The sequence below is a fragment of the Camelus dromedarius genome, chromosome 3 (genome assembly GCF_036321535.1).
Source record: "Camelus dromedarius isolate mCamDro1 chromosome 3, mCamDro1.pat, whole genome shotgun sequence".
In the NCBI taxonomy this organism is placed as follows: domain Eukaryota; kingdom Metazoa; phylum Chordata; class Mammalia; order Artiodactyla; family Camelidae; genus Camelus; species Camelus dromedarius.
The window spans coordinates 109,332,420-109,537,620 of NC_087438.1; the positions used below are offsets into that span (position 1 = coordinate 109,332,420).

Below are 205,201 nucleotides of genomic sequence, written 5' to 3' on the forward strand. Positions count from 1 at the left end.
TTATTTATGTTTCCCTAGCAGCCCTATTTTTATTTTCCTCTGTTCAGGAGCCTGGCAAGCATTTCCTAGGATCTTTATTTCCCACATCAGGCCCTGAAAATGTGTTCCTCAGAAACAAGGAATAGTAGTTTATAAACTGAGCCTTTACCATCTGTGCAGGGCTCTGGAGACCTCATCCATAAAAACCTCAAAACAGTTTTTTTAAGAAGAGGCTTGACTGTGCCCATTTCACACCTGGGAAAACTGAGGTTTAGCAAGGCCAGCAATTTCTATGGTAATGGCTGAGGTAAAATCAGAACCCCGAACTCTCGAGTACCATCCCTCACGTACATGTAGCACTCCATATGCGCGCACATACATGCATGAAGAGTTTCCAAATTTGTTAAATTAGCGATTGGTTCTAGTGACCATGGGCAGTGTCTTGTGCCCTGACAAGCCAAGGACTCAGTCAATTCTATGAACGCAAAGATGGTCATTTAAACTTAAGGCCTAGGTGATCCCCATTTGGCAGTTGAGAAAACAGGCTTGGCCAGACCTTGTGACTGGTACAAAATGCGGGTTCCTTGGTGGTGGAGCTGGGTCCCGAGTGCATCTTTTGAGCTCCTTTTCTCCATGTCTCAGCATCTCTTGGTCCAGCTGCCCTGACTGTGGTCTATGTGGTGGCTGCAAGCTGTGTGGCAGGTGCAGATCTGCTCTGAGGTTCCAGAGGAGATGGGCTTCATTGTCCCCCAGCAAGATCCCTGTGTTCTTTTTAAAGACTGTTAAGTGTCATGTCCCCAGCACTGTGCTAAGCACTTGACATGCAGCAGTGCTTTCTCCTTCACTAAAATCCTGGGAGATAGGCGCTAACATTATTCCCATCGCATGCACAATGGCTCAGGGAGGTGGAATGGCTTGCCTGATGTACTGGATTAGGGAGCAGAGGTGCTGGGATTTGATCTTAGTCATGCCTGACCCAAAGCCCAACCTTCTTAAGCATACACACAGCACCCACAGCCCGAGATCTGCAGGGGCCTCTGCTGAGGGCCTGCGCATTCACCACAGACTTGAGTCCATCCCTGGGGTTCTGAGATTTAAACACCTATTCCTTTGCCCAAAGGCTTTGAGGGAGAGACAATATTCTTCATGGCAATTCTAGGCTAGAGTGAAGATTTTATGGGACAAGGACACTGAATGGGTGAGCAGAGAAGGATCCAGCAATAGATATAAGAGTTGCTAGCACTTAATAAATATTCCATTCCTTCCTTCCCCTCTGTCTTCCCTCCTTCCCTTGGATGGTTAAGAGCCAGCCTTTGAAGTCAGGCAGATGTGAGTTAAAATGCTGGTTGAACAACTGAATAGCTGTGTCACCTTGGACAAGGCACTTAACCTCTCTGGGCTTCAGCTCCCTCGTCTGCACCACTGGGACAATGACTGACACTATCTTGTTGTTATGTGAATCAGGAAATATGCCTAAAGGGCTGGTGCAGTGCTGAGTGCATAGTAAATGCTCAATAAATGGGAACGTGTTACTAAGCTTTTCTGCTCCCAGTTCACCTCTAAATAGCTGAGTGACCTTGGGCAAGACCCTTCTCTGTGGGCCTCAGCTTCCCAATTTGTCTGTGAGCGTGTTTGACTCGGTCAGTGTTCTCCCAGCTGTGGTACGCTGGTGGTACCACAGCTGGACAATTTTACATGATATAGGTGAGTATGTGTTATTTTCAGTTATGAATATATTTTAATGTACAAAAGGAAAAAATTGACCTGAGATACCAAATGTGATTTCATGGATACTGTTTGGAATGAAGCTAAGTAAAAAGGTAGTGATTTAAAGAAAGTGCCATTAAGTAAGTAATCAATGAGGTGGTCCTAGGATGCGGCAGAAATTGAGAATGTGGTCCTTGCACAGCCGGGCTTGGGGAAGTCTAGGCCTGATGATCTGGCTTTGATTACATGGCTGCCCAGAGAAACTGTGGCTCGTGAGTGACTTGCCAGAGGGATCCCTTGTTCTCTCCTGTATTTTTAAGTGTCCAGGTTCCTGTAAACCCCATTGCCAGGAGTTTGGGATAATGCCCTTTCAGTACACATTGCAAAAATGATGTAAATAACTCATGCTAGGACTTCAAACACACCCCCTCAGATGTATGGTGGGAGATTACAGGTTCCCAAGACGCAGCCCCTCCATCATTCCCGTGGCTTAGAGGCTTGCTCGAGAGTGGAGATCAATGCTTTGGTTTTATGAGCAGCTGGGCCACGTGACCAGGCCCCAAATCCTTTGCTTTATGGGTTGTTTACACATTCCTGGTGAGAAACGGTTTACATTCTGGGCCCTGAGCACACTCCTAAATCAGCTGCCGGGTTCTTGCAGTTGGAGGTGAAAGAGATCTGTGTGTCGGTGGGCACCAGGAGGCCAGGGGGAGAACACAGAGGCGGGGTGGGGGAGGGGTGGGGGGGCCCCCTCAGGGCCCCTCGGTTTCCTGCCTGTGGCACCTGGAACCCATTTCTGCATCAGTGGGGGGCGCTGTGCAGGGCCTGAAGTGGGGAGGACCCCCGAGGGGTAGCAGATGCCCAGTGGCTTCTGTGTGCCGGGCTCCACTTCGCCTGGGCACTTGGCACACACCAGGTCGTTGGGTTCCCACAGCAGCCCTGGGAGGCTGGAATTATTCTCACCCTCAGATGAGAAACCAGAGGCTCAGAGAAGTGAAGCGGCTTGTTCGCTATTACACAGCTGGGGAGTGTCAGGGATGGATTCAAACCTGCTCTGACAGAGGCTGAGGCTAAGGCCTCACCACTAGGCTCTCTTGTCTCTGGGGCCCCCTAGAAGCCATACAAGCCGGAATTTAGGAAGTGTCTCCTGGCTCTGGGACAGAGGATCAGGAGATGGCTCTTCCTGTCTGGGTTTGCCCTTGACGTGGCTAAGTCACCGTCTGAGAATCCCATGTCACTGAGCTGACCTTACGGACCCAATGCACAAGATGCTCTGGGAACCATCTGGCTAAATTGGGGGTACCCAGTGGACCCCGGTTTGTTCCTTCTGTCCCCACCCATCCCTGTCATTCCCTCCCTCCTCTTCCTCATCCTGGCCCCTTTCAGCTTCTATCCCCCTCCACCCTGAGGGGTCCTCACTGTGCATTCGTTCATCTTGTGTCTCTCTCCTGTGATTTGCGTTCACTGGCCCCAGCTCTTTGCAGTTGCCTGGGCTTCTCCTGGGAAGGCACTCTAATGTTGTGCGCAGCCCAAAGTCCTGAGTCTTCTCCAAGTCACTCGATGCCTTCAGCAGTTCCCGAACCATGTGGTCTCTAGCCCCCTCCTCATCCTGGCTGCTGCCTTCTGAGATGGGCAGGGAGATGACCCAAAACTGGAGAGAGGAGTTAGCAGCAGCTAGGTTAAGGATCTCCCTCTGGATTGAGAAGCAGCTTTGGGAAAGCATTCAGGCTCTGGGGTGAGGCAGACATGGATTACAGTCCTGTTCTGACATTGGATCACCTCCCTCCAGACACTTAACCTCTCTGAGCGTCCCTTTTCTTCTCTGTAAAACGGAAGTCATGAACGCAGAGCACAGCTGGGCTCTTTGCTGCTCCGCAGCCTTCCACTGTCCACCTGGTACCCCAGTTTCCCACAGGGGGTCGTTTTTTTTTCCACCCTCAACTCATATGGTTTGGAGGTAATCCTACCCTCTGCTCAGGGACTCAGCTACCCGCACTTCCTTCACCCCTCCCTCCAGTGATTGGTTCAGGGATATACATGTGACCCACCTTCAGCCTATGAGAGTCCAGCTGTGAGGGACAGATGCTGTCTCTTTTCAGCAGGTGTGACGATTTGCAACACGGAGTCACTTTTGTTATTTTGCTGTCATGAAGGAAAAGTATATCTGAGAATGGAGCAACCCCTAGAGCAGACCCAGACCAGGAGAGAGCAAAATTATGTGAATGCCTACAGCCAACCTCTTTTGACTTTATAGTACCAATGCATACTTTGTGCAAGATTAGTTACAAAAATGGCCACACCTCCCTACGCTTCTCTGTAACCATGTTGTTACAACATGGCTTTGTAGTCATTCCCATCAGGAGGTAGAGTCTTCCCACCACTGTTTGGATCTGGATTAGCCTTGTGATTTTCTTGGGCCAATAGAACACGGCAGAAGTGACGATGGGCCAGTTCCAAGCCTTGGTCTCAATGGGTCTTGTGCACTTACACTCACTCTCTCGGACCTGTAAACAACCCGGGGCTAGCCTGCTGGATGATGAGACACGTGGAGGAGAGCCTGCTGTCCCAGCCTAAACTAGCTAGAAATTCATGAGAGCCCCGCCAAGATCAGCAGAGCTGACAACCGAAGTTGAGCCCGGCGGGACCGGAAGACCCACGTAGGTGACCTGTAGGCTCCTGAGCAATTCATAATTATTTTAAGCATAGCGTTTACGGGCAGTTTATTACACAGCAATAGCTGATAGGTTTCTTTGATTTGCTTAAATTAGTCCCGATTGTTTTTTCTGTCATTCTTAATCAGAAAATTTCAAATGATACAACCATTTCCTACCTCACAGGACTTCTGCAAAGATTAGAAATGATATCAGCAGAGCACCTGACACACTTGAGGTACTTGGTAAGTGATGGCTGTTGTCATTAGTGCCTGTTCATTCTCCCAGGTGCCTCCTTGTCAACAAACTCCAGTCACAGGGAGCAAGTTCTCTGCCGGTGTGGAGAGCAGAGGCAGGGAAGCAGACAGAGGGGTGCCGCAGGTGGCCATGCTGTGTGGTGCCCCAAGTCCTTGGCCATTCTCTTACCCATCACAGAAGCTTCTGGACTGACTTCAGGCTCCACCTCCTGGGACATGTCAAAGTGATTTATCTCACTGGCAGCAAGCATGGAACTTAGCTCTCAGAACTAGTGCTGTTACCTGGAAAGAGAAACCATTACCCACCACGGTTGCTATTGTGGATGCATTTTTAGATACACGAGTGTTCAGTTTCTTCTATGTATACTTAACAAGTATATACTTAATACGTAAAAGTATGCTATATATTGAATAAGTATATAAGGAGTTCTCTGTTATTTGAATATTCATTATCCAAGGTCCCTAGAGTGACAAGTTAACAGAGGGAAGCAATAGTGCTGTGAAACATGAAATAATTCACTAATGGAACTGACATTTTTAAAATTGTGGGGAGAGGGTATAGCTCAGTGGTACAGTGTGTGTTTAACATGCACAAGATCCTGGGTTCAATCTCCAGTACCTCCATTATACAAACAAACCTAATTACCACCCGCCAAATAAGAAAATAAAATAAAAGTCACCTTTCCCAACATCCTTCTTTAATACAGATTTCGGTCTCTGCCCATTGCATCAACTGTTTCTTCCTGATCATTATAAAGACACAAAATTGATCACTGAGTGAAATTGCAAACATTGTAAATATATATATATGGATATACATGTATTTCACAAAATCAGTGAAAATAATGGTCATAAACTGCTCAAATCCTTGTGATGTTGTGGACAGACACAGCAGAGTTAAGCCAGTTAACATGGTAAAAGAGGAAATGGCCAAAGGGGGTTTCAACAGAGAACAGTTTGACTATTAAAAGATTACAAGAAACCCTCTGATAAATCCCTTGACTATTTCTGCAGTAATGATTTTCTTGGTAAACCATGCTGAGACGAAGCAAAGTGAAAGGTATTGTCTCCTATGATTTGATTAGGAAAAAATGTGCCGCCAAACAGGAAACAAGCAGCCCTTGATTTCTTGGTTCACGCTAAGAATTAGCACATAGTCGCAATTACTAAGAATCCGATTAACCATATTTCTGCAGTGTCTTGTTTCATTTTCCAAGGTAGAGTCCCAATCACCTCTGCCCCACAGGCACACACATTTTGGTGTGAAATTTTGGCCCCCACTGTCAGAGGACTCACATGAAGCGACTCTTTCCTGTGTCATTTAGCCTCCCTCCGTCTATCTCTGAGAGAAGGAGGAGGCCAAATAGCTTCTGGGCAGATGCAACCGCGGGAGAGGTAAGCGGGGCACGGACAGCGACGGGGAGAGAAGGTTCCTCCGTGGGCTGCAGCACTCGGAAGGAGACCAAGGGCCCCAGGTTTGCTTTCCCATCGCTTGCAGGGGATCCCCTAATGATGAGAATGAGATGCTCCCTCATGCGTGGAGCTAATTGCTGTTTTAAAATGTCTTCAACAGGATTTCCCTATGATTCAGCAACACCAATTCCTAGCTGTGTAACACTGGGCAAGTTATTTCACCTCCCTAAACTTCAGTTTCCTTGTTTATAAAATGGGGATTAAAAATAGTAACCTCCGCAGAGGGTCGGATGAAGATTAAATAGGATAGCAGGCGAAGAGGGGGTGCCTGGGGCCTGGCATGGGGTGAAACACAGAAGAGGTTCACAATCCCTGGTAGCACGTGGTTCACTGTAGTTTGTTTTTTGCTGAGCAACAACTTTTTGGTGATTACAAAAGCCATGAATATTTACTATTCAACAAAACTTTTAAAAAACCCAAAAATGCAAAACAAAGATTTTCTGTAAAATTTTCTACATATATGCATTTTAAAAAATTCGGTCCATAGCATGCAAACCGAGACCATGCCGACTTCCTTCCTTCCTCCAGCGGCAGATTGCCCAGAGCTCCCAAAGGATTGTTGTTCTTCAAATGCTCATTACAGTCCCCCTTTGCTGGGAAGGCAGAAAGGAAAGCTAAATTGGGTTGCAAAGAGAGTGGCCCTGCTTCCTTTGGGGTGGCAGCCAGCCTCTCTCATTGTGGGGCGCACAGCCCCTCACACCCCCACAGGAAATATTGGTGGGGAGGGTCTCCCCCGTCACCGGTCACCGCGCCAGTGCCCAGCCTCTCCTCACCACTTCCCTGCTCACCTCCCAGCCACTCCCCCACCCTCCCACCCCAGCTCTCCCGCCTTGCCCCTTCCCAGGTGTTAAATGAGGGGAATTTCAGTCTGGAGTGAATGTTTACAGCTTACTTGAAACCCTTAAAAATAAAAATTCATCATAAACTGACAGATCCTTAAATTTAACCGCGCAAACAGTGCCACTATAATATTTAAAGCTCCGCTTGAATGGATGTTCTATCAAAACCACATGGGCTCCCACCTGGCTCCCTCCCTATGTCGGCTGAATTTGAGGAAAGGCTGGTGGGGTGTTTATTTGGGCTGAAGGCACAGACCCTGCTTGATCTGGGTTAACCTTTTTTACAGGGGTTTTTGTGTGAGTTGGTGGACAGCCCTGGGCCTTAAGCTTCAAGTGCTGAGTGTCTTCTTCTGCAATCACACAGAGGAAGCGTTGAGAGGCAGAGCGAGCATTTGGCAGTGTGGGCTTTAGGCTTGTTTGGTTGGAATCTTGGTTCTGCAAGTGACAAGCTGTGTGACCTTCAGAACCTTACCTAACTTCTCTGTGCCTTGGTTTCCCCATTCATAAAATGGGTAGTTCTTCCTTATTATGAAGGCTAAATGAGTTAATTTATGTAACACACACAGTAACTAGAATATAGTATGTCCTCAATAAATGTGTATGTGTGTGTGCATGCATATTTGTGAGACTTTAGGTCCAGAAGGTAAAGTTAATATAACTCACCATCAAACTGATGGACTCCAGATTGCCTTCAACTCTGCCCCACGAACAATACTAACTTGAACATAGTGGAACATGTCTTTTATGGACCTGTGTGAAAACTTCGTTAGAGTCTATAGCTAGGGATGGAATGGTCAGATAATATAGATGCATTGCTAATGACTAAGAATTATAAATTTCTAACTCATACCCTTGGCCAATTTTCTATGAAGGGCCGTTTTCTTGTCAATTGTCAAGAGTTCCTTTTTCTTCTTGCTAGGTTTTGACAGTGCAAATTATCTTCCTCCAATCTGTCATCTCTTTACTACATCTATATTATTCTCCATTTTAAAATCTTTAATTTTGGAGTACTTATATCCTTTTTCCTTATGTTGGGTGCTTTTAGCTTTACATAAGTTTCATTGAGTTATATTGTACACACAAAAAATGCTCAGAGTTTAAATGCATAATTGAGTGAGTCTGAACAAGAGTGTGCACTCATGTAACAGGATCACAATAAAGGTATAAAACATTTTCATCACCCTAGAAAGTCCCCTCTGGCCACTGGCCACCAGTCCCCACAAAAGGCAGATACTGTTTTAATGTTCCTCACCAAGGTTAACTTCTCCTGTTTCAGAACTTCATATAAATAGAATCACACATGTACTTTTATGGCTGGCTTCTCTCACTCAATGTGTTTTTTAGATTTGTTTATGTCAGTGCGAGTATCAATAATTTGTTCTTTTTTATTGCTGAATAGTATAACATTGTTAAGACATGGTCTATCCATTCACCTAGTCATAGACATTAGAGATGTTTCCAGCTTTTGGCTATTATAAATAAAACTACTAAAAACATTCATGTATGAGTCTTTTGTATGTATGTATATATGTATTTATGTACCTATGTGTATATGTAGAAATACATATGAATTTATAAGTTTGCATTTACATACAAATATATACATATTTCATTCCTAGAAATAGAACTGCTAGATCATAGAGTGGGTGTATTTTACCTTCAAGAGAAACTACCAAAAAGTTTTCCAAAGTGGTTTTGCCATTTTACACTCCAACCAGAAAACTTAAGAGAGCTGCACATCCTCATCAACACTTGATATTGTCTGTTTTTAACTCTAGCCATTCTAGTAGGTAGTATCTCGTGTTAGCTTTAATTTACTTTTCCCTTATGTCTAATGATGTTGAACACCTTTTCATGTGCTTCTTGGCCGTTTGTATATCTCTTTTGCAGCGTCTGTTCAAGTTTTTTGCCCTGTCTGTTTTAAATTGGATGGTCTTTTTATTGTTGAGTTGTAGGCGTTCTATATATATGCTCTGGATGCAAGTCCTTTGTCAGATTTATATATTGAAAATATTTTCTCCCATCTGCAGCTCATCTTTTCATTTATTAATGGTGTCTTTTGATGAGCAGAATTTTGTATTTTTGAGGAAGTCTAATTTATTGATTTTTAATAAACTATTTTTAAAGAGCAGTTTTAGGCTCACAGCAAAGTTGAGCAGAAAAGTACAGAGAGTTCCGCTGTACCCCGGCCCCTCACACAGGCACAGCCTCCCCACTGTCAACCTCTCCTACCGGAAAGGTACATTTGTTACCATTAATGCACCTGCAGTGACACATGAATGACCATCACCTAGTTTACATCAGGGCTTTTACTCTGATGGTTGTATATTCTATTGATTTAGACAAATGTACAATGACGTACACTCACCACTGTAGTTTCATACAGAATAGTTTCACCGCCCTAAAAATCCTCTGTACTCTGCGTATTCATCCCTCCTTCCCCCGACCCCTGACAACCACTGAGCTTTTTACTGTTTCCCTAGTTTTGCCTTTTCTAGAATGTCATGCAGTTGGAGTCACACAGTATGTAGCCTTTCCAGACTTGCCTCTTTCACTGAGTAATATGCACTTAGATTTCTTCCATGTCTTTTCGTGGCTTGATAGCTCATTTCTTTTCAGCACTAATTCCATTGTCTGGGTGTACCACCATTTATTTATCCATTCACCTACTGAAGGACATTTTACCTGCTTCCAAGTTTTGGCAGTTATAGATAAAGCTGCTGTAAACATCCATGTGCAGGTTTGTGTGAGGACATAAGTTTTTGGCTTGCTTGAGTAAATACCAAGGAGAACAATTGTTGGATCATATGCTAAGAGCGTGTTTAGTTTTATAGGAAACTGCCAAACTGTCTTCCAAAGTGGTTGTACCATTTTGCATTCCCCCCAGCAATGCGTGAGATATCCTGTGGCTCACATCCTTGCCAGCATTTGATGTTGTCAGTGTTTCAGAATTTGGCTGTTCTAACAGATATGGAGTGGTATCTCATTGTTACTTTAGTGTCCAATTCCCTACTGACATGTGATGGTGAGCCTTTTTTCATTTGCTTATTTGCCATCTGTATGTTTTCTTTGGTGAAGTGTCTGTTCTGGTCTGTGGCCCATTCTTTGATCAGGTTGTTCACTTTCTTATTGTTGAGTTTTAAGAGTTCTTTGCACATTTTGAATAATAGTTATTCTTTTCCTCAAAACTTCAGAATGATTTATTTTTAAGTATGACATATACACCTGTAAGTGCACATATGATATATTTTATGTACATGAATTAGGTAGTTCTTTAAGGAAAATGTTATGTGCCTCCTGGAAAATTATTTTCTACAAAAGTACAGTGTGGAAATTAACAGATCAATTTAGAAGACTAAAACTGTACATGGATACACAAAATGAATATAGGTTGGTTTTCATAATCAAGAACAGTGTTCTGACCCTCTCTTCCCTCTGACCACCTCCATCCTAGGAGATCACTATAGGACAGAAAACTTTACTAATTAATCAAGGACAGGGCTTCAAGGTACTGGTTCCTAGACTGTGATAGAGAGAAGGAAAAAGGCACAAACATGCACTTTAATAGTTGGCTAAAGCCTTGCATACCCACAGCATCTTCCTCCACCTGGAGTGGAGACGTTCTGGTCACTGAAAAAGTCACAAACCTCCCACTGCTGACTTCTATGCAGCGAACTCAATCCCCTTGCCCCACTAGAACATCAGAAGGATCTTTCCTCCTCCCAGCTTCAGATTCTTTCCCTTGGCTCAGTGTAGGAGACAGGCAAAGGCCAGAGGTCTAGAGAGGCTCTGGGGCGTAGGGGAGGCAAGTGCTTCTGTAGGTCTTCTGTGAGCTCACTGAGCGGCTGCCCACCAGCCACCTCCATGGGGTCCCCTTCTTTTCCAGTTCACGGAGGGTTACCTGTATCTGCTTGTTTGAAAACTCTGCCTCAGCTTCACGTCCACTTTTGGCATTGCCATTGAGGGCCCTGCAATCTGCCCCAGATCTGTAGTTAATACGTGGCAGAGAAAGCAGGACAGAGGATTTTGAGACACTCCAGGCCCAGAGGAATCAGCTGGTTGGTTTGTTCTTGGCAACTCCTGGGCTCCATGACAGGGCAGCGGTACACAGGAATGTACTTTCTCCTCTGTGGGGAAGAGGTCTGTGTCCTGGAAGGAGTAGGTTGTCTGGTTCAGATAAGTCTGGTTGGAGAAAGCCATCTCTGTACTGTTTTCTCTGAAGTATCAAATAAATGGGGGCAAAGATAGAGTGGTAATTGAGAAATCACCCCCAGCTTGGTTTGATGAACGGGTCATCTGGTCATCAGCTCTGAAGTCACACAGGGTCCACAGTCTGGCTCCACTGCACATGAGGTGTGTGATCTTTAAGTCTCAACTTCTCTGTGACTTGGTTTCCACGTCAACCACTGCCGGATTATGCTCTGAGCCGCAAGAAACGTCTTAATATATCCTAGCCATTCTTCTTAGGGCTGGAGAAACAGAGTGGAGAATAGTTCCTTATCAGATATCCCTTTTGCAAATATTTTCTCCTAGTCTGTGGCTTGTCTTCTTAGTCTCTTACACATCTTGCCTATTGAGATCTCTCCAAGAGATTTTTTTTTTTGAAGTACAGTCAGTTACAATGTGTCAGTTTCTGGTGCACAGCACAATGTCCCAGTCATGCATACTCATACATATATTTGTTTCATATTCTTTTTCATTAAAGGTTATTGCAAGATATTGAATATAGTTCCCTGTGCCATACAGAAACTATTTGGGGTTTTTATCTATTTTTATATAATAGTGGCTAACATTTGCAAATCCCTAGAGGCTTTATAATTTTAGCTTTTGCAAGTAGTTCTTCGATTCATCTGGAATTGATTTTGGGGTAGAGTATGAGGGAAGGATTGAGATTCGTTTGCTTCCCTCACAGATAGCTAGTTGTTCCAGCACAATTTGTTGAAAAGTCTTTTCTTCCCTCATTGAATTACCTTGGAACTTTTGTTGGAAATCAGTTAGCCATATATATATTTTTGAGTACTGTTCTGTTTTCATTGATCTGCTTATCTATTCTCAGGCCATTACCACATTGTCTTGATTATTGTGGCTTTATAGTAAGTCTTGAAATCAAGTAGGATAAGTCCTTGAACTTTACTCTCCTTTTTCAAGATTGATTTAAATATTCAAGGTTGTTTACATTTCCATATAAATTTTAGACTTAATTTGTGCGACAAAAAATCCTGCTGTAACTTTGATTGAGATTATGTTGAATCTATACATGAGTTTGGAAAGAATTAATAACCTCAACAGTATTGAGTTCTCCAATCTATGAACATGGTATATAGCTCTACCTTTTTTTAGGTTTTTGTTTTTTTTTTTTTGGTTTCTTTTATCACTATTTTGTCGGGGAGGGTATAGCTCAGTGGTAGAGCGCATGCTTAGCACAAGGTCCTGGGTTCAATCCCCAGTACTTCCATTAAAAAAAAAAAAAGAAACAAATGAATAAATAAACCTAATTACCTCCCCCCACCACAAAAAATAACAAGGACTTCTTTTATCACTGTTTTGTAACTTTTAGCATAGAAGTCTTACATATCTTTTGATACATTCATTTATAAGGATTTTATGGGCTTTATAGCTATTATAAATGGCACTTGTTTACTTAATTTTTTAATTGTTTGTGCTAATATGCAGTGAAAATTTATTTACGATTGACCTTGTGTTTTGAGTTTAATAGTTTCTGTTGTAGATTTCTTATGTTTTTCCCACACATAATCATATCATCTGTTAAAAAATTTTTACTTCTTTTCCAAGAGGTATGCCTTTATTAATTTTTCTTTTCTTAGTGCAATAGCTAAAGTAATTTAATGTTGAATAGAAATAGCAAAGTGTTACCAAACCAAAGTTAGGTCCGCTCGCCAATCTACTAACACTGGGTGGTGGTGAAGGAAAGTACAGTGTTTATTGCAGGGCACCACGCAAGGAGTCCAGGGCAGCTGGTGCTCAGAACATCTGAACTCCCAGATGGGTTTCAGGAAAGCATTTTTAAAGGCCAGGTGAGGGAGTGGAATCCCATGGTATGTGATTAGCTCGAGCACAATTCTCTGATCGGTTGGTCGATGGTTAGGTAACAGGATGGTGTCACAGGGGTTAATATTTTCAATCCTAAGCGCTAGTAGATATGGGGCTGTGTGCTTATGGTTGTCAAGTAGTTGATTTCTTCCATTTGGTGGTGGCTTGAGCATCTGTAAAACAATGCAGGAAATGTGCATCAGATACTGTTATCTGGGTGCTTCAGAGAGAAGCTAAAGCAGAGGATATGAGGGAGGGGTCTGTCCCTAGAAGGCCCTAGGGTCCTGCTCGGTTACAAAGTGGGGTATCTTGGCTTTGTTCTTTTTTTTTTCTGAATATTTTTCTAGCTTTATTTCAGTATTGGCTTTGCTCTTAACTACTTCCCAGAGACTTTATAGTTTTTGTTACCATTGTTACCATTGGTGAATGGTACTGTATTTTTAAATTATATTTTCCAGCTGGTTATTGATTTTTGTAGGTTGAGCTTAATTTTTCTAAGTCAATAAACATAGTCTTTGCAAATAGTGCTAGATTTATCCCTTTCGGCCCTTACATCTCTTAATTCTTTTTCTTCTCTTACAGTTTTGGCCAATTCCTCCCATATATATCTAAAAGCAGCTCTTGTCAAATAGGAAGAACTTGAAACTACTTTTGTCTCCATTTCAAAAATGAGGAAACTGTGGCCCAGAGAAGTCAAGTTATTTGTCCAAGAGTTCATAAAAAACTGCTGTTTAAAAAATATAAGGTTAGCTTTTTAAATAATTAACTTAATTTCCTCGAAGCAAATCTAGGAAATAGAGGCAAAAGAAAGAAAATACCTGTATAGTGCCCATCCAGAGATAAGTGCCATTAATGTTGGGGGTTCTAGCTTTCTAGACTTTGAAAAATGCGTACACAGTTGACCCTTGGAATGTAGGGGTTAGGGGTGCTGACTTCCATGCAGTCAAAAATCCACATGACTTCACAGTTAGCCCTCCAGTACCCACGGTTCCACATCCAAGGATACAACCAACCGCGACTGTGTAGTACTGTAGTATGAATTTAGCAAAAGAACTCTGCATCTAAGTGGACCTGCGCAGCTCAAACCTGTGTTATTTAAGGGGAGAACTGTATGTTTCAATAATAGACAATATTACAGTGTAGTGCTCTTTTATCATGTGCTTTTTTCACCAAGTGACTATCATAAATATATTTTCAAATTGATTAACGCACTTAGGTTTGCATACTGTTCCACCTACGGCTGTACCATAGTTAAGCATTCCACAATTGTCAGATGGCTACTTTGGTTCCAATTTTTCACTATTGTGAACAATACTACTAAGAATTTCATAGTGACTATGAAAGATGAGGGTTTCCTTGTACAAACTCTTGAAAGTGGAATTGCTAGGTCAAAGGGCACACACAATGTCCAGGCCTTTGACATCTGTTGCTAAGATCAAACTTTGAACAGAAATACAGTAGATAATGAATAATTCCTTGTTGACTTTTTTCCCCATCTCCTCATGTAGGACCTATTAGTCTTCTCACTGTCTCTACCCATCCTCTACCCTTTTCTAATTGGAAAATTCCAAGCCTAATCTTTCTGCAACCCCATTTCAGTCATTCGACAACATTCAACCACTGTGTGTTGGATACCTATTAAAACTCCAAGTCCTGGAAGTACACTGATGAACAAAACAGAGCCTTCTGCTCACAGTGCTTGCATTCTAGTGGGGAGACACAGGTCATAAATATACAACAAATAAGTGAATTACATGGTGTGTTGAAAGATGACAAGTAATATGGGGGAAAGAAAACTAGAGTGTGGTTATGGGGATCAGGAGTAGTGGGTGAGAGATGGGAGAGACAGTTGGCAGTTTTACAAAGGAGGGTCAGAGTAGGTCTCTTGGAGCAAGAGACACTTAAGCAGACCTGATGGAGGTGAAGGATGGAGGGGGAAGAACAGTCCAGGCAGAGGGACCAACAAAGGCCCTAAAGCAGGAACTTCCCTGGTATATCAAAGAAGAGAAAGGATGTCAATGTGGCTGGAGCAGAGTGAGTACTGGAGAAACACAGGGAGATGAGGTCTCGGGTGATGGGGGGATGATGCTAGCCATGGAGGTGGTAAGAAATGGTCAGAGCCTGAGTACGTCTGAAGGAAAGCCAGTGTATTCTGTGCCTTGAGGTGGGTATCTTCTGCCTGCCCCTCTGGATTCAGTCTCTGGCTCTCCCCACCTTGCTCTGTGCCCCGAGAGGCTGAGCTGTAAGACCTCCATTAAGAGTCTTCTTTGCCCAGTTTCCTGTTGGGTTGCACCAAAAGAAGTCTGGCCGAAAGGAATCCTGGCAAGGGATCTGAGGGAAGGAGGAGTGTGAGACTGGGGTATATTTCCTCGACCTCCTTCTTGCAGGTTTGGCTGAGCCCTCCACCAAGGGCACAGTTTTCATCGGGCAGCCCACTCAACACAGCTGCCCCTCTGGGGTGGGTAGTGGCTCCTCCCTCCACCCATCAGACCTGGGTGGTGACAGCTCCCTGCCCTTGCCAGCCCCAGAGTCCTACACTGTTAATTGGTTGCTTTTTCTAAACTCTGCTCATAAATTTGTGGACAGTCCTTTTATTAAACTCTCCTCCCATCACCCAGTTTGAATGTGCCACTTGTTTCCTGCAGACACCTGGACTGATAGGTTGGATGCTGTCCTGAATGAAAAGTGGAGTTGAGGATGGCTCCTTTGGCTGCAAGACCTTCAAGGTTTACCGGGTCCTCCTCTTCTATACAACTCTGTGCCCCAAACCTGGCCAAGGTGACGTTGAGAGCTTCGAATGAGGCCCTTGGAAGTAACCAAACAGCCTAGAGCTTCAAGACAGTGGAAGGTAAGAGTAAACATGGCTGTACTCCCCCACCCCAGATCTTCCAGACGAGGCCTGGTATATATAGAAAGAGTCCTGGACTAGGAGTCAAGTTACTCCCTCATCTGGTCTCTGTGGAATAACTCCCTGAGCAACCATTAGCAAATCACTTGACCACTCAGAGCCTCAGTTTCCTCATCTATAAAACTGGTGATAATAAAACCTAACTCAGAGAATTGTGGGGGAAGTTCAAACAATGGTGCTGGTGTCAGCAGCACGTGAGCTGTTGTGTGAGCTTGGGAGCCTCAAGTCTGTGACTTGTATTCCAACCATGTGGTTTGCAAGCTGCATGACGTTGTGGAAGTTTCTGAATCTCCTGTGCCTTATCTGTGAAATGAAAATGGTAATAGCATATCCTCCAATGCAGTGGTGTGGAATTTAAATGAAAAAAAGGCATGCTTGGCAAGTAAGTAGTCAGTAAATGTTATGTAATTAACAAATATTAAAGGATTTCCTTCTCCCCCTCTGAGAAATAAGGGAATTGAACTCAACACATAACTTTCTTTGACATGCTAAGTCTAGGGTTTTTTGAAATTTTTATTACATAGCTTTTCAAAATTATACAAAAATGTATGCATGATAGTACAAGCATCCATGTACATACTACCAGGCTAAAAGAGAAATTTTTCCAAGGTAGCTTATATATTTGCATATAATGATTTGCAGTGTTTTTAAGTTTTGCATAATTGGTATCATATTATGGATTCATCTGCAACTTGTTTTGTTTTCCCTCAATAATATGTTTGTGAGGTTCCTCTGATCACATTGTATGAATTTGCCACAATTTATTCATCCATCTCTTATTATCGATATGTACATTGTTTTCAGCTTTGGGGATTGCACACAATGCTGCTCTGAATGTCCTGAAAACTGTCTCCTGTATCCACATACAAGTTTCCGAGTCTGAATGTGTGAGTTTCTTTTCAGCCCTGCCAGCTGCTGGTGTGAGCTCCAGTTCACATGGGGGAAGGGGAGTGGAAGAGCTGAATCTTAATTTTGACAGGTTCTGAAGGCTTTGTAAGTAACAGCTCTTAGAACCCAGTATTTTGAAGATTTAAGTGTAAATGAATCAGAACCATATGGATTACATTTGCCTTTAATGACAGGATTTAGAGGGTGCAGGCTGTGCTCCGGGGCGAAGGTGCAGGCAGTCTATGGGCTGTCTCCTTGGCTTCCCCGCCCTCTGGTTGTGTGCAGAGGAGTGCAAACTCTAGCTGCCTGGGCACCCTTCCCACAGCCCAGAGGAATCAAGTGGCCATGTGGTCTCAGGTTGCCTGAAGGGGGCACTGTGGAGCCTCAAATCCTGGGCCTCAGGATGCTTAGTCCTAATTCCTCCTCTGCCGTTGCTTTGCTGTGTGGCGTTGAGCCAGATGCTCTGCTTCTCTGGGCCTTAGTTTCCTTGTTTGTAAATGAGATGCCTGAGGGGTAGGACTGCATAGTAATTAAGAGCCTGGATGGAAACTATCTTCTAACCTCTTTTTGGCTGTGACTCCTTGGACAAATTACTACTCAGCTCCTTTGTGCCTCAGGTTCCTCATCTGTAAAATGGAGATAATAGTACCCACGTCATAGGTGGTTGTGAACAATAGATGAGCAAAGCTAGAAGGTAGCTGGGTCTTAGCAAGCACTCACCTGGAACCGCTTTTGTTTTCTCTTTATGGTCCTTATCAAAAATCGATCCAAATCTGATTTTCCCTGGCACTTACAGGCAGAGAGGATGGAAGTGAGCCTGAAAAATAAGAAGGGGTTACCCAGTGACCAGACATTTCCTGTTCTGGTAGCAACCACATCTCCACTTTGTGTTTATCGATTCCCTGCCATGTTAAATGCGAATATGTACACATATGCTTACGAAATGGATTATGCTGAGTTATAATCTGCTTTTTTCACTTTCCCTGTGCCATACATATATTTCCATGTCATTAATGTTCATCTCCAACATTGGTCTGTATCTGAACAGGCACACAGCAAACCACCATTTACCAAGAGCTTACTGTGCGCCAGGCGCAGTGTTAATCATTTTCCATGTGTGTCCTCATTTGATCCTCAGAACAAGAAAATGAACTGGGTATTCTCATCGCCCCCATTTTACAGCTGAAGAAAGTGAGGCTTGGAGAGGCTAAATAACTTGCTTAAAATCTCTCTCAAGTCCAGACCTGCCGACTCCGGCATGTAACTGCTGACCCACTCCCAGGCACTGCCCCCGGGAATGAAATACATCACGAAGTGACCTCGGGCCCCTATTCTTGGACACTTGGATTTTTTTTTTTCTGGCTTCTCACTCTTATCAACAGCATGTGATGAACATTCTTGTAGGAAGATCTTTGCCTACATCGGGATTGCTTCTTGGGGATAAATTCCTTGAAATGGATAGCCCAGTGTTTGGGGCTTTGTTTTGGAGATGAGGAGAAACAGAGGACCCGAGCTAGACGGGAGGGAGAGGCAGGAAGCCCTGAAGGCGGTGGGCCCAACGGGAAAGCCAGGATGCCTGACTAATCCTCAGTGCGCGCTGCTCCGGTTTATCTGAGGGCTGGTTGCCCAAGCTCCCCAGGCTTACACTGAAGCCCTTAGGAATCTAGTTTTTTTCCATCCTGGTTTTGCTGACTTGGCTGAAGTTCCTGCTCAGTGGATCAGCTACAAGACACAGTCACACACACACCACACACACACCGTACACACACACATAAAGACACACACAGCCCTCCAGGAATCAGGCATGAGGGAGACACTTGCTAGAAAGAGGCCAACCTATGCAAAGTGGGGAACCCTACCTTACACAGAAGGAAAATTTCCTGGGAAAACTGTTGACCAGGTTTCCATAAATCATTTCTTCTCTGAACTGGGCTGGGTTCATTTAACATTTTTGTAACAGCTTTATTGTTTTGAGGAAAAAATGATATGTTCATTGTTTTTAAATTCCTGAGAAATCTATAAATATATCTGAAGATGTAAAAGCATCTACAACTCTTGTTTCAGACTGGTGGTATAAATCAGTGCTTTTCAAGTGCTGGATATCTTGTTAAAATGAAGATTCTGATTCAGGAGCTCTGAGTGGGGCCTGAGAGTCTGCATTTCTAACCTGCCTTCTCTTGTGGAATTGTAACTCCAAAATGTTCTTATATCAGGGCAAGGGATCTTAAATTCATTTCATCAGAGCCTCAGCTGACAGGTGGGGAAATTGATGCCCAGCACAGGGACAGGGCAAGCCCAAGGCCGGGAGCTCGAGCTGGGTGGAGCATGGCTGGGAGCTCCAGGATTCTTTTGTTTCCTCTGAACTTGCAGCCTAGTCAGTTTCACCTGAGGGACCAGCAGAGGCTCTGAGAATGGTGGAAGGGAATGAGCCCTCTGTAAGGAGCAAGGCCACCAGGCAGAGTGCAGACACCACACCAAGCACCATCTGGATGCTACAGGCTTACACTCTCAGAAAATCCTCACTATAGCCCTGTGCAGAACATCATCAACTCCATTTTACCTGGAGAAACCGAGGCTCAGAGGGCCAAGCGATCTGCCCAAAGTCACACAGGCAGGTGAGTGCGGAGCTGACATGGGTCCTGTGTGTGAGATCCCCAAGCCTTGCCTCCCAAAGTCCTCCTTCAGCTCCTGACTTCACGATCTCCTCCGCCTTACTGTGCTTCAACAATGGTTCACTTTCCATCCAGGGGAAAACCAGTATTGTTTGAAAAAGACTGTAGGAAGTTAATACAAGGAAAACAAAACCCTGTTATTGAAATCTAGCTACATTTTAGCACCTTGCAGAGCCCCAGTCCTGCTCTCTCTGTTAAAAGGGTAGATTAGCAAACACTGGGGCCCTGTTAGAGACAGACTGGACAACACTGAGGCTTTGCTCCTGGTGAAATCTGAAGCACTGAAAGAGAACAGAAGAGAGAATAATTTTGCAGGACGTGATCCCACCTCTTGCAGTGGCCTGTACGGCTTCCATCTTTCTTCCATCTCTCTGACCAGCCATCTCACACTGCACAATACTACCTTTCGGCCCCAAGCCAGGTGGCATCAGTCAGGATTGGCTTCCTGGAAGAGGCACCTGGAACAGGTTTCACATCTTGGGAGACCTAAGCCTGTGGAATCTCTGCATCAAGTTCTTTGCATCCCAGGGGGTGCAGTCCTCTTTCCTCCTGGGGGCCTGGGGGTTACTCAGCAGGCTGCCTGGAGCCAGGGCACGCTCCCTCCCAAAAAGATGACACACCAGCCTGTTTGCCTAATGTGACCACTTTGGCAAAATTGTTTGTTCTCATCCTGCTAAAAACAGCTTCAAAGTGACTCCCGTCTAGACTGTGCCAGGATTGATTATCAGATCCCTGACCTGATCGAAACCACAGGGTGACATAGTCATTTGCTTTAATGCAATTAAAGCAAAATACAATAATGTATCCAGGCCAGGGACAAGAACAAGGCTCGCTGGAAGGTGGGAGGAGAAAACAGCTCTGGATAATTTCTACTCGGCTCCAAAGAAGTCAGTTTAGACTTTTCTTGCCTCTGTCTCCAAGGCAACCTTGGGCTCTGGACTGTCCCTTGCTCTGCCAAGGGCCACCAGGTGAGGGTGGCCTGGGAGGCTGAGGAATCAGGAGGAAGCCGACTTGGGGTGGGATATGGGTGGGGGCGGGGTGAGCACAGTCCAGGAGGAGGAGAGCCAGCGATGAAGGAAGGAGGGAAGAGAAGAAAGATCACAGAGAGAAGAGGAAATGGATGCAGCCGGCTCCATAATTCCCAGATTCTCTGACAAATCCCCAGTCCCAGGGAGACCAGAGCATGCCCGGCAGGTCTTCCCAGAGGACAGCGGCGGGTGAGGTTATTCCAGCTGCCGCCAGAAGGCACCAGGAAGATGGGTGTTCTCCTCTCAGAGAGCCACATGAAGGAGGAAAATGGATACAAAGGCCTCGGCCTGGCGGTCAGAACTGCCGGGCCTGCCTCCCAGCTTCTGCCCAACATCCCAGGGTTCTGGAGAGGAGCCAGCCTCCCGGACAGGCAGGGAAGCCCTCGGCGCCTTCCTTGGGGCGCTCCACACACAGTGTCAGGGGGCTGCCCTAACAAAGCACCCCAGACTGGTGGCTTAAACAACAGAAATGTGTTCTCCCGTTTCTGGAGGCTGGGAAGTCCAAAATCAAGGTGTTGGCAGGGTTGGTTCCTTCTGCGGGCTGTGAGGGGTCTGTTCCAGGCCTTCGTCCCCTCTCATCTGTGGGCGGCCGTCTGCTCCGTGTCGTCTGTCTCTGCACAGCTCTGTGTCCAAATTCCCCTTCTAAGAAGGACACCAGTTTTACGGAATGAGGGTCCACCCTAATGACCTCATTTTAACTTGACTCCCTCTGTAAAGACCCTGGCTCCAAATAAGGTCACATTCTGAGGTGCTAGGGGGTTAGGATTTCAAAATCTGAATTTTAGGGAGGGAACACAATGCAACCCCTAGCGCTGTCCGGGGGAGCCTTCCTCCCCACTGCTGCCTTGGGGGCAGTGAGAGAGAAGACCAAGAGTGCCCAGCACTCCGCGTCCCCTTCAGGGGTCTCACTTGCTCCTCTGCGCGTGGAAGTGGGCACACTGCCCCCTGGTGGGAGGGCTGCACTAGTTCCAGGTGCCCTCTCTTCCCTGTGTCCCAGACTTTCCGAGCTGGGAAACACCTCTGGAAATCATATGTGCGCTCCCTTTGCCAGACTTAGGCTCCCTGAGCACTGAGAACTGCTTCCCACCTGAGAAAGCGCAGCTCTGGTCCGCCTGCCCCTTCTTCCTCTCCTTCACCTCCTCCTTTCGTTGATTCCCAGTGAAATGATCTTGTTGTTGCTTGTTATCGGCTGCCCCTCATCACAGCCTTCGTTGTGCAGACCTTGTGCCAAGGGCTTCATAACTTTTATCTCATTTCATACTCCTAGTAACCAACCCTACAGGATAGGAACTATTGCTGTCCCCATTTTGTAGATGAATAAACTGAGGCTCAGAGAGTTGGGGTGAGGCCCAAAGGACAGAGCTAGGACACTTATGGGGGAAATCTCTGAAGGGCAGGTCTCAGAAGGAAGGCCTTCCTCATGGGCTGCCTGGAAGGTAGGGAAGTGTCCGTCCAGGACCCAACCTGGAAAGAGGATCATAGACCCTTCGAGTCTTGGGGTGAAGGGAATTTGAGGAGTTGCCAAGTCCAAGTGCCTCTCCTGGGCCCCGTGCAGGAACCCCTCTTTAACACCTCGAAGACTTAGCCAAGGAGAGACCTGAGGAGAGAGCTAGGGGCTCTTGCAAACCCTCCCAGCCGACATGCCAGTTGCCCTGCCAGCAACTGCCCAGTACACAGCAGGCACTCAGCACATATGTAACAAACAAATGGTGCCGATTGTTTGCAATCACTAAAATAGCCACCTTTGGTGCAAGATGACCATCCACCAGGCTCGGGCTAAGCTTTTGACCTACAGTTTCTTATTTTATTTCCTCCTCTCTCAAACCCCATGGAATAGGTACAGTCATTACCCCGGTTTCACAGCCAAGAAAGCTGAGACCCAGGGGGGTTTAGTAACTTGCTCGTCTGACAGACTCCAAAGCTTAGGACCACTGCATTAGTGGATCTCAGACCGTGTGCACAGTGTGGGGAGTATTCATTTAACCGTTCCAATAGCCTTGGATTTCCAGAAACCCCCAGCACACAGTGGGCGCTTAATAAACACTTAATAAATTGATGACAAATTCATTCATCAAACCTAGTCCACTGAGGTAGACATGTTAACCTAACAAACCACAAAAATCTCTCTGGGCCTATAAGATTCCCCCAGCCCAGTGCCTGGCACACAGTAGGTACTCAATAAATATTTGTGGGATAAATGGCCCTCTGGCCCCTAATGTGAACAACTCTGCCCATAAATTTCAGCTCCAGGCACTTTGAAGCTCCCCCAGGGGACAGCTGCTTTTCTTGTTATCAAGGACCCCCCGCCCCAACCCGACCCCCCGCCTTCCAGGCCCCCTGGGCCCATCCAGGCCAGGGACCTGGGGCCGCCAGAGCCAGGAGATAAGGATGATGGATGGCCGGCCGCCTGGCTCCACTGAAGCCTGGGGTTTCCTGGGAGCGGGAGACAGTCTAGTGATTCCAAAGCCCCTCGGAATTCGAGTGGAGAGAGCTCAAGGAGGGGGCGGGGACAGCGTCCGAAGTGTCCCTATCTCCTCAGAGATGCTGGACCCGACAGGAGGTTTCAGCACCCCCTGGCCACCTTGATCTCCTTCCATGTTGACAAGGCTTCCTTTCAGCATGTGTCAGACACCAGGACTCATCATTGGATCTTCCAGTGGGAGTCTGGAGGGTGGCCTCCCCTCTGTCCCATCCCATTTCTCCCCACTTCATGGGGCCCAGGATCTGGAGGCAGGTCAGGCTTCCTTCCTGCTTTGTAATCTGGGCGCCACCATTCAGTGAGTCCTTGGCAAAATGCGAAATCATTTAACATGCTGTACACATTCAATTTACATAATGTTATAGGTCAAATATATTCAATACATTTACAAAGAAAAAGAATAAAAAATCACGATGTCTGGGTTTAGGTTTCCTCATTTGTAAAATAAGTCTTGGAGGAGATGTCACCGTCCAGCAACGCCAAGACGGAATTTTAAGTAGCTAAGGGGGACCAGCGGGGGCTGAACACAGTGGATGCTGCCTCGATGATGAAGCTGGCTTGGTCTTGGATCCAGGCAATAGCAGTCATTAGTTTGTTTAATTTAAAATCTCTGATCCCCAAAGCAAAAAGCTTCCTAGCTTTGGGTAGATCATAAAGGCCGCATGTGTTCGGTTTGAGGGGTAGGACTTAGTGAGACTGAAGCTTGTGAATTTCTTTTTGTCCTTCTCTTCTCTCAGGACTTAAGTTTATTTTAAGCCTTAAAAACAGATATATTTTAATTGCAAACAGTATTTGAATATGTCTTCCTTGTTTAAAAAAAATACAGATGAAGTTAAAATGCCCCAGACAAGGTATCCTCAATCCTGGACTATGCCCCTCTCTTTCCAGAAGCAAGAGCATCATTTGGAGATGCACTCCCAAACCCTCCTCAGCACCTTTTCATATATCTGTCCACCTACAGCCAGGCATCCAGACTTACGCTGTAGGGGGTGGGGTTTACATAGAAGGGATCAGCCCACTCCAATCTTGGCCCCTTGCTTCTACCACTCAGCCCTGTGGCCTAGAGACGCATTCATGCTGAGACGTAGAAGTCCATCTCATTTCACCTAACTGGGATGCGGCTCAAAGCTGGGTGGCCCTGCCTTCCAGGTAAACTCCAAGAGGATGAAGACTCGGTCTGTCTTGTTCACTGGTGATTTCCAGTGTCTAAAACAGGGCCTGGCAGTAGTTGGTCAATAATTCTTCCATGAGTGGATGAAGAGAGGAATGCACGCATGATCTGATTCATGGAACTCACCCTCACCTGGTAGACGTGGCAGTTGCTTCCAACTTTTCACCAACACAAATGGTGCTGTGATGAGCATCCCTGACCATGCCCTCTGTGATCTCTTTTGAGGAACAGTAACCTGCAGGGGCCCCTGCAGCCCCAAAGAGCACAGTTTGAAATCCTTGGATTAGGCCAAAGCCTTCATGTCATAGATACAGGGCACAGGGAGCCCAGAGAGGGCCGACCACTCACCCAAGGTCACTTAGCACATTAGAAATTGATTAGAGCCTTGGGGTGGGGGGGTTGACTTTTTCTTCCATCATGGACTCTCTTAGTACCTACATTCTGACCCCCAGCTCCAGCCTGTGCACCTCAGTAGGGTGATGTTAGGAATAGAAGTTCTGATTCACTCGGCATAGAGAAGGCATCTGACAGAATGAGGGCGTTTCACCCTGGCGTTCTGGTCCTGGTATTGAGTTGTGGAAGGATCTGGGTGAATCATGCTTCCTCCCTGAGCCTCAGCGTCTCTAATCTGTAACACTGGCCTCATGATTCTTGCCTAACTCTTTTTTTTTTTTTAATTGAAGTATAGTCAGTTCACAATGTTGTGTCAATTTCTGGTGCACAACACAATTCTTCAGTCATACATGAACATACATACATTCATTTTCATATTCTTTTTCACCATAAATTACTACAAGGTATTGAATATGGTTCTTGAAGCGAGGATGACAAGAAAGAATCTGTGAAACAGAGAAGAGGCCTAGGATCTAAGAGACAGCTATTTCAGTTTACAATGTAGAACTTTTGTTTTGTTGTTGTTTTCTTTTTTTTCTTTTCTCTTCATCTTTTCTTTCTTTTTTCTTTTATTTTTTCTTTTTTCTTTCTTTTTCTTTTTCTTTCTTCCTTTTTTCCTTTTTTTCCCTTTTCCCCCTTTTTTTCCTTTTTTTTCTTTTTTTTCTTTTTTTTTTTGCAGAAAGGAGGTAATTTATTTATTTATTTTTTTAATGGAAATGCTGGGGATTGAACCCAGGACTTCCTGCATGCTTAGCGCGCACCCCAATTGAGCTATACCCTCCCCCACTACAGTGTAGAATTTTTAAAAATAATTTTCAGATTCAAAGTTATTGTGTGTTTCCCAGAAACAGACTCAGAGACAGAGAACAAACTTATGGTTACCAGGGGCTAGAAGGGGTGGGAAGGGATAAATTGAGAATTTGAAAACTGCACCTCTTGGGGAGTGATGGAAATGTTAGCTACCTTGATTGTGGTGGTGGTTTCATGGGTGTATACATCTATCAAAAGTCATCAAATTGTGCATCTGAAATGTGTGTAGTTTACTGTACAGGAACCATACCACAATAAATGTGTTTTTTAAAAAATAAAGAGGGAGGGTGGATATAGCTCAGTGGTAGAGTGTGCGAGTAGCATGCATGAGGTCCTGGGTTCAATCCTCAGCGCTTTCATTAAAAAATAAGTAAGTAAATAAATAAGCCTAATTACCTGCCCCCCTAAACAAGAAACAAATAAATACAATATTTTTAAAAAGAAGAAGAAACAAAAAAGATATAGTATGTTTCCACTTTTATAAAAAATTTAAATATATATATCTATACATATATGTATGTATTTGAATAAGTTTGTACAAATACAGAAAACAAACAACAGTTCCCCAGCAAATGTTAATTATCAGTGGCTTCCTCTGGAGTTCAGAATTGCAGGGGAAGGAAGGAGAGGCTATTAACACTTTCTTGCTACACCAGTTTTGTTTGATTTTGTAAAAGCGTGGCCAAACAAAAGATATATTTACATATTAAGTATGTAACCTCAAAAAAATCAAAAGAGAAAAGATAAATATTGCTAATAGGAAAAAAATTAAAGCAAAGGCCATGAATAATCTATTTACAAAAGTATAAACACAAATAGCTAAACAAGAAAAAGGCGAAATCTTAGAGTGATCAAATAGATACACAAATTAAAACAACAATGAGAAGTTTTGGCCTATCACATTGTAAAAAGTGATACGAAATAATGACCAAAAGGTCCTGGTTCCTGCCTGGGTAGAGGGTAATCATGATGGGGATTAGCAGGAAGGTGGGGACACCCACGCCCCTCACAGCGATGACATGTCCGTCCTGTCCTGCTCCCGGTGCTCTGATAGAGCAGTCCAGAGGACAAGGGGAGATGACAGGACAGAGCCGCCGCTTCCTTCAGCTGCCCCTCCTGCCCATCACGATGACCAACTGCCGGCGTCTTCTGACCCACTGCCCCCCGCCAGGGACACTCTAACCTCATCAGACCTAAATCCCCCTTCTTCTGATAAAAGAGTCCTGGATCCTGTGATAAAAACAAAAATGATTGGGAAGGTGCCTGGTGCACACAGACAGTCCCCTACTCCCAAAGGAGTTGCTAGGTTCAGAACACAGAATCCCTGTTAGGGGATCACTGGTTGTCTCTGTGAAGCCTCTGCCTCTCGGCAGAACTGTCCCCAAAGGCTTTATTTTGGTGTGTTTTTTTATGAGAATACACTGCCATACTAGGAAGAGCCATTAGCAGTCAGTCATCTGGTCCAATAGCTCCATTTTATAAGGGGAAACTGAGGCATCGGAGGACTTTATGAGAAACCCAAGTCACCCAATTGAGGAGATAGTGCTACGACTAAAACCAAGGTCTCTTGACTCCCGGTTCAGTACTATTTCTGCTCAGAATCTTTTTTTTTTTTTTTTTTTTTTTTTTTTTTTTGTGGACTGTCTGACTTCAAAGGTTGAGACACTTCTTCCCATTCAGTTATGCTGCTTCCCTAAAAAACGGGACGTGGGGTGGGGGAGGTGGCATAACTCAGTGGTGGAGTGCGCGTCTAGCGTGCACGAGGTCCTGGGTTCAGTCTCCAGGACCACCATTAAAAAAGTAATAAATAAATAAATAAATAAATAAATAACAAAATTACCTCCCCCCGCAAAAAAAAATTTTAAATAGAAAAGAAAATGAGATGAGAGGAGGCATAGGCTTCCTAAACCTCTCCAGTCTATACAGCCATGGACTCCTGCATCACCCATCTGGTACGTGAACCTTCTTCCAACAACCCTACAGTGTCTCCTTCCACATCACAGTACACGGGGGCTTGATACTGCCCTAGACAACCATTTCCTCCTTAATCAGCATTGACTGCAGTAAGATCTTGAATTGAATGGACCTCCGCCTCATCACTTCCACTAAGAGGCCAAATTCTCTGAGGACCCCCAACTTTGATCTCTCTTCTTCTGCAGGATGCTCTCCCAGGACTGGATGACAGCCTTACACCCTTGGACTCCACAGCCCAGGTCCTGCCATTGCCCTTCCTCCTAGGGGCTATGGCATGGAGGCCCCTGGCCTTCCTGCTGCCCCACCCCGGGACTGCTCTGATGTGTCTATACCCCTGGAAGACCATGGCGCCCAGAACTGCGTTCCTGCCCAGCGGGCTGAGATGTCACGAAGGTGAGTCAGCTCACACCCATGATAACATCTACACAGCCAGCCTGGGAGGCAGCTGCTCCTTGCACTGAAGGGATGGGTTTGGGACACAGAGGAGCCTATTCTGTCCCGGGGTGGGGAGTGGAGGAACATCAAGAGAAAATGATCCCCTTTCTGAGAACAAACTTTTGAGAAAGGTGGATCTCAGTCTGACTCTTACAGAAACTGGGCCTTCAGGAACCTGCCTGGACAGGTGGGGTAGGAAGGACTGGCCAGGAAGGGGCATGGCTGTTGTGGAAACAGGCTTTGTGCTTTCTGAAGCTGAGAGGATGAAGAAGGCTGATGATGCCAGTGTCAGTGTTTAGAGGGTTCTGATCTTCCTGACTGCTGGGCAGGGCCCCTGGGCTGGAGCCAGGATCCCTGGATTCTATCCCCAGCTCCATTGAAAGATTTTTTTTTGGTGTTGGACCAATCATATCTCCTCTCTGGGCCTCAATGACCCATCTGTGGGATGACGGGCTGGGGGTCCCTCAGCCTCTCAGAGAGACAGCATAGCTCAGGGGTAGGAGCTCAGAGCTCTGGGGCCAGACAGACCTGTGTGAATCTGGCTCTGCTCTTCCTAGCTGTTTGGCTGCAGGCAAGTTACTTAACCCCCTAAACCTTGATTTCCTCATCTATAAAATGGGATAACAATAAAGTTCTCCGTGTGCCTGGTCCTACTCAGTAAATGGGGGTTATGGTGGGAGTTATCTAAGGGCTCATCCACCTCCACATTCTGAGATTCCACAAGTGAGAGTGGGAGACACGGGGTGAATGTCTGGGGCTGGGGTGGGAGGCTGTTGGCAAAACCCTGAATGACCCCCAGGTCCAGCTTTGAGGGGCCCTGGAACTCTGGCCAACTCTGCACCTGCGTGTGTCCTCCACGATCCTCCCGCCAGGCCTTGGCTGTCTCTGATCTGTCCCTGGTCCAGATGCCTCTTCTGTTCCAACAGTTCAGTCCTGCTCACCCTCCAGGGCTCTGCTCACAAGCCATCTCCCTCCAGAAGACTTCCCTGACCTCCTCCTCCTCCTCTGACATCTCACATCTTCTCTTTTTGAAACCCATGCTTGGCAGCCTTAGGTTTTGCATTATCTGGTGGGTAGAGCTGAACTGCAGACAGGGCTGACTTATTCACTTGGCATGGTCCTGAGAGCTTGAGATACAGTTAAAGGTCCACAAAAATGTTTTCATATTAATATCTTTTTAAATGAGAAGAAAAACATGAAAATAAGGATCGCGACTAGATAACAATGAATTCAGCCTGGACTAACTTCATCTTTATGCCAACACAGTGGTACTTTAAAATAGCTTTTGATGGAGGAAGGGACTCAGGATGGCTGAAGTGCCCAAGGCCCACGAAAGTCAGATGCGGGCTGGACAGCAGGGTTCTGTCTGTGCCTCACTGGGCACCCGGGTCTGGCCCGGATCTCTGCCCAGAACTGCTAGACTGTGAGCTCCATGCAGGCAGAGATGGAGGTCAGTTCTGCTCATCACCTTATTCCCAATGCCTAACACAAGGTGGGAGCTTGATAAAATACGTGTGGGAAAGGGATGGCAGTCAGAAGACACGTGTGTGTCTCTCTAACATTCATACAAGAGTCTTTCCTGCGTACCTTTGTCTCTGCCTGCAGGATGTGCCTGAGCAGCATCAAGCCTGGGCACCTAGAATTATAGACTCATAGGAAGTGAGAGTTGGAACGGATCATGTATTTATTCCCCAGACATTTCTTGGACACCAGCAATGTCCAGGCTGTGTGTGGGGACTTGGAGACCAGCGCCAGGGGCTCCTCAGACAGTCCTCAGAGGGACTTCCAGGGGTGTAAGGACCCCTAAATGTGAAGTGATTTCTTTATTTAGTTTTTTTGAGGGGGGAGGGAGGTAATTAGGTTTATTGATTTCTTTATTTTTAAAGGAGGGACTGGGGATTGAACCCAGGACCTCGTGCAAGCTAAGCATGTGTTCTACCGCTTTAAGCTATACCCTCCCCTAAGGATCCCTGAATGTGTAAGTAAAATTTGGAATCTGCACCTGTAAAATGCCCTTCTAGAGAGACACTCTGACATCCGACTGTCAAAAGGCCAGTGTCTCCAAAATGCTGAGGACCACGGGTTCAACTCTATCACCCACCAGGCTCTTTTCAGAGTTGGGGAAACAGGCCTAGGACAAGGAGATGGCTTGTTCAAGGTCACACAACCAGTCAAAGGCAGAGATGGGCCCCTCCAACCTTGACATCTCCAAGAGAAGACCCCCTCATTCATTGGCAGGGGTGGACAGAGAAAGGCCAGCAACCAAGCTGATTCTGTGGGTCCCTGGGGTCCAAGAGCCCCTCTTCTGAACCCCCACCCTCCACCACACACACACACACACACACACACACACGCTCCCAGCCATCTTTCACAACATCCCCCGGGTCCACCCATCAGGGGCCTGGTTTGGGGCCTGCCTCAAGTCAAAAGCAGATAACCTCTCCCAGGGATGTATAAACATCCAGTGGGTGTCAGGGGCAGAAGAATGTGGAAATGGATTCTTTTCCCTCTGAGCACCGGACGTCCAGTGCCAGGACTGCTCCGAAGTTGCTGTGACCCCTCAGATCTGGGCCTGAGGCCCTTTGAGTCTCCATCTGTGTCCCCCAGAGGCTTTCTCACTGTGGGTGACTTCTGCAACCCCAAAAAGTAGACTTCCCAAGTGGCCGGGTTCCCACACTCCCTCTGCACGAGCCCCACCACACCTTCTTTGAATTGCAGCCCACAAGCCAGGGATTGCCAGCTGTGGGCTGGCCCTCCCTTCAGAAGGGCGTTAATGGAGGAAACGGGGGGATTTTATGTGGAGACAAGTGGTTTGAATTTAAGCGGAGGGCACAGGGGAGCTAATTAGAAAGCCTAGATGTGGTAAACAGATATTTGTTTTATCTTACTTTTTAGGGAACCAAATCTTAGAAAAACAGAACTGAATTTGAAATTAAGCAACACCTTTTCTCCCCCTCAGCTACATTTTGTTTCCAGGTTTAAAAAAAAAAATAGAAAAGAAAAGCTCTCCACAAGAGGCTGTGGAGAAAGGGGAACCCTCCTACACTGCTGGTGGGAATGCAGTTTGGTGCAGCCACTATGGAAAACAGTGTGGAGATTCCTCAAAAGACTAGGAATAGACTTACCATATGACCCAGGAATCCCACTCCTGGGCTTGTATCCAGAAGGAAATCTACTTCAGAATGACACCTGCACCCCAATGTTCATAGCAGCACTATTTACAATAGCCAAAACGTGGAAACAGCCTAAATGTCCATCAACAGATGACTGGATAAAGAAGATGTGGTATATTTATACAATGGAATACTACTCAGCCATAAAAACTGACAACATAATGCCATTTGCAGCAACATGGATGCTCCTGGAGAATGTCATTCTAAGTGAAGTAAGCCAGAAAGAGAAAGAAAAATACCATATGAGATCGCTCATATGTGGAATCTAAAAAACAAAAACAAAAACAAAAACAAACAAACAAAAGCAAAGCGTAAATACAGGACAGAGATAGTCTCACGGACAGAGAATGCAAACTGGTGGTTGCCGGGGGGTGGAGGGTGGGAAGGGATAGCCTGGGATTTCAGAATTGTAGAATAGATAAACAAGATTACACTGTATAGCACAGGGAAATATACACAAAATGTTATGATAACTCACAGAGAAAAAAATGTGACAATGAGTGTGTATATGTCCATGAATAACTGAAAAATTGTGCTAACACTGGAATTTGACACATTGTAAAATGATTATAAATCAATAAAAAATGTTAAAAAAAAAAAAAAAGAAAAGAAAAGCTCTCCACAAATCTGGTCAAAAGACTCAAGGAGAAATCCGCTGAAGCTCTGTCCCACCCTGGGGACCAGAAACTGTGGCAGACAATCCCTGTGTGACTCTGGGGACCGCGGGTTTGGTCTCAGCTCTGAGTCGACAGGGGGAGGCAGGCACTGGGTTTCATAGAGAGTGAGACCCTGCCGTCCGTCCGCAGAGTTGTGAGCTGTTGCCAGTGCTGGAAAGAGGAAAAATGATTCCCCTCTCATCTTTATTTAGCCTCTTGTTGCTGTTCTGCTTCATCTCGGAGAAGCACGGGGTGATTTCTGGATATGCTTGGAGTGGCCTGGAATCCATTTTCAGAAGTGGAGACTGTGTCATTGAATTACGTGATCCTCTGAGTGTGGCCAGAGTACCTGTGCACGTGCCTACACACACACACACACACACAAACACATAGTACACATGTATGCATACATATACACATACACATGCATGTGTATACACACATATGCACACACATATACATACATAGTACACATGTACACAAACACACATGCACATGTATATGCATAAACACATACACACGTACACACGCATAGTACACACGCACGCACACATATACACACATACATATGCACATGTATGCACATACACACATAGTACACATGTGCACACACATACACATGCACGTGTATACACACATAGGCACACACATACACATACACACGTACATACACATATATACACATACACACATGCATACACTCACCCACAAACACACACATACTGCCTCCCTTCTCCTCTTCCTTCCTTCTTCCTGGTCCTGCTCTTTCTTTGCCCTCATCTGTGATTTTTATTCCAGCTGCCAAGTGTTTAGCCCTGTTTGTCCTTCTCCTCCTCTCCACCTGCCCACTTTGTGCCCTCAAGGCCAAAGTGTGCCCTGCCACCACCACCTCCATGAAGCCCACCAGGAAAGGTGTAGCCCACGGGGCCCTCTGCCCTTTCAAACATCTAAACCTCTTCTCGGCCTGGGGCAGTTCATGATGGACTTTTCCTCGGTGGCTTCCTGGCCACAGCCTCTGGAGGGTGCAGAGCATCCATGTGTAAAAACAAAACGTAAACTTGGCACCCTGCGCTTGGCATGCAGTGTTACTAGACCCATTTTCCTGACAAGAAAACTCTGGATCAAAGTCTCCTATACTTTGTCTAAATATCCTGAGTGAGTAAGTGAGTAGATGCGGGTCAGCCTCTCACCCCAGGTCCCCTGGCTTCCTGGCAGCCCTGAAGCTTTACTATTTTAACTTTTATTATGAAAATTTCAAACATAAACTAAGAAGAATAGCTGTATGCCCACTTGGGGGGCTGGTATTTTGGCCTTTATTCTCCATTGTTCTGTCTCCAAGATGAGTTGGCATGTTTGTTTTTTAGACCTCAAATTCGAAGCATCAACTTAACCACCCTCCTGCGTTCATGACATATTACCACCATTTACATATTTGTTCTCTCTATTCCTTTTTATCTGCGTCACCCATTCCTATCCTATACACAAACACACACATGCACACATACAAAGGCAAGTGTTCTATTGGTTTATTGCACCGTTTTTAAAAAATGAAACATGCGTATAAATGGTTGTTTTGTGCTTGTGTGTGTTTATTGTGGCAAAAGAGAGATAACATAAAGTTTAACATTTCATCCATTTTTAAGTGTATGATTCAGTGACATTATGTGCATTCATGATGTTGTGTATCCATCACTACTATCCATCTTCAAAACTTTTCTATCACCCCAAGGAAACTGCCTTCCTGAGCAAAATCCCACATTCTCCCCCACCCCCACCCCGATAACCACTATCCTATTTTCTGTCTCTATGAATTTCCCTATTCTAGACAGCTCATATAAGTGGAATCATGCAATAGGTGTCCTTTTGTGTCCAGTTTTTTTCACCGAGCATGTTTTCAAGGCTCACCCATAGTTTAGCATGTATCAGAACTTCATTCCTTTTCATGACTGAATAATATTCCACTGTGTGTGTAGACCACCTTTTGTTTATCCATTCATCTGCTAATGGATACTTGCTTTGCTTCCATGTTTTGGCTGTTGTGAATAATCCTGCTATGAGCATTGGTATACGAGTATCTGTTTGTTCCTCTTTTCAATTGTTTTGGGCGTGTATGTAGGAGTAGAATTGCTGGTTGTATTGTAATTCTATGTCGAACTTTTTGAGGAAACAATTTTCCACAGTAGCTGCACCATTTTACTCTCCCACCAGCAATGCAGGAGGGTTCTCATTTCTCCACATCTTTGTCAACACTTGCTATTTTCCTGGTTTCATTTGTTTTGGTTTTGGTTTTTAAAAAATAGCCATCCTAGAGGCAGGGAGGGTATAGCTCAGTGGCAGAGTGCATGCTTAGCATGTATGAGGTCCTGGGTTCAATCCCCAGTACCTCCATTAAAAGAATAAATAAACCGAATTACCTCCTCCCTCCAAAAAAGAATAAAATAATAAAAAATAGCCATTCTAGTGGGTGTCATATCTCATTGTGATTTTGATTTGCATTCCCCTGACGACTAATGATGTTGAGCATGTTTCCATGTGCTTATTAGCCATTTGTACATCATCTTTGGAGAAACGTCTTTCAGGTCCTTTGCCTATTTCTTAATTGGGCTATTTGATTTTTTGTTGTTGAGTTGTAGAAATCCTTTACATATTCCAGATATTAATCCCTTATCAGATATAGGATGTGCAAATATTTCTTCCACCCGGTGGGTTTTCTTTTCACTCTCTTGATAGTGTATTTTGATGTATGAAAGTTTTTAATTTTGATAAATTCCAACTTACCTTTTTGTGTGTGTGCATAATCTGTGCTTTTAGTGTTGTATTTAAGAAATAATTGCCACAGGGGGAGGTATAGCTCAGTGGCAGAGTGCGTGCTTAGCCTACACGAGGTCCTGGGTTGAATCCTCAGTACTGCCATTAAATAAATAAATAAACCTAATTACCTGCCTCTCCCCCGCCTCCAAAAAAAAAAAGAAGAAGAAAGAATTGCCACGAAGATTTCCCCCTGTATATTCTCCCAGGAGTTTTGTAGTTTTAGCTCTTAAGATTAGGTCTTTGATCCATTTGGAGGTGATTTTTGTATGTGGTGTGAGGTAAGGGTGCAACTTCATTCTGTGGCATGTGGCGCTCCAGTCTTCCAGCACCATGTGTTGAAAAGACTGTCCTTTTCCCATTGAATGGTCTTGGCACCCTTGGAAAATCAGTTAATCCCATACATGTGAGGGTTTATTTCTGGGACTTCTTTTCTTTTCCATGGGTTTCTATGACTATCTTTCTGCCGATTACCACAACTGTTCTTGATTACCGTGGCTTCGTAGTGTATTTTTTTAAAAAATAAATTTATATTGTATTATTTAGCTATTTTATTTAGGGGGAGGTGATTAGGTTCATTTATGTTTGGAAGGGGTAGTGGGGATCAAACCCAGGACCTCCTGCACACTAAGCATGTGCTCCACCACGTGAGCTATACCCTCCCTGCTGTTGTATGTTTTGAAATCAGGAAGTGAGAGACCTCCAACTTTGTTCTTCTTCCTCAAGATTGTTTTTGGCTGTTTGGGATCCTTTGAAATTTCATATGAACTTTAAAGTGGGCTTTTCTCTTTCTGCAAAAAAAAAAAATACTGTTGAGATCTTCATAGGAGTGGCACTGAATCTGTATGGGTGCTGTGTCTTTCACTCTCCTTTCAAGACCCAGCCATGTCGCCATGCGAATCTTGGGTCTGCGTCTGTCATATCAGCTTCTGCTGAGCCCTCATGGTTCCCCGTCCTCTGCCCTTTGAGGGACATACAGTTCTGTCTAACACAACAGAGTTGTAACACACGCCCTCAGGCTGGTACTCTCTGTGTGAGCATCTCTGTAATATACTCTCAATGCAATTATCCATGAGATAATAATTGTATTTAGTTAATACTTGTGGACCCGTTACCAGGTGCTGTGTGAGCACTACATGCATTCTCTCATCCTATTATTATAATATCAACTCTGTGAAAAATGTGTTAGTATTATTGCCATTTTACACGTGAGGGAACTAAGGCTCAGAGAAGGCTCAGTTAGGGAGTAGGAATCTGAACACAGGCCAGCCTGGCTCTGGCCCCTGCGGGCTACATCCCTGTGCTCCAAAGCCTGTCCCCACCGTGGGACATCAGGGCCTCACTTACAATTTCTTTAGTTTCCCCACATGCTGACTGCGTGCCAACTGCCCATTGAACACCTGGGCCTGGGGGACCTGGAGCCCAGAGAGGGAACGGCACCAGCCCAGCATCGCTAACAGCAGCTGAAGGAGCAGAGTGAGCCTGGGACCCGGGCGGCGTGACCCCTGCCCTCAGGGCACGGCGGGCCAGCGGTCAGGAGAGGGGTCACCGTGCGCACATCTCCTCCGGCATAAGGTCCTTCTGGCAGCCCATAAATCCGGCTGGACCCTGCTTATCCTGTTTACTGGATTAGCGGACTGGGCGTCTCCCTATAAATCATCCAGGGTGATTTACGGGGAGGCCCTGGAAGGCCTGAAGGTCCGACGGGCGCGGGTCCCCGGGGAGGGGCAGGTCAGTGCAGCCTGAGCCCGCTCAGCCCGCTCCCCTCCCAGCCAGGGCTGATGGCAGGGGGCTCCTGCTCCTCCACCCCGCCCGGGTGAGTCACTCTATGCTCCTGTTTAAATCTGCGCCTCTTCTTGCAGGCTCCCAGCCTAGTTTAAAAGTTCCAAAGGCAAAGCTTCTGGCGCCTGTAGGAACTGCCTCTATCAAAGTGTGCCAAGTAAGGATGATAAAACACCATAGGCAAATTGGGAAAAAACAAAGAGGTCAAACTGTGAAGGAACTAAGTTTGCAATCTTGTATATATGTTTTTTTATTGAAATATAGTCAGTTTACAATGCTGTGTCAGTTTCTGGTGTGCAGCATAATGCTTCAGCCACACACGAACATACATACATTTGTTTTCCTATTTTTTTCACCATGTTACTATAAGATATTGAATATAGTTCCCTGTGCTATACAGTATGAACTTGTTGTTTATGGCAATCTTTATTAGATAAGATGCATTGCTAACTTTGATGGGTTGCTTCCCAGGTGCCAGGCACTCATCTACCTTTTAATGTGAATCCTCATTTTAAGCTGCAATAGACCTGTAAGACGGGTACTGTGATTACCTCCGTTTTACAGATGAAGCCACTGAAACACAGAGAGGTGAATTGACTTGACCAGGGCCAACGTCACAAAATGTGAATCTCAGCAGTGAAGGTGCGATTCAAACCAGGCGGTCTGCTGTTAGAGCTGGGAACTCCGTTCCTCCTTCTGTTCACTCCGTGCACAGGCAGGGGTGGGCGGCAGGGTCTGACCAAGGCAGTAAGCCGTGCAGTGTTTAAGAGGCGGGCTTTGCAGTTGGAAAGGCTGGGATTTAGGTCCCAGCTTAGCCACTTACTAGCTTGTGGCACGGACGAGTCACTTTAATTCTCTCTGCCTCAGATTTTCCTCATTATAAAATGAGGGTAATATAGCAAGTCCCTCCTAGGAGGGCAGGACCCCTTCTGTGTATTTTGAGTCATAAATAAGATAAAATATTAAAAATGTGCTTTGCACAATGACAAACTTGTAGTTACATATTCAATAAATGGTAACCTGTTGCCTGATGGATTTTTCATCCTGATCTTAAGGAGTTCATGAACCAGTGGTAGAGACTCAAATTTACACAAGGAACTCCAAAGAGGATGGATCATTATAGTACAGAATGAAGATCCAAAGTAGAAAGGATAGTGAATTTTGAGAGGCAGGGCCAGAAACCTTCTCATGGAGAAGGTGGCTGAGACTTGACGTGTGAAACCCAAGCGAGACTTCCTAAAACTATGAAAGTGGCGAAATGCTGAGAGAGCCTCTGTAGCCAAAGTGCATGGTGAGTGATGAAGGACTCACTCTCAACTACACTAGCAGTTTGCAGCTTTCTCTCCACATCAATAGAGGTGGTGTTTAATTCTTCATGAAGTCTTCTCCGTGCCACCCCATGACTGAATGATAACATGTCTGGTACATGCTGTATGGATGGATGGGTGGATGGGTGGATAGATGGATGGATAACAGATACATGAATGAACAGATGGCAGAGGTGAATGAGTGGATGGATAGACAGATGGATAGATGGATGGATAATACATGGATGGATGGATGCAAGAGGTGAATGGATGGATGGATAGCTAGATGCATACGTAGGTAAATAGAATGAATGGACAAGTGAATAGGTGGGTGGTTAGGTGGATGAATGGATGTATAGATGAATGGATAGACAGGTAAACAGAATGAATGGACAGGTGAATTTGTAGATGGATGGATGGGTGGATGGATGAGAGTGCAGCTGAAGGTCAGGTGCATGAATGGTGTCTGCCTAGTGAGTTCCCACCTCCAGACCTTTGCCCTTGGGGTTCTCTCTGCCTGGATTATTCTCCAAGATATTCTTTTGTTTTAGCTCTCTCATTTCATTTAAGGCTCTGGTCAAATGTCACCTCCTCAGGGAAGCCTTCCCTGCCTGACCAATCTAAATTAGAATCCTCTTTGACTCTGTGCCCTCGTATATTTATAACAGTACTTACCACTGCCTCACATGGTAGTCACTTGCTTGCTTGTTCTCCCCCGTCATGTGTGAGTCCGTGGGAGAGGATGCTTTCTCTGCTTTGCTCACTCCTCTCTCACCAGCACCTAGTACAAGGGCCTGGCACACAGTAGGCCCTCAATACACATTTGTTGAATGAGTTGAAAGATGTACTAAGTAGCTAGAAGGAAGGGTGAGGTCCGATCCTGGAAATCTCTAAAACGTCTTTGCAAAGGCAAGAAAGTGCTCTACCAGTGATAATGCTGAAATTTTCTGTCATTTGTTCCAAAATTTTCATGTCAGAAAGGACTTTCTCATCCATTATCCCATTTGCACACCCTTGAAGTAGGCAGGAAACACAGCTGAGTGATTTTTCTTTTCCCAAGGCAGAATGATCTTTGCAGATCACAGTTTTCCACTTGATACTGAAGGGTAAGATTTAGAAAGTGAAATTCTTCCCATGTGCTTCTCACCCTCCTCTCTGAGATATTCACTGTTGAAAGTTTGGGGCTAGGGTTGTAATCCCCACTTTAATGAATGGGGAACCTGAGGCTCAGAGAAGCTAAGACACTTGCCCAGGGACACACAGCTACTCAATAGCAGAGCTAAATGTTTCGTTTGTTCCACCTCAGGTACCTATTAAGTGCCAACCATACGGTGTGGATCTGAGGCGGACTGAATTGGCTCCAAGCACAAGCAGAAATACTTTTCTTGCCAGTCATCATGCTGGTTAAGCCTGCTTCACCCGACATGGTTCCTTTGATGCAGGAAAAACGAATGTGGGACGAGAGAAGGGGCGTGTCCCGGGTCTCAGTTGTGTCCCTGGGACCTGCCCCGCCAAGTGTGGGTCCTTGGCTTTGTGCAGGAAAGAATTCAACAGCGAGCCACAGTTGAATGAAGATAGATTTATTTAAAGAGATACAAACTACATAGAGTGTTGGCTGTTTCAGAAGGCAAGAGAAAGGCCACAAGGTATGGGGGTTGGATGCTCAGGTTAAAGTAAAAGTAGACACACGCTCCACAGACAAGAATGTGGGCTGTCTCTGAAGACAGGGAGCCAGAGGCAGCCATGAGGCTCAGTGTTGCCAGTTTTTATGGGCTCGGTAGCTTCACATGCCAACAAGTGGGAGGACCATTCCAACTACCCTGGGGAAGGGGCTGGGATTCCCAGGAACTGAGCCCCCACCCACTCTTTGACCTTTTATGGTCAACCTGGAAGCTGTCATGGTGCCTGTGGGAGTGTCATTTACCATGTTGATGTATTACAATAAGCGTATAATGAAGCTCAAGTCTCCTGCCATCTTGAGCCTCAAAGTCTACTGGGAGTTGAATCTTCCACCATTTTGGTGTTAATTGCTGTCACTCCTTGAATAGCTGTGCCCTGTCCCCTTCCTTCCTGTCTCACCTTGACAGCCATGGTGGGGAAAGATGCCAGTCTGGGCTGACTGGAGTGTTCTCAACACTTAAGCCAGGCTCTCTCAGCTGCCCGAACATCCTGTTTCTCCTCTCCCATTGACCCAGGTACCCACTGTGGGCTGGCACGTTGCATGGTTCCATGCAGTATCTTCCTTAATGCTCACAATAACCCATGACCTGTGACCCTCTCCATCGATTGGGGGATGAAACTGAAGTCTGGGGAGCTTAAGTGGGTTGCCCAAGGCTACCTGGCTAATCAGCCAGAGCTGTGACTTCAACTCTGAGTCTATTTTCCTTTGACTCTGGAGCACATGCTCCTACCCTGTTCCTCCTGTGCCCCATCCCTGGGTCCCCTGCTCCTCAACCCTACTCTGCGCTGGGACCCTGGGCTTCTTTCTGACTGAGGAGATGTTGCTGAACAAAAGTTCTTGTGCCCAATGCACAGTAAGGCCAAACAAACTGAAATGTCGAGTTTGGAGCAGAGGAAGGTTTATTGCAGGGCCAAGCAAGGAGGATGGTTGGCTCATGCTCGAAAAACCCAAACTCCCCAATGGTTTCCAGGGAAAAGGTTTTATAGACAAAATTTGGGGTGAGGGCTACAGAGTGTGTGACTTTCTTCTAATTGGTTGGTGGGGAGGTAACAGGGCTATGCTCTAGAAACCTTATGCTCAGCCTGAAGTTGCCATCCTCCCCCCCCCCCCACCGAGGTGGAGGCCTTAGTTCCTGCAGAAGAACCCAAAGATACTGTTGTGTATATTCCTTGAGGAGGAACCAGGACCCTGCTCCAAGGCTGCACCATTGTTTCTTGACTGTTTCTCCCTTGTCTCTGCACTCCCTCCCTTCCCTGATTAGCAACTGTTTGAATCTGTTCTTTGGAACTCAGGGAAGGTCAAAGAGGCTGAATGAAGCCTATTTCCTACCAACAAGAAATGGGGGACACGGAAAGGATTTGTACCAGGGAGGATCCCACAGAGTCCTGCTCTGTTTCAGAGAGGTCTTGGCCCAAAGGGGCTGCCACTGCCCTGTGCCCCTTTTCAGGACTTCCCTGCTTCTTCATGTTCTACCATCTTCCTTTCAGCTGTGCCCCACTCAGTCACCGACCCTGTCCCTTCTTTCTCCTGCTGCAAGCTCTTCCCCCAAGGTCCCTAAACTTATCCAGTTTTCCCTCTTCTCAAAAGAATACCCTCCCCGGTTCTTTTTCTCCTTCAAGTTACCACTTCATCTTTCTCCATCAAATTTATTTATTTCACCACCAAATTTCTTGGGATAAAAAGGATTCTATTCTAATTTTTCCAGCCAGTGCCCCCACGAATGACTTGGTCACTAGACAAATCTGGATTTTAGCCCCCTCACTCTGCCACTGGGTTCTGGTGTGACCTTGAGCAAATCACAGCACCACTTGGGGCCTCAGCCTCTTCATCTGTAAAATGGGGCTATTGAGCTTCCCTTAGGGGCACTATGTGATCACGAGATGAGATAAAGAATGTAAAGGGCTTAGCACCATTGTGGCACTTAGCAGCAGGTCCTTTGTCATCGCTGTCTCCCCCGCCCTAGCACAGTGCTGGCACATGCAGGCTTAACATCAAATATCTGGTGGGTGAAAAATTGAATGAGTTCACAAGGGGCTTTGCTTTCCCATCACCCTTTGCTGCTACAAGTCCTTCCTGCCTGTGATGGGTAATCTTTTTTTAATCGTGCTAAAATACACACAACATGAAATTTACCATTTTAACTATTCAGTGCCACTAAATACATTCACATTTTTGTGCAGCCATCACCACCATCCATCTCCAGAACATTTTCACTATCCAAACTGAAACTCTGTACCTGTTAATAACTCCCCACTCCTCTCTCCCCTCAGCCCCTGGTAACCACCATTCTGCTTCCTGTCTCTATGAATTTGACTACTCTAGGAACCTCATATAAGTGGAATCAGATAATTTTTGTCCTTTGTGATGGTTAATTTTATGTGTCAATCTGGCTAGCCTGTGGTACCCAGTCGTTTGGTCAAACATCAGCCTAGAGGTTGCTGTGGAAGTATTTTTTAGATACAATTGATGTGTAATTCAGGAGACTTTGAGTAAAGCAGATTACTCCCTCCATAACGAGGGTGGGTCTCATCCAATCATTTGAAGGCCGTAAGAGGAAACTCTGAAGTTTCCCAAAGAAGAAATTCTGCTTGAGTTTCTAGCTTCCAGACTCAAGATGACACCAACACCAGCTCCTACCTGCATTTTCAATCGCCTGAGCCAATTCCTTCAAATCTCAGTCTTTCTCTCTCTTTCTCATTATCATTTATATGTGTGTATATATACATATACCTCCTCTGGTTCTGTTTCACAGGAGAATCCTGACTAATACACTGGTCCTGCTCCCTCTCTGTAGCCCTTATCCCCATCTCCTCTCAGGCCACATAGCACCTCCTCCGGGAAGCCTTCTTGTCACACATGGCCTTGTGACAGGATTTTAATCCTCGTGAGTGGGGACCATTTTTGCTCCTTGCTTCGAACATTCATTCAACTTTGCTCTCTCTCAGTGGCACTGGGACAGCTGGGCCTTGTAGGTGTACATAGTGTTGGTGGAATTTGGTCATTTGTGCAGTGGCTCTGGGGAGCATCATAAGGAAACTCATTCCCACCCTGGCAGAGCTCTCACCCCACTCCAGAGGTTGACTTGGGCTGAACCCAAGCCAGGGGTTAAGCCCCACACCACTCTCCCCATATGTGCTGGGACTATCCTACACTCGGCTGAGAGCCAGAAAAAGCCTTGGGGACCACCTGCATGAAAGGGACCCTTCCATTCCCAAGAGACTTGGGCAGGCAGCTAGATGGAGGCAAAGCACCTGCCCCGAGTTCCCCAGTCAGAAGGTCCCAAGATACACCAAGGATTCTGTTCAAGCCTGGGGTCTGACTGCAGGACTGCTCTCTGGCTTCCTAATGCCTGATGGGGGCTGAGGCAGAGATGAGGAGGACAGGCTGCCCCTCAGCACCTAGACCCCCGCCCCCAGAGGCCCTCCTGTGCTTGCCCCTCTGTGGCTGGGAGCCAGGTTTGGAGCAGAAGGTCTGCTTTTGAATCCCAGATTTGCCACTGACCAGTTGTGTCACCTAACATCTCAGACGATTTCCCCACCCCTGAAATGAGAATGCTAATGCTTATCTCTGAGAGTACTTGCCGGATTAAGGGAGGTAACACACAACGTACCTGGCACGTAGTAATCACTCTGTAAATGACAGATATTATTATTGTCCTCGATGCTATTTCTTTTATTACCCGTGTGACATGAGGCAAGTGGCTTAACCTCTCTGTGCCCCATTTCCTGAGCTCTGAAAATGAGGATGAGAATAACAATAAGGGCTCCACAGGGTGGCTCTGGGCACTGAATGAGATAAAACCTGTAAAGTGCCCTGGAGGTAATAATCCTTCAATACACAACAGCTATTATTAGGCATTAATATTTATTATTATTGTGATTATTGTTTGGGCTGGCCGACTGAGGTAGCCCCTGGATCCCTCCAGCTCGGAGGGAGCTGAGGCTCTGGGTGGAGGAAAAGCCCCCCTCAGCGCCCCCTCCCTGCCCCCGCCCCTCAGGCCCCTTTGAAGTCCCCAGGGGCCCCGGGGCCGTGATAAATGTCCCAGCCCTATAGGTTATGACTTGCTGCCAGATTTGACATTAACCATCATGCCCTGGCTGGGTGTTTGAAGAAAGTGGCTAAATGCTGCTGGGGCTGATGGGGGAGATAGCGGCCGAGGCCGGTCTTTGAAAGCCCCTGGCCGCCCTGGCGAGAGGGAGCGAGGAGGCCGGCTCCGCTCCAGCTGTTTAGTCTACCAATCACGGTGGTGACATGGAGTCTGTGCGGCACGGGGAGGGCTGCTGCCGCGCTGGGCGGGGAGGGCCGGCCGCAGCCACCAGGGGGTTCCCTGGGCTGGCTTTGTTTTGGGGAGGGACGCGTCTGCGCTTTTCACACCTTTCTACTGAGAGGAGAGAAGGCCGGAGAGGAGAAAGCGCGCTGGACTAAAAGCCTGGGCTCAACCACCCTCTTGCCTCCCCTCTCTCCGCCCCCCAGGAGAGGGGAACACGTGCAGTGAGAGGTCCGTATCCCAGGCTTCCGAGTCAGCTGGTCCCCTGGCTCTGCCTCTTCTTACAGGGACTCCTTGGGAAAGAGCCTTGACTTCCCTGAGCCTCGGTTTCCTTATCTGTAAAATGGGGATGAATAACACCTTCCATGGGGTCCAGTAGGGATGAAATAAGCTGCAGCATGAAATGCCTCTTGCGCAGAACCAGGCACACAGCAGGGGCTCAGTAGACAGAAGCTGACCTCCAGTGTGGGTTGCAGACACAGAAATAAAGAGCCAAGTTTGCTTTTTGGCCTCTACTGTGTCTCTAGACACCTCATCCCAGCTGCCAGTTCTCTCCACTCTTCTCCATTCATTTGTTCTTTCAAACAACTTCTATCCGAGGCAGAGAAGCATCATCATTAAAAATAATAGCTGCCAGAGCCCTGATTACATGCCAGGCACTGTGTAGACCACTTTACATGCCGCAGCTGGCCTGGGAGAAAAGCATTAGATAACAGTGAACAGTGCATGACACTTAGCAAGTTCTTAATAAACAGTAGCTGCTATGTTGTGAGCTCCTGCTCTATGCCAGCCTGTATTAGGAACTGCAGACCCAAAGCTTGGTGGAGGGGGCTCCGTCTTCAAAGCACCATCGGGATAAGGCAGGTTAGGCTGCAGTAACAAGCGTCCCAGCACTCAGGGCACCGAGGGCTAAGTCTGCACTCATCCTGCATGTCCAGTGTGGGTGGGCAGGAGTTTCAGTTGATCCAGTCACTCTCATTGGCTACAGTAAATCACGTGGTTCTGCCTAACCTCAGAGGGAAGTGTGATCTTACCATATGCCTGGACGGAGGAGGAAAATGAGGCCCACAAGCCCACAGTCCAGGAGCAGAGGCAAACAGGTGAGCAGCTACCCCGATAGAGTTATGTCCTCATCATGTGTTGTGAGAGCACAGAGGAGAAGAGACTCTGTGGGGAGATCTGGGGAGGCCGCATGGCAGGGGTGACCTGAGCCCCGAGGCATTTAGAGCAGTGGGTGCTTCTTACATTGGGTGGGGCCCAGGATCCAGGAGCCCCCTGAAACGGTGCAAAATCTTGTATGTAGGTGGGTTTGCACATTTCTATGAGAAGAAATTCTTGACTCTCATTATCTGAGATTTAGGCCACCAGCTTCTCTGCCTTTCTCCTGACATCAAGTCTACCACAGAGTATCTTTAAGTGAGACATTCAAACCACCTGCCACAGAGAACCTGGGTCACTGTCAAAAATGCACAGTCCCAGCCCCTCCCCTGACAGACTGGATCAGAACCACTAGGGGTGAGGCTGGGTAATATGCATTTTAACAAGATTTCCAGGTAACCCTGAGGCCCCTGAACTTTGAGACCCTCTCTGCCAGGGACAGCCCTCCCCGGGCTGGGAAGGGAAGCTGCACGGTTAACAAGAGCTCTCCGTGGTGGAGGGCACTTTATAGTCTCCTGTGCGCAGCCATGCACCTCACCTGATTCGGTCCTCCCAGCGACAGGGTGGAGAAGAAGGGGCCAGGCTCCCCTTCCACCTGCCACATAGGAGGTGTTCAGTGCATGTCACCGAGGGAGAGTAAGACAGGAAGTTAAGGGAGCAAAAAGGACAGAATGGCCTAAAAATACATGCTGTGGAATCAGATGGCCCTGGGTTCAAATTCTAGTCTCACTGATTAGTAGCTGGGTGATCTCGGACAAGCTCAGTACCCTCTCAGGACCCCAGCTTCCTCATCTATCCTTTGAGGACACAATCTCTCTCACCTACCCCATGGGACCAAGTTGGCACACAGCACACGTTCTCTAAAGAGTGGCCAGAAGGATAATGATTGTTTTCACAATCATCCCTGTGCTGGGTCTCATGAACCTTCTAGAGGTGAGCAGAGGGAAAGCCTGACATGGTTCCACTCTGAGTGTCAGAGCAGGATTCAAGCCCAGGCAAAACATCCATCGCCTCAGAGCCTGGGGCCTGGTCCTCCTCGTCCCACAGTCTCCTGGCCAGAGCCTCCTCCTCTAGACACAAACACACACACACACACACACACACACACACACACACACACACACTCACACTCTCTCTCTCTCTCTCTCACTTGACCCCTTTGTCATTCATCACCCCTGTGAGGCTCAGGGCTGGTAGGTACAGGTAGGACTCAGGGCTGATGACCAAATCAGTGGTCCCCGGCGCTGGCTGTGCCAGAGAAGAACCTGGCAAGTGTGTCCACTGTACACAGTCCTGGGCCTGGCCCCGGGGCTCTGATTCTGCAGGTTTGCACCAGGCCCAGCAACTGCATTTAAACTCGTTGCTGGGGATTCTGATCCTCAGCCAGGTCCTTGGGCCCCTGAACCCAGAATGTGCAGGTTTGGAATATCTGAGAGGCAGACGGGAGTCCTGGCCCACAGGGGCCCCTGTCCCCAATAGTCATACTGCCCCAAGATGAGCCCTTTCCCTCCCCAGGAAGCCACTGCCCACCCACCTCCATGGTGCCCTGAGCTACCCCTCCTTGTGGCCGGAGGTGAGCACTAAGAGTAGATGTATCTGGGGTAGGTTGGGAGGTGGAGAGAACTGACTGAGAGTCGGGAACCTGCCGCAGAGGCTTCTGCTCCCTCTATAACTTTCAGGCTCTGAAGCCTCAGCTTTCTCATCTGTAAGATGGACGGTCAGAGGGCCGTGCTACCCACGCAGCTAAAGAGGCTTACACCCAGGGCCCCTCGCCTGCCCACAGCCCCTTCTGAAGCCCTGCACCTAATTTTGCTTTCTCTTCTTTAAGCAGGGCCCAGTAAAATCCACACTGGGCCCTGACCGAGACAGGGCTGTGAAAGTGTCAAAGGCACGGGCCCTCACCCAGGAAGCTCACCACCTTAGAAAGGGGAGAGGCAAGCCCTCCTAAGGTGCTCCTGGAGCACCCCTCCTCTGCCTGCTTTGATTTCCCCTCTTTCCTCCCAACCAGAAGGCCTGCCCGGGGTTTATCAGCCAGGAGTGGCAGGGCCTACTAATCAGAGGCGGCTCCGGGCCCAGAGGATTAACTCTGCAGACCCCAGGCTGGCCTGGGTCAGGCACCCTGGCTACCAGCTGTGCCCCAGGGTTCTCAGCTTCAGAGGAGCAGGCGGGGGGGGGGGGTTGGTTTCAACAGAACCACCAGCATCCAGACAGATTAACACTAAACGGAGCACCTCACTCTCCTGCTGGGGACCCTTCAGGCAGTGTACTTTACATCCTCTTCTCCTAGAATAAATTCCAAACCGCACCACCCACAAGGCCCTGCCCACCCCCCTCTGAATTCAGCCCACATGCTCTGGGATGCTCTGGCCATACCTGCCTTCTTTCCCTTCCAGACAGCCAGCCCCACCCCCACCCCTAGGCCCCCAGCCTGTTCTCACCCTGGGACTTTGGCACTGGCTCTTCTTGTGTCTGAAACCCACTTCTGAGATCTTCAAAAGTCTCCTCCTCCAAGTCTCTTCTCAAAAGCCACTTCCCAGCGAGGCTGTCCCTGGCTACCTTTCTAAGGGAGCCCCTCCCCACCTCACTGTCACACTAGCATATCTGTTTTATTTTTCATTTAGGGACTGGAATTTGTATCATAGCCTCTGCCAAGAGGAAGGGAGCTGACTTTCCCTCCCCAGTGCTTAGGACAGGGCCTGGCACCAGGTGGGCACTCAGGAGCAATTTGCAGGCTGGAAGGATGAGGCTGTGGACCTGTCAAGCCACCATCCTGGGCTCTGGGCAGGGGGTGGGTGGGGAGACGGAGGGCAGCTGAGCCTGCATCCCTGCTCTTAGGAGTCCATGTGTTTCTCATTGAGGTAGAGCAGACTGGGTGGGGGTCTTTGGAAAGGCAAGTGACAGCTGCTTGTTTCAGGGCAAACTCTAGGGACTGGCATGGAGGAGGTGGGGCCATCCTGGCCTTGTGTTAGGGTGCCGGGAGCTTGTTACAAAGATGGCGCCTGGACCACCCCTCCAGGAGCAGGTAGGAGTGGAGGCATTCTTGGGCCTCAGTGATCAGGGAAGGCTTCCCAGAGGAGCTGTTGGGAACAGGGTGCACAGGTACATCTGGGCGATGGGGAAGAGGTGGGCGGGCTGGGGGTGAGGGTGGAGGGGAGAGACGTAAAGCTGAGTGACCATAGAAAAGGTACTTAAAAGGACTCTCTGAGCCTCAGTTTCCTCATCTGTAAAAAGGGGTAGGAAACAAGATAACAAGAGGATGAAACAAGCTAATGCGCGAAGGGACCCAGCACAGCGTCTGAAACACAGCAAGCGCCCCAGGACTGTCTCAAATATTTTATCTATTCTTTCCCCAGAGCCCAAAGCCCGCAGGCTTGCGGGCCCCTTGCCCAGCCCTTGCCTCTAGCGCCACCTAGTGGCCAAAGAGCAGAATGGCGCACCCTGCTGTCCGAGAGTACAGGACGCAGGAGCCAGGCGTGCAAGTCCCAGATCTGCCCTGACTGCCTGCTTGACGCAGGACAGGCCCCGCCTCTCTGTGGGCCTCACCGTCCTCATCCGTTAAATGCGGTGGTGGTGTCGCTCGGCCCCTACATCAGCTTAGTCTGGGGCCTTCAGAGAGTCTTGGGGGGCAGGCGGGGAAATGCTTTCCTTGGGGAACGGGCTCAACCTGAGCTCAGAAGTCAGGTCCCCCAAAGCGGAGTAGGGGTGCTGCGTAGAGATGGTCACACCCTGTCCCCCGTGGAGGAGCGGTTGCAGGGCCAGTGGCCGCTGGAAGCAGGACCCAGTCCTCCGGGGTTTAAGACGGGTTCAAGGTTGGGCCTCTCCCCTCCCCAGGACAAGATCCGCAGTTTCTTGTCCTGACTCCATGGCACCACCAGAACCCGGACAGCGGTCGCTCAAGAATCGTCTATTCACCTATCACAGGCGTGCGCACACATATCCATACGCGACACACATACCCGCGCGAATGATCTCGCAGACTGTGACACCCGCACCCAGAAGTTGTTTTTGTTTTTTTTGTTTTTTTTCCTGATTTGATTTGTTCCGTTTCTCCCAGCAACACTCCCCCTCCCTGTGGTGCCAGCTCCCGCAGGGAGGACAAGTACCCCAGCTGTTTCGTCATCCTGTATGCCGGGCACCCCGCACGGGACTAGCGCATAGCCAGCTCTCACAACCACCTGTAGAGTTAATAACTAGAACTAGAGTCACAGCACACACAGGCCCTCCGGGTCCCAGTCACACTCTTCACCGCACATACACCATCTCGATGATTTAACCTCTCCCCTCTCCAGCACGCTCGGAGACGCCTCTCACGCCACATGCAGGGTCACAGAAGTAGGCGAATCCACGAACTATCGAGTTAAACACACAACGCGCGCGCGCACACACACACACACACACTCGGGCGCACACGTGTGCGCGGCGAGCGCAGCTGGTTCCCCTCGCAGCCCCCCCCCCCCCCCCCCCCGCCTTCCCTCCTCCGCCTCTCGCGTACTGAGAGCTTTGCCCCGCCCTGTTAAGGCAGTCTGGGGACGGAGCCCGGAGGGGCCCCAGAGACTGGCAAGCCGGAGCAAGGACTTTATACCAATGCGCCAGTGGTAAATTTCCCCCAAGCAATCCCACTCCCCACTCCGCCTTCCTTCTCACTAGGGCAGGAGTATTTCCCCACCCTCTGCTCACCCCTACTGCTCTCCTCCGACTAATCTGCCCAATTCAAATGGGGCCGAGCACCTAGCGATCACACACTGCCCACACCGCCACCAAAACTTAGACCGCCGATGTTTGAGTCCTAGCTCAGCTCTGACTGGGTGGGTGTCAAGTGGACTTTCGGCTTCAGTGACTTCCTCTGCGAAATGTGACTACCGATAGTACTTCCTTGCCGCTGGAACAAATGAGAATGAAACGAGATAATATACCAAGCCCGGTACCACCATGCCTGGCACCCGTGAAATGCTTAGAAAATGGGAGTTACGGTTATTCTTATTACAGAATCTTAAGTCTGAGTATTCTTAGGATGCTATTGAGACAAAAACAGCAGGGCAGAACAGGGCTCCCTGGAGCCTCTTCGTGGATCCCCAGAGGCCTCTGACCTCCAGGTTAAGAACTCCCAAATCTCTATTCTACCCTTGAATTCCAGACTCTATTCTCTTGATGGCTCACAGGCATGAAAGAAAGAAAGAAAGAAAGCAAGAAAGAAAGAAAGAAAGAGAGAAAGAGAGAAAGAAAGAAAGAAAGAAAGAAAGAAAGAAACTACAGCTTTATTGAGATATAATTCACATAGCCTTCTAAAGTGTACAATTCAGTGGGTTTTAGTATATTCAGAGAGTTGTGCAACCATCAATGCTAATTCTAGAACATTTTTAGCACTTCAGTGGTCCTGTACCCATTTCTCCCAACACCTCCCAGCCCCTGGCAACCAGTAAGCTACTTTGCGTCTTTTTGGATTTGCCTGTTTCAGACCTTTCATATAAATGGAACTGCACCCCAGAAATGACCTTTTGTGTCTTCTTTCACTTATCTGTGTTTTCAAGGTTCTTCCATGCTGTAGTAGGCATCAGTATAAATTTCTTTTTATTGCTGAAAACTAGTCCATTGTACGGCTATACCGCTTACTACTTATCCATTCATCCCTGGATGGACATTTGAGTTGCTTCTGCTTTTCGGCAACTGTAAATAGTGCAGCTGTGAACATGGGTGTACAAATACCTGTCTGAATTCCTGCTTTCAGTTTTTTAGTATATCTACCCTCCCAAAATGGAACTGCTGTCTCATATGGTAGTACTATGATTAATTTTTTGAGGAGCCCACCTGTTTTCCACAGGGGCTGCTCCAGTTTACAATCCCACCAGCAATGTGAGAAGGTTTCAGCCCCCAGAACATAATAACCCTAAAGCACAATGAGAAGGTCCGTGGTCAGCAGAAGTTAGGAAATGGCTGGTGTTAGAATGCCTGTGCTTTCCACGGCCCAGGGGCAAGGAAGCTGGAGTAGGAGGAAGTTCCTTGGGGTCAGCATACAAATCTATTGAGCAAATCTTGCCATGGACTCTTGTAGTGCCTCTAGCATAATCACAGGGACTCACAGCTAGTATTTGCCTAATGGCAAGAGGTCCAGCCTCGGAATTAGATAAATTCCAGGCAGAAATGGGTTCAAATTTTGGTTCTGCCACTTGCTAGTTGCATCAGCCTTGGGAAAGTCACCTAGCCTTCCTGAGCCTCAGCCTCTTCAGCTGTAGAATGGGAACGTGATGATGCTTCCTTGGAAGAATGTTACAAGGATCCCACGCAAAGAAACTGCCTTGGGGCCTGGTGTATTGATGGTACTCAATTTGCTGGGCCTCTGGATCCAGCTGTGCCTGAAACTGTACCTCCTCAGCTTTTCAATTAACTAAGCCAGTAAATAATTTTTGCTCAAGTCCATCAGGATTAGGTTCCTGTCTTTTACAACTCAAAGAATGTGGCTAATCCATAGAGTAAATTTCATTGTAAAGCTCCATATTCTGACCCACTATTCAACTCCCAGCTCACATGTGACCCTGAATAAAACAAATAGACATATGCATGGAGGTGGTCACTTTAGAATAAAATGAGGTCAGTGTTTCACCTGTCCCATCTCTTTCTCATTTGTTAAGCCCCATTTCGTATGATCTTGGGAAGCAGAATTTATTCCAGTTATCCCAATAAAGGTACAGTCTTTCACTGAGCTTTCATCCTGGCCTTTGGGGAGTCTTTCTCCATAAATCATCCCCATAAATTCCTTCCAACTGAGGATGCCATCTTCCTCTGCTTCTAAATGCATCGTGGGAAGAAGGGAAAAGGATAACTCTGCAGCCAACAGTGCTTGGTTTGAAACTCAGTTCTGCTGCTTGCTACCTGTGTGACCTTGCATAAGTTACTTACCTCTCTGGTCTCTAAGACTCCAACAACCAAAAAAGAGAGAAAAGGAGAGAGAGAGAGAGATAATTGGTGTTATTGTTAATAATGACAAAACATTTAGCACTGTACCTGGCCTAGAACACTAAGGCACTGAATTAATATTTGTTGAAATGAGTTAAATTCAAGTCAGTTTCATAACAAATTTTGAGGAAGCAACTGTGGCATATTTTTTCTTTCTAAAAAAATTATGTCTAGTAACCATCTGTCACTATACAAAAGTATTATAATTGACTGCATTCCCTGTGCTGTAAATTTCATCCCCGTGGCTCATTTATTTTGTAACTGAAAGTTTGTACCTCTTAATCTTCTTCACATAATTCACTCATCCCCCAACCTCCCCTCCCCTCTGATAACTACCTGTTTGTTTCTTGTATCTATGAATCTCTTCTTTTTTGTTCTTTTTGTTCAGTAGTTTTGTTTTTTAGATTCCACATATAGATGAAATCATACATTCTATGTCTTTCTCTGTCTGACTTATTTCACTTAGCATAACACCCTCCAGGTCCATCCACGTTGTATCAAATGGCAAGATTTCATTCCTTTTTTACGGCTGAGTAATATTCCTCTGTGTGTGTGTGTGTGTGTGTGTGTGTGTGTGTGTGTGTGTGTGTGTGTATACATATATATATATACCACATCTCCTTTATCCATTCATCTATTGATGAACATTTAAGTTGTTTCCATATCATGGCTACCATAAATAATGCTGAAGTGAATATAGGGGTGCATATATCTTTCTGAATTAGTGTTTTTATTTTCTTTGGAAAAATACCCAAAAATGGAATTGCTGGATCATTTGGTGGTTCTGTTTTTAATTTTTTGAGGAACTTGCGTACTGTTTTCTATAGTGGCTGCACCAACTGACAGTCCCACCAACAGTGCACAAAAGTTCCCTTTTCTGCACATTCTTGCCAACACTTGCTATGTAGACATTTTTATAATAGTCCTTCCAACAAATGTGAGGTGATATCTCATTGTGGTTTTGATTTGCATTTCCCTGATGGTTAGTGATGTTGAGCATCTTTTTCGTGTGATTGCTGGCCATCTGTATGTCTTCTTTGGAAAAATGTCTATTTAGGATCTCTCCCCATTTTAAAATCAGATTATTTGGGATTTTTGTTTTATTTGTTTGTTGATATTGAGTTGCTTGAGTTCTGTCTACACTGTGGATAGTAACTCCTTATTGGATATATGATTTACAAATGTTTTATATAGGTTGTCTTTTACTTTGTAGATGGTTCCCTTTGCTGTGCAGAAGCAGCTTTTTGGTTTGACATAGTCCCACTTGTGTATTTTTGCCTTTGTTGTTGCTTTTCATTCTTGATGCAAATGTTACAACATTTACATCATTGCAGAGCAAATAAAAGTAATTTTTATTTCACAATTTTTAAGTGTCTTTTAACTGTTCTAGCAGGAATCTGACAGTTGTGGTTTTCCCCTGTAGAGCACAACATGGAGATTCTTGGGAAGAGGATGGAAGTGAAGGGGAGGCTTTGGCCATGCTTATGGGGAAATCTGCCCACCCCCAGGGAGGGTATAGGAGACAAGGTATTCCCAAGGCCGTAGGAGGCAAAGGTTATTGCAAATGGTGAACACACTGTTAGTGTCCTACCTCCACTATCTGTTCTTCCTTTTTCCTTAATAACAGAAGTCCAGTTTTCAATGTGTCCAGTTGAAAAGCTGAATTTCCCAGGCTCTTTTGCAGATAGAGAGACCATTAAGGTCTAAGCAAAAGTCATTAGGTGGTTCTTCCAGAAGTCTCTTGAAAGACAACTGACTAGGATGACAAGTTTGCCTTTTATCTTTCTCCTTCTTTTATAGAACTCTAGAACTCAGATGTGATGGCTGGAGCTTCAGCAGCCATCTTGGACCATGGGGGTGACCTCAAGGATGGAAGCCACACACTAAAGATGGCAGAGCAGAAGGAGCTTAGGTTCCTGATGATGTCATAGAATAGCCATCCCAGTCATAGACTGCCTGGCTCTGGATGTCTCATTATATGAGAAATTAAAAACTTTAGTCAGATTTTTGTAACTAGAAGCTCAACACACTTGTTTACAGGCAGAGAAGTGATGGGTGAAAAGTCCTAGCACAGCATCCAGTATGTAGTGAGTTAGTGGATGAGATAATCAATTAGTGAGTAAGCTAGGGAAGGAAGGAAGAAAAGGAGAAGGAGGAAAGAAGAAGACAAAAGAAGAAAGGATCAGGAAGGAAGAGAGAGGAAGGGAGGGGAGAAGGAAGAGGGGAGGAGACAGGGCAGTCTGATGGCACAAGAGCATTGCCCTGATCTAGAAGTGGGTTGAAGGTTTGAAATGAGGGATCTTTTTTGGCAGATTCAAGCCTAGATCCTCTTGATAGCTCCCCCTTAGATCACCCCTTTTGGAGAAGCCAGGGGTACCATTTTGTCAATGAGAACCCCCAGGTTCAGGGGGCTGACTCCCTCAGACACAGACAAACATGGATCTGTGCTCAGACCAGGAAAGGCCTGGCTCCCCGGTTCATGTCTGCTGCAAAGAGACCCCCACAGTCTTCCTTCCCTGCCTGAGCTAGTTTCTCTGCCTGGATGCTAAGGCAGACCTTCTGGAAAGGTCTACACAGCTGTGACTCACCCATAAGGCCTTTCCTGAGATAACTGCAACCCTTAGGCACTGGGAAGGCACGTCGGCTCTTTTATTCCTCAGCTGAACGTTATTATAACAGACACAGTAACAGAAGCTCAGAGCCAGGCTACTCCTTCCCAGGGCCACACAGCCGAGGGGGTCAGAACCAGCCTTTGGAACCTTGTGGGTCTGACACCATAGCTGCCTTGTTAGCCTCTGCCTTTCATCTCCCTTTCAGACCTTTCTCTTCACCCTCTCCCTGAGTCTAGACCCCAGCAAGTGTAAGAAGCCGGGTGAGAGCTGGGCACAAGCTGAGGATGCTCTGTGCACCCCCACCCTCCGTCTCCAGCCCCTTCCAGTCTCTGGCTCCGGTGCCGAGAGATGACCGGCCAGCTGCACAGCCCAACCCAGCTTCCGGGGGAAAACAAAAATAAAATGGTAATAACTCGAGCCCCAGTGAATGCACAGGCAACAGCTTTAGCCAATTAACATTCCTTTGGGGTTTGGGGCGCCCCCTGCCTTCAGCAGCACCTCGTAAATGTCAGGAGGGGCTTGGGAGTGGCCTGGACGAAGCTGGCACCCTGAGCCAGGTCTGGCCAAGCTGCTTCCCACTGGGACGAGAGGGGTGAGCACAGCCTTCCTGGGCAGCAGGGGAACCACAGTGAGCGCCTGGTCTGGGGGTGCAAATCAGCGTCACAGGGGCCGGGAGAGATTTATGCCAATAACTAGAGAAGCTCCCCGGTCATGGCCTGGGTTGTGTGAAGTCTTTTTACGTCAGGGAAGAGGGGGAAAGGCACAAAGTCTGCCCCTCCCCAACCTGACTCCCTTCCCACATGAATAAGAAAGGATAAAGCCTTGTCCAGTCGCCTCACATTGCCCAGGGTACCCATTTCACAGATGAGGAGGGTGTGGCCCAGAGACTGGACATGGCTTGCTCAAGATGTCTGAAAGCCAGTATCAACAACAGGGAACAAACCATCCTCTGTGCCCTCCTTCCTTCTGCTCCGAATGTCGTCCTTGACACTTAGCTGTGGAGGGGATCTCCTGGCTCCTCCCTCCTCCTCCCTCTGAGCTCAGCTTCCCAGGCAGGATCTGAATGCCTCTGATTCCCCCTCTTTCTCTCCATATTTTTCTTTCCTATCACATCTTGGATTGTGTATTGGTTACTTTCTGTCTCCCCAGCTAGACTGTAAGGTTCTAAGGTGGGGCAGGGTCTGACCTGCTCACTGTTGAATGCTCAGCACATGCCTTATGAATGATGAATAAACAAGTGGACACAAGTCCCACCTCTGCCTGAAGGCTCCCAGGTACCTGGTGGGAGAGAGGGTTTCCTAAGGTCCCTCTTTGGGCCCATTAGGGCAGCCATTCTCACAGGCAAGGATCCCAAACCTGCCGGTACGTCAGAATCTGCTGGCGGTGCCTGTGGAAATGCAGGTTCCCAGGCTCCACAGCCAGACAGCCCGAGGCAGGAGGGCTGGGAAACATTTTAGCCAGTGCCCTGTTAGAGTCCCATGAGGAGGAAAAACAGTGGCCCCTGGAGGGCAGGCCGGGAACTTTCTCTGTGTCCTCCCTGCTGAGCCTCAGGGCCAAGCCCAGTGCCCTGCCTGCAGAGGGTCCCAGCAGTTGGACTGGAAGTGAATGGAGGCTTCTGGACTCACCACAGCCAGAGAGATGAGTGGCAGGAATGGGGCCAGAAGTTACACAGGGCTTAGGTCCAGCTCCATTTCTGCCCTGTAAGAAGCTGCATGGTCCCCAGCTAACTGCTTTCCGTTTCTAAGCCTTGATGTCCCCATTTGTAAAAATGGGGGGATAAAACAGACCCCAAAGGGCTGCTGACAAGAGTAAGTGGGATTTTATAAAGGGCTACAAAGTCATGCACAGTGCATGACTACTCTATTCAATGCCACCATGGTCATAACTGTGTTGTTGGTAGTCTGGGACAGGATCAGAGAGGCTTTGAATGCCAAGGTGAAGGATGTAAATTTAGATTTCATGTCAAAAACATTCTTATTCATCTATTTATTCAACTCATGCCTACTGAGTTCCTACCATGCTCCAGGCCCGGCGCTGGGCACTGGCCATTCAGACACTGCCCCTGCCCCCAAGAAGTCTCCTGCACAGACCAGACCCACAGTGCTCACAGGGCCGGGCAGCTCATGTGGGTGGGCGTCCAGGGCAGGGTGGGGCCTGCAGCAAACCCACAGCCAGAGCCCCCATCTGAGGAGGGCAGCCTGTCCTCAGCCTCAATTCTAGGACGTCAAGCCAAGGGATTTTACAAAAGAAGCTGGGAATTTGTACGTAACTCTCCTTATTTTTAAACGCTGGCCTTGAATTCAGAAAATTAGTTTAAACTGGGAACTGAAGAATTGAAGTAGAAGTACACAGCCTAGGGTGGGATGGGGTGCCCTCCGCCGAGGAGCGGCCTGGCCCAGGCTCCTGGGTGCAGCTCAGAACAGTGGGGATGCAGGCTCCTGCAGTCCCTCCCTCCCTGGATGGATGCCCACTGGGGCAAGGAGCCCATCCTGGCCCAGCTCAGGCTACAACAGCAAGCCCAGGGAGGGACCACAGCTGCTTCCAGAGATGATCATTCAGGTGAAAGATGAAATTAGGAGTATGAGAACGCGAGGGAATCGCCAAGGGAGGTGGAGACAGAGGTCCAGGTAAAGTGTGGACCAAAGCAGGGTCACACAGCAAGGAACTGCCAAGCTAGGGTCAGAAGCAGCCTGCAGGCTCCCTGAGCAGTGCCGTTTCTGCTCTCTCAGGAAACCTCACAGACGACTTGCTACTGTTCCCTGTTCCCATACTGGGGGATGCTGGGATTAGGTTCGGCCAGATCAGGGGTCGGCAGAGAAGTGGGACATTTGCTCCTCTTCCCAGAAGGGCATGTGTTCTAGCATGGGGAGGGGGGTGGAGTAGAGAGGGAAAAGCAATCAAAATAAAAAAAAAATTGTTGAGGGTGAGAAGCCACTAAGGACAGAGGCAGAGTCTGATCTTACGTTGTGCACCCCCCAAACCCCCCACCCAGGACACACACCCAAGGACTTATCAGGGAGCTGGACACGTGGGAAATGTGGAAAATAAATGCATGCTGACAAATTTGTTCTCTCTGGCTAAGAGAGACGGCGCTCCGCCACGCCTGGGTGGAGTTCAGTATCTCCGCTGTTCCTGCACATCCACTTTGCGGAATGTTGGAAAGTGGGGGAATTTCTCCGAGCCGGTGTGTTTGCAGCCCCACGATCACCGAGACCTCGGCTGCTCCTGGGGCTCGTGGCACCTGCTGCACCAGCGCTGAGCGCGCGCCTGGGTGTGAGCGGGGCGCGCAAATAAATCCCGCCACGAGGGGGCGATAAACACCAAGACCCAGGGCTGGGGCCCCCGAAAGGGTCAGGATCCTTGACATTCGCTCGGCTTTGGGCATCTAACCCACCACGAGCCGTGCATCTGCTGACTGTGCCACAGCTCTTCCGGGTGCGCTTCTCAGAGTGTCGGGGCTGGGGGGAGGGTGTGGGCTCCCCAGAGTTTGGGTGTCTGTGGGTGAACGAGGGGGACGCCCCGCGAAAACTAGTAGTCCCGAATCTTGAGAAAGAGATGGCGCATTTGAAAGGCTGGTATGGTGGGGGGAGGAGGAGGGTAGAAAGTGATGGAATATCGGGAAAGGGTAACTGAATTGTCAAATGAATGAACCTCCCATCAGTTACCGTGCATTGGGACACTTCTCGTCCTTGTTTCTCTGTCTCCCCCTAGTGGAAATCAAGGGAGATTTAAAACCTTTTTAACAAGGAAAATACTCCTTTTTTTGTTTCCCTTTTCTGTTCCTCCATCCCCTCCTTACTCATCATTATTTTATTTTTAAATTTCACTTGTTTGCTTGTTTTTACTCTTTCACTGTTAAATAGCCATCAGTCAGGAAATGGAGTGGGGGGCAACAAATAAAATACTAAAATTTGTCTAGTTCCTGGCTGAGTGTCAAGTCATACTGTTAACTTATAAAACCAAGTTACTGAATAATATAAACACAAAACTCCATATGCGTACATGTACATATGTACGAATGTAAGTGGTCTGAAAAGTTTGGGGAAAGAGTTGAAAGGATACACACCCAACACGGTGACTTTGGGGAAAGAAGTAAAGAGATTTTAGCTTTACCTATAGGGATTGCATTGTTAAATGAGCATACACTATATGAAATTAAAAATTAATAAAAGTAGCTTTTTCAGTATAAGGCTAATTTATGCTTCTTGAAAAATTACAGTATTCAATATATAGTTAAGTAAATGCTAATTATTAAGTAATACATATGGTATAATTCCATTTCTTAAAATAATGTGTGTGCATGTACAGAAAAAGGGCTGGGAAAATAAAAACTTAACCACTGGTTATTTCTGAGTGGTAGGGTTAAAGCAATCTATATTATGTTTATTCAATAATCTCTGTCAGGGCTGTAGTTCCACCTTATCATTGTTAATAGTTTATGATATTCTGTTATATAGACATAATTTATTTAATCCTTTCTGATTGATGGACATTTAAGCAGCTTCCAGTATTTTCCTATTATAAACAATGCTGTGGTAAACATCTTTCATTTCATAAGGATGAATTCTGGAAGGGACACCTCTAGGTCAGAGCGTGGCATGTGACATTTTGATATATATGGTACCAAACTGCTGCCCAGGAGAGTTTGATTCATTCTCAATTCCTGCACCATAACCCCCCACACTTAGCAGTGTAGAGAGCATGTGTTTTCCCATTTACCTCCAACACTGGAAGTTGTCATTCTTAATTTTTGCCAGCCTGATAGGTATAAAAGGCTATCTCATTTCAATTTGTGTTTCTTTCGTGCCCAAAGTGGTGAAATAGGAAGGCAGGGTTTCCTTGTGCTTTGCCTTTTCTTCATATATATTCCCGGGGTGAGACTCTTAACTATACATAGTAAGTCTTTATACTAAGTCTTTTTTTTTTTTTTGTATTTTCATAATTTTATTTTAGTTTCCTCTTTATACTAAGTCTTGCTGTTTGATAGGAGAAGGTCTTCCAGTTTCATTGATTTCTTGACTGTTGTTTACTCTTCCATGTATTTCTAGAATAAGTGTATTATAGTCTGCAAAAGACCTTGGTGGTGTTTTCATTATATTGATTTACCCTTGTAAGCCAGGAAGAATTGACATCTTTTACCCATGATCATGATGTATATTGTTATTAAGCAGATTTTTATTTTTTGACATTCTTTAGTAAAGTTTTATAATTGCCTTTAGAAAGGTGTTTTTTGGTTATTGTTTCTAGGTGTATAATTTTCTTGGGAGTTTTTGTTTGTTTTGCTTTGGGGGATGGTGTTTCTTTCTTGTTACCTATTTAGGATTGATTATTATTGATGGATTTCAACAAGGCTATTGATTTTTCCAGCTTGATCTCATATCTAACCACTTGCTGAAATCTGTGATTGGTTTTAAAGGTTTGAGGACCAATTCTCTTGGATTTTTAAGATGCCTGATCCAATCATCGATAAAAAGTTTTGTCTTCCTTTCAAAGATTTCTACTTCTTTTTCCTTTTTATTGTCTTATTTAAGTGTCTGGAACAGTGTGGGTTTGTGAATCTATTTTTCAGCTGTGAATTTTATAGTTTAAATACTGATTAAGTATTTGTATTTTGTACTTGCAATACATCTTAATTTGTTAACAACCAACTGGATTTTAGGGGGAGGGTAGAGCTCAAGTGGTAAAGCGAATGCTTAGCATGCACAAGCTCCTGGGTTCAGTCCCTGGTACCTCCTCTAAAAATACATAAATAAATAAGCCTAATTACTTCCCTTCCAAAAAAACCCTAAATAAATAAATAAATCACTCTTCAAACTGGATTTTAAAGATTTGTTTGGAAAAAATGTAAAATATCTCTTTAATAATTGCGTATTGATTACATGTTAAAGGAAGATTTTGTATATAGTGGATTAAATAAAATATCTTATTAAAACTTCTTTCATCTGTTTTCACGTCTCTCAATGTGGCTATTAGAACACTTGAAATGATACTTGTGACTTGCTTTATATTTCCCTTGGACTGAGTTTTGTGAAGAGTGCTGGAGTGGTGGGAGGAGTCGGTGAGCCTGGGCTTGAACAAGTCCAAGTTCATGACCTTGTGACCTTGAACAAGCCCTTCCCTGCCAATTTTGGCTGCCTCATGTTAAAAAATTGGAATCATGAGTCCTGCCTGCCCCACACTCTCAATGCTATTGTGAGGACCAAATCAAACAATGTACGCAAAAGTGTTTCATAAGCTGTAAGAATAATTTACAACAATTCATTGTTAGTTTTTGCAGGAAGCCAGGCTCAGCACTAAGTGTACACATGCATTACCTCACTCGGGGCATGTCACAGGCCTACAAGGTTCATACTGGTGTCAGCCCCATTTTATAGATGAGGAAACTGAGCCTGAAGGAGACTGAGTGACCTGCCCAGCATCCCGGACCTGGAAGGACCACCAGGATCCTACACCAGGCTGACTGATCCTCGACTTCACATCCTCAACCTATGGCACCCAGCAAGGGATGCAATGACAACGACCACAAAACAAGAATGGAAAACCCTGCCTCCTAATAAGTGAAGTAACCACGTGCATCTGTCCAAGCTCTGCAGTGGAGAGCTCTGCTGATGAGGGCCAGCAGCAGGCTCCAGCCACTCACCGCCCTGATAAGCTTGGGCAGGTCCCTTGACCTCCTCAAGGGCAAAGTGGAGTTACTGGTAGTGGCCACCATGTGCTGGTGATTGAGATAATGCCTACAAAGTGTTAGCACATGGAGAGGGTGTGGAGAAAGAGGAACCCTCCTACCTGTTGGTGAGAATGTAAATTGATGCAGCCATTATGGAAAACAGCGTGGAGTTTCCTTAAAAAACTAAAAATAGACTTACCATATGATCCAGCAATCCCACTTCTGGGCGCATATCCAGAGGAAACTCTAATTTGAAAAGATGCATGCACCCCAGTGTTCATAGCAGCATTATTTACAATAGCCAAGTCATGGAAGCAACCTAAGTGTCCATCGACAGACGACCAGATAAAGAAGCTGTGGTATATTTACACAATGGAATACTACTCAGCTGTAAAAAAAAAAAAAAGAATGAAATAATGCCATTTGCCGTAAGATGGTTGGATCTAGAGATTATCATACTATGTGAAATAAATCAAAGACAAACGTCATATAATATCACTTATATGTGCAATCTTTAAAAAATGATACAAATGAACTTATTTACAAAACAGAGAGAGACTCACAAACATAGAAATCAAACAATTATCAAAGGGGAAAAGGTGGGGAAGGATAAATTTAGGAGTTTGGGATGAGCAGGTACAAACTACTATATACAAAACAGATAAGCAGCAAGGTCCTAATGTATAGCACAGGGAACTATGTTCAGTATCTTATAATAACCTATAATGAAAAAGAATCTGAAAAAGAACACATACATATGTATAGCTGAATCACAATGCTGTACACCAGAAAGTAACATAACATTGTAAATCAACTATATTTCAATTAAAATTTTTTTGGGGGGTGAGGGGTAATTAGGTTTATTTATTTAGTTATTTTTTTATGGAGGTGCTGGGGATTGAGCCCAGGACCTCGTGCATGCTAAGCATGTGCTCTACCACTGAGCTATACCCTCCCTCCCTTCCAAAAAGAAAATTTTCTTTTAAGTGTTAGCGCAATGACTTGTATGCAAGAATAAGGATTTTCTTTAAAACATTTCATTACCATCTTAACCATATTTATTTACTTGTTTCTATTTTTTTTTAATTGGGGTAACGTTGGTTAAAACTATGAAATGCTTCACGACTTTGCCCAGGCACCATGCTGCTCTTCTCGGCATCGTTCCAATTTTAGTATCTGTGCTGCCAAAGCAAACACAGGAACCAGGATTTTAAAACATGGCCTTTTCTCCTTCCAGCTGTGGCCCCAAAGACTAGCTGTGTGATTTGGCCACACTGGCTCACCTTTTGGCTCCTGGGTTTCCTTCTTATGAAAGCGAGGATCACAGCAGTGCTATGTTGGGATTTTGTTTGTGGGTTCATTGAGACTGGGCACTCCTGGATACAAGAAATGCTGGACAAAGTGGCCGCGCGGCTCCAGTGATGTTGCTGATCAAGTGCTCGGTGGGGCCCTGGGCCTGCAGGGGGAAGCCCCAGCGGGGTGCTTCTCAGGAAAGGAAGGCATAAACCAGGGGATATGGATGCAGTTAAAAGGGCCAGGTGGGAAAGCGTACCCCTTGCAGCAGAGGGACCCTGGGGGCTAGGCTGTGGAGGGCTGGGAATGAACGGGGCAGGTTTGGCCCAGCAAAGGGGAGCAGAGGAGCTCTGAGCTTCCAAGGCTGACTTGCCTGCTCGCTCCAGAGTCTCCTGCCTTCTTGCTGGGGCCATCTGGGTAGGTACCCAGACTGCTGCCTGCTACAGTGCCTCCTCTGCCCCTCTGGATGGGTGGGGATGGCTGGTGTCCTCAGCATCAGAATCACCCCCCTGGGGCTGTCTCCTGGCCTGGCAGCCTGGCCAAATGACCCCAGGCCTGACCCTCCCGGCTCGGTGACCCCTCGCTGCTTTCCTTTTGAACCTCCCTGGACCACCTCTGGATCCATTTCCCCACAGCCACACTGAGACCCTCCACACAGGTTGCTTCACCTCTCTGGACCTGGTTGCTCAGTGCCAAAAGGGGAAATGGAATCACCTTCCTCTGACTGGGGACTGTGGAGACTCTGGGTTTAACTAATGGATGTAGAAGGGATTTATGCCAAACAAACCACCCTGCAGGTATTAATCTCCTTTCTAGCCCTGCCACCTTAGATCCATCTGTCACTTGGCCTTACAGGGCCTGGTTTCTCATCTGAGAGTTGGGGGTAAATGTGATACACTGCTTGAGGGTCTTCATCCATGTGTTCATTCATTCGGCCAGTGTATTTTGGGGTGCTAGGCGCTGTGTGGGCCCCAGCCATGCTCAGGCAGACCCTATCCCCTCCTCTGTTTGTTTCCCTCAAACTGGGGGGCACCTCGCTCCAGGTGGGAGGTTCCCAGTGTGAGGCCGGGTACCAGAGCTCCACAGAGTGAGCAAACTCAGGACCACGTGGTGCCTTTCTCCTAGAGCTACGTTTATCTAACCCCAAGAGAGTCTCTTTTATTCTGAAAGTATCCTTTTGTATCTAGGCAAATCGTAAAAATTCTTTTTTTTTTTCTTAAATTGAATGATGGTAACCAGAGGGCGTAGTTGATTTTCTAAATGTTCTTCTGGGGCAAAATGAAGAGCTGGAAACTCTGGTGTGGTGGGAAGGCTCTGGAACGGCTCCCTGGGATCCCCTCTTCCTGGCGTTCAAGCTCTTGTGTAATCCCTGCCTTGGAGGATGGGCTGGGCCTGGTGATTCACTTCTAAGACCAGAACACAGACACAGTCACTTCCTGATTAGTGGCAAAAGATGGTCACTTCCATCGTGACGGGTGACCCCTGCCCGTGCCTTCTTGTCTTGCCCCGGGGGCTTTGATGAAGCAAACTGTGATGGCTGAAAGACTGACAATCCGGCCAGGAGCAGAGGGTGGCCTCTGGCCAACAGCTGGGGGGGTGAATCCCACCAGCAGCCGCCTGAGTGTGGAAGCAGACAGTTCCCCAGCCCAGCTGCAGGGCCAGACTAGGGTAAGGCATTTGGGGCATGTAGGGACCAGTAGTTTTTAGGTCACTTTGTTATGTTGCAATAGATAACCAATACAGCTGAGAATTTTTTAGTGTTCCTGGCCTGTGGGAATCCAGAATTCAGGTGTCTGTGGTGGTAAAAACAGGTTCTTCCTACTCCTTTTCAGATAAGCGTGTGAGATGCTATCTTAAGGGTGGTGAGGCAGCCCCAGGGACAGACCTGGATTCTAATCTCAGCCCTTTCTCTAAATAGCTTTGGGCAAATTACTTTGACTTCTCTGAGCCTCCTGTTCCTCAGCCGTGAAATGGGTATAATACTGTTTTCCTACATAAGATAATGTGTGTAAATACCAATAATTACCATTTATAGAACTTTCTTTCGCGGTAGGGCCACTGTTAAATATTTTACATGCATTATTGCCTTTTATCCTCACAAACATATAAGTTGTTATTACCTACCTTCTTTAGATGAGAAAACTGAGACTCACAGAGGCCTGGGACCGTTGAGACCCGCCACACTCCCACTCAAAGGCGCAGGACTTGTGTGTCTCTGAGGCTTTGTAGGCCCTGGACAAATTGTGACTTGAATGAAACAGAAGACGGGCGTTCCAATGTGTGCTTTCTCACTTGTGGCCACTAGGTGGCAGCAAAGACAAGCAGACGAGCCTCCACCACCTTAACGCGTAGCTGAAAATCGACTCCTACCTCATTTCCCTAAATATTTATGGCATGCTTGTTATGTGCTAAATGATTTACAGTAATTAGTTGTATTAATGCTCGTCACAACCCTATGAGGTCTATTATTACCAATTTACAAAAAAGAAGACGGAGGCGGAGAGTTAAGTCACTTCCCAAGGTCACACAGTTAGAAAAAGGGCATGAATTAAGTTAATCGCTTGCTGTGATTCCTGCCAGAACTTTTCCATGCCAGTGTCCCTGAGCTGCTACACGCCTTGGTCAAGAAAGAGCAGTTTTGTTTAGATATGTTTTCAGAGCTCTGTTCGTACATATGTTTCTTCAATTTGCTTTTCTCACCTGCCAGTGAGTCTTGGAAACATTTCCAAGCTTTCTAGCCATTGTATCATATTCCATAGTGTGGTCAGATCGCAGAATGTCTCGGTAATTGACCTTCTGTGGGTAGTCATTTGAAATATTTCCAATATTGTTACGCTCTTACCAAAACCACAAACATCCATGAACAGTGCCTCTGTTGTAGCGTCTGTGTCCCGGGGACTCCCAGGAGTGTGGTCCTGGGTTGTGGGTTGTGTGTGTGGTTGTGTGTGGATGGAGATGCTAATTACCCACAGGTGGGCCTGCCCGTCAGCGTGTGGGAGGCAGCCCACCTCCCATGGCAGTGCCAGCCTCAGGGGTGACCCATGTTCTTGCTTTTGCCAATTTAACATAAGAAATTTGGGTTAAATATTTTGGTAACAGACTCAGCTACCTTCAGCTTCCCTCTTCCTTTCGAGTGAGCAGTTTGGATGACTGAGAGTGCCCTGGGGGAGAGATAAGAGAGGAATGGCCCCAGTCCCCTCCCCGGCGGAGACTCCAGCAGAGTAGACCCCCATGTGTGCTTGCGTGTTGAGAGGTGCCACTTTTCAGGTTTCAGTATACAAATCCCACCACAACAACCAGACTAGGAACCCTCTACACTTTTGTTCACACAATAGGGCAGGGGGGCAGGGGAGAGGGGGAGGCAAGATTTGAAAGGCGTTGGAAAATACCTCAAGGGAGAAAGCCAAAGAGACAGGCAGGACTTCTAGGCCCCTCCCTGTGATTTTGAGACTCTGAGAGGGGAGATCTCTCAAGCCTCCTTATGGTGGAGTAGGGGCTCCCAGAACAAGGGGCTATCCCTAAAGCGAGAGACTCCTGTGTAAGTCCCTCCCACTCACCTGACACCCCCAGGCCTTCACTGCCTCATTCCTCTCTGCACCCCATCAGCTAAGAGCAGTGATTTCTCCCATTTTACAGATGAGGAAACTGAGGCTTAGGGCAGTGAATGCACCCCGTGGCATAAAATGAAGTGGTGGGCAATACAGAGCAGTCATAGGCTCAGGGACACGGGGCTAAGTGGCATCAACCAGGTGAGGGCTAACGGTTCTCCTGGACCAGCAGGGGAGGCAGACACTCCCCAGGCTGTGCCCACAGCAGCGACCTGAGTGTCATTCCCGCTTTACCTTCTTCTGGGTCTGCCTGCCCCTCCCCGGGGCACACGTTATCTGTGTCCTGGGCACACAGCTGCAGACTCTCACCAGCTGAGGCCCTCCCTGGAAGGCAGCATCTGACCTTTGGACATGTAAACAAGCCTTGGCCTGGCCCAGGGTGGCCAGGCTTGTCCTTGGGGCCTGCAGTCATGGGCAGCCCCAGGCAGGCCTGTGCCCATGTGTTCAGGGTCACGTGGCCTTCCAGCTTCCACGTATCACTCAGAGTTGATCCTGGGGGCCCCAGGACATCGTGTCTGTTGGGCTGTCAGCCAGCACACTGGGGGGTTTTCAAGGATGGTTTCAGAACCCACGTTACTTCCTAAAAGAGGACTAAGATGGAACCAAAGAATCCCAGGGGAAGCTGAGGCTCAGAGAGGGGATGACACGTGCCCAGGGCCACACGGAAGTCATAGTCAGCTCCGCAAACATAGACCCACCTGGTCACACCTTCTCTGGGTCTTAGCGGCCTCGTCTGTCCAGTGGGGAGAGGCCTGCCAACATCCCTGGCTCTCAGCCCACCTCCCTGCTGCAGACCCTGGCCCCGCTGGTTCTTGCCACCCACCCCTCGGACGGCCTGTTATCTCCAGGGCCTGCTGATTCCTGGGACAGGGCCCACCCTCCCTGGGGGCACCAGGTGGATGGGACTTCAGGATCTGCGCAGGCCTGATAGGGGCTCGCTCTGTGGGCCCTGGCCTTTATCAGTGGGGCCTGGGGCTCTGGTCAGACACGTGGCTGTGTCTGGAAGAGGGAGCAGTGGGGAGAGAGTGCTGAGGTCCTGGGCAGATGAGATATAGGACAGGGACTTTTTTTTAGTAATTAAAAAAAAATCTATATTGCTTTCTCTGATTAGAAAGTTAACTCAGGCATGTTACAACAAAGTTAACAGAACAGAAATAGATGGTGTTGAACATGAAAGTGCCTATAAATCCGTTTCCCAGGCATAATCCTGGGCCCAGTTTGGGATTATCTCTCCAGATTTTTTGGTGCACATAGACTAACACTGGCAATTACTTACTGGATTGGGTTCATATAATAGGTTCTAACCATGTGGCTTCTTGGCGTCATACGTTACTTCATCTCTCTGAGCCTCAGTTTTCTCATCTGTAAAACCTTGCACAGATGCTGTCGAGATTACACAAAGTGTCCAATAAGCGCATGAAAAATTTCTCAATGTCGCTAACTACCAAAGAAATGCAGATTAAAACCACAGTGAGGTATCACCTCACGCCAGTCAGAATGGCCGTCATGAAAAAGTCCACAGACGATACATGCTGGAGAGGCTGTGGAGAAAAGGGAGCCCTCCTACACTGCTGGTGGGAATGCAGTTTGGTGCAGCCACCGTGGAAAACAGTATGGACATTCCTTAAAAAACTGAAAATACACTTACCATATGATCCAGCAATCCCACTCCTGGGCATATATCTGGAAGAAACTCTAATTCAAAAAGGAACCTGCACCCCAATGTTCATAACAACACCATTTTCAATAGCCAAGACATAGAAGCAACCGAAATGTCCATCAACAGATGACTGGATGAGAAGATGTGGTATATATACAAGAGAATACTACTCAGCAATAAAAAAAGAATAAAATAATGCCATTTGCACAACATGGATGGACCTGGAGATTGTCATTGTAAGTGAAGTAAGCCAGAAAGAGAAAGAAAAATACCATATGATATCTCTTATATGTGGAATCTAAAAAAAAAAAAAGACAAATGAACTTATTTACAAAACAGAAACAGACTCATAGGCATATAAAATAAACTTGTGGTTACCAGCGGGAGGGATAAATTGGGAGTTCGGGATTTTCAGATACTAACTAGTATATATAAAATAAACAACAAGGTCCTACTGTAGAGCACAGGGAAATAACTATATTCAGTACCTTGTAATGTCCTATAATGAAAATGAATACAAAGAAGAATATATATATATATATATATATATATATATATATATACACACATATATATATAACTGAATCACTTTTTAAAAAAGTTCACACAAAGTAATACACGTGAAGCCTGTACCCTGGCCCAGCCACAGAGAGCTCTCAGTACCTGTCAACGTCACCAGCGCTGTTACAGAGCTGCCTTTATTTTTCATTAAACAACACAGCATATGTATCTTTCCACATTGGTGCCAAAGATGGAGCCCACTCCTTTTGACAAATTCAGAGCTTTGCTTGTATGTGTGAACCATCAGTTATTACTTAACCAATTTTATTATGGTACAGTTTACATACAACAAAATGTACCCATTTTTAAGAGTCCAGCTCAGTGAGTTTCAAAGACGCTCACCGCCGCCACCATCAAGATCTAGAACATTTCTGCCACACACCCCACCCCAAATTCCCTCACGCCCCTTTGTAACCAATCTCTTCTCCCCATGTCCAGCCTGGGGCAACTGCTGAACTATTTCCCGTCCCTAGGATTCAGACTTCCCTTTTGCAGAATTCTGTCTGCGTGGATGATACGCCAGGCACTCTGGGACAAGGCTTCTTCACTGAGCACCCCCTTTGGTGTGACCAGCGTGCGCTGCTTTTCATTGCAGAGGAGTGTTCCACTGCACGAATGTGCCAGTTTGGGGTTCCCTTCACCTGTTGATGGACATTTGGATTATTTCCATTTTAGGGCTATTCATCTCTTATTTTTAAAACTGCAGTGAGGGAGGACATTAAGATTGTTTCCAAATGTTTACTGTTAACTTAAAATGATACTGTAATGAGTAGCCATACACAACTCGATGGTCATCATTGCCAAGTGTCATGATGCTAGAGGTATAATAGAAATTTAAAAAAAAAAACAAAGGCCCCTTTATTTCAGCTGGAGACCCAGAGGCGTAGACATGGCAGGCGACATGCCTCAAGTCACCTTGTGAATCAGTTTCCACGCGGAGGCCAGAACCCAGCTCTGCCTTTACCCACCTCTCCCCAGGGCTTTGCATAAATCCGGGTGGACACTCTGCAAGGAACACCCCAGTGTATCCTGCAATGGTGTTCAAGACCTCAATGATGGCAGTGATGATGATGACAATGGTGATGGAGGTGTGGTCACCATGTTAACTGCCCAGACTGAATGCTAGGCAGTGTCCTCCATGCTTTGCATGGATCAGCAAACTTTACTCTGCCCAGTACCCCAATGAAGAAGATAAAATTATTATTCCCATTCAATAGATAAGAAGCTGAGGCACAGAGAGGTTAAGCATCTTGCCTGAGGCCACATAGCCAGGAAGTAGCAGAGCTGAGACTTGGCTAGTCAAGGGAGCCCCAGAGACACCACTCTCAAAAGCACATGGTCTTGAGCTCCTGCTGAGGAAGGAAGGTGGCGAGTGTCATGGTGGATACAACCCGAATCAGACACCAGGCAGCCTGGGCCTTCTGTCTTCAACTTGCTGTATGGTGTGGCCCGCCCTCTTCCCTCTCTGGAGCTCAGGTTCTTTACCTACAAAAAGGGAAAAGGATGAGGGTGGGTATAGCTCAGTGGCAGAGTGCAAGCTTAGCATGCATGAGGTCCTGAGTTCAATCCCCAGTCCCTCCATTTTTTAAAAAAGGGCGGGGGAAGGGGACACTTTGGCAAGATGGCTCTCAGGATCCTTTGGCAATGTGGTTCTAGACTATTTTCTAGAGCTGAGATGAAACAGGAGAAAAGGGGGACTGGAGCTCATGGCTTCACCCCCTGAACAGAGTCAGGAGAGGCCACGTGGCTTGGGGGCTTTTCTGGGCGGGAAATTGGAGGCCTGCTCTCAGTCCCCAGTGCCCAGGATGGTGGCCCTGAGCAAGAGATTTGGCTTCTGTCCCCTGGGGCAGACAGGGCTGGCCCTCATGTCACAGCATATTTCACTGCTGGCTTGGGAGCCTGAAATCCATGAAGTCGAGCATCAGTGGATGTCTGCCGCTTGAGAGCAACATGTTCCTAGTCTTGAGCCCCTTCTTTGCCCTCCAGACCACCCATCTCCTCTCCTCCCTCCCTAAGCCCCTGCCTTCAGGACCGCTCAGTGCCCCCTGCCTCTCTCCAGCTTCAGCAAAACCATGTGCAAGGCCCTGTTCTCAAATTTACAGTAACTGAAAGATAAATACACTACAAACAACATTTATTGAGCACTGTTATAATATATGTGAATTAATATTTAATCTTCCCAATGACCCTATGATATAAATATCATATTATCATATTTTACAGAGAGAGTATCTGAGACTCAGAGAGGTTGAGTTCTTTGCCCTAGGTCACACAGCATGTACAAGGCAGAGCCAGCGTGAGAGTCCAGGGAGACTGTTCCTGAGCCCACACTCTTAACCACCACACCACATCTCCCTCCCCACTTAATGGCACCTTGGAACCTCTGGTTCCTTCCTGCTCCCATCCCTCCTACAACATCCATCCATCAGCCCAGGATAGGAATACAGTTTTGCTGTTAAGGACATGGTTCCCCAGAGTTGACAATCTTGGGTTCAAATCCTGACACCACCGCTCACTGGCTGTGTACCTATGGGCAAGCCTCCCAAGCTTGCTGAGCCTCACCTTGGGCATCTATAAAATGGGAATGACCATGAGATCCACCTCACCGAGTTGTTGTGCAGATTAAATCAAGAGTGTAGGGTGGTGATTCTCAAAGTATGGTCCAGGGAACCCTGAAGATCCCCAAGGCCCTTTTGGGGGAATCCATGAAGTCAAAATTGTTTTCACTGTAAGGCTAAGATGTGACTTGCCTTTTTTACTCTCTTTCTCTCGTGGGTGTACAGTGGAGTCTTCCAGAATGTGTCATGTTATCTCACAGCAGATTGAATACAGAAGCAGATACGAGACCCTGGCTATCCTCTGTTAAGCAGACATTAAAGACATTTGGAAAAATGTAAACCAGTGTTACTCTTCCCACTAATTTTTTTCTAAAATACAGTTATTTTTCATAAAATAGGTTATGTTAGAGTGCTTATAGTTATTCTACATCACTTAATATTTATTATGTGTCTCAGTTTTAATTTCTGATACAGTTTTTAAAAAAACATTAATAGGTATAACCACCATACACAAAAGATCTTTGGGGTCATCAGTACGTCTTAAGAGTATAAAGGACTTTGGGGACCCGAAAGTTTGAGAACAGCTAGGTGAGTGCTAGGCCCTGGCTGCGTTTGTGGAAGGATGCGCCTTTGGCCTTGGGCTTGCTAACACGCATCCTCCTCTTTCTCCAGGGCCACCTCTCCCTCCCCTGCCTGCCCTGCTGGAGGTCACTGCTGAACTGCAGGTGGTTGAACATTGGCCAACAGAGACAGAGCAGATCTGGTCCTGGTCCCACCGTGGTCGGTGCTACGTGGCCCTGGACTAGACTTGGGATGCTCTCGGCTTCCCCTGTCTCCACCTGATGAACAGGTAAGCACGTTTTTCAGGTACCTTAAACATGGAGAAAGCGTGACCGGTAAGTGCTAACCCTGCCAGCCTTTAGGCTGGGGCCTGTGAACCGCCGTGGGAAGGCAGCAGTCTGCCCCCGGCCTGGGGAGGTGGGAGTCACAGCAGCACAGGCGAGAGACAGGATGGGACGGTGGGGAAGGCTCCACTCTGGGGTCACCCGGTCTGGGTTTCTAGCCCTGCAGATTCTGGTCTCACGGCACCTCAGTGACGGCATCTGGGAAGCAGGAAGGTTAAACCCTTGCTTGCTGATGTTCCAGCTGGAGCTTGCGAAGCCCTAGGCCTGCAGGCCCGCTTTCCCTTTGTCTTCTCACCTCGAAAGCACCAGGATGCAGAGGGGAGAACACCAAACAGGAGGAAGGGCTGGATTGGGAACAGTGTGTTTACCCAGGCTCTACCGACATCCTGAGTGACCTCAGGCACGTCTCTGCCCCTCTCTGAGCCTTGGCTCCCAGGAACTTACAGAGGGCACAGCCTGGTCAAGCTCAGAGTTGGTAGCCTGGCTCCCCTGCAAATCTGATGGCTGGTTGGAGATTCAGCAGATACTGGACCCTCAGGGCCTCGTATTCTACTGCAAGGCCATTCCCAAATCTCCTTGTCCTTCTCCAGAAGGCCAAGATACTCAACAAAACTTTATTCATCTAACCCACTGTCACCAAGCCACAGGGCAGACTGGAGCCTAGATATTTTCAATTCTCTGTATTCCATTCCACTTAATCAGGATTCCAGGAACATTCACTTGGGGCCCAGAGTGGAGCTAGAGATAAGAGAGTAATGAAGTGTGGTCTTTGTCTTATAATCAGCCTGAGACATCACTAGGAGAGGCATTTTTTTCATTCATTTATTTATTCAATAAATACTTATTGAGTACCTACTCTGTGCCAGATCCTGTGCTGTGAATAAAGCAGACACAGGCCCTGCCCTTGAGGAAATGATAGTTTAGCAGAGGAAGCAGACATTAAACCACTACACACACAAGCACAGGTATTATTATACATTCTGGTGACTTACATGAAAAAAAGTGATATGAAACATGATAGTAGGAAAGATTTTTCAGTGGGGATTGTGAACAGCCCTTTTTAACTCAGACCTTGAGGACAGTGGCATCAGCAATGTAAAGGTTTATTTTCTTCTCATAATGAGAAGTCTGGAGGTAGTGGCTGCTGGTGTTGGTTCAGCAGTTCAGGGATGGAGAACTCTCTTGTACCTCATGTTCCCAAGATGGCTGCTGGAGTGTCAGCCTTCACTTTCGTATTCCAGAGAGAAAGCAGAAAGGATGGGAGAGCAAAAGGGTATATTTTGGTTCTCTATCCCCCTTTTAGGGAGTGTTCTCAGTTATCCACACAACCTCTGCTTATACCTCATTGGCCAAAACCTAGTTGCATAGCCACAATTGGCTGGAAAGGTGGCTGTTAAATGAAGAATTGAGCTGGGCATCCTAAATGAAACAAGAATTCTGTAAGACTGAAAGGGAAAGGATATTGAGTCAGTGTATTGGTTTCCTGTTGCCACTGTAACACATTACCACAGGCTTTGTGGCTTAAAACAATAAACAATTATTCTCTCAGTTCTGGAGGCCAGAATCAGTATCACTGGGCTGGAATTAAGATGTTAGTAAGGCTGCCCTCCCTCCGGAGGTTCTGGAGGAGAATCCATTCCTTGCCTCTTCTAGCTTCTGGTGGCTGCTGGCATTCCTTGGCTTGCGGCCACATCACTCCAGCCTTCAAGGGCAGGATTTTCAAATCTATGCTTCGTCTTTGTACTGCTATCTTATCGTGTATGTGTCATATTTCCCTCTGTCTCTCTTATAAGGATACATATGATTGCATTTAGGGCCCTCCCTGATAATCCAGGATAATCTCCCAATCTCAAGGTCTTCATTTAATCACATCTGCAAATGTTACCCTTTTCCTGACAAGGTAACATTCACAAGTTCCAGGGGTTAGGCCCTGATATCTTTGGGGGCCATTTCTCAGCCTATTGTAGTAGGTAACATCAGTTTCTGTTCTCAGCGAGTTCATTTAAACTGAGGGGTCAGAGAAGTCCTCTCCAAAGAAGAGACACTGCACCTGAGATGGAAAGGATGCATAGGAGTTAGCCTGGCGAAGTGTGGGGAAGAGCGTCCCAGAGAGGGAACAGCATGTGCAAAGGCCTGAGGTGAGAAAGAGCTTGTCATGTGGCCATGGGGCTGGCCAGGGCTGGAAGGCAGCAGAGAGAGAGGAGCTGGGGCCCAGGCAGAGATGAGCCCTGCAGCCACAGCAAGGATTCCTGTCTTTATTCTAGTTTTAAAAGATCACTCAAGCAGCTGTATGGAGACTGGGGCTGTTGTCATAATCCAGGCAAGAGAGAGGGGCAGCTTGGCCAAGGCTATAGCTAGGGGTTGGGTCAGAGAGAGGGCACAGGGCTTAGTGATAGATTGGATGGGCCAGGGCTGCAGCCTTGATACTGGACCATAAGGATTCAAGGCTTTCTTAAAAAAAAAAAAAAAAAAGCCTGCATTTCTATAGTTGAAAGAGACCTTAGAGACCAATTTCCAGTTGAGGAAATTGTATCCCAGAGAGGAACCCTGACTTTCCCCCACCATAGTGGGATAAGAACGGAGCAGGGATATAAATTCATCAAACAGTACAAAGAGGCAGAGGCCAGAGTGGGCCCCTGGAGCCCTGAGAGCTTCCTCCAGGGGATGGAAAGTGATCAGACCTGGACAGAAGGATGGGAGGGAAGTGGGGTCCATGTGATAGGGCTTCTTTTCTTCTAGGCTTCAAATCTCACCTTTTCCTTCCTGCCTGGGAGCACTTTGGGCCAGGGGTGTATTTGAGTCTATTTACCAAACCCAGGAGCCATGTGTAGGGCACGGTAGCATGAAGGTTGAAGTGGAGAGCAGACGACCTTGAACAAACCATTCTTTTCCTGAGCCTCAGTTGACCCATCTATGAAATGGGGGTAATAACAGTGCCTGCAAGATAGGATTGTTCTGGGACTCAGTCAGGTAAAGAATTAAATCTAAGGATGGATTTACTGAGAAGTTAATAAAGGTTAAACTTCAGGGCCCTTGCCACCTCCCCTGGGAGGGGCCCTGGAAATGCGCCCACAGGGTGATCAAAGGGTCTGCAGCCAAAAACACAGGATGAAATATAATAGAGATCCGTCGAGCAGTTAATTTTTTAAAAAGTGTGTCTTCACTCTGGATTCTGTAATGTTTATGGAATTGGTAGCTATTTTTTAAAATTTACTATTTGCTGTGCCTTCTTTCCACATGCTAAGTAAACATTCGTGTTTGTGCTAATTTTGTGTTTATGATTTTGAATTTTGCACTCTTTTTCCCAAAAGAAGCCTCATGAGAACATGTAGCTTCAGGCTTCACCAAAGCTGCAGCTGTGGCCAGGTGGCACGCACTGTCCTCATCTGCCCGTTGCGGGGCTGAGAGGGGTGTGTTGCTAGCAGGCTCCCTCCTCCCGCCCCCTCCCAGGTCTGGAGCCTGTAGGTGAGCAGAGAGCAGACACCAGGACCCTTTCTCTTTCCACCGTCAGAATCTCTCCCCAAGACTCAGGTCCATAAGGGCAGGGATATCTTCTTATTCCTCACCGGACACCCCACTCTCATCACAGCACCTAGCACGTGGCTGGGCTTCAGTCCCAAGGAGCTGTATGAATGAACAGGTGAGAGATGAGTGAATGGGGCTGCTGCCTGGTTTCTGGGAGACAGGAGTTAGGGTCCAAACTTGAAGGTGCGACACTGTGGCAGCTCACCAACCTGAGATTTCGCAGGGGCTCCCGGATGGGGCTGACCCTGGACCAAGGCTCCAGAGGCTGATTCAGAGGGATGAGGAGATGAGATAGCCTTGGCCTTGGCCTTGGCTGATGAGAAGGAAAACAAGTCCTAGCCCCATGGCTCAGCCACAGAAGCGCCTCTCAGAGAAGACTTCTCTGATCAGGGCCACCACGCTCCTGACCGCACGCCCCTGGGACCAGAGCCAGGGCTCCCTGGGTCCCCTGACCTTGGGCTGAACTTCACACTCTGCGCAGGCCATCTGCTGGTTCTCAGGGCACAGGGTGGGGAGAGAACAAACTGCTCAGGATGGGAAGCAGGAACTGACAGCGGTTACTAAATCTCTCTGGATTTCAGGTTCTAGGAGCTATGTGACTTTGAGCAAGTTACTTCACCTTTCTGAGCCTCAGGTCCCACATCTGTGAAATGGGCAGTAAATGTGTCCCTCTCACAGGGTTGTGCTGAGGATTAAGTGGGATAAGCCCTATGTAGCATTTCTCACAAGCCTTGGTACATAGTAAGGGCTCAATAAATATCATTTATTATCCACGTATTATTCCCAAATGCCAGTCTGGGAAGTTTTCTTTGGTTCAATGTGAAATGAGAGAAATAAATTATGAGGAGAAAGCTCAGTTTATTATTATCTCCATTTTCTTCTATATATCTTTTTTTCTAAATCCCATTAATGTATGATTTTCACAGTGAGAAAAAGGAACAGAAGTCATATATAAATTAGAAACACCACCCACACAGAAACACTAAATATACATATTTATGAATATGTATACATATGAAATATGAAATGTTAACAGCAATTACCCCTCATGGTGGTAAGAATTGGGGTGTGTAATTTATTCTGTTCATGATAAATTTTCCAAATATTTTGCAATGAATATGTGTTTCTTGTACTAAATAAGTTATTGGAAAGCAAAAATAAAATTTTATTCAGCTCTCTATTCTGAGAGTGTATACTTCCCACTAATTTCATGTTAAAATGTTCTTTCTTTTTATGAAATCATGATCAGAACATATAATTCGGTTATCTAAAAATCCATTCTGGGCAAAATTTTAAATGGGCATTCCTGTTTTGTTTTGTTTTGTTTTGTTTTAATTTTTTTAAAAAAAGGTCACCAATCTGTGATAACCAGCCACAATTCTAGGTCAATGAACTGATTTTAGAGAGGAGGAAACAGATCTGGCAGACTGACCAAACTTTTCCCCTTTTCATTTTAACCACAAAAGAAATACAAACAACAATATCATAAGCATGCAAGTCCTCCTACTCAGAATTGACAACTATTAAAAGTTCATTATATATACTTATCCTATGTGTTTATTTTTAACTACTAATGGAGTTAAAGCCCCATTTGTCCCCTTCATTCTCTAGTATATCTTTTTTTTTTTCTTAGTTTTTTATGGGGGGTGGTAATTAGGTTTATTAATTCCTTTTTTTAGAGGAGGCACTGGGGATTGAACTCAGAACCTTGGGCATGCTAAGCATACGCTCTACCACTTGAGCTATACCCTCCCCCACAGCTCCTTCATTCTGTGTCCTAGCTCCTTCCCCGACTCCCTGCACATCCAACCCTCCAAAGCCACTGTCATATGTTATGCACCAAAAAACAAAATGTGGAGCATTTTGTTCAGTGTGTTTCCAAGTTACATAAATGGTATCAAACTGCACATATCATTCTGCCTCTTGCTTTTTTTTCCCGTTCAACGTCATGTTTTGAAGGCATATCTGTATAAATATAAGCACTCTTTATCATTTCTCTTTAGTATTTAGTATCCTGTCTGGTATAGCTGTTCTGTTTTGAAGTTCATTTCGGTTGTTTCCAGATGAATTTCCAAGGTCACTTGGGAGTCAAATGCCCTCTCCACTGCCCAAGAGCACAGACACATAGTCACCTCTAGCCTGACCAGTTCAGAATTCAGAGCTCACCTATGGTCACCCCCGGTCCACCTCCCTGGACCCACACTCCTCTGTTCTCTGTATCTCCTGGGTCCCCAGAGATGCAGGGCCAACTCAGCTTCACGATGTGAACAAGAGGTGATGAGAGGGAAGAAGGGTCCTTCCTCTAGGACAGAAGGCCAAGGCATCCTTGGGCACTTCTGGCCTGGACTCAGTTGTTCAAAAACATGGTTCTGACGGTCAGACTCTTTCTAAATGGTCAGCAGAGGACAAGGCCCATGGTGGTCACCAGTGCTATTCACCAAATAGTCTAGTTCTTCCCACTCAGGGCACACGGTGGGATGTACATCTCTGTGCATTTAGTTACACATGCCTACGTGACTTGCTTTGTCCAAAAAAAAAAAAAAAAAAAAAAGTGAGAGAAAGTAAGCAGTCACTTCCAGGTGGAAGCTTTAAGAGCCAGTGTCCACATGACTGCATCCACTCATGCCTCCCAAGTGACACATGGCTGTGTTCAGGTTGGTGGCTGCTCGATCAGCTTGGGGCCTGGAGTAAGGACAACACAAAACAGAGCCTGTTGCAGCCCCACAATAGATGTTTTAAGCCACTGTCTTGGAGTTGTTTGTCACTGCAGCATAATCTGGCCTATCCTGTCTGTTTCAGGGCCATGTTTGGGGAGCCCCAGCTGCTGCGAGCCTGGTGATAAGCTACCAGGAGCCGTCCTTTTGCTAAACCCGGGTTTGCACACCCCGAGCCCTCTGGTTTCTCAGGACTGTGCTGCAGAGGAAAGACAGGTACTCCTTGGGGGCCCTATTGGAAGAAGGAACTTCAGGACTGAGAAAGCAAGGGATTCTCAATACTTATAAAGGCACACTGTGTTAGACAAGTGAGAACCTGAACGGGTCATTTCCTAGCTGAGTGTCCTTGGGCTGTGGAGGATTGAACGAGGTACACCTGTCAAGTACCTGGTGCAGCCCCTGGCACGTGGTGAGCTCTGGACAAGTGCGTGGGCAGCAAAGATGCTCAGTGAAGCCTCATTGTTAATCGTGAAAAATTGGAAACTAAACACTCAACACTAGGGGAATTAGTTAACTAATTATGCAATGACCATTTACTATTAAGCAGCCAAAAAGAGGGGAAGAAAGGAGGAGGTAAAACCATGTAGCATAGATCATTACAGACGACTAAGGGAAAAGAGCAAGTTATGCAATAGTTTGGCATTGGAGACAGACACAGCTGGGTGTGAGTGCCCCCTCTCCTACTTGTGTGTCTCGGGCAGGATGCTTAACTCCTCTAAGCTTCAGAGACTGACTAGAATAGGAGCTGGATAAATGTGAGCTATTGTTATTACTTTCTTGTCATCACTATTAATAACAACTCTGTGGGTCAACACTGGTCGGGCACATGACTCCTGTCCTATTACCATTGCTCTGTCATCCTGTATTCCCTCTCCCTAAGCACCCTGTGAAGTTGATCTTCATCCACTTTACACATGAAGACAACTGAGGCGCAGAGAAGTTAAGCCAACTGCCCAAAGCCCCCAAGTCATCAGTAGGTGAGCCAGGACTTGAATCCAGTTCTGCCTGGCTCCAAGCTCCAGGCTCCTTAACCTCCGTACCCTGCTGGCCCCTGGTGCAGATAAGTGTCAGTGACATGGGATCATAGCGCTTTATTTCTGATGGAGTCATCCTGGGACGCTGCTGGAGTCGTGCCCCCAAAGGGACCCCCACAGGCAGGTCCAGATGAAACCAAGCTGTTGGGTGAGCGGCTCTCAACTTTTTGGAACCCGCAGCCCAGTCTGAATGCTGGATTTCGTTTGGAATCCAAAGTTTTCCAAACAATAGTAAACAAGTGGGTGTTGATGAGCACTCTGACCGGCTGCCTCCACAATGGCCTCATGATCTTTACCTCCTGGTATTATGTCCTTGTGTGTTGCCCTCCCACACTGAGCAGGGCTGACCTGTGGAAGCATCAGGTTATTCAGGAACCGATAATGTGTGACTTCTGGAGCTAGGTATGGGAGACAACGTGACTTCCACCCTGCTCTCCCTTGCTCTGGGGAAAGCCCAGCTTCCTGGTGAGAGGACACCCAGGCAGCCCTATGGCAGAGTCCACCACGCAGTGAAGAACTGAGGCCTCCCAGCCACAGTCCTGTGAGTGCACATCTTGGAAGCAGATCCCCCAGCTCCAGTCCAGCCTTCAGATGACTTCAGGCCTGGCTGACAACTAGATTGCCACTTCTTGAGAAATGCTAAGCCAGAGCCTACACAGCTAAATCATTCCTGCATTCCTGATCCACAGAAACTGTGAGATAATATTTGTTTTAAGCCACTAAGCTTTGGGGTCATTTGCTACATAGCAATAAATACAGCATCACAGTACAGAGGAAAACAATGCCTTGAATATCTTGAAAAGACAGCAAAACAGTTATCACATGGCTCTCTCTGTCCCCTTTGGCACATGTATTGGAAGAACTAACCCTTCCACAAAGACCATCCTGTCTTATACACTCACCTGGCCTCATTCTCACAGCTCCCGGTAAACACACCATCTTTCCCTGGCATCAGCTCTAAAGTGGGCCTCCCGTCTGTCCTGTGACTTATATAGTAAGTTAACACCTTTCTGTGCCTCCCTACAATCCAATTCAAACAAAAAGCACCAGAACAATATATACCCTGGCTTATAATAAAAATAAACTTTATGCACTAGTGAAAACTTGGCAGCACCTCTGGAGTCATGAGACCCACCCCCCCAGCCCACTGTGTTAGGTGATTTCATCAAAAGCAAGAAAAGGGAAACTTCATCCCTTTTGAGCCAAACCCCTCCTTCTGTCTAGGCCCCACACTGCCTTCTCTCGGCCCCTCAAACTTCCAGAGTCCCTCCTTCCTATGGTGAAATCTGCTTGCAGGGCAGTGAGGCTTTGCAGAAACAATACTTTGGTTCTGATTCATTTCAGCTCTGTCACCTTGGGTTAACTCCCTTAACATCATCATACCTGAGCTTCCTCTTCCCTGCTGAGGCCAACAATAGAAACTTCCTGCAGAGGCTGAAGGGATCAAGGGAGAAAAGAATTGTCCAGGGCTTAGCACACTGCCTGGCAATGAGTAAGTGCTCATTTGCATTTCATTGTTAATGAAAAATGATAGTAGTAATGGTGGCCACTATTTATTCAGGGCTTACTACATGCCCAGCATCGTTTATATGTACTATCTCATTTCCTACTGCCAGATAGGGCCTCGTGGGATCCACATTTTCAAAATGAGGAAGCCGAGGCCGGAGAGGTGAAGTGCCTTGCTCAAGCTCACACAGGCTCTCGGGGGATGAAGCGTCAAGAACTCTCAGCCTTGCCCACTTTGCTCTGCAGCCTCCCGAGAGGATTGGACAGAGGGCCCTGCAAACATCAGGAACAGGGCAGGGGTGCAGGTGAACAGAAGAAGCAGAGGGAGAGATGGCACAGCAAAGGAACACCCTGTCAAGAGGAAAAGTTTCCTGAGTTGCAGAGACCGGCATCCCTGCATGGAAGTCCTCTGCAGGCATCATCAGCTGTGTCTTGTCTGTAGCAGGAGGAGTCTGGACCTGGACAGGTAAGAGCCCTGCTGATGGCTCTGCCTTGCCCTTCCTGAGCGCCTGTTCTGACCACAACACTGCACATGCTCATTAATATCGGGTTCTGCTGGTGGGAAAAGTCAGGCTGTTTTATTTGAAAGATAAAACAGCATAAATATGATAGCGTCACTAGTTTTGGCCCAACTCTGGAACACTCTCCCCTTCTCCCTGAACCAAGAAAGCAAACTCAGAACCAGCAGCATCCACTGCTTAGGGCCAGAGAGAGTCAGCTGGCTTGGGGCCCTCTTCCTCCTGGCTCTGACCCCAGTGAATCCCTGTGACTTGAATGATAATAGTAAGAGCTCGCGAGGTAGCTCCTAGGGACTCAATCCTGTGCTTTCTGTTGCTGGGGCTCAGAGAGGTTGAGTTGCTGAACAAGGTGACCCAGCTGGTCAAAACTTCTGTTTGACTGTGGCAGAAGCAAGGTGCTACCTGCATGGAAGTGAGGGTCACTGTGAAAGAAGAGGGACAGCTGAAGCCACTGGACAGGATGCAGCCTCTCAGAAAACATTTATCCAGGGAGGCAGGATAGTTTTGAGCACTGGTTCTCCATCAGGGGTGATTTTGTGTCTAGGGGACGTGTGGAAATACTTGGAGACATTTTAAATGTCACAACTGGAAAGGGAAGTGCTACTGGCATCTAGTGGACAGAGACCAAGGATGCCGCTGGATAGCGTACAGTGCACAGGGCAGCCCTGCGAGGCTGCATTATCCCGCCCCAAGTGTCAATAGTGCCGAGGTTGTGCCGGCCTGATCCAGCAATTGAGAGGGCATGCAGCCCTGGAGTTTGAGGTGCCCTTACTAGCTGTGTACCCAGGAACAGGCACTTCACCTTCTCAGTTTCCCCCTCTGTAAAGTTGGGGATACTAAGCTGAGCCAATGCCAATTCACTGCTTTTGGCGGGGAGGTACACAGCAAATGCTCCATCGTGATGCTGTTGTTAATTACCCAGGGCATACGCTCTGCAGAAGAACAATGACCAGGTAGGCAGCAAGGAGGCCCCAAGAGAAGCAGGCTTCAGAGGGTGGAGGAGGGCAGAGGAGGCCCTGACGACCTGGAGGACAGCGTGTTCTGGCATTCACGGTCTTGCTTCATTCACCCCATCTTGCTTCAGCCTATATTGCTCGCCCTGCCTCCCATTGCTTTGGATGGTCACTGGGCCACCCTCCACAGTCCCCACCCTTCCAAGACCTCCTCCTCCAAGAAGCACCTTGTCCAGCCCAACCCTTAAGAATTACCTGGCTCTTATCGCAGACTAAATCAATAGATGGCTGCAGAGATATACCCAGACTCATACACAGTCATATCCACGCAGAGTCTGAAAAACACATCTAAACACACAAGCAACCTTAAGGCACACTTCAGCCCTGGTCACAGACTCACAAATATATTCTCATACACTCACAAACACACATTTACAACCATAACACAATCTCACCATGACACACGTGGAGTATCCCCACCCCCCACACATATATACAACACTAGCACACAATAGCAGTATATACCCAAGTATATGTAGTCCCATTCACAAGCCCACAAATTCACACGTATTTAAATACAAACTCAGGAAAGCCCATAGATCTCAGATATACACACCTGCTTAACATTTAGGCACATAAAGATACATGCCTGTATATATGCACAGAGACACATTCTGAGCACACATATTCATATACAGCTATCAGTGTGCTTATATCCATAAGCATACATATGGCAGACACCATTCAAGATACACAACTCCTGTACATCCTCCCAAACACACACACACACACACAAAGGCATTTTAAAAAATCTGTCCTCTCTATACACACAGATGTGCTCATTTCATTCATTCATCGGTTCATTTACTCTATTAAAAAATTGCTAAGAACACTTCCTTGGGTCATCTTTCAAATTCAACCTTGTGTAATAGCTATTGTGTAGCGCAGCAAAATGCAGCGGTAGATCGTTTCTCTTTTCAAATTTCCACTTGCGGATAGGCGGTGTAGGTTTTCTCGCTGCCTTGCAAGCCCCCAGGAAGCAGGGCTCCGTCTCTCTCATCTCTAATTGCCCAGTCCCCCAAGGCCTCCATCGGGAGGAAGGGGCTCACTAAGGGCCCGTGTCTAAAGGTGCATCTCCCACCACTAATCCAAACACGGCGAGGGTGGGTCCGTGGGTGTGGCGTGTGAACAAGGGCACTTCGGGATGGGGGATGAATGCAGGGTAGCTCACGAACTCCCCTTGGGTGCCTCACCCTCTCCCTACCCTCTCCGCTGTTCTTCGGCCTGTTTGCCAGGATCAGCCCTAAGTCGGCGGGCAGCGGGAGGAGGCGGGGCTGGGGCTTCGGCCTTCCCGGGAGCCCTCCCCTCCCCTCCCCCACCCCTTCCTCCTCTCCCACCCCTCCGCCTCCCTCCCTTTCGCCTGTGTTCTCCTTCCTCCTCGCTCCCCTCCCCCCTCCGTTGGCCCCGCCCCGCCCCGCCCATTCCCCTCCCCCGCCTCGCCCCCGCTCCTCGCCCCCGACTCCACGCCTGGGCTCCGGAATGTTGAGTCATCGCTGCGGCGTTGCCCGGAGAGCAGGCGACCAGGTAGGGAGGGTGTAAAGAGACCGACGCCGTGCGACCCGTCAAGCACCGCCACCATGAGCAGGGCTGCGTCCCTGCGCACGGCCGGCTCCCTGAGCGGCCTGGGAAGGGGCACCGGCGGGGGCGGCGTCGCGATAGGGAGGGGCGACGGGCCCCGGAAGGCGCGGATTTCGTCGCCCTAACCGAGGCCGCTTTGCAGCATTCTAGAAGAGCTGCGCATAGGATGGAATCATAAACCTGCACATAACATTAGGTGGCATTCAGGCTAGGTATCGCAAACTGGCGGCCCACGGGTAGATCTGGCCTGCATCTGATCTTTATTCGGCCCACAAAGTGGTGTTTATTTAAGTTTTAACCAGATTCCGGTGTTTAAACACCATAGGATATTTCACAGGGGTGGGGGACATCTGATTCTCAATCTCTAATAATTAAGAGTATATGCCGACGCTGGACCGTGACAACAATAGCCTAATGCTGAGTGGGGCTGCCTTTTTTAGTCAAGGCATTCATCCTCTCTTTTGCCACTGTCCCCATTACTCCTTCCTGCTTCACCTAGGCCATCCTTTGTGTTACCTGCCAAACCCCTGATTTAGTGATTCCTAATCTAGTTCATCCTACCCATTTCTCAGATGGAAAGGGGGAAGTGGAGGTGGGAGTTTCCCAGCCGTATAACATGTGGCCTTAATGCAGGAAAATGCGGATTTTTCTCACCTAATTTTTTTTAATTAAAAAGTTTTTTTTTTTAATTGAAGTATAGTCGGTTTACAGTATGTTAATTTCTGGTGTACAGCATAGTGATTCAGTTCCATATTTGTTTTTTTCATATCCTTTTTCATTATAGGCTATTACAAGGTATTGAATATATCGTTCCCTGTGCTATACAGTAGGACCTTGCTGTTTATCTATTTTATATATAGTAGTTAGTATCTGCAAATCTGGAACTCCCAGTTTATCCCTCCACCCCACCACCTTTCACCCCCTGGTAACCACAAGTTTGTTTTCTATATCTGTGAGTCTGTTTCTGTTTGTAAATAAGTTCTTTTGTCTCTCTCTCTCTCCCTTTTTTTTTTTAAGATTCCACATATAAGTGATATCTTATCACTTTCTCTTTCTTACTTCAGTTAATGTGACAGTCTCCAGGTCCATCCATGATGTTGCAAGTGGCATTATTTCATTCTTTTTTATGGCTGAGTATTATCACCTAGTAATCTTTTCTGGCAAACCATTCTGTCTTCTTTGGTATGTAGGCTAAGAGAAGGAATTGTCTGGTGAAAAGTGGGTCCCAGAAAATGATCTGGGGATCAGAGTGGACCCCAAGTGGAAGATGATTTGGAGCAGTGATTAACCAGGAGAAGGGTCAAACAGCTTTAGATTTCTTCCTGTATGAGGGTAGATCCATACTAAGAAACTGACCAGAATCAGAGTGTACAGCAGCCTCTCTCTCGAGGTGGTGGTAGCCTCTCACAGACTTTCCTTTGGAGCTGCAATAGAAGACAGAACTAGGGCAAGTGGATGGATGGAACAGTTGGCAATTCTGGCAAATTTGGTCATAATAAGTTGTTTTCAAGTCACTAGAGACTTGGCCTTTGAGACACTAGACTGTATTATAAGGGCTGTGAAGGCAACATGCTGCTTTGCTTGGATTGTTCTCTAGACTTACTCTTTTGTCTAGTGCTTCTCAGCCTGTAATGTGTACGTGATTCTTGTAAAATACAAATTTAAAAAGATTGGAATATAGTTGATTTACAATATTGTGTTAGTTTCTGGTATACAGTAAATTGATTCAGTTACACATACATTCGTAATCTTTTTCACATCCTTTTCCATTATGGTGTATTACAGGATATTGTGCTGTACAATAGGACCTGGTTGTTTATCTTAAAATGCAGGTTGTGATTGAGTAGGACTGGGCTGAAACTGGAGTGCCTACACTTCTGGCAAGCTTCTAGGTGATGCCAATGCCACAAGCCCCCAGATGCCACTTTGAGTAGCCAGGCTCTCCTTGTGCCTGTTTTTTTGCAAGAGTCTTTGTTACAAGGCAGCCAAGAAGAAGGGCTTACAATCACAGACCTGGGATCCCAACCCACCTCTTATTAGCCAGGTAACCTCTCTGTGCCTCAGTTTTCTCATCTGCTTATTTAGAATCAAAGAATCCTTCCTACCTTAGGAAGATGGGGAAGGAAGAGTGAACTGGGCATGTGGCCCCAGTACAGTGTGTAGCTCAGGGTAGGCGCCATGGAAAGGTGGTTTCTGTTATTTTGTTCGCTCTGTGGGGGTGCCTATGGGCAGTGACACCTATAAACAACATGATCAGGGAGGAGGAAATATGAGACATTTCAGGGTGAGGATGGAACCCCTTAATGTGGCCTTCCAGGCCATACATGCTATCCAGCCCACCCTTGCCACTCTCCCATCACTGTGTGCACTGCAGCCCCACTGGCCGCTTATGAGGTCCCTCATCTGTGGTACCTTCTCTCCACAGAGGCCTTGTACTTGCCGTTCCTCATACTTTGGCTGCCTGGCCCTTTCTTATCCTTCAATCTTGGCTCCTCTGTCACTTCCTCAGAGATGCCGTCTTTGATTCTCAAAATTGCTAAAGTAAGGTTTTAGGGGATTTATTCTGGTAGAAAGGGAGTATGGGAGACATCCCTTGAGGATATATATAGAGAGACAGACAGACAGACAGACAGACAGACAGATATCACTGTTTTTAACAGTCTGTGTTTATTTAGAGCAGTTTTTTTTTGACGGGGGTCAGATGGGAGGAGGAACTACACACCTAAACACTGCCCCTGCTGGTCTGCACAGTGCCTTTTTGCAAATTAGAAACTGGCCCAGCTTGGGTAGGACTGCGTCTCTGCTCTGGCCTGCCCTCTCCACCTGTTACCTTTGTGCAGAATACAAACTGTGCAGCCTTAGGTGGCAGCCCAAGTGCTAATGCTTCCCCAAGCTGCCTGGTGACTGGCTTAATCCTCCTGATTGAATTAAGTTCCTTTTAGAAACTTTCTTAACTCCGTAAAACTCATCACAGATTGGAATTAGGTGTCTTGGGAATGATTTGTTAAAAATCTAGTCCCCTGTACTAGACTATATTCCATCAAGGCAAAGGCTATCCATCTTGCCCTCAGCTGTATTCTCAGTGCCTAGCCTGGTGCCTTCAACAAAGCAGGTGCTCCATGATGTTTGTTGAAGACAGTTGATTCTTGGACAACACAGGTTTGAGCTGTGTGGGTCTACTTATATGTGAATTTTTTTCAGTAAATACTATTACAGTACTGTATGGTCCACAGTTGGTAACATCCGCAGATGCAGAACTGCAGGTAGAGAGGGCGGCTGTACAGTTACAGGCATATTTTCAGCTGTAGGGATGGAGGATCGGTGCCCCTAACTCCTGCATAGCTCAGGGGTCAGCTGTATTTTAGGAGCTCAATGCCTACCGGGAGAGATAGGACTCATCAAAATAACCATGATATGAGATGGGGACTAAATGGTCCAGCTCCTGGAAGGGAGTGTCACTTCTAGCTGAGGTCATCTGGGGATGCTCACAGAAGAGGTGGTGTTTCTGCCAGGCCTGATAGAACAGGTAGAGTTCGTGAAACCTGCATGAGTGGTAGGGTGTTCTTGGCAGTGGAATAGCAAAAACAAAGGTGCAGAGGAAGAAGAGAGTTCAGTGTGTTCCTGTAGCAGGTCACAAATTGTGAACAGCAGACTAGTCAAATGCATCTTGTGAATTAGCTGTCGATCTTTGAAAATCAAGAGATTTCACAAAAAGATCCAGATTTCTGGATTCTCTTGGAAAATTGGAAGATCCCACCAGGCAGCAATTGTTTGGCGCCAGAAAGTGATGGTCCTTTTAGAAAGCTTGTGGTTTTCTTTATTTTTCTTTAGTTGTAATTTTCTTCTGTTTATAAAAATAATACATCCTTATTAGAACAAAATGTAAAATATAGAAAAATAAAATGAAGGTAATAATCTGTAATCCTACCGACTGTTAACATGTTGGTGGATTTCCTTATGTTTGTTTTTTTTCAGTGTATTTATTTATTTATTTATTTTTTTAACAAAGTTGGGGTCACATTTCATATACAGAGCTTGCCCTTTTTTGATTAATACTATGCTATGAATCTTTTACCATGAGAATATATTAATGCATCTTCTTGTTGAACTTCTTAAATAAGATAAAATTTAGAAAAGAAAAATAAACCCAGTATATTAGCATCACTTTCCTGATTTATTAAATATGCTTTGGAAAAAACATTTTGCCTGTTTCCTTCCCTTTTCAAAGTATAGTCAGGAATCTGAGTTTTATCAGCTTGCAAAACAGGTATTATCACCCTAATTTTATCGAAGAAACTATCACAGAGATGAAGTGATTTACCCCAAACTAATTAGCCAGCAGCTAGCTCAGGCCTGGAGTACAACCCCGGGTCTTCTGAGTCAGGCTTCGTGCTGGGGGGCGGTGGGGAGGCAACCACAATCTGCTTTCCTCCACCCCCATTACAGTTAGTTTAGATAATGCCAGGTATGCTTTAAATTCTGGGAATCAAGGAGGCTTTAAACTGAGCACAGTTAATCCAGGTGTACTTCGTGGAAGAAGCAGATTTTATGCAGCATCTGAAAGGTTTGTCCAATAAATAGATAAGTTAATGGCAGGCACCCATGCCTTCTGATCCCCAAGGGAATGGTAATACCAGCCTTTATCTTGAGGTAAGCCTTACTAAGCCCTTTAACACTGTTTATGGTATTTAATCCTCACATCCAACTGTATGAAGCACTGCTATTTTCATCGATCTAAAAATGAAGAAACAGAAGCACAGAGAGGGGGAGTGACAGGCTCAAGGCTGCACAGCTAGTGAGTACCAGGGCAGAGGTTTGAACTCAGGCATCCCAGAGGCGTTCCTGCATTCTACCCATGCACCCTCTCTGCCTGAAGGCTGAAGGGTGAGCAGCCGGGCTCAGGCTTTGTACTGCCCCCGCCACCTGGAGCTGACCAGTTGTGCAAGGTGTGCTGACTCAGGCGCTGTGTGGTGGCAACAGCCAGCCAGGAAAGGTGCCTGTAGCCCTCCAAGAGGATTCTCAATGTGGGAAATTATTAGTGGAAAAAAAAAATGAAGGATTCCCCAGAGCAGTTGGCATCCCACGGCCAGTGATTGTGTCTTGATTCCTCTTTGATTCTGATTCCTCTTTGATTCTGAAATAAAGTCCATCCTGAAAGAATAGCGGGCTTGGAATCAAGAGGCATGACCTGAGTTCTAGTCCTGCCTCTGCCACGATCTGACTGTGTGATCTCGGGCCAGTCACTTTCCCTCTCTGGGTCTCGGGTTAAAGCTGATCCTTTCACCTGGTCTTTGCAGCTCACATCCCAGCGCCATCTGGCCAACAGAATACTGGGCCTTAGGGTTGACTTGGTAGAAACTGGAGCTGTTTGCACGGTGAGGGTGTCTGTGGGTGCCGCACCCACCCTGCTCTTGTGGAGCATCCAGTGTCTGTGCACCGCGCAGGGCAGGACTCTTGGTTAGTCTAGTTGGAGGAGGAACCTAGCCCTCCCCCCAACTCCCTCCCCAACCTGCTCTCTGTCCCAGTGGTGCAAAGGGCCCAACTTCCCTGGAGGGACACCAGCCATGCGTCAAACAGCTCACCCCTGCAGCTCTCCACTCTGCCTTCACCGGGCAGCCGTGCCCATTCTCAGGCACAGCCATGCCCACCCCTATGAAGAAACCTTCTCTGGCTCCCTGCTGCCCTGGGAATAACACCCAAACTCCTCAGAATGGCAGAGAAGGCCTTCTTCCACCTACCCCCAACCTGCCTCTCCAACTCTTTTGTCCTGTCACCGTAACATAGAGCTTTGTGCTTTTAAAAGCAGAGGCTCAGGAGTCAAGCCCCTGGATTCAAATCCAGAGTCTGCCTATTCCTGGCTTTACAACCTTTGGCAAGTTACCACCTATCACTAAATCGTGATTTCCACACCCTTAAAAGGAGGGCAGCAACATCTGTTCCATAGGACTGTGTGAGAAATTAAATGAATCACTTAGCATAGTTCCTGGAACATAGTAAACTCTAATAGGCGTTAAGTGCCTGCTGTTATTGTTATAACAAGTAACCACGTTTGGCTACCACCTCCTACTTCCTGAAGCTCAGCGCTTTCTTTCCCAACACTGTGCCTCTGTACCTGGAAGGTCCTTCCCCTTCCCTTTTCTCCACCCAGTAGGCTCCTACACACCCTTTCAAGCCCTATTTAGATGCCATTGCCTGTGAAGACGTTTCCCTTCTTCCCACTTCCTTCCTCCTCCCCACTTCCTTCCTCCTCTCTCCGTGTGTCACCATTTTAACCCAGGGGTCGTGCTTTGGGTCACCAGCGGTGGTACCTCTCAGTAGGATGCAGTAGACTACCCAGCTCCACCTATTTTGGGTCCTGCCAAAAATACTGAGCCTGAACCTCATCAGGTCTTTAGAGCTGGCTTCAGTTTACCAGAATTTCAGGGAATAGTGGAACACATTACATAACCCACAGAGAAGCAATCAGACAAGTCCAGAATGCGGAATCCTTTATAAGACCACTGATGTGATCTCTTAAAAGTCGACAATGTGAAAATAAAACCAAAGCAAACGCAGTGGGGAAGGAGGTTCTATATTTAAAGAGATCCTAGAATATAACATTTAAATGTAAGATGTGATTCCTGATTATATCTTGGTTCTTTTTTTTTTTAAAAAGCTGTAAAGACCGTGTTTTTAGACAGTGGTGGAAATCTGACTGTGAACTGGGGATTAGGTGATATAAGGCAGTTATTAATTTTGTGAGGTGTGGTAAGAGTATTGTGGTTATGGAGGAGAATCTTTATTTTTTGGAAATGCATGTTGAAGTGTTTGGGGCTGAAGTGTTAGAATATCTGTAGTTAACTTTAAAATGGTTCAGCCACAAATTTGGCATATAGTAAGATAAAGTGAATATGGTAAAATGTTGACAGTTGTTGAATTTTTGTGATCATATGTAAGCATTCAGTTTATAATTCTTTCTACTTTCCTGTATTTTTGAACATTTTCATAATAAAAAGGTATCTTTAAAAAAAAATGTTCCTTCTCCAGGGCTCCCACAGAAGTTTGGGGGTCCTTTAGTAAAGAACAAATCACAGTATATGGAGGTGATGTATGCCAGTGAGTCTTGCCATTCAGATTACAGATTACAGACTCCTGTCAGGAGGATCCAGGTCTGGATCAACTGTATTTCTCTCACAGTGCCAAGTTCATAATAAATGCTCAAGAAACATTTGTTTAATGAAACTTTACTGCTACAGTGCATGGTCCATCAGTAAACTTACTGTTAGTAATCTCCTGAGTGCAAATGATAATGACAAACATTTATCAGGCGCTTACTATGTGCCCGGCTTGGGGCTAAGCCCCTAACATGCATTTGCTTATGGAATCCTCACAGCAGTCCTATAAGGTCAGGAAAATATTGATACCATTTTACACATGAGAAAACTGACAGACAGAAAGATGAAGAAGCTTGCCTCCCAGATCGTTTAGTTAGTAATGGCAGAAACATGTGGTTCTAACCATCACACATGTTGCCTCATCCCTCTCTTGCAGCATCTGACCAGCACAGGTAATTATATAGGTACCTGTTTTAGCATCTACATCTGCTGGACTAGGAGCCTTTCAAAAGCAGAGGAAAGAAAATATGTCCACACAAAAACTTGTGTGCAAATATAAACAGCAGCATTATTCAGAATAGCCAAGGAATGAAAACAACCCAGGTGTCTATCAACTTGGTGAATTGATAAACACAATGTAGTATATCCATACAATGGAATATTATTCAGCCATAAAAAGGAATGAAGTATTGATACAGTCTACAATGTAGATGAACCTCAGAAACATTACACTAAGTGAAAGAAGCTGGTCTCAAAAGACCACAAATTGTATGATTCCATTTAAATGAAATGTCCAGAGTAAGCAAATCCATAGAAATAGAAAGTAAATTAGTGGTTGGTTAGGGCTCAGGGCATGGAGGATTGGGAGGTGATAGCTAAAGCGTACAAGAATTCTTTTGAGTTGGTAAATATATTCTAAAATTGATTGTGTGAGGGTTGTACACCCTTAATATATCAAAACAATTGAACTTACATTTTAAATGGGTGAATGTATGGTGTGAGAATTATATCTCAATAAAGCTGAAAAAAAAGAGGAAGTAATTTATGTACCAATGAATCTGTCTAGCTAGTTGAGTGGAAAAAAGTGAACAAATGAATGAATGGCTGTTTTCCATGAAGCTGACAAAAATCTACCATATTTCCAAAGTCTTCAGTGAATTTCCTTGACAGCTTTACAGGCATGCTTACTCTTTAACTCCCAGGGATCCATTAATATACTAATAAGAAACCTGATAATTCAATAAATAATTCCTGAGGTTGCCAATGCCACTCCAGAAGAATAGAGAAATACACAGATGATTTCTTCCAGATACAAACTATGAGATTGCAGAGCATGGAGCCGCCAGGATGATCTGTCTGTCGAGGGCCCCTGAAGAGCTCACTGTGATCTCTTCCCACTTGACAAACCTTGATTCATTTATCCGGGCTCTTCTGACTATTCCTGCTTTTTTTTTTTTTTTTTTTTTTGCCTCACTCTGGTCATTCAAAAGCACAGTTGTAATGAAAGCTCCAGGATAAAATATCTCGTGAGGGTCTGTGGAAATAGCTTAGTTGGGGACAACCCAAACACTTCAGTGGACAACCATCAACTGGCAGGAAGGTGCTTGTTCAAAATGCTGATTCCTGGCCTCTTCCCTGGAGATTCAAATTTAGTAGGACTAGGGTGGAGCCACGGAAACTGTATTTTACATAAAAACATCAGTGGTGTCCCTGAGACAGGGGACTGCTGGCCAATATGAGAAATACTGACCTACATAAAGGATAGACAGGAGGAACTGAAATGTTTACATTATCTCAGGCAGACAAACAGGTTTGCTTAGGGACCTTAGAGATCATGGAATTTAATAGTTTTCATACTTTGCCCCCTGGAACTCCCTAAGGTTCCATGGAACACTTAGAGGGCTGTTGCATGGGTGGAGGTCCAGAGATGCAGATGGGTCTGTCTCAGAGCATGCCCCCGGCAACAACTCTATTTTTAACTTTTTTTCTAAACTAAGAGATTGGGTTTTGTTGCTTGAAAATCATTCATTGTGCCCTGTCGCTAATACGCAAGTGGAAAACCTGAGGACTAGAGAGGAAAACATTTTCCCAGGGTAACAGAGTGACAGCGCACTGATGGCAGAACCAAGGCTCATTTATTCCTTCAACAAATATTTATTGAGTGCCAACTGTATGCTAGATCCCATTCTAAGCACTGAGGGTACATGTGGTGAACAACACTGGGAGCAGTCCTGCCTCCAGGGAGCTGACAGTCTTGTCAAGGACCACATGTTCAATAATTGCACATGCAGTTATTTAATTACAAGTATGATAAGTTATGAGAAGGAAATGTTCAGGCTGTTATGAGAATGTGCACTAGAAGCATCTTAAACCCCTGGGCTGACTGTCTAACTGAGTAACTTTGTTCCTTTGACAGATGTTTTTGGACTGACTGCTCAGGGCTAGGCACTGTGTTTGGTGCTGAGTGCTGGGTGCAGTGGGGAATAGGGCTCAGCCCCTGCCCCTAAGGAGCTCACCTGCACAGCAAATACACCATCTGACCAGCAGTCCCTTCCACCCGCATCCTGTGTCCCTCATCCTGCAAAGTTTACAACTTGGACATCCACTTGAAAGAACAATGCCACCCACGCCTGCTTCCACAGGTGAACCAAAAATATTTAACTGGTTCCTTTCGCTTCATATTGGTCTTACCATGTCTTTCGCTAACCCTCAATGGCTTTTGCTTTCTAAGGCTGGAAAAATCGGGGCAAATGGTCACTGAATCTACTGAGAATGTTTTATTATGCTCTGTAAAAATAGTCTTGGGTGAAAAATACATACGGTCTCATTGAGAGAAGAAGGCATCAGGAAAGAGAAGGGAATGGAGATTGTAACTCCCTGGACTCCATGGCTCCATCCTGTTGGGGATGGGAGCTCAGCTTTGAGCACAGGCCTTTGTGGTATTTCTGGCTGCTTGGCTCCAAGGGTGCAGTCTGGAGCGTGGTGCCCAGCTTGCCATGGGGAACTTTCTGGATGGCTTTATTATTCAGAGCATATGATGCTTTGGCTCCAGCAGCTGGAGATAGTCAGCAATTCTGCAGAGCTGGGAATGGGGTTCTCACCAGCAGAGGTGAGCATATGGGTGGTTTCAGGTGTAGGAGGTTTGGCTTGGTAGCCTCCCTGCAAAGCAGTCAGAATCATTTGGCCTCCTGGACCCTGATCCAGGCCTGAAATGTGACAGCATGGGGAGAAATGGGAAGGAAGGAGTGGCCATTGGACTGAAGCACTTAGAGGGTGAGAAATGCAGTTGATTCTTTTTTGTAGCTCCTGAGCCTGACACCCTGGGACAGGTGTCTTGCATTGTCAGCATCATACTTCTCATATATTGAGGGCTTACTATATACTTGGCATTAGTTCATTTAATCCTCAGGGTTCTGCTATTATTGTCAATTTACAGGGAGCTGAGGCTCGGGGTAGTGGAGCAGAATCCCCACAGATTACAGATCTGTGCTATTAGCAAGGCTCTCAGAGGGCAGAGACAGTCAGCAGAGTGGGAGGGTGGGGAAAATTCTCTTACATGCAGCGAGGGGCCTGAAATAGGAAGCAGCTAACTCTTGGGACAAGCCTTCAACTTGGTACAGAGCCTTGGCCATACCAGCTCTAAGAAATGTGAGATTAACCTTTTTATTTTTCAATGGTGGTACTGAGGATTGAACCCAGGACCTCATGCATGCTAAGCATGTGCTCTACCACTGAGCTATACCCACCCCTGGAGTCAACTATTTTGAAAGTAATATAGAATGTAGCATTTTGCCCTTTTGCCAAGGCCTTACTTTATATCAATAATAAAAGTAAATAACCGATCTATTAAGGTCTTATTTCTTTTCAGTCACTGAGTTAAGAGCTTTATGTATATCATTTCATTTAATCCTCACATCAACCCCTGAAGTAGATATTATTATCCTTCGGAGGAAAGACACATTAAATAACTTGGCCAAGATCACAGCTAGTGAGTTTCAGAGCCAGGATTCAAGTTAAGAATGTGTGGCTCCAAGATCTCCTGATTCTCTGAGCATCAAAGACTTGGCTCAGTTCCTGGTTCTTCCATGAACCATCTGTGTGCCCTTGGCAAGTTGGTTAACTTTTCTGGGCCTCATTTTCTGCATCTGTGAAATGGGTAGGTTGGGATAGGTGATATGTTAGGCTCCCTGTAGCTCTGATATCTAGAGCCCCGGGAGGGATATCACCTCTGTATCCCCAGCACTTAGTGGAGGGCCTGGCCCAGAGTGGACAGACAGCAGGTCAGTATCTGTTGAGCTGAAGCTGTCCTGATGGGGCTGCATTTCCCAGCTTCACAAGTAGTTGCCATTTCCATATCTCTACATTTCAGAGATTCCCTTCATCTGAAGATACCATAATTTATCCATTTTGATTGTTTTCCATTTTTCAAGTTTCTCTTAGTATGTATCCAGGTGTGGGGTTTTTAGATCATGGGATGTACACAAATGCCTCTCAAAAGCTGTTGTAGGAATTTACATTCCCACCGTCTGTAAGAGCTACCCTTTCCCCATATCCTTCCAAAATTGGACTTTGTCAGATTTAAAATTTTGTCAAGTGGTTGGGTGTGAAATGATATAAACATATTTTAACTTTTCATAGTGGAAATTTTCAAGTATTTACACAATAGTAGAAAGGATAGTATCATGAACTTCTACTGAACCTGTCATCCACCTTCAACAATTACTGATTCCTTACCAACTTTGTTCCCTTTATATTCCACCACCCATTAGTTTTAACCAAATCCCAAATATCATACATTTCATATGTAAATATTTCAGCAAATATCTCTATGAAAGATCAGAACTCCTCTTTTAAAATATAGCCACAGTACATCATCATATGGCACCACATGTCAAGAGGAATTCCTTAATATGATCAAATATTTGTGTCAGTGTTCATGTTTCTCCAATTACAGTATAATTTTGTTCTTTATATTGGTTTGAATTGGGATTCAAACAAGTTCCATACATTGTGATCCGTTAATATTTCTTAAGTTCCTTTTAGTCTGTAGTTACCTCCCTCATCCCTGTCTCGCTCTCTTTCTTAGTATCTTGATGTTTATTGAAGAAATCAGATTGATTTTTCTGTTAGACTTCCCTAGTTTAGCTTTTGCTTACTGCGGCTCTGTGTGGTGTCATTTCATTCGTTCCTCAGTCCCTGTTATTTCCTGTAAACTGGAAGTGAGATCAAGTACATGGATTGACATACTATGGTCCATGAGCCAAATCCAGCCCCTACTCTTGTTTGTAAACAAAATTTTGTTGGAACACAGCATGCCCGTCTGTTTAGTTCTTGCCTATGGCTGCTCTCTGTGCTGCAACAGCAGAGTTGAATAGCTACAACAGAGACTACAGACTATATAACTGTAAAGTTTAAAATATTTGTTACCTGGCCCTTTAGAAAGACTATTTGCCCACCCCTGAGTCGAAAGGCTTGATCAGACTTCTGCTTGACTTTGGAGGCATGATTTCTTCATAAGAGGTGGTATTTAATTCCATCAGAAGGCCCATTTTGTCTGGTTGTTTCTTTTTTGTAATATTTTGAGTTAGATCAACTAATTCATAACAAATGATGATATTCCGAGTCAGTCCTTCTTCATTCCCTGTTCATTTAATTTGTGGGAACGCTTATGTAAAGAGCGGCTTCCTCTCTTTTAATCTTTGGTGGCCTGAGGCATAGTTCTTACAGGAAAGACAGAATAAATACTTAATTGTGTCCCTTTATTTACCAGTTTTCAAAATAATGAACTGATTTCTTAATATCTTCTGAAGATGATCACTGAGGGTTTTTTGTTTGTTTTAAAAATATCCCTGTGAACTCGTGGATTAAAATATATCTGATGTTTTCCAACTCATTGCACTTATTTACTGATCCTCAAATTGTTCTGAATTTGGCCAATGGGAGACTTTTCCGTTGCTTCCTGTGTCTCTTTGCCATGATTAGCTTCCTTGATTTTTGGCATTAAAAGATAGCCTAAGTATATATTGTGCGTTTTTTGTCCCAAAGCTGGTATTAGCTATGTATTCGTATTTTTTTTAATTGAAGTATAGTCAGTTTACAATGTTGTGTCAATTTCTGGTGCACAGCACAATGCTTCAGTCATACTTGAATGTACATATATTCATTTTCATATTCTTTTTCACCATGAGCTACTAGAAGATATTGAATATATTTCCCTGTGCTATACAGTATAAATTTGTTTATCTATTTTACATATACCAGTCAGTATCTACAAATCTCAAACTCCCAGTTTATCCATTCCCACCCCCCTCCCCTCTGGCAACTGCAAGTCTGTATTCTATGTCTGTGAGTTTGTTTCTGTGTATTATTATTATTATTATTTTTTTGAGGAGCTCTGGTTCCTTTTAGTGAGAAATAGTATTTAGAGACCGCGGTCTAGGCAGTAAAGGTGCTTCTTAAAGTGTTGGGCTTTGTTTGTAGATGTGAAAACAGTAGGCAGAGGTAGGCAATATGATGTCTGTTTTCAGATCAGCTGTATCAGAAATTCACTCTGAAACTTCCATTTCAAATCCAGAATTATAGGGTTTTCACTTAACCCCTTTCATCTTTCATTTGTATTTCCTTTCTCTGACATCAAGTCCTGGTTCTCAACACCAGCAACGTAATAACTCACTTGTTTTATGCTACACTACCCATCCAACAGTCTCAGAACAACAATTCCAATGCTACTACTGACAATATGACTGAAAACAGGCAGCTCTGTTTAAACATTAGAGTGAAAAATTCTGACAATGAAAGTTGAAAGGACCTTCTGCTTTCAACTTCGTAGGAAGGTCCTTACTGTATCCTGTTGGTCAGGATTTGGTTCTTCAGTGTGATCTGCTCTTAGAAATCATAGTTTTTGCCCTCCGGGAGTAAACAGGTGTCTAGAGAGTGGAGAAACAGGAGGTTTTAGCAACGTAGGCTAGTGGGATGATCGCTGCGTTGGTAACCCACATATGCTGGTGAGCTCCAGACTTCAGTTTCCGCCCCTAATACATGAGGATAAAGAAAAGGAAGGAGAGATTTGCAGGAGGGGACTTTGAGCAAGTCATCTCTCTGCATCATTTCCTTATCTATTAAACAAGGGTGGGGATTAGACTGTAGCTACAGTGGCTTTCTTTCTTTTTTCCAAACACACCTGCTCAGAGCCTTTGCGCTTGCAATTCCACTGTATGGGGAAGTCAAAGGCAGGGGACTCAGGGTTGGGTGCTGACAGCATCCTACTCTATTAGCATTCCTTCCAAGAGCCCGGTGAACTCAAGGATCTGTTTCACCTTTCCAAGCACAGGTTTTCCATCTGAAAGAGCAGGCATACTGTTAACTCTGGTCTAGGGTGACTGTGAAATAATGAAGCTTCCTAAACTGAACAGCACTAAGCATGTTGCAGAATGTTTTGCCCTTTCTTTACTCCCAGGTCGTTCCCAGAGTTGGGGGTGGGAAAGGAGGAAGAGGAAGGAAGCCAGGACCAGGGCTGTGGAGGAGGGGAGAGCCAGCTGGTTGCCACGGTTTGTTTACTCCCCATTCTGCCCATAGCCTAACAGCCCTCACCTGCTCAGGTGAAGAGGTAGGGGGAGCCTTGCTCAGCCAATGAACTGCCATCGTTCTCTTAAAGGCACCCAGCAACTGGCAGGAAAACCAGCCCTGCCACCTGGAGAGCTCCCGGGCAGATGCCAGGAGGCAACTGTACACGCTAGCGGTAGCTACGCCCTCCATGGCCACGCCGTGACCCCAGGCCCGGTCACTCCATGTCCTGGGGGGCGCTTTCTTCAGGGAGGCCGCCTCCGCCTTACCCAGCGCTCTCATGCCTAGCTGCCCTGGCCAACGCCCAGGGAGGAAAGGCAGCGTGGCCTTGGCAGCTGCCCGCCAGGAAGGAGCCGACAGGTGCCAGGGAGAAGCCATTTCCCTGTCCTGACCCCCTTCAGCAACCCTGGTGAGTCCTGCCGCTCTGGCCTTCTTGAACCTCAGCACACAGGGTGTGGTGGGAAGATGCCTGTCCTGAGGGGCGAAAACTCGGGTGCTGGTTCCAGCCATGTTATGTGACCTTGAGCAAGTCACCCCAGCTCTCTGAACCTCATGTGTCCCATCTGGGAAAATGAGGAGCTCAGACTTCATGTCAGCTTGCCCCTTTTATTAGTGTCCCCCATCACACCCCTCGTTTTGAAAGATTTTTGTCTGCCAAGCTGTACCTGTTACATAAGAAGTCGTTAATTGGTTTTTCCCCTTGTATGTTAATTGGGGCCCTATCACAACCAATCAGTGTTGTCTGGTCAGCAGGAACAAACCCTGGCAGTACTGCTGAGCTGATGTAAGTTTAGCCAAAGCGAAGACATATGGTGTTTTAGCCTGTCTCTGAGGTCTTATCTAGAGCCAATATTTGATTTTCATTTGGCCCTTTTGAAATATGAGAACTAGGGCATTTGTAATTCCAGAGAATGAGGACCCTAGGTGGGAAGCTTCTAGATCTAGCTTGTATGGTTTATGAGGGTATGAGGCAGAAATACTGCCTTCACATCCCCAGCCCAGCTTTGGTCTCTACCAACACTGCCTCCTGCATGGGATGCATTCTTGACAGTGGGATCCTTTGGTCTGAAAACTTCCCCTGTGGGGCTGGACTGTTCCCACAAGTCCTCACACTGGGTTCATCCCCTCTCTGACTGAGGCTGGGGAACCCTGGATGGGGGAACTGAGGTCTCCCTCAAGTCTCTGCTGGGGGGCTGGTTAGGGGGGGTGATGGGAACAGGTTAGTGTGAACACAAGGCCTGGAAGCCAGGAGTATACGGTGGACACAGCTTGCAATCAGGAGACAGGGCTAATCTGCACTGACTGGCTCTGTGACCTGAGGCTAGTCACCTAACCTCTTTGAACCTCAATTTTCCCAGCTGTAAAGTGGTCACTGTAATCTTGGCAATGGTTGCCTACCAGCATTGTTCTTAGGGCCAAGTGAAATAGTGTCTTTCATGGGAGCTTGGATTCCAGAGATTTTAAGATGCACCTCAAATTTAAAGATTAAAAGAATTCATAAACCTGCATTTTCAAATCAATGAAATAGAGTAATGGATGTTTTGTAAAATGTGACTGCCATGGATAAAGATTTATTCTGATTATGATTGAATCATGACTGCTTGTTGCTTGAGTTCTTTTCCTTTTTCAAAATACCATTTATTGGGACTTTTTGAAATGCAGACTCATAAACAAAAAACGGGAAAACAGCTCACTGAGTAATGGTGTTTTCTTTCTTTCTTTCTTTCTTTCTTTCTTTCTTTCTTTCTTTCTTTCTTTCTTTCTTTCTTTTATTGAAGTATAGTCAGTTTACAATATTGTGTCAGTTTCTGGTGTACAGCGTAATAGTTCAGTCATACATGTACATACATATATTTGTTTTCATATTTTTCACTAAAGATTACTACAAGATATTGAATATAGTTCCCTGTGCTATACAGTATAACCTTGTTTATCTATTTTATATGTAGTAGTTAGTATCTGCAAATCTCGAACTCCCAATTCATCCCTTCCCACCCCCTTACCCCCCAGTAACCGTAAGTTTGTTTTCTATGTCTGTGAGTCTGTTTTTGTTTTGTAAATAAGTTCATTTGTCTCATTTTTTTAGATTCCACATATAAGTAATACCATATGGTATTTTTCTTTCTCTTTCTGGCTTACTTGAGTTTAAATGACAATCTCCAGATCCATACATGTTCCTGCGAATGGCATTATTTTATTCTTTTTTATTGCTGAGTAGTATTCCATTGTATAAATATACCACAACTTCTTTATCCAGTCATCCGTCAGTGGACATTTAGGTTGCTTCCATGTCTTGACTATTGTAAATAGTGCTGCTATGAACATTGGGGTGCCTGTGTCTTTTCAAATTAAAGTTCCCTCAGGGTGTATGCCCAGGAGTAGGATTGCCAGATCATATGATAAGTCTACTTTTAGTTTTTTGAGGAATCTCCATACTGTTTTCTGTAACTACTATACTAAACTACATTCCCACCAACAGTGGAGGAGGGTTCCCTTTTCTCCACACCCTCTCCAGCATTTATCGTTTGTGGACTTTTTAATGATGGCCAAGTAATGGTGTTTCCTAATGACTCCTGTAACTGAAACCCAAGCCTGGGATGTGGCCCTAGTGCGTGAGGCAGTATGGTATGTGGTTAGAGCATCCACTTTGGAGTCAGACGATGTTGGGTTCAAATGCAGACTGTAAGACTTACTGGTGACCTTGGGTGTAAGTCACTTTGCTTTGCTATACTTCACTCTCTTCTAAATTCTAAAATGGAGTGGGGAGAGTGTCCGCAGTACTGACTGACTGGTAGCTATTGTTGCTGTTGATATGTTGGGTTTAACTTAGGACAGAGACTCAGAGATTCAAGTGGGCTAGATAAACTGATTCAGGGCGAACCCTGTGATCAGTTTCTCCGTCTATAAAATGGGGCCCCTCACACCCTTGCCACCTTCTTGGTGAAAATGTGGCAGCAGGAGGCTCCAGGGGGATGCTGGATGAGCAAGTGCTTGGCACCCGTCCACTCCCCCGAGCGCACGGGGCTATTGCTACTCCTGGCTTTGGGGGCCCAGCTGAGGTACAAGCCCCTTCTGTTTGTTCATTTGAGCTTCCTCATCCTGTCCTTCCCTCTCCCACTGCTCCCTGCTGAGCTCAGTCATAGGGAATGCAGTTCAGGGGTCGTGACAGTGCAGGAGGGTGAGGTGGAGTGAGAGCTAGAACAGAAGTTTCCCAGGAAAGGGAAAGGCAGCCACTCTTGTCCAGGCTTTGGGCAGATGGTGTGTGAGAGTGTGCGTGTGTGTGCATGTGAGCTAAGGAAACTAAAGTTGAAAAATTCTAAGCGTGTGAAGGCCCCCAACAGGTCATGTTAGCCACCTCCCTGCTCTGGGCAGGAGTCTCTTCTAACCAACACTAGGTTACAGCTGTACCCCAGGGAGCCTCCTAAACATCTTTCCTTGGTAACCAGCTGTGGCATCTCAAAATCCTCCCAAGAGTGTGTGCAGGGTGTGTGTGCACATGTGTGAGGGCCTTGGGTATCTGAGTTAGAGCTCCATGGACACTGAGGTCTCAAACCTCACAGAAGAATAAGTTTGTGGTGGAGGGACTGGGGTGCAGTGGCAGTCGAGGTTTTCTCCAGTCATCATGAAGCTTAGAGGCACTTTGGTTGAGGAGCCACATTTATGGAGTTCCTACTGTGCTCTAAAGATTGTGCTAGGTGCTCTAAATTCTTTACCTCATTTCATCCTTACAGTAGCCCATTTTATCATTCCCATTTTATAAATGAGAGCGCTGAGGCTCAGAGAGGCTACAGATCTTGAATGAGATTGCTCAGCTAAACAAGTGGCAGAGGGTTATAGCAGTACTGATGCCAGAAATTACACAGCTATGAAAACTGAGCTCAGAAGGGGAGATGACTTGTCCGAAGTCACTCAGCAAGATGAGAAAGAGTCAGATCCAGAAGCAAGGTCTCTTGACCTTGAAGCCACTGTTGCCTCCACTCTATTAGCTCAGAGAAGGAAGTTGAGAACGGAAGTGAAAATGACAAGCAAGCCTAGGATCCAGGAGTCCTGGCTCCCCCAAGAAGCCTGGCTGGGCTTGGGGCTCAGGGATTCAGTTCTGTCCCGCTAGACTGAGCCCTGCTGGGTGACCTGTTGGCTTCTGCTCCACTTCTCAGAGTCCCTTTGCTCCTGCCCCAGTTTCCTGTCTCATTTTCCTCAGGCTCAGAGAGGGCACGTTGCCTCCTGGGATCCTGGGTCCTACATGCCCTCTTTTGGCAACAAGCTCCCCAGTCCCCTCTGTTCTGGAAGAGAAGTCCTAGGACAGGGGTTCTTAACCTTATTAATGCCATGGATTCCTCTGCTATCTGGAGAAGCTGACAGGCCTTTCTCAGAATGTTTTTAAATGCGTAAAAGAAAACACATAGGACTCAAGGGAAATCAGTCATACTGAAATAGAGTTATCAAGATATTTTTTAATTTTTTATAATATAATAATATGTTTTTATTAAGACATTGAGAATGAGATTGGACTGCAAATACCATAACTATTGTAATTTTACAGTCATAATGAACATACAAGAAATTTTGGAAGATCCTTGATGTAATTTGTAATGTGATACAAAAATATCTGTGATTTCTCATGGTGACCCCGTCACAGGAACCATCAGTACTACTGTGGTCACTGCCTACATTCAAATATTTAACTTGAGTTAGAGGTTAGTGACAATAAAGATGGAGTTTTTTTTTCCATCCAAGCTCAGAGACACCCTGCATTCTATCTGTGGCCTCAGGCCAAGACTCCCTTGCTCTACGATGTTGAAGCAAGTGTCTGCTTGTGGTTTGCAAACTGTGGGCCATGGAACCCTGGGCATTGGGGAGTGTCATAGAGGTGGCCAAAGTGTGGGGCAGGCAGGACCACCGTCCAACCAGAGAGCATCTGAGTCCATCACATCTTCCTCAACCCGAGCAGGGTTTTTGTTTGTTTTTTATGGGGTTTTTTGGTGGGTGAGGGTGGGAGAGGTAATTAGGCTTATTTATTTGTTTTTAATTTTTGTTTTTTATGGATGTACTACGGATTAAACTCAGGACCTCATGCAGGCTAAGGGGCGTGTACCCTACCACTGAGCTGTACCCTCCCCTGCCATTCCACCCTGTAGGTTTTTTATTTGAGTTCTTGATGGTGGGTCCAGTGAGATCCCTTTTAAAAAAGGGTCCACCTATTTTGTTCGTATCTGAATGTTAAAAACCTTCAGTTGGACCTGCCCACTCTTCTTGTGACCTAAAGCCAAGCCAAGGCCTAGAGCAAGGGACCTGAGGCACACTGCGTTTGGTGACAGGTTTGGGGCTGTGAAGTCCGGGGGAGGTGGGGGGAAGCACCTGGGCGGGGTGAACTTCCTGCTACCTGTGTCTGCCGGCTGTTTCAGGAAAGCAGTCTTCTGTAGCCAAGCTTGGGGCCAAGAGTCAGCAGACCTGAACGCGAGGCCCTAGGTCTGACACAGCCTCCACGACCTCAGCCACAAAACAGAGCCCATGATGCATGGATGTTGGGAGGACAAAATGAGAAAGTTTTCTTTGTCCTATTGATCATAGTTGTATAATGTTACATGAGTTACAGGTGTATAATATAATGACTCACAGTTTTTAAAGCTTATACTCCATTTATAATTACTATAAAATACTGGCTATATTCCCTGTGTTGTACAATATATCCTTGTAGCTTAGTTCATACCTAAGAGTTTATGCCTCTTACTCCCCTCCTCGCTTCCCTCCCGACACTGGTAACCACTGGTTTGTTCTCTGTATCTGTGAGTCTGCTTCTTTTTTTGTTATATTCACTAGTTTGTTGTGTTTTTTACTTTTTTTTTAATTGAGGTATAGTCAGCTTACAAGGTGGTGTCAATTTCTGGTGTACAGCACAATGCTTCAGTCACACATGAACACACGTATGTTCGTTTTCGTATTCTTTTTCACTGTGATCTGCTACAAGATATCGAATATAGTTCCCTGTGCTATATAGCATAAACTTGTTCATCTATTTTATTTATACCAGTCAGTATCTGCAAATCTCGAGCTCCCAGTTTATCCCTTCCTGTTGTGTTTTTTAGATTCCACTTGTAAGTGATATCATACAGTATTTGCACAATGAGAAAGTTTAAGGAAATAGAAGAATTGCTGAAGGAATTTTAATGTATTTGTCTCTAAGCCTGAGACTCTTTTCTCCACTCTCCTTTGGGGTCTTTCTCTCTACAGCAACAAACCCTCTGTCCCACGCAGTAGAATCCCAGTCACCCAGCAGGGCGACATAGTCACTTTTGTGGTGCAACAGCCAGTCGGTCAGTCACCCTGCCTGCAGCTGACCTCCTAAACTCCTCCTCTTTGCTGTCCCTACTGCCATGTCATGATCTCTGGCCTGCATTTCTCTCACAGCCCCCAGTCTCTCTCTGCTCCACTCTGCCTTCCATGGAGCCCAGACACGTTCTTACCGTAAATTCTGACCATGTCTTCTGCTTCAAGGCCTGTGGTGTTTCCCCACTGCACACAAGGCTGGGTGCCACCTCCAGGGCTTGGCAATCCGGACACCTCAGGATATGCCTCCAGCCTCCCACACTCTCCCTTTCCCAGCATTTCTCCCCTCCTCCAGCCGGGAGGCTGCCGCACTCCTGTTGCTGGAGTCCCCTGCCTTCTGCATGAGCCCCGACCGTAGTGTAAGGACTGGGAGCTGCAGGAAGACTGGATAATTCAGCAAGCTAGGAATGCTTTCCCCCCAGAGGCTGATGTGGGGGCAGGGGGAGCTGAGCGTGCAGGGGACTCAGAGGAGTTCCACTGATGGGGTCAGGGGACAGGTGTGGCTCTCTTCTCTGTCTGGACCAGGAAGGGTTTATTTTCAGAGACCAGCAGAGAGTGGGGAGCATCTTGCACAGTCAGGGGGAGTCTACCATTTGCTCATCCAAACCACGGATCACCAGGCACAGAAGACAGCGGGGGGGATGGGGAATTCATAGAATCCCTGATTCTTAGAATGTCAGAGCTAGAAGGGACCGTGTGGATGTTTCCTCTAACTGCGTTCTGCTTCAAACAAAAAGGTACAGCCCAGGAAAGGGGAATGGCTTGCCCAAGGTCACACGAATTTGAGGCAGAGCCCGGACTGGCGCTGACATCTGATTTTCCTCCCAGGTTCCATGTCCTGGGCTCTGGCCTCTGGACTCCCACCAGGAAACTGAGTAACTGGCCAAGGACTGATTTACCAAAAATGGATTAATGTGTCACTTCTGAGCAATGCAATGCTGGCTCTTACCAGGGGTTGTCAGTACCTTAACCCAAAGGTCTCCAGCTGGGGGACAGTGAGTGACAGGTTATAAGTATGGTGAGATATAGAGGCTGCAGGTCTCAGGTGGAGCCCAGGGTAGCCAGAGCCCCCAGCTCTGACAGGACAGTCACCTGTACGCCTCAAACAGTCTCATTATGTTCACCCAGAGGGCGTCCAGATGTTGGCATGTGCTGTCATGGGAACAGCTGGGAAGCACTGCCTTGACCCCAAGGCACGAATACTTTAGGGGTGGTGTGGGCAGAAGTGGGGAAAGGGAGAGTCTGAAGACACAGGTTCTGGTTCTAGCTCTACTGTTTCTTGTATGTTGACTTGTGTGTTCTGCAGGAAAAAAATAATAGGAGAAAAAATAAGAGGTACTGTTTATTATGTTTCATGTAACTTTTCAAACAGTTCTTTAAGTAGATATTATTTTATCAACTCCATTATACAGATGAGGAAACAGAGTCAAGGAAATTAAGGGACTGAGCCAATATCCCACAACTAGGAAGTGGTGGGGCGACAATGTGAGCCCGAGTCTGTCTTCCTCTGGATTCTGTGCTCTTAACTACTCGTCATATGGATTTGTCTCCAGGAGTAATGGCAGAGAAAGAGCTGGGTCTTTCAGCCCTGCTCCCCTGACATCACTCCAGACTGCCAGGCTTCAGGGCGGCCTTCAGCAGGAGGGAAGCAGGCAGTAGGGTCCTGAAGACCCTTAGGAAATAGATACCTGCACCCTTGCCTTCAAGGGTGTGAGATTACCGGCAGGACTTGGAGTGGGTATTTTGCATGAAGAGAACCATGACCCTCCAGTAGAGCCCCCAGGCCCCAGGGAGGGAAAGGTGATGTTGCATCATTGGTTGCTGCACTACCTCTGAAACTCACAGAAATAAGGCACCTTGTTCACCATGCTGAACCTCCCTTAAACAATAACTCCTCTTTACAGATCCAGAGGTTCTGCCAAGTACTTTATACACATGGGCTCACTTTAATCTTCTCTATAGCACTATCTTGGGTATCTCCTGTTATAATCTCCACTTTACCAGGCGAAGGGTCTAAAGCTGCAAAAGTTCATGGAAAATTCCCAAGGCCACACGGTTGGTAAGTGGCAGAACTGGGATTTAAACTCAGGTCTACGTGACACCCAAGCCCATGAGGCTCTTGACCTTTATCTTACAGTGCAATCTGGCAGAGTGGGGAAAGGCACTGTTCTGGTTCTGGATTCAAGGCCAGTGACTTCTTAGTGAACCTTAGTCAAGGCAAGTCTTCTCTGGGCCCAATATCTAGGACTACAGAAAGGTAATTCTTTTCTGCCTATAGTTTAAAATTATGAAATTGAAAGCAATTTACAAACTGTTATCCATTTATTCACTTTGACTAATAGATAAAAGTTGAAGTGATATTATGGGCCTTGACCTCAAGAGGTCTTGCATTTTTAGCATTCATCCTTTTGGAATCCAGCTGCCACATAAAAAAAAAAAACAACAGACAAACTTGAGCCTGTCCTGCTGATGTGGGGAGAATGGCACAGCCAGGAGCCAGCATCGACCACCAGAGAGATGAGTGAGGCATAGATCTGTCTGTGGCCAACCAAGACAGCAAACCTACTCAGTACTTTGGACGGAGAAACTTTAATATAAATAATTATTCATTATAATGGGGGTTGAAGTAACAAGGGACCAACAAATAAGAAGTAAAGAGAACTCTAAAAAATATAGGAATATCAGATATAAGGAGCAGCCACTATCCCTAGGGCTGAGATAGGGCACCTGAGGAAAAGCCCCCTTCCCCTAACTCCTGCCATCCAGGGCTGAAATCCAGATCCTATTGGAGAGGACATGGCTAGTGCCCAGTGAATGGCAGAGAAGTCACTGTGGTACCATGGCAGGTCAGTGGATTTGGTTGAAATCATTCTCTGAAAGTTGCTGGAAATGTACCCTCTCAAATACCAGGAAAGCCACTCACAGAAATGTCTCACCAGAGACACTTTGCTACAAAAGCATTTGATAGGGATTCCTGGGTCAGCTGCTGGCTGCCGGGTGCTGCTGGCTGCTGGGCACTGGACCCTGATGCTGGAGAAGCCATCCTTTACAGGAGCTGGGCATGGGAGAGTGCAGGCGCCTGGTGAGCCCGCCCACTGAAACCAGGAAGCTAAAACCCTTTTTTACTTTAATGTCCCTCCAACTCCCTCTACTGACAAAATTGATAATCCTGCCCCCAGCAAAAGAAAAAGATGTTGAAAAGGCCCAGATCCATTTTCCTAGAGCAGACAAAAAGGGTAAACAGTGCAGACCATCTTGGCCTATCCAGCCCCAGTCAACCTCTGTGACTACGTCTGTGTGAGCAACCCAGATGGACTAGCAGCGCTGTCTAGCGGAGCCCAGCCAAAATTGCCAACTGGCAGAATTTTAGGCATATAAATGTGGTTGTTTTTAAACCCTAGGTTTTGGGATAGTCTGTTTTTGCAAACTGTTGTAATATCAATGTTGCAAGCAATCTGGATTGTTTTCCAGTTCCCACTCTTGAGTGTTTCTTTGTGTGTGCTGTTTCCTCGGTCCAAAGTGACATTCTTGGCCCTCTCTGCTTGATAATGTATTTTCCTGCAACTATATAATTAATGTTATATTGACTTACAGCACATATGTAGAAAACTACATGAGTCATAAATGTACAGCTTGATACATTTTCACCAAGTGCTTATCCTTTGTAATCTGCAGTTGGATGCCTCCCGCTCTGTCACTAGCCATGTCCCCGAAGGATAAGCACTGTTCTCACTTCTTATACCATGATGAGCTTTGCCTGGTTTTGCACTTTATGTTAATAGGTCTATGGTGTGTTCTCTTCTGTGGCTTCTTTAGCTCAACATTATATTTGTGAGATTCATCCACATTACTGTGTGTAGCTATAGTTTATTTTCATCACTGTGTAGTTTTCAATTTTGTGAATATATTGTAGTTGATTTATCTGTTCTATTGATGGATGTTCAAGTTGTTTCTAGTTGGGGTCTCTAATAAAAAGTGTTGCTTGCACGTGCCTTTTGGTGAACATATGTATGTATGCATTTCTACTGGTTTTTCTTAGGAGTAGAATTATTGGACTTTAGAGCACTCTCAGTGTATTAAATCTTAAAAAACAATCAAAATATAAAATGGTATACATAGATTAACAGCCATGTGAAAGGAGAGAAAAAAACCCAAATACCAGTGTATGGAGTAAAAAGATATTAGAAGAGAAAAATAAAACAAAATTTTGTCATGGTTTATAAAGAAAGTAGGGGTGATTTTTTTCTTCTTGACATACTATCTTCCCCATTAGTTGTGTAGTGACCACATATTCTTTTATAGTCATAAGAAACATTTAATCCTTTTGATTTACAAAGTCTTGCTCAAGTGCCACCTCCTTCCAAGTAGCATACCCAGATCACCACAGCCAGCCAATGTCTTACTTCATTTTTACACTTTCCAGAGCAAAATCACATTTCAGCAGGAACACAGAGAAGCCTAGAGAGGACCCAGAGTAGATGTTCTCATCCTTTCCCTACAGTCACAGAAATTTCATCAGCAGCTCACATTTCTCAAAAGAGTACCCCAGTTTGCCAGTAAGAGAGGCAGGGATATGAACCCAGGTTACTATCTCTATTTTCAACATAAAAGCACTTGATCCTGAAAGACTTTCAGCAATAGGCCCATTGTCATTCAGCAGAGCATCGGTAGAGACATTCTAAACAGCTCATTCAAGTAAGAGGAATCTGGTACAAAACCTATAATCCACCAAGTATATTTTGAACAGAGCAAAGAATCAGGGGTGGAGATTAAGAAGAAAGCAAACATTTGGAAACCTCAGCTTTGCATTACCAGTTATGGAACTTTGAACAAATTAATCTACTTCTCTGAACTTCAGTTCCCTCTGAAGGGAACTGTTCCCTGTTGGAGGGATGAGAGTGGACTAGTTTCCAGGATGGCAGATAGGTGGTGGTGGCTGCTGAGAGTGCTGTGTTGAGAAAGATGCTGAGGGCAAGGCCAGGCTTAGTGATCGAGTGCTATGATTGGTTAATAATTTCTGCCATGAGCAGGGGGTTCAAGATTGGTATTGTGTTTATTAGAAATTTACTTATCTTTCCTGGACAAGTTGCTCTTCAGGATCCTTTCCCGCCCTGTGTTCAGAGTTGCCAGGTTTAGATATATTCGTATGTCTGGTGGGCATTCTATTCATCCAATAGGCAATTCTCTTAATTCCAAAGGGGAAGGAATTTTAATTATCTTCTAAAACTATAGCCTTGTCTCCAGAAATCTATGTGATACATATTTAAATAATCCATAAGACTGTCAGAGATCCTTGGAGAGGGAAATGTCTGAATACAAAGTGTTAATTACATAATTGTAATCATTCTTTTGAGATAAATCATATTACAATTGCCATATTGTAATTTCCTTCTGCACATCGCCCTCCCCTTGGGTTGAATTTGGTCCTGGGAAGTGAGTGTGTGTCCGGACTGGTTGTAGTCAGTATATATGGGCTGTGGGGTCAGTATATGGATGAAGAAGGGGAATGTCCAGGTACAGTACCAGGGTCCCAGACCACTCAAGACTGACTCATTCATCAGCTCTGTCTGGACTCACCTGGAATGTTACATGGCTTGGGATTTCTGGAGGGGTTGACCTTTGTCTTATCCTTGAAACAAATACCCTACAACCATTGGGAGAATGGTAGGGATGTTGTGTGAACAATTTAAGTAACACATAAATTATGTTTGTGGCTGATGAAGGGACCCATGAACAGGATGACAGGTGAGTACATCATGCAGGTCTAGCCAAATAGTCAGGCTTCCAGTAACACAGACTCTGGAATCAGACTGCTGTGGGTTTGAACATAGCTTTGACATTTATAAATGAGTTTGTACCAGTTACATAACCTGTTTTCTCATCTGCAAAATGGGTTTAATAACAGTCCCTACTTCAGAGGGTTATGGTATGAGATAATTCATGGAAAGGACAAGTATCTGGCACAGGTTAAGCTTGCCCTACATAGGAAATATTACTATTAATATTATTATCTTAAAATTAATTATTATTTTTAAATTATTTATTTATGGGTTTTTTGGGGGGGCAGTAAATCGACTGTTATTTATTAATTTATTTACCTTAATGGAAGTACTGGAGATTGAATCCAGGACCTTGTGGATGCTAAGCACATGCTCTACTGCTGAGCTATACCCTCCCCCTTAAAATTAGTTATTAACAGTGATTTCTAATTATATATAAAATAAAACTCAAAAATACAGATTCAATGTCTGTAAATTTTGTGGACATCAAAGACAGAGGCTGGAATGGGGTGAAGTTTTTGTTGTTGTTGTTTCAATAAGTCACAAAATGCTCTGTTAAAAAAATGCTCTGTTAAAAAAAGTTAGAAAATACAGATTGGCAGATTAACAAAATCAGAACCCAGAAATAACTACTGTTTACTTTTGGCGTCATCCCAATGATGATGATGTGCATATATTAGAACAAGATAGGACATTTGACACAAAAAGTATCACACTGAACAAGCTTTTTGTTTGTTTGTTTTTGTTTTTGTTTTATAGCCAGCTGTTTTTCAGTGAGTAAAGGAAGCTCTACAGGAAAATGTATTGGGTTTTTGTTTATTTGTTTGTTCTTTTTTTTATTGTGATAAAAGACACCTAACATAAAATTTTGCATTTTAAATTGTACAGCTCAGTAATGTTAAGTTTATTCATGTTGTTGTAAAGCAGATCTCCAGATCTTTTTCACCTTGCAATTCTGAAACTCTGCACCCTTTTCTCCCTTCCCCTAGCCTGTGGCAACCACCATTCTACTTTGTTTCTATGAATTTGACTACTTTAGATGTCCCACAGAAGTGGAATCATACAGTATCTTTAGTGATTAGTGATTGGCTTATTTCATTTAGCATGATGTCCTCACGCTGTAGCATGTGGCAGAGTTTCCTTCCTTTTTAAAGCTGAATAATATTCTATTGTCTATATGGACCACATTTGTTTATTCATTCCTCCACTGATGTGCATTTGGGTTGTTTCTGCCTCTTGGCTATTATAAATGATGCTGCTATGATTATGGATGTACAAATACCTCTTCAAGACCCTGCTTTCCATCCTGTTGAATATATACCCAAGAGTGGGATTGCTGGATCATTGCTGGATAATTTTTTGAGGCAGCTACATACTGTTTTCCACAGTGGTTGCATCATTTTACATTCTCATCAGCAGTGTACAAGGGATCTGATTTCTCCGCATTGTCTCCAGCAGTTGTTATTTTCATTCCCTTTTTTGATAGTAGCCATCCTAATGAGTATGAGGTGAACAAGGGCATTGTTTTAACACGCTTCTAGGGGGAATGTTCAAATTCTTCAAAAGAGGAGACCCTTTTGATACTGAGAAGTGTGGAGTCTTCCTTTTTATATGTAAATGACTAACAAACTGTTCTGAAATGTATTAAATTTAATCTCAGTAAATGTGTTCAGTTTTGTGGATTAGCCTCTCCCACCTCCATCTCTCCAAATTTTAGGGCGTTTACTTATCGAAGGACAGTTACTAGTTTTGTGAGGCTGCAGCCAGTCAGGGCTTCATACTTCTTTCTCCTTCTCAGAAACCAAGCTGCCTCCCAATGCCTCGCTCTTTGATCTCCTCCAAGCTTTCAATCTCCTCCTCCTTCCTCAGTTCCCTACCCCTGCCCTCTCCTCTTAAATGAGGTGTTCTCCATTGTTCTAGCTTTCCAGCCAGACTCCATCCCCTTCCCCGCAGCCCTCCCCATCTGAGGCCCTGAAATCCCCCTGATTTTACTTTCACACTGGGCCCCAGGAGCCTTCAAATCTTGGTCTCTGGCTTCAGGCCCTTGGCTAACCTGCTCAAGGGGGTCCATGCACCCGTGTGTGTGAGTGTGTGTGTGAGCGTGTGAGTGTGTGTGTCTAAGGTGAGATTTTACAAGCTGCCATTCCCTTAGCAGTGTTTGTTTGCATGTACGCATCTCACCACACTGAATTATCACCCTGTTGTAGAGATGCATTCTTTTTTCTACAACCTGATCCCTGCACACCAGACAGCATCTAATCTGGTCCCCCTGAAGAAACAGCAGGCTGTTACAATGCTTGCAGAAACCCTGTCTGAGAGACTGTGCTGGCTCTTAAGTTCTTCCTAAGGGCTTTTCATGAGCCCTTTATATTATCTGTTATTTTTCCTCTCAATGTTGACCTTTGACATTGACCCCCCCCATGATACAGGACTCTGCCATAGCATTTTATCTTTTTTTAAAAATTGAGTTAAATTTACTACAATATACCATACAGATTTTAAGTGTACAGTTCAGTAGGTTTTGGTTTTTTTTCTGTGTGGTCTTTATTTCAATGCCAGTGTTACAGATAAAACACAAATGTTCCAGTTAGAAGAAGGAATTTAAACGGAATGCCAAGGCCCTAGCCAGGCTTAGGAAGTGTACAGTTCAATAAGTTTTGACAAACGTAAACCTCTATGAATTACAAGAGCTTAACACACAATCAGCTAATTTAGAGAAATTGCAGGGGTCCACAGAACTATTGGAAAGAGTATGGAGTTTGGAGTCAAGAGACCTGGTTACCTAGTCAAGCCTCTGGCATCAATCTGCTGTGTGACTTTGGGCTGGTGGCTTTGCCTCTCTAGGCCTTGGTTTCTGATCTGTACAGTGAGGAAGCTGTCTCTAGGGGCCTCCTCCCGCTGTAGGTCCACATGGCCTGACAGCTATTAGACAAAAGTCATGCGAGACTTCCTGAAGTTATGCAGAGCTCCTGTGTCCTGCTAACATTTGCAAAGTGAATGTATCTCACCTGCCAATCAAATTGCTGAAGAAGAGACACAGAAGAAATAATCAATAATTGTAACAATAAACAAAGATGGCAGAAATCAGCCAAAGCAAGCCCTATATCCTGTAGGAAGTTAACAAATGCTTGTAAGTAAACCCTTCTCAAATTTGTGTGCTCTGGTACATTAATGAAAGAAGATTCTGAAGGGATTAGCTTCAAATTCACGACAAGTACCCAAAACACATTGCCAAATAGGTTGAGTTTAGCTGTTTTGCTGTTTGGAAGCGAATATGCTTTGCTTAAAGATATCAGGGCTTCTCCAAGAACATAAGATGAATCCCTCACATTTAGACAGCATTTTTCACTTTTCAAAGCTTTCTTGTCCATTTCTCATTCGATCTATACATCAGTTCTATGGTGGGAAGCAGGACAGGGATTATGTCCTCTCCTTTTCTCAGGTGAGGATCCTGAGGCCTGGAAAGATGAAGTGAATGTTCTCACAGTCACCAGCGAGCACAACCTTCTGGTGGCCCAGCCCTGCGTCTTTGGGCCCCACTGTCTCTTTTGCAAACAAGAGAACAGAGTCCCTGAAGAACTAAAAACAATAAAAACAAGAAGAACAGTCATAGCGGCAGTTAATAGTAGCAGACATTTATTGCCTTCTCACTAGGTATTAACACTTGTAATTCTCCCAGCAGCCCAATGAGGGTTCTCTCTGTTTACAGAAGAGGAAATGGGGGCACAGAGAGGGGTCATGGCTTGCTCAAGCTCACACAGCAAGGAGGTTGCGGAGCTGGGATTCCTCCCAGGCCACCTGGCTCAGAGGCCTGGCCCTTCACTCCTGTGCTATACTGCCTCCTATTTCACTGTGGTGCTAATTAAAGAACTTCCTAAACAAAGCCATTCATTGACAAGATGAGCAGCTCTGAGAGGGGGTGAGGCCCCTATTCTGAGCACTTCAAGTGGAGTCTCGGTGATGGTGATCACCACTGAACAGATATGCTGAAGGCTGAGGGTTGGGTCAGGCATCCTGGAAGGTCCCTTCTAACCACAGAGTATAAGATTTCATGAAAACTCTCACAGAGTCCAGTCTTTCATTTCATGACATTGACAAGTCCCCCTGGCTCCCAGGCTTCCAGATTGAACATCCTCTCCCAGCCCGTCCTGCCTGCCAACCAGCCCATCCTCGTGGGCACTGGGATCAGTGAGCTGGGAGAACAGGTGGCTATGTGTGGATCATCCTGAAAATCTGACAGCATGATCTCCAGCCCAGGGACTGGGGAGGAGGGGACAGCAGAACACTAAATTACAGGGTGTCTGCTGCCTGATTAAATCAGTATCCTGTGTGCAGTGCTGTGGAGATGCAACACGTCGGGCTCACTCCTGGGCCCAAGGCCCAGATGTTAGCCACCGAACCACAGTCAGAGCCCCAGGGGCTCTCAGCAGCCCCTCATTCAGCCACTGCCTTTCACCTGTGGCGCTACTGAGGCCCAGAGAGGGGAAGCAACTTGCCAGAGGTCACACAGCATTCATTCAGCAAAGTATTAAGGGTCACTGTGCCAAACACTGTACTTGGGGCTGGGAATACCAAGGGTGAACAAAATAGCCACAAGCCCCAGTTTACACATTAGTGGAGGAAATGGGCGAAAAGCAGGTCAACACATAAAATCAGAGATTGTGATCTGTGCTGTGAAGAACATGGAGTACTTCAGCCAAGTAGATCCAAGGAGGACTCTCCAGGAAGGGGCCATTTATACTGCAGCTTGAAGGATGAGAAATGTTTGCTGTTTGTGTGTGTATGTTGGGGGTGTGTGTTCCAGGCGGTGGGAATTCTATGCTCTAGAGCCCCGAGTTCTACATGTTTGAGGGGCTGGCACATGGCAGGGCAGGAGAGGGGAGCAGAGAGGGGTCGGAGGTGGATGGAGTCTGGAGCACATGGGGTCTTGTGGGCTGAGGTGAAAGGTCTGGAGTTTATATTTATTGCACTATGAAGCCATTGGAGGTTTTTTGCAAGGGAGTGCCAGATGTGCGGTAACATTTCCTGCTTTTCCCAGTTGAGGGGCTCCCTGGGAGCCAAGTCACCCTGGAGGCTTGCAGCAAACACGCCAGGCAGTGCTACCAGTGCAAAATGAGCCCAGCTGGCTATTCCTTGTCTTCAGTGATCTCTCTGCCCTTTACCCACAATTAGGTACTTAGGCCACTCGCATTACTTCAAGTTCTCACTTCCTACCATGTGTCACAGATCCAGAGACTCAAATGCTGTAGGACCCGTGGGAATTGGCAAACCTCTCTGATCCAGTGACTGCCACTGGGACAGGCAGTCAGGCAGCTTCATTAGTTTGCCACAGCCTTTCTCCAGCTCATTCCTGCAACCAGGACTTACCTTCTTTGCTGTAGAAGTGTGAAATGTTAGAAACTGCTGTCAAGACTGCTCAGATGGGAAGAAATTTAGTTCTAGATGGCTACAGCTAGACAGGCCATAATTCATACTTTGCCTTCTGAGATCACATCTCCCTCCAGGTGCCTTGTGCAGTGCTGAGTCTTCAGGGGTAATGACACAGATCAGTAATCCAATCAACAAACACTGACAATATGTATTGACTGTGGACTTCCTGGGTCACATGACCTCATCAGAGCTAAAGGGCAACTCATTTCTTTCCTCTTCTCAACCGAGGAAGAGGCCTGGGGAAATCTTGGCAGGGGAAGTCTTGGCAGGGAAACTCATAAACATCCCTGAAGGTCATCAAATGCCAAATTGATCTGCTCTTCCCCAACTCTCCCCACCTCCCTTTTAATCTAGACAGTTCCCACTCTCCAGTTTTCAGTCCTAACTCAGGTACCTCCAAGAAGTCTTCCCTGACTACCTCTTCCCCATCCCTCTGGCCTGTGTTCCTCTCTGCCTCCCCTTTAGTCTCTTGAACTTGTCTATACCAGGTGTTCAGTGACAGGCATGGCATCCACCTGTGCAGGGATCTAAATGAGAGTGGTTAGCTGGGAGTGACAGACCTGGGGCCTGAGGAGGCTGGGGCCTGAGGCTCACTAGTGTGTGCTGGGCCCATCTAATCACAGTTAAATTCAATTTGAAAAAAATATCCTGTGGGCCAAACAAAACATGCCTGTGGGCTGAAATTGGCCAGAGGGCTGACAGCTCACAACAGCTAGGATATTATCCAGAGGGGAAGGCATTGCATTTGGAATCTTTAGACCTCCTGGAGTGGCCTCCAACTAGCAGCATGAGTCCAGATAAATACCTAATTTTTCTGAGCCTTAATTTCCCTATCTGTACCTTAGGGTAACACTGGCTCTGCTTTCTGCTGGGATTTGAAGAATGTTTGCCTTGACTCTAGGCCAATGACTACTACACTCTTTATAATTATAGCAGACATTTATTCAGCACTTAGCATTTGTCAGGCACTGTTCTAAGCACTTTACAAGTATTGACTCACTCAGTTCTCAAAATAATCTTAAGAGGTAGGTGCTGTTATATCCATTTTGTAGATGAGAAAACTGAGGCAGAGAGAGATGAGGGAACTTGCCCAAGGTTACAGAGCTGGTGGGTGGTAGATCTGGGACTATAAAACCCTTACACAAATAATGGTTCATTTGACATTCTCAGAATTTTATCAGGCAAATATTTCCCTTTTCATCATTTTTTTAGATGGAAACACTGAAGGTCAGAGAAGTGAAGTAATTTGCTTGATATCACACAGCTAGGAAGGGGCAAACCTGAACCTGAACCCAACTCTTTGACCCCAAAACCTTTCCCCTATTTTTCTGTGCCATAGGTAAAGGACAGTCAACTGGCCTGTGAAGAGAACAGTGTGTTGGTATATGGAGTTTTGTTCCCTGGGGCAGAGAACACGTCTTGCCCTTTCTTGTTTATACTCCAGTCCGTAAGTCAGGGCCATTCTGTCCTGGAGCTCAGTACCTGTGACTACTTACGGTCATGCTGCCGGGAAAACTGCTTTCTGCCTTCATTTTGGCTGCTGATTTCCACCTGTCTCCGTGAACTTGGATGTTTCTTGACCCTGGAATGTTTAAACATGGTTACCTTAGTTCAACTGTGGGAGTTTTGCATTCTCAGTGTGTGCTGTATGTGTTACCTGTGATGTGCAGGGGTTTGGAATGGGAGGGGAGAGACCTGGCTTCTGATCTTGATTCTCCTGCCCCAGCATCCTGGAGCAAGTCACGGAATTTCTGTGGGGTTCTGTTTTGTTTTGTTTTCTTTTTCTTTTATCTTTCTCTCTCCCTCTCTCTATATATTTATTGATGTATAGCCAGTTTACAATGTTGTGTCAATTTCTGGTGTACAGCACAATACTTCAGTCATATAGGAACATACATACATTCGCTTTCATATTCTCTTTCACCATAAGTTACTACAAGATATTGAATATAGTTCCCTGTGCTATACAGTATAAGCTTATTTATCTATTCTACTTTTTGAAATCCCATTCCCACCCCCCGCCCCCTTGGAAACCACAAGTTTGACAGTATTGTTCTATTTACCAAAACACTGGTGTGATCAGAAGTGATCCTGCATTCATTCATTCATTCCTTTGTCCAGAAAACACACTGTGTAGAGGCAGCCCTGATGATTACTACAAGGGACACTAAGAAGAATGGGGTACAATCCTTGCCTTCAAGAAGCATATTATAATCTAGATGGAGGATAAGGCATATTCATAAATAACCATAAATGAGGGTAGAAAGAAAGTAAAGAATATTGTATGCTTTAGGGAAATTGCCACTAGGAATTCAGAGTAGGGAGAAATCTATTCCAGTTCTGGAGACTAAATAAAATTTTGTGAAGAAGTTGGCATTTTGTGCTGAGCCTTGAAAGACTGGTAAAATTCTGGACAAATGGAAATAGGATGTCATTACTGCAATAAGAAAGTAATGAAAGGTAATGTTTACTTAGCGCATACTACATGCCAGGCATTGTGCTATGGAATTACACACATTTTCTCATTTAAGGCTCACTTGAAGCTCTATGAGAAAAGTAGTATCATCATTTCCAAGTTACAGATGGGGAAACTGAGGCTTAGAGAGAGGTTAAATATTTGCCCAGAGTCACAAGATGGTCGAGCTGGGATTCACAGAGGACCTCACTATGAACAGCTATGTCACAGTGAGAGAAGTAACTGACTGAGGCAGCAAAACACGAGGCCCACAGGGCATTAGATGGGGACCTTCCTGAAGGAATGGAAGCTGTGTGTCTTGGTCACCAATCCGTGTCCAGGGCCTGGGCAGTAGCTGACACATGGTAGATATCTAATAAATGCTTGTCAAATGAAAGAAACAGGGAGTGGTCTACTGTCGCTGGAGTGTAGGGCGTGGGGCTAGAAGTAACGGTATAGGCAGGGATGTGAGTTTGGAGATTTTTAAGCAGAAGCAGGGCCTGTCCAAGTCCATCAAAGACCCAGAGAAATGGGTTAGGCAGGGTGGGGGCACGCTGCATGGCAGGGAGAACAGTTAGTGGGGAAGCCCATCAGGGGATGACTTGAGAACGTGCAGGGAGGGTCGTGGGGCGGAGGGAAGGGGCTGTATAGGTAGAATGCAGTGAAAAGAGGCCACAGGTGGTGCCTGTCTCTAACTCATCTCTGTCAGACCTTGTTCACTGCAAACCCATCCTCTTCTTTCACCAAGCTTGCCAGGTGGATTGGGTGGCTTCTAAGTCTACTTCTTCATCCGTAAAGTGGGGACCATCATTCTTACAAAAAAAGGTTGCCCTGGGGGTTAACCAGGTATTAAGGGAATGGCCAGTACCCTCCCGTGCTCCTTAGCCCCCTTAAGTAAACAATTGCTGTTCACTTCTACTTCACAAGAGGAGATCTAGGCTGAGTCTCCTCTCATGAACTGAAATAAATTTCTTGGCATGTGCCAGAAGGCCCAAGAGTCTTCAGGGTTTGGGAGCACACTCCCCAGACCATACAGTTTCTGTGGCTGAGGGCCCTCCCTTGCTAACCCCACTACTCCTCCACATCCGTATAAAGAGGCCTTAAGCCCAGGAGCCCCTGGTATCAGGTTAGTGATACAGTCCAAGTTCTTCCAGAAACACAAAGTCCTTTGAAAAATCAAACTCAAAGAGGAATAAAATTGAATATCCAAACGTGTTAAATTTTCCTTCCCACCAGGCATAGATAACGTCATGAAACCCACCCTCTGTTTACCTATGCTTCCCCAAAAGAAGAGTTTCAAGGAAACTATATCTTTCTTCACATCCATAAGCCTGATGGGCAGGTATGCTTCCCGTGTTGAGAATGGAGACATGGAAGCTCAGGAAGGCTCAGGAGGCTGCCCAAGTCATTCAGCCGAGCCAGAGATGGGACCAGGCTGTAAACCAGGTCTCCTGTCTCTTGTCCCTCATCTGGCCTCCTCCGTCTCCTTTAGGAAGTTTCCAGCACCCGGAGCAAACACGCACATAATTAATTACAAATTGGTATCTGGACCCACTTTATTATTTTTATTTTTGAAGTTTGATTTTCTTACTCTGTGTGTCTGTGAGTTTTAAGCCTGTGATGTGTTGAAGCCCAGGACACAGCACAAGTTAGTCTGTTCCTTGTTGCTTTCTGCCTAAAGCTAATCTTATTTACCTTTTCTTTTGGCCGGAGATCACCTATTACTTAATTCCTTGGTCCCCTCAGTTAGAGTTTATCTTTTGGGCAGACAGGATTCAGTGCTTTAGTATCTTTCCCAGTCCTATGTATTTGATGAGTTCTCCATAAATACTTGTGGATATGACAGCCGAGGGAAGAGAGGCAGGCCTCACAGTGTGGTGTGGTGGGTAAGAACAGGCCTGGTGAGTTACACTGCCTGGAAGAAGCCCACTCTGATAGTCAGCTGTTGCCTGGGACTGCAGGCACCCACCTTACTTTCTTTTTCTGAACTTCAGTTGCTTTCATTTGTAAATGAAGATAATAACAGCTCCAAGGCCTAGCCTAGTGCCTGGCACATAGTATGGACACAATAGATATTTGTGGAAATAATACCTATGTCATTGGGTTATTGTGAGGATTAAAGGAGACAATGAATGTCACGTATTTCTCATAGAACCTAGCATATATTTAGTAGTTACTTAATGAAAGTAGCTACTCTGAACTGTTCGATCATTAATATTTAGAACACATGCATATAGAATGCTATAATGGGGCAGGAATTTAAAAAAAAAAACTGAATTCAAATCCCCATCCTATCATTTCCAGTAGGAAAAGCTACTGGATTTAGGATCAGGAGATTCAGGTGTGAGAGCTGACTCTACCATGGACTAGCTATGTAACCTTGGTTAAGTAACTTTTCGGGGTGGGGGAGTAATAGCTCAGTGGTAGAGTGCATGCCTTACGTGCATGAGGTTCTGGGTTGAATCCCCAGTACCTCCAATTAAAATAGTTAAAAAACCCCCACCTAATTACCTCCCCCCCAAACAAATAAAAACAATAAGTAAGTAACTTCTCTGAACTTCAGTCTCCTGAAAAGCAAGGGGATTGAGTAATCATTAAGATTCCTTTTTCCAGCTCTAACAGCCTCAGTCTAAGATGTAGTCTCATGCCGGTCTCTTACCTTCTCTGGCCCCAGTTTGCCCATCTGTAAAACGGCACATGAATGTTCAGGAGCCCCTCTCTGGGGCATTGCACTGGTATGCAGATCCTAGTGCCCTTCCAGTCTCCATACAGGGCCTGGTGATACTTGTTCAGCTTGGACTGAGTGCTAGGTGGCATGAACTAGTTACTTGTCCATACAGAGCCCTGGTCCCCTCATAAAGTTGTACGAGATCACCTCTCCCCTCTGCCTCCAATTATAGGAATATACAAAAGAATGACCAACAGTGACCATTGTGTCCTGTCTTAAAAAGTTCAGAGAGGGTCTAATGTGAATCCTCTTCAGGAAATACTTATCAATAAATAAAAAACAGTGCATTCTAGTGGCAATGCACAATAATTTACCTTTGATTAGGTTACATATAATTATGAAGAATCCTGCTTAAATTCATTGAGATCCATTTAATCGTTTAATCATTACTTCCCTTGGTACCTCTTTTGAAGCCTCAGTCTCTAATTTACACAGCACTTTGACTCACATATCACTTGACTCCTCACAAGAGCTGAGAAGGTAGGAGCAAGTCAAGCATAATTTATCCCATTTTTCAACTAGGAAAGGGGTCCCAGCGAAGTGCTGAGAGCTGGCCAGGGTGTGGAGGCCACATTACAAATTATGGAAGGGTTGGGACTAGACATCAGATTGCCTGGCTGTTGCCACCAGCACCTCTCTTCAGTAGTCCTGGTTACAACAACCCTACAACTGGCCTTTTCCCTTGGGGCAGTTCCAAGAGGCTTTTCAATCAGCCTTCTCCTCTGTCCAGTTGGTTATGTGCCAGAGGCCAGGACTTTGCCAAGTGAAGTGTGGGGCCACAAGCACCCAAAGGGTCTTGTTAGACATGCAGATTTCTGGGTCCAGTCCAAGACATGCCTGATTCCAAATGCGTCAGAATGTGCATTCAAGGTTTCCCCTCATCGTACAAACTAAAATAGCGGATCTAGTGTAACCTATTACTGTAGTAATTATTGTCTTCAGATACAAAACGAGCACTTGCTTATCAGTTAATTTGCTTTTTTCTCCACCTTAGAATGTAAATTCCATCAGGACAGGGACCTTGTTAGCCTGGTTTTATTTCCAAACCCTGCTTCCTAGAATCCCCATAGTAAGAGGTCGGTAAATATTTAATTGCACTAAAATTTGAAACCGCTGCCGTATACCACTTACACATTTTACAATCGGGAAACTGAGGCCCAACTGCTGCAGAGTTGGTAAGGGGCAGGGTCCGGATAAAATCTCAGATCTCCAGAGTGCCAATCAGGCTTGGTTTATCTACCCTCCCCCACCCCCGCCGCAAGCAATCTTTATAAAAAATGAAATCCACTTGACAAAAAAGACATTTCCTGTCCATAAATTCTCGGTGTCGGGGCTTGGCCGGGTTGGGGTCTGCTAGTAATTCCCTGGTCATTTCCTAGGTGCCCGATGGCTCCAAGGGTTAAAGGACTGCCTTCCGGGCCGGGCGTCAAATCCAATTCGGGACACTGTCCCGGCAGGGCGGGCTGGGAGGAGCCGAGCACAGTCCGCGGAGGTGAGGGCGGCTCGCCCAAGGTCACCCAGGCGGGGCCTGGAGGGGCCAGGACCACGGGGCACCCGAGAGCCGGCAGCACCCCTCTCCATCATTCTGTAAATCGAGGGTGACATTAATGGCTCCTTCCCAGCGTAATCTGGCGCACCCAAACTAAAGAGCGCGAGCAGGCCCGGCCGGCCGCGTGGCCCGTTCCCATGTGCTCCACCTGCGTCCGCTTTCACGCGCTGGCCCTTTAAGGCACTTCCCCCTCTTTACCACCCCACCTCTCCGGCCCCGCTCACCGCCCCCCCTCCCGAATTGCATCAGGCACGTGCTCGCCCCCGTCGGGTCTGAGTACCCCTCACCCCCAGGCTCCGAGGTGCGTCGGGGAATCGGCGGCGAGGGGCGGGGTAAAGGGCGGGGCCGCGAAGCCGTGCGCGCGCCCTCCCGCCGCCTTCGCCCGACCGTCGCCCAGGGCCGGCCCTGGCGGGCGCGCCCCCGCTGCGCCGTCCCCTCCCCTCGCCCGCTGCGTCGCGAGGCGCGCGCCCGCCCGCCGCCTGCCGCGGATCGCGTGGTCAGCTCGGCTCGCCGCGCCTCTCCCCCGTCCGTCCATATTGCTGCAGCCCCCGAGCCGGGAAGCCCGGGCCGCCCCGGGGGCTGGGGGGAGGGAGGGACGGGACGAGAAGCCTGCCAGGCTCGGGGTGGGGGCGCCTCGTGAGGAACGGGCGGGGGGGGGACGCACGCCGAGGAGGCCTGGACCGCAGAGTGGGGGGCCTTCCTCCCCCCCCCGCCCCGCCAGCGGGCCTTGGATCTACGGCGGCTGCATCCGACCGGGAGGGGGGCCGCGCCTAGCGTGAACCCCGACCCTTCTCCGCAAGGACTGGGGCCCAGCGCCCCGGAGGAAGGCGTCGCGGGCGCTCTGAGAGCCAAGTTCGAGGCGGGGGAGGCAGCCTCGGGCGCGCCCGGCTTCTCCGGGGGGGCGGGCGCGCAGATGGCCACTCAGGTGGAGCCGCTGCTGCCCGGGGGCGCTCCGCTCTTGCAGGCCGAAGAGCACGGGGGGCTGGTGAGGAAGAAGCCGCCGCCGCCGCCGCCGCCGCCGCCGCCTGAGGGCAAGGGCGAGCCCGGGGCGAACGACGTCGGAGGGGGGGAGCAGGACGGCGGCGCCCGGAGACCTCGGCCGTCCTGCGCCAAGCCACACAAGGAGGGCACCGGGCAGCTGGAGCGCGAGAGCCCTCGGCCGCCGCCGCAGCCGCCCGGCGCCGAGGGCCTGGCCGTCAGCGACGGAGAGGAGGGCGGCGGCGGCGGCGAGCCGGGCGGTGGCGGAGGAGCCCCGGGCGCCGGGCGCCGAGACTTCGTGGAGGCCCCTCCGCCCAAGGTGAACCCGTGGACTAAGAATGCCCTGCCGCCCGTCCTGGCCACCGTGAACGGACAGTCTCCTCCAGGTGGGTCTCTCTGCTTGATATCCTGGGTTCGGGGACCTTTTCCGGGGACATAGGCGTCCCCTCCCCCAGCGGCCTCCAGAGCCCAGGGGTCCGCCGCTGGTCGTGGTGACTCGGGATTTTTTTTTTTTTTTTTGCCTCCTAATTCGGGTCGCCGTGCCCTGCCCCCCGAAGCACTCGGGAACCTGTCCCTGCCGGAGGACCTGGTCGCCAGGAGGCCACGGCTACCGCCTGGGCCGCAGCGGTTAGTGGGCAACGGCGTGGTCCGGGCCTACCTCGCTGGGAGAGGGTGGGCGCTGGTTTCGGTGAAAAGGGCCCTCTCCCCTTACCGCGTGTTGGTGTAAGAGACGGTTTCTAGCCTGAACCTTCTTCGGGAAGCCCCCTACCACCCTGCCTCATGCTCCCCGTTTTGGTAGCGTTGTGATCGTCCCCATGTTGTAAATGTTTAATGAGCATATGTCATGGGCAGCAAAGCGCCCGGCGATGAGTTCATACTGACCGTACTGATTCAGGTTTTAAAACTTAACAAGTTTTGTTCCCGAGTAGGTGGTGGTAAGCGGTAGAATCACCATTGGCGACGGGTTGAGGGGTCGGTTACGGGGAGAATGGAGAGAAGAGGAAACCCAACGTGTCATTGAATTCGGTGCTTTCCCTCCCTGATCCTGGGGACCTTCCGCCTTGAGAGGGAGCCGGATGGCGAGTGTGCGGGGCATCCAGTGAAGGGGTTGGCGGAAAATGTGAGGCGATTAAGGGGGCATGCGGCGACGCGAGGGGCGTGTGGCGGCGGGGGAGGGAGTGGCCGGCCCGGCGGGCGGGTGACAGTTGGGTGCCATGCGCCGCTCCGCCGGCCCGCGGGCTGCTCGTGGCCACTCGGCCTCGGCGTTCGGCGCCCGCCGCGGCGCTGGGGGTGGAAGGCGGGTGCGGGCGGGCGTCGCGGCCGGGAGTGTGTGTGTGCGCGCCGGTGTGAGTGCGCGTCCCCCTTTCCCGGCATTCCTCCGCAGCCGGGACAACGTGGTGCCTCCCCGCGCGGGGAGCGACATGTGACCGCCGACCGACGCGCCCCGCGCCCTCCCTCTCCCTGTTCGGCTTTTGGGTCCATTTCGACCTGGCCCCTTGGGGGAGGTGGGCGTGCAGGAAATCCCAGCAGAGCCGTGTCATTGTGCAGAAAGCGGCGGTGCAGAAGATGGAGCCCCGGCTCGGCTTCCCTTTACCGAGAACAGATCGTCGGCTTTGGTGGGAATTGCGCCGGCGCTCCTCCCTTTGCAGGCGTGTAGAGATACCGTGGGGCTCGATTCTTTGGCCCTATTGTAGTGGACCGGTACTAATAAACGCGCTTGGAGCTAGAATGATGGCCTTTGGTTATAGCCCTAGTGCATTTTCAAAACTCCTCCCCTTCTGTAGTCGCTGATTGAAGCTGACTGGCTTAAACCATCAAAATGGGGAAAGTTGAAAGGGGAGCTTAATGCTTTCACATGCAAAAGAATAGAATCACTCGTAGTCCTAGGGAAACAGCCAATTCTGAAAATGGCGTGTTGTAATTTTTATTTCTTTTAAGGTTGCTTCATTTGTAGGAGCGGACATTTGGGGTTTACTAATAGTACCTCAAACCATATTCTCTTCCTTTTGCCCTCCTCCCCTTCCCCCTTTTTCCTTCCAGAACCCTCTTATGCAAAGGGCAGTGCTGAAACCTCCATTTTCTTGCAAATCCCTCCTGATCCACCCACAGAGGGAGGGAAAGCAACTTTAAGACACTCTTTGGTCCTACCCCCCTCTTTAAACTCTAAGGGGTATAATCATCCCCAGGAGAGAACACTCCTCAGAAGTTTAAATGGGGCTACTCACCGTAGCTGCTGCTGCTGCTTAGCTAATGGTGAACCTGCCTTGTGGGTTTTAAATCAGCCATGACATCAGGTAGTATTGGGTGCCTGAGCTGGCATTTTGTGCAAATCCAGGGGCCCTTGATAGGGTGCGTCACTGAGGTTATTGATCGTGGGAAGAAGACAGCTTGGCTGGCATCTGGCCTTTACTTGTGAGTAGAATAAGCCAACTTGCTTTAAGTGCCCAAAGCAGGACTAAACCGGGTAGACTTACTCTGTCCTTGTTTTTCTGGAATCTTTTTTTTTTTCTTTATTCTATTTGTTTATAGTTGTGTTAATTATCTTTTTTGTGGGGAGGAGGTAATTAGGTTTATTTATTTTTAGAGGAGGTACTGGGGATTGAACCCAGGACCTTGTTCATGCTAAGCATGTGCTCTCCCGCATGAGCTATAGCCTCCCACCTTTTCTGGAATCTTAAGGCAAGAAAATGTCCACTCACTGGTTTTGAACATTTACAATAGTCTTTGACAGAGCTCTGAATTAATCCAGTAGCTTCCCTGTTTAAGCCTGTTGTTAGGGCTTGGATGGTTTTGCGAGAGAATTGTGTGGTCAGGTTCTTTTGAAGTGCGTGGATCACTAAGGCCCTTTTCCAGCCCTGATTTTATTTGCAGCTTGGACAAGTTTAAATGTGACACCAGTGGAGTGGCAGTGTGGTCTTGGGAAATTTTGTGTTCTGTGATGCATATGTTTTTGGTGCCTCATAAGCAAGCTAAAAGCTTTCCAAAGCTTGCCAGATGCCTATTTTTAGCTCTCCTTTTGGCTCAGATGCCAGTATTTTAGTTCTTTAAGGGACACATGCAGTAAATAGTAATAAAAGATGTTTTGTGATATCTCCCCTTTCTTGTGGGGGGGTCTCTCTTCTGGTTTAAGCTTGTGTGTTTTAGTAGTTTTAAGTCTTGGAATTGCATTTTGGTTTTTTATTTCCCTCCCCTGGAACATTTTGAAAATGCTTAAAAATGTTTCTTTATTCTAGGCACAACTCTGAAGTATGAGAGAGGCAAGATGTCTTAGTTAAAAGAAGAAATGATATATAGCAGAGGTTCTGGGGTCAAAACTGCATGGTAGCTCTACCGCCACCACAGCTCTGTGGTAGCGGTAGAGCTGTGTCTCCTTGGGCAAGATACTTTACCATTCTGTGCCTTGGCCTCCCCATTTGTATAATAGAAATTATGTTTTATCTGCCTCATTGGGCTGAATGAGCATTCACTGTGATAATATGTGTAAAGTATTTAGCCCAGTGCCTGGTATGTGTTCACTGTTAATACTATGTCTGGAAGACTGAAATGATGGGAATTTCTGGGACTTTTTCTGGGTTTTCGTTTTCTCCACCTATAAAATGAGGGGGTTGGTGAATGCAGTACTTTCCTTTTCTGGTATTGTATCCATACTTCATGAAATATATGGGATCTATGTCCCTAAAAATGGACTCTTCCTTATCCACAGACAAGAAGGGCGTAGTATGGATAATATTATGGGTTGATGACTCAAAGAATTGGCTATTTTTACTTCACAATGTGTTACGAAGAATGTTTAAAAATAAGTTTTAATTTATTTTAACTTTCGTAAAGATTACCTTTTGGCAGAGTGTACGTGTGCTCTCAGGGCTGTGGGGAGAGGCCAGTCTAACTGAACTAAACGTTGGCTGTGGCTAGTGTACATGCTGTAGATTGGTACTTGAGAATGTATCATCCCTACAAGCTTCTACCAACCCTAGAGGGGAATCAGCCGATTGGTTGTGTGACACCTCTAACTTTGTGTACTAAGAAGACTAACCAGGACTGTAATCTTTTCCTTCATTTCTCTTTAAAGGAAAGTCAGGGGTAGGGTCTGAGATTTGAAAATTTATGTTCTGGGCATCATTTTTTTCTGTGTCCCTTTGAAGTGCAGCTAACTGATGGCATAAAATAAAAATGTAATTCCAGCTAACCCATGGCAACCCCAGGGATCTTCTGCCTCACTGAGCTGGCCCCAGGTAAACCTCCACTCTCTGTCTCAGTTTCCTTCCTGGGTTCCGGCCCTTTCCCGGGCACTCCCCTCCCCCACCTTCCGTTGTAAAGTTGTACTCGGTAGGAGATCAGTGTGGATATGGGGTATCAGTCTTCACTGCGTGGAGATCTCAGCGTCAGAGCTACTTCATATCCTGGCTTCTTCCTTCCCCACCACTTGAAATGGACTGGGTGGAAGTAAGAGCTCTGCCCTGGAATTAAATAGTCTGTAATTTAGGGTTCTAGCTTTGCTTTTAACTTGCTGTGCAGTCTTGGGTAAATTACTTAGCCTCTCTGAGCCATTGTTCCTTCATCCTCAAAATGAGAATAATGGTAGTAACTATTTCATAGGGTTGTGAGAATCAAAGTAGGTAATGTTTATAAAGCCCTTAGGATAATACCAGGTACAGAGCATCTAATAAGTGCTAGTATTTAATGATTACTATTTTAAAAATTTATAACAAATGATCAGTATTATTAGGAGTGTTCATTCCACTTCTGATTCTGCTTGTGTCCAGCATTGTGGACACTAGCAACCCTAATACTTTTTCTGTGCCTATGTTTCTTCATCTGTAAATTGAGGGAACTGGATGAGGTCTAAATGTCTTCAAAGCTTTTGTGGTATCAAAAACACTTATTTTCCCAATAAACCCCCCTCTACAAAAGAAACCGAAGCAAAGCTTTTTTTTTTTTTAAATTGGGGAGTCATTGATTTACAATATTACGTAAGTTTCAGGTGTACAACATCGTGATTCACAATTTTTACAAAGCAGAGCTTTTTATACATGTATGTTAAGAAGAACTCCAGTTTTGAATCCAAACTATGAGGGCTGGAGAGACTTCTGGCTTCAGGAGCCTAGGCCAATTGCTTGGGAGTGCATATCAGAGCAACATGGTAGCAACCTGGAATTAGGTGCCTTACAACGAATATGATAATAGAAAAGTACACAGTGCGGTCTACAAAAATTTCCCCCCATCAAATAAAAATTGAACCCATAACTAATAGAACCATAGATCTGTGAGGATAGAGGAGCACATTGATTGACCGTGAGGTAGCAGTGAACCAATTTCTGAATATGAGAAATTCTACAGGACAAGTTATTGTATCAATAAATAAGTGGCATTTTTAAAAAAAATACAGCAAACTAGTGGATATAGCAAAAAAGAAGTAGACTCACAGATAGAACAAACTAGAAGTTATCACTAGGGAGAGGGAAGGGGAAGGGCTGTATAGGGCTAGGGGATTAAGAGGTATGAGCTATGTAGAAAATAAGCTGTGTATATTGTATAACACAGGGACAATAGCTAATATTTTGTAATAACTATATGTGGAAATATAACCTTTAAAAATTGTGAAATCACTGTGTTGTACACCTGTAACTTATATAATATTGTACATCAACTACACTTAAATAAATGGCATTTTTAAAAGAGGGAACTATCATAGATGAAGAGTTGAGATATCAATCAAATGCATTATGTACATATATCTTGTTTGAATCCTGATGCAAACAAATAGGCTGTAAGAAGAAATTTTGGTGACAATTGAGGATATCTGATCATTTTAGATTATATTAAGGAGTTACTTTTCAGGGTTGCTAATGGCATTATGGTTGTTTGGTTTGTTTGTTTTAAATGACATAACTGGTTATGTTGTGCACCTCTGGCAAAGAACTGCTAGGTTGGCCTCCATAAATGAGGGCCTAAAGCTCTTTTTCTGTATTCAAGTAACTTTCTTTTATAAAGAAAGAACACAATCAGGACACCCTCTGAAGGAGAGAAGGGGAAGAGACCTTCCCCAGGAACCTTCAGTTGCCTGTCCCCCTCTTCTGGGCAGGCAGTCTAAGTTTTACACTAACTGGGAAATGAGTGTCTGCCCAGAAGGAGAGGTGCTTCAAAGGTGGTTCTGGGCCCTTGGCTCGGGAGTACTCTCAGCAGTCTAGATCCCCGAACCTCCGGAGGGGTGGAGTCTCTTGGCTGACCCACCCCCTGTCTGCAATGGAACCTAGGCTGGAGTAAGCATTTCAGAGATGTTACTCAGCACTCTTTCTCTCCCTTTGGGAGGAGGGTAGAGAGAGGAGGAGGAGCTGGCTTTAAACCAAAAAACCTCTTTAAAATGGAGAGGTCGGCAGATGGGAGTGCCCCTGTTTGCAAAATCCAAGACAACCTCAAAGCGGGTAATTAGGGTGTTGGGGCCTCCAGAGGGCTCACAAACCTCTCTGGCTGGTCTGGAGTGATCTAAGGGAGTGGCCAGGAGAGAGGATGGCCTTACCTTGCTAGGGGTTCATGAAAGAAAATAAGTTTTGACACCTGGCTAGTGATAGCAGGAAACAGCAGGGTCAAGGAGCAATGAGTTAGGTGATGAGGTTTAAATTAGAACATGCTGTTTTTCTTGTTTACAGAATGGGACTAACCCCTGTACTGAGATTGTTTTGGGAATCAAATTGATACTGAGTTATGGAATAGCCCATTTCATGACTTAAAATGTCCCACATAGCATGTATCTGGAGGGAACTCTAATTTGAAAAGATACACAAGCCTCAGTGTTCATAGCAGCATTGTATACAATAGTCAAGACAGGAAAACAACCTCAATGTCCACTGACAGATGATTGGATAAAGAAGCTGGTATATTTATACATTGGAATACTACTCAGCCATAAAAAAGAATAAACTAATGCCATTTGCAGCATTGTGAATATATCTGGAGATCATCATTCTAAGTGAAGTCAGCCAGAAAGAGAAAGAAAAATACCACTTTTGTGGAATCTAAAAAAAAAGACACTAATGAACTTACCTACAAAACAGAAACAGACTCAGACATAGTAAACAAACCTATGATTACCAGGGGAAAGGGGTGGGAAGGGATAAATTGGGGGTTCAAGAAGTGCTAATATTAACTACTATATATAAAATAGATTAAAAAAACAAATTTATTCTATATAGCACAGGGAACTATATTCAGTATTTTGTAGTAATCTATAATGAAAAAATATGAAAATGAATATATGTATATGTGTGACTGGCTATGCTGTACAGCAGAAATTGACATATTCTAACTGACTACTTCAATTAAAAAAATTCCCACACAAATGTAAGTGGTTTAGATTCCAGAAGATCCATTCCAAAGCCAGGTACAGTTGACCCTTGGACAATACGGGGTTGAACTGCACAAATCCATTTATACAGATTTTTTTTCAATAAATTCTAAACTACTACACTGCTGTATTGAGTCCATGCTCATGCAGAACTGCAGATGTGAAGGAGCAGCAGATACGGAGGGCAGTCTGTAAAGTTACACGTGGATTTTTGACTGAGCCCAGGTTCAGTGCCCCAACTCCCCTGAGTTGTTCACGGGTCAGCTGTATATGTAGTTTGAGGTAATTACCATGCCTATCCTAAGTGAGGCTGGCTTATCATGAGTTAGGTTAATTTTCAGGTAGCACTATTTTTAATAGTTGCCAGGACCAACTGGCCAATTTCTCACGACAGATAGCCTATGGAGAATGAGAGGGACTGTCTTGACGTGGCACCTTCCCTGTGGCTGCACCTTTGGACTGGCAAAGCCCTCGTTGGGGGTGAGGAGTGTGGGCTTTTATGGTGAATTTTGTAAAGCTGGCCAGATGAACCTGACATGTGGCGAGGGGCATCACCACCTCACTTTCAGATGACCCCTTAATCAGAGGCCTCGTGAACAGGGTGCTTTGTAACAACCTTCCAAATGTTGGGGTAACCACCTTCCCCTCTGGACACACATTCCAGCAACTCAGGGTAGCCTTTTCTCTTCCCTGCTTTAAACATGAAGTTGCAAGCTTCTCAGAGGAACTAAAGTCCCACAGTTGCCGGGAGCCATCTAGATGCATGGTCCACCTGGGATCTGTGGTTTTTGCTCTCCTTTCCACATCCACTAGCTTATTGAAGCTCCTGATGAGCCCAAGATAAGTAATAGTGATACTGCAATTATCCCGTGTAATCTGCTAAGCAGGCGCTCTTTTTATCCCCGATTCACAGATGAGGAAAGTGAAACACAGGACAGGTTAATAAGCAGCTGTGTCCTTCTCATTGCTCATACCAAAAAACTTTGGGGTCATCCTTTCCACCTCTATTTCTCTGTCACCTCATGTCTGATTTACCAGTACATCCTTTTGGCTCCTAAAAACTGCGATGAAAGCTAGATACTTCTTACAACTTCCTTGGCTGCCAGCTTGGTCCACACACTGTTGATTCTCACCTGGATGGTTGCAGTAGCCTCTGGACTGGTCTCCTAACACTCCTGCTCAGAATCCCCTCGTGGTTCTTTACAGCCCTAAATCCTTGTGGGTGAATCCATAGTCCTTGGAGGTTCCTCTTTATCTGGCTCCCCAGACCTCCCCTGCCCCAACCCTGAGTTCTGACTTCATCTTTCACCACTTTTCTCTTTCAACAGCATTGGTCCTTGTTTTTCCTGGAGCATGTTGTACACTTTCCTGCTTCAGGGCTTTTGTTCTGCGATGCTCTTCCTCCAGGAAGTCGCACAGCCCACACCCTCACTGTCACCCTCACTTTCTTCGTGTCCCTGCTCAGATATCACTGAGATGGCGGGGCCTTCCCAGACCACCCTACATAAAATAGCAAGCCTATACCCTGTACTCTGTATCCCTCTCTCTCTTACCCTACTTTATTTTTTTCCTTAGCTTTTATCACCATTGGTTCAGATAGTCTTTGGTATTTGACCACTGCTTTATCCCCAGCACCTAAACATGCCTGCCATATAGTAAGCAGTTCAGTGAACATTCAATTAATGAATGAATGGATGAATCTCATACTTTTAACAGCATCATCCACGTTTTTGTCTGTCATAGAGGATACCACAGTGAGTGATAAAAATCTCCATTGGCAAAGAGCACACACACTCTCACAGTGCAGAGTGGAGGAAAGCTGCAGAATTCTCTAGGCATGTACCAGGGAGCACCCAGTTCAGTCTAGGTCAGAGAAGTCTCTCTGGTGGAAGCAATGCCTAAACTGAAATGGAAAAGATGGGTAGGAGTTATCTGAGCAAAGCCTGGGAATAGAACTCGTTCTTGGCTGATGAAAGGCCCTGAGGTTCAGGAAAGTGAGTAATTCTCTGTGGCTGTAGTATAGATGACTGGAAAGGTAAATTCTGATTTTAACAGGAAGGCAATGGAGAGCCTTTGAAGATTTTAAGTACAGAAGGACATGGTCTGGTTTTACTTTTGAAAGGTTGCTTTGGCCACATGGCAGAACCTCTCAGGTTGAAAATAGATGATTTGGGGTGTCCTGTCTGATCCTTTGGGGCAGGGTTCCCAGATTACAAAAGGGAGCAGAGTTCCAAGTCATTTCTGAAGTATAGGTCTAGGGCAGTTATCAGCTGTCGTCCCTCAGGGTTGGGGACCAGCTCCAGTTTATGGGATTTCTCTGACCTTTCAGAAGGCCACATTAGCTGGAATGCATTTCAGCTGCTGGAAGAAGCACAGTTGCTGATGGACTGGCCGAGGCTGAACTCACGCTCAAGTGGAGATCCGCGCCTCGCCTGCCGCCGCTGCTGCATCTAGGCGGGAAGAGGAGGTGGTGGCCCTAGAAGTAGTGGCAAGGGGACAGGCTTCCAGGTGGGAATCCCCACCTCCACCAGGGGAAGCCCCATGCGACGGGACTTCCTAGGTCTATAGCTAGGCTGCCTGCCACCAGCCTCTTTGCAGCTTGGCTCTTTGGGCTTTTCCACAGATAGCTGCGTGCACAAGGTTTCCTACCCATCAGAAGCCACCCACCTCCACTGAGATTTGAACTCAAGTCTCTTGGCTCCCACTCTGGTTCTGTTTTCACTCCACCTTTGGAGAATTAAGTAGCCTGGGGTGGTTGACCGTGAACTTTGGAGTTAGTCATCCAGTTTGAGTTGGCCAAGCCACCTACCAAGTGAATGCCCTTGGTAGGTTGGTAATTTCTGGGCTTCAGTAAATGGAGTTATATCTGGAGTATGCACGTACTGGGATCACTGAATGTGAGCGCTCAGCCGGAGCCTGGCTGATAAGTGATAATCATGAGTGTTGATGGTTCCTCTTTTGAGGACTTTTGAATTAGACCCAGGTCTTCAATTTGCTAACAGAAGTCAAGTGCTGAAGCCAGGCTTCCTCTCTTCCTGGGTCCTCTCTACTCCTTGATCCCTGCTGTTCAGTCCTGAGCATACATAGGAAGGCAGCTCATGCCACTTAGAGCCAACTCTTCAGACCCTGCCCTAGGCTGTCATGCAACTCCGTAGTGGAGGGGAATTTAAGGATTACTGGGGGCTCTAATCCTGCTATGAGAAGCACACATTGTGGCACTTGAGAATGCCTTAGTGGTAGGATGTTAGTGAGAGACGGGCTCAGGTGTTTTGTAGTGAAACTCTCCTGCCCTGACTTTGGTTTCTTTCTGCAGCTTTGGGTTTGTTTGGGGGAGTGGAGGTCTCTGCTTTTCCTGTTCTGTATGCATATTTACAGCGATATGAGGAAGAGAGACCAGTTGCATGGATGGTTTGGGTTTTGCCCAGAGTGGAGATGAGTGTAACGGGTGGAGTTTGGACATGGTGAGAACCAGGTTGGGTGTAGGAGGCTGGATGCTGCTTCAAGGGAATGTGGGAGGCAGACAGGAAACCAGGAAATACACAGAGGCAGCAGCTCACTGGGACACATAGACCTTACTGTGAGGAGGGAATGATTGAAGAAACTAGAATTATTTTCCTCAGAGAATCAAAGTTTAGGGAGGGTGGGAATGCCAGTTGTTCTGAATTACAGTGTTTGAATAGATCTGCTTCATGTGGCCTTACGGGTAAAGCGCTGATGACAAGTGGGAGGTGTGGGGTCAGTAGGTTTTGGCTCTGGTCAAGTAGAGACTTCCAGCAGTGCTCCCAAATGGATTCAGCTGCCACAGCAGGTACTGAGTTCCTTGACATGGTGATAGTATTTGAAAAGTTTGCATGGCGATTTGCTGTAGGGCTCTGCAGTGGTGAAGTTGTAGAGAGTACTCTCCTAGATTTGTTCATTCCAAAATTTTTGAGTACTTGTTAGGTGTCAGGCCTCAGAATTCAGGAGTAAACAAGACATTGCTGCCATGATGGGGCTTTTATCCTGAAAGACAGAAATTACAAATGGGCATATACTCCCCTCACCTCCTGAAGTCCAGTCCAGCCTACTGACAAGGTTTGATTGGCCTTACATTTAAAAACAATATAAAGTAATCGTCCATGTTTTAAAATCAAGATGTATTTGGAAACCTGGAGATTTGCAACTTTTCTTTTAGAAGTCAGACTCTGAATATACCACACACAAAAAAATTGAATTGTATACTGTAAGTTGGTGAATAACATGGTATGTGAATTCTATCAATAAAGCTGTTATGGGAAAAAATGAGAAGACCTGGTCACACTGAGCCTCTGTCTATGACTGCTGTCCAGTGGCAGGATCTAGGTTCCCTGAGAGCAAGATCTAGCTCCTTTTAGATGAGGATGCCTGCATGAGGCCTGTGGGCCCAGGCTTTGTATGTTTTATCATACAAAGAAGAGAGGACAGCAGTCTGTCCAGCCCATAAGCTGTGGAGCAGTCTTCTTCAAGAAGGGTTTGAGAGGAGAGGGTGGGGAAGACTTTAAGGCCCAGGGCAGGAATTGCAGTCCCTGAAGGAGGTCTCCTTACCCACCTCTTTGAGGGAGAGTGGATGTGATGGGGAGACTGGACACCACTGGGCGTTGTGGCCTGAGGCCCCACAGCAGCAGTAGACAGCTGTCTGAGAGCTAACTGCTGTTTGTTGAGAGAGATTTCATCTAATGGGAATTGCTTTTCCCCACCTGTTTGGTCCAGCTTTAGTGTCATCCCCAAGAGCTTGGCTGAAGCTATGAGATTCTGCCCTAGGCTTCTGGGCTGAGGTGAGCTGCCTTAGAAGGTTGTGAGTGCCCCCTGCAGTATGCAAACAGTGGTGGCCCATCCCTTGACAGGAATGTTGTTAAGAAGGTTTAGACATCCTGTGCCGAGTTAGATTGAGTAGTTGCTGAGAACCTCCTTCTGGCCCTAAGATTTAGAACCTAGCACTGGTGGAGGCCAGGGTCCAAGTATCAACCAGTTCAGTAGATGAGAAAGCCGATCCATCTCAAGAGATGGTCTTGAGTATTCAGAGTCCTCAGGCTTACCTGAGAGAAGGACGGGGTTTGAGTCTGGCGTTTGTTTGTCTGAAAGGAACTAACTTGGCTGCCACCAAAGTGAAAATCATTCATTTAACACATTTATTTCAGTAACTTGCTAAGTGTTGTTAGACCATGGAAATAAGACAGAAGGGGCCTGCCCCCATAGTTTACATTCTATTGGGGTGACACAGTAAACCCACCAGGTAGTTCTGGTTATCTGTTACTGCCTAAAAAAATCACTGCAAACTTAGTAGCATAAAAAACAACCCTTGTATTCACTGATTCATGGGGCAGGATTTGGACAATGCTCAGCTGGGGGGGTGGTTACTTTTCTGAGGGGGAGATAATTAGGTTTCTTCATTGATTTCAGCTTGGAGGAGGTACCAGGGATAGAACCTGGGCCTCCTGGGTGCTGAGCATGCGTTCTACCACTTGAGCTATACCCTTCCCCTTGGAGGGTGGTTGTTTTTTATATGGCAGTGATAGAGTTGGCAGGCCCTGGTCTGGATGGCCCACCACAACTTCATTCACATGTTTGGAACTTTGACAGGGATGGCTGGAAGGTTAGGTTCAGCTGGAACCAGAGTGCCTTCTGGTGCCCTCTTCAGTGTGGTGATTTCAGAATAGTAAGATTTATTACATAGTGGCTTGGGGTTCCCAGAGAAAGTATTCCAAGAGATAGGAAGTAAATACAGTCAGTATTCTAAAGTCCTGGGCCTGAGCACTTGGCACAACACCACTTTTGCCATGTTATTTTTTTTTTTTAACTTTTAAAACTTTATTTTACAATATCATTTTTTTAACTGAAGTATAGTTGATGTACAATATTGCATGTTGTAGGTATACAATATAGTGACTCACAATTTTTAAAGGTTAGGGTATAGTTACTATAAAACATTTGCTATATTCCCTATGTTGTACAGCACATCCTTGTAGTGCCATATTATGTTGATAGAGGTCATAGAACCTGTCGAGAATGAGGGGAAGGGGCCATGGACCCTGCCTTTCAATGGGAGGAGTGTCAATTTGCTGCCGTTTCTAATGCTGCTTGGCAGTTTCTGATAGTGGTTAAGTGCTGTAAAAGAAGCAAAGTCAGGCAACCAGGGGAGAAATGGTGAGGGCAGCTTCAATCAGGGTGTCAAGAAATGCCTCCAAGGGTGAGCCAGGGTGAGACTGAGGAGAAGCCTGGTGATGAGCATTCTAGCCTAGAGGAAAGCAGGTACTAGGTGGTAATGAGTTCAGAGTTCTCCAAGGAACTGACATGAGAAGCCTTTGGAGTCCAGCTCAGGGAGTTTAGATCTCACTCGGAAAGCAAGGAAAGAGGTGGCACAATCTGATTTCATTAGGAACCAGGATTCTTTGTTATGTGGAGAATGGACTCGGGTGGAGGCAGGAAGAGGTCAGGTTAGAAGCAGGGAGACTCCTTGGAGACTTCTGCAGTCATCCAGAAAAGAGATGGAGAGGAATGGATGATGGCATGGTGACTTCGGCCTGATTTTTTTTAGCTAATTTACTGTCCTGTCTCATCCCACACCCTGCCCCCTGCTCCAGACTTGGCCACTTTAAGAGGAAGTTTTCTGATTGGTATTTACTTACTTCCTCCCCTCTTTTCATACTGTCCAGAAGCCAGATCAGTTGTGCCAGTTAATTAGAAGGGTGGCCTGAGGCAGGCAGGGTCTCTTGGCCTCAGAGCCGGGAGGAGTGTGAATGTTTTCCCTGCCTGAGCCTGCTTCTCCAGGCCAATTACAGTCTCCATGCTTGGGTTGGAGGTGGAGGGAGGATGTGGGGTGAACAGCATGGGGCCAGGGATGGTGGGGTCTGGGGACAGAGAATGAGCCCCACCTGGACTCTGTTATAGCTTTCTGTTCCTGACTTCTTATTGGAAACTGTGGTGGCTTTTTTATTTCAGGTAAGAACTTCAGGGTGGGGTCAAAGCAAGCTGCCTGAGCTGAAAGTCTGGGGATCCAAGTTCTGATTTCAGCCCTGCTCTCTAATTTCTCCTGGATGGGCCTCATTTCTCACGACTTGTATGAAGGGATTGGATCTGTGCTCATGAGTATGTTGCTGATCCATCACTGATGTGCCTTTATCATGTCCCTGTGCTTAGCCAGGTGTCCTCGAACCTGCCTTGTGGGTAGTTTGCTGAAGACAGATGCCGCAGGGAACCAGGCCAGACTGCCCTGGACTCACCAATTCTCACTTGATTATCAAACTTCTGAGCCATCACACACATCATTCATTATATTGGTTCATTTTCACAACCCTGTGGGATCTAGCTATAGGTACGATCTTCATTTTACAGACCAGAAAGTTCAGAGAGGTTCAGTAATTTGCTCAAGGCTGAACAGTAGTTAGCTAGTAGCTGGGATTCCAGCCCATAGTACACGGATTTCAGAGTTCCTGCCTTACTTACCATCTGGCTTTGTATTCTCCCAGAGCACAGAAGTAGACATACTTTACCCGGAAAACTTTCTGGGAGAGGATCCACACAAGTCTTCAGACAGCAGGAATCTGTACACGGCCCTGGTGGCTCAGCCTGCAGGTTCCAACCCTGCCCTCCCTGGCCACCCTCTGTGGGTGTGAGCCAGTCCCTGGATCTTGCTGGTAGCCCTAGTCCCTCTCCCCGCAGAGATGGTCCCCTTCAGCTCTGTCAGGCCGTGTGCAGTCTGCTAGAAAGAGCCGTGCTGACCTTGTGGTTTCTCTGGCATTGCCTCTGGGCCAGTGAGGGGGGTCAGGGTGGCTCTCTACTGGCATTGGGAGGCTCTCTGGCTCTGGGTTTCCAAAGGGGATGGGAAATAATATTATGTTTTGGGTCTTTTAACTTCTTTCGAGGGGAAATCTTTTCTACTTATTCAGACAGCGCCAGTGCATTGTAGAAAAATGTCCAAGTATGTTTTAGTGAAGAGAAAACAAATCCCTTCATAATGTATCTCATCAGCTGCCATAAATACTGCTAAGCAACCATATGCTTTTAGATCAGTGCTACCTAAATACAGTGCAAGGAGGAGAAGGACACATTGCGAGTTCAGGATCTGCAGATACAAACTACTGTATATAAAGCAGATAAACAGCAAGGTCCTGCTGTAGAGCACAGGCTGTACAAGTTGTATATAGGTTATTACAAGCTATATATTCAATAGCTAGTAATAACCTGTAGTGAAAAAGAATGTGAAAACTGATATATGTGTCACTGAATCACTGCTGTACACCAGAAACTTAACATAACATTGTAAGTCAGCTATACTTCAGTTAAAAAAAAAAGAAATACAATGCAAGCCATGTATTTAATGAAAAATTTTCTAGTAGTCATATTTTTAAAAAGTAGAGACAGGTGAAATCAACTTAAATATAACCCAAAATAATCAGGATATCATTCCAACATATGATCAATATAAAAATTATTGTTTGTGCTTAGGCTTTGAAATCTGATATGTCTTTTACACTTAAAGCACTTCTGAATTCAAACTAGTCGCATTACAAGTGTCCAGTATCCACATGTGGCTAATGACTTCTGAATTGGACAGCACATTTCTAGACTTTGTGAGTCATGCATACACAGACACATATGTATGTTTTGTATATATTATATATAGACACACACTTAAAAAGTGAGTTCATAATATTTTGTGAGCCAAATTTTTTCCACCACTTAGAAACATAGGCTTTCAGAGGCACAGGTTTTTATAACCTTCAAAGCAGCCTTGGTAAGGAAGGTCACATTGTCCTGGTTAAGGAACTGGCCAAGTACTACGTTGTTGCCAGTGCAGACTCACACACCCCAGCTCTCTGCCTGAGGTCTCTGCTTTTCCACTGCCCCTGCAGGCTCCTGGAGTTTGTCTGCAACCACTGAGCCCGTTTCAGAATTCACATGGTACTGCGTGCATGCACGCCACCCTTTGCCGAGGGGAGCAGGCACGCCATACAGGGATGCAGTGTTTAAAACATACACAAGTACAAAGAGGAAACCAGTGAGGGTTGGGCAGAAGCCTCTACTTGTGTTTGTCCTAGGGTGCCCCCAAGCCCACAGCACATCCCCAGTGGAGGCTGGCCAGCAATAGGAAAAAGACTAACTAGGCCAGAGTAGGTGCAGAAAGGGACATGGGTTGCCCTGGGTGAGGTCAGGACTTAGAAACCTTGAATGATCGATTAGTTTATCAAATGGTGCCTCCCCCACCCTTCGGAACAGCAAGGACACATGTGCCTCACACCAGGCCACTTTTGTGGTAAGAACTTCATTCTTTAGCAGGTCTGAGATTTGGTTTCTTTTTTTTCTCCCCTTCTTTTCCCACACCCAAATCTGTGCCTTGGTTTTTCAGCCTGTAAAATGGGGCTGCCTTCTAAGTATATTAGTAGTCTGTTGCTGGCCATCCCCTGCCCCTTCATAGGAGGGCTGGGATGAGCAGCAGACCTTGGATTGGCCTTCAGGTAAAGGTGACCAGATTACTGATGATTGGTGGATCCATGGAAGCCAGCCTTCCTCCCCCATCACTGTAGCACCCAGCAGCCTTGAGCCAAGTCTCCACAGGCTAGGAGGGGCCTGCTTCAGGTAACAAGGAAGTGGCTTGGTTTGTACTCCTGGGCACTCTATTGCTCTGAGGTGGGACACTGTCCAAGGTGGCCTGCCACAGCTAAGGATTCTAAGCCACCATCCTTTGTTATCTCCTGGGATCTAGTCACTCATCATATCCTTGGATTGAAAGGGTTGGTACTGCCTTTGGAATAGCCTTTTGAGACTTTACAAAACACTTTATTCATATCTCACAGTGCCCTTGAGGTGGGTGGTAATTGACCCCTTTTATGGAGAAATTCTTTCTCTATAGGCTCATGGAGATTAAGGGACCTGCCCAGTTTCAGAGTTAAAAACTGGCAGAGCCAGTCCCCTTAAAGCACAACTAACAAGGAAAAAATTTAGGAGAGTAAAAAGAAGATAAGCATCAGTCTTTCTATTAAGTAAGATATTGCAAAGAAGGCACTTATCATACTTATTAAGGGCTCAATAGTAGCTTCACGATTTTTTTTTTTTTTTTAAGATATTTGACTTTGCCAACCTCTCTATCCAGGAACTGTGGGCATAGCAGTTTATCTGCTGAGCGGGAGGCTCTTGCTGAGTATGGAGAAGGAGAGGTTTGAGGGCAGTGGAAGCCTGGGAGTGCCAGACTCCTAGCTGGGAGTGGAGAGGCTGCTAGAGCTCTCCATTGGCTGCAGCTGGGCTTGTAGTTGCTCTGGGATGTTCTCTGCCTTTCCAGGTTTTCCCTGTCACACTTGCTAAGTTGCATTATCATGCCACTGCCCCTCTGTGGCGGCAGCTCTTTGGAGATCCTAGAGTTGAGGAAGGCCAGGGTCCAGAGGTGCTTTAGAAGTCATCTGGTCGCTTCTCATTTTGCAGGAAACTGAGGCCATCTATTAGCCAAAGTCTTTCAGGTGGCACCAGAGGAATCAGGGTGCCCATGCTAGTTCTCTCTTCTTTCTGCCTTGTTCCTTCAAGGAAAGAAACGGGAGGCCCTTCGAATGGTTGGTGCTGAAGGAGCAGAGCTTAGAAGAGGACTAGGCCTGGCAGCACAAGCCCCAGTGCAGACCTTGTACAGATGCTGTCAAACCTGGTCCTCCAGGTATAAGCCTTCAGCTTTCTTCCCTCCACCACACTGGGCAGCCGTTGACACCCCCGAGCCCCTAGAAGGCCAGGGAAGGCCTGCCCAAATGGAGGTATTGCTCAGAAGTGCTCAAAATGTCCTGAAAACAGGCCCAACCTTCTCCTCTGCCTTACTGATGAGCTCTTCAAGACAGAGCTTAAAGCATGGTTCTGAGAAGGATGAGGAGCACTAAGCAACATCCAGGATTAGGTGCTTAATAAGGTCACCAATGAGCTTGAGATAGGCTGGGAAAAATTGTCAGTGGCCTCAATCAGATAACTCAGAGATACCTATAAACTTCCACAATAATAGCTAACAAGTATTGAGTACTTTCTGTGTGCTAGGCACTTTTCCAAGCACGTTACAAATATCAGCTCACTTAATCCTCAGAATCTCAGTAGGTTAGAAGCTCTTCTCATTTACAGAAATCACTGAGATAGAAGTGGCAGAGCCAGGACTCTGGAGCCCAGGGTCTCTCTTAACCACCGCACCGCCCTGCTGCTGGTGGGGGTGTAGGGTGAGCCAGGCTGACCTTGGGGAAGTAGCAGCCCAATGCTCTCCACAGAGGCCCCCATTCCATAATTCTCACCTGTGTTTCTTTCTGCATTTTGTTCTTCCTGGGCCTTGCTTTAATCTCTCTGGAAGACCCTAGGCCTAAGGGTTGCAGGTCTTTCTTACTTGGGGTGAGGACAGAGTGATCCCTGGAGGGAAAGTGCATTGAACCCACCACCACCCAGCTCTCCTGTCAGTCATTAGTCTCATGGGCTGACCCTTGTCAGTGTTACCCACTTCTGTATCCACAGTACATAGTATGGGCTAAAAAGTTGTTGAGATGAAGAACATTTTTCAGTCATTGCCAAACTGGAATTGTAAATACTTTTTTTGTTGTTTTGTTTTCATATTCTAACATATATATAGTTGAAGTATAATCAGTTTACAGTATTGTGTCAGTTTCTGGTGTACAGCACAATACTTCAGTCATATAGGATTATACATATATTCGTTTTCATATTTTTCACTGTAAGTTACTACAAGAGATTGAATATGGTTCCCTGTGCTGAACAGAATGAATTTGTTCATCTATTTTATATATATTAGTAAATACGTTTTGGCTGCTGTCCCTTCTGACCACAGCACATGTTACTGATTGATCCTGTCTCAGAATCCTCAGTACAGCATCTCAAGCAGCTGAGTTCAACGTTAAAATTACAGGTGGAGTTAAGATCAAGGTGTTACATGAGCTGAGCCCTCAAAGGATAGGGACTGTCTTGTTTCCCATTACTTCCCCAGTGCTTGGCACATAGACCCTTCATGTCAAGTTCCATGACAGAGTGGCAGAGGCCCAGGGTTGGCATTTCCAAAAGCAAGTTGATATTCTTGGGACAAGCCAGGAAGCTCATTGTGTCTCAGTTCTGTCTCATTCTGTAATACAGGGAGAACCATGTCTACCCTTCGTACCTCAGACTGAGATTTTGAGACTTAGCTTCAGTGATAGGTTAGAAGTACCTTATGAGCTGATCAGCCGTGGTCACCAAGGATAAGGAAAGGTAATTTATCTGAAAGGGTGGTTTATGTTCTGTTCACCTCTCCTGCCTGTACTCTGTCCTATAAGGTCTCTGCAGTTTCTTTCATCCTCTCCTTTCTGATCCGCTGGAGGAGCCAAAAATTCTCCTGGGCTTGGCGCTGGCCAGAGCCCAGGCCTTTGGGTTGCAGGTGGCCCTAGAGCGTTGTCTTCACAATAAACAGTGCTTTGGTTCCTGACTGTCTTTTGCCCTTGTCTCCTGTGCTGAGTGGCATTATCCTTGCCTGGCAGGTGAACTAACAGGCTCAGAGAGTTGGATTCTGTTGCTGATGGCTTCAGTCCCGTGCAGAATCTGCTTGAGCTGGAGCCCTTTGGGGACGTAAAGAGCATAGTGTCTGTCTCCCGCAGTGCTGAGACGCCTAGGGTAGCCCACGCTTTCAGATCCTTGGGGCTAGCTACTGTCTCAGGATGTGACCTTTAGCTAGACACCTGGCCTGAGTCTCTTCTAAAATTGGGATAGCTCCGACATTGTGAGGATTTTTAAAAAGAATGCCCAAAAAGCCTGCAGCAGGAGGCCTGAGGCAAATACTTACTAAGTGGTAGCCATTATTTAACGGACCCAGACCGCAGGGCATTGGGTGAGCAGACAGCCAGGCTTTGGGGAAGAGTGGGGGCTCTTTGGCTCTAAGGAGGAGGCAGGCAGTTCCCTTCAGAAACTTCATTCTTCTAATGGCACAGCCATAGTTGGAAGCCCTTTGTGAAACAAAGCCATGAACCCAGCTTAGACTGATCTTTTGCGACCTCATGTCTGTCAGGACACTCAGCTTGTGGCTTCTTGGCCTACCAGTCTTGGTTCCTGATGCTGGAGATTGTATGGTGGGTAAGAGTGGTTGAGCTCCTCATGCAGCCCTCCCCTGGCTGCTGTCTGTGTGTGTAATTAAAACACTCTCTCCTACTCTTATGAGCTAGTTAATTCCTGTCTGCAAACGGGAGACCCTGGACTGGGGCTTGGAGAGCAGGGTCCCTTCCTACCAGTCTCACTCATCGGCAGCTCAGTTCTCAAGCATTAATTGGCATCAGCATTGCACAGGAGTCTTGTTAAAACCGCAGATGCCCAAACTGATTTCTGGAGCTTGGGGGAGGCAGGAATCTGCATTTTAACTTAGATTACGGAAGTGGTATTGCAAGCCCGCTAGCTCACCTGTCCCTATTTTCACTGCTGTGAAGAGTTTTTCATACAGTCTTCTGCTCAGGAAATCCAGCTGAGTGGGAGGTATAGTAGAAAGGGGGCTTAGGTTCTGTTTCTGCCAGAATAGTTCTGCTGTTTATTTTTCTTTTCAAGAAATTACTAAATACTAAATACAAAAAAACATAAATGTGGAGTAAAAGAACACTGAAACAAGAACCCATTTACCTGCTACCAATTTAAGAAGCACAGTTCTGAATACTAAATGTGTAGATCAGTGTCCCAAGGCAAAAGAAATAAAAGCAAAAATAAACACATGGAAGTTAGTCAAACTTGAAAGTTTTTGCACAGCAAAGGAAACCATTGACAAAACAAAAAGACAATACAGAATCAGAGAAAATACTTGTAATGATGCAGCCAATACAGGATTAATTTCCAAACTATATAAATAGTTCATACAACTCAGTATCAATAAAACAACCCAATCAAGAGATGGACAGAAGACCAAAAGCGATATTTCTCTAGTAAAGACATACAGATGGCCACCAGGTACATGAAAAGATGCTCAACATTGCTAATTGTTAGAGAAACACAAATTAAAACCAGAAAGAGGTATCACCTCACTCCAGTTAGAATGGCCATCCTCAGAAAGTCCATAAATAACAAATGCTGGAGAGGGTGTGGCGATAAAGGAACCCTCCTGTACTGTTGGTGAGAATGTAAATTGGTGTGGCCATTATGGAAAACAGTATGGCAGTTCCTTAAAAAACTGAAAATAGACTTACCATGTGATCTTGCAATTCCACTCCTGGGCATGTATCTGGAGAAAAGTCTTAATTTGAAAAGAAACCTGCACTCCTGTGTTCATAGCAGCACTGTTTACAATAGCACTATTTAAAAGACATGGAAGCAACCTAAATGTCTGCCAAGAGATGAGCAGATAAAGAAGATGTGTTACCTAGAGAGAGAGTGGAATATTACTCAGCCATAAAAAAAGAATGAAATACTGCTATTTGCAGCAACCTGGATGGACCTAGAAATACACAAAGTGAAGTAAGACAGACAAAGACAAATATTATATAAAGTCACTTATATGTAGAATGTAAAAAATAATAAAATGAATTTATTTGTAAAACAGAAACAGACTGACATAGAAAACAAACAAGGGGAAACGGGGGAGAGACAAAGTAGTATAAGATTAACATACACATTACTGTATATAAAATAGATAAGCAACAGGGATTTACTGGATAGCAGAGGGAACTATATTCAATATCTTGTAATAACCTATGATGGAAAATAATCTGAAAAAAATAGCTGAATTACTTTGCTATACAGCTGAAACTAACACAATATTGTAAATCAACTATATTTCAATAAAAATTTTAAAAAATACCAAATGTGATACTATGGTTCTGAGTAACCTCCGTCAGAATTAACAGTTGAAACTCATTGGGTTTATCAAAAATAACTCCAGGTGTGTTCAGAGAAAACCTACCTTAGAATTCTTAAGCAGATTCTTGGCCCCACCATTCCTGAGCAAAAATCTCTGGAGGATGGGACCCAGGAATCTGCATTTTGACAAGCTCCTCAGAAGATAAATAATTCTTTTGCATCCTGGAATCTTAGGACTAAAGGCTTTTGTAGCAGTGGTTTCGTAGGTAGTTTGTATCCCTGGAAAGCTGGTTTCATCTTAAGTTGTGGTTAGTGTTATCAATGAATGTAGGGGTAAAATCAAAGGATGTTAGGATTGCAGATGACAGGATACCCCACCCCAACCACAGGCCTCTGAGTGGTGAAACTGAAGGCACCCAGAGGGGAATTCATCAAGCAAGGGCTGTGGTGTTTGCGCCAGTACTGGCATCAGTCTCCCAACTACTAGCTCTGGGTCCTGGACGTCACTGCCCCACTGTCATGGAACATGGGGGCAATGGTCCTTCCTTCCTGCTATGACCAGGTTTAGCAAATAAAAATACAGGATAGGATGCCTAGTTGAATTTGAATTTCAGATAAGCAGCAAATAATCTTTTAGTATAAGTGTCCCAAATATTGCATGGGACATACTTAATCTAAGAAATTACTTGTTTTTCTGAAATTTGCTTAATCTGGCAACCATAGTCCTTTTTTTGAAGCCCCATACAGATTGAAGAATTGCTTCAAAGAGATTTAAGAAAAAAATCCACCTACCATGCTCTGTTTAACTGTGACTTCATTTAAGTTCTTAAACAATCCTGTGACAAGCAGCTATCATGAACCCCTTTCATAGTTTCAGAAAACAGGAGGTTAAGTCTGGCTCTAGTATTGTCCATGTAAGCTGCCTTTCTGCCTCCTGATGAACCTGTGGCTCAGTTAATGCTAGTCAGGTTATGAGCTGCATGAGAGACTGGTCAGATTTGACCATTTCCCCTGGCCTTGTGAAATACTTTCTTGATGGCAGCTGGTGGTTAGAACATTCTCATATCGACTCCAGAGTCCATGTTCTGTCTTGTCTCTTAGTCCAGCGGCCTAGTAAATTGGTGGTGGAGGAGGTGGGTTTCGGGTAGGGGTCAGATCCCCTCTACATTTGCTGAAGAGGGAGAGATGTAATAGGGCAACTGTGAGCAAGGGTGGGGAATCCGCAGGTGGACACCCTGTCTTCATATCCATGGCGTCCCAGGGCTCTGCTCTTTCCCAGTTAGGGTATGGTATAAGCACTGAAGAGGCCTCCAAGGCTGGCCCAAACTCAGCAGCAGAGCCAGATCAGCTGCTTCTGGGAAGCAAGGCCTATATCTGGCTGGACTGAATTGGGGGATTTAGTCTTTACCCCAAGAACTCCCAACTCCCCTTGTGCTTCTGAGCCATTTGATGAGTCTCTCCCATTTTCTGTTGCTGTTTTCCGGTTACCAAGTGTCCCCAGCCTGCATGGCTAGAGCCATTAGGACCCGGAGAGCAGGAAACTGAGGCTTGGTGGGGGTGCCCAGTCTGCCACACTGCATAGATGGTTGGTCAGGTCCTCCATGTCTTCCAGAGGAGCCGAGAGCCTCCCTGGAGAAGTGCGGAGAAGTAAAGTCGCTGGTGGAGCCCCATCCACTTCAACCAGAGCACCCCTCCTTTTCTGTCATGAGCTCCAGTTCCACGTCAGAATCAGAGAAACTTTCCGGGACTCTATTACAGCACCATCAGTACTTATGGGGAGCAGTACCTGGAATGCTTTGGTCCCTTGAGGCCCTGTCCCCCACCCTGTGAGTGGGTGTAGTTGCGCACAGAGCCTATTTTGCTGAGTGGGAAAATTGACTTCCTGACTTGTGGGAAAAGCTCTGGGTTGGGAGGCAGAAACGTGATTTTTCGGTGCCAGCTCCACAACAATTTACTTGTTACTTTGGGCATAGCCTAGTCCCTCCTGGGCCTCAGTTTTCCTATCTACAGTAGAATGAGTTCTCAGGTCCCTTCCAGCTTCTCCAGTCCAATAACAGGGACAATCCAAAGTAATTTAATTTCTTGGGGATTCAGAAGCCTCTTGCAGCAGAGAATGTCCTAGATTTGGGACAGTAAAAATGAGTTTGCTTCCTGAGGGTGGTGGGTGCCCAAAGGGATGAGAGAGCACCAGTTTTGATGTCTGCAGTCTTCCGCTTCAGGATGAGGAGGCGGGGCGGGTGAGGGCAGCAGAGCACGCAGGCTGCCTTGAGGATTGGCCTGCCTCTCAGGACCTGAGAGAGTGCTTGGGAGCCCACAGACTGAACATGGCTTGAAGAAGGGTGTTTTGTGTTTTTTGGGTTTTTTTAATGTGAACCCATTAACAGTATTTAGAAAGTGGGAAATTTCTCTCCCATATCAATTTTATTTTTCTAGTTTTCTTGAAAATTCAGAAGCTCTAGCAACGTAAGCCTGTGTTCATGGGTGGAGCTCTGACTGCTCTTTAAATGCCCGCTTAGCTGGTGCCTGTGCTTCCCAGCCAGCCAGCCAGCCATGTAATCTTTATGGTGCGTCCTGGGGCCTGGAGGCGTAAGTCTGGGACCTCTGGAGAGTTCCTGTGCTGTTTTATTTGCTGCACTCCCTCTCTGTCCTGTTTCCCGCAGCTGATGTCTGTTGTTTGGGTTGAAGCACACGGATTCCCACTCCAAGAAGAGGGCATAGGTCTGGTCTCCAGGGGTTGCAGCTGCCAGGCTGCACAGCTGTGCCGTTCAGACATAATCCAAAGGGGTAATTAACCTCTTGTCCCAGAAGACAATGCTCTGGGAGTCCTTTGATGAGCACCCATACCAGTGTAAGTTTCTTCATTCAGCAAATATTTACTGTGGGCCATTCTTGTACAGGCTGCAGTTCTGGGCTCCAGGGGCCAGTGAGCAAGGTAGAGAAGATCCCCACCTCCGTGAAACTCCCAGTCATCGTCCACATAGGGCGTGTTAGTGAAGCCCAGGGTGGAGTCAGGCTGTACCTGGGTTTCAGTTCCAGCTCTGCTTCCTACTGGGCAGGTGGACTCTTTGAGCCTCAGTTTTCTCATCTACAGACTGGGTCATCATCATCTTACTGCCTCCTAGCATGGCTGTGAAAAATAAATGAGCTACTCATGTAAAGAACTTCAGCACTTTGCAGGGATAGCCTGTGGGCTCAGTGATTGATTAGTCTAGTGGGAATGCAGCTGTTTCAGGGGCTAATGAGTGCTCTGAGAACTCCACATGATAGACTGAATTAGAACTTGATCCAGCGTTGCTAGTTGGGGAGTTAGGGAAGGCCTCCTTGAGAAGAATTTATGCTGAGATCTGCGAGTAATGTCACACAGAATATATACTGTGTGACCTTGGGCAAGTCTCTTCCCTCAGTTTCATTTTCTGAACAACTGGAATGTCTTTTTGCAGCAATTAAGCGAAGTCACACATAGCAACTTAGACTAGCTTTTGGCACCTAGTCAGCACCCATTCGAAGGTGGCTGTTAGGATTACTATTCTAACTAGAACCAAATGTGCTCTTCAGGAAGGCTGGGTTAGAGAGCTGGCACTTGGAGGCCCGGGGCTTCATTGGCGGCTGTCGTACTTCAGCTGTGATGAGTATTAATTAGCTCTGGGGCAGGACTTCAGGAACTGGTACCAGTAGTAGTAGGGTGACCACAGCCACCCCCGGACAACAAGGTCCCTGTCTGGGCAGGAAGAGTGGGGACACTGGGCTGCCTGGGTCACCACAGGCTAAAGATAGTTGACTGGGCTGGGCCTGGGCTGGGCCTGGGCCGGGCAGCATCATGTGACCAGAGCCTGGCGCCCCTGCCCCTCCCCCTCCTTCCAGGCCAAGGGGCGCAGACTCTGCAGAAGCTTCCTTTGAGTGGAGCCTTAGGATGCTCTGACCTGAATGTTTCCCCCTGTCTGTCCACTCCTTTCCACACAGGCATCCTTCAACCCCCTCCTCTTTCATCTACAGGTCTGGGGAAAATTAGGGTGGGAAGGCTGGGCAGAGAGAGGCTTCTGAGAGGTGGTGGCAACAGTAGGAATTGGTAAACAAGGTGAGGATGGTTAACACAGCATTTTTGTTTTTACTCTATAGACGAATGTTCCTGCTGGGGGAGAGGTGGCGGTGGTATTGGATCAGTGGGGATGGGATGAAAGGCCCTTGGTCCCCAAGCTCTTCCTCTGTGACTCCACCCCACCCCCAGGCTGGATGACAGCTGAGAATACACCAGGCTTTTCTATCTGCGTCCAGGCTGGCCTGGGAGGGACGGGCACAGGTGGGTGATGTAATCCAGACTCCTGCCTGCCTCCCTCTCCCCTTAAATGGTTTCTCTGCCTTCCAGAGTTTGGGTCCTAGGCTGCATGCAGCTCAGGCAGTGGTGGCGGCAGAATCTGTGTCAGCTGGACCCCCTCCCCCACCTCACTGGGCAGAGGCAGGAGTGGAGGAACTGTGAGCGGGCCTGGAAGCAGTGCCTTGTTCCTCACAGGGCTGCGGGGGTGTGAGGGGTTAGGAACTACCGCTAGCTGTGCTTGGTGGCAGTTTCCCTTGCCTTCCTCTGGGTCGGGGAGAGAAGGATTCTCAAGCTGTCAGTGTCCAATCCTAGGAGTGTCACTTTCCTTGCTCTGTGACCTTAGGTTTCCCTGCAGTGGGCCTTGGTTTTCTGTACTGTAGAAATGACTCCCCACAGCCTGGCTGGTCACAATGAGGAGGTAACTTGGACCCTCCTCCTAGTGGTTGAGAGCACAGGTTTTAGAGTCAGATTACTTGGCTTCAAATCCTATTCTCTTGCTTGCTGTCTGTAATCTTAGTAAATAACCTTTCCGGTATGTGCCTTAGTTTCCTCATTTGTAAAATGAGACCAATTAGAGGAACTAACTCAGCGTTAGGACAGTGCATGGCATCTAGTAAGTGCTTATTCCGTTAATGCTATCAAAACCGCAGCTTGTTGCTAGCATTGTTTCTGCTTTGATGATCTCAGTGCCTGAGATCTTGCCTTCTCTCCCCTCTACTTCTAACCACGATAAACCTTTTGTTCAGTTGAGGAAAGTGAGGCCCGGGGAGGGTGGGTATTGTCACCAGGGTTTTACAACTGATGAGTCTGGACTAGGACCCAGTAATCCGTTGCTTCTGGAGTCAAGGCAGGGCTGGGGCATGGGTTCCTCAGGGAACCCCACCCTCTCTGCCTAGAGTGGAGCTCTGGTTGAAGGCATAGAGGATTGAGACCATAGCCTCAGGAACTAGCGCTTAGAAAGCAAAGCTTCTTTTCTTCTTTGGTGTGAAATCCTAGAGGAGATGGGTGTGTGAACGCCATTCATTAAACAAATGTCAGCAGTGTTGCCCTGAGCTAGACATTGGGATCACTGCGGTGAAAGCACCCTGTTCCCTGCTCTGAAGCTGCCTGTGTCCCTGCGTATTGGGGTGGGATGTGGGTTAACCAGGCAGCGAACAATGCAGTGAAAGCACAGAGCCTGGGGCACTTCTCCTGGGATCTGGAGGGCTCCCCCAAGGAGGCCAACCTAATGGCCAGGTATGGGCACCAGATGGGTGATTAAGGACTCAGGGAATGCTGCCCCTAAGCCTAACAAGTTACCTTGTTCCCCAAGGTAGAAGTTCTTTGTAATCAGGGTAAACCCAGCCTTTTCAGGTACCTCACCAATCTCCAGGAGATGGTACCAGCCCCGAAGTAGATGTTTCGCCTTCCTCGTTCTCCTGGCACTAAGGCCTGAAATCTAGCAGTTCCCTCCAGCCAGCCCCTCAGTCCTGCAGGCCTTCTCCCATCTAGCCCAGCCCCTTCTTACTCTGCACCCATACTTGTCCCTCAGTTTCATTTCCAGCTCTTGTCTTTCCGTTACCAGTTCTTATCACCACAACCTGATGAGCTTGACTCACCCATGTGCCTTCTCCCCCTAAAATCCTTCACTAGTTTACCACTGGTTATCCAGGTCCTTGCTCACTAGACCTCCTAGATCTGGCCCTTCTGGGCAGCTTTTTTTCTTTCTCTTTTTAAAAGCTCAGCAGCTTTAGGATCTTTCCAGAACAAGCAATATAGAAAGTGCAACTGACCTTTGAACAACAACGCCTTGAATGTGCAGGTCCACTTAAGCAGGTTTTTTTTTCAGTAGTAAAAACAGTACTACATAGTGTTGGTCTTTGACTGCTTGGGGGTGGGGTCGGCACCCCCTAACCTCTGTGTTTTTCAAGGGTCAGCTGTACTTGATGTTTTTACCTGGCTCTGTACCGTGTGTTTATGGGGTTAGCCCGTTTGTAGGCTGAGAGACTCCTTGGGGCTGGCTCTCTTCCTCTTCCGTGCTGAGTAAAATATGGAGTGACTAAATTTCTCCCAACTGAAGGAGAACCCCAGGCCTTCCCGCTTCCCTTCTTTCCTCTCTAGTGTGGCAGGGGTTTGTGCCAAAGCCTGCTTGGGAAGACCTGCCCTGGTCTAGGCTGTCCCTAGAGGGCAGTGTCCGGAAGAAGAGCCAGGCGCTGCGGGGACAGGAGGGCTCATTTGTGATCGGAATCAGTGAATTGAGCCAGCTGATCTCCAAGAGTTTTTTTCCCACCCACTAATCTTTTTCACATTGAGACATAGTTTGATGGTTTTTTTATCGATGAGGATGGGGATTGCTTGGAAAATATTAAGAAACTTCCTTTGTGAATTTGAATTGTGATAGTATTTATTGAGCATTGACTGTGTGCTGGGCATTCTTACTATGCTCTGTTCATTTAATAGTCAAAGCGGCCCTGTGAGATCATTATGATGTCAGTTTTACAGATGAGGAGACTTAAGTTCAGAGGGGCTCTGCGAAGGGTAGAGTGAGTAGTGACTCCAAACCGAGTCAGATAACAAAGTCCACACGCTTCACTGTGGGCTGTATTGCTTTCCTGCACATTGTTTGAATGAAGGGGTGTCACACACTTGGAAGTTAAGGCACATAGAGACAGAATCTCAGAGGTTAGACAGTCGAGGTGGTGTGGTACCACCCCCGCTTTCTAGGGGAGCTGCCCTCCTTGCTGTCACTACCCCACTGAGTCCCCTCTGCCCTGCTACCCCTCAGCCCCCACCTTCTGCCCCTTGTTTCTCATCATCTTGGAGTGGTTTAGGTCTCCTGCTCCCCACCACTCTCAGTCTTCAGTGAAAATACTGAGTTTGCCAGTCAGAGCTTCACGAAGTTTCCTGGCCTCTCCCCCAACCCCTGACTGCACATGGAGGTTCTGGGGTGCTTCATTTAATACACAAGTGCATGTGTGTTTTTAGGAAGCCCCTTAACCCCCTGGAACTACAGCCAGTACTGGCTCCTGGCTGACAGTGGTCTTGTGGGACAGAAAGTGGCTTTTCTCCTTTCCCATGTGCCCGGTAGCCCTTGACTTGCCTTGGTCGGGGAGGAAGACACTCATAGAGCCTCTGTCTGTCATCCTGCTCCCCTGAAATGCTGGGCCTCACCTAGGGCCCACCTCACCACACTTCTGCCTCTCTCTCCCCTGCCGTCAGTGACTCCTTACCAGGGAAGTGACCTAAGGCTGCAGCATTTGCCCACCAGTGGACACGAGGATTTCTGGTGAGCTGGAAGGCACACTGGACAAAGGGAGTTGAGGCTTCTAGCTCCCATCCTGGCTCTTCCCTGGGGAAACCCCTTCCCCTTGGGGGCTTGAGTTCCCTATCTGCGAACAAAGAGGCTTAGAACCATGGTCCTTTTTGCTGCTCAGACATTCTACATCTGTTTTCTTGGGCAGGTGCAGGGTGGTGAGTGGAGTGTTTCCTGAGCTGGGCTTGGGTCAGTGGCGACTGGCACGAGCTTCAGGCTACCAGAGGTGTGGGAGGAGGGGAGCTTGTCCTCTGATGGTCTGGGATGGTGCTGGACGTAGGGGCTGGCACCTTGCACAAAGGATTGGTTTTCACTGGGAGCCATTTCAGATGCCAGACCCTGTATATTGTGATCTATACTCTGTGTACGGTGGGTGGTTGGGAAGGAACCCAGAAGGGGATGTGTAATTGAAGTCAGGAAACCTGGTCTTTTTTCCAGCCTGCCTCAAGTCCTGACAGCAGCTCAGCTGAGCCTTCCTGGGTTCCCCTAGGCCCCACAGAATTTTTTTTAAGGCCTCACAGAATTTTAACAGATGTAGAGATTTTTGCTTAAAGGCAGAAGTAGTTCTCTGTCCCTGGAGGAATTTTCTGTCTCGCTGGGGAAGTTCTTCCTTGGAGCACGGGCAGCCTGAGGCCCTGGCTGGAAGCAGAGCAGAGCAGGGCACTGTGGGTCCTGGGGACAGAGGGAGGCTAGCTAGGGGTGAGGCTTTTTCAGCAGACTTCACACTGGGCTAATGGAAGGATTTTCCTGTGTGTGCCCAGACTGGCCACATCCCCTGGTCAGCTTAGGTTTGACGGAGGACTGGGGAATCAGTGGGGTCTTTTAGTGGCAGTAGTGTGCTCCCATTGTTTGAAGACTGAACTTTAATACTTTACCATGTCCCTTTGTGATTGTGGTGAACAAAATGTCAGGCGGGGTGATGACAGGATCTAATTCTTCCCAATTTTGAAAAAAATTTTATTAGAAAAAATAGACAGTGACTTGAGAAACGTTGCCTTAAACCTTTTCCAGTAGTTTTCAGGAACACCTTGCCCTCTGAACCTGATTCCCCTTTCCAGCTCTTGTTGATGACCTTGATGTTGTGGGCCTTTTGGCCTGCTCTTGTCCTGGTAGCATGCAGGAGTGGTGTTGGGGGCTGGAGGATGGGCCCCTAGAGAAGTGATTATGGCCATAGCTCCTGTGTAGCTGAGGAAGATCATCCTCCAGTGGCTGCCTCTGCCGGGTCCCTGTCAGGGGACTGGGTGGTGTTAGACTTCTCTGGGCCAGCCCGGGATTAGCAAGAGAATCAGCATGGAGTAAGTGGCTCCCTGGGCTGAAGGACTCCATCCTCCTGGGACTGAGATTCTCTGGTTCTCCACTGCCCAGCACTGGGGGTGGGGGTGCTGTGGGCTGGGTTACAGAGCTCCTGCTCTCTTCTGGCATGTGGGGTGTCTAGAGGGTGCAGTGGCTCTGGTATGGGGTGGAAGCCAAGAATGCAGTGGCCTCATAGTTAGGAGTGAGGCAAGGACTCTCTCTGCTCATTAAGGGAACATGTGTCTGATAAAGGAATAGAACATTCCTTTTGAGACCAGCTGGACAAATGTCTCTGCTCAGGAACTGCGGGCAGCTCTTGCCCTGGCACGGCTGGCCAACAGTGGAGGCAAGGTGATGGGAGAGCAGTGGATGAGCAGAGCGCCCTGGCATTTCCCCATGGGTCTCAGGGAGGAGCGTTGCTGAAACTCTGGGTCTTCAGAAGCAAGTTGGAAAAACAAATGTAGGTGTAGAAAGGACCAGACCTATTAGAGCCACTTCCTTTAAAAAAAATTTTTTTTTTTCTTTTTAAAAAGCCCCTGTCTGTCCTTGTTGAAACTACTGGAGAATCCCAAACACAGTTAAATCACTGTATACGTATTATTTAACTCCCGGTAATGCTTGTGTATGTGTCCTTCCGGAGTTCCTACTGTGTGTATGTGTATGTGTACATTTTCAATTTGTTTTACAAAAAAAAATTAGAACTTTTCTTGTTTATTGTATTTATCTTTTCGTATCAGTAGATATGATTATCTTTTTATGACCACTAAAAATGGTTAAACTTTAATTTATTTAACCAGTTCCCCCTACTGTTGGACATAAAGGTTTTCAGTATTTTGAATTATAAATAGCACTTTGGACATCTTTGCACATAACCCTAAACACTTGTCTAATTTGTATCATTAGGATGAATTCCTAACAGTGGAACCATTGAGTCAGCATGAGGTCTCACTTTTTCTTTGGAAACTTGGAAGGCAAGCATATCTTCTTTGAATGGCTCACCCTTCCATTGACCACAGGTCACTGAGGACAGACAGAGCTGGCCCTGGCATGGGGGAGCTTAGAAGAGGTCCCTTGAGTTCTTGATTGCCAGCTTAGGGTTCTTATCTTGCCTTCCCAAGTCTGCTTATACAGAGACTTCTAGAATGTTAGAGCCTGAGAGGGCCTTTTCCTTTGTGGAATCAGCTATGATTCAGGAGCTCTGAATTACACAGGTAACCCTGGCATGGATTCAGTCTGCCATGGACTTACCTTCTCCTGGCTTCAGTCCCTTTTTCACAAGAGGGTATAGAGCTGTGAGAGTCTTCCAAGTTGACTGGGGATTTGGCTGCTGGCTGTTGCTGTGATTTTACTTTCCATGATTTCTTCAGAAAGACGCTGGTAAACTTGATACTGGGGTTTGAGCACGTGCCCTTCCCATTTCCACCATGTTTTCCTCCTTTGGAAACCTTCAGGTTGCTTGGTGGAGTGGGGTGGTGATGAGGGTGAGGTGCTGGTGGTGGCTTCCTCCCACAGGCTCTGCATAACCATCTCTCCCTTCTTGTTCCCGCAGAGCATTCTGCTCCGGCCAAGGTGGTGAGGGCAGCAGTTCCTAAACAGCGAAAAGGAAGCAAGGTAAGAAATGGGGGTTGCCAACCCAGGGGGACTTCCTGGAGGCGGTAGCCTCTTTTCTGTCGTATCAAGTGCTTCTGGGCCTTGAGGTTGTTCTGCGTTCTCTCTAAATAGCAAGGGTCCCTCTTCTGAGCCTTCATTGTGAATGGTTCTAGTGGCTAGGCTGATTTTGGCCTTTGATCTCTCAGTGGAGCTGTATTTTCAATAAGGGGATGAACGGTGGAGGCAGGGTTACCCCAGGGTCCTCACAGAATGTGCCTTGCAGGTTGGTGACTTTGGAGATGCAATCAACTGGCCAACACCTGGAGAGATAGCCCACAAGAGTGTGCAGGTGAGTCTGTGGGGAGGGACGGGCAGCTTTGAAGTATATGTACATGTACGTGTTTTGCCTCAAGCTTTCAGAACCTCAGGTCTTACCTTTCTCAGGTTTTTAAGAGGAGTGGTTGGTACTGTATCAACATTAAAATAGCTAAGAATCATCCCCTTTGAACCCTCGCTGTGTGTCAGGGAATGCCAAGTGCTGTCTGTTCATCATTTTGTCCAACCCTCAGTAACTCCTGGATAGGTCCTTCAGTAATTTCTGTTTTACAGATGAAGCCCTTGAGGTGGGGGAGGTTAATTACTAGCCCTCGATGGCCAAGTGGGGATTGGAAGTTAGGTGTGTTGTTCCAAAGCTTGTGTTCTCCATCACTACACTTGGATTGCCTGTGAGTGAAACAGGAGAGTGGTCATTAAGCCAGATGCCCACCTCCAGACCACAGGTCATGGGGAAGCATATATATAGCTCGCCTGAGCTGTACAAGAATATGGATTCCTGGTTAGTCCTCTTCCTCTGGGCCTAGGTCCCTCAGCAGCTCTGGCCTCTGGCCTTCAGTTCCCAGAGTTGGTGTGGACAGGCCAGGGGCCAGCATCTCCTCCATGCCACAGATGACCTGGACTGTGTGGTCCTGTTGTAGGGAGTAAACAGTTGGCCATTGAGGGCTGCAGCCCCTCTGTCCTGGGGATTGCCTCTGTCACTTAGACCTAAGGAAGCTGGAGAGACAGGTTGTCTTCCACCTCCTGCCTCTTTGACTACTCTCTCCAGTGAAAGCGTCTCAAGCGTGAAAATAGGACCTTACAGTATGTTCAGGCCAACATCCCGTCACATGCTCCAGCTCCTCTGCCCTGTCCTTCCAGTGACAGGGAGCTCCCTTCCCTCCCATCCCAAGAAACTCTCAGACTCACCTCCCCTCCCTGTTCCTCTACTTCCCTTTGCAGCCACAGCCCCACAAGTCTCAGCCTGCCCGCAAACTGCCTCCCAAAAAGGACATGAAAGAACAGGAGAAAGGAGAGGGGAATGAAAGTAAAGAGAGCCCGAAAACCAAATCGGACGAATCAGGGGAGGAGAAGAATGGGGACGAGGACTGCCAGCGAGGGGGGCAGAAGAAGAAAGGTGAGTGACTTGGAACAGGACTTGGGTGAAGGTGGCAGGGCAGGACTGGGAACATCAGAACCCAGGGGCTGCTGGAGCAATCTCAGGAGCCCTCAAGAAGTCCTTGGGAGGCTGGTTTGCGCCCCTCAACTGGCAGGCTTGACTTCACCTGTCTGTTAGTTCCTTCTCTTCTGTAACAAGCATTTGATAAGCCCTGTTCTCTGCACTGGGGCTCTAACAGCACATAAAACAGAGGTCCCCACCTCAGATTATTCTTTATTTTGATATATTACTGTTCCATGTTAGGTTTCACTTAAAGACAGGAGTTCCTGTTGCTCTGGTGAAATGTACCATAATGGTACAGGTTTGGCTACTCTCATGCAGATCCAAAGTAACAGTGGTTTAACCAAGATGGAAGGTTATTTCTCTCACCTGTGAGCTCAGTGGAAGTAGACCAGGCCTAGAATGGCAGTTCTTTGATTCCTTTATCTTGCTGTGTGTTGGCTTTTCTCATCCCAGATGGCTCACTCCACCTAGCAAGATGGGGAAAGGGGAGAGTAGCTCCTTGCCTTTTAGGGACTTACCCTGGAGTTAAGTACTTCCACGTGGCTCTACTGGGCAGAATTTCGGCATGTCTCTAAGGGAGCCTGGAGGTGCAGTCTTAATTCTGGGGAGCCATGTGTCTGGCTCCAGAGGGGGGTTCTCTGACCCTGGAGAAATTGATGTTGGGAGTCAACCAGGAGTGTCCATCATGATGAGGTCCAGTGAGGGAAAGGAATTTGCCCAGGGTCACCTGGTGGTGATTCAGGCGTGAAGCCCTGGAGAGGCAGAAGGGTTGGGGTTAGGGATATACAGTATGGACCTCTCCTTCAAGCCTTTCTCATGCTCGTGCTGTCCTCCAGGGAACAAACACAAATGGGTTCCATTGCAAATAGACATGAAGCCTGAAGTGCCCAGAGAGAAATTGGTCTCGCGCCCTGTTCGCCCGCCGGAGCCACGACACACGCCTGCCAACCGTGGGGAGATCAAAGGTCTGCTCCTCCCACTATGGAGGTCCTGGGTGTGGGAGTCACCCTCAAGCCTGACCTGGTGCCCCTCTCCCCTTAGGGTCTGAACCTGCCACCTACGTGCCTGTGCCCGTGGCCCCCCCCACCCCAGCCTGGCAACCAGAGACCAAATCGGAGCCTGCCTGGCACGACCAGGATGAGACATCGAGTGTGAAGAGTGATGGGGCTGGTGGGGCGCGGGCTTCCTTCCGTGGCCGTGGACGGGGGCGTGGTCGTGGCCGGGGACGCGGCCGGGGTGGCACTCGAAGTACGTGAGGCCCCTTTGGGCTCCGGGATGTCCGAGGGAGCGCGGCGGGGTGGTGGGCAGGGATCTCCTCTCCCTCATAGGGCCCGTTTCCCCTGTAGCCCATTTTGACTACCAGTTCGGCTACCGAAAGTTTGATGGTGCAGAGGGGCCTCGCACCCCCAAGTACATGAACAACATCACCTACTACTTTGACAATGTCAGCAGCACTGAGCTCTACAGTGTGGACCAGGAGCTGCTCAAAGACTACATCAAACGCCAGATGTGAGTGGACAGGAACCTTCTTCCTGGAAGTGTGGGTGAGGTTGGGGACTGCCCGAGGAGGGCAGCCGGGCAGAGTGGGGCTGTGTAGGCCTTTCTGCTGCTGGCAGCAGTTGCCTGTCTCCGGCTGGAGTTGAGAAAGATAACTTTCTCCTGCCTTTCAAGCCAGTTTTTCATAAATTTAATGTTGATTACAGAAATAATGTCACATTTAAGAAATTTAGAAATTACCACTGATAAAAAGGAGGAAGAAATGCCTGGTTCTACCCTGCTTTATGCCTTTCTTCGAAACAGCAGTGTTGTCAAGAGTGCTGCAAGTGCTCACTGTCGGAGAGGCTCGGTGCTAAGTGCTTTACAGGCATTCTCTTATTTAATCCTGTAGTTATCTACCTAATTCCCGTGAGCTGGGTCTTATCCACTTTTTATAGATGAGCGAACAGGCTCAGTAACTTGCTCAACTGGTAAGTGACAGGGCATAGGTCTGAGTCCATTTCTCTCTGATTTACAAAACCTTAGCTCCTGACCTCGCCAATATATTGTCTCTCAAATCCAGGGGGAGCCAGGCAAAGAAACAGATAATTATAGTAAAGTGTGATAAGTGTTTTAGGAGCAGAAGAGAAAGTGACCAACAGTATTGGAACTGGCTTTTAAAGGAGGGCGAGGAGCTTATGAGGTAAGGGCAGAGGAAACGGTTTGACCCAAGGTTAGGGAGCCAGGAAAGGATAACATCATCTCTTTGCAGCCCTAAAGACTGAGTGTGTAGGGCCAGGGTTGGTCAGAGGCTCTGTGAGATTTCTGGAATGTATGGAATAAGGAAGGAGTATTCATAAATGATGAAGCAGTCCTGCGTCTTCTCCCCTCCACCTAGTGAGTACTACTTCAGCGTGGACAATTTAGAGCGAGACTTCTTCCTGCGTCGGAAGATGGATGCTGACGGTTTCCTTCCCATCACTCTTATTGCTTCCTTCCATCGAGTGCAGGCCCTCACCACTGACATCTCACTCATCTTTGCGGTATGTCTCCCTCCCTGGGGCAGGGATGCAGGGGGAAAGAAAGGTCTTTACTTAACGGACCTGGAATTTGGGCCAAGGCAGAAAACCCTGGAGGAGTCTTATGCTACTTATGCTAAGGTTCCAAGGCTTGGCCAGCCCCTCTCTCTCCCTCCCTCCCTCCATCCCTCCTCTCTCTTTCTCCCCCTTATATTATGGAAAATTTCAGACTTGGAAAATTTACAGAAGTAGGCAGAATGCTGTAATGAGCCCAACACCCAGCCTCGGCAATTAACAGTTCATGGTCAGTCTTATTCCATCTATCTCCTTGTTTGTTTCCTCTCCCAAACTACTTTGAAGAAGTCTCTGGTAACCTGACATTTCATCCATATTTCGGTACCTGTCTCTAAAAGATAAAGGCCTGTTTTAAAAATATACCTACCTCTATAAGATAAGTACTTGTTAAAAAAAATCTTAGTATCATTATCACATGTAAAAATACTAATAATTCTTTAATAAATATTTAATCAGTTGCAAATTCACCCCACTTTTAAAAATTTTGTTTTAGTAGTTTATGATAATCAGGATCCAAATAAGACTAATACATTATCTTACTACGTCTCCTCCTCCCCCTCTCTTTTTCCTTGCAGTTTATGATTTGACTATGCTGGGTTGTGTATCTTGTAGAATTTTCCGTAGGTCTCAGTGGTGTCATTTCACAGCTTCTGTACTCCACATTTTTTGTAAATTGGTAATTGAGAGGCCTTATAAGATTCTGGTTTTGGTTGCTTTTTGTTTTGTTTTGTTTTTCTCCTCCTTGTCAAGAATACTTAGAGGTAGTGATGCATTCTCTCAGGTGGTGCATAGTGCTCCGCCTGGTTCTTTCTCTTTTGCCATACAAGCTGCCGTCGACAGTCATTGCCTGTTTCTTCAGGGGGGACTAAAAATGGTTGTATTCTTCCAGTCTTCATTTGTTAGACTTGTGGGACTATGACTACCTCCTTAAGGAAGCCCTTTGCCTTATCCACTGTTTGGTTACCAAGAAGTATATAGTTTGTACAGAACGGGCAGATAAGTGCTTGATCTTTCCCTTCGTTAATCAGCTTTCGGAATTACGAGCAGATCCCTGATAACCTTCAGAGGTGAACAGTCAGGTGTGTGTTTGTTTTTTGTTTCAGTGTCAGTTAGTGTCATTACAAAATTATAGAATCAAACATTTTGTTTATTTCAATTTATTGCAGTTACTATGTTGAATCAAATTGCCCCACCTTTGGTGGGACCCTTTTTCATCGTGTATATTTCTTGTCCCAGATCTGGAATTGGCCATTTTTTCAAGGAACTCTTGGTCCTCTGTTTTGAGGAAATGGTGTTTATGGTATTTAGATACTGCAGTTCGAATTATATAGAGGTGTTTATTGCTACTTGATTGGTTGTTGTTTCCAAAGCTTTATATATATAATGAGATTATACTGATATTTTTTACTAAAATTCAAGATCCAAGGGATCTTTTATTTATAACTACTATATTTTCTCCCCTGCCAAAAATACCACTTCCTAATGACATTAACATAATTATTCATTTGTCTTACTCTACAGTTTATACACATTATACTTGTAATACCTTTCCTACTCCTGAAGTTTTTTGTTTTTTTTTTTCTATTTATACAATGACTACATTTTCAGGCTATTTGAATTAATTTACATGGTTGTGTCTTTAACTTGCTGTAACTCAGTTATGTTAGTTTTGGTTTGCTCTCGGGTTTCAGGGATTGCTTTCTTACCCCTGATTCCTTTGTTGTTTTACATTTATAGAAGACATGTACATGGTTCCAAAGTCAGCATGATATATTCATGAAAGTCTGGCTTCTACCTTTTTCCCTTTCTTTCACTATAGGCAACCTTTTTTGAATTCGTCCATTAAAAAAAAAGTAGATATCTCTGTGTATTTGTATACTTCACCTTTATTAGATGAATGGTAACATACAGCACGTGTTTCTTCACCTGTTTTTATACTTTCACTTAATATGTCTGGGAGCTGACCGTATAGTGCTAGTAGTAACAGAGAGATAGTCCTCATTCCTGTTCACAGGTATACATGTATCTTTTCATATTTCAGCCAGTGCGTCTTCAGTGTAGATTTCTAGAAGTGGGATGGCTGAACTGAAGGGCAGTTGCATGTGTAATCTTGGTGTTGCCTGATTCCCTTTCTAGCATGTGTGCCTTTGTGTTCTCACCAGCAATATGTAAGTGCCTCTCTTCCCCAGCCTCACCAACAAAGTATGTTGTCACATGTTGAAATATTTTCCTCTTCCATATAAAAGATTTTTAAAAGAAGTTGCCCCTCCCCTCTTTATTTTTCCTTTTCCCCAGATAAACATCCATAGCAGTTTATCTGGATCCTAGAAAAGTTTGTGTCTATTTGTATGTTTTTACTTAAAAATTAAACACTGGTGGGATCTTAAGCTCACTGACCTAGACCAACTTTTTTGTGGCTCTTACCAGCTGAGTGCATTTGAAGCTACTTTTTGAGCCTGAGTAGTGTTCCATTGAATGGATATGCCATAATTGGTTTAAATTGGCAATGTGGTGGCAAGTTAGGTTGTTTTCTTCTTTTATAGATAGCATTTTATCCAGATCTTACACATATTGTCACCTGTTTGTACAGGTATTTCTCTGGGGCTGATTCCTGGAAGTGAAATACAGGGTCAGAGGACAGGTGTTTTTCATGTTAGTACCTAAAAGTTTGAACATCTCACTTCTCCTCCAGTCATGGAAGATGGTGCCAGTTTTCTTACACTCCTGCCAGCTCTGGGCTCATCCCTGAGCTCATGGAACTCAGTCATTCACCAGCTTCCAAGATCTCAATCTGTCTACATCTTTCCCCTGCATCCTCTCCCTCCTTCTCCCCATTGCAGGCCCTAAAGGACAGCAAGGTGGTGGAGATCGTTGATGAGAAAGTCCGTAGGAGGGAGGAGCCAGAGAAATGGCCTCTTCCTGGTCCTCCGATAGTGGATTATTCCCAGACCGATTTCTCCCAGCTTCTCAACTGCCCAGAGTTTGTGCCACGCCAGCACTACCAGAAGGAAACAGGTAGGCTAGCACGTGGATGCTTCTCTGTTACCCTCGTCCTCCGCCATCAGCCCTCCTCAGGGCTGGCATCAGGAGGAGGACTGGAGGGATGAAGACCTCCCCTTCCCACCCTTCAGAGTCGGCGCCTGGCTCTCCCCGTGCGGTCACCCCAGTGCCAACCAAAACAGAGGAGGTCAGCAATCTAAAGACACTGCCCAAAGGCCTGTCTGCCAGCCTCCCTGACCTGGATTCTGAAAACTGGATTGAAGTGAAGAAAAGGCCTCGGCCCTCCCCAGCACGGCCCAAGGTGGGTGAGGTCTGTCCCCGGCCCTGAGGATTTGATGGAAGGCAAGGCAGCTGTGGTTCTTGCCTGATGAATCTTCCAAGTCTGTTGAGGGGTGTTAAGGTTGGATAAATGGATGAATCAACTTGTTGAACTTAGGCTGTGCGCCCACTCCCAGGCCAGGTGCTGTGTGGGATATATATTTAGGTAAATGAGAGCACAGTTCCTACATACAGGGAACTTGCCATCTCATTGTGAATGGCTGTGATGTGATCCGTGAGAGGAGAAACCTGGAGTCCTATGGGATGTCTTTTCCCCGGGAAGCTGACTCCAGGCCTCACAGTTGTGACTTGCTGGCATTGTCCAGGCCACAGTTGTAACAGTCTTGTGTTGAGGGGCTGGGGCTTCTGTCTCTCTAGGACAGTGACAGAGCCTAGTCTGAGGTGATTCCGTCTCTCTTTGATCTGCCCGCATTATAGAAGTCAGAGGAGCCCAGGTTCCTCCACGCGACCACTCTGCCTCAGCAACTGCCCTCTCAGCAGCTGATGTCCAAGGATCAGGATGAACAAGAAGAACTGGATTTCCTGTTTGACGAGGAAATGGAGCAGATGGATGGGCGGAAGAACACCTTCACTGCCTGGTCTGATGAGGACTCTGACTATGAGATTGATGACCGAGATGTCAACAAGATCCTTATTGTCACCCAGACGCCACCTTATATGCGCCGGCACCCAGGGGGGGACCGCACAGGCAACCACACCTCGCGTGCCAAGATGAGCGCTGAGCTGGCCAAGGTCATTAACGACGGGCTCTTCTACTACGAGCAGGACCTGTGGACTGAGAAGTTCGAACCCGAGTATTCCCAGATCAAGGTGAGGCTCCGATGTAGCTGTGGCAGTGGGGCCCAGGGTATGTGTAACATGAGGAAGAGGAAGGCTGACAAGCTGTGTGACCCTGGGCACAGAACCTCAGTATCCTTGTCTAATAAAAGGGGGTGGTGATTGATACTGTTAGGCACTAGGAATGAGAAGAGATCTGTAAACACTGTAAGCTGGGCCTGTATGAGAGGTGATGGTTGTGTCTTGAGCATCCGCATTTAATGTTGTAAGTTGGCTAGGCACTTTTATGAGTAGAGAAAGGATGGAATTGTCATTTCTATTCCTAGATTGTTATTTTTATTCTTAAATATTTAGGCATGTATCAAAATTTAAAAACCTTTTAAGTAACTTGCTTTGAGTGTGGAAGATGGGGAACAGGTAGGTCTTTTAAAAAAGCACTGCTTCGACATAGTAAACACTCTTACGGTTACCGGGAAAGGGGGTGGGAAGGGATAAATTTGGGAGTTTGAGATTTACAAATGTTAGCCACTATATATAAAAATAGATTTAAACAAAAAGTTTCTGCTAAATAGCACAGGGAACTACTTTCAATATTTTGTAATTTTAATGGAAAAAGTTTGAAAACAAATATATGTATGTAGATGCATGACTAGGACATTGTGCTGTACACCAGAAATTGACACAACATTGTAAACTACCTATACTTCAGTAAATGTGTGTGTATGTGTTTGTGTATACAAAAAAAATATTTTTAATAAAAAAATCACTGCTTCCTGGAAACAATCAAAACTTAGGTTGTAGATATTTACGGAGTGGATATGTGTGGTGGTGGCTTGGCCTTTGGTGAGCCTGTGTAGTGAGCAGTAGTGTGTTCGGTGGAGTTTAGGAGAGAGTTGCAGAAAGAGAGTCAGAGGGGAGTCTGCAGCAAGCTTCTGGGGAACTGGAGTCCTGACCTCGGTGCTGCTGCAGAGAGGGTTGGGCAAGTACTCCTTCTGGGTTAGCACACTCACTCCAGGGAAACTGGGGTTGCGGCATGGTGATAGGGCAGCCGAGAGCCTGGGGACCAGAATTCCACGCTTGTGGACATGGGAGCTGCCATCTTCCATTTCCTGTACGTCTTGATTCCTAAACAGCTAGGACAGTCTTCTTACCAGTATCTTTCCCCCACCCATCTCATATTCTCTGCAGCAAGAAGTCGAGAACTTCAAGAAAGTCAACATGATCAGTCGGGAGCAGTTTGACACACTAACCCCTGAGCCCCCTGTGGATCCCAACCAGGAGGTCCCTCCTGGACCACCCCGCTTCCAGCAAGGTGAGAGGCAACATCTGGGACCCTGGCCTGGGTGGGAGGGTCTGGAGCCCTCCGATGGGGACCTTAAAGGGACAGGCCGTCACAGGCCTACCCCCTGCTTACTGTCCCCACTTTGTCTTGGCAGTTCCCACTGATGCCCTGGCCAACAAGCTGTTTGGTGCTCCTGAGCCCTCCACCATTGCCCGCTCTCTACCAACCACTGTCCCAGAGTCACCAAACTACCGCAATGCCAGGACCCCCCGCACTCCCCGGACACCGCAGCTCAAAGACTCAAGCCAGACTTCACGGTTTTACCCAGTGGTGAAGGAAGGTCGGACACTAGATGCTAAGGTGAGGCGCTCCTTCTGGGCTGTTAAGAGTCTTGGGCACACTTTACTGCATTCCAGGGCTCTGCTTCTCTCCCTTGCCTTGTTTGAGCCAAGGAAGTGCCAAGTCCCATACCTGCTTTGTAGTCTTAGGCTGGTGGGCCCACCCAGGATTGAGTTACCACATCTGCAGGATGGACTGGGCGTGGGAGTGGTGGCCCTTTGTAGTCACGATAAAACCTAAGGAGGATGGATCAGGTGTGGGTCCTTGGGCAAATCACTCCTAAACCTCGGTTTCCTCACCTGTGGAATAAGCTCTTGGCTTACAGTTACGGACATCGTGTGAGAATAGATACGAAAATTCTTTGTAAATTTGAGGTAACTCACACATAGAAAGGGATCTTCATCCTACAAGTACTTGATGCTCCTCAGAGTCATTAGTAACAAATCCTGGACTGACCTCTGCAGATGCCTCGGAAAAGGAAGACAAGACACAGCTCGAACCCGCCCTTGGAAAGTCATGTGGGCTGGGTGATGGACTCCCGTGAGCACAGGCCCCGGACTGCTTCCATCAGGTACGGGCACTGGGGAGGGGAGGTTAGGCTGGCTGCAGGGTGGACCGGAAAGCCATGACATCTGTAGGACCAAGAAGAGAGAAGCTCTTTGGTCTGCGAATTAGAGAAAATTTAAGAAAAGGAGCTTCATCGAAATCTAAAAACATAGGAGTAGTCTGGAGAACTTAATGCAGATTCCAGGAAGAGGAAGGCTGTCTTCTGATGTGCTGCTGTGGTTGCATGGCATTCTCTCAGGAAGAAAAGTAGCTGGCTGGTTTCAAAAGTGGGTATCTGCTGCCTCCCTCAGGACAGCCAGGGAGTTGAATAAAAATACAGACTTCTAGGACCCAGATTCCTTTTTATTTATTTTCAGAAAAATTGCCCCAGGGTTCCATGTTCCAGAGCAAGGTTTGAGAGCTCTCTGACCTATGCACTCTACTCCCTGCAAAGATAGGCATGGTTTTAAGAAAAATATAGATGCATTAACCCATTATAGCTCATAAGGAAAGTTAAATGTTAACGGAGGTTAAATAAACAGCTAAAAGCTCAGGTTTGGGTACAGATCTGGGGTGTTAAATATTAGCCCTGTGTGACCCAGGGTGAGACTCCTAGTCTCTGTGAGCCCCGGTGACCTCTCGGTAAATACCATCCAGAGGCTGATGCAAAAAGTAAGTCAGACCCATGAATGTAATAACTTAAGTGCCCAGCACAGTACCTGGGTCTCTGTTGCACTATGAGAGGCTGGGTCTTGGCTGTTGGAAGGGGCCAGAGGAACCCCACCTAACCTGATGGCTGCCTGCCCTGGGGACCCTGCTGATACCGTCTTCTTCATGGTCTCTCTAGCTCCAGCCCCTCAGAAGGCACGCCTGCAGTTGGCAGCTATGGCTGTACCCCTCAGTCGCTGCCCAAGTTTCAACATCCTTCCCATGAGCTGCTCAAGGAAAATGGCTTCACACAACACGTCTACCACAAGTATCGTAGGCGCTGCCTTAACGGTAAGAAGCGTAGAGGGAGAGGGCTGAGCTTCCTGGGGCCCTACTCGGATCCACTGTGAGGGGTGGTGGAGTGGATAGCTGTTTTCTCTAACCTCAGAGCAAGAAGTGACTTGACATTACAGCAGGAAGGATTGAAGTTAGACTCAGAACTGATAGTTTTAGAGTATAGGAGGTGAAAAGAATCTGGTGCTTAGAACATTCCTGCTCCTTGATCTTTCTCTATTGGTATAAAAATTATCAAGACTTTTCCTGTTTGTGGCAAGACTGCCGACTTACCCATTGTCCAGTGTGGTCATCTGTCCGTCACAAAAGGGTATGCATGAGGCAGCATATATTCTCTAAATAGGGGTTGCCTAACGATGGCTTATGGACCAAATCCAGCCAGCAGCCTATTTTTGTACAGCCCTGGAGCTAAGAACAATTTTTCACATTTATTTTAAGTGATTGTGTGGGGAAGGGGAGGATTTATGTCAGAGACCATATGTGACCTGCAAAGCCTAAAATATTTATTCTCCAGCTCCTTATAGAAAAAGATTGCTGACCCCTGGTCTAGATGAGAGTGTAAGGAGAGAACATCTGGATGCTCTCACGTGTTTCTTTTTATCACAAAAGGAGGTGTCTTTTAACTGCAGGCTTCCGTCAGTTGTCTCTAAAGATACGCATTCGATCTTAATGCTCACTTAAAGTTGTTAAGCCACTTCAGCCCCCGTTTATTCAGCAACATATGGCTGCTAAACGCTTGGTTAATCTGCTTCCATCTTGGTGTGTGTGTAATAGCTTTATTGAGATATAATTCACATACCATACAGTTCATTCATTTAAAGTGTACAATGCTGTGGCTTTCAGTACATTCAAGAGTTGTACATCCATCACCAGAATCCGTTTCAGAACATTTTCATTACCTTAAAAGTAAACCCTGTGCCCTTTCCTAGTCACTCTCCATCTCTCCCTCACCCCAGTTCCTCCCAGGCCTATGCAGCCATACATAAGTCTACTCTCTGTTTCTATGGAATTGCATATTCTGGACTTTTCATGTAAATGAACTCATACAACATGTGGTCCTTTCTGACTGGTGCTTTCCCTTAGCATAATAATTTCAAGGTTCATTTATGTTGTACCATGTGTCAGTTCCTTCTTATTATCAAGTTACATTCCACTATATGGATATACCACATTTTGTTTATCCATTCATCAGTTGATGGACATTTTGGATTTTTACTTTTTGTTTATCATGAGTAAAAAACTGCTGTGAACATTCTTGTACTCGTTTTCGTGTGGACATTTAGGTTTTCATTTATCTTCATGGAGTGGGATCCTGGGTCATATCATAGGGTGATTCTGTGTAAACTTTTAAGGAACTGTAAGACTTTTCCAAAGTGGCAGCACCATTTTATATTCCTAACTGCAGTGTATGATGGTTCTGATTTCTCTGCATCCTCTCAACACTCATTATAGTTTGTGTTTTGAGTATAGCTATCTTTGTGGGTGTGAAGTGAAATCTTTTTATGGTTTTGTTTCCCTGGTAGCTAATAATGTTGAGCGTTTTTTTTCTTGTGCTTATTGGCCATTTGTATATTTTCTTCAGAGAAATGTCTATTCAGATCCTTCATTTTTTAATTATTTGCCTTTCTTATAAAGTTGTAATATTTTTATATATCCGGAATACAGGTCCCTTATCAGATACTATAACTTGCAAATGTTTATTCTCATTCTGTGGGTTGTTCTTTCACCAGGTTGATCATGTGCTTTGAAACACAAAGATTCTTCATTTTTTTAATGATATCAAATTAATGTATTTTTTCTTGTGTTTCTTATACTTTGGTATTATAGTATTTTTTAAGGGAACTATTTTGGACTTACTAATATTGTAGGACTACTGAAATCATTCTTGGTAATAAAGAGGAATATAATTCGTTGGAATGCACAGATTATTTGTTTGTGATTTTCCTTGTTCTAACTACACTTGAAAGCAGTAACGTTAGAAGTAGAGAGCTAAGATGACCTGGTTTCAGAAGCTGATGCCACCTATTTCTGGGGCGACTCAGGCCCAGTGCCAAGCAGCAGGGCCTGACACAGAGGTAGTTAGGCTCAGTAAATACCTCTGCAAAGACTAAAGAGGCAAGTGATAAGCCAGTAAATTGGGAGAAGAAAAGACCTAGGTCCTTGAGCCCCAGGATCAGCTCTCCCCCAGAGCACAGGGAGCCCGGGCCTAACGTACGTCTTTACTCCTTTCTCCCCCATCAGAACGGAAACGCTTGGGCATTGGCCAGTCTCAGGAGATGAACACTCTCTTCCGCTTCTGGTCCTTCTTCCTCCGAGATCACTTCAACAAAAAGATGTATGAGGAGTTCAAGCAGCTGGCTCTGGAGGATGCCAAAGAAGGCTACAGGTGAGTGGGATTGGGGTAGAGGCTCCTGCTGGTGCTTGGGGAATAGTGAGGGGTCCTGGTTGGGTCTGCTTCTAGAACTGAATTTGGAAACCTATTGTACATATATTTCATTTACTTTGTGAAAAAATTTATTGCTTTTGAATGACTAATATATTCATATGGTTCAAGGTTCAGAGAGGTCAGAAGTTATATAGTGAGAAGTCTCCTCATCCCAGTTCCCCAGCCATTTAGTTCCTTTCCCCACAGGCAACCAGTATTATTAGAATCTTGTGGGTCCTTTTTAAAAGTACTTTGCTTATTATGTAAGTAAGGACATATCTATGTAGTCTCCTACACCACACCCCCTGTTTTGTTTGCACAAAAGATGGCCTCTATTAGATACTATTTTGCACCTTTGCTTTTTCATTTAATGCTATATTTTAGAGATCATTCCATTTCCGTATATAAATAACTTTCCTTGTTCTTTTCTATGGCTTTGAAATATACACAATGTATGGTCTTACACTGTAATTTATTTAACCAGTCTCCTATTAATAGCTACTTTGGCTGCTTTCAATATTTTGCTATTTTAAAAAAACAAAACTTAAAAAGGCACTTTTTTCCCCAAAGTAAAATGTTACCTCTATAAGCAGTTTGAAAAGGACAGAAATGTTTAAAGAAGTTAGGGGAAAACACCCTTCAGTCCTGAGACAACCAGTGTTAATGTTCTACCATATTTAATATATTTGAATGATGCAATGAGTGCCTTTTTGTGTCTTATTTATCATTTTTAAGCATGAACACTTTTCCATATTAAAACATTTAACCTTTTTGCCTCCTTACAGAAGTTATTACACGCTTTACTTTTTTCTTTTTTTCACAAAAATGGAGTCATTTTACATATAACACTTTGAAACATAACTTCTAGTTTATAACATACTATAAACATCTCATTATATCTCATCAGTATATATTTATGTTACAATTTTTAATAGGTTTTATTATTCTATTGTATGAAGTTACCATGATTTTTTTCTTAATTGCTTCCCTCAGACATTTAAATTTCATTTAATAATACTATCATGAACAGTTTTTTGTATGTCTATAAAATCTAAATTTACATTTTTGGTTGTTTATCTGGTACATGTTCTTAGAAGTGAAATTTTGAGTCAGAAAAAACCTACTAATTGGCATGGCCAAATGGCTTTCCTCATGCCAGGGATTGGCAAACTTAAAATGGGCAGACAACAATTTTAGGCTTGGTAGGACGTTAAGGTCTCTGTCGTAGCTACTCAAACTCTGCTCTTGTAGCAGAAAGCAGCGAGTGGTGCTCTGTCAGCATGTGGGTGTGGGCAGGGGGCTGTTTGTGGTTCATTTGACCTATGTTTACTGACTTTTGGCAAACACTAAATTCTGGACCCATATAAGCTAGCATTAGATATTAGCCTTCTCAAAGGCTTACACTTTCTTACCATTTTTTAATAAACTATGTGTTGAAACTGTTTCATAGGTCATCTGTCATCCAGGTGTATTTCCTGTTTTACAGGTAAATTGTGTTCTGATTTCGCTGACTTATGTTCTCCTACAGATATGGTTTGGAGTGCCTTTTTCGATACTACAGTTACGGCCTGGAAAAGAAGTTCCGGCTGGACATATTCAAGGACTTTCAGGAGGAAACCGTGAAGGACTATGAAGCTGGTAAGAGTCAGAGTTGGGGCTCTGTGAGCCCTGGTCATCTCAGTCTTCTCTTTCGGCCCCCAGCTCCTCTGAGAAGCCTGGGCTTGTCCGTATCACATCACACCTCTCTGTCCTCTGGGCCTCTCTACTCAGCTTTGCAGCAGAGCTTCTCTCTACCTGTCTCTCCTCTTTCCCTGCAGGCCAACTCTATGGGCTGGAGAAATTCTGGGCCTTCTTGAAATATTCCAAAGCCAAAAATTTGGACATTGACCCCAAACTTCAAGAATACCTCGGCAAATTCCGACGTCTCGAAGACTTCCGAGTGGATGTGAGTGGAAGTCTCTCATCTTTCCCACCCTGGTTGTCCTGGAAAAAAAACTAGACCAGAGATCAGGATACCTGGGTCTTGGTGCCACTAGCCCAGGGATACTTCCCGCCCCCATTTGGGCCTCAGTTTCTGTGTGAAATAGAGGGTGGTAAGTGGGCAGTGAAGGCTGATTGGAAGATGTATGGTAGCTCCTCCCTCCCTTTCCCATGGTGGATGTGGCTAAACCATCATAATGCTCTTTCCCTCCTACCTCACATCCTCCTTGCTGCTGTGCCCTAGTTAGAGGATCAAGATGAGTACCCAAGGTAAACGTCTTTACTCTTTCTGGGGGAGTTCAGTTTCAACCCCAGAAGTATTTATGTCCAATTCTTCCCTCTACCTACCTCTTCTTGGAGCAGCAACTCAACAGTGACATCCAGTGGTGGATCAGGGTTATTGCTACTGGTTTTTTGTGCTAGGTGCTTTGGGGACTTTTCCATCAAAGAGTTTATAATGTAGTAGGGAGATGCCAGCCATCTTAGTTCCATGAAACCTTTTAGCCAAAGGGCAAATAGAAGTAAATGATAGTCCTCACATGTATTTAAAAAATTGACATTGAGTTTATTATGTGTCAGGCACTGTGCTAGGCACTTTACATTGATCTCATTTAACCTTTAAAATGTGAAGCAGGCAGGGTTTATTGTTACCATCACTATAGCAGTGGATGAACTGAAGCCTGTGGCCACCCAGTGGGATAGTGGCAGTGCTGCTCAGGCCTCCTGATAGAAAGATGAGGCTGTTGTCTACCATCCTGAAGGATTTTCTCCTTTGGGGGCCTGCAGCAGGGCACATATATAGAGAAGCCTTGTCATAGGAAGACTTACTGGGGGTAGAACAAGAAGGGCTCAGCAGTGGCGCCCAGAAAGGGGAGGAAGCATCCTCAGACCTTTGGCATTGGTGAAGCTAGACTGAATCCTAGGCTACTCTTAAGATAGTGTCCTTTTTAGGGGATCCCTTGAGTGGGATGAGGCAGTTCCCAAGAGCATCTGGGCCTTCTGAGCTGGGGCGTCCCAGCATGTTGCCTGTCACATTCCATGTATCATCTCCTGAGCAGCGATGCCCCTTCTTAGAAGGGGAACAGAAGCTCATAGGGATTAAGTCCTGGGCTTCAGAGGTAGATGGACCTGGCTTAAATTTTGTCTTCACCACTCACAAGCTCAGGGGCCCCAGGCAGATTATTTTTGTATGTTTCACTTTTCCTCCTCTGTAAAATCAGATGATCTTGTCTACATCAAAGGGTGGTGTAGACCCTATGAGAGAATGTAGATAAATCAGCATGAGGCTTGGCATCTTGACCTGGAGGTGTGCTTAATAAAACTGGTAACTGGTTTGTAGGGTTATAAACCTAGTCATTATCTACACTAGGAGCTAGGAAGTAGGGGGTTTCTAGACAGTCCTGTCAAGGAAGGGGGTGTGGGTAGTGCTCCCTAATCACCCATGACTCCCTCCTCTGTTACAGCCCCCCATGGGTGAGGAGGGCAACCACAAGCGACACGCAGTGGCAGCAGGAGGTGGCAGTGGTGAGGGCCGGAAGCGGTGCCCCTCCCAGTCTTCCAGCAGGCCCGCCACCGTGATCAGTCAACCCCCCACACCACCTACTGGCCAGCCCATCCGGGAAGATGCTAAATGGACAAGCCAGCACTTGGACATACAGACTTTGGGAAAGTGAAAAGCTCCTTAGCCCTGGGGTTTTGGGGGGTAGGTGAGAGTCCATGGGGGTGCCCAGTCCCAGGAGAGGGGACAGAGAAGGGACAGGCCTCAAGTCATTAGGATGGGCCTTTGTGCTGAGTAGCAGTGTGTATACCATTTGGCTTTGAGAGGTACCCCTGGGCAGGAGCCTCCACACACCTCCTCCCCCTTCTGTCCCCGTGACTCTTCTTCATGTCCTAGCTTCTTCTGAAGGGGGGGAGGCTAAGGAGGAAGGTTTTTTTTTTTTTTTTATATATATATATATATATATATATATACATATACATATATATATATATCAAGTTTTAAATTATTGATAGTTCGTCTGTATTACCAAAATCACTCTAGCCCTGCCCACGGCTGGTAGGCCGCAACCCTGGTCCCCACCACAGCCTCCTCCTGCTCCCCCTCAAGCCAACTATGCAGCCCACAAGAAGGCCCTGTGGGCCCCATTGCCCAGCACTGCCCCACGCAAGGCTCTGGCAGCGTCCCTGGGCCCCACGAGCACCAGCCCCTGGGTCATCTGGGGCCTGCCATCACCGTGTTCTCTCCCTGCTGTCCCCACCACAGCCTTCTGCCATCTTTTGGGAGAAGGAAACCAAAGGATCTAAAAGTGGGGGTGGGGAGGGCTTCAGCCTCTCTCCACTCCCCTCTCCCCATACCCTTTACTCCCCAGCCCAGAGAGACGCTGCTCATACCAGAAAAGACTATTGAAAGATGATTTATTTTATTTTTCTCTGACCTTTCCATCCTTGGAAAATGGAAGAAAAAAAAAGACAAAATCGACCATAAAAGACCAAAAAAAAACCATCAGAAAACCCCCACCTAATCCACAGAAAGTGATGTCTTTCCCCTACCCTTGGAATTTCTTTTTTTTGTTTTGTTCTTGGAAAAAATATTTTTTTAAAAGTTGCCTTATTGTGGAGCGGGAATCTGAAATAATCAAATGCCTGTTTTCCTCGGTGGAGTCACCTGGAAGAGCTCCCACCTTCTCTGGATGTGCCTGGGCTGGATTGGCTAGAATCTTTCTCTGGATCGAGTTGCATGTACAGTGCCTCCTGCCTGTAGGCAAGAGAGTTGGGGGCGGCTCAGATCAGAGCCGTGCTCGAAATGTCCCTCCTGTTGCATCATTTGAAGCTGACGTCCTGTGTCTGTACACTGCTGCCACTGTCGTGTCCTCGCTCTGCTTGCTGTTGCCTCACGCCAGGCCCCATCCTGCCGTGACACCCTTCATCCTACCCTTGGAACCCCAAGGCCAGGTTTGCTTCAAACTGTTGAAGGACAGTATTGGCCTGGATCTGGGACACACTTGTCCTCAGCTTGACCGTCTCCCCCACCTCAGAGGGGAAAGGTGGACACTGGGCAGCTGAGGCTTGGAAACAATTTTTCTCTGAGACCTCAAGGAGGCTTTGTCTCACAAAGGTGGAGAAAGATGCCATTCTTCCCCAGGTCGGGAGGGTGTCCCCATCTTGCATCCGTCCTCTGCAGGCTGTCTCTGCCCACCCTCCAGTTGATCCTACCGGGGAACGGGAGGCAAGGCGGCTTTGGGGGTGGGGGGAATCCTGCTGGTTGCAGAAAGGTATATGTGGACATAGAGTATACCTGACTTCTCTTCTCCGGCCGCTGACTGCTTGGGTTGGGCTGTGAATGACAATGGAATGACTGGAGTCTCCTGGAATCTGAAGCTAGGGAGGGTGACTGAGGACTGAACCTCACGGACTGGGCTGGGTGCCAGGTGTGGGCGTGACAGACAACACGGTCACCCATGGTGGTGTTGGTCACGCACTGACACTTTTTGGCCCTCTTTTCAACTGCTTCCTCTGTTGGGCCCAAAAGTTGGGAGTAAGAGACAGTATCCCAGGCTGGCAAGGGCTTGCCCTCTGGGGCACCTCATTGCTTTGGCCCGTGCCCCCTTTTCTGCCCTTCCACTGTTCAGTATGGGCAAGCCCACCTCAGTTCCTATGAGCCAGTTGTCTCAAAAGCCAAGAATGAGTGTCTGGTCTCTGCTCTGACAGTGGGGCCTGAGGCTTTTCCCTGCCCAGTCTGGTGCCTGCCCCACCACGTGCCAGACACTGTACTCCTGCGTCCCCTCTTCTTTCTTTTATTCCCCCTTCCTTTCCTTTGGGTCGCTCAGCCCTGTACTGTATCCAGCACCACAGAAACCTCAGTGTTTGTCCTCTGCTGGGTTTGGGAGCACAAGGAGTCCTTGGGGGTGCAGGGAAAGGCTGTTCTTACCTAGCATTTACTCCCAGGCCAAAGGGGCTGCCATCCTCTCCCTGATCCCACAGACACCCCCGAAGAGGAAGCCCCTTTGTAGGGGAGGTGAGAACTTCAACTCATCATGGGCTGAGGGTGCGGGGGGAGAGGGCTTTTTTGCTTTTTTTTTTTCTTTTCTTCTTTTTCTTTTCTTTTTTTTTTTTTTTTTTTTTTTTTTTGGTAACATGTTAGGAGTTAAATGTTGCAAAGAGTAGTTTACATCTTCACTTTCTGAAGACACTTGAACTTAGGACCGATGTATCTGTGACAAGCATGCCAGGAGTGGCCAGGGCCATCAGGGCATGCCACTTCACACCTGCCATCTTCCACGGGGATCCAAGATCTGACACAAAGCAAGAGCCTGCCCAAATCATTCTGTTCATTGTCTGTCCTTCCAAGATTGGTCCATGCAAGCAGAACCTTTGGGCATCAGACATCAGAAGGTCTGCATACCCCAGCCCTGCTAAGGGGCAGGTTACTGTCGCGTGCTCCTGAACCTGGGAGCAGATGCACTACCAGTGGGGAGGGGCTGCCCAGCCTGGACCCCCCCCCCCCCCCCCCGGCTCAGATCGAGGTGCGGAGCCCCCTCGTCAAAGTTGTTACGTTTTTGTTTTGTTCTATTGTAGCTCTTTTTTCCCTTTCCTGAAGATTGATTTTATAAAAGAAAGCTGCTCAAGAAGCCCTGGACGCCCTGGAAGTGCAGAGGCAGGGCAAGGAAGTCAACTAGCTAGGGAGGGTGGGGTGGGTTTTTGCCAAAAGCCTTGGGTGGAGCGGTCGGAATCATCTGGTGCCGTCCTGAGTGGGACCCCAGAGTATCTCCTGTGTAGAAGGCTCCCTGGACTTGCCCCAACCCCCCACCCCCACCCCGCCTTCAGCCATGTTGCTGGCAGAGGCAGAGAAGATCAGAAGGTACAGCCCGTTTCTGACTGGAGAGGAAAACCTGTCATCTGGCTTTGCGGAGAAGGTTCCACCTTATGCTCATAATACGTTATCTTTACCATGTGCTAGGATATCACATTTTAAAAGGACAAAAAAAAAACTGTAAAATACTTGAATGAGCTTGTATTATAACATTAATATTATTGAGTATCTGCTTTCCAGGCTGAAGTGATTCATTCATTATTCTAGTCCTGCTTTAGTCCTTTGTAATTTGTGGTAATTATGCTTTTCTTTTTAATACAAAAAAATGTATAAAAATAAAAACTTGAAAAGGCAACGGACTGGCTGGTCTCCCATCTTGGGTACGGCTTTTGGGAGTGAGGGATGGAACCTGGTTAGGGTTCCGACACCAGATCCAGAGGAACATGCTCGGGTTGGGCTGGTGAAACCTTTACGAAGCTCTGGCACTGGCTGTTGGGGAGTCCATTTGAGGCAGGGGATCCTTCCCAGCTTCTAAGGCTGCTGGTAGTTCCAGGCGAGTTCCTCTGTGGTCTTGAGAGCTTTGCCAGCCTTGAATCCATGCCGCCTTCTCTCCAGCGAGACGTGGGAGCTGTGGGCAGTGCCACATAATAGACACCAGTCCAGCAGACAGAATTCCAGGACTCCGTGCCCTGGCATTGTCTGGAAACAGCCAGGAAGATAGAAGTTGTTGTGATACCTCCTCAAACTCATTTCCCTGCAGGGTGTGAACGAGTGACAGACGCTCCAGCCTTAACGGAATCCAGGTCGGCCACGGAGCCCTGGGATCCTTCACAATGAGCACCCCCACTGTGACTGGCCCCTGGGCCATTGGTGGCTTTTTCTCAGCCTGTGAGGCCAGGCGTTGGCAGTGGTAACATTCTGAATGCTAGAATGGTCCAGGTGTGTCATTACAAAACTAAAAGTGAGCGTGATTTCTTCATTCAACTGACAGCTGTCCCACAGCCTTGGTAGTTGAACATCCAGAGTTTGCCGGATGATTCCACCTTGTGTCAGGTGAGCAGGAATTTTCACACTACCAGTGGCCACCAGGGGCCAGAGGAAAGTGTAGAAGGGGAAGACAGTGAGCTCAACCTCACTTCCCCAGCCTGTTAGGGACCCAAGGAGAGAGGCCCAGTGTTTGACCACGTTGCGGTGGCTCCCGGACACCCTGTGGTGTGAGTGCCAGAACGAGCGTCGGAGTGGAGAGAAAAACGAGTCACCATTGGAATTAAAAGGAGATCAGTTTACTTATTATGCCTTCTTGCACATTCACATTTTCTGCTGAGAATGTTGAGATCTCAGCCTTTGCGTGAGCCCATTTGGAAACAACTTCAGGGCCAGGCCCAACCACCTGCCCAAGAAAAAGGGTAAGAGAACGCCGCCCCTCATCCCCCTGCACCCTGACCTCCAGGTCTAAAGTCCTTAAAGGGAGAAATGTATCCATTCCGCCTCTTTGTCCACACTCCACATAGCCCACCCTTGCCCCATTCACTGAAGATGGGCTGTTTTCCAATTGTTTATTTGTAGGAACAGGTTGTGGGTGCAGGCCTCAGCTGTGGGCACTTACAGCACTGATGGGCCAGGAGCTGTACTGAAGCTAAGGACCCGTGCTGTCCCGGGAAGGCGTGGAGGAGAGCGCGACCTGGTACCTGCTGGGTTGGCCTACTGGGTAAGGAGAGGTCCTTTTTGTCAGATCTGCCTGGAGACTCAGCCCTATCAGATGTTAAAGTATTTTATAAAACTACAGTGGGTGGTTTTCTGGATGGAGGCGATCTGAAAGTTCAGAAATGCATCAGGCTTTAGGAACTGATAATAGTGGTCTTTCCGGTCAGAGTGGTCTTCAAATTGTTCTTGGGAACCCAGGGTCGGGACTGCTTCAACCTAGGCAGCTCTGGTTTTGTTGTAGATGGTGAGGTTTCATCTGAAAAGGCATCATTGCTAAATGCATCCTATAAAAATGGTGCTGAAACAATGGTTTCATCATTTGAGGGAAATGAGGATTTTGCTCTTCATTCAGCCATGTATTTATTGACTTTTCATGGAGGAAGAGGGTTCTAGCCCCTTTGGTCCTTCAGAGGCTAATAAGGGGCCTCAGTTGGATGTCCCCAAGGGTGCAACTCTGGGTAAAGGGGCCTCAGCTTAGCAGGGCCACGGGCTTCGGCCTCTGGTTTCCGTGTGTAGCTGAAGGTACTGGGCTCTGCACTGCGCCTCTTTGGTATCTCAGGTGTAGCCCCGGGAGGGTCTCCTGGGATTGGTATCTTCTCAGAGGGATGATGTCCATTTGAAGTGGGGCTTTTGATATACTTACTCCGTGTGTGTGTGTTTGCTGGGGGACAGTGGGGACTTGACTGCAGAACTGCTGCTGGGGTGTCCAGGCCCTGGCCTGAACGGACTAAGAGAGAGGCTTTTTGGGACAGGAAGGGGCAAAGCAGCATCTTAGGTTCCCCCAGCACCAGGAAGAGCTCTCTGGAGCCACGCAGCTTCCTGTTTTGCTGCCACCTTTGTCACTCTGTGTCTTGTCTAGGCCACAAAGGTGTCATCTGGGGTCCCTCTCCCTTTCCACATCAGAGGACCAGGAGGACTTACCCAGAGCCCAATCAAAGTGGTTTCTTCCCTGTGACTGGCCTCCCTTTTGGGGAACTTTTTTTTTTTTCCTTCCTTAATCTACTCTCCCATCCCCTTGAGGAGTAACAGGGGCAGTTGGTGGAGCCCTGGCTCCATCGCTGGCCCTGCTTTTCCAGGAGTGACCTCCCCCCTGCCCTTAAGGGGTCGCCGTTACAGCGTGTGGCTGAAGGAGCAAGTTAAGTGTGACCAGAAGGGCTCAGGCCACCTTGGCCGTCCTCTGCTGAGGGGCAGCCAGGACGGCCCTCGGGCCGCTTCTTACTCTGTCTTTGGGGAGTCGGGAATGCTCTGTGAGAGCGGGGTGAAGCCCAGCAAGATCGTGTGTCTCTCGTAGGCCCTGGTCTGCTTAAACACGGCATCAGTGCCGTGGAGCTGGTCCAGCACCCCCAGCACCCCGTAGCACTGGTTGAACCTGGAGGAGAGAGGAGAGCGCTGGAGACCAGCTTGCTGATCTCCGTTCGTCTGTGCCAGCCTCACACCCATTTCTCAGCCCTCCTACCCCCGACCCGTCCCCACCGTGTTGACCACGTGCTTCAGAGTAACCTGGGCATTGTGCACACGCTCCTGGGGCCAGTCCAGGCTGCAAAATCTACAGTCTTCCTTTGAACAGTTCTCTCTGTGATTTTGAGGCACATAAGTCAGGACCAGTGGCCGAGCCCATCTTTTGCTCAGGTAGGTTTTTGGGCCGCCTCCATCACAGTCCCCTGGTGCACTTCAAAAAATGCACTTCCCAGGCCCTGCTGCCCCTGCTGCTTCAATTCAAAGTGGAACCCAAGAGCCTGCATCTGAAAAAAATGTCTCAGGTGATTCTGGTGCCGGAGGTTCCTAAACCTCACGACAAAAACTGCAGGCTTCCAGAGAGCACACAGCTCCCCTTGGGGGGCACACAAGAATTTGTGCATGTGTGCACTTTTTCTGGCAGTGTCCATAGCTTACACGAGATACTCAAAGGCTCAAGGCCCTAAATACAGGTAAAAACTCATAGTTGCAGGAAAATCCAGTGTCAGAAAGAAAGAAAAGGGAAAGGTCGTCTGGGTTCCAGTGTGGTCGTTCCAGACCTCTCCCTCCACTAGACCCACGTTTAAACCGAGACACCAGTGTCTGCTATGGGAATTTCCAAGAGTGAAGGTGGAGGTTGCTGCCCAGGGACTCACACCGGCAAGGGGTGCCTTACTTGAGATGGTGGTAGTCATGGAATTCAGGTGAAGGCAGGAAGGGTAGGTGGTAGCCACAGTGGGAGATGGTAGTGATGGTCAGGGCCAAGGAAAACCAGATGGTGATGGAGGACAAGTGGGAACCCATCACTACTGGACCCACCATCGCCGGCAGCATGTTGGAGACCTGCAAGGAGAAGGCTGTTTGAAGGTGGAGCCCGGAGAGACGGAGGGGACCCAGGCTGGTGTCTACTTCACCGTGGGGTGGTACCAGGTGAACTTTTTTGACTTAGATCTGGGGAAGCTGGATGAGTTTCTGGAGCTTGATTTGCTGGAGTCCCTCAGCTTTGTAAGTTGGGACAAGTTATGAACTGTTTGAGCATCAACTTCCTCATTAGCAAAATGAGGATTTAAAGGGTTGTTGGGAGGATTAAGCGATATAACTTATGTTGGGCATATGCCAGGTCCACAAGAAACAGTGGCTGTAGGAAGAGCGAGCCAGTGTAGTCTAATTCTGTGCAGGAAGCTTAGGGAAGGGGGCTGGGGCCTCTGCTCTTTCCTCTGGGGGGAGCAAATGTCTACTCACCACATGCTCGATAGGGTGAGCATAGAGAGAGGTGATGCCAATGGGAGCTGTCCACTCGTGATGTTTCTTGTGGATATTCTTGTAGAGTGTTGGGTGGTGAAGGAGCCTGGGAAAATAGGTAACAGTTAATAATCTTCCAGTCCCCTGCTTCCCTCCCCAACCAGACCATGAGAAACCAAAGGCAGGAAGGAGAGGTTACATCCACAGGGCAAAGTTGAAATCACAGTGGATTGGCACTCAGACAGATCTGCCTTTGAGTTCTTATGGTGCATAATTTGAGGTGGGTGACGCCTCTCTCTACCCTAGTTGTATGAACTGCAAATTGGGGATAATGGTCAGAAAGGATTCAATGAGGAAATGAATGGGAAACTGCCCTGCTGCACACATGGATGGAGATTCTGGACATCCATCAGCGGTCCCAAGTTGTCAGCTGAGGAAGAAATAGTTATCTCCGTCTAGATAACGGGAGGCTTTTGAGGCCTGGTACTGTTGGTCCTGCCTCTACACTTGGAGGTCTCCTCTCTCCTTGATGAATGAACCTGGGAGAGCGAGGAGCCAGCTGTGCTCAGGCAGCAACTCACTCACCGGTGTGAGTAGTAGAACAGGACTTCCTCAATCAGCGTGAAGACTGCCAGCTCCAGGAGGAACCAGTGGAAGGTGGGTAGCTCTTGGCGGCAGGGGTCTCCCCATAACTTGAGGATGGGATAGAGGAAGGCTGTTATGGGTAAGGAGATTACGAACTGGTTGAAGAGAACTGTGTGGATAGCCCGGCGTAGTTTCTCGGGGTCCACCTGCCCAAGGGATGGAATGAAGAACAGAGATGCACAAGAGTGTGAGAAGCAGGTCCTTCCCTTCTAGGAACTAGGCTCCTCTGTGACCCACTTTCGGGAGGTCCTCACTTGGGTGGATGCTAGGAGTGATGTCTGGCCGTGGCCAGCAGCCCCTGACTGCTGCCCAGCCCAGGGGAGGAACCATCTGGCAATGCCCTGCCTTTGGCAACTCCCCTCCCGCAGCCTTAGTCTCTGCCTGAGTTGGCCTTCTTCAGGCTTCTGCAGCTTCTACCACTGTCCTCCCCACTTCTCTGGCCAGGCCTGGCCTCATGTATTCCCGACAGGCATCTTGGGGAGCCTCTTGGGTTCTTGGATTCCTCAGTCAGCCTTTTAGACCCTCCTCATGCAGAGAGCCTTGAGCACCATCAGGTGCAGAGGTCAAGGTCATTTGCCTCCTCCTGTGGTCCAGTCTCACTGGACCAGGCCCAGAACAAAGAAGGATGTGAGCCAGGGAGCTCCTATCTGGCCTCTTGACCAACTTCCTGTGACCAGGTCTTTCTGGCTCTCAAGGGTGGAGCTGTCAGGATGGGGGCCTGCCTGGACATTCTCCTCAAGGTCACTGTGGGGAGCTGGCCTCACATGCTCATACCCCATCCAGCCTCAGTACTATAGCCAGCATTTCCACAGGAGCCAGGAACCCCCTGACCCCTTTGTCAGAGCACCAGAACTCCTGGGAATAAATAGCCCCATGAACATAGGTCACTTCTTGGGTCCTGATGAACTGGTTTGGGATTGTCAAAAGGGATTTATTCCTATGAAATTCTGCAAGGTGGAGGGTTTCTGCCCCTAGGGTGAGGCCAGGTTAAGAGTGATCCTCAGACTTCAGGCCTTCCTCTTCCTCCAGCTTTTCCAGGCACTGCATGTATTGAGTGACCAGAATTCACTCTCTAAGCCTTCAGTTCCATCCCATAGTGAAGCCAGGTCTGGCCGGCCTGGTTTGAGGGCACCTGTAAAGGAAACCATGCACCTCTTCTGGAAACTTGGACCGAGAGGAAGATGTCCCATATGTTTATTAATTCATTCATCCAGGGGATATATTTATTGAGTGCCCTCTATGTTTTAGGCAGTGTTCTATGTACCAGCAAGGGAGCAATGAACCAAAGATTCCTGTCCTCACTGAGTTTATACTCAATAGAATGGGCAGGGTAGGCTTCATTGAGATGGTGAGATATGAACAAATAGATGCAGAAGGTAAGGGAAACGGAGATCTGGGGGAAGACTTTTTAGGGAAGGGAAGAGCTGGTGGAAAATGCTCTAAGACAGGCACATTTCTGGCATACATGGCTGGAGAGGAGTGAGGTGTGAGGGTGGAGAAGTAGAAGGTGAGGTCAAAGAGGTGGGGAGGAGCTAGTGCATAAAGGGGCCTGCAGGCCACTTTGAGGACCTTGGCTTTTACTCCAAGGGAAATGGGGGTCATCCCAAGGTTGTGAGCAGAGAAGTGACAAGATCTTACAGGATTATCTTGGCTGCTGTGTTGAGAGTAGACCGTAGGGGAACAAGAATAGAAACAAGGAGACCAAGGAGAATTGCAAAAATATAGACAAGAGAGGATGTCTCAGACCAGGGAGGTAGCAATGGAGGTAGTGAGAAATGGTTGATTCTGGCTGTCTTTTGGAAATCGGTTTCCTGATGGATTGGATGTGGAGTATGAGGGAAAGAGCAGTCAAGGGTGACTCCAAGGCTTTTGGCCTGAGTGGCTCCCCAGCTCTGACTGGGGAAGCTGTGGGTAGCAAAGGCTTTGGCAGGTGGGAGGACAGAAATTCTCCTCGGGACACATTGGATGGGAGATGTCCACTGGGCATCCGTCAAAGAGGCACCTGGATATTTGAGCCTGGGATTCAGGAAGGAGTTCTGGGCTAGAGCTGTGGGCATTTAGGTGGTATTTAAAGTCATGACACTTGAAGAAGTAAATGAAGGGATGAGGATAGAGAAGAGGACGGAGGAGGTTGAGGAGGAACCTGAAAGGAGACTTGAAGGAGTGAACAGTCAGGTGGGAGGAGAGACTGGGGCCTTGGAAGTCAGTGTAAGAAGCTTTAACAAGGGTTGGGGTTGAGCACTTGTGAAAACAGTCCTGGTAGGTGTAATGAGACAAGCCGGCAACCGGATCCCTGGTGACCTTGCCCAGAACAATTCTGGTGGAGCAGTGGAGGTGCAGGCCTGACGAGGAGGTCTGTGGAGGAGGCGAGACGATGGTTTTGTGATTATTTGAGGAGATGCAGGCTGAAGGATTTAGATGAAGTTTTATGATGTCTGGAAATTAGTTTTAAATGATTAAGAAAAAATTACAGATGCATAGATATTTATATTTTTATATAGAGAGAAAACAAATATTATAAAATGTTTCAGATTGGTGAATTTAGGCGATATGTAAATGGGTTATCAGTGTCCCAATTTTCAACTTTCTAATATATGTTTATAGGTTTTCGTCATCACAAAATTTTAGGAAAAAGAGTGGACAGAGAGGAACTGGAAACTGTATTCACAACTCTTCGAAAGAGCTCTGCTGCCAAGGGGAGCCAAAATATGAGCAGTAGTGTATATGAGGGATGGAGGCAAGGGGTTCTTTTTGGTTTGGTTTTAAGTTGGGGAAAATTATAGCATGTTGGTAATAAGCCCGAGAGGAATAATCCAGAAGAGTCCAAAGAAAAGGATACAAGAAAGAGAAGGAAGAATTGCTGGAGCAATTTCCTGGCGTGAACAAGAGGTAATGGGTGTAGCGTAGAGAGTGGCGGAGTGGGCTGTGGATGGGAGCTGGGAGAGGCCACCTGTTAGACCAGGTGGGCAGGCAGAGCGTGTGTATGCAGGTGCTGCCCACAGGCTGGTGTGTGCGCAGCTGTGGGCGTCTCCTCTGTCTGCTTCCATTTCCTTAGTGAAGTAGGAGGCAAGGTGGTCCTCTGGGAGGAGGGGAAGGGAGGAGGGGTTGGGGATGTGAGGAGGGAGGAGGAGTGAACTAGCTCTCATTTCCAGGAGAGTGGGAGACTGAACAGAGCAGCAGCGGATCTTAGGAATGCCACAGCATACCGGCCCCGCTTGAGGATCTGCTTCTGATGTCTGAGGTCAGGCATCAGGCCTTCCTGGAATGGGTCAAAGACTAAATGGCCTCCGGGGGTCCCTTCTTACTTGTGTAACCAGCTGAGGGAGCACACAGTGCAGGAGCACTGGACCTGGAGTCAGATGAGACGAGCCCTGACTTCGTTTCCTAGCAACAGTCTGACTTTAAACACGTCACTGTACCTTTCTGAACCTCGGCGTCTACAAAATGCAATGAGACCTTCCCTGTGTGGCCCTCCCTTCCTTGTAGCCTGTGAAGTGTTCCCGTGTTAGGTGATTGATTTGAGAGCTGGTTGTGGCCTGGTGGTTCAGAGCAGAAGCCCTGGAGTCAGAAAGCTTGAGGGGAAATCATGTTTCTAACCCATGTCATCTCATGGCCTCCATTTCCCGATCTGCACGATGAAGGTTATTACAGTACTTGGCCTTGAGGTTGTAAGCGTTTAGTCATTGGTGCCTGGTAAGGAGACTGACATGATCTGGCACGTGAGAAGTTCTCAAGGGCTAAGCACTGGCTTTGACCCTTCGGCTCAAGCTGGTTCAGGAGGAAGCTCCCTGGCTGGCTGGCAGCTTTGTCTTAAGTGAGGGGAACTGTGACCCAGGCCAGCAGCCCTGCTTCAGGAAGGGACTGTTCAGAAAGCTTGGGTCAAGGGCACTATTTTTCAGCCACTCTGCTTTTCAGGAGTTCTGGGCTGAGCAGAATTCCCTGAGCTGAGGTGACTCACTTAGGTACCCGGGCCAGTAGTTAAATGATGTAAAAGATGACTGTCTCCTCTGGGAAAAAAGCCAGGATATGGTTTGGGTGATGCTTGAATAAAACAACTGGGTTTAAGAATCAACTTCCTTGTTGTGTAATAAAAGGCTCCCAGGGGTTTTCAGAGCACCAACCCGGGCTCAGGGAGCAGTGGGCAGCGGGGGCTCACTTCCCAGGCCCAGATGTAAGTCGGAGATGTGTGTGGCTGGCCTTCTCTTTGCTTTGGGCCAGGAGTTCCTTGTCAGCAGGGTGCAGGCCTTGTTAATTGTGGATAAACTATGCACTGGTGGTTGAACTGACTAACTGGGAGGGGAGATCTGCTTAGAAAACAACCACCACCCACACATTCAGAATTCATCCTCTCCTTCTATTAATAGTGGGCTGCATTGTTTTAGGAGCTGTCTCCCTCCCTTACAAGGGCGGCTGTTTCCCACAGTTTCAGCTTCTCGCCACTGCTGTCCCTGCTCCTGTGGACGTGTGGAGAGCTGCCTGACATCTCCGGGACTCGGCCCAGTGCCAGGCTGAGACACTCGTTTCTGTTCCTAAAGTGCTGACTGCAGTGCCTTGGGGCTGCACAAGCAAGTTCGAGAGCCAGGGCCAGCAGTCAGAAGACCAGAACTTTAGTCTTGACTGGCTGCTCTGGGATTTGGGGAGTAGAATATCCTCTCTCGAACTTTCTAAATTGGAGGAGCCTTATACGGGATCACTTGGATCCCAATGGCCATGGGCTCTCCTGGGCCAGCAGGGAGAATGCTGAGGGAGTGCCTTTAGCTCTTGTTTTCTGTGCTTTGACCAGAGAAGCCCAGCAACACTTACAGGTTCATTCTTGCCGACCTGAATTCGATAGCGGGAGATGAAGTTAGGCTTTCCCGTTGTGTCAACCACCAGGAAAAGCCCACTGAAGCTCCAGTAGACCAGAAAGGGCACCTGGATGGCACCTAAGGTTGGGAAACAGAAGGAAACCATCAGGGCACTCTCAGGTTCTGGCAGTGAGTGTATTAACTGAACATGTGCTTGGTGGTGACTGAGGCTGTGTTGTAGACGGTCCCCTGCCAGGGAGGTTTTCATGCTTAGGGCCAGGGGTCCTGCCTTTATCTTGGGGTGACAAATTAGCTGTGGGAACTGGGACAGGTCACTTAAGGAGTGTCTCTGTTTCTTTTCTTAGCTGTAAAATGGGGACAACAGCCTTCCAGGTGGTTGGAGACAAAAACAATACAAGATTTATGCTGAGATATATGACACACTGTAGATATAAGTGAATTGAGGTTGACATTTGGGAGTCTGCCCTGTGAGCCCTTCATGAATTGCTGAGGAAGGAGGAAGCAAAGGAAGAGCTTAGTGTGTAGGGCTCGCCTAACCCCGGTTATCTTACGAAATGAGTGGAGGGGCTTCACACGTCCAGTCAGCACTTCCTGAACGGGAAAACCCATCTTTCAAGGGGCTCCTGGTAAAGTCTTCATACCCTACCCTCTTGGAGAGTCAGTGTCCGGACCACTGTGGTAACGGCTCTGGGAACTCCTGTTTGACTTTGTTAAACTCAGCCTTTCCCAAGCTATTCTTTACCCAGAACTCTTTTCTCAAAACGTCTCAGGATAGGATGGCCACATGTCCCTATTTGCCCAGGACAGTTTCAATTTACATCCGACATTCCAGCATCGTTATTAAAACCCCTCTTTTACCCTCGCAAATGCCCATTTGGATGATAAATCATATGGCCATTCCACCTATTAACATCCCACGGTGCTCATGTTCTGCAGGATATTTTAGAAAATGCTGATCAACACTTAAAATTTGGATATGGCCTTTTGCTCCACATCCTGCATTTCCATGAAGTCATCCCAAGTATCTCTAGTCTCTGACTGTGAATAAATAAGCACTGTGTCCACCCCAAAAGGCAGTCATTCTAGTGACCTTACAGTGATCTAACTCTTGTAGTATCGACTTTATTTTTCTGTGCTTTGCCTCCTCCTCTAAATTTAATATCCCAAGGAGCAAGGGTGTCTTACTTAACGCTCTGTCTCTGTATCCCTCCTCTTGTGCCCCTCCTGCCTGTTGCAGCTGATACCTGAAAAATACTTGGCTAGCACTCTGGGGAAATGTGATGAGCACATGTACTCTGGAAGGCAATTTGGCAGTGTCTGAAGTGAGAACGCGAGCGAGACGGAGAGTCAAAGACAGAAAGACAGGGAGGAAGAAAAAAAAGGACACATGCATTCAAACACACAAATGTCCATCTTAGCATTTAAAAAAACCCCACAGAACATTTAAGTAACCTAAATGTCTGTTAGTAGAGAATGGACGAAATTGATTAAGGTATTTCCATAGAGTGGAATAGACAGGGCAGCTTACAATATTAAGTAAGTATTTATCAGCTGATATGGAAAAATGTCCATAGCCTAATCAGTGGGGAAAAAAAAAACAGTCAAAAGATAGTGTCTTTTAAGTTCAGCCATATATCCAGTATGTAGGAGATTTATACTGATAGATGAATAGAGGCCTTCTTCTTGGCTATGGAAGGATGGGTGACCTTAACCTTCTTTATGCTTATCTGAATTGTCTGACTTTTACTTGTAACAATGGTCATGTATTTACTTTTATCCTCAGAAGTAAGAAACGATTTTATTTGGGGGAAAATAAATGTTAGTTGGTGGTTGCCTAGCAGGCCGTCCCTGAGGTGTCCGCCTACCTGTCAATCCAAGGGCTCCTTGAGGAGTACAGAATGAAAGTCACCAGAGGTGATCCTGGACACTTTCCAGCTCTAACGTCTCAAATTGCAAATATTTTCTGTCTCTGCTATTTGCTTATCACTGAGGTGATAGGTAGTTTTCCCATCATTGTAACAGAGACGCATGAAGGGTTTTCCCACCACTTCCCCACATACATTTGCAATCTGCGTTGTTCTTTCCAATGAGAACTTAAGACTCCATTACCTGCCGTATTTCATATTCAGCCCATTTTCAAAGCTCTCCTTCTAGCTAAAAACACTGGACAGAAAGATTTTACTTATACTTTTGCTTTGTGACAGCTGACACTTTCTTTAAAATCTCCCCTTCTGGACTGGACTGGACATAGGTTTTTTGATTGTTTTTTGTGTGTATGTGTGTGTTTGTTTATTTTCTTCCAGCAGGACTGTGACATAATTTTTTTTAACAGGATAGACACTATACCTTAAGACTTTATTGTAAATATATCTATACCGTCCATATGAGTTTGGCACAGAGTAACCTTAATAAATATTCTTTGAGTGAATGAATGTGTAAGTGAGGACAGTGTCACCAGTGTAGATGATGCTGTTATAAATTTCTGTGTTACAATAGGCTTTTTTCTTCCTCTGTGCTTTCCTAGACTTGTTTTGACTGTCAATACTACTTATTTGGCACTGTCAGTAATACTGAGTGAGCATTTGCTGTTGAGCCCCAAGAGCTAGACTGCACCAGTTCCAAGGACATAAAGCCACGTGAGACAGAGCAGTCCTCGGCACTTGTGGCCCTGGCATCTACAAGCATAATTACTGCTCTACACATGCATTCATTTTCACACCAACTATTTCTTTATTTTTCTATTTGGGGGGAAGGAGAGGATTTCAACTTCTTTACTTAGACATACATTCCAGATTGCCCACAAGTTTAGCACTCTTTGGGGTTCCCACTGTCCTAAACGTTAAGTCCTCATTCCTTGGAATAATACACCGAGAAGTCCCGAAGTAAAGAACAAAACAATAGAAAAAGGATTTAGCTATAACCATGTACCCAAACCTCAGCGCTGGTGGCCTGGGAATCTCACCGAGAATGTAGAGGATCCACTCCTGCCCTTCGCATGTAGACAGCAGCCTCTCCCACTGGGCTTGCCAAAAGCAGCCAGAAGCACCCCAGAATCTCTGAATATGCCTTGGAAGAAAACTCATTCAAGTTTCTGGGTGAAGACTGGTGAGTAGACAGCTCCCTAATCCATGCCCTGCCCCCAGATCATGACCCCCCGGCCCCCAGGTCCTGAGTTAGAGCTGGTGGAGCAGACTCACCATGTGACCGAGTTCCAGAGGGCCACAAGCAGGAGAAGGCCAGAGCCCAGGATGAAAGCCGTCCTTCTCATGGAGCCCCAGAGGTGTCCCTCCTGGGGGAGGACAAGAGAGTGACAGGCCCCAACAAGCCTCCTGCCTATACATGCAGCTCCCTGCTGAGGCCTGGCAGGAGGGATGTGACATCAGGATATCAGTCACACCCGTGCGGTGCACATGTTGACCAGTCCCTATGGGAGCCTCTTCCTTATCAGGATCTCTGAGGCTGTGTGGGTGTGTGTGATAAGGAGAGCTCAAGGTTGGGGCAGAGGAGAGAGCAAACTTGACTCAGAGAAACTAGCAGGTAATTTTGTCACCCAGAGGAGGACAGGCGATCCTTCCAAGAGCCATGGGATTTCAGCACCAGTCCTCTTGTTGAACAGAGGTGCTGATTACCTACACATTGGAATCACCTCAGAGCTTTTTAGAACTCCCTAGGTCCAGGCTCCTCCTCCGAGCAATTACATAAAAGTGTCTTGGGTGGGACCTGGGCCTCCCTATTTTTTAAAGCTCCCCAGCTAATTCCAGTGGGCAGGCAAGGCTAAGACGGCCATCACAGAAGGACCTGCTGAATCCCTGATGAGGACACGGGAACTTCACTGTGTTCATGGGCCAGGCCTGTTTTCCCACCCTATCACCTCTTTTGCCCCTGATGAGAAGAGTGAATAAACACATGTTCTGACTTGTAATTACTCCTCTGCTTCCTAGTAGATTAGACCAGGCTGCCAGGTGAACATGATGGTGAGTGGTTCTAGGGGCAACGAACAGACTCCCAGCAATCACTGGGAGGTCCTTGTACGATCTCCTCCAAATGCCTACAGCAGCCATCATTGCGAGCTCAATGGTCAAACAAGAAGGTCCCAGATTTGGAGAAGAAAAACCAGGTATGTCACCAATTTCTGTAGTACCGTGGACAGGAATGACAGATGTCTGTTACATCCTATGTTTCTAAGGCTGGATGGAACCTGCTTGTGTTCTTCACGAGAGTGAACTGGAGGTGGTGGTCGCTGTAGGTCTGTGCCTGCCGCTCATCTGCAGTTAGTGAACCGGGCCTGTGCACTGCTGTGGGGAAACTGACCTAACAGGACCCAATGTTTTAATCCAGGCTTCGGAGGTCTGAAGGAGCACGTTGTTTTGGTTGACCCATTCAGAGCAACCTAAATCTGCCCGGAATCATCTCTTCTTAGCTTACCCGACCCCACTTTTGGTCTACAGACCAAAAAGAAGATAGTAAGTCATTTTGTATGATCAGCGAAAAGGTTTTTGAAGGCCGAGTACTCCTCAGGGTCCTGAGCTCTGAAAAGGACCTCCTCTCTCTCCTCTCTCTCCTAGTCTCTCTTGCTCTCAGTATCTCTCCCCAGAGTCTCTCTCCTCCCTTGAGGGCTGAACTGCCAGGACCAGAAAAACGTGTTCTTTCATACAGGCCATTGAAAGATTACCCGAAGCCTGCCAGGCACTTCACCTTGGGCTTTCCCAATTATTCTTTTTTTAAGGATTCACAGGATGCTTTTCATCAGCTTTTCCAGCCACTAGGAACTTTTCATTTGAGTTTAATCAAATCAAGCTAAGTCAAATTTAAAACATCAGTTCCACGTCTAGGATTAGATCTGTTTCCGGGCACTGTGCTGTTTTCTTTCTGCAGCAGCCCTAGTGCAGGGAGCAGACAGGACAGAGGTCTCTGTGAGGTGTAGGAGCAGCAGCACAGAACTTATCTGGAGTCAACAGATGGTTCCCAACCCCCAGTGGGCCTCTCTTTTTCCCCAAGCAGCTGTAGAAAGAAGTGGTTCCACGCCTGAAGTGTGGGGTTTTCTATGGCCAGAGACTGGTAGGACAGCTATGGGGCTTTTCCGGCAATTTCCTGCAGGCAAAGAGGCTTTGGTTTTAAGGCAGCTTGGAGTCAAGTGATTCTGCTCAGCTACTGAAACAAGCACATCACTGATGCGATCACTATCCCTAAACCTCGTGGGAGATGTCAGTTATGCTGCAAGTGCAGATGTGGGGTCACTGCTGCGTTCTCACCAGTGTGGTGGGTTGGGTGCTGGCATTTACCTGCTTTGGCTTCTCACTGTGCAGCGTACTTCCCGCTTCTCCCTTCATCTGGAATAAGACAGCACAGCTGAGTCTGGAGGTCACTGTCCCATGCAATCAAGGAAGTAGGGAATGGAGAAAGTTGAGGTGAATGGCTAGCAGTGATTTTTTTTTTTAGAAGAATTTACTTTCTTCAGCATTAGTTCATTATGTCAGAATTTTTTTAATGTGCTTTTTTTTTGGTAAAGTTTTTTTGAGGAGGAGCAACTCACTGAGAGATAAAATCATTTTAAAATTTACATATATGTACTGTTCATTGTTTCTAAGAGCAGTTTAGAGCTTTAGGTTTTTAAACTTACATAGTTATCAAAGGAATAAAGCCAACCACAAAATAAGAATCAACAGAATGCGGTAGTCCAGTCATAAAGGACAGTCAAATGTGCTTACACATATTCAAGAAATCAATTATCTAAGTTATAAATAGTAAGTAGTTCATTTGTGTCCTTTTCTTTTAGATTCTGCATTTAAGTGATATCATACGGTATTTTTTTCTTCTCTTTCTGGCTTCACTTAGAACGACGATCTTCAGGTCCATCTGTGTTGCTGCAAATGGCATTATTTGATTATTTTTTATGGCTGAGCAGTATTCCATTGTGTGTATGTGTGTGTATGTATGTGTGTGTGTGTGTGTGTATATATATATATGTATATATATACACACACATACACACCGCATCTTCTTTATCCATCCATCTGTCAATGAACATTTAGGTTGTTTCCATGTCTTGGCTATGGTGGGCTAGCTGTGATTTTTATTGCTGACTTCTCAATAGAATCACCTGGGAGTTAACCAAATACAAAAACAAAACAAACTGAAAACAAAGAAAAAACCCAGCCTTTGTGTGGGTGCCACCTCCAGAGACTGAATTGATCTGGGCATCAGTAACATGACTGAGGGGGCTTGGCAGTCGGACTTTGGTTGACTTTCTAAGAGATGGGCTATGAGGATTCCTTTTTTTGAATAGCTTCACTCTCCGCCTCAGTACAATCCCATCTCATTCAGAAGAAATCTCTGTCCTCTGAACCCCCACTGTACTCTAACTGCCAACCTCACATGGCCTCAAGGATCCAGGGTCCTGCCTGAGACTTGCTTGGACAGCCTCCTTAACCTCTGTGAAGTTAAGAGTACCACACACATGGGCTGGATTTGTAATGCTGACTGAAATTTAAGCATTTTATAAACTGCTCAACGTGATTCAAAAGATATTTATATACAGAAATCATTAGGACAGTGAATCTTGGAATCTGACACCTTTCTCAAGGTCATATGTCAGTTGCGTCTATCACTTACTAGTTATGTGATCTTGGTCAGATTGTCCTCTCCAAGGACAGTTTCCTGAGAGGTAAAATGGGGAGAATAGTGTCTGCCACTCCTGTGGTCTCTGCTGGGAGGCAGTAAATGTCATAAGCACAGGCTCCCTGTGTATCCTTCCTGGGGCCTTCACACGGTATCTGCTTAGCATATGTGCAGCAGATGAATCAAGCAGAAGGTGTGGTTCATTGGCCCGTGTTTTCCCCAGATGTGCCTCAGGAACCCCTGCATTGGAGTCACTTAGGGGTTGGCTGCAAGTCAGATTTCCAGGCTACTCTCCAACTCAGAATCTCTCTGTATGGAGCCTCAGAAACGGGTTTTAGACTTGTTCTGAGGTGGTTGTGAGCCTCCCTGGAGTTTGGCAGCCGTTTGCCCTTGGGGGTTGGCCGAGTGCCTTGGCAGTGGGAAGGAGGGGCTTCACTGCCTGCCCAGGCTGATTAGGCAGTGTGCTGTGGGTGGGTAAAGGTAACGAGGGTAGAGTGAGATGAGAACTGGCCGTCACTGGAGGTGCAGGGGGCAGGGGCTGGCTCTTGAAAATGTCCTCACCTACTCCCAACTCCCACCCCTTCTTGGCAGAAAACAGAAGCTGGAAGTTTGGATTGTTTAGGACAGGTTCTTCCCTAAGTCTCCAAAACTGAGGGAGGTATTACCAACATGATGAAATTCAATGCACCTATTGTAATCAACCAAGGATGATTGTCTGGGGTCCTTCTCTGTGGAAGGCCCTGTGGCCCTGGGTGGATACACTGGGGCTCACAGGGCAGTACAGGACCGGGACACTTGGGACCAAATCTAGCAATACAGGATAGTGGATGAAGCCCAGTGACTGGGGAGGGAACGGCTTTTAAGAAGGGGTCCAGGATGGGGATGGAGAGGAACTGGGCTTGGAGTTGGGGCTAGAATTTAAGATAGCACATGCCTGTTAAATTCCAGGACAAGAGAATTATGCTCACCATCACCACTACTTTTACCATGGAGTCGGGTGTTAGACAATTGGGCAGTTAGACAAAAGAAAATAAGTCCAGGTAAAGAATTGGGAAAGAAGAGGTAAAACTATTATTATTTTTAGATACTATGATTGTATATCAGGAAAACCCATGAGAATCCATTGTAAAACTAACACAAACAGTAAGAGAAGTGAATTAGCTGGTAAGATGTAGGATGGAGGTTCAGAAATCAATAACCTATATGTATATGTAACTAGTTAGAAGAAATAACGGATGAGACAACAACAAAATACTCAGTAACTTTAACAAGAAATGTGCAAAACCTAGATGAGGAAAATGTTCCCATTCCTGAAGGACACAAAAGTGGACATGAGCAAACAGGAAGACACACCACATAACTGACCGGGAAGACTCGGCGTCATAAGGACAGTAGTTTTCCTTAAATTAAGTTAGAAATTCAGAGTTATCTCAATTCAAATACCAACAGATTTGTTGGCTTGTGGCTGTTCCTGGAATCAGGCAAACTCATTCTAAAATTTAAGTGAAGAAACAAATAAGCAGGACTAGCCAGGAAAACACCAGAAAGGAAGAAAAGTAGTGGAGGAGAGGGGACGAGTGGTGCTAGGTCTAGCAATGCTTAGAACACATTATAAGCCTTTAAAAAAACTTAATTATTACCTCCTCATTTCCCCCAGTAATTAAAGAGTTGCTTAAAAAAAAAAAAGAGTTGTTGCTATAAGAGAAAAGAATGATTTAACCAGGATTTAAAGAGTAGTTCTAACTTGAGTTGGTTCAGTTTTGTATTCTTTGTTATTTGTTTGTTGGTTAGTTTCAAAACAAGGACCATGGTTTTTCTGAAACCAATGAACAGCTCTGTGGAAAAGTAAACAGATAGGAATGCCATGCATGAATGCCTTTTAAAATACAAACAAGATCTGGCTAGAAGGAGAATAATTAGGAATATGTTTGAGATTTCCACTTGAATGTATGACAGGATAAATTTTTCTGAGTCTCCCCCTCCTTCTCGTGTTCCTGGGACTGAGTGATTAAGGGCTAATATATAAGTTTAAACTTGGAACCCTTTGCTCCACATAAGCCTTCTGGCCAAAGGGAAGGTGACTTTATCTTCCAGTGGTGGGAAGGCCCCTTTAACTGTATGAGTCACAGCATTATTGCTTGACCTCTGATTTCATTAGAAGCAATGAAGTATTACTTAATATACCTTTTGTTCTTTGGCTGAGCCAGTAAGCCCATGTGCTATGTCCCGAGATGTTTATCTAGATAGCTGACTCCTCTAAGCTACACAACCGTATCATTCTTCTGAATATTTTATGCCAAAGCAGCTTGTTTTCTGTGCCCCTCTATGTCTGTAGACTTGTTTTGAATTTTTACTGAACCGAGTCAGAAAGTTTCTAGGGGAGACCTCAAATATAGTGGGCAGATGTGTCTTCACCCAAAGAAGTTCCTTAACATTGTTTGCCAGTGGTAGTGCTCAAGTTAGAAATTTTGGCAAATAAAATATGGCAAATAACAATTATTAAATATGTAATATGTTAAGGTTCTATAATCATTACATTTTTATGGTGCTTCTTCTCTCTTTTTTCTACCTTTTGAAGTCTCCCATCTCAGAACTAGAAGATGTCTTAAGCTCATCTGATGCCCACATTTTCAATTTGAAGAAAAGAAGGCATAGAAATATTCACTATTCAGCTTCAAATTATACAGCTACTTAGTGGGAGAACTTGAATTCAGTGATCTTACACCAGCTGAGTCTGCAAAAAGTACAGACTGCATTGATGTCAGTGAATACAGGACTGGGCATTCAGATTGCAGAGACACAAAGGAATGAGATCAGCTTCTATTAGCCACAAATAATGGACTGGATATTTCGTGTGTGTGTGTGTGTGTGTGGTTTTTGTTTGTTTTGTTTTTTAATACAAAAGGTAAAATAGAGCATGTCTTTTTCTAAGATATTAATCATTCTTTCAAGAAACAGTTATTGTGGGGCGAGGTATAGTTCAAGTGGTAAAGCATGTGCTTAGCATGCACGAGGTCCTGGGTTCAATCCCCAGTGCCTCCATTGAAAAACTAACAAAATAAATAAAACTAATTACCTCCCCCCTGTAAAAAATAAAAATAAAAAAGAAAGAAACATTTATTGTGTGCCAGATACGATGCTAGCCACAGGGGATACCAAGATGTATAAGGCATGCTTCGTGGCCCTGTTTATTAAAGTAGTACTATGTAACTTTGATTTTCCAATGAGAAAGTATATAGGAGGAGAATAAGGACTAGCATTTACTATGAGAATGCATTCAGAGAAGAGAAGGAAATGAAATGCACTTAAAGTAAATATTCTAATCCTTTATAACAATGAACTGATTCCTTCTTAAAGGGAATTTGATATATATTGTGAGATTAGCCAAATTAGATATTTTTAAGGGTGGTTCTTCTGAAAGCAGATGATTTTGACTGTGCAGGCTTTTTGTTGCAGAATCCCCAATCTAGGTAAATGACAGTGAAGCCATAGGTGATGTTCATGACCTCAAAAATCTGAATACAGGGCAGGGGAATGGGATGGGGGTGGGAGAAGCAGACAGTTTAATTTTAAATTTTATTTGTCTGCAGCCTGATTCTTTCAGATTCTGGGTTCCTGGATATGCTCGATGGTTGATGAAGTTTCCGATTTTATAGGTGTTAAGATACATCATCTTTATATAAATGTGCATGGTTTCTTTGTAAATATCTTGTGAAATTATTAGAACTAAAAAAAAAAAAAAAAAAAAAGACCTCAAAGATCATCTGATCTCCCTCTTCCATTTTATAGCTAAGGAGGTAGGCCTAGATAGCAGAACTGACTTGTTCCAAACTCCACACAGTTTCTGGCAAAATCCAGGCTTCCTAACACTTTTTCTTGTGCCACATGTTTTTGGAAAAGCACAAATTCTATTTCCTAAGTGGGAAATGATGGGGAGGGGGCTGCTCTCCTGAGGTCTACGACTCCCATTACACCAGCCTCTGCTCCCCAGCTGTTTGTGTTCTTGGGAGAAGCTGAGCCATCTGCCTCCAGGGCTGAGGAGACTGTCCTGAAATGTAATCACACAGCTTAAAGTCTAGGTGAAGAGGGTTTTCAGGAGCTGCTATGACAAAGGTCTGTATGGAAGTGAGGCTTTTATAGAGAGAGACGATGTTCATCCAAGAAGATAAAATGCATGAGGGAAAAGGTTAAACTCAGACAAAAACGACTCCCTTTGGATAGTTTCAGTAGTGCTCCCTTCACTGCCTTTGCCGAGGGTCCTTAAAACCTTTGTGATTTACTGTGCCGTGTGAACGCATGCCCGCAGGGTGAAGGCCCACCTGTTTTATGAGACCCCTGGCACCAAACACAAGCCTGGCACATAGCAGGCAGTCAGGTAAACCAAGGAAGGGGAAAAGAATAAAAAGCGTTGTTCTTTGCCCTCAGAATGTGTCCAACATTTGCTCTTGGACATTTCAACACCTTTCCCTGTACTGCAGACTCTCCTTTCTAAGGTCAGAAGCTAATGCTCAAAGTATGTGTTTTACCAAATTGAATTGAATCTTTATATCTAGAGAAATTTAGTCAGAACTGCACCTGAAACTGAAGCAACCTAGAAGTCTGTACCTTGTCTTGCTTACCTTAAGCCCCGAAGGAGCTGAATGAGTGCCCTGATAACCACTGGCCTATTGTTCACCCCCATCTATACACACTGACTATTCCTCTCTCCAGTGACCTCTGCTGGAATTCTTCCAGCGGGACTACCAGGACACTAGCAAGTCTAAGACTGGAGCCTCTGTTGATAAGTCCCAGTATGGTGCTTCAAAACAGCTTTGAGATGTCTGTCCAGTTCCTAGCCCACACATCTGTCTTAGGCCTTTGCAATTTTAAGCCTGTTGTAATTGGCCCCATCCTTTCCAGGTGACCCTGGCAGATGAGAGAGGAGAAGCAATTCAACCTCATTTGTTTCCTGGCAGTCTCTTCCAGATGGATTTTGCTCTTCTGAATTCTGACATGGGAGTTTCTCCTTCACATGGTTTTGAAGCCAAATCCTGTGCGGTTAACACAATTACCTATTTATTGCTAGAAAAACAAGACTATACAGGAAGTAGATGGTACAAACGCAGGCAGAGGATACAGACATTAGCGAGACACGCAGGGGATTCTGTGTACTAAGGAAACATCCCAGGACATTGATTAGAGGCAAAACACACCTGTACTGTAAGTGGAGTGGGCAGAGAGGTGGCGGAGGTGAGAAGGATGCGCTTTGCCTTTCTTTAAGCGAACTTGGGTGCATCCTGACTTTGAGACCAGCTTCCCGAACCCAGCAGCTCCCGCTCACCTCTGCAGTGGGCTGTTTCCCAGCTTCTCCAAGGTCCCGGCCACAGCTCAAGCCTGCTTTCTCTTCCTTCAGCTCCTTCCTTGGTGGATGCTGTCGCCAGCTGCTGCCTCACCCCGCGGTTACCCGGTGAGCTGGGAGGCTGGCTGACGTGATCATGTTACAGAGCAGCCGACTGGCTCAGGCCAGGCACGTGATAAGAGAAAAGGTTTGGGTTCGTTTTGACTGAAGATAAAAACATCTTTCTTGTGAAAGGACATCTCCTGAAAGCCAAGAGGAAATACGCAGTTCAATCCAGGGCTGGCAAAACACATGTGACCGAACTTCTCCTCCTCCTCTTCCCTGTTTTTTTTTTGTTGTTGTTTGTTTGTTTGTTTTAAATTCCTTCATCTTCCTCAGCTTAAGAAAATGTCTCTGTCCTGTAGGAGGCAGTTTCAATAAGAGTCGTGGGTATCAGATAGTGTTGAAGGTGGAAGGAGGGCAGTTCAAGTGGATAAGAATACCTGGGCCAAAGAACCTCATTTTCTCCTTTTTGATTGCTCTGTTGCTGCTGAGGGCAGCCAAGGCGGGAGAGATACATCAACTACTCCTGTTGAGTCTAGATGCAGGAAAGGTACATCTGGAGAGGTTAAGTTTATACTTTGAAACAGGTGAAATGAGAATACAGGATCTGTGACATGAACTGGTGAGACTTTCGAAAAAGAACTGAATTTTATTTTTACATCTCTAAAAGTTACTTTTTTTTTTTTTTTTTGGCAAGGGGTACGTAATTAGGTTTATTTAGTTTTTCAATGGAGGTACTGGGGATTGAACCTAGGACCTTGTGCATGCTAAACATTCACTCTATCACTTGAGCTATACCCTCCCCACCTAAAAATTACTTTTGAGTAGGCAATATGTGCGTCTAATATAAAAGACAAAAGGATCATAAGAGTGTACAGTAAAAATTCTTTTTTTACTCCTTCCTCATCCTCTTTTTCTCCCATGAGGCAACTCCTGGGACTAGTGTTTTGTGTATACATCCAGAGCTTGTCTACGTAAATACAAAACTGTATGACTCCTCCTCTTTAGAAGTAGCACGTCATATATGCTTGTTCTGCTCCTTGCTTTTTTCCACTTAGCACTCACACGTGGATATTGTTCCATAGAGTACCATCAAGAGCTACCATGTTCTTTTTAAGGCTGCCATGCTGTTCCACTGGCTAGATGTGTCATACTTTATTTGGCCGTTGGCCAATCTTTTCTTGCCTAATCCTTGCACAGTGCAAGGCTCAGTAAACAGTCAGTACTCATTCACAGATTACATTTTACACAACTTGTTCCTGTTTTTCATCATCTCTCTTTTCAGAGGTACCAATATTTTTCCCCCAGTATTCCAGATATTTATTTAATATGTATGTTCCCTGGTCGCCCAAGTCTTGTGCACTGATCAAACCTTGCTACCTGACCTCCAAGGCCCACCTTGATCTCGCTCCTCTCATACAACATTATTCCTCACTACTTCCTATTTTGCTATATGCAGAAGCTTTGTCTGTCCCTATCTCCTTATACTGATCCTCCCACCCAGAATTTCCTTCCTGGTCCTGACCACTAATCTGTCTCTAGTTTTTTTTTTTTTTTTTTTTCTGAACTCTTTTAGCTTACGTGATCAATACTCTCTAGAAGAACAGCTAATTTTTCTCTAATCATTTCAAATAGGAGCTTTATGTATCTCTGTGGCACTAATAACTCTGACACACAGTAAAGCTTGAGCAAATGAGAATCTCTTTCTGGTCCTCTGGGTTTTCTTTCTATTCTATTTTTGAGGGATTGCTCAGCTTGTAATTTCAATGTTGGATGAAGTGGCCCCTTCCTTGGCTGAGTTCCTTTAAAGGAAGTAAAGGAAGCGCTCTTGAGGAGAGGTCTTGAGATCCTGGAAGCAGGTGGGTTCAAACTGAGCGCTGCCACCCACCAGCTCCTGACCTTGGCCTCTCTGAGTCTCAGTTTCCTCACCTGTAAAATGAGGGAGTTGGATTAATAGATCTGGGAGACTCCTTCCAGTTCTGATGTCTGATAATCTGGAGTTGAGATTTATAATTGTTTACCAGTTTTTCTGAAATACATCCCTTATCCCACACTCCAAGGCAACATATCTGGTCAGAAACTTCAGAAATATTTCAAAGACTTTGGGTCCCATTGCTCCTAGAACATTACAGAATGTTACAGAAGTTCAAATGCAGATTTTCAGTGCTGGTCATATTAAAATAAAAAAAAAAAAGTTGTTTTTTTTTTTTTTTTTTTTTTGAGATCTGGCTGTAGCACCAGAGATGGATGGGTTTAAGGCATTCATGCACAGGGAGAAGGAGGAAGAGAGCTTTAGAACTTATTACAGTCCCAAAATAAAAGTTTCACTGTTGTCTATATTAATATGCTTTCCTACTCTCTTGCCCTTGGCCTGTATTTCTACTTGCCTAGCCCTGTATAGACAGAGATCAACTTTCTTCTTTGTAAGTACTGAATATTCAGTTGGCAGCCTTGAACAATTTCACAATAACAATAATCAAAAGATGTAGTGGCAACTAACTCTCAACTAACTCAGAATGACCTAGTAAAATTAACTAAGTTGCCAGTATTCCCATAGGCAACATATTTTCCATGTCTGGGAGAAGCTAGCTTTCTTTTCTTACCAAAGTTAGTGTAATTCAAACATGTCTGCCTTTGCTCCACTCTCTGTCCATTAAAGTCAAAGTAATCTTTAAAAACATAGATTGGACCGGGTCATTCCTGTAAGTACAGTCCTTCTGGGTTTCCTGAAGCACTTTGAATAGAGTTTGGTTTCAAGCCTCCCGGACCTTTACTCGACTTAACTGCTTTCCTCTGCAGCCTCATCTTGAGCTGCTGTTTTTGCTCCACTTGTAGGCAGCTGCCCTGGCCTCCCTTCACTGCCTCTAACAGGCAAAACTCACTTCTAACCCTCTGCTTGAAATGTACTGCTTGCAACTTCTCATGCCTCTCTCTCTCCTACTTGGGTCCTTCTCAGCTCTGCCTAAATGGCACCTTCTCAGAGTGGCCTTCTTTGACCTTTAAGTAATTGCCTGTATCTTCCCCCAGTCCAGTTATTCTCCGTGACTTTTACCTCATTCGTTTCCTTCATGTTAGCTCTCAAAAATTCCCATTATCCTTTTATTTCTTACTTGAATGCTTGTTTACTTGTTTTATTGTCAGCCCCTGCCACCAGACTTTAAGCTCCATCAAGCTGAGACAGGATGGAAGAGGGCAGGGCACAGTCCCTCTAGGAGTGACAGCAGTTTAACACCAAAATGGAAGATTCACCTCCTAGTTGGCCTTGAGGATTAAGAGATTTGACTTCTAGTAGACCTTGAGCTTCCTTATATGCTCATTGTAATAGCCTGATAAATAACATGCCCGCAGGCACCATGACAGTCCCAAGGGTAATGGCAAAAGGCCAAAGAATGGGCAGTGGCCTGATCCCACCTGTAGGTGTGTGAAGCTACTGAGCCCATAAAAACTGGCAACACCATGCCTAGTGGCCCTTTTTTTCGGTTTCTCCCCTTTGGAGACGGCCCACACTCTTGTTTATGGAGTGTGTACCTACTTTTACTTTAACCTGAGCACCCAATTCCCACACCCCTTTCCTTGCCTTTCTCTCGCCTTACACTCTATGCAGTGTGTATCTCTCTAAATAAATCTACCTTTACTCAACAGTGGCTCGCACTTGAATTCTTTCCTGTGTGAAGCCAAGGACCCACACTTGGTGGAGCACGTTCCGGGGGCTCACCCGAGACCTGGGACATGGCCCTCCTCACGCCGCACATCCATTTCCCTGCATCAAAGCCAGGAAACATGTCTGTTTCATTCACCAGTGCATCCTCCAGTGCCAGTGTGGGGCCCTGCCCCATAGCAATTGGACCATAAACACAACTAACTGATTGAACACCTAATCCCATACTGGAATGGGAATCAGAAGACTTAAATCTTGGTTCAATCTTTGGGAGCTGGGTGAGCTTGAATTGTTTAATTACTTTCTGTGAAATTAGGGGAATATATTAGTTAGAACATCTTGATAGACATTCCAGCTCTTGAAATCAGCTTTATGATTATAGTGGTAGATAGTGAAATTTTATTTAAGTAGATTCTCAAGGAAATCAAATGAGATACAAATATAATATCCGTTTCTGGATTTAAAAAATGAGCTCTGCATATGACTTAATAAGAAAAAAAAAAAAAACCCAATCCGAAAATGGGCAAAAGACTTAAGCAAGCAGTTCTCCAAGGAAGAAATACAAATGATCTAGAGGCACATGAAAAAATGCTCAATATCACTAATTATCAGAGAAATGCAAATCAAAACTACAATGAGGTATCACCTCACACCAGTCAGAATGGCCATCATTCAGAAGTCCAAAAACGACAAATGCTGGAGAGGCTGTGGAGAAAAGGGAACCCTCCTACACTGCTGGTGGGAATGCAGTTTGGTGCAGCCACTGTGGAAAACAGTATGGAGATTCCTCAAAAGACTAGGAATAGACTTACCATAGGACCCAGGAATCCACTCCTGGGCATATATTCGAACCCTATTTCAAAATGACACCTGCACCCCAGTGTTCAGAGCAGCACTATTTACAATAGCCAAGACATTGAAACAGCCTAAATGTCCATCAACAGATGACTGGATAAAGAAGAGGTGGTATATTTATACAATGGAATAAAATTCAACCATAAAACCAACAACATAACGCCATTTGCAGCAACATGGATGTTCCTGGAGAATGTTATCTAAGTGAAGTAAGCCAGAAAGAGAAAGAAAAATACCATATGAGATAGCTCATATGTGGAATCTAAAAAAAAGGAACATAAATACAAAACAGAAACAGACTTATTGACACAGAATACAAACTTCTGGTTGCCAAGGGGGCAGGGGGTGGGAAGGGACAGACTGGGATTTCCAAATTTGTAGATACTGACAGGCATATGTAGAATAGATAAACAAGATTATACTGTATAGCACAGGGAAATATATACAAAATCTTGTGGTAGCTCACAGCAAAAAAAAATGTGACAATGAATATATGTATGTTCATGTATAACTGAAAAATTGTGCTCTACAGTGGAATTTGACACATTGTAAAATGACTATAACTCAGTAAAAAAATGTTAAAAAAAAAATGAGCTCTGATCTCTGATCTAGTTGGAAGGTTTTTCAGGTTATAACCAAAAGATCAAAAGAATACTCAAATGCTTTGTCATGAAACGTGATCTATGCTTTATATTTAGGGGAAGTTTGATGATCTGTTGATAATTTTCAAGAGTCAGAAGGTTTTGCAATTATGTAGAAAAAGCAGGGACAACACACTTCAAAAGCAGGAAATGAATTCCAGCTCTACCAAGGAAAAAAGCCAATTGGGTGCATGTTCAGTTGAATGTAAAGTTATGATTTGATAAAAGACAACATTACACAAAGTGACAGACCTTGGCTAAGCCTGGGTGGTGGGCACTGTAACAATGGAATTAATCAGCTGACAGTCATCTAGGTGTGCCAGCACTCTTAAGGGATATAAAAGTTTTTGAGGCTTGGGCTCATACTGTGATACTATATGCCTGGAGGCATTTACTTCCCCATTTTCAAAATATTTCAAACCCAAATATGTATTTTTAGATTTTATCTTCCCACACATATTCTAGTTTAAGAAATGCATTGTTATGGGGGGAGAGGGTATAGCTCAGTGCTTAGCATTCATGGGGTCCTGGTTTCAATCCCCAGTACCTCCATTAAAATAAATAAATAAATAAAACTAATTGCCTCCCAACAAAACAAAAACAAACAAAAATAAAATGTAAAAAATGCGTCATTATATTTATTTAGGATTGGTAATAAACAGAAAGGTTTGACTGGCTAAGGATATCAACCTGTCTAGTTCTTCAGGAGATCCATTTTACAACCCATGTTCTTCAGTTTTTTGAAACCTATACCCTCCCAGCTGAGATGTATTCAAGCCTTACTTTCTATAGTTTGTAGTTCAAAACCAATAGCCTATTTTTCATATATGAAATTATATTGACTATATTCTTTTCCAACTACCCTCTTATTTGGGGCCTCCCTCCCATCAAGAATCAGTGATTTACCCAATTATTCTAATTTTGCAATAGTGTAAGTGCAGGAAAAAATCCATTGTTTACAACAAACACTCCAGTACCTCCTGAAATAGAAGCCTCCAGTGTTTTTGTTTTACATTTATCTTCAGAAAACTGAGAAATGAACACTCGGTTCTGGGTGAGGGGGAATTGGGGGACAGGAGATGGTGTGTTTCCTGTTTATTTCAGGGCACACCAGGCCCAGTGCTGCAGGAAAAACAGGCTGCTTTTTATGTGACTAGCTACTGATCCCACTCTTCTCTCCTGAATGTAATTACAAGTAGATGAAAGGATATTAGAAGCTCACAGGACGTGGAGTGGGGAGAGGGGAAGGGAGCGTCTTGCCTTCTCCCTCACTGCTCAATGGAATGATTAAGTCCGCAGCAGAGCTAACACTGAGTATCTCAAGGATAACAAAGAGAGAGGCCAAAAACAATTCTTTATTGAATCCACTTACATATCTTCCTCAGTGGAGTGGTTTTTTTTTTTCCCATTTAACACAAACATCTTGTGAGATAGTTATTCAGATCCCTGTGACAGATAAGGAGACACTCATTTGGAGGGGAGCAGTTCAGAAAGTGCATTTGATGCTCAAATTTGGGAACTGGACGTGGAAGTTCACCTCCCTGGAGAGTAGCTTTTGGAAATCAAGGTTGAAATTGCCGGAAAAAGTAGGATGATTTTGGAGAATCCCTTGAGAGGGACTGTTTACAAGTCTGAAGGCCCAGTGACTTGGGGGTGAATTTGCTATCCACTTACCAACAGCCCTCTTAAAGTGAACGCGTCCAGTACTATGAATAGAGCCATGCTTTGGGACATCTGCACTGTCTAGCCGGGACAAGGTGGAGCTCTTGCGTGACTATGAGGGCGGCTCGGAATTGACAGCTACTTGCAGGATGTCAGCGCTTTGTCTTCTTTCCCACTGCAAAAGAACACGAGGCAGCGTTGCATCCA

At 46.3% G+C, this 205,201-nt stretch overlaps 2 protein-coding genes, 1 non-coding gene and 1 pseudogene across 10 annotated transcripts; 2 read left to right on the plus strand and 2 right to left on the minus strand.

Annotated features, from left to right (window-relative positions):
- Positions 1 to 61,880: 61,880 nt before the first annotated feature.
- LOC116152365 (U6 spliceosomal RNA) lies at positions 61,881 to 61,974 on the minus strand (annotated as a pseudogene).
- An 18,614-nt stretch (positions 61,975 to 80,588) lies between these two features.
- LARP1 (La ribonucleoprotein 1, translational regulator) lies at positions 80,589 to 176,681 on the plus strand. 6 transcript variants are annotated; one of them, XM_031449400.2, is made up of 20 exons: positions 83,137 to 83,196; positions 92,761 to 92,986; positions 155,721 to 155,782; positions 156,045 to 156,110; positions 157,037 to 157,211; positions 158,093 to 158,221; positions 158,298 to 158,504; positions 158,603 to 158,765; positions 159,631 to 159,775; positions 162,667 to 162,841; positions 162,958 to 163,127; positions 163,583 to 163,975; positions 165,131 to 165,254; positions 165,379 to 165,584; positions 166,028 to 166,134; positions 166,957 to 167,108; positions 169,353 to 169,497; positions 171,065 to 171,174; positions 171,354 to 171,481; positions 172,980 to 176,681. In XM_031449400.2, exons 2-20 carry the CDS (start codon positions 92,962 to 92,964, stop codon positions 173,187 to 173,189), a joined length of 2,892 nt encoding a protein of 963 aa, XP_031305260.1. In that variant the 5' UTR covers positions 83,137 to 83,196; positions 92,761 to 92,961; the 3' UTR covers positions 173,190 to 176,681. The 6 variants fall into 6 exon arrangements, with proteins under 6 accessions (XP_064340551.1, XP_031305260.1, XP_031305261.1 ...); XM_064484481.1 differs by lacking the exons at positions 83,137 to 83,196; positions 92,761 to 92,986 and adding an exon at positions 80,589 to 80,607; XM_031449401.2 differs by lacking the exons at positions 83,137 to 83,196; positions 92,761 to 92,986 and adding an exon at positions 98,223 to 98,316.
- Positions 120,302 to 120,374, plus strand: TRNAV-UAC (transfer RNA valine (anticodon UAC)). Its single transcript has one exon. It is a non-coding gene; the product is annotated as a tRNA-Val (tRNA).
- Positions 176,682 to 177,587: 906 nt separating the features above from the next.
- On the minus strand, positions 177,588 to 198,355 carry FAXDC2 (fatty acid hydroxylase domain containing 2). Of its 3 annotated transcripts, none has more exons than XM_010987263.3 (9): positions 198,119 to 198,355; positions 191,463 to 191,510; positions 189,378 to 189,469; positions 189,143 to 189,246; positions 186,176 to 186,297; positions 181,313 to 181,518; positions 180,728 to 180,833; positions 180,162 to 180,328; positions 177,588 to 179,399 (listed from the first exon to the last, which is right to left on the minus strand). In XM_010987263.3, exons 2-9 carry the CDS (start codon positions 191,508 to 191,510, stop codon positions 179,246 to 179,248), a joined length of 999 nt encoding a protein of 332 aa, XP_010985565.1. In that variant the 5' UTR covers positions 198,119 to 198,355; the 3' UTR covers positions 177,588 to 179,245. The 3 variants fall into 3 exon arrangements, with proteins under 3 accessions (XP_010985565.1, XP_010985564.1, XP_031305262.1); XM_010987262.3 differs by having other exon boundaries at positions 191,463 to 191,545; positions 198,119 to 198,354; XM_031449402.2 differs by having other exon boundaries at positions 191,463 to 191,545; positions 197,991 to 198,129.
- Positions 198,356 to 205,201: the final 6,846 nt, after the last annotated feature.

Excerpts from the sequence above, each read along its gene's own strand:
- LARP1 (XM_031449398.2), top strand. The coding sequence starts at position 123,087 with ATGGCCACTCAGGTGGAGCCGCTGCTGCCCGGGGGCGCTCCGCTCTTG. Across the intron at positions 156,111-157,036 it reads TAGCCCACAAGAGTGTGCAG|CCACAGCCCCACAAGTCTCA; the intron begins GTGAGTCTGTGG and ends TTCCCTTTGCAG. Across the intron at positions 171,482-172,979 it reads TCGAAGACTTCCGAGTGGAT|CCCCCCATGGGTGAGGAGGG; the intron begins GTGAGTGGAAGT and ends CCTCTGTTACAG.
- FAXDC2 (XM_010987263.3), bottom strand. The coding sequence starts at position 191,510 with ATGAAGGGAGAAGCGGGAAGTACGCTGCACAGTGAGAAGCCAAAGCAG. Across the intron at positions 189,470-191,462 it reads ACAGTGAGAAGCCAAAGCAG|GAGGGACACCTCTGGGGCTC; the intron begins GTAAATGCCAGC and ends GTCCTCCCCCAG. Across the intron at positions 186,298-189,142 it reads GTGGATCCTCTACATTCTCG|GTGCCATCCAGGTGCCCTTT; the intron begins GTGAGATTCCCA and ends TCCCAACCTTAG.